We start from the raw sequence: 227,051 nt of genomic DNA on the forward strand, positions 1-227,051 counted from the left end.
AAAATGTGTCCTGAAAGTAAGGAGAGCTTAGCCATAACTGACAGGTCTGTAACAACTCCGAGAACTGGCTTGTCAGAAGTCATCTCTCTAGCCCCTCTTTGGCTTTCATAGCAGAGTACGTAATTTTTTTCCAGAATATTACAGAGCTACATTTTTGCTGGATAGGTTTGTGTATGTTCTTACTGCTTCGTTGACTGTAGCTGCCTCGTGCTTCCTTTCTTCCCTCTAGCAGAGTGCTGTATTCACAATAGCATGTACTAGGAGTACTAGATGAGGTACTTCAAGGTATAACTACGCTGCAGCTTGTCTCAGTGGAGGTTTTGAGAAACTACTGATTGACTTAACACTATTGTAATCCTTGAGTAAGGTTAGTTTGAAATATCATGTGTATGTCCTGTATTTCACCAGCATTGGGCACTGATCCTCTCTGTCAGTAAGTGTCAAGTACAATGGGCACTCTTGAATGGCTGGAGTCAGGCTGCAGAGATGCGCACGCAGGTCTGGGTGTGGGCTTGTGGTTTGCGTGGGCTGGCCCGTTAGAGGCAGAGGAGCTACTTCTGAGGGCATTTCATGTTTATGTGAAGAGATACTAGAGTAGGTTTGGTGGCATCAAGCTGTGTAGAGCTCTGACCCCAGGACTTTCTCTGCAGACCAAAGATGCCAGCTTCTGTGTTGAGTAGACTTCATTTTCAGTTATTCTACTAAATTGCATATATGTAACACTTGACAGGCTCAAAAACATCTGAGGCATGTAGAAGACTCAGAAACTTCATCACATCAATACATGCCGTGTCTGTTGATGATTATCTTGCTCTGACATGTCTTTTCACCACACATTAAGCTCTTCAGCTAGCTTCAGAAGAGTTCTAGAGCTTGAGCTCCAGTTCCGAAGGTGTCTTTGGTGAGTCTGCAGAACAGCACCCTGGTGCTCTGCCAGGTGCTACAGGTCTCGCATCCCCCATCAGAAACGTGGCCCCACTTGTGCGGTGCTCATGTGAAGGCTAATCCTGAAAGTTGGATACGAGAATTGTGCTGTAACCTCTCTGTCTTTCCCCTTTATAAACTATTCACTGGTGACTTTCCCTCAGGTGTTTTCCAGAACTCTGCCTGGTGTTTCAGTATATCTTGCTATTGACAATTTATTTTTCTCTCTGTCTTCCTATTCAAAGTCAGCCTAAACAAGTCCTGGTTGTTGCAAAAATCTTTCTTCTGTAGGATTCGTGAGCTTTCTGATGATAAACAACAGGTTATTGATCCTGTTAGTTAAACTGGTGTAAGTCCAGTGAAGAGGTAAGCAAGAGAGCTGGAAGGTCTCCTGAGACTCTTCCTGTTGGAAGCACAGTGTGTCATCTGGTGACTGTTAGGAAGGCAATACGTGAACAGGCATAAGGGACAGAAAGGAGCAATGCATTTGGCTAACATGTGGCATGAAGCCCAGTTCCACTGAGCTTCTTTCTTGCTGTTGGGAACTTCTACCTGAAGTTCAACAGTCCCCAGCTCAAACGTTTCTCTTTTTGACTCTAAATACCGTGTGAATGCTGCTTCTGCTACTTCCCTAAGATTGCCTCTCATTCTCCTCTCAACATGCACCTACAGAGCCCATCTTCCTGAAGTTCCTTCCCTTTCCATCCAGTTAGTTAGCGTGGCAGAGGAAAGTGTGATCCTTCTGGCTTTTCATTTTACTTGGTACAGAGGTAGCTTATATTTGTACCTGGAGGCTGAAAAAAGGAGCCCTAAAGCATTCTAGTTCTGATTTGCCAGAAAAGAACAAGAAATACCTCAACAGCATGTTGGGTTGGCAGCGTTTTCTCATCTAAAAATAGTTACATACTTTTGTTTATCTTGTGAGTCTTTCTGTGAGTGTGTGACACTCAATTGTATGAACTTGCCTGCTGAAATGTCACTTCTCCGTGTCTCCTTCCATTGCTCCTTGGGCTGGGGCCGACCTTTGGTCTTGCCGAGTTCCTGTCTTCCAGCGACGGCTCTCTTCCTCAGGGTTTTATGCTTTCCATGTCAGTATTCTTCAAAGCCCTTTGGCTACTACGACTGACTCGATGACTTCACTTCTTTGTTCTTACTTTATCTTGCATGGTGGTAGATTACCTACAGTCTCACAGCTAAACTTTTGTTTGCTTTTTAAATTTCTTCCTCCTGTAAAGCCGAGCCAAGGTCACAGCTGTGCTACGCAGAGCCGGGCCCCAGTTGCAGACAGCTGACTCCCGGGCTGCGAGTCGCAGCCGCTGGCTTTGGGGAGAGCACTCGCATGGCACAGAGCCGCTCCTCTGCTGCCGTCGGTCGCTGCCGCGCCCGCGATGGCACCGACAGAGGCGTTGCACAGGATGGGGATCTGCAAGTTCCACCTCGTGACTTCAGCGCTGGCCTTGAATACACAACCCAGAAAGAACAATGGAAGATTTTAGTCTAGCCATGGTGCACGCTGGCTGAAAACGATTTCAAAATTCAGGCTTTTCTAGCAAAAAAATAATTAAACCCAAAGCTGTAAGAGAATGCTGTAGATATTTTTAAAATTTGCTATTACTAAAAGACTTGAGGTGCACCTTTTAGGGTTGGGGGTTTTTTTGGTAGATCCAAGACTAAATGGTTTATTCTGGAGGTGTTTTTCTGCCTTAAAACTGCAAATGCAAAAATGCTGAATATTCAGAATTTTGGTTTGAGTCTCACTGAACTGATGATGTTACAAGTGAGCTGAACAATTCAGGGGAAGGGTTTTTAGTCAAGCCTTTCTCCTAGTTCACCTTTAATTTCAATAGCTAGTACTGAAAAGGAGATTTTGAGTAAAATACCTTTCTGTTCCTGGAAGTGTTAAAACTCGCACATATTCTAACTTACAGATGAGACGTCATAGACTCAAGAGTTCAAACTTTAGACTTTTGAATGCATTCTGTGTTTTTACAGAGCTTTTTGTTAGTTTTTGTACGTGTGTGTACTCACACAGGCTTTGTGACTGGGCATGCCACAGATGTGGAGGGAACACAAACTTTTGCAGGCCATTTCACACGCTCAAAAACACTTCAGTGAATGTTGTTGGTGTCCCTACAGCTGCATGTTCCAGTTCTGTGTTTGCTCTCGCATGCAGCCCAAGTGCAGCACTCCAGACAAAAGTGTGGGGATTAAGGGGGGTGAAAAAAAGTGGTTATTTCTTAAGCGTTCTTTTGTAGCTAAACTTAATTTATAAACTTGTTTTTGAGAGTGTCTTTGATATTTTGGGAGAACTGTATTAAGCTGTTTTTGCAGCTGACGTGTTGACATTTCTCTAAGTGTAATGTGCTGTTGTTCCAGCGTGGCAAAGGTCTGCATAATTCATGTGTGCTCAACTTAATCACTGGTTTTCTTCTTGTGACAATAAATGGCATTGTACCAAAAGCAATATATCCTGTGTGTAGTTAGGAGTGGAAATAATTATTACTGTGCAGCTTTTATTTTCCTTTTTCTTTGCAGCCACTAGTGTGGATTGTGTGCAGTGACAGTTGCTCCAGGCTATTAAAGCTGTCTTGGGGGAGGGGAAGGGCCTGAATAATATTTGTGTGCTTTCTGGAAGCTGCTGCCATGCTTGGAAGCAGAAAAGAGTTGCGTCTGATGCTGCACTAAGCTTGTTCTCTTCTGAGTCTTATCATCAGAATACATCTAGATCTAGAGTGTTTCTCCAGAATTGCTCCTCCACATTTTCCCTCTTGAGAAAGGCCCAGGCTCAACACCAGCATCGTTAGAGCCAAGGAGTGTAAGAGAGCAGAAGGGCTTTGTTTCTCTGCTTGATGCTGGGATTCTGTTAAGCTATGCTCAGCCTCATTAGATCACGGCACTGTAAAAAGACTTGTGGAACGCTGCAACTGGCTTTGTTCGCCAACTGCTTAACTCGAGACCAGATCAGACTGCTCAGGCAATATGCAATGCACAGGAACTCTCTAGTTGTAAGCTCTGTCCCTCCTGCCCCCCCCGCAGCATCTCCGCACCACTGGCTCTGCAAGCGAACAGCCCTGGATAACTTTCCCTGCAAAGAGGGAAGCTTTGTTTTTCCTTGCTGGGTGCTCAAAAAGGCGAGATATTAAGACAGTTATTTCCCCATCACTTGCATTTGACTGCCAGTGTGTAGCATTCATCATACTAAACTGTCACCCTACAAAAACTGGAACGCTGTAGAAATAACAGGGCTGACAAACTTGCTCTTCTCAACATGCATATTCCTCCTTGCTTTCACAGTCTGTAGAAAAATGCCTACTTTCAGCTACAGCTGAATAGCTTTTCTGCATCTCTGTGCACGTTTTTCTCTGTTGCCTCCTACTCTTCTTAGATGTGACTTATTTTACTGCTAATGGTGTTATAAAGACTGTAGTACGACAGGTGTCATGTGGTAACTTGTAAATAAAATTACTGTAAACACATGGTCAAGTTATTTGTGATGCTGCTCTGTAAATGTGTGACATGACCTTAGCTGTGCACCTTAACTGCACCTTCCTGAAGGACCTACATGTTGCGCTTGGTGATTGCAAAGTCAGTGTCTGCCTTTTGCGAGAAAGCCTTGGGTGACCAACCTCCACAGCAGTCTGGTCCCAGTAACAAGTTCCAGGCAACTCTAGCGTTGACGGCAACTATTTCTAGAGAGTGAGTTTCCAACATAATTTGCTAGATGACAGCAGATCAACACTTATGTCAAACTGATTGTCAGTGGAGCAATAATACACTTTTATGTAAATATCTCTCATAATTTGTATCGCAAGTAGAGAACGCAAGATTATTTACAGTTGGAAGCTGATTAGGAAACCGTTGCTGCGGTAGCGTTTTGTCCTTGGAGCCTGTCAGCCCGAGCAAAGGACTGTCTGTTTCCTATCCAGTTGAGAGGGTGGTGGAAAAAAGTGGAAGAGGTCTGACCTGAGTGGAGAGCACAAAGTGCGATGTTTTAGTTACCGAAACATACGCTGCTCTGCTGCGTTCCCAGCGGGGTTGGCGTGCTGTCAGGAATGGAGCCGCACGCGCTGTGCGGGCGGCTCCAGGGGTGCGCGGGCAGGAGGAAAGGTAGGCAGGCGCTGCCAGGAGCCGGGGGGCTGTGCACAGTGCGCCCTTTCTCTGCTAGCAAACACACAGCCCTGTGGCAATCCAGCCAGCCGGCAGGCGTTCAGCTCTGCAGCACAATTGGCCTTCGTGTGTGCATGTGTTGCGGAGGGCCTGGCACTGGGCGGTGTAGCAGGAGACAAAATTCAACCTTTAAGGGTTTTCGTGCCTCTTCTTTGGGGGATGGCTGTTTTAGTCAGTCCTATGGAACATACTAAGAAAATATTTAAATGGCTGAATTTTCTGCAGTGCTGGAGGCATAAGCAACTTGTCGGTCCTGACTACTTGAGGCTCCAGCCAGCCGTGTTTGCGTGTGCAGGTACAGTCCACCCTCAGCTCCCTACCATGGCTGCAGGCTGTGTTTGAAGAGCAGGCCTGAGCGAGGCAGGAAGGATGGGGAAGCAGAGGGAAGGCTGTTCGACACGCACGGTCCTTAACGCTGGGCCCACTGCTGGGGTACCACCAGTCCTTAACACTGACCCCCATGTTGGGGTACCGCCGTGGCACTGTCCTCTGCCGTTCCCCCTTCCCTGTCCCGCTGGCTTCATCCCATGGTTTTTCCTGTCGGTGCAGACTAAATGGTATTGCTTGTTGATGCCTTCCTTATGACTGATTAGATTTTCCTCCCTCTTCCACTCTTTAAGTTCATCTGGAGGCAGAGTTCGCTCCAGCTTTAGTTCTGAAATCAGTTCTTTTTTTTTCTTGTGAGAAACGTTGGTAGTTATTACAGCGCTGAGTTTTTTTGCTAGGCGAATGACGCTCCCTTGGGAGACAGCGATAAAACCCTTGGCAGGCACCTTTGCCTGTGCTGGCTTTGTTGTGTACAATGGAGTTGACAGAGAGCTAAATCAGAGCAGATTTTTTGCTTTCCTTGTGTATTGTGGTGACAGTCATCAAGAGCACGTTAATTTGGAAGAAACTGTTTTTAGAAAACTGCTCAGGTTTAGCCAATGTTTTGTGCATTCGTTTTTAAGAACTGTCCTAGTACTCTGCAGTGCGAGTGCAGTTGCTCGAAGGGACGGGCTACAGGGGTGCAGTGACAGGCACGCAGCACTTGCTCAGCTCTGCTGTGGAGTTCTCCGGACACTGCCCAGGAGGGGAAAAGCAAATAAGAAGAGTCATAGCTCTTGTAAAAGAAACTGGTGAGCCAAGAAATGCTATGTGATGCTGTCTAATAATGTTAGCTATGCTCAGGGTTTAAATAGTGCCAAATAACTGAGCAAAGAACAAATAATTTGCCCTCCACTTTCAAGATGCTGACGGCCAACAGTTGGGCCAGACTCCTCTGTCTCTCTACTGCTGCCAGTTGCGGTTGCTCTGTTGGAAGTGGAGGTGTTAGCGCAGATGTTTTTCACTACAACTTCCCTTCATACTTTTGTTATGAAAATTGCTTTCCATTCAAATCAATCCTTTAAAATTGGGGAAGAAAGAAATGACCTTTCAAGTGTTGCTCGTGGCTTTCAATGAGTGGATACAATAAGATTTCTGCTTCTCAGCTTTCAATTACTCCTGTAATTCACCTTATTCTTCCCTTTAAATCTTTCCCTGCAACCTGCTGCATACAGTCTTTGGGAGCCTGATTCTTTTCAAGGTATTTAAGTGACTTGAGGCAAATACCACATGGAAATATTTATCTGGAAACTGTTCCACTTAGATCAAACTGTTCCTCAAAGCGGGAGCTGTGGCACAGTAGCTTGTGGCCTTTTACCGTAAGGCGTAATTGAGTTTATTTACAGCAAGCATATTAAACTAAACACTTAGCTCAAAGAATAAACATACTCAAGACGAATACAACCTTTTTTGGAATAAAATGTCATGTCCACGATACCTGCTGGGTGGAATCTCTGACAAAAAAAGCCCCAAACAAACAAGTACTAGAGACGAAAATGCCTGAGAAGCAGTGCTCTCGAATGAATGAAATCCGTGCGTGCAACTGAGATTGTCTGGGGGTGGTGATTAGAACGCAGGCACCTTTTGTGGGTAGAGAGGTGGGCAGCACCAATGAAGCCTGTGGCATTGGTTGTGTAAACGTCTCCATCCGCAAATTGCCACACACCTCCTCAAACAAAGATAGCAATTAATTAACCGGGAGAGTCCATTTCAGCTCTTAAGGTGTTTGTTCAGGATACTCAAGTGTTGCCTTGGCATTCACTTGCACTGAGAATAGATTCATGATGACATTTTTGTGTTAAATTCTTAAAATTGGGCATGTGTATATTTTGCTTTTACTTGAACGTGTGAATGACTTGAACACCCAGTGATTTTCACTGTGAAAAGAAGTGTGGCTGCATTTCGGTGATCCTGCCTTGCTGTTGCTTGCTGACTGTACTTGAATTTGGAGGAGGGGGAAACGTTATTTGCTTTTCTTTTGGAGTGCACCCTTCCATGCCCTGGAATGTCTTTAGAATAAAATGATCTTCAGGAAAACCAGTAAAAATTACAAACTCCCGGTATGGCCTGTTCAGGGATAATAAATACATCTGCGTGGCCTTTGCACCTACTTGTGCAGCGAAGAGCTAGCTGAGGAAAAGAGGTAATGTAAACCTAGCGCATGCTCTCCGATAAACACAATTCCTGTGTCCTGCTGGTGACTAAACCAGGGGCTGTCAGCTTCCAGGGCTTGCTATTTAGCAGAAGTTACAATGCTACTGGGCGGGTTTTCCGATGCTGCGTTAGTTTTATTGTGCCAGCCCAAAAGCTGCGTTAACCCAGTGTCCTGTCTCCTTCCAGAAGCAATGGGTGCAGTCAGAAGTCCTCTACCTGGTATCCTCTTGCAATGACTTTGTCTTTTTCCCTTTGTTGTCTCCTGTAATCTCTTATTTTCTTGTTGTTGTATTTTTTTTTTCTTTAGTCCATTCAGACTTAAAGGTTGTCCTGGGGCCAGAGTAGTGCCCAGACCTAGCTGGAGACCAGGCAAGTCTGGCGTGAGAACTTCCTGTAACTCTTTGCAATGATGCGCTTGCTTTCGTCAAATGCATGCCAAGCTAATGAAGGTGACCACAGAAAAACCTGAGGGTGGAAGGAACCTTTGAAGGTCACCTGGTCCAACCCCTACTGACAGCAACGAAGATGTGGCAACCTGAACTACCTCTAGACTGCATGGGGCTGAAGAAGACCTACTCAAGGAAGAGGAGGACAATCTTTAGTTGTTACTCGCTTGTGCCCTACACTGCTAATTTTTGCAGTAACTGATAAAGTCAGAGATTTAGCCGTGGAATATGCCCTTTTGCTTCTGTGTTCACCCACACTTCAGTCACATTTCCTGTTTGCTATGCAGGGCGCTGCACCTCACAACTGCCTTTCTTTTGTGCTGACTGGAAGATACTGGGAGCAAAGAGTGTCTTTCACGTTTGTACGGAGCCTTCAGCTGCCGCAGGGGTGCAAGCAGTGAACCCCTCCGTGCTGGCCAGGCTGCCCTTCCCGGCACCACCATAGTCTGTGCTGCTGGGCAAAGCTTTCATTCTTCTGCTGCTCATTTGCACATTTCAAGCACTGGATTTTACACATAAAGCCAATCTGTATTCTAGAACTCAAAAGCCATTTTTGTAACATTTTGCTGTTAATTATGGCCACAGGTCAAATTTTTCAGCAACGGGGCTCTGTGGTCTCCAGAGAGGAAAAATAACACTTTTTATTCAGCCCCCCCGCTAGCAACCTTGCCTCCGTGAAAATCCAGGTAGGAGCTGTTAAAGGAAAAGCAGAGCTGCAGCTGAGACCGGTGTGCTCCAGGGCTCCCCTGCCTGTCCCGGCAGCTGTGGCACTGCTGGGAGCATCCCGGCCTCTGGTCGTGCCATCTGCTGGTGGAACCTGGCCGGGAAGACCATTTATGGCAAGAAAAACCTCGCTGAATGACAGTTAAACGTGATGATTAAAGAGCAAAATTTACAATGATAATACCTGGAGTGGTCTGAAAAATATTGTATAAATCCTCTAGAATTAGAGCTCCAATGTTTCTCCAAGGCTAACCTAGCAACAGTTTAGAGCAGGAACGTACCTCTGGAGCTGCTAGTGAATGGTTTGTGTTTTTACATGATGGGTTTTAGGGGGTTTCTTGTATGGGTTTTATTTTGGCTTTTATGTGTTCTTTTTTTTTTTAAAGCAGGCTGAGTCTCACAGTGGCTGTGCAGTATGACTGGCCAAGGCAGTAGAAATGAGGATTAAAAGACAATTTTGTTGTGCAGGGACCAAGTTGATCATTCTTCCCTTTTTTTCCCAGTTCCTGGTGTGGGTCTAAGCAATTCCAACATCTACGCATAAGGCACACAACCATGTTAGGGAATGAAGCACAGAAGCAAGGTGAAGCGCCGGGTACTTTCTTTATATAAATATTAGTGATGCTTATTATGCTAGTTATGATTGTCAAACTTTGTACAATCTGTTCTTCACGTCTCCGTACCCGTCCACCCCTCTTCATACAGACTGACAGAAGTATCACAAGAGCAATTCAAGAAAGGACTGAGAGAAAACAGTGTTGTAGCTTGAGAACATGAAAAATGAACTTCACTAAACTGTTGCTGTGTTTTAAAACCCTTGCTTATATGCGTCGGGGTTTCTCTCTTGTGACAAGACCCAAGGCATTGCAAAACCTTGTGTGTAGCAGCAGCCAAGCCTCTTGCAGGAAGTTTCTGGATGCTGGCGCTCAGGGGCCCGTGCTGGTTCCGACAGTTCTTCTGAAGCTTTGCAATGGTTTCCGTGCGCTGCTTTGCGCCCTGCTCAGAGAGGTGCTCCATCTGCCCTGTAATGCTTTAAGCTGACGAAAGAGCAGATATCACGCTTCTGGTTAAATGTGAGATATGTTGACTAGTGCCTGTGTGCTCCGGCCAGAGCAGCTGGCTCGGTCCCGTCCTGTGCCTCACGGAGCCGTGCAGAGGTCGTGGGTGACTTTTTTTAGAGCCTAAAGGTTTGAGACACCCCAGAAATGAGGCACTGGAATGTGGACGTTTTTGAAGCTCCTGCAAAAAAGGATAGTTGAACAGGATCTTGACAAGGAGACCAGGGAGAACAACAGCCAAACCCAGGATGCAAAACGGGTTTCAGAAAAGCAAAGCACAAGCGCACCTTTGTCAGTCATTTTGCATGGTCTGCCAGCATGGACACAACTGTTCTTGAATGCACTGATACAGGAAAAGGTGCTGCAGACTGTGGCACGTGGCAGTGTGGGTGCGATACACCTGGGCGCCAGCCCCTCCAAAACCTAGATACCAACTGAGATGGCTTTGCAGTATTTGCGTTTCACCCCTGTATTACCAGTCAGCCTTCTGTCCTGGCGCACTGCAGAACGTGAAGCAGCAGCGTTACCTCTGTCTTTATTTTAAGTAATTGTTCTTGTATGCTATGACATAGGCCTGGTAACCTTTGCACTCCGTGCTGGGTGCTGCTGTCTTGAGCAGATGTAAGGCAGCCTTTTACAGTTTCCTCCCACCCTTGCTCCAGTCATTTACAATGCTGACCGTGCCATGGTGGAAAAGAAGGTCCCAGTCCCCTTTGCAACAGCCTGGTCAGCCCATTCCTGTCCTGTCCTCTTCCCTGTCCTGCCTCGCTGGGCTACAAGCCACGCTGGTGACGGTGCCAGGCTCAGAGGACGTTTTGACAAAGACGTAACTGCCGGAGCAGAACACAGTAAATATTCAGCAGCCGTATGGCACAGTACACAGCACGGTGTGCGTGTACATCTGCGTACTGCCTTCTGACTGAGCAACACAACTATTTCATGCAAATATTTTTTCTTGGTACAAAATCTAGCAAGGAATGCTTCATATATAACTGTAGTGCAGCTACGGGCAAATTTGATTTATGAAATGCGTATGATATCCAGGAGAAAGAATGAGAATTTGATACTGTTGGCTCACTGTGTGTCGGCCTTGCAAACTCGCACTTATTTTCAGGTTTCTGAGCACGTCTGCAGAGGATATAAAATGAAATTCCAGGTATGGCATGTGCTCCAGCTTGGCACTTACATTACAAGGTAAGGCTGCTTTGTCACTCACCTTTGGATGTCATGGATGCTCTGTACAACACAGCAAGGCAGACTGTTCTTGCCAGGCAGATTTTCTGGGGCCTGCGACTCCTTAGAAACAGGCACTTTCTTTGTTCCCACGTCATATGGCTCAGGGGATGTGTCTTTCCTATTAAGACTGCCAAAATACATGTGCAGCTAGCCTCATCCTGCCACGTACCCAGTAACCAACTCTGGACCAGTTTCTGGAGACATAATTTGTTTTTTCTCGATCTCTGCAATCTTGCATCTCTGACGATATTTTTAGAGAGGAAATGCAATTTCTAATGTGACCGTTAGAAGCTCTGTCCAGTAAGGTACAAGCTGGTGTACAACAGAACAGAAAATCCAGCACACCCTGTCAGCTCACCGCCTTCCTGCTGCCAACAGTGAAGGTGCTAAAAGTGAACTACTTACCTTTTTTGCAGTCTGAAGAAAATATATACTTGTGCTATACACCAGAATATGAGCTTACTTAAGGAGGATACGACAAGGGCCTTGCTGAGCTGTGTGGTCAGCGAACCCAGGTGCTGTAATTTCCGCTGTGCATTTTGTCCTTCACTGCGCAGAGTTCATGGTTTGGGTGGTCAAGCAGCCAAACCGGGGCAGTTACTGAACGCAATTCCTCCAGTTCAGGGATGGCAGGAAGAGGTTAATTGAAAGGTACCTGCTTTTTTCTCCCATTCAAATGCTAGCATTTTATTTAATGACAACCACCTGGAAAATATTTGCTTTAGAGAAGAAAAAAAGTGCTGCCAAAATAAACAATACTTAATCTGTGCTGATGTTTTAGTAGAAATTCTAGGCAGTTCTTGAAGGCAAGTGGCAAGTTACTTCACTGGCCACACCAAGTTAGCAGTGAACAGCAACATTACTGCAGGTTGGAGTTAAAAAGTGCTGATCGACGCTTGCTCTCACTGTGACTGGCTGAGGCTTCTCTAACAGTAACGAGGAGGATGGAATCAAACGCTATGATTGATAGCGTGACACAGCGAAACAGGCAATGTTTCAGCTAATCTCGTCTTTAACCAGTCTCCCTATTTCTCTATTGCCAGCAACATTTGACCCATTTGTTCTAAAAGTTATAAAGGAAGTTCACGCATTTATTTATCAATTTTTGTATAAAGATGAGGTAAGAAGATTCAACCCGTTTCAAAACAATCAGTACAGTTTCAGCCACGAGATGGAGCCAGTACAGTACCAGGCACATCTTCCCTGTTGAAGAAAATGTTACCTGCTATTTTGTCTTTATAGCCTTCAGCAGCTTTAAGAGGATTGTTTGCTTCTCGCTTAGTTACTGAGATAGCACTGGGGAAAAGAAAACCCAGAAATATCTAGTAGTTAGGGTACAGAATTCCTACACAAATCATTCCAACCCACAAATGAAACTCTTACAGCTAATCTGATAAAGAAAAATAAAAATTAGTGATGTTTCTTTCCCGACTCCAAATAAAACTAGTCTTTAGACTCAGTTGCACTCTCCAGGGGTTTACAGAATTAAATGACTTGAGGAAAAGGAAGAAGTAAAGATTAAGAGGAGGGAAAAATTAAAGGATGGCAAATAAGGCCCTTGGGTCAATCTTACAGAATCAGGCATATCAATATAAGTAATAAAACAGCAGAGGCAGCTCTAACAGCTACCACAGTGAATTTAATACAGTAAAAATCCCAGTGAGCTGGACAGGAAGACAGGGGTTGCTCTGTACATTCTCCTTCCAGCAATTTTTTTAGACACTTTTTAGATAAGTAATTGAAAAGAAAATCATCATTTAGGCCTGCCTGCAGTGTCAACTTACAGTGTACAATCCTGTGTTCTGACAGTTACAGAGCATCTGTGTTTTCTTCTTGTTACAACTGTTCTCCTCTTCAGTCTCCTTCTCACTCAAAGTGACACTAGACTCACTCTAATTACAATAAACGCTTTTATTTTTGTTCTTCTCCTATAGAAAATTTCCATGGCCAACATTACTTTTTACTTTGTATAGCCATCTTGATACTGTAAAAAAAGAGTACGCTCTTTAATAATAGCTGTCTTCATATAATTCTAGAGAATATGTGAGGCCTTGAAGCTTTACCCTGCCCCGTTGCATTTTGCCCTGTAAACAATGGGCTGGCTACCGCAGGAAGTCAATCCTCCTAATCAAAACAAGCATCTATTTTTTTTCCTAGAGTATAGCTTCACTACGGAAACCTCTGTTCTGAGTCACATCTGAAAACATCCGTGCCCCCCGAATGTAGCCAAGCTTTTCACTTGTAAGGTATGTCTGGACCAATTCAGGAGAAAACACTAACAAGCTGAAGATGTTTTTACAATCATCTAGCTAACATTTTTTTTTGCTTTCCCCTTATAATAAGATTCTCAGTAGCAGATGTCTTCATTAAACTGCCAGTGCATTTATGAACAGGCCTGTCACATCCCCACTTCTTTCCACTTCAGAGTGGCTATACTAGTACAACATATGATCTGCACAATGGTACTGCTTGTAGAAAAGACGGAAATTAAACAAGTGTTGCACTCATTTAATCTTTCATATATTGTTTATTCAAACAGCTAGCTATATTAAAATAGAGGCTGATGAATTAATAATGGATTACTGGCAACAGAAATACATTTTCTTACTATTGTATAAGCTATCATTGTCTAAAAACATCCATAAGATGGGGTCTGTGGGCTGGTGTAACATTTTTATTAGACCAATTACCATGTTACCTCTTCCCAGAAGTCCATTTTGCTTATATTCTCTTAGACATCAGTGATTTTCAAATCTAATTTGCACCTAAGCTATCAGAGAAACTTTACTACATGTTCCTGGTAATTTATTGAAAGTGGTGTTACAACTTAACAAAAAAAAATTGAACTCAGTGTCTCTGATGTATCCGAAATGCTATTTGTAACTCGGGGAAGGTAACAGACTCCTCAGGATTTTTGTTTCCCTCTTAATAAGGCTTCTCTGGGCTTTAAACTTTGCCAATCTCCTTGCATACAAAGAAAGGTGGGTGTCGCGGTTCACTAGCCGAAACCAGGACAGGGGGAACAGGCAGGAGACTCGTTGTATTTATACAATGTATTCATGTTCTTGAAGTGGGAACAGCAATTCTGAAATGCCGTGGGGATCCTAGGCAAGAATCAGTTGAACACCCGGCAATTAACCAAACAGATAGATACGATCATCAGACGGTCTAAATAGGAAAAGAACAGTCCTGTGCTTGACAGGGACAAAAATCACTGCTGGAATCCACAGTTCAATAAATCATTTGATAACTTGGAGAAGGAGCTGAGAAGAGCTATAGAAACAACATAGAAATTGGAAAATGTGGCTTGTAAAATGCTATTACTCATAAGGATGCCTTGCTCTTATATCTACGGTGAGTCCTATTGTCTCCTCAGTCTTACAGATGAAGGAAAAAACAGCTGAAAGATAAAAGTAAATACATATTCAAGGGAGAAATAAGATGTATATAATTGCCAATGAGAGTAATTAATGACTGGAACAAGGAATTAACAATTTGTAGAGACAGGATGTTCTAGGAGGTTTTCCTAAGGGATGTTCTGGGTTTAAATGACAATATCACCAGTCACATGGCTTCTATCTTACAGCCAGTTGTACCACAGGATTGCAGTAATCCCCTTGGCCCTGCTTATCTGTGAAACGATAGAATATGTTTGTGCTGGATGCCCTAATTTGGACAGGATAGAAAATGAGGGTGGATATACAGGTCTAGGTTTTAAGATGAGAAACACACCTCTTGGAGGAAAGGGGGGCGGCGGGGGGAAGATACCAAACTTAAAACAGAAAAAGCTTGAATCCTTGCCTTTAACCAACTGTTTTGCATACACAGGCAAGCATATGCAGAATATGTTTATACAAAATATGTATCAACAGAAAATTAATCTCTGCTTTTCTATGGCTCACAAAGCATGGGTTTAACTCCTCAGATAAGTAATAGCTGGCCAACATTAGCCAAGGAGTCTGTAGCTGCATGAAGCAGATGACGGTCCTATAAAAATGTGGATTTTATAACATGTATATGTATATTGAAAAGCTTTTTATTCTATTATCTTTTCCTTCTGCTGCAGAGAAAGGTGTCTTCTGGTGTCTTTACTGCTTAATACAGACAATACGTGCTAGCATCTGCTTTTGTGCTTTAAAATGCTATGGGCCTCAGAAAGTACAATTAGTTTGTATGTGTTGTTGTGCTGGTTTATTGTGTTGCCACTCCTGTTTGCATGCTAAATTGAGACTCAGATGTTCCACTGTACTGTGTAATTTACTTACCAGGAGCAAATAGCTGGAAAACTGACGATACCATTTCCAGTCTCGTGGTTAAGTGCAGCCTGACTCTTGTCTGCAGGCTCTGTGTATCTCGCTGGAGGCACAACCTAGCCCTCTGCGCTCAGAATTGCCCAGCCACTGTCAGGGGTTCAGAAGCGTTCTGTCTTTTCAGTCTTTGGATAGGATCTAGACATCCTTCCCTCCCAAAGGAGCTTGGGATGCTGTCAATAACTACAACACTTTCATAGACAAGGGGCAAGTCATAGAACTACTGGGTTAGGTTCTAGCTCATGAGCAGATTCTGTCCAGTCCAGTCATTTATATCAATGCACTGTCATAATCAGAAATTAAATCTAAATACTGAATTCTGAAACAGGTCACAGACAAATGTTAAGACTGCCTATCATTTTCATCCTGTTTTCCATCTCTAGTATACTTTTACAACATTAACTATCAAAACAAGTCTGTATATGAGTGATAAAATGCTTATGCTTATTTCCTATAAAGAGAAACCTGAGGTAGATTGACCATAGAAAGTAAGATCTGGAATTCGAGAGGTACAACTGAGAGCTGTAATCTACAGCTGCCTAAATCTACAGTTTTAATTAAAATAGAAAGACCTGCTAATGTATACCTCTGGTACTGTTTTTCGGTCATGAATCTTCTTTTGCAGCAGTCTAAAGCATATTAGAATCAGTCAAAACACTTGTGTCCCCAATTTCAGGACTTCATGTCTACTGTATCTCACCTCTGGGTCCTGATCTGTGCATCCTACAGTTCCAGAGTTTGTAATTGATTGACTGTGCCAGATACATACATAAATGGAACAGTTATAAATTCTCCTGTTAGAAAATCACTGTTGTTAATTTTATAGAGAGAGATATACAGTGTATTCACAATTGTCCCTTCTGCTTCAGTCTCTGGAAAGACTTTCTGCAAACCCAACAACAGCTAGCAGGAACAGATAAGACAATTGGCTGCAGGGCTTCCTCACTCACAGAACTAGGCAAGCGGCTGCTGGCAGTCCCCGCAGCTGCTTTTGAGGAGTCAGAACTTCATGGATCTAGTATCTTTTTCTCTCCACAGCTTGGCTAGTACAAGAAATAATTTTCAGGAATAAATATGGCTGTCACGTTCTTATGATCACCATTTTCATTACTGTGCTTATATCAAGATGACTCTTTTTGCTGGCCTTATATTTTTGTTTAAAGACCAAAAGGAGTACATAACAAAACCTGAACTCTTCGAAGCTCTTGCTACTGTTATCCTGCAGTGAAAGGTCTAGATTTTCTAGTGAAAGTAGATACTTAAGTATTATAAAAACTAATTCTGGGGAAAATTAATAAATAAATCAAATTTAATCTAACTACTAAGGCATGGTGAAGGTTGAAGGATTTGTTTTCTGGCTAATACCCTGGTGATCTCCTCTGCTTTAGGTAGGACACTTGCATATCTGTCAGTCTGGATATTAGAAAAGTTTAGTTAACATCTGGTTTTGCTATTTCATTAGTCATACAAGAGATAAAAGTAGCACTTCCACAGTGATGGTGGGGATTAGAAGAGCAATTCAGCTTTTGCAGATGAGAAATGACCCTCTGGTGGTGTATATTTCAGTCCTCTGATTAGAGAGAATACATACATTCCTGAATTAGGTATCTAGAGTCGGGTGATAGAGACGTTTTTCCACCTCACATCCATTTACTTGTATATGAGCAGGTGTCTACATCATATAAAAATCATGATACAAATTTGTTTGATTCATAGCCCCCCAACAAATTCCTCTGCCTATTCTCCACTTGAGGACAGCTTGAGAGGTCAAAGTATTTCAGGACAGCTGACCCTGTCACTTGGTATTTCCTGGTCCACTGAAGCAATAGCTTCATGGCGTCTTTCTGGGTTTGCAGGTTTTACGTTGGCATATGTATTACAACACAATACATACTCCTACTTGTTTCAAAATCATCCCAAATGAAGTGATGCTAATTTATCTGTTCACCTGAAATACCTCCCTACACACGCAGTTCCAGACAAATAACTAAAATATGCTGGGACAAATACCAGTAAAATTTATGACCTAGCAACAAGCTCGTTTGCAATTAATGCATAATGTTCTATTTTCATATTATATAATCTGCAAGTCAATATTAATTTTGTCAGTTATTTCTATAACACACTTTTTAGGCCAGCTTCTGCCATGTCCCAAGAAATAGATGTGTATTTCTTTTCATTGGAGAACAGTGTTATAAACCTGAGTAACTGTGAAGAGAAGAGCAAACCTCTTTTTTTTTATTACTAAGCTCACACTTGTGGCAAACATATAGGAAAGAAGTTATTTTTGTTTAAAAAATATTATTTTTCCTTCTTTCAGCAGTCTTCTTTCAACTAAAAGAAAGAACCCAGATCTTGGCAATTCTAAGACCAACCAACTGTTTTTTAAATTTGGTTAAAGTCTCCAAACTTTTAAGACTCAATATATCCTGAAGAAGAAAAGGAAGGAATGATGCTGACACTCCTTCTCAGTTTAGATGCCTTTAATGATCTTTTCTGCCTCTACCTGTCACGTTGTGAGTTTGTCCTGTTTTCAGAATGGCTTTTTGTGGTTTTGGATATGATTCGCCTACCAGTTCTATTTCTAATGTGCTAAAGTACACAGACAATGACTGCATGCCATCTCTCCAATTCCCATAACACAGTGAACACCAGAGGTACAGACCACCACCTTGATTAGGATCCTAACGAGGAACAGCAACACCCCCTTCCCATTACAGAGTGATATTTAAAGAGAAGTTGCATGATGCAGAGCTCACAACAAAAACATAGGCAAAAGTTGCCAGGGTCAAAATCAGTCCCATTAGAATGGTGCACATCACATTACTGATGATAATAGGGTTTAGATATAATTAGGATACTACACAGGATTTAGTAGTAGTAGTAGTAGTATGACATCTGCTTTGCTAATCAAGATCAGAGCCCCACTGTGAAAGGCATACTTCACCCTAAGCGTTCACAGTCTAAATGGTATAGAAGTTGAGATGCAAGCATTTAATTTCTTCCACACTTTTAAAGTTATTTCACTGTCTCGGTGGACTACAGGCAGTACTTTCCAGTACATCATGCTGTATCAGAGGTTCATTCGTACAATCAACCTTAACCTGCTACTGAAAGCGCTGAATACATCCTTGACACGTCTCTATCTTAGAAAAAAAAAAAAAAAGAGAAAAGGATGGTATTCTAACAGTGCAGCTTGTGTATTTGTTACTAGGGAAACAAACAGCAAAGAGAAAGAAACCCTCAGTGTCCTTGTCATTCGGACCTTTCAGTGGAGAAGCAGAGCTTGTGTTAAAACAATGGAGACATTGTCCTGCTTTCGGGATCCTTTGCTGTCCTGGCTGACTGACAGACACTTGTTTCTCCCCCTTGTCCATCTTGTCATCTCGGAAAAGAAGAGGCACTTCTATATTCTCAACTGGACTGCTGGTTGTTTGTTTATTCCTCATGTAGAGTTTAATTCCTGTTTCTGTGTAACCTGGTCAGTTCCTAACACCTAAACCAAGATGACAACATGTCTCTCAAGGTAAAGGGAAGAGAGAAACCCAAAGCTGCATTCGCATCTCTAAAAAAGCATGTACAGCAGCAGTGGGAAATCCCAGTTTGCACTTCTTTGAGTCAGTACTGAACCAGAACATCAGCAAGACTTTAGAGAGCGCAAGAGGTACTGTGGCATTTGCTGCACCTCAGCATCGGGGGACCCTGTGCAGCTGTGATCCCTGAAGAGGACTGTGCACGTGCGGCATCATTGCCTTTGAGGTTCAGGGGCTGTGTGTTGTGATGGGAGCTTTGCCACCGGTTTCAGTGAACCAGTGAGGTGTCAGCCATGGCTTACACGGACCGACAGCTCACTGCGTGGGTTGGGAGGAGCGCCTGCAGAGATCCGTGTCGTGTTTATCGTGACTTTCTGCTCATTCCTTAATATTCCTCGTTCCTAATCCTCGAAAGGAGGATAAAAGTTGGAACTATGGTAAACATACTGTGGTATAGTACTTACAACTGGTAAAATACAATATAATTATTAACCATTATTGAAAGTCTGAAGCAATTACTTCTAAAGCATACATATGGGAGTATTTTTTAGGCAACTATATGGCAGCTGGCTGTGTGAACAGGGTATAAGATCAGCCGTACCAGATGACAACAGCCATCCATCTAGTCACGTGTCCTTTGACTACATAAAGAAGAATGGACCAAGAAATTTATCTTGTTAAAGGTGAGTTGTTAACAGGGCCCTCAAAATAAAAGAAGCAACTTATTAAAAATTTATAAAAGCCCTCTGTGGGATAATTTTAACTGTCAGCAAGCTGAATCTGTTTTTCAAGAAGCATATGAAGATTTATGTACTCTCTTCACTGTAAGATTTAATGTAATTTTTCTGTGAAATTATGCTACATCCCTGCCTCTTTCACCATTCCAATCATTATCTGGTTGTACATCTTTATCGTACACCTCATCTATCTCATCTGTGGGAACTGGCGTAGCATGCTCAATTTGCTGCACTCTGAGGTGTGGCTAAATCAGTCACAAGGATTACCACATTTCTCCTTTTTACAAGACTACAGCTACCAGCACTGGAGCTAAAGAGATGATGGGAAAATCGCAATAAAAGCCCTACTGGCAATACTCTCACAGATGTTTGTTTCCTGCTGTTTTGCCAAAAAGTATTTCTTCTTAATTGTGCAAGCCTGACTTTTTTGTACTATTCTTTTTTTGTACTATTCTTCAAGAATGGCCATTAATTTGCCATTAAGAAGGAAGAAGCATATGACAAAAAATGTATAAACATGTGAATTATATTAAAAAAATTGATAGGTAGAATAAAATCAACTAGCACATGGTTTATTGATTATAGCCACTAACTGAGTTGTTATGGATTCTGTTTCTTTAATATTCTGCAAAATACTAAGGCCCCTTGGGTAAAAAAGCCACTTGATAAAGATCTGAGAAAAAAAGATGTCAGTACTGACAAGCAGAAAAGGAGGCGAAGAAAATTTTATTGATGCTGCATTTATGTAGCATGACGAAAGAGCCATGCCTCGGGGGACAAGATATAAACGACAGCTTCGTCACAGGCTTCACCAGCTTGTGTCTCTATACCCTGCCCACGGAAAGAGAAGAGTACAGCCAAAATAAACCAGGGGCTGGCTTTTATTTACTCTGTAAAGGAAAACGACATCACTGCCGACAGACCTCAGATGCTTCGGAAACTACTTGTGGGCGAGTTGTATTTTGGTTTCCTTAATCTTCAAAATTGTTCTTTTATACCTTAAAACCTGTGCATTTTTTTCTTTACAAGCAACGAGCTCTTGCAAAACTCCCTTTCCGGAACCAAGCGCTCTGACCCTTCGTACTTATCTTCCAGTCTCCAGCGCGGCTTTTTTGCTTACTGGGTTTTCTGCAGCACGGAACTCTCAGCAGACCCGTGCCATCTTCGAGGGTCTCACCCGCCTTCAGCAGGAACGTGGCAGACCAACGCGCTCTGGCGAGGGAGAAACAAAAGTCTGAGCCACCCCACACTGCGCCTTCGCGCGACAATCCCCCCGAAATCCCCCGGGAGGAAACCACAACCGGCCCGGCGGCTCCGGCTGCGCACCCACGCCGCGCCCCCCGGCCCCGGCCCGCCTCTGCCCGCCGCAGGGCCGAGCCCCTCCGTACCTCAGCGGTCGCCCGCCGGGCGGCAGTCCTCAGCGCCCGCCCCCGCCGCCGCTTCCCGCCTCGCACCGGCGCGCGCCCGCCCCCCCCTTCGCGGAGCGAAAGGGGGTGGAGCCAGGACAGAGCGCTGGCCCCGCCCCCGAGCCGCCCCTCCTCCACAAAGCCGGGGGCGTGGGGGGGGCGGAGCGCCGCGCGCCCCCAGCTCGCGCGCGCCCCCCGCAGCGGTCGCCGCCGCTCCTTCTCCCGCCCCCAGGGGCGGGGCGGGCGCGAGGGCGCGCGCGCGCGCGCGGTGATTGGCTGCCGGCGGCGGTGGGAGCGGGTTTAACGGCCGCAGCGCCCCCGGGCCGGGGGAAAACAAAACAAAGGCAGCGGCGGGCGGGAGCGGAGCTCGGCGGGCGGCAGGATGCCTCGGCCGCCCCTCGGCCCTCGGGGCGGGAGACGCGCCCTCCGCCCCCGCCTATGACCCCTGGCCGCCGCCGAGAAGGCACCTCCGAGGCGAGGGAAGCCGCTCCCCGCCGCATGCACCCCCCCTCCGCCTTTGTTGTCGGTGAGGGCCCGGCGCTGAGCCCTCGCCGCGTGCGGACCGGGTTCCCGCCTCCCCTCCTGCCCTTGTCCCCTGAGGGAAAGGGGCCCCGGGGCGCGCTGCTGCTCGGGATCCGGGCTGGGGAGCGGAGCCGGCACGGCGCGGCGGTGAGTACCGGAGCGTGCGGGCAGCCGGCCCCTCTCCCTCTTGTTGCGGGGTTTCTTGGCGGGGCGGGGGAACGGGGAGGTGGCTGCGAAGGGAGCTCCGTGTGGCCCCGCCAGCCGGGGGGGCCGCGGGTTCCTGTGTGCGCGGCGCGGGGGGGCCGCCGAGGCAACTTTGCTGGCGGGAGGAGGGCTCGGGCGCTATTTATAGCGCCTGGAAATGACGGCAGCGCTGCCTGCCTGCAGCTCGCTCGTTACAGGGCGGCGATGACGGTTTACATAATTGGGGGGGGGGGGGGGGGGGGGGCGAGGCTGAGCTCGGGGCCGGTGCGTTCCCGCCCTGCGAGGGCCCCGGGAGCGGCGCGGCGGGTCTCTGCCCGGGGTCCGCCGGGGACGGAGCAGGTCCGCGGCTGGGTGGCTGCGTACGGCTGTGCCGCCCGTGGCGGGGGAGCGAGCCCTTGTCCCGCGGCGATCGCTGCGAGCGGGAGGGGAGAGGCAGCAGCGTCACCCGCGTTGTGTTCGGCGTCAGGATGGGAACGGCGTAAACGGGCGCGGAGCAGCGGCTCCCCCCGGCAGGGAAACCGGGCTCGCGCTCTGCCGGTAGCTTTCTCCTCGCATCTTTTTTTTTTTTTTTTTTTCTTTTTCCCCCGCTGTTATTTCCCGGTGTCTGAAGCGAAGGGGGAGCTCCTCTGCCTCGGTCTCCGGCTCTGCGAGGTTTCCCCACGGCTGTACTCGCGCCGCGGCGTGCACAGCCTTTGTCCGGCGGCGGGCAGCGAGCCCGGCGCTCCTCGGCTGGTCTCGGGGCGCTCCTCGGTTTCTGAGCCCCGGGGCGGTGACGGAGGGGCCGGTTTCTCCCCAGCCGCGGGCCGTGACCGTCCGTTCCCCCGCGGCCGCCGGTGGCTGCCTGCCGGCCGGGCCGGCGCCAGCGGGCGCGGCGGGGCGCGGGCCCCCCGCCCCCCCGCCACGCTTCTCGGGGTGTTTGTTTACACATCCGGGAGCCGCGCGGGGCGGGGCCGCCCCCCGAGCCATTGGCCGCCCGGCGCCCCTCCCTGGTAACGTCCGGGCTGGGCGGTGCTCGGCGCCCTCAGCTCGGCCTTGGGCCTGCGGGGCGGCCCCCGAGGCGGCCCGTTTGCCCGGGTTCGTGCTGGGGGGCGGTCAGCGCTGCGGAGGTCCCTGCCGGCTCCGGGCCGGGGGCGCGCAGACAGCTGGCCGGAGCGGGAGCGGCTGGCAGCCTGTCCGCTCGCTTTGGCAGTTCGCTTTGCAGTTTCCGTGGAATTGAGTCGGTCGTCAGGAGACCGGGGTGCCGTGTGCCTGACCGGAGCACGCTGCTGTTGGCGGAGAAAGAAATAGTTGCCTCAGGTTTTCACTCTGTGCTCCACGGAGCAGTGAGCAGCGGCCACCGATCCTGCCTGTGACTGTCGGTGCAGTGAGACTGGGTTTATTATTGCTTTGTTGCTAGAGCAAACTAAGAAATGATTCATGTTTTGAATCTTTAACATCACACAGCAACAAATCCTGTGGTGCGTACACGGTGTGTATCAAACACTTGGAACTGCCGCCTTTTTGAAGGAAGCAGTATCAAACACAGCTTGTCAAAGAGCTTTGGAATGCTTTAATTCCTGTAGTCAAAGGACTCTGTATATTGAGTCTGAAAGAATCCAGATTGCCTTTAGAAATGTGAATTTAAAGAGCTTCTAGGAATGCCTTGAAGAAAAAGATTTCCTCTTATGTTCAACTTGCTGAACTTCTGTGAGCGTTCGACTCATGTTCCAATTACTGATCTAAAGGGTCTAATCCAAAGTCAAAACATCTTTGCCTGTGGTGTCTTTCATTCTGAAACCTTGGATGTTTTTTCCCATTTCTGTGTACCTAAACAGGATCTATAGCTTTCTAACATCTAAGAGTTCAAGCAGGGAATTTAAAGGAACCTCATGTTTAACTTCTAAGATTGCGTTTCTTGTGTCTGTTTTCTCCTGTGATCTGTTACCTCTAATAAATGTGGCTTAATAGCTAGCTGTTCTACAAAAGCAAGCTGCTTTCTCCAAACACTGGAATCATTCTTCCCTTTGAGTTATAATTATCTTGGGACAATAGATATATGATATTTGTTTAAATGACTGTATTCATAATTAAGTTCTGCTCTTGATGCTAACTGGGTTAATATTTCAAACATGTTAATGTATCCCTTATCAAATCTGTTTTCAGTGACTAACAAAAGTCCAGTCATTCTGGTGTGTAGATATGTGCTTTGGAAGGCAACTTGTTCCCACTATTGCTTTATTTTTTGGATTGCATATGTTCCGCTGCATGTCTTGTTTGTGGCTTATCTCTGCCTTTGCAATTCTTTGTGTAGTACACTTTCTTGTAGCAAGTCCTTCAGTGGTTCTTGAGTCTTTTCTCCTGCTGCTATCACAAGCTTAAGATTTAAAAGAAAAACAAAAACCCCAAAACCCTTTAAATCTTGCTGTGGTTGTCTCTTGTGCTAGGCTTTCTGTACGGATTACTTTCTCAAGAATTCTTTTGAAGCACAGTGACTGCTGCTTATAAACAGTCTTTAATTTATGTGGCATTCACTGTCTCCTCTATTTGTATTACTAGTATCCTACTGCTAGAAGAGTGGTTAACTGCTGCCCTGCACGCAGTTTACAACTGTGATAAGTTTTTTGTATGCTTGTTTTAATAGCTGGATCAAGATACTGTAAATTCTTTATATTGGCTCTTGTTTCTGTTTGTGCTATTGACCTACTCTGTCAGTCACCTGGTAGCTGATGACATAAGTGACTGTGCAGTGTTCACATTCGGGTTGCTTATTAGCTTGACGCATGTGGTGTGGTATCTGATGGCCTTTGACAGGTCAGTACATGTTTTGAATATTTAGAATCTGCAATTTTCAGGCAAGCTCTAAAAAAGGCTTGCTTTCCAGCATAGCAGGAAGGTCTGGCCTTCTCTCTTTATGCATATAATGTCTCTAAAGGCACTTCGAGGATTAAGAATGCAATTGGGTATTCTCTGTGTAGAATTTAACTTTTATTATCTGATGGCGATTTTGGTAGCATCCATTAAGACTATTCTTGTAGTGAAGAAGCTATCTCATTAGCTTTGATCAGGACACTAGTCAAAAAGGTCTTTGCCTAAAGGCATAATTCTGCTGATCTTGGAGGAGGAGAATAATCCTGGAATAGGGTGGCAGCAATCTTACTTGGTATTTGGCTTAAAGCCAGGTGCAATACAGCGAGATTTTTACTGAAAGCTGAAGTGCAGGTATCTACTGTGTGTTTATTGTTGGACATGGCAAGTATTTTCCAAGATACCTTCTCACTTGCTGCATTGGAACTGGCTACTGGAACTTCAAAGACAATTAACTTTCTCTAATCCCCTGCCTTTTTGCTGTAATTTTGTGCGTGATTGTCTTGAAGATTATGCCTGGTATATTGCAGAAAGTGCTTGTGTTTCATGGAGAACTGCTTGAATCTCCTCCTTCATTAGAAATGTGATGGAGTACATGCCACTAGTGGAACAGAACTGTTTGTTGCTGTGTTGAATGGAACTTGAATCGAGCAGTTTAACAGAAAAAAAGGGACCTGTAGTGTAGCCAGGCATTTGCTCTAAATAACATTTCGCCTGGTCTCTAGGATCATTGAATAACAAGTTTATTCTGGCCTTGTTGTAAGCTGCTAATTGTTCTGCTCTTTTCACCTACAGGTTGTGACTGTTTCTCTTCTGTCATTTGTGTGGAAAGTGCCACACACACTCCAGAACAACAACGGCTTTTGCTTGCATATTCCAGTGTTTCTTTTGTCAGCGAGTTCAGCAAAGTTGTAATTCTTCAAGTGCCAGCCCTGAGCTGAGTGAGGAGCCACCAGCAGAGATGGTAAAAATGACAAAGTCAAAAACGTTCCAGGCTTACCTGCCAAACTGTCATCGAACGTACAGCTGTATCCACTGCAGAGCCCATCTAGCCAATCACGATGAATTGATCTCCAAGGCAAGTGGTTTGTTTAGAGACCTCATGAATTATTTCTTAACCAAAATGGTTGTCACTGCTCCCAGTAGATAAGGGATGCAAATTGATGCATATGTCAGAGTATCTTCCCTGGGTTCACTCTTGGGTTATACATGGTGTGTACTGAGGCCTGGGTATATTCTGGAAACTTTTGAATGTGAAGTCTAATCTAATATATCCCCCATATTAACAACCTTTGTCTGCTGTCAGGTGGGTGCTATTTTTGAGCTGTCACATCTGAGGAGTCTGCTATAGAAAACTGTCAGAAGAAAGCATGGATCTCTGGGTAGGGAAATAATTCTGGATATGGTTATTCCAGATAAAAGTTACTTTGACTTTATTTGACTGAAGGTCACAAAACTGGCTGTTTCCAGAATGTTGCAATGCTATTATAGATTATGTAAACACATTTACTTCTGCTGTATACTGGTTCCTAAAGAATGTATTGGCCAGAGATGTTGAAAATAATTGGACTGTCTGAAGTTAAGCTTAGAGGATGTGTGGATCCTTGAAACAGGCTAAGCCTGTCCTTCTTACCTGTTGCTGGAAGAAACCAAGATTTGTGATGTATGAAATACATAGGAAAACTTCAAGTTTGGGATAAATACTTGACAGACTGGTTCATTCTTTGCTTCCATTAAACTCCTGATGGATTTGCTCTTAATGGTGTCCTGGAGAAAATACTTCAGTTGCTTTTCAGACTTCTTAATACAAATTGCTTTATATAACTATTCTGTCAAATAAAACTTAGTGGCAAGCCCTTTATAATTTTCCCTGCTGCTCCTGCCTGTTTGTGTTCAGCAGCACTAAGGTGATGCTGCTCTTGAGTGCTGAAGAGATGGGGGGAGGGGTGAGAGTGCTGCTGCTTCTGAATTGATGTTTTCTTTGGGTGAGGAGGAAGTATACCTGCTTGCTTTTATCCCTCAGAGGGTTATTAGGAAATAATGGTTTTCCCCATGCAGTTTTTCATGTGTTACTAATCTTTTTGATCTTTGTTTAGATCTCAAGGCAACTTTCTGCTTCAAATAGTAAAATTGGTGACAGTTCTTGGTAGTGTTGTTTATTGCTTGCTTGCTTCTGCTCTGCCTTTAGTCTCTTGCCCTAAACAGTTATTTCCCTAAACCTAGTACATGTATTGAGGCATGGAACTGCAAACGTGACACATCAAATATGAAACAGTGAGCTAACTACATGTATAAAATTATGTGAAGAAATTAAGAGGGTGGACTTGTAAGTGTATTAACCTGAAAAAAATTCCTCACTTTCTTTAGTCATTGATCTTGTTTTGTTTGAAGTCAGCAAAACTGAGAGATACTCAGATAGTAATGTGAATGCATTTGAATTTCATTTGTTTCCGTTTTGATTTCAGAATTTGAGTATAAGGGGTCTTTTTGGCAACACTGGATTCTAAATTACAAGCAATAATAGCTTCATCATTCACTGCATGTTCTGGGCCAAAAACTAATGGGAAGGGTCAATCTTTCCTGAACTTCAGGTAGATGCCTACAGGAAGAATGAAACTTTGCTAGCTATGTCTCTTGAGATGTATAAGTTCATTGAGGAAAGCACAATCCAAGCACACATACTTAATAGGAAGCTCTTCATTTGGTGGACTTGGACTTTTTGTATGTCAGCTAAACGGCCACAGTTAACACATGAGCGTGTTGTTCTCCAGGATCTTGGGAGTTTTGGTCAGCAAAACATATCCTTAAGCAAATCCCATGTTTGTATTTCAGCTGCATAAATAATTTCAAACATTAAAAAAAATCATTTTTTCAATTCAAAGAACATGCAGAACTCTTTAAAATATCTAGTATATACAAATACTTCTAAGTTGTTTCTAATGGTGTTGGGAAGGGTGGTGGATATCATTTCTGCTTGATTTCTGGCTTCCATAATTTTCAGTGAAAACATCCTACAAAAGTTTCTGCACTTACAGGTTGACCATGTGCTTATTTGACAGGTGATCAATATTCTGTCAACTTAAGATTTATTGACCATATTTTATTGTCTAAATCTGTATGATAATGTGAAATACATTTAAATGTGAGGTGTATCTTCTTGTATGTTTGTAAAATAAAGAACATTTCTCATCTATTGTACTTGTATTGGAACATAGCTTTAAAAAAGCCCCCCTCCTTTAAGCTTAACTTGTATATATGCCAACACTGGAGAAGTTCTTTTGATGGCAACAACTGCAAAGCAATAGTTAGGTACATTTGGACCATTAAAAATAAGTAGTGCTGTCCTGGAGTGGGTGGGAGGGAAGAAGACTTTATTTTGTTTAAATGAAAACACAAGTTAACTTGGAAAATAAAAACTGAAGAAATATTCTAGACCACATGTGTAGATATAACTTAGGGCTAACAGATAAGTGTACCTCAGAACAGTTTATATGAATCTTTTTTCTGAAGTGCTCTTAAAGTGTGTTCATTGATGCACATTATGTGCAATGAGCTTGGGTTAATCTGAGGTTTTTTATTTATAGTAACAATATCTAGAATCCTAGTTACCATTAACTACCCAGCTGCAGTAAAAACACTTAAAATAGCCTGAAGTGTAGCAAGTTGATTCTGCACAATCTAAAGTTAACTAAGAACAGTGCAGTTCCTGTGCTGTTACGGATTTGTTGATGGAGCAGAGAATTGGATTGCTCTGATTTTTTTTTTTTCTTCCCCCTGCCCCCACCTTACTTTGAGGCCTACTAGTTAAAAGCTAAAGCTCTCTTTAACACTGAACTAAATACAAACTTTGGTTACGGATTGTCTCACTTTTTCCAAATGCTTACTATAGAGTCTCACTCCAGAACCCTAGTGCCCCAAATACTCCTCATCAGATAAAGGCAAAGAGTATTTGATACCTAGCTGCAACTGCTTCTTTTGGGTGTTCCCCCCACTCCACATTTTCTGGGTGCATGGTGATTGTTGCTTTCTCCTTCTGTGTGGTCAGGGGAAAAGAGCCAAAATACGTGGTGCGCTCTTAGTTTAAAGCAGCTACAACTAGCTTTCTAATGAGCTTTGAGGTATGAGCATTGATTATACCTGACACCAATGTTTCTAACTTCAAGATGAAAAGATAAGCTATGCTATGAAATGAGTGGTGTTTCTTTTAAATGTTGGTCTGTCATGGAAAAGCAAAGAGCGCTGCGTATTTGTCAGTCATCCCTTTGATTCTGGTCCTCGGAATAGCAGACTTCAGTACAGATTTGCAGTTGTTCTGACTTTGAGAACTGTTGATGCCAGTTGTCCGACAAGGATGGCAGCGTACACAAATCACTTTTCCATTTCACTTCTGTTCTCTTTCAGTAGTAGGATCTCTTCCTTTCCTTAGAATTAATCATCAGGCCCTTTTTTTCTTGTGCCCTTGCTGGTGATAAAATGGCAACCAAGAGTCTTGGCAATGGTGTAGAAATAATGCAGACTAATAAGACATCATAAAAATGTGCTACCTGCACAAGTGAATTCATTGTTACCTGTAGTCTTGGTTTCCTCTGGACCTATGCAAGGACTCAACATGTTCCCTCGTGCTGAAATCCACTCAGATGTTAGTGATTAGAACATACATTTCTAGCTATTTTCACTCTGTTTTCTGGGCCCAGGGAGGATCTAGGGAAAGGGGAGGAATGAGAAGGCTGGTAGAGAACAGGAATCTCAAACTAGGAGATCAGCAGTCGAGGTGCTGACAAACATTAGTCTACAGCTGAACACATGTACACATGTATTCAGTTGCCATAATTTACAACCCCAGTCATATTGGGGAAAACACTACTTTGAAGGATACCTAATAAAAGAACTAGCAAACTGTAGATGACTTGTAATTGACATGTGTGTCATTTCGAAGTGGTGTTAGTTACCTCTTAGACACTACTGATTTTTGTTGTTAACAAGTCCACAAGTGCTGGATTTTCTGTTTCTTTGGCAAAGACTTCAAAGTGAACATTAAATGTTATAAAAAGAATACTGTTGGAAGGAGTATAACACTCTTCACTGCATTGGGGGGCATTCAGAGGATGGGAAGAACCCGCAGCTTTTTAATTTCTTTAAAGAAGCATATGAGTGTTTTTAGAATCATATCCTACTATGGCTACAGGCTCTACCTCTATCAGCAAGCAACCACAGGCCTCCATAAGGAGCAAGGTGAAAAATTGATGCCATAGGAGGTGCTTATTTGATTTAAAATGTTCAAATAGCACATAAAAAGCGACCAAACAGTGTATGTTAGTAATTCTTAAAATCCCAACAATTTAAAAAAATTGACATAATTAAGTTTTGAGGGAAAACTTCTACAAGACTCTTTGAAGTCCAGGGGAGGTTGCCACTTGTGTGGCACGTACAAAATGTTGTATGTGTGCAGCTCTTAAAGAGATTCTAAAGTAATTTTGTGACAGGCTTAACTGAAAGAGCTTGCTTCTGGTTTGTTTATGATTAGTAGAGAATGTGCAGTGATTACTAGCAGTAGTTGATTTTGTAGGAGGCAAATGTTGCTTGAAAAGTGTAAGTTCCAAAGCACTTGAGAATGGCTTGTACCCACTAAGTTCCAGTAATTGTTCAGAAATTCAGTCAAGGTCCAACAAATTACAAAGAAATACAAATACCTAATAGAAATCTTGGAACCTAGTGGGTATATTGCAAAGGATGATGCTTTGTTACTCGAGGTTGACCTGCTTGAAGGACTGTTGAATTGTCTTACAACATGCGTCAATGCTGGGGATGGAAGAAAGTCTGGGTTGCTTTGTATAGATGGCTGTATAAATACTGCTGCTTTCGTCTGTCTCATTCATTGCAAAGCATATCTGACCAGAGGGGGAAAAAGACATGCGAAGTCACAGACAAGACTAGATGTGTCAGTATTTTCAAGAACAAATTCTGCATAAAGGTATATATATATGTAACTGTCGTTGACTTCACTGGGAAATCCTTGCACCTTATGGGTGAAAGAACAGTCTTGGTGGTTCAGTTTAGTTCTCCAAGGCATTCAGTATGTCTGCTATTAAGGAAAAGTCTTCAACTTAAATAGATGGCAAAACATTTTTAGCCTTGCTTTAGCTGTGTTTTTGTCCTCCTCTGTTTAACTGATGAGTTCAAGAGGAAATTTTTTAGGGATTTATTGTCTTCAAGTGAATGTGCTGTTCTTAGCTTGATTCAGTTTGGTAATCCACATTTGCTTATGATGTAAGGAGTACTTAAAAAGATAGTGGTATTCTTGGAGGCCATATTTGTTCCCTGCTGAAAAAGTTAAAAATGGGCCTAATTTCATAAGTACTTCAGTGATAATTTTTTTCTTGTAAGAGACTTATAGTTTTTTGGGTTCTGTTTTTTTCCTCTTGGGGAAAGAATCTAGTTTTTGGAAGAGAAGCAGTTTTTGGAAAACATCCAAGAATAGATCTGAAGCCTTGAAGGAGCTGGAAAGCGTGCAAGGGTAGTGTTCTACTCTGAGGGTGTTTTGACATAATTATTTCTGAAATACATTCAAGATGCTGTATAACTCAAGTTAACTTGTCCTGCCTGACAAAGTCACTTCGGAAATATCATTTGCCAAATCTGCAGGCATGCAGGTTTTGTGGTGGAATTTTTTAAGGGTATTCTCTACATACTGAACTTTATAACTTGCTTTGTTTAAATCAGGAAATAATTGAATGAAAATGTACTTCCAAACTTTTTAATTATACTTACCATGGAATCATCTAGAACTTGGTTAGTAAGCAGCTGAGCAGCATTATCTCTAGTTGTCTGCAGTATCGAAGAGTTGGATCTGAGAGAAATATCAAATGGAACAAATGCTTTTTTCCCTGATATGCTTTTTTTGTTTGTAGCTTATGTTGAATTCAATTTTCTGAATTTATTTTGCAAATCTTCAAGCAACAGGATATGCTTACAGTCTCTGATGCATCTTACTGAGAAGAGAATTTCAGACATCATAGCACTTGTATGCGTTTCTGGTTTACCCTAAGAATACCGTCTTCTGAATTAATCAGTAATATTTATTTGAATTGCGTATTTGTTCAGAATACTAATTGAGATTGATCTATCTTAGCTTATAAAGTGAACCTGTAGCAAATGAAAGGAAACTCAAGAAAATGAAATAAAAAACCCCTATGGACTTCTTTCATTTCCATTCTTTATTTTTCTGTATTACAAGTAGCTTGTGAGCTGTACTTGAGGAAGATACTGTTAATGCCTTTCTGACTTGCTTATAGTAATGCCTGCCATAACCTTAATACAAGCTAAGATGGCAGTTTCTCTGGATGTTTTCTGTGGAGCGTGATCTCTAGCCACACAGTCTAATCCCATCTGTGGGGAATAATTAATTACCGAAGCATTTTAGTAGCTTCCCTTCCCCCAGCCGTGCCCGTAGGTATGCCTTATGGCAGTGAATACATGTTCTGCTTAACTGATACTTCCTTTTCTGCCTGGTAAAACAACTAGTCCTGGCCTTAGAAGTAGTGACTGGTTAACTCAGAAACATAGATAATATCTAATTCTGCAGGTAGTACTAGGGTAGAAGTGAAACATTTATAAAGTTTATTTACTAAAAAATGTGTTGATGACAGAGGTCTGTCAGAGGACTTGAAAAGATCATCATACCAAACTGCTGTTGCAGTCGACCTTAGTATAGTGCACAGTTAAACAATTTTGCTTACACTATCACATATTCTAGGTATTTTCAGCTGTGCTGAAACCAGAACTTATGGATCTTGCAGATCTTCCTATAGGAATGGATGGCTAGTCAAAGATGTGGGTTTTCTAGGGAAAAAGTTAACTCACAAATCAATGCAATATTATTAATTGAGAACTGTGAAAAAGCAGACTTAAGGCAAGTTTGTTTTAACTGTGAATGTTAGTTGAACTGATAAATTGCCCAGCTTCTAAGTAAAAATCCTGGTTGATATGCGTCATTATTGATGGCAGTTGGTCACACTTGCCACTATCTTTTAATTCCTCTCTACTAGGTAGGACGCATATTTAAGACTTGGTTTTAATAGAATGTTCTGTTTCAGTTATAATTTATGTATAGTGCTAGCAATCTTGGAAGTGCTGAACACATCTTGCAAAGTAAAAGTCTGCCTTTGCATAGATGATGTTTGTTCTTCAGAAGAGCAGTTTGTCTGGAGACTGGTTTGAACAGTTATGCCTGTTAGTCCTTGACACTGCCATTTAAAATATTCCCTTCTCTTTCATTTCCTTTGAGAAGCTGACACAGAAGGCATTTAACCTGTCAGTCTCTTAAAATTCATATCAGTGTAACTGAATCATGCAGTACCGAGTGTGAGAAAGTTAGTGTTGGTAAAAACAAATGTTTGTTCAGTATTAATTTTTTTCTGGTTATGCAAAATACTCTGTAGCCAAGTTACTGCTTAGCAAGCAGTTCAAGTGACAAAATGAGTTGTCCTCTTTTCATTTCTAGTAGTAGGATACATCAGGAAGTATAGCTCTGATAAATCTTTCTTATACCTAATCAGTATTCTGTGGTCAAGAGAATGCATACGTGACAGATGTATACCTTTTTATGTTGTTTGAATAGAGTTTTTTGGAAAAAAAAATCTCAGCTATTCGTGTGAAGAAGAAACTATGAATGCCAAGCACTGACAAGTTAAGAAATTAATCAGAAAAATTAAAAGGTGCACAGGAATTTAAAAAATTATATCTTTACAGTGCTTTTACTTTAGTCAGTGTATAAGAGTTCCGCGTGGATGGATTGCAGACCGTTAAATGCTCAGTGACACATTGAAGTTGGGGTTGGACACTGATTTTAAAGGCAAGTCTGAGTTGCCTAGACCCGAATTCTGTGTTCCAGAACATGGTAAGCCAAGTTGCCACAGGTTGCTGTCAAGTTACCCGTGAGCAATGTAAACGTGAAGGAACTTCCTCTTCCCAGCTGGGCAAAGAAACAGTTGTTCTATGGCATGTAAATGTAATATTTGGCCTCCAAACATGTACGTAGGTAAGAAAGATGGTATCAAATGAATGAGCCAAACTGCTAACAGGAAGCTAGAGAAAGTGGGAGCAGAGGAGCTTTTCATAGTGGGATGTTTGGGAACAGGTTTTCTTTATAAAACCACTGTCCCAGCAAAGGGTCTGTTTTGTGTTGCTTCTCCATCCACTCACCCTGATCTGATAATCCCAAAAATTAGAAGGTAATAGAGATGCCATTTCTGAGGGGAAGAAAAACCTGTGTGATTACAGCATAGTTAGGACAACAAAGCAAAGGGTGCAAGAAAAGTCATCTTTTAAAATATATCAGGAAAAAAGAACAACTAAAGTAGTACTTTCCAACCTGCAGTTTGTATGTCATTTGGCTAGAATTTTTTGCAGTTTACGAAACAATAGAGGGGAAAGGCTGCTTTTTCTGCTATTCCTGGCATCCTGCTACTGCCCTCTGCTTAATTTTGAGAAATGCAGGGCCAAAGGAGAGCTTTTATTAGGTGACGTTAAGTCAAGACTAAACATAAACTGGGCAGAAATAATTGTGTAAAGTAGTTCGGAAGGTCTCCTGGCTGTTGATTTGTTCTGGAGTCTTTTTTTCTTCCCAGCTAGCTGGGGAACTTCAAGTGTGGCGTATAAGTAGTTTAAAAAGTGATTGTGTAGGACTAGACAGAAAAAAAACACATTAATTTGTATGTGATTGGCACGTGTAACTACATGTAAATAGAGAAACTAGCACATGATTAATTTAATAGGAGAGAGTATTTCTTGGCGCAGTTTGAAACAAGATTTGTGAATTCTAGTTCAATCATAGAGTTTTTAAAGCAAGGAGAAATGCCTGCAACTTTTTTTAAAAATTTAAGAATTTTATAGTAGCTTAACAAAAAATAATGGTCATCATGGCTTTGAAAGTTCTTTTTCATAATGGAACATGGAACAAGGATGTTCTAGTTCAAGTTTACTTCTTAATGAATAAGAGGACCTTTAAAGTGTTTCCTGTGCTTTTTCTTAAATTTTGGGGTTGCACAACTGTAGCTGTCTAAATTCATGTGTAGTTGACTCAGGCTAGTTAGTCATTTGTTAATGGGCAGTTTTGGGGAGTGTATACATCAGTAGTTTTTGTCTTCACTGCAGTAAGCATTCTCTGCTTTGTTACTGGTTGTGAGACACTGGCTCTAAGTTAGAGAGCACTGCTTATTCTATAGAAACTACCGACAATAGGTTTTGTACCATTCTGCCAGTTTTTTGATGCATTTTTAAGTGTCTCAGGAAAACTGAACTAGTGATGGGTTTTTTGTTTGTTTTAACGGTAGGTGTAGGGATTACTTTCTGGCAGAGCTGTTCTGACTGTACTCAACCGAGTCTCTCCTTTCAGGGTCGGTCTCACCTGAAGTTTTAGCTTTCACTGTACTGCATAGCCTATCTTTGTTTTTCTTTGCCTTGTGAAAAATAATACTGGAAGTTCTGGATAATGGAGAGGGTACTTTTTCTCTTGTCTTTGCTATAGGTGAAGAAATATGTTCTGTGCCCCAAAATCTCCATTTAATAATTCTTTTAAGTGGTTGCTAAAATAATACTAAAATACTAATGCTGTAAACTGTTAAGTAGAACTTCTCATCTTAAGGTGAGATTTTATGAGTAGCTAAGGGCTGTTTGTAACTACACTGCCACCATTGCTACTTACAGTAGTCTGGAGTCATGGATTACTTTCAGCATTCTTTGTTGCAGTATATAATTTGGTTAATGTTGATCAAAAAGTGTTTATTTATATACATTTCCCTTTTACATCTTTTTTCTTGCAAACTGTTCTGAGTAAGTAGTTAAGATACAGCAGTTATTGGTGTTGTGTTGCTGATCATTAGGCTGGCAAAATATCTCTTTTGGTGTCAAGTGACTTCTAATTATATAACTAAATACAGCTCAGAACAAGATTCCATTGCTTATGGGTTCATGCCTAGTGCTACTAAAACCATTCAAAAATATTCAGGGTGAGGTTTTCCTTCCAAAAACCTTCCACGTTGATCTAATGTAGGTTTCAGAAAATTTGGTCTCTCATCTTCAGTACTAAACTGCGAGGATTCTTAAAAACAATTGTATTTCTCTTCAGCATGGCTAAAATTGTTAATTTTCTTTGCAAGTAGGTTAGGCAAGGGAAATTCTGGAAAAAAGAAATTAAGACAGTTGGGTGGGGTTTTTTAAATGGCATTCAGTATGGAAGAGTGAAAAAAAGAAAACCACCCTCCATTTCACTGTTTGAATGGGAAATAATGGCTATGTCTAAATTATCAAGTAATTCAACACAGAAGGAACAAATCAACAGATGAAAGCAGTGATGTATCTTATATACATTTTGAATGTTTTTACCTACTGCTGGATCTAGTCTGCTCACAAGTTTTTCCAGGATGTTTGTAAGGCTGTCTGGTCAGGCCTTTATATCTTCATTGACGTTTGTAGAGTGCACAGTAGAAGAGAGGAACAAAGATGTTGTTCACAGGCACTGAAACTGCTCTGCAAGCCAAACCAACCCCCGTAAGTGTGGTTGATTAGGGGTTTTACTTCGAACCTCTGCTACTGCTCTGAACTAAAACGTTAATTTGGATCCAGCCAAGAAAGTCTACTTTTGCCATAGTCTATCAGAAATGTGAGACATTTGAAAGCATATGGCTGTGCTTAGGCGTTTGATGGTAACAGTTGTTTTGTTGAAATAAAGCTGAGCTTATAAACTGATCAGATGCATTTCCTGAAGACAGTATGTTGGTTTTATCACTTGTCCAGAATTTTGCTGGTCTTACATCAAATGATGCAATGAAATTGAAATAAATCATCTTTTGGGGAGAGGACAGAGGAGATGGAAGTAATTGTCTTTGAGTTAAAAACAGATTTTAATTAGCATGAAGGATATCTAGGAAAATGAGAATTGTTACCTTACAGGGGGTAGGAAAAAAGTATGTTTTGTTTGCATTGCAGACATCTTATTTTGAACAATAATATTTAACAACCAGTGCTAAAAATACAATGTGGGTGAAAACTTTGCTGACCAGGCTTTCCTGCGAAGAATTGGTACGAACTTTTAACTTGGAATAATTAGTTTGAAATAGTTTGTATTATGTTTATATGCTTACTAATAGACCCTTCTGGGACTGTTTTTTTTTGTTTGGTGGGGCTTTTTGTGGGTTTAACAAGTGCAATTTTTTTTTTTTAATGCAGTCCTTCCAGGGAAGCCAGGGACGAGCCTACCTCTTTAATTCTGTGTAAGTATGTTATTATGGTTATGCACACTACCTGCAGAGTGTAATTTTTTTTGCGTGCTTCATAAGTGGAAAACAGTAGGAATTAGTGTAGCAGCACTTCGCCCTGTTCTTTTTAACGTTGGCTTTACTCACCAGCAGTCGTTATTACAGAGCTACTGAGCTGATTCGCAAGTATCCCTATGCACATACTAGTTTGTCTTAAAATTTAAGTAATTCTGCTAATTGGTGAAAGTTTAGGGGAGGGTGTTAGTGTGAAATTCCTTTTGTGTATGTAATGGTAACTGTCTTGAGTAAGAGTTGCCATTCTGAGATATTCCAGAAATGAAAATACATTGCGTGACTAAATTTGCTTTAGACAGCTCTGCTGTAGTCTAAAGAAGAATTTTGTAGTGTGTTAGATACATTTACAGGTTAACGTTCCAGTAAACTCGGTACATCTTAAATGACCTTGAATATTGCAAATGTGCTAGAGGCGAAAGGTCTTTATGATCTTTCCAAGCCTAAAAGTTACAATTTTAGGCATGTCCTACCCATGATATGAGACTCTTTGAATTTGCTAATGGATGTATTTTAAGTTTCTGATATGCAGGATTGCATTTTTGTCTTTATTCTTCAGCAGTTTATTGTGCTGCAGCATTTTGGAAAAAAGAAATGCAGTTAAGTGTCTTAGTCTATTTTAGACCAGAATAATGGAACTATAACTGCAAAGGATTTGATTATAGATGATTCTTGAAATTCATTTTTATATGTAGTTGTTCAGTGGTGACTTGGGACTTGTAGTATAATTGTGGTAAGAATCTGGTAATACAACAGCAAAAATTGTAAAATTTTGCTCTTGTATAACTGTCAAAAACCTTCACTTAGTCTTGCCTGTTTTCTGCATAAACCCTTACTCAGGAAGAAGCTAGCTTGATGCAGTACTTCATGGGATGTTATGGTTTTATATTGCTGTTTGTTTACTTTTATTTCCTTCTCAGCCCTCTTCATCTTCTCTTGTCATGGCTTAGTCTGCTGATCTGTAGCAAAGAAATATTTATGAGGCTTTTTCCTTGCTGCTATTTTGGAGTTGGTTCTAAATTCAGCTGTTGGTACTGATTTACGGGTACAGACTTCCATTATACAGGTCTCAAATTGTTTTTGAAGAAAAGCCTGAAACTGTAGAAGTGTCCAGTTACTGCTTATTGTTCTGTTCTCTGAAAGTTTTAACTATTTAGCCTGTCTTTGTTGATGGGAGTAAGTGGGCATCACCAACTGTTTGCTGTTTAGACTAGCCACTTGAAAAACAAAAAACAAACCTGTTTTGTCTTCCTGTCCTTCTGCTCAGTGTAACAGAGGAAGTTACTTTTACAGCGTTGAACAAGTTAGGCACTTTGGGTTTTTTTAAACTATTTTTTCATCCTCTGGAGAAAAGGAGGGTAAAAGGTAAGTGAAAAACCACTCACCTTCAGCTAATGTAGAGTAATTTCTCTTTTTTTTTTTTTTTTTTTAGGGTAAACGTGGGCTGTGGTCCAGCAGAAGAGCGAGTTCTTCTGACAGGTTTACATGCTGTAGCAGATATCTATTGTGAAAACTGTAAAACCACTCTTGGATGGAAATACGTAAGCAATATACTTAAGTCTTTGATAAATGTTCATATGTTGGAGCACAGATACTTGAATAGGCCATTGAGTAGCACCTATACTGATAGTTTAGGTGGGTTAGCTCTAATGCTTTTGTCTATATCAGACTGTAATGTAGTTTTGCTTCCTTATATCTGCTGGAATATTGTAGTAGATAATAACTTTATTCTGGACCACAAAACAAGCATGTTACATGCTGTTACAGCTATCCAATGTTTCTGTAACCAGGTGGAAGAAGTTATCAAAGTGCGTCTTTAATTTCTTGGGTTGCAAAAGTTGGTTCATATAGCAAAAATACGAATTGTGATAAGTGGTACTGAGCATGTTTACACTGCTTACAGCTATTATGAACTTGATTCTGTTGTTTGAAAGGTTACCTGCGTACTTGCGCAGTTACCTGTAACACTTATCAACTGCGTTTGAAAGTGTTAGATTCTGGGTGTTGCATGTAGGATTTTCATTGATGCGGTATAGCTTCAGACCTTACAGAAAGAAGTTGTCCTAATGAATTCCCTCTGATGATGAATACAGAGGAGAACTTTTGCAGAGGTTCCCGTTCCTTTTCATTGCTTCTGGAAATAAGGAAGCTGAACACACATAACCTGCTATTTTCTAACCTTCACTTAAAAAAAAGTTAACATTCCCTAAGCAGTGAAAGAACATGGAAGCTTCTAAATCAAGATCTGTTGTGCAGTGGATCTGCCAATTTTGCTTATGAGAAGTTTACTTTTATTTCCTTCTCAGCCCTCTTCATCTTCTCTTTCCTCCCTCCTGCCCTTGAGTCGGTGTAACCGATATGGGATGTTAAGTGGAACGTCTCCTGGTTTGTATTTTTAATGCAAGTTTGATGTTTAAAATACTTAATTTCCCCAGCTTAATTCAATGTCTTAATTTTTCTTCTTTCCAGGAACATGCTTTTGAGAGCAGTCAGAAATACAAAGAAGGAAAATTTATCATTGAACTTGCCCACATGATTAAAGACAATGGCTGGGAGTGAATCATAACTTTTTTCCTTCTGTTTGGACAATATTCTGTGGAACATGCTTTACAAAGACTAATGCAAAATAAAGGAAGAGCTTGGCTAGAGTGGCCCTGAGAGTATCACTGAACTCTGAAACCTCACAAATGAGTAGTGTAGTGTAAGTGGCTATTTCAGGCCATGTTTGCCTTTTCTCCTTGTGTAAGTTCCCTCTTTTTGTACGTGTATTATTGTGTGAACAGTTGTTTTGGAACATTTTGGATGACCTTTTTCTAAACTCTCTGAAACTAGTACACTAATAGAAAACGGATTTTACTGGTTAGCGTCTATCTCTGACCTATGCCTTTAATGCTACCTTCTGCTGTGCATGCTTCTTGCCTAAACACCTACACTCCAGTCCTGTAGAAGTTCTATATCTGAGCAGTCTGAAAGAATGTATGGGATGGGGTGCTTTTTTATATGTAGCAATTTCTGATGTGTTTGGCAGTGAAGAGGATGCAGTATTGTAGTTATTAATTTCTTTTTTAAATTTGAGTGTACCACAACCTGTGTACATCTTGTAGGTGAATTGGTTAAAGGTACAGTGCTCACCTTACAAAATATTTCAGTTGCACTGACTGAAGTTAGCAGATCTCAAGTTGTTAGGAAAGGTTATGCTAGAGGTTTGGTATCTTAGCGAAATACCTTAGAAGGATTTTAAATCAATAATGCTATAGAATATGTTCATTGAAGACCAACATATTCCCTAAGGAGTTTGCTGGATAAGAAATTTATAAAACCATAGCTTGTGAGATTAAAAAGACAGAAAAATATATGCATCTTCTACTTTGGAAAAAAAAAAAAATTAATCGGTGTATTAAAAGAAAAAAGTTTTGGTACTGTACCTTTGCCAGTAACAGGGACTTGTGCATCAGTGAAGTTTTATGGCTGGTTCCATGTAACTGTATAGTCCTAATGCACTGGACAAAGAGGTTGATGTCAAGGAAACTTGTTGAAGTGTTCTGCTTCTGCTGCATTTGAACAAAAATATTTATTTTTGTGAGGAATGGCCAGAGCCTATGACATGAAAATTAATATAGTACCTGTAGAAAAAAGAGGAGTAATAAGAGGGAAGGGAAGTTTGACTCAGTTTTTCATAAAATAAAATAACAAGATAGTTTTTAAAATTTGGGGGTGGGGAAAGGGTTTCTTGGTTTGCTGGCTAAATCATCCCCAAGTACCTTTTTATAATAAAAATTTGTATGAAACTCACCTTCTCTTTTGTTCTTACACTGTTTCTTAAATGGAATGAGTTAATGAGAGAAACTTTGGAAAATGCATGCACAATATTAGCTGTTGGTATCAGTGTGTGGAAATTCTGAGCAACTACGAAAGAATTTGCTAACTTTATTTTCAAATTAAGCAGTCTCTGAAGACCTTTTGTATTTTAATCCTTTTAATGCTTGAGGACAAAATGTTTGGAAAAAACCTTTAACACTACATAAGTACTATAACTGAACAATATGGAAGCCTTGCAATACAAAAATGGTGTTATCTCAATAACAATTCTAATATGGCACCTGCAAATTTAGTCATAGGTGCTGTTGCTGCTGTTATGTTTTTGGGAATCTCTGATAGGCTTTCTGAACTCTGCTGCACTTTAGAAATTTTGTCATACATGAAAAATTATGCCAATGGGTAGGGGCAATACAAATCTTTAAAACCAGCTTTCTGGTGTCTTTGTGGAGAGAGAGAAGAGAGTTCACCCATGCGTACGCATTCTCTATGATGCAGGCTGGCTAATCTGCATTCAGGATGTTGTAGTGAACTATACCTATGAATTAAAAATGTAAGAATTAGAGAAGCAGTTGAAGCTATTGGGTTTCAGTCCAGAGACCGGAGGTGGTACAGTCGTGTTCAATCTGGATTTTGTGGCTTACACGTTACCAGTTCATGTTCACATCAGCAGGCTTCAGAGTCTCCTTTTTAACTATGTCATTGATGCAAGATGGGCTTTGGTGTTGCCTGTCTCTTGATATTTTTGACGTGGAATTCTTGGGATTTTATTTTCCTGCATTGTACCATATGTTACCAACAGAGAAGGCACTAGAACTTCTATAAGCAAAAAGTTTGTGTTGGCTTCAAAGTCCAGTTTCTGTGTTGATACTTGTGAACGCGCTGATGTGGAGTTTGTGCTTTGGGCTTTTCCTGTTTCCTGGCTACAGACTTGTTGAAGCAGGGCACTGGACTGAAGACAAAAGTAACAGCTGCTTTTCAGTAGAGAGTTGAAATTAAAGAAAACAAAGTATTAAAGATTTTTCACTCTAAAATTGGGGGTTTGGCTATCTCTTGTTAGTAAGTTAATGATGTCTGTTACACAGTCTGATTCTTAGAAATTCAACCTCTTTCTGCAGTGCATTATGTATATTTCAAACTGGACATTTTCACCAAAACCTTAATTAACTTTGATGCCAAAGGTTGGGACTTCATCAAGTGCTTAGCACGTAGAGCTTCAGACTACTGGCATAAAGAGTTAATGATCTAAATGTGATGTTTATGGCTTTTAGGAGAACCAAACAAAGCAATATTCTTTTTGATCTTTTAAGAGTGGACACTTAGAAGGAGTGAAGAGTAGAACTGATACAGAATTGCTGTTTCATGCTGCCATGTAACAATTCTTGAGGCTCAATCTGTTGGGGAAATATGTGAATTTTCTTCCTGTGTTGCTTGGCAGCATCCATGATTATTTTCTCCCCTTGTAAAGATGTAGAGAGTTCTTGTTATTGGTTTTGGTGAAAGTAGAATCCAGATAGCAATGGCTGCTGGCTGATGTGAAGAGGTCAGTCTGGTCACTGAACCCTCCAGCAGTCATTTGAAAGAAAAATAAACTTACTTGAAAAAAAAATTTTACTAAAGCATTTTCCCTCTAACCAATTTTTGTAATATATTAAAGATTATATTTAAAGTTTGTATGTGTTTGCTCTGGGTAAGTTTACTTCCCCTCCAACTTGAGCACTTTTGTTACTTCTACTGGTTATTTTTATTGTTGGTCTTAACATTTATTTTGTATTTTGTTTTTTATAAACTGTAACAAAAAGCTTTTGTGAACCTTTGTTTCTTGCTGGCTCTTTCTTGGACCAAATGAACTGACTATGAGCTGGCTTAGAAGAAATGTTCGTTGGGATGCATAGGAATTTGCTAGCAAAAATGTACATGTATTGAAAGTATTTTTCTCTGAACCTCTAAAGCCACAGCTGTCCTAAAGTAATTAATCATCATTTGATGTGACTTCAGTAATCTGACCACACATTCTCCGTCTAAGTCCAAAATAATGGCTGTAACAGTGGTGTTCCAGGACTGAGTCTGCCTCCAGACACTGGAGTTATTCCTTGGCTGGTCACTCCAAGTACCTTTTTGATTACTAAAAGGCCCTGCTGCCATCTATAAAAATTCTGTTAAGTTGCAAACTTGCTGTGAAATAAGCTGCAGAATTTGGTGAGGGATTGCTGACACATCAACCTAACCACTCTTGCTATGCTTTTAGCAGTCTAGTAATCTCAGTTTTATCTGCCAGTAAAAAGGGCCAGAAAGTGAATTTCCCTCATTCGTTGTAAGCTGTACAATGACAAACTGTATTAATGAGGTTTGTTATAATTATTCCATCTTAATTTCCCACTAGCAAGGCCTAGTATAATGGCCAGTCTAAGTGGTGTGCCTTGCATGCTTGTAGTCTTGGCAATCCGTGGGAGAGGAGGGGGAATACAGTTTATGACATTTCTTTGATTTAGACTCTGGCCTCAGAGGTTCTGACAAATAGTCATCGCCGCGCCCATAACCAAGCGGTCGTCATATTTCTTGCTGGTGTATCATGTTAGCGCAGGAGTGCCTCAATGCTGTGTACCACTTCTGGTGGACTTACGCTTCCCTCTGAGTAGTGCTTGTGGAGCTTTTTCTGCACGCTCGTCTCAGCAGTCAGATTGCAACAGTAGTGACCTGCAGTCTCACAGACCAAATTTCAAACATCTCCATTCTTTGATAATGGCGATGAGTGGAAGAAGCTGTCAAATTATTGCTGAACTTTTTTGGACACTTTATTGTACTTCATTGAGACTCGTGTTAAGCCAACCAGCAGTATAAACACTGCAAAAGGAACAGACCCTTCAGAGGTTTCTTTTAAAAGGACTGTTACAAATGGTTTAAGGCCTACAGCATGAGTCGTAAATGGCAGTTGAGTTGTGCCTCATTGTTTCTTAAACTCTTTACAATGCTTTCTTTTACAGGTGACATGGCTGTGTTGCTGTTTTGTCCTAGCAATACTGTACATCATTTGTTGTTTCACTATATTGTATCTACTTGAGGTATCACAATAAAAGCTTTCAATTGTTTTGTTGAGTTACTTGTTGGTTTTGTGCTTTTTCTTGCTAATTAAATTCTCATGCTTTATCCTCTGAGAAGGCCAGAGAGTAAAGCCAGTGCTCTTAGTTGCTCTTAAAAGCTTCTAAATGTGGGTTGAATGTTATTTTAACGTGGTTTTAAGACTGCCACTAAACATTTGTTTTTTTGCTTTCACTACTCTTTACAGAAAGTTGTGCTGCTACTTTCAGAGCTTTTGCCCATTTTGAGCCGGTCATGGAGCCTCTGCAAAGTGCTTTCAAAAAAGAGAGTCGGTCTGTGCACACCCCGAAACTAGCTTTCAGAGAAATTGTAGGAAGTGTGGCTGTGCTTTCTGTTTGGTTAGCTTGGTCCTCCGTAGACCAGAGGAGCACTCTGAGCATAGGCACTCAACATGTTATTTCTGCTTTGGTTGGGAGAAACTTCTGTAGTTACTCTAATCAGATTAACGGTCTTCTCACGTGTTAGTGGAGTTAAAATCCCCACAGTGAGTCAGTAACAAGGGTGTGATGAAGATTGGCCTTCTCCATCCAAGAGCCCAGATCAGAAGTGGGTTTCATATTGACTCTGATTTATTCCACCTGTGTATTTGCAGGATGCACAGTGTGCTGCATGCGTAACTGGGAAGAGCTCCCACCAACATTCAATATCGACTTTTCCCTAAAGATCACATCAGTACATCACCAGCTGTCCGTAGCAGCCGGCGTGATAGTGGCTCTCGGATTCTCCCGTGGAAAATCTCTGTGCAAAACAGCAGGTTCGGGTGAGAAGGGATGATTGAGTAGGAGGGAGATGATTTCTGTGATAAGCTGGCTACTTTCCTACTGTAGCCCCAGTATGTGGTTTGCTCATTCACAGCGAGGGGACACTTGGCTCCTGTTCAACCCAGCATCCGCTGTAACCCCCAGGTCCTTTTCAGTTTGAAAATCCAGTCTATGGCGCTCATTGATGGTTTAGTAAATTGTTAGGGTAAGCAAAGCGTTGTTTTCTCCTGAAGATTAATCTGAAGATGGTCATATTGATCTGAATGGTTGTGAATACAAGAGCAAAGGTAAACTGAGACTTCATTATGAAAGACTTCAACCAGTACTGCAGTTGAAACAAATCCCACAAAAGCTCTGTTAAAATATCCTTTAAAATTTCTTAAAATTTCTTAAAATTCTTCATAAAATTTCTTAAAATTGTAGCAAGGAACTAAATAATTCTAATAATATATATAACTATATAATTCTAATAAATGAAGCTTCCATATAATAACAGGTGTAAGATTAGCCTTAATCACATTAAACCATGTGAAATAAATAATATTGAAGGAAGTGCTTCACATCAGGCTTGCTTGCTAGTAGAAGGTGTAGGTGTGTGCTAGGCAATATTAAAGTGTTACTGAAATTTGCCTGGAAGTTCTCCTAAATCCAAGGTAGGATAAATTAGGTCATTGTGATCATTCCATTGTTTTTAGCTTGATAAACCACTAAGGTACATAGATACAAAACATAAGCCGTTTGCATTTGAACACTTTGAAGTGGAAAACTGGTAGCAAGGACCCATGTAGGATTTGGGGGGAGAGTTTGGTTGTTACTTGGTTTAGTCGAATGTTCAATTACAGAACATTGGCAACAGCGCATCAAATATGACCCCTTTGGACTGCCCGAGGCTGAGAATGAAGTCATTCCGTGCAGGCTTATGCAGTGTCTCTTCAATAATCCATCATTTCATCTCACAAAGGGGTGGGGATGCTCTACATATGAGATCAAATATAGTATTTCCATCTTGAGAAAAATGAAAAATAGCCTGCTACATTTTCTTTTATTCATGTGCTTATAAGCTGTCATCTCAGATAGATTCCTTTTTTCTTAACCTTTTCTTGGCTTTACTGTCTTAGGGCATGAAGAAAGGATCTTTCCAGATCTGAAAAAAAAAAAAAGGACAAAAATGGCATTTTATGAGATGTATGGTATTCATTGAATCAAAACCTAATTTTTGACGTGGATATAATTAAAGTAACAAAGATTCAAATAACACAGAAGTATCTTCATAGTCAAGAAGTAGCATCCCATTAAATTTTGGTGTAGCAAAGGGACAGTGAAAACACCATCAGCAGTTGGATTACCAGAATAATTTTGGACATGTCAGCTCCAGTGTCGTGTCTTACCAGCTGGAAAATACCTGAAGGATCTCTGACTTCCAGGTAGACAGGTGGGCAGAGGCTTAATCTATAAGTTGGGAACCTTCCATTAGATGTCTTTTTGCCCCTGTTAGATTTAAATAACTGGACAGCAGTCCTGGTTGAGCATCCCTCCCGCACGCAGCAAACACCGTAGCTGTAAGGTGAAGCTGTAGTGGAACAGCAGTAGGTTTATGTTTACAAAATCCAGTTAGCCTAAAGAGGAAAACAGTCACGACTAAAGCTTAGTTTAACCTCTGAAAAGGGCTCCAGTTAGGCGGCTCTGCCCACGTGAGGTTTTCTTTCCAGTTTTGTCTCTCCCTCTGCGCCCTCCCCTTGGCTCTTCCCCATTCGGGTCCAACCTGCGGAGCGGAGCAGAGCACCTGCGCTGCCGCGGGCACTCGCACCTCGGACCAGCGAAGCAGCTGCCGATTAACTGAGGCTGGACAAAGTCATTCCTCAGCGGTGAAGCAGCTCTGCTGAGCCATGTAACTGATGAGCATTAACTGTTTCTCCTCTAGTGAAGGCTGAGCTAATCTGAGGGGTTGGTTTATTCATTTCTGTAGTATTGCTGAAGAAGATCCGAGCAGAGGTCACTGACGGCAGGGCTGAGGATCTGAGATGCTCTGTGATCCTGGTGGCAGTTTAATCTATGCTTGCATTATGTCTCAAACTGACTGCCCAAAGATTTTTCACTCTAGAAAGCAGACAATACAGGGTTTTCAGTATTTAACAAAATAACGGGCAGGTTTTGCATGGTCTGATTTCTGTATTTCAGTAGCAAATAGCACAGCTTAACTTCCCTTCTTGCCCAAATGTACTTTAGAGGTTTCTAGCTCAAGTAAAGGCAATAGCAGAACCAAATTAGCCCTTTAATCAAATTGGAGTTTGCATCCTGACATTAAAATATGTACATGTATGCAAATTCCATCACAGCATGGAACATCATGGCTCACCCATTACTTGCAAGAAGGGGGTTACAAATGTTATTTAATCTTCAGAACACCTTTATGACATGATTAGAAATGAACATCTGCTTTATTTTATACCTGTTAATTTTACAAAATCATTTATGAGCAAAAGCCTCCAGTTTAGGACCTGAAACTGACAACACTGCAGTAATGGTGTATGGGTGGCTGAAAAAAATTTTCTTGCTCTTCTTTTTCAAGTGTTGTGGAATTAGAACTTCAGAGAATTAAACAGCAGCCTGATTGCTATGGACTTTGCTAACGTCTCTGTTCTGCGAATGTCAGTCTAACATATATGCCAAAGCTGGTAGCTTTGTACCATATTGCATAAGGCCACATGAGATTACAACCAATTGCATCTCTGAGTTTGGCTACATCCACTTCTGACCACAGACTGGATTTCTTCAGGTTTCTTTGTCGCTAAAGCAAGAGCTCAGCTGCACAGGCACCTTCAGGCCCTGTCTGTTCAGGCTGAAAGCTCAGCGTGTCGGGATGAGAACAGGGAAGGTGTGTTACTGAACGTGGTACAAGCTTTCAGCTTTTTGGAAGTTTGAGTTGAGTGACATTAATAGTCAGCTGTGTTTGAATTGTGATTCAAGTTATTGTCCCTTTAAAAGCAAAATCAAATAAGCTTTATTCTGCAGGAAAGGTTATTTGAAATGTTTTAACATTGAATCATGTAAAACCAGTCTCTGAAAGTGGAAAAAACCTGAGACCCAATTGTAGGAGCTCTGTGCAAACAAACTTTTTTCCAAAACTTTCTTTACAAGGCCACTAGAAGTCAGGGATCTTGTGACAGGGAGTAGGGCTGCGAGGGGAGCTTGTTTTGCGGCTGGGCCCAGGGGGATTGCTACATCTGGGAGCTGGGTTGCAGATGTGAACCATGTGCTTTTGAGGGCTGGGGGGCTTTCCTGAGCAAATGTATTTCCTAAACAAATATAAATAGATTCTCTGCCATGCGCAGAGGAAACGTGCTGATATTATTGTGGTGAACCTTCGCTCTGTTGATCTGGAGCTGCTGTATTGTACGCTGTGAAACCGTTTCGAGAGGGATGTGCTAAGTGCCATAAAGCCAGGGTTTGAGAGGTATGTGGGGCAGAAGGGGTGGGTTCCGGTCGCCGCAGCGCTGGCAGGGTGGCTCTGCCTCCTGGGGAAGAGCGGAGTCAGAAGTCTCTTGCAGCCTGCCCTGCAGAAAGAGTGCAAGTGCAAATCAGTGGGAAAAGATGAAATTGTGTGACAATTCGGGTCCTCCAAAATGTATCCATCTCCGTGTCTCGTATTAAATGGCAAACGAAACTGCTTTTTCTGCTCTGACCCCCTGGTCACCTGCTAAACATCTCCTGTGCTGGGTGTGAGGCAATGCCTCCCATGCTCACCGTGGAGGGAGTCCCTGCCCGAAGCCAGGCTCGGCTTGGAAACCCTCCGCTCTCCCAACAGCTGCTCTGTGGGGCCAGAGGTTCCTTCTGGCCATAATCTCCTTACAGGCCTGAATTACTCATGTTTCCCACTGATGGTCATTAAGCACCATTGCACTGGATAGCATGCTCCACTTCATCACAACTGATACAGACTACAGATCTGCTTCTGCTTGTCTACTTAAATTAGCTTCCCTTCCTTTCTTCCCCTTTTTAGTTCCTCCTTCCTCAATTCCCCACTTTTTTATGATACTCATAACAGTCCAAAGTCTGCAGCATTTTGCTTTTTGTTTTTCCTCTTTTATTCCCCTCCAGCATGCAACACTCTGGGAGTAGCATTAACACTTCATGGTCCCACACTGATCCTTCACGGCGTGCGGTTCGCTGCCGGACAGCTGGTGAGCGGTGGACGGAGCCGCCGTGTTCCCCCCTGCCCGGCTGGACCCCGGCCCTGCGCCGGGGAGCTGGCACGGCCAGTCCTCAACCCTCCAGGGCAGAAGACGACATGCTGCTTTGCTTCTAACCTATCGCTGCTTTACTGATTAAACTCCAGCAGCAAGTCTGAGATCTAAACACTGTTTCTCTGTCATGACAATTGACAGAAAATGAGCGTGTGTGAACTGCAGCCCCCACAGCCCTCCAGCTGTGCCGTGCTTTATCACCCCTGCTCCTCCTGCTCCCAGGCAGACGAAGCCGATGGATTTTGCTTTAGCAAGATTTTTTTCCCCTTTCCCCCCTCTTCTATAATGAAAAGTTTCTCACGACATAGAGGTTGGAGACAAAAATTAATGCCCTGTAATTACCTACTCATAGTATACAAAATGTTTCACACGTCATTCTTTCGATGTTTACTAAAATCGAGACTTTGCTCTGGCAGACCTCTCCTTCACCGGCCAAAACTCACACTTGAAGGTTAACAGCTCCCAGAGTTAATGATTATCTTTCCTTGTTTGCTCAATGTTTCAGAGTTAAAACATGTAAGTACGACTCCCCCGTGTAATTGCTGTGGTCAGCCAGTGACGAGCACTGCAGAAAACATAAACACATCTATTAGCAGAGAGAAATTTTACTCCCTTGCCTGGCCTCCCCGCGCTCGCAGCGGTGTCCGCTCACCCAGCCAACAGCCAGAGCAGGGTAACGCTGTCCCGCTGGGGCTGGCCAGTGCGCGGAGCCTGCTATGAAACCCCCCCTCTCAAAATAGTAATTTCTAATCTCTCCTGAGCCCGTTAATCAGGTTTCTAATCCAGCAAAGCTGTCCGTACTGTAATCTGCTGCGATTCCCAGCCCTCTTGGTTACAGCATTTACTGGGTCAGGGGCGTGATGGCAATGCTTGCCTGGGCAGAGATAGCTGCAAGTATTTTTGTGACAGACCTGAGATCGTGGCTGATGCCGTGACCTGGCTGCACCTTACCTGCAAGAGCTGGACATTACCAAAGGCTCATCTGCCTAGAAATACAACGCAACGCCATCTCCTCATTTGAGATTTGCTGAGGACAGAAAGCAAGCTCTGCTTTTCTGGTGACAAACACAATAGCTGGTCCTGTCCAATCGCTTTCAAATTAGATAGAAATGGCCTGAACACAGGCGACGGTCAAAGCTTGCTGGGCAGCTTCACAGGAGCAGAGGTTTTGCCCCTGTAACTTGGCTAAATTCCAGCTGGGGTGATCGCATCAGCCTCGTGCCCACCTTTCCCCGGGTGGTTCTGACTGTCTCAGCGGGTCTGATGTGTTGCTGGGGGGGGGGGGGGGGGTGTGTGTGACATGGCTCATGCAGGTAGCTTGCACACAAGTATGTGATATTTGCAGTATTAATGGGGATCCCTCCAGCAAAAGGCGCTATGTAAATGTAAACTCATCACTCACAAAGCGATTCGGCATCCACGAGCACGGCTGTACACACGCATGCTGTATTAGTGAGGCAATGGGCTGTGAAATCTCCTCCTGCTACAGGAGCTTGAAGAGGCTCCCTGTGTCCCAGGATGATATTTAGATGTTGAGGCTCTGGTTGAAGAGATCCAGGCTCCCAAAGGGGCTCAGCTGGCGTATGCTGCTGGGACGGTGGAGCACCGTGACAGGGGCTGCAATGGCACTCAGCAGCGTCTTGGCAGCTGGTGGTGGGGGATGCTGCGGCCGAGCCCCACCGGGGCTTTGCTGTGGTTGTTCCCGGTGTCCCTGTCAGGCTGGGAGGGGATGCGATGCTGCAGCGGGGTGGAGAGGCAGTGGGGAGCTCAATCTGGTGGGCAGTGCCTGAGATGCTCCGGGGCTCGTGGTCCCACTTGCACGTGGCCGTGAGGGAAAGCCACCTCGCTCCTCACGTCTGCAAAGCCATTTGAAGTGGAACCACCGCCGGTCCTGGGTTCACAAGAACTGATCGGAAGGTTTAAAGGCGCCGAGCACTGAGACCGCGGTGGTGAACGGCAGCGTGCTGCACCGAGACACCTCCCTCACGCCAAACGCCGGAGGGGGAAAAATGCTGAATAACACCACCTGGGAAACGAATGGAGACACCCGAGCGCTGCTAACATTGTCGGGATGTGCACGAGTCTGTGTCTCCAGGAAAAGCCCCCGCTGCCTCCCAGCCCCCTCTTCCCTCGCCGTCCCCCACAGCCGTGCGTGCTGCCAGCAGCCCGTCTGCAACGCACGTTCGTGGGGAAGATGATAAATACAGCGTGTTTTGTTTCTTTATTTAGCCTGTTCCTCCCGAGAGGCTCCAAGGGCTTGAACTCGGGGTTTTACTGAGCTTGCTGTTTATCCGCCTGTGCCCATGTGCGCATGCCCGTGCGCGGGGGCCCGGCTGGGTGGCAGCGGCTTCCTCCCCGGCAGGGCGAGCGCCGGGGGCCGAGGGGTGCGGAGCAGCCCCGTCCTGCAGCAAACACGGCAGCAGCCTCTGCGCCCGCCAGCCCTCAGCCAGCACCCAGCTGCACCCACATCGTGACCAGATCAGCTGGCCTCTCCGGGTTTTCCTTTGGTGTTTCACTGTTGACATTTGTCCATATGTTTTAGCCTCATTTTGCTGTTCCTTTGGCACCCATCCCTCTCCCCTTATTAACACTCTTTAGCCAATGCTTGGGAAGTCTCCCACAGCTTGTGAAGCCCAACACCCCTGTTGCTTCCCCACACTCTCCCTGCATTTCCGGCCGGCTCTGTGCCCCATCTCCCAACACCAGCCTGCGCCCTGGCCTGTGCCAAAGCCTGTCCAGCTCCATACTGCACACGGGAGTGATGGAAGGGGAAAAGACCAACATTATCTGAAGGTTAACACAGGGCAGGTGTGAGTCTGCATCATGCTCCTGCCCCACACCGTGGGTCCCACTGCCTGGAGCCCTGTGTAGTGTAGCCAAAATGAGCCCCCCGTACCCCACCCCTGTGCTGGGAAGACCCCACGGGGGCATGGGGCCGGTGTGTCCCTGCTGCTGGATGCCACCAGCACCAGGCAATGACTCATTTTGCCGCTCGGGCTCTGGGTGCAGATGGCTCACTTCTTTCTTGCTTTGGCAGCTGCAGTTTCGCCTGGTCAAGGGCTTTTGCTCGCTGCCCAGCACAGCATGAGGTTGCCGGTGCTTGTGGTCCTCGTCTGCTGTGCAGCGTCTAATCACGTCAGGCCACAAACTTGGAGCAAAGCTCCCTACCTCATCCCTTGGTTTCCTAGAAATTCAGTGGCCGGCTTGGTAAGAAGAAACCCTGTCCACAAGGCTGTTAAATCAACACAGCAGGGACCATTACGCGGAGGTTTGCATGAGGAAATGTTTGCAGCTGTGCTGGGGGGTGTTTTTTAGTCTTTGCTGGTTCCATTTGAGCTACAGAGGCAAAGCAGCCCTTTGGGACAGTGCGGAGGGACGCAGCTTGTGTGCACGAGTGGGCAGACCGGGTGTTTGCGCTGTGCCCGGCTGCTGGAGCCCTGGGGCTCGCGAGGATGCCTGCCTGTGCCTGGCAGCACCCAGGGCCACGGGCACGGTTCCCCCATCCCCGGCGTGGGGCAGGCTGCCAGGCACCCCGGGGCCGCTGGCGAAGGCATTGGGAAGTCCTGCTGGAAACCAGCCCTGGCCCAGGGAAACAAGGCACCGGGCACCGCGCTGGGGCCATCAGATGCTCAGGGTAGCAGCCTTGGAAGAAAAATTATTTCAGTACAATTAACATAACCTGAAATGAGGCTGCAGCAATGGGACGTGGGCAGCGTGCCCAGCTGTCCTTCTGGGGGGGGCCGGAGCCCCCAGAGCCCTTCTCCACCCCTGACCACGCAGCAATGCCACCGCTTGCCATTGCTTTCCTTTGCATATCTTGGCTTTTCTTTTCCCTTTCCCTTTTCCCTTTTCTTCCCCCTCTTCTCTCTTTTTTCTTCTTTTCCTCTATTTTTCCCTTTTTTCCCTTTCCTCACCTCTCTGCTCCTGCCCCTTTCTCCCTTTCTGCTGTGCCACAATCAGACAGAGCCTGGCAGCCAGGAGCAGTTCCTGGCTTGGTGAGCTGTTGGTGTCCAGCAACACCACAGCCTGACTTTGCTGACTGGGACAAGACCCGTTCCAGGGGGAAGGAGCAGCTCTGGTGCCTGCGGCTGCCTGGGAGGAAGCCTGGCCGGTTCAAGGTGCAACATCCGAGCCCTCTGACCGTACGAGCCGTTGTTCTGGCGCCTGTTAGCGAGCATTAACACGCTGTGGTTTTGCCTCTCAAAAATCCCAAGACTTGTAACAAGAGCTGGGGCTTTACCCAACACTGTCGGTGTGAAGGGCTTCATGGAAACTTCTCTGGTTTCTGTCGGCTCTGAAAACCAAGCTTATCTCCTCTGAGCCAGGCAGTAGGTCCCTGGTTTGAATTATGTACGAGAGGCGAGGGCAGCAGACGGGCTGTCTGAGCACCTCCAGCTTTCACATCAAGAGTCGGTGCTATCTGCCCCTGGGCTGGCCCAGCCGGGCTTCCTGGGCACCGGCAGCCAGCAGCAGTGTTGCTAGAGCTGGTGGTTACATTTCTTCCTCAGTTTTTCTCATTTTCCTCTCTTTTTTCCATTTTCACATGTAGCCAAGCTGCGCAAATATTTGATCCCCTGAGGCGCTGAACCAAGAAGCAGAGGTAGGCTCTGTCCTGCTGGGGCAATGTCCCTGCAGTCAACACCGCCTGGCTCCAACGCTGCCTAAAGCCCAGCTGAAAATGCCTGTGCCCGAGCTGCCTGCCGCCCTGCCAGGGTGCTGGGCAGGGGCCCGTCTGGGCGGGGTGCTGGAGCCACCCGACGGGCAGGGATGTGGACCTGAGGACCGTCCCCTCTGCTCCCCATCGCTCAGCACCCCGCCACCGCCCCGGCCGGCAGCTCCTTGGTGCGAGCTCTGAGCGGTATCTGCCTTGGCTTTGTTGCTCCCTGTGGCCTCATTGCGCTGCAGACTGGATTCTGATGGAAGAGGAACGCGTGGCCGGGCACAGCGGTGGCGGAGCCGGCCCCGTGCTGAACCAGACTCTGGTGGGTGCCAGTTCGGCGACAGAGCGAGCAGCCCTGCCGCCGCGAGCGGGGTGCCGGGGTGCTTGCAAGCCCTCACCCTTGGAAAAAACACACACGCTGGAAAAAAAATAATCAGGCCAAGCTCTAGAAACGTGTAACTTGTTTTATGATGGATTAACTGCTGCAGTGCACCCCAGGCACTTTGCTGAACTGGCCATTTAACCTGCGCTGCCGATGCTTGTTTTTTTTCTAAGAAGGCTCACTACAAGTTGCCATCCGTGCTTTTACGGGGAGGGCACAGACTGCGAAGATGTTCGCCCTGCCTCTGCGTATCGCCAGGCAGGAGGCCAGGAGCAGGGGGGAGCCACCTCTGAGCACCCCAGCGCTGGGGCTGGGGGACACGGCCATGGCCGGGAGCCAAGAGCCTTCACTTCAGTGCTGAGCAGAAACGCCGTGTGGGGACTGATTAATTCTTCCCCAAGCATCTGCCGCCTCCTCGCAGGGGCTGCCGGAGCCGGTGTGGCCCCGCGGCCAGGAGGACCCTTTGCCGGGCGCAGCGGTGCTCGGCCGGGTGGTTTCCTTCCTGCAAAGGCTTCGGGTGCCGCCCGGAGCGTGAGCGGGTTTTGCTGACCGTGCAGCCTGTAATCTTACTCCTGGACTCGAGACACCTCCCGAAGCCGCTCTTGGCCCCGTTCCCTGCTGCTCTGTCCCCAGGACAGGCTGTAATCGTCTCTTGGCAGGACAGCGCTGACCTGAGTGCTCCGGCTCCCAGCAGATTTCCCCAGCCTCGCTGAGTGTTTGCAAAAAAACCCAGTGATTTATTCTCGACAGCTCAGCTGGGCAGAGAAAAAAACGTGTTGCTCTTTACGTCTATTCTTAATTTTGGTGTTTTTTTTTCCTTGTAACAGAAGTTGCCAATAATAATACAGTAGCAACAGCTCCTGGCCCCATAACTGTCAGTTTTCTAGCCTTTTCTGTAGCAAGTGCCAGCCTGCTTTCTTCCCAGCCCCGTGTCTGCTGACAAAGTGTCCGGCAGTGCCACAGCTGGGGATTGGCGATGGTATGAGCGAGCCGTGCTCCCTCGGCCTGGAGGGTGATGGGGACATTGGTGACACCCAGACGGATAGACCTTATAGGCCAGTGCTTCAGGATGGGAATTTTCCAGGAATACATTTATTCTGGAAATAAGATGATGGTTCTCAGCCTTTTTAGTCCTGCAGGACAAGGGTGTTGGGGAGGTGGCACCTACTGTGCCCCTGCAAGGCGGGACCTGGGAAAAGCCCCTCCACGATGGGCAGAGGAGGAGCTGGGAAAGTCTGACTCAGCCCTGGTGAGGTGGGGTTGGTTTGTGTTTGTGTTCACTGGTTTCCTTGTTTGCACTGGGTGCGGGGCTGGCGAGGGAGCTGAGCTCTGCCTCGACGGTCCCCACCCTGCAGCCGATGCCGCCCAGCTTCCCCACAGTCTCGGTGTGGATAAGCATGCTGTTTGCCTTATTGGGGGGGGGGGAATACATCAGTGCTTAAAATGTGACCCTGCAGGTTGTTCACTATGTAAATATATGCTCTGAAATAGTTAAAGCCTTAAAAGTTAGTTGACATCTTCCTTGTGTCTCTGCCTGTCTCCTTGCAGAGCTCCACAAGGTCTGTGGCCATAAAGCACAGCTGAAAATGAGCTTATTCAGCTGAGGACCTGGGAACGATGGGGACCAAGGGACAGCCCAGGACTGGTGCAGATGGACCAGAATGGAGAAAGCAGGATTATTGTGAGGCCAGCATTGCCCAAATGGGCCAGGGAAGGGCCAGCACCCAGCTGCGCTCCCACAAGCTGGGATGCCTGCAGGACCTGGACAGGATGCCTCTGTCTCTGGGCAAAGGAAAGCTGCTTCCCTTTGACCACTGAGTCCTGCGAGTCCAGTTCACCGCCAGCCCCTTTCCCCAGCAGCCCTGGCTCCCCTTGCCCTCCCCAGGGTGGCCGCACGGCTTGACCCCCATTTCCACGCCGCCCGGGGTGCCCGGCGCTGGGAACGGCCGTGGGAGAGGCGAGCGGGCTGACCCCAGCACCCTGGCGCTGGGAAAGCCAAGCCTTCATCCCCCCGCAAGCCTTGGGCTCCCCTGCTCCCCACCACCTCCCCACGGTGACCCACAAACCCAGCTGCAAACCTGGGCTGCGTGACAGCTAAATACTGGGAAACTGGGCGGGCGCCAAGGACTTCGATCCCCAGCCATAAAAACCTCCTCCGCAAGCTGACTGCTCTCGTGAAGTGACCTCCTGGGGGGGCCTGAGCAGCCCCCGCAGCCTCTGCGGCCCCAGAGGAGGGGGTTTGGCTGGGAAGCGGCGTCGCCCGCAGCCTGGTCCCGCGGAGGTGCCATGCTGGTGCTGGGCAGACGCGTGTTGCACCCAACGTGTGCATTTACCGCGGATGGCTCCCGGGTGCCGCTGCGCTCCTCCCCGGTACTTCTGCACACGCCGGCCGCGGGAAGGCCAGCTGAGAACCTTCCTAGTTGGGAATTGCCAAGCAGAGGGCACATACCCGGCACGGCACGGAGCCCCTTCTCCCAGAGAGGCCTGGCGGGACGGGACAGGCAGCGCAGCAGGTGGCCGGAGCTGCCGCACCAACAGCTGTATTACCAGAAGCAGATGTTAGCATCTGCCTTCAAAACCTTAAAAAGGGGTGGGTTTTTTAAGGGCTTTGGATTTTTTTTTGTTTTTGTTTTGTTGATTTTTTTTTTCCTTTTTTTTTTTCTTTCTAGGGCTTGCTGAGCAGCCGCAGCCCACTCCAGCTTGGGGTGGGTGATGCTGAGCTGTGGGGTGCGAGCCCTGCACTGTGCTGGATGTGCAATAGCAGCCTGGCAGGGTGTGAAAAGGCCACAGGTGCCCTCTGCTGAAGGGCTCAATGAGCCACTGATAAACAATTTCTTTTTCCCATTTTTGTTATCTTTATTTTGACTCCAGCACCATCCAGCATGCTGGCAGAGTGGGGCCTTTTATGTTACTTAGAGGCAAAGATGGGAAACAAAGCGATTTTTCTGCAAACGCCAGATTGCAGCTTGATCAAATCAAGGCAAAATGGGGTCTGCACAAACGTGGATGTGTAAAAAGATGGCAGAAGAGCAGCTGGGCCTTCTCATACCAAGAAGCCTCCCACTGAGACAAACACAAACCCTATCCCGTGGTCCAAAATACCCCAGATCCTCAGAGAAGGTGATGGTCCACGTGAGCCACTGCTGCAGACATCCCAGGTGGACACAGAAGGTGCAGGAGCAAGGCTCCTGCGGTCACGGCCAGCTATACTTTTAATTTCGCTGTTGTGTGGTTAAACCTAGATTTTCCCCATTCTAGCTTGTTGCTTTTATTAGCATTTCTTCTCCTTTATTTATAACTGCAGCCTTGTCCCTCACACCCACGGACACACATGTCAGCAAGATGCCTCTGCACCGGGGGCTGATCGTCCTGGGGATGCACCTCAGTCTGCCACCAGTCCCCACGCGTCCCCCGGGGCTGAGGCATTTCGGGCATCAGGGCCATAGAGCCTTGAACGTCCCTCCAGTGTCACCCAGCCGTGGCTCCCCGAGCGCGGCAATAACTTGGAGTGTTTTTCCACTCTGCCAAGTAACGCGAGTGATTTCCAGCGTGCCCCTCCCCATCTCTCCATGGCTGGGCTCCAGCGTACGTACTCCGGGTTGCGCCTGGATTTTGTGACTGTGCAGCCCGGACCTGCTCCCCTTCCAGGGCGAGTGCTTTGCCCGCAGCACCCAGCTGGGTCCCCCTGCGTTTGGGGACCATCCGGCCACTGCAGCTCCTGGTGCTGGCTGGGACCAAGCGAAACTCGGTGCATTGGTGCCAAGCGGTGGAGCTTGCTGCGGGGCTGGGGCTGCTGCTGCCGGTCCCTGTGGTGCAGCATCGGCTCAATAGCGTGGGAGAGTTTCCTTTTTTTAATTAGCGAGCACACTGAACTTTCCTGTACCCCCCGCGAAGTTCTCATGGATCGGGGCGAAATCAGGGTTTGGCTCCACACCCGCCCCTGCGCAGTGTCTGGGAGAGAGACGGGCCCAATTCTGGTCCCAGCGGAGGGGACGGAGGCAGCACACGCAGCACGCCTTCGCCCTTCCACCGCACCGACCGGGGCCACGGCACCCACCAGCTCCACAGAGCTGGGAACCGACACGGCAACTGGCCCTTGCTCCAAGGAAGGGATTTTTTTTTAAACAACAACAAAAAAATTCCAACCCTAAACATGTTTTTTAAAGAGAAACAAAGATTAGAAATACTGTAAGCGGTGGAGACAAAGCACCAAAAATAGCATCCTAAGTTTCCTCGGTGCGCTGTCCCTGCAGGCAGCCTGCACTATATTTGTCTTCACTTGCCATTTCTGCTGCAATCAATTTGCAATTGCCGCTGGCGAGGAACCCATCTATTAAAAGCTCAACTGAGATCTGTGGCGAAGATGTCTGTAATAAAAAAATCTAGCCGTTCATTAAAAAAAAAAATAAATAGTGTCCTTCTCTGCAGATCTTCCTGTCCCTAACGAAATCCAGTAAAGTCATCGCTGGCCGTGTTGTCTGGGCTCGGGAGCAGCCGTGGAAGTCCAGCGCGGGTTTCCTTCCACGTGGGGAGGGATTTGCTCTGCAGACGCTCCAAGGCTTGGAAGCACTCAGCGTTTGCTGCATGTCAGTGCCTTATCTCCACAATTTGCTGCAGGCCGCCTTGGGGAGGCAGATTCCTCCCAGGTCAATTGCTTTTATCATAAAAACAAATGTTTTCTATCATCCCTTTCATCCCAGGATGAAAGCACAGATAGAAATCATGCGCTTCCCCATGCTGCCTTGGTGGGCCACGCTGCTGGGTGCCCACTCTCCCCCCAGAGAAATGGGGTAGGAAGGACAGGGAAGGCAAACAGGAGCCCGGAGCGTTCCCTGCCTTTGCCTAAAAAATGGGATGCCCACGGGATGCCTAAAAACCAACCCCATGGGGCTCTCCCGAGGCACCCAGCTCCGCGCCCCGCTTTCTGCCCTAAAGCATCACAGCCAGGGCTGCCACTTGCCTGGTTTCTGGCAGAGCCGGGCACTGGCTGGGTGCCCACCTGAGCCCCCTTCGCCCAAGGAAGGGACGTGAGAGAGGCAGGAGGGCGACAGGGCCATTTCGAGGAGGCCGAAGGCTTGCAGCCTGTGTAGCCAAGCAAAACAGCGGCTGCGGGGGGATACAATTGCTGCCTATAAATAGCACCGGGAAGCAAACTTTAGGGAGGGAAAAAAGCTATTCAAGCTAAAGGACAATGTTGGCACAAAAGCAAATAGATATAATTAGCCATTAATAAATGAAGGCCAAAGATTAGAGAAAGTATCTAACATCAGAAAAGTGAGAGCTGGGAAGGCTTTCCAGGGGGAAGGGTAGAGGGCACCTCAACCAGCGTTTAAAACGGGCTGTGGCTATTTTTTCAAAGCCATTAAGTTATGAGCTGTCAAATGCAGCCTGCTGTGATTGCAGATGAGCCTTTTTTTTCTGTGTGAAAGGGAAGATTTGGCCTCTCCGTGACGTCAGGAACCGCAGAGCTGCCTGGGAAGCTGCCCTGTGCACAGCCCCGTGGGTACAACCCCGATCCCCACCGCTCGCTCCTCCCTTGGGCAGAGCGATTGATCCCAGCCCTTCCCAGAGCCCTCTGTGCCCGCTCTGCCCTTCACAACCCCGTCAGGGACCAAACCTGCCTGGAGGGACACTTTAACCCCCAAAGCTTCCCAGCTATGCTGGCGGGGGGGCCAGGCGCTGGCTCCTCGCCACAGGCATGTCCCAACCTCGGGGACATGGCGCTCGGGAGGCTTTTTCTCACCACGGTGAAGGCATCGTGCTGGCAGCGGCAGCTCCTGCCAGCCGGTCCCGCAGCGGCCAGCCCAGGGCTGCGGTGGGTCGCATCCTGCACTGCCAGCCCAGGACCCCACGTCGTCAGCAAGGCACGGTGCCTCTGCACCCTCCCCACCTCTGGGTGAGACCAAGGCACCCAGCCCGGAGCCGTGCATAGAAGAAAACCCCACAGAGATGCACCTCCCTGGGCCAGCGACACGGGAAGAGCCCCAGTGGAGGGAGCAGAGGGGTCCGGGAGAGGCAGTCGCTTTTCTTTCTTTTTTCCGAAAGCAAACGTGGACAGGCAAGTCCATGTGGGATGAGCAACAGCGAGCGATGAGCTCGCTCGCCCCAGCCCTGCTGACCTTTAAACAGCAACTGGTGGGAGCAAAGTTGGTGCTGGCACTACAGCAGCCCTGAGACTTTGCCAAACTCCTGCTCCCACCCCGAGCAACCAACGACCGGGTGCCCACCATGCCCATACGCACGCTCCTGTGTGCGCACGGCAGAGCCGTTGAGGCAGGCGGCACAGCCCTGTCCGGGACGCAGGGACCAGTGCCTGTAGGACACCCGCCTCGCGCCCACATCAACCCTCTGCCCCGGCCCTGGCTCCAGGACCACATCCCTGCACCATCCCCTTGGGGAAGACCAGGATGGAGACCCACAGGGTGCCCCCGTGGGAACTCAGCCACCCCCGGCCTTCGTGGCAGAGCCACGATGAGCTGTTGGGGACCGCTGTGAGCAGCCCTGGCAGTGCTTTGCCTGGGCAGACCCCAGGACAGCTCTGCTCACGCGTGATAAGAGCAAGAGCCCTGCGCAGGCAGGGAGCAGGCGGAGGGGCCCTGTTATCTGCCACAGTCACGGCAGGCTGCTGGGATGGCTTGGCTTTGCTGCCAGGGCAACTGCGGGATTAATTTTCCCTTGCAGCCTTTGCAGAGAGCCCAGTGCCGTTCTGGAAGACGCATTTTAGCCAAGAAGACATTACTGGCTTGAGTGCAGTAGCTGAAATTGCACTGTACACAAGCAGGTGGGGTAGATAAAGCCGTAATCTCTCTGGCCTTGAAACCCCTTCAGTTCACCAGCTCCTGCAGCAGCACCCTGCATCGTCCCTTTCAGGGCCAGCAGCACCTCGGCTGCCACATGCCCCGGGGTCCCATCCTGTCCCAGCTCCAGTGTGTGCCCAGGCCGGGGGCGAGACCGGAGGGCTGCTCCTGCCTTGGGGCTCCGCCAGCACCCACGGCTGGGGCTGGGGCGCAGGCAGCGGCGCAGGCAGCGGCGCAGGCAGCAGCGAGTGCGTGTGTCGATAGGGGTATGGCGGTGACGGAGACGCGGTTCCTCCTCGGTTGCTATTTCCAGCGGATGAAGTCACCGAGCTGCAGCGCCTGAGCTCAGCGGAGGGTGAGTCAGTGCTGGCCTCTCCGCGGCACCGTGCGCAGCCCCCGCTGCGCAGACCCCGCCGTGCCCCGCGAACGCGGCAGTGCTGCGGTGCCCGCGGCCGTGCTGCCCCGCAATGCACGAGGGCTGAGGTTGGTGGGGTTCAGTCTTTGCAGCAAGACGGTGCCGGGGCCCCCAGTCCCACCGCGGCTTCGCTGCAGGGTGCCTCCGGGCTCGGCTCTCCCCCACGGTCCCACCACCGCTCCAGCTCAGAGCCACCTCGGCATTTGTCCCGAACAGCCGCACGTCCCTTCAGTGGGACCGTGCCTTCCAGGGCCATGGGGTGTCCCAGCCCACGATCACAACACGGCTTCTGTTTATAAACCCTTGGGCACCTTTCACGCACGCTCCCGGCTGCAAACGGCCGCGCTGTGGCTGTTGGCCCCAGTGCAGCACCTCAGCTCACCAGCGACCGCTGTCTCCGAGGAAGGCATCCCGTGTCCCAGGCGGGTCACACACACACACACACACTGCTGTCAGCCACGGCGCTGCGTGGTCACAGCCGCGGCTTGCTGGGTGCCAGCAGCCACGGCTGGAGCCTCCCAAAACCCACCTGGGCTGCCCACAGGACAGGCGGGAGGTGGGGGCTGTGCGGGCGGGGAAGGGACTGAGCTGCCATGGCGGCTTTCACACCAGCAGGGCTGATGCTGCTGAGAGCCTCTCTTGTCTCTGACCCACCCATCGAGCTCTTTTTGCTCTTTTAGAGGTGTTTTCTGCTGCAGGGTTTAAGGCCTGAGGAGCAAACCTGCCGCTGGCTGTTTGTGCCGGCTCAGTGAGCTAAAGCAGCGCATCAGATGGGCAGGGGGACGCTGGCATCTGCGTGGCAGGGCAGGAGGGTGTTATCCCCCCCAGCACCGCAGCCTTGCGCTGCAGCGGGGGGCCCAGTCCCTGTGGGTGGCAGGGATGGGGACACCCAGGTCGGAGCCGATGGGGTTGGATGTCGCTGCCGTGGAGCTGGGTGTCCCGGAGCGGAGGGGCTGTGCTCCTAAAGCTCCGCGCAGTCTCGGCTCTGGCCCCTTCCCCACAGTCACGGCACAGTGTGGTTAAATCCTCTGCCACGGCCACAATAACAAATTCATTTTCCAAAGAAAGAGAGGAAGCGAGAAGTCCCTGGCCACACTGCAGAGCGCAGCCGGTTGCCGGCCGGGGCAGGCAGCTGCCCGCCTCCTTCCTGTGTAGTCTGGTTTAGTTTCTTTGCCTTCTCCAGAGCAAACAGTGTCGAAACTTGGGGGGCAGTTTGGCAAATCCCCTCCCTTGCTTATAAAAGTTGCTTCCTGGCGCAAGGTTTCCGGCACCCTGTTCCTTCCGAATGCCGCTGGCGGGGGCAGCAGGGGCTTCCCAGAAGGGTTTGACGCTTCTGTCCCAGTGTCTGCGCGCGGGGTTTAGCTGCTGGCTGCTCCCACCAGCTGCGGGGTGGCCTCGGCCATGGCTGCCGCTCTGCCGCCGGCTGAGGGCACCAGCGCAGCCCATGCCAGGGTCACCTGTGCCCGGCGCGGGCTGCGGGAGCTCTCTGCACCCACCAGCACTGCGCCTGTCTGGCTGCGTGGGCAGCAGCGTGGAGCCAGCAGCACCAGCCCTCCAGCGCCCGTTGGCCCCAGTGCAGCAGCCTCCCCCTTCCTCCAAAGGGCTTGGCCGTGACTTGGCTGCATTTAGCACTTGAGCCCTTCGCTGCTTTTGCATAAGGCCTAGTCGTGGTACGGGCGGCTGCCACCCGCACGCAGGACTGGGGCAGCGGAGACCAGCCCTCGAACGCTGGCACAGGCAGCGTTCAACCAACACACTGCTCCTGTCGAACCAAAACCCCTGTTTCCCTGCAAGCCCATCCGCACACACCACAAAGCCTGCAGCTGCCCTAAACTATTGCTGTGTCTCCAGAGACAGCCTTCACCTTGCTGTCCTCAAAGCCTCAGCGCCAGCGGCACAAACTGCGTCAGCTCAGAGCAAATCTCCCAGGCAGCCGCTCCGCACGGCCACGCCAGATGCGGCGTTGTGGCTGGTCTCCTGCAGGACCAAGGGCTCTTCCAGAGGGAATCAGACAGATCAACAGCAGATTTTGCTGCTATTATTTCTGCTATGAATTCTGCTTTTCCTGCTCGGCAAGAGATACAAAGACTTAGCACGGTCCCTTGGTTCCAACAAGACGGCCTTTGGTGCAGCCCCTGCAGCGCCGGGGCAGCGGGGACATAGCAGAGCCACCGGCCAGCAGCTCACTCCGGGGGGGTGCCCAGCACCTGCAGGAGCCTCGCCACGACCGGAGAAGTGGATTTTTGTTTTCTGCCGGCAGCATCGCAGCCAGCCGAGGGGTGGGTGACCACTGCTCTTGAACAGAAGCTGCATCAAAGCTCAGACCATGGATATCGGGTGAAAGCCCAGGGGACCAAACGCGTGTAAAAGGCCCCTCACCTGCGCAGGGAAGCGGGTGCTTGTCCTGGCTTCTCACCCTGAGGCCTCTGGGGCCAAGTCAGTTGGAGAATGCAGAAATGCAGCTCAGCAGCCCCAGCAGAGGCTGGGACCAGTAGGTCTGCATTGGAGCCAGCATGCAGGCACATGCTACCCCATGGCCCACAGGGACAGGCACAGCCCCACACAGGGGCACCAAGGGTTAAACGTCTGCAAAAAAACACTGGGAAAGTGGCCAGGAAGGATCCAGAGAGCAAAATGGCCCCCCTCTGCAAGGTGGAGGCACGGGCACGGGCAGCTGCCTTGGGGAAGGACGTGCCACCTCCGTGATGTGCCCTCCAGGGTCCCCAGACCTGCAAGGCGGGGAGCACCCCAGGAACGTCTCACCTCCTCTGCCCCACGGGCATGGCAGCTGCCTCAAGGGTCGGGTAGCTGCAACCCCCACGCCAGGCTCCAGGGAGGAGCCCTGGGACGCCCAGCAGCCCTTCCTCTCCCCATCCCCGTCCTACCGACCATCGCAGGCTCCTCCAGGTTGTCTCTGTCCATTCGTCTCTGCCCATGCTCTGCTTCTGGCACCAACAGCATCCCAACAGCAGCCAGTCCAGGGCCCAAACATCTTCCCTGGGCCCAGCGTTCAGGCTCAAGAGGCTTGGACAGACAAATCCTGGAGCAGCACCTGGCAGAGGTATGTTTGTGTGGTTTTTAATTCACAGTAAGCAGGAAATTGGAGTAAACTTTGCACAGAGCGGAAGTGAGCCAGGCCATGCTGGACTGAATTCTGCTTGCGTTGCTCTGCTCCATCCCACTGAGCCCCTCACCCTTACGGCTGAGGGTGGCTGCGGCTCTGGGGGACGCTCACTGCCTGGTCCCTGTCTGGAAAGCAGCTGGAGGGAGAAGCAGGATTTTCTTGGAGACCTTGAAACACAGTTTGACTGCTCACAGTTCATGGCCCACAAGATGGGTACCACTATGGGCTACCACATCACGCTGAAGCAGAGCAATTGCTTGTATGAGCTCCTGCTCCCAAGAGTGGGCTGTAGCACTTCCAACCAGTGGGGAACAGGCAGAATTAAACTGAACAACAGTATTTTGGGCTTTTTCTCTCAGTGAATATGGAAACAAGAGTTGCAGCTATTTAGCTTGCAAACCATTCAGTCAGTGCTGTTCCCCACACAGACAATGCCATGGTCCTTGAGGGGCCAGGCAGGATTCACACCAGAAGCAGCAGAGGTGAAGAGTCTCCTGCGAGCCCCGCGTCTTTCTGCGGCTGTATGGAAACGTGTGGTCATGACTGCCAGCCCCACCACATGCCACCGCCTTCTCGACAGTGTGTGGTGCTTGTGGTGTTCGCTGCCACAGTGCCAGGTTTCAGGAAACAATGAATTTACTGATCATCCAGTGCCTCTGCCTTCAGCAAAATGACTTGGGTACGGAGCAATGCAAAGTAAGAGCACGCTGGTGTTATTCTACTGAAGGCCAGACAAAAGCTACTTCAGCCCCTGGTTAAAATCCTACTTTTTCGCTCTAAGTGTATTTACTGGAAAAGTGTCAAACACAAAGGATGTAAAAATGTGCTTACAGATAGCACAGCAGTTCCCAGGAGTGAGTTTCTGTAGTGAGGCTGCACAATTCCTGCCTATCCCTCTGGCCACGGCAGGAGCTGCTTTGGGTATTGCTTTAAAACACTGTCCTGGCTGCAGAACCAAGCGATGAAAGGGGCAGAAAAGGCTTCAGCAAAGCCTCCTTCCTCCCCTTGCCCCACTTGGGTAGTGGAAACTGCAAAGAGCCAGGTTTTGTAAAAACGAGGGCTACACCACGCTGCCCTGCTCTCTGGGCACCCACCTTGTGCCCCATCAGCACGGTTCATCATTTTCATTCATCTTTTAGAAAAGAGCTTGTGTCACGTTGTCCCTGTGGTTTTGTCAATCAGAAGAAAAGCTGAAGTTAAAAAAACCCTGACCACGTATGCAAAAATACAGGTGTGGGAGGGAGCAGAGAGGTGGGAGTGCAGAACAGGCGCTGGCTGCAGGCTCTGGCTGCCTGAGCACCGATGGTTCCGCTGCCTGGCAGAGGCTCTCGGTACAAACCCCAGCCCGGCTGCTGACTCGGCACATGGCCTCGGCCAAACGGCTCGACCTCCGTGCCTGCTGCAGCACCCTGGGGATGGGCCAGAGCTGGCGTCTCCCAGCCCTGGAGCCACTGACAGCAGCAGGCAGCAGCAGCAGGCCAGGCTGGATTCAGGTCGAGCGGTGAACGGAGGCTGAAGAGCTTCACCCCTGCTCGGAGCCAAACTAAAGGGTTGCGCTCAGCCCTCGCCGAAGCCAGGAAACTGCTCTTTCTTTGGTGTCTGATGTTATGGTGGGAAATCGTGATGAAGGGGGCAGTGCAAAGGCAGTGCTCGGAAGGGCAGCCGTCCCGTCTGCACTTTGCACGGCAGTGGCCCTTCGGGGACCGCAGGGAGCTCTGCCAAAAACCTGGAGCAGAAAGGGAAAGCGGGCAGTTATCTCTGCAGCCTGCTGCTGCGAAAGGAAACTGTCCCTCGTATCAATCTGTAACAAGGACTCTTGCTGAAACAGGGGTCCTTGCCACACCTCTGTTGCCTTCCTTGTAATCAAATGCTCCTTTCTTTCATAATCACCTCCATTTTCATCTACTGCAAAAAAGCATTGTACTTTCCTGGATTTCATTAAACTGCCTGTTCCAGCTCTAGCAATACCGTGAACCTGACGACTCAAACACGTGCTGAAGCAGAAGTTAGGCAGAAGGGATCAATAGCAATTTATCAGGAAAAGGCCGGCCCAGGAGAAGCAAGAGGTTTCAATACGACACAAGAAACTCAGCATGAGGAAAGTACCATCATATCCCCTGTTCCAGGAACCAAACACGTGCTATTTCAAACTTACACTCCGCAAAATGCTGCAAAACAAACCCCCCTATTATTCTCTCAGACTAGTTTGAATTCCTGTGAATTAACAAAGACGTAATCACATCCGCAAAGATCCCAGCGTTCCTTAGGAACATCTTAGAAAGTAGGAATGAGTCATTTCCTTGTACGACAATCAGCTTCGCAATGCCATGATCTTGGAAATGACAGTTGAGCAGTCAAAGGCAAACACTCAAAGGAAAATAAAAGCGTTTAATGCAAAACATCTTACCGAAAGTTTTTACAGCAATTTCATATAAATGGAATCTTCTCTTAAAACATGAAACCACCAATATAAATGTACTGTTACAAAGCTGGCTACAAAATTATCTCCTCAGCCACGTAGAGAGGTAGGGAGGGTATTTCTGTCACCTGAAAACACCTAAGACGAACTGAGAAGTCATGTTCAGGATCTGGCCTGCTATGTCTTAGTGACGGTTTTTGGATAGCACATAGGTTTTTGGATTAAAACATTAAAACTTCACAGGCTGATAGATCTTTACCCCATAAGGCCTTTACTAAGCTTCCCAATAATTTGTGGATATGCAACGGAAATATCCGAGCTGCCCGTCAGCTACATTATATGTTTTTTTCCCCAACGATGGGAAGACTGATGTCAGGGCAGACTGTGGTGCGTGTTCCCCTGCAAGGGGATGGTTACAAAGAAAAGTTGTTTCTATTCCTGCTCCGTTGCTCCAGGCTGTAGTTTCTGGGACCTAAGGGCAGGTTTGAATGGGTGCATCCTGGCCCCTCCGGCTGCCCAGTGGCTCCGGGAAGGCCAGCCACTGGGAGGAACAAGCGGTGCAGCTACCCCAGGCTCCCCATCTAGACCGCTGCTTCCCAGGCTGCCAGAGAGCAGAATCGGCAAAGAGAGAGCTCACTGTGGAGTGAGTGGGGCCCTGCGGAGACTGACAGCAGTCAGTCCAGCCAGGAGGCAGGCTTGCAAAGAGCAAGAGACAGAATTGGTCCCTGACGAGAAGTGGCAAGAGGCAGCTGGAAGGGAGGGGCAGGGCAGCAGAGGCTGGAGCCCTCTCCTCCCCTCTGCAAAGCACTAAAGCAGCACAGCAGCTTCCCCAGCACATTAATTCACTCCTTCATTTGGTGGACTTGGCCCGTCTGGAAGTGATTACCTGTAAAAGGAGCTCTTTCACCAACGTAGCTGTTCACTGAAGCTGCATCCTGCAAGGCTGGGCTCTGCCTGGTCTGCTGCCAGCCGAGCAGAGAAAGGCTCCAGCTAATCCCCAGCGGGGCTGAGTGCCTGCTCCCCGCTTCACAAAACAACAACAAAAAGGCCTTCGAGGAAGATGCAGTGGGGGAAACGCAGCTCTCTAGAAGACAAAGCCACATTAACCAGCCTTAACAAAGCAACAGTTTTCTTCCCTCGTGGAAGGGCAGGCTGGTGCCTTCCCTCCGCAGGACAGACTGTCTTTCGCGCTCTTCATGGGAAGCCGCCTTTTCTATTTTGCTGTGCTGCTCCAGTGCTAGGCTCCCCGCGCTGCTACCAGGAGCTGAAGTCCCCGAGGCCTGTGCTCTTTTTCTCTTTCTTCACAGCTGTGCTGGTTGAGGGCCTGTCATCTTCCAAACTGCGCTTCCTGGAGCCAACAGGAAAACAACTCTCAGGGACTATTTACCTTTCAGTGGGACCAGGGCAGCTGGATGCCCTTCCTCCCCCAGCAACAGCTACACTGGAGCCAGCCCATCCCTTACCAATTAGAGCGGAGTGCATGCTCCGTGCCAGCACAGGCACCACAGCGGGGTGGGGATGGGGGCCTTTGGTGTACCCAAAAAGAGGGAGAGTGTGTCAGTCTGTGGGGATGGTTTGGGTCAGGCTTGGAACACTTCCACGAACCCATTCAAAACCCAACAAGTTCTCCAGGCCAGACATGAAGATTTAACAACTGTACTTTTTTAGCACAGTCACAGTGAAAATGTGAGCCACATGTTCTCTCGTTGCCTTCTCACCTGCATTTGTGGCAGCAAAAGGATTTATGGGGAATTAGGTGTAAAGCAGCTAGGCAAGTGTTTCAGATCCTTTCCTGTTTCTCGAGCATGGCCTGTTGCAGTGGCTGCTGCTATTGTCAGCCTCTCTTGAGCAGAGTCTGCAACCCCATGGAAACACTACGCAGCCAGCTCACGTACTGTGGTTTTATTGTCAGATATCAGTAACCGATAGGAAGAATCAAGAACCTTGAACCTATGGACCAAATTCCCAGTTTCAAGGCAGGAGTCAAGGAAAGAAGGACTAGGAAAGAAAAGTCCTTTCTCTACTACTCAACCCTTTCCACAGAGCTGCAAACTCTGCTTGGGTTTCCTCTGTAAATACAGCGCAGAATGGCAGCAATTTTAAGCTGAACATAATACTTTAAGGGACAAGCAATATTCATAACCAAAATGTCTAACTGATACACCAAACTGACCTACACGGGCTAACATATTTTTATTCTCACAGTTATGCAAATGCCTGTTAAGTCACGCAAGCACATATAGGCTGACTATATAGCTGTCCAGATCTGTCTATGCGTAAATACATGCCTTTATGCAGCAGACAGACAACAGCATTTTTGCAAATGCTTTTAGAGAAGTCTGTGAAAAATCAAGTGGCAGGCATTTATTTTAATTTATCCAAAACTCATGCAAAGCTGCCACTCAGTTGGGATTCTGTACTGTCCTTAGGAAAGCAAGCAATGCTGCCAATCCCAGCGGGCGTACAAAGGGTGTCTGGGAGAGGATGCTTTAGGACAAGCCTGTACAACCAGCCAGGCACCCTGGAGCTACTTGCCAGACGCCCTGTGCTCCCACGGCAAGCCTGGGAACCTGCTCCCCTTTCCGGCCGTTTCAGTTGTGCTGGTACAACTGTTCGTGCGGCTGAACAGGGAACCAGATCAGTAGACTGATAGGGGTTTAAGGCAACTGCTTTGCGCAGGGGAGAAGCTGCTAAAAGAGAAACATCTGTGGGACTGTGGCCTTCAGAAACAGCTGCAGAAGAGGAAGAGAATAAAAGATGGTGTAGGAAGTGACACAGTACAGTTCCTCAAGGACTTCTGAGTTGTGGAAACATATCTACAGTTCTGAAGGCAGCACACGCTGTTAAAGACCAACTTGGTCAAGTGCTAAAAGAAAAGCTCAGTTAACTTGTAATCCTGAAAAACAACAGAAGCAGAGGGAACTCCTGACTGTTAGGACAGCTGCAAAGCCTGCTGGCACAAACCAAACATCTGAGCAATGGCACTGGACAGGGTCAGCATCCAGCAGGAAAGGCAACTAAAACACTCAACAGAGATCGGATGGGCAGGGAACTCACGCTGCAGCCATGTTAATGTATTTTCCAATCCCCTGCCGGTAAGTTTTAGGAGTCTGGACCTCTTTTTTTGGTGGGACCACCTCAGCTTTTGTTTTGGCTGCTTCTTCTTCTAGCTGGGCCTTCTCTCTTTCTGCAGCAACCTGCGGGAAGCAAAGGAGTGCAATCTGTTGCAAGAGCTAGTCATGATTAAGGAGAAAATGTCTACAATTCTTTGAAGCTTTAAAGCACTCTAAAACAGCAATCAGCACTGCTATGATTACAGGGCAGGCTTTAGGAGACAGACCTCAAGGGCCACTACAAACAGGCTGTCTGCAGCCATTATAACAAAACTCCTCTCTTCTCACCTGCAGCTACCCATAGCTACTGTGGACATTTGGAAAGGAAGCCATCGTAAGCGTGATGGACTGGGAGCCGTGCCAGACTCAGTTACAAGACCTCTCTGCTGAAACAGCAGCAATGACCCTGGCACACAAGGCAATGCTAATGGCAGCTGTTTAATCTTAGCTTGCAACCAAAGAAAAGGCATTCATTTACAAAGTTCTCCAAAGAAGAGCTTTGGCCTTTCCAAAAAACCAACAGCCAACCAACCAACCACCTAACTATCCTCACCTGGGCATCTGCTTCTTCATACGGATCAACGAAAACTGTTGTTGTCTGAATTCGTATTTCCTCCTGGGAGCAGAAGAGAAGAAGAGCAAATCAATCTGCTGATGAAGTTGCGCCATCTCCTCCACGTTCAGCTTTGAGAGGAGCAGCAGCGGGGTGAACCGCAGTGCCACACGAGGCCATATACGTTCACTCCCTCCTGCACAGCCCCTGGTGCTTCACACGTACCTTGGGGCGGTCTGTTTTTGGGTCACTTTCCACATTCTCCATAGCAGTCAGAGTCTCAAAGCCACCAACCACCCTAAAAGACAAAGAATATAATTTTCAGCTGTCACAACACGCTCAAAATATTCCTGCGCTGTTAGATCTACTATATCTAATTTATGTCCACTACTCAAGCAGATTTTTAAACCATCATGTTTGGGGGAAGGGCCATCAGCAACTGTGTCTGGAAGACCTAAGATACTATCACTCAGTGCGGAAGGTAAGAATTTTTTCTCAAGTCTGGGATTTGAATTTAAAATTAAACAGAACATGGAAACGTCTAACACTCAGAGGCAAAGCAAAGCCATTTGTCCAAAAGCTGGGCAGCCACACAAACCAGCAAGATGGAGAACGAATGGCTGTGGACAGCCATCTGTGCAAGAAGACACAAACCCATTTCAACATGGGTTCACTTGCTAATGTTACATCCATAAATTTGGACCTCATTTGTTACTCTCATAGGCTTTGAAAAACGAACCAACAGACTTGGTCAAGAAAACAAATGTTTTCATTAACTTCTGATTTTTTACTTTTTTTTTAAAATTGTATATCAGACCGAAGAGTGTTATTAGGAAGAAAGGGAATCATAACTATGGCAGTACTGCAGAGCAGTACCAGAGCTGTTCATAATAACCCCAGCAGTGCAGAAAGCGCAGGACTGCTCCTGAAGCACATCATGACCATGAGCTCATGAGGGCTCTGGGAAAGCAGCAGAGCTTCAAGTCACAGCCACAAGATAACACCAGGATGCTTTTCACCTCAGTTTCTATTTAGGAGGATGTTAGATCCCTGGCCCCTCATTTTTCAAGTCAACATATCCAAATACTTGGTTCAAAATGTGTAAGAAAGACTGAAGACTTTCTGGACTGTTGTATGTTCATTTTCAAAAAAAGTGTGGAACAACGGGAAAGTTCCAGAAAAGGATATTTAGAAAGGAAAAATGGGGTGACCCAGATAATTATAAGCCTGTCATCCTGGCATCTATCCCAGCAAAATAATGCACTAGCGGAGACAGGACATGATTAAGAAAGAAAGGAAATAAGTAACAGTAATCAACAAGGTTTTGTGGAAAACAGAGTCTGTCAAACAACCTTCTATCTTTGAGACGACAGATGTGGTTAACATGGATAACAGTGTCCGTGGAACAGACTTCTGGAAGGCGGCTGATATTTTGATTGAGAAACCAGAACGATATGAAGTGAACACAGCACACATTAAATAAAAAATTGGCTGACAGGTGTCAAAATCTAATTTTAAATAGAAACCACCGAGTCAGTATGTTTCCAGAGGGGTCCTGCTGGGATCAGATCTTGGTCCCAGGGTATTTAACACTTTTATCCACATCATCATCCGCAATTAAATTTGAAAACAGCTATACTTAGAAGAGCAGTAAATAAAGATGAAGACAGGCCGTTGATGCCGAGCGATCCAGATCCCTTAGAAAAGCAGGCTGTAGCTGGACAACATCTGTTTTAGTAGAGCCAAGCCACATGGCCAGGAACCAAAAATACAGCCCATATTAATGGCTGTGGGACAATGAGAAGCAGCCATAATTCTCAAAACCACTGCTCCTGGGGCCAGAGGAGTTTGGGGCCAGGAGCTCGGCAGGGAGGGCAGGACCCGGCCATCGAGGAGCCCAGGGCAAGCCAGCAATCCTCCAGCCTTTGTGAGGTGGCAACCATTTGAAACTTGATTGCTGGGATTACTGGAACTCCGGTACTAGCACAGGGCTGGGCAGATGAAATGGAGGAAATTAAATTAAACTGGTGGAAGAAAAAAAAAATCAAACTGGTGGAATCAAACTAACTCTGCTTTCATATCAGAGAAATGAGCAATACCTCAACCAAAAGATACGTCATATTCACAGGTACATGGCACATTTACATGTGGTATGATACCTCGCTCTTGCAGGTGTTTCGCAGCCAGGCAGCCCTCTCCAGTCCTGGCACGACAGGCTGCCCGGCCAGCACCAGGAGAGGCCACTGGCTGTCACCTGCGATGGCCTCAGCTGATCCAACAGAGAAATGCACCTTCTACCACCACCCCACCCCACCCACTTTACACACCTGATGCACTCCTCCAAGAGCCACATTAACCAGACGAAATAGGCTGACCACCGTGGTCTGAGAGGTAAGAGGGTCCTCCTCATTCAACGCCCCTCGGGCTCAGAACACGGCACCCTGCCCCTCCGTGCTGCCCCTCGGGCTGGGACAGGCACCGAACACAGACGAAAACACAGACCCCGTCACAGAAAATAAAACGATGCAAGTCAGAGAGGGTGCTGCTCGGCACCTGCCCCAAGCAGAGCCACCCTTGCTAACATTTCGTTGCTGCTGCACTGCTCCAAACTTCTCCCCTTTGCTCCCCAAGGGACTGCCAATATTCTGTAATCATGTTGTGATTTTTAAGAGCAATTAAAAAACATGTATGCAGGCAAGAAAAGCCTCATTCATTTGCAACTGGAGGTAGCACACCAGGGGAAGCTGCACAGGGCTTGTAGACCCTGCATGAACTTTAGAAAGTTCATAACAAAAACTCAATTTTAAAATCCTCCTCCAGGCCAATATCAGATTCTCTTATAATACTGATGATTAACACACAGCCTAAGATATATTCACTGTATTTTAATTGCCCCTAAAGGAAATTTCTGATTTAATATTAGAAGATTTTCTAGCCAACAGCTCCACTCATTATCTGCTCGTATGTTTTCATTTAACTAAGTTCTGATAATTTGAAATAGCCAGATCAGCTATGCACTGGCAATCTCAACAGAGTAATCCCTTAGCCCGTAGCTAGACCTCCCACAATAGTAGCCCTAACGCATTTTGGCAATGTTCATGAATCTTCAGTTGCTATGCTAATTAAACTTTATTGGGAATACGTCGTCGCTTGTACACTGTAAAAGGCTGTGATAGACATGGCATTCACAGGTCATCAGTAAATGACCTAAATAGTCTATTTTGACATGATTATAAAGGGCTAAAGGCAAAGATGACAAAGTTGTTATGCCTGCAGAGCATGCCATTCTCTTTTCCTCTTAGCTTCTTGTCTCTAAAATGGAAAATTGCTTTCTTTTACACCCCTCCATTCTCTAACATTTTGCACAGAGTGTATCTCTATGCCTATTACAGTGTCAGCACAGTGAGCTCTCAGTACAGGTTTATGTCTTTAGACACTGCCATAATACCACTAAAAAACAACAATTAATTTGAATACAAACCACCAGCTCAGAGAAGAGAGCTCTAACCAGAGGAACTGGAAATAATTTACTAGTCACTTTTGTTCAGGCAGCCTTGTCAAGGATCAGGCCCAGCTGAGGGTGGTGTTTCATCAGTAGAAATTAAAATCCAAAAAGGACAAAATCTGATTGCAAACATCGCCTGTCCAGTAAAAACTGAACTACACACTAATCAGGGCAGTCATGGATGGATGCAAGAAAATGGGATATTCCAACTTAAGGTCTCAAACCATAAAGGATTTTGCAAACTCCTCTGATTTTTCTAAACCGAGAGATGATGTACACACAGGCTCTCGAAACATTACATGTTGTTAATGTCAAATCTCATGATGTTCCATTGCTGCACTAAAATCAGTTTGTTGAGATGTAACAGGTCTAAGCCCATGCACTGGCATCCGTTACAGCAATTGGTCCTCACAGAATGAGGAAACCAACACACTGGAATAGTTCTGGGGATTCTTTGCCTGCCTCACAACACATACTCTGGGTGTAAGAAGAAAAGCTCACAGACATCTTGCCAAGATACATGTAGAAAAGACCATCAGACCAGTACATTAAATCATTAAAAAAAGCCTCTAAAGAGAGAGCCACTACTTAATATTATTCTAATATCCACTAACTTTGAACAAAAAGAGATAAAACCTGTTCTGTGAATAAATCTGAGTCTCAGCATAAGGAACGCTGTACATCATTTTCATTAAAACAAAACGCAAGCTCCAGAAGTTCAGACTAATATCCCTTTCTAGCCTCTCCATGTGGTAAGTGCGTTACAAAGGCAGTGACAGGTCACACCGCGTTAGCCTGTCTCCTCCAGTGTCACTTGTGCTGCATTGGGAGCATAGCAGAGAAGGGAAGGGAGAAGGGCAGAAACAAGTTTAACCTTTTCCACTGTTTCTGGCTCTATTCCTTGTATGAGGTGCTACACATACTTTGCCCTAAATTGACAAAGTGAGGTTTAACCAGATGTTCAGATGACACCCTACGGTGAAAAGGGTGATACCTTCAAGACACCGTTCACATTAGAACAACCAGTGAAACCAAGGGTTTGCTGTGTGCTTCCAGTAGATGTTGAACAGAGAAATGATGATCTCAGCTATATATTTAGATCAGCATCCCTGAGACAGCTTGTTGTATTTTTAGAGGAGCTTGATAAATGTTGCATTACATTTAAGCATGGACGACAAGGTAGGTACACTTTGGGTTTTTTTGTTAGCACAGTAACAAAACCAAAAAGATGCCCTTACTTGAGCAATTCTGTTTTCTTGAAAACTGCACTAAGTTAGTACTGGAAATCTTTGCATTTCAAATTTAGAGATGTTACTTGAAATCTTACTTCTTGTTAAGGCTCCTTTATGCAAACCTTGCGTCATAACCACTGCCAATGTCTTCGCATGCAGTATAAGTGAAATACCCGGCGCATGCTCTATCCATTTGCAATATGCCAAGGAAAGTCTTGCTGCTACATTAGTTAGTGCTGCTCCCAAATTAAACTGCAGCTCCCTAGCAGTCTCACAGACATTCACACATGGACTTCCTATTTCTCATATTTTTGTTTAGAGGAATTATAGGAATTAAGCCTTATGCAATGCTGGGGATGGCAGCGGTCCAAGACCATAATTTCCTGGTCAGAAGACGATACAAGAACAATGTCTGGACTTTTTCAAAAAATGCTTTAAACTAGAAAAAGAAACCAGAAAGAAACACTGTTGTTTTTTAAACACATTCTGCCCTCAAGGTTATTTTTATAAAAAGGAGTACACACGTTTATACACACACACACACAGAGCAATATACACATGCACAAACACGTACACTCAGGACAAAATGTTTTCTATGTATACACCCAAGCTGAAATGGAAGGAGCAACTCGAACTTGCAGAAGGATGCAGTCAAAACATCTCAATCCCTCATGAGGGCTTTATCTAGCAGGCGAGACACAGTAATGATGGGCACTGAAAAAATAAAACAACTTGCAAAAAAGCATTCTGAAACTAGACTCAACAGATGAACCTGGCACGTAAGGACTTCTCTGCTTTGGCACAGGGTCCTCTTCAGAGATCATACAACTGTTCTGGAAACAATAGCAGCCCTTGTGCAGCTCCGACAGCCCAGCGCTTGTGTGCTACATGAAATCATGGCCATGGCTTCTGCGTGGAGGCCTGGTTTATTTTCCCACCTTGTTCTTCACTCCTGTCCTGGTGTCTGGGGAGCAGACTGCAGTGCAAAATCAGGTCAGGCTCCCTACACAGATACAACAGCAGACTCAGCTCTTCTGCTGTCACACAGTTTCTCCGTCCTTCACATGTACTAAAGCCGAAGAGCAACAAGAACATCAGTTTCCCAGCTTAGAAGCCATTGGGATTCACTGATTCAAATCATACAGGGAATGTTACAAGTGGAAACAGACACTGTGCATTATTTAACCGTACCTGGGTAACTGAATAATGCCTGGTAGTTGGTTTATGTAGCTAATTACTTCAGAGGATAAGAGTTACTTTCATTGCCCCATTTTACAGAACTGCAGTAGAAAGCATTAAACAGGTTAAGGAATACTTAATACAGAGTGGTACTTATCCAAGGAAAGAAAACTCTGTTCCACAACAGCATCTGGCAAGGGGAGGAGGGAAGACAAGAGAAGACTAAGCTGAGTGCATGTCAGCTACTGACCAATGCCTCCAATGTGGCCAAGTCTGAGGTTTCCCAAACCACCTTGTTCATTATTTCCAGGAACAACAGAATTGAAGAACGAGCAACAGAAACCTCGAGAGACAGTTAAAAGTCACATGTGTAAGCAGACACATGCAGCCACGTACAAACGGGAAAACTGTTCTCTGTACACCTATCTCCTGTCTCAGTTGCCACATTCTTTTCTCAGTTCTTGATAAACACAAGTGATGCTCTAATTGATCACTTCCAACTTTGCCACTCTGACCACAACACTTTTCTCTCTGCTCCCTCTGTTGCCTTTCTTTTTACCACATCACATCATGTACCTGCAGCCTGTCCTCACTTTCAGCCCACCATGCCCTTCTTGTCCTAAATCTGACCCAAAATTCAGAGATAGCATTTCTCTCCTCTTGTTGATCAGCATAGCTCAATCACCTTCCATTATTATTTTAAACATGCACTTTTTCATGTGTCCCTTTAGCTTTGGAACAGGCTTCCCCAAAACCATCACAAAGCTGTTTCATCTTTTCCTGGGGCTTTTTTTTTCCCCCCCAGTTTTGAAGAAAGTGCAAACTGGCTGCGGAACGCAGGCTGAAACGGGTCACTTCCCTGTATCTATATGCACTCTCTTTTCTACATACACAACTCTCTGGGACAGTGGTTATGTTTCTATTTCTGCTTATAAAGGGCAAATGTACCAGGTCTCCGATCCACAGGAGCTGTGAACCACTGGAGTAATAGAAAATGCAATAACAACACGGACAGCATGTGCTTGCATCTAAATGTCATAAAGCATGCCAGACAGGAATGTGAGCCTACACTGGCATTTTGGCTATAACATCCCTGTAGCTCCTGCAGCTCACACAACAGCTGAACTCCCAGTTGTAGCACGGGTAAGAGGGAGCCCATGACAGCAGCAGACAGGACCTACCGATGCAGTAATCACCTGCAAATGCTTCTCATCCACTCTGGGCAGAGCAAATGCACGTCACCTGGTTTACATTATTTGAGTTTCTAAATTAAACCAGCCAGCTAGAAGCCAACAAAAGCTATCAGTTACTTTTCACATTAATTACAGCATTCTCCAAGTCAGGAGAAATGGTAATTACTGGGAACCGTAATTACTAATTTAATCTAGGCAGCTCTGCTGGAGCAGGAAATCCGTGCAGCCTGCACCACACCTCCAAGGGAAGGCATTCTTCTCTCACTCTCTGCCTTTGTTTTTGCTCCTCATCCATGCCAAATTATCTCCTTTATTTTCAGTAACATCCGTCTTCATTATTGCCATGGTGGGCAGTACAACCACGACAAGATGTCCTCCCTGTCCTCCAGCCGCAGCCTTCTCCTCAGACTTGAAAACCCCAGCGCACCAAGTCAGACATGTGCCACATCTTCACAGTCCCACTGCCTGCAGCTGCTGTGTTTTCCAAACATACTTAACAGCCAAACATCCAACATTAAGAGCTGCTACTATGCAAAAAATGTGTTTCTAACCAGTGGGGACATGAATAAGATGCAGCTCCAGAGAAGGAACTTTTCATTGCTCCATCCCACACAGGACCATAACAAAAGAAAGGGGTGAGGAATGATTGCTCTTTCACTCTTTTTTGTTTTCCAAAGTATGGAAAGCCTGCTGAAAAGTTCTACACAAATTACAAACAGGTCAAATTCTCCTCTCAAAGATACATATGTGACACTCACTAACATGAACCAGAGCCACATAGAAATAGCTAAGGGTACAGCTGAGATCAGAGTATTTCGGTTTTTATATTAACTGAAATAAGTAATCCTGAAATCTATATGAGAGTCACATCAGTCCAGTAAGCATTCAATTAAGACAATTCAATTTAACATTCATGGAAACAAAGAATTCTGATTTCATGGGTTCATTCTATTCTTAAACCTAGATATTATTCCTAGATATGCTTTCCAGATATTATTGTGGTATACAGTGTAAGATCAGATACAGTCACCAAATCCTGGAAACACCCAAGAGATAAAATAGCAAACTGAAGCTGGAGTTTCACTAGAGATACAATCTCTGGAATTGTTTTGCTTTTATGACTTCTAAAAACAAATGCAGGTAAAAACAGCTGAAAGATTTTAATGACAGAATATAGATGTTGAGCTGCACGCATCAGCATTTTACATTAAATTTGTAGGTAAATGCAATTATTCAAGTATTCCATTTGTAGAGTGACTGGAATGCATCTATCCCAGCATCTTCATTTTTACATTCTTTGACTTCATCTCCACTTACGTGCAAGAGAGTCCAGAGTAAAATTCACTTGCTCTGTGTTCATAAGAAGACATCACTCAGTTTTCATGCAGGTAGCCAAATATTAATCTAAACCAATACTTTTTTTATAAAGCTTTTCCTTTGTATTTCAGCTAAGGATATTTGCAGTGCTGAGAAGCAGCACCACTATTTTAGTCTGGCAACTAAGTTCAGATTTCTGTAGTAGCAAGGACAATTCAAAAATTAAGACAGTCTTTGCCAAAACTGCATAAATCTCTGGTATACACACTTAACCAAACTTACTTGGACTGACATAATTCCTCTCCAAAGGCAACATACAGCGTGAACCATAATTTGAGCTATTTTGCTCATAAGGTACTTGTGACGTTATGCATGGTGCGAAGGCTTTTGGGAGCACACTCCCTGCACTGCAGTACGCTCAGCTAGTCTCCAAATTCTTTCCTGCTGAATTATGGTAAAACCGGAGCACACTGGGGAAACCCAGCAAAGACGCTGGAGGACTATACAGGATGCGCACTGAAGCCAGGCTGCATCCAGAGCTGAAGAACAGCCACATTTTCAGCTGAGCTGCCCTAATCCAAGTACTGTTTCATGAGGTGGCAAGCTCAGGTTAGCAGCATTACCGCATGGGATTTAATGGGATTTTTGCAAGGAGGACTCAAATTGTAGCTTAAGTAAATAGTCTCCAGACAAGGTAACGTAACTCCTCCAAGAATATACTCGCTCTCAGCTTTCAGTATTAGAATTTGCTTTATTTATTTGTTTTCACCAAATGACAAGGGAACTTTACTTTTTTCTAGGGTAGACCTGAGAAAGCAAAAAGAAATATATTTCATAGGGTGCAATTATTGCAGAATCAGTATTGGAACTAATGGCACTAAAATAATTGTTGAAAATGAAGCCAGCTTCTGCCTCAAGAACTCACAGGCAGAGAAGATGGATTAAATATATCACTTTCATTGTACAGCACTATTTTATGACATCCAATCAAAGTAAACAGCACATGCATTTATTTTCAATTGCTGCCTTTCAAACACATAAAACCACGAAAAGAATAAAAAACAAATCTTCATTTAAAAAAGACTGTAAAATCCTCAGGAACTACCAGTGAAGCAGGCTAGTAAAATTCCCCTTTCTGCTATTTGCACAAAAGCATTTGTTAGAACAGCTATGCATGACTTGGTTAATACCATGTACCTGCAGCAGAGGAAGCAAAGAACAGACTGTAACATAAAGGGTTTCTAAGATCTTCTGTAATAAATACCTTGATCTTTATCATGTGAGGACTTGACTGGAAAAGACTTTTGGAAGAGACTTCTTTATAAAGAATTGAAGTTCCCTTGCTGTCTTGGCATTGGTAATATGTTTTTTATATATACATAAACATGTATGTATGTACACACACACATGCACACAAACCTACAGATTTCATACAGATGATAACTGTCAGGAATAAAAGAAGAGTAAACCAAAAAAGAATAAAAGGGGCCAAAAGACCTAACCTATGCAAAAGCTTTATGTTCTATGCCATGATGAAGAGCAGCCCTGTCATGACTAATTTCCCTGCTGACAGCTCATAAGAGGATGAAAGCCATGTTGAAGAGGTAATCTCTTGTGTCCCAGCAACTAGCATGCACAAATATTAACGTGGTTGGTTACAGGACAATGATTACTTTGTTCATCACTCCCTGGAGGGCCACCCACAGAAGGGAAGTAAGACAACTTACAGTGATGGAAGGAGAAAAGAAGGCAGAGTCGGAAGACTGGCACTGATGCGATGTCGGCCACCTATTCATGACCAGGAGAACTAGATTGTGAGCTAGGATTTTGTGCCAGTTCAATTGCAAGGGTCACTAGATTGTTCTCCGCAGGCTTCAGACACACAGGAGAGCATGTCTGCTATACTGCTGTTCATAATATCCTTCACTTACCTTCCAAAAACTGTATGCTTCTTGTCCAGATATGCACAAGAGCGGAACGTGATGAAGCTGGAAGGAACAAAGACACAACAGTTAGCGTATTATCTCACTGACACGCAACAACAGCCAGTAAATCTTAAAAACAGAGAGTGCATGCAACAGCTTTCTGAGAGAAGACAAACTCCTCTCCCTCTCTGTCTCCTTTCTAGGAGCCAAACGTCCTTTAACTCCTCTGTTTTGTGGGTTTCGTCTTGGATTTCTGGAGTTTTGACTTCTCGTTTTTACACCTCACTAACATCCCTGAACAGTACTCCAAGAATGGTGACCTGCACAAAGTCCAAAATTAACCTAAGTATCTGCCTCCTCGGCCAGGCAGCCTTCAGAAGCTCACGCAGGACAGGGAGACATGCATCCTGCTTGAAAAGTACATTTCTTGTGCACGATTGGGAGCTTGAATCCAGTAAATACAGTTATAGAACACAACGGTCTCTGCCAGTGTAAACTTCTACCTTTTAGCATATTTATTGTTTGCATTTCTCTTCCATTAAATTGGCCTGTTGGTAATTCATTTCTCCTCTGGACAGAGAAAGTTTGTGCTTCGGATACAAACATGGCAGTAATGAAAACCCGTGAAACTTGGACTTTTTATTTTTAATTAATTGGACTTTTAATTTTGGGGATTGTGTTTTTAAACTTAAACATGGGAACTAAAATACCAAATCCAAAGCAACCTTTACTAGCACAACTTTTCTCTAAAGCTTCACGCTTCTTTGGAAGACTTGGACTACAAGCATATGAGACAGAGGTTTTCACACTGTGGTCTGCAGACCACGATGGCCCATCTTGGCTGGACGTACAGTGCTGGCTCTCCTCCCTGTCTCCATCTGTTACATTACATTAGAGACAGCTAAAAATATATAAGCATTCCAAAAGCACTTTTCCATATAAGCGACTGCCTCAGGAAGTTATATGATTGCAAACAGAAGGGGCTGCAATCTGCCAGACAATCTATTAAGACATGGCTTGCCCTAGGAAAGCTTTGAGATGCTGTGCAGAATGCAAACTCCTACACAGGGCAAACATTACACCTTAGCCTTGTGCATGGGTTCTTTGCACCACTTTATTCCCAGATATCCAATACCTAAGATTATCTAGTTGTGGCATTGTAATTAAAAAAAAAATAAAATCTGAGCAGTAGCAAATATACAGAGAAAGCTTCTCATCCATCACTGCAGTCAAAATAAAATTAAGGACAATGGAATTGACATAACTCAAGATGATCCCAGAGGAGAAGCCCTGAGCATTATTCAAGCATCACCTTACACAGGGGACTCAGCTCACTGTACTACAGTGTCTGTCACCTACGGGGAGAGCTACTCACCCAGTTTTTAAGGTCACAATAGTTGCCAGAAGTGTCTAAACACTGCCTAGGAAGCTTTATAAATATGGGCAGCTGGAGTCTCTCAAGGACTTTACACTCAAAGGAATTTCATATTTCATTTGCAAATTTTAGGTAAACATATGATCACATTTATGGCAGCAGATGATGTGACTCAATATGGCACATCACTCATGAACTGTCTATAACTTCTGCTTCTAGAATCCCCCTTTTTCTGGTTTGGGGTTTTTTTGCTCTGTGTTTTTTTTTTTTTAAAGCCTCTGCTCTCCCCTAATTTAGCACCTGAGTGCTGGCAATAACATTCAAATCCAAAATAAGCTCTACAGCAACTCGATCCTGCAAACTGCCCAACATGCGCTTAGCCCTAAGTACATGACTAAGCCTATTAAAGGCTCTGAGACAAGCACTTGCGTTTAATTAAAGCTAACCACACTACTGCATAGTTTACAAGCCATAATAAGAACCCCCTTCCCTCACTCCCTAGTCCCAACACACAGTACTGAACACACACACGCACTCCCTCCCTCCCTCTCTTTACTGGGGCTCCCAGTAAAGGTACCACTTTTTTCTATTGCAGAACATCGTGAGTAACCAACAAATAGCTGGCTCAAAGCAATACAGAACATTTTCAAAAGACTGCAGGAAAAAACCCGTATTAACGTTGCACACAAAGAATGTTATTACAACTTCAATATCTTTAAATTTCATTTGTTGTTCTTCCTGTTTCTTCACTCATTTTTTCCTCATTTTAGTCTTCATTCTGCTTTTGTACATTGAAAACCAATTCTCAATTCCCACTCTGCACTCTGCCACAACTGGGTTCTACGCATTTCAACAGTGCAGAACTGTTCTCATTTATTTAAAATCAGGCAGGCAAAAAGAAGAACATTTCCACAGAGTATATATTTCATTTCATTAAGCCCTTTCAAAAAGTTCAATATGGGGCTAAATTTAAGCAGAGGGGAGAGGTGTAATGATCTTACAGGGATAACAGTGGGGGGACACTGGCAAGAATGAACAAAAACTTCAAATCATAAAACCAGAAAAGACAAGTTAATGACGACATAATAAACCTACAGGTCTTCTTGCCGTGCTTCACTTTGCTCTTAGATTGGGTATCAGCAGCTGTAGCTACCCTGATTTCAATATGCAGCACTTGACAGAATAATCCACTTGACTGAACTTTAAAGAGGAGCTTGTAAAATGTCATTTGTTTTCTTAACAGAGTAAGACATAATGTCTAGAGGGAAACAATAAAACACAAAAAGCAAGTGACTACTTACAACTGCGATTTGTTTGTGTTGGGTCCCGAATTGGCCATACTAAGAACACCACGTCCCGTGTGGGACAAGTTTGGCTTAAATTCATCTTTGAAAGGTTTTCCCCAGTAAGATTCTCCTCCTTAAAAGAGAAAAGATGACAGAAGAAATGTTTGTTTTCATTAGTTTCCCACTACATTTAGTGACAGGCGCTGACATTAAATTCAAGGTTTCTGGGACTTCTGATTACGATGTGTATAATGTATTATTACCCCATCCCTATCGCTAGGCCAGTATTTGAGCATGCCCTTGAAATCAGATGTCTGTAAGTGGCAACACAATTCTGTGCCCCCACACTATCAACTGCAATAGATCAGACTGTTTATCAACAGCGTTATATATTGCATGCCAAACAACTGTCAAGGGTTTAATTTTTTACTGCTGGTCCACCATGATTTTTCTTTTTTGAGACATTAAATCTTTAAAAGTGGCTTCATGACCACGCATAGAGCAAAGAATTACTAGTTTAATTGCCGTCTGGATATAGCATTGCTTCTGGAAATAAAATACCAGGGAGATGAAATACGTTCATAGAATCAACTAAGAACACGAGCTATACGCTCAAATGCTTAATTCCTGGTTAAACAATGAAGAATGATGATATATATTCCTCCAAAATAAAAGGCAAAAATTAGATATTTGGCCTAGATAGCTGGATGATGTAAACACTTAAATGCAATGAAGTCAAAAGGATGATAAAAATTTGCACAAACCGCAGACCCAGCCCTCCAAAACTGATTTCTTTTCTGTCTGTGAATAGCAAGAGGGTCTGGGAGACCTCTCCTCCTGGCTGTAATTTTTACATTATTTATGACAGATCTGACATTTTCATTTGCACTTTCCTCCAGGACCACTCTTAATAAGAAAAATGAAGGCTGAGATGAGTCATAGTTTTACAGTCAAATCTATGATCTTGTTTGACAAACCATGAAAAAATATTTCACCTTAGGATAGTATTAAAAATAAACCAAACAAAACTATCCAGACAGGCAGCAAGACTGGTCCATCTGCAGAACTGGCTCAAGAATCCTCTAGAGTAACTGTATCACTTACGAAGCAGGAGGTCAGTAAAGGATCTGTAGGGCTCAAAACCTAGTTGCACATGTGATACAGAAAGCCAGCTTGATGCTACGGCTGCATAGGCAAGCAGCACATGAAACTGAGGAATAAAGCAGGCTCCTACTAAAAACCTTATCACAAGAGTGCATCAAATGAGGGAAGAGTTTCAGATGATACCATGAAAACAAAGCATCACAGGTGGACAGCTGCAAGTCCAAGTGGAACCAAGCAAGAAAGAAATTTTGGAAGAAACTGACCCACTTAAAAACCCAATTAATCATGTTCAAAAGACCTGTTAATAGACTTGAGTGTTGCCAACTCTGCAATTTGACAAAAGGCAGCAAAAGGGGACAAACCCTGTAGGGATTTTCTGTAATCAGGAGTAGAGGAGGAGTGATTACCTCAGCAATCTTTCGCTATTGAGTATTTTAAGATCAGCTAAATTACATCAGCTTGATCCTGTATGTCAATCTTTTCCAGTAGTGGGTGAAAGGGATATGGTACAGCTGCAGCCAGCTATACTGTCTTGAAGACAGATCCAAGATCCAGCTATTCTAGCCAAATCCAAAGTGTTCAATTTATTAGAAAGTGTCTTATCAGATGCCAGTAATTTTCATTGCTAATGAATCTCCTTGTATGTTCCTATTTGCTAAGAGATGTTACTTGTGCAGTGCCTTAGTTACCTGCCTTGTTCAGAAAAACAAAGTTCTTGTGGGTTAGTAAATAAACAAGTCATGCTGAGAATATAGCAAGGCTCCATGCCAACAGGTGCTGCCCGAAACCAGAAACACACCTGCAAAGCCTGCAGACTCACTGCCCATCAGCAGCACTATGCTCTGCGCACTATTTGTCTTTGCCTTTCCCAGTTATTCCTGTTCCACTTCGATCTGGCCTGGTGGGGCAGCGCCCAGGATGGGCTCCCCGCCTGCACCACCGTGCCGCTGCCATGCCATTGCTTCAGGCCCTGCATTCCTGTTCTCAGCCACAGCCAGAGCTCCTTGCACCCGAGTAACGGAGTTCACTTGGATTTCCCTTAGAGAAATACATATTTTTGCTTCAAAGGATCTCTTGAAGGAACTCCTAATTATTTGTAAAGCAGATGCACTTGCTATGAGTCTTAGCCTAGAGGAGTGTTTGCCCTCTAGAAATTTTCAGCTGACACGCAAACATGAACACATCGCACTGAGATGGTACATAGCAGCAAGTGGCCAAACCTTGGAGTCCGTTACACCCTTCATATGCTTCCAGCTGATGCTGGAATTACAGCATTGTCAAGCTGCTGAAAGAGGGTGGAATCAACCCTGAAGCCTTTGCTGGTCAGAAAAATAATTCAAAAGGAAAGAGAAAAATTGTGAATGACAGAGAGACTCTCTCTTTCTGGCACAACAAGCAACCAGACCCAAGAGCTTGCAGACAGGAGCAATGAGCCATGATCTTCAGGGTTTGGAATATTTATTTTTGTATGATTTCATTTCAGATCATACACTGCAGGCCAGAATTAATCTCATATGTACGAAGGCTAACTTTGTTTTGTTCCAGTTCTCTGGAAGTAAGTGCTATTATTTTCGGAGATAGTTACAGCACGAGATGCAGTCCCTGCCTCCTGCTCTGTCTGCCATACATCTGTTTCCAAGGCTAATTCTGTCTGCCTGGGAGCTGCAGGCAAGAACAGAGAATGGCCTGTGCAGCATTCGCCTAAAAGGCCAGACGTCCCATAAAGGACATAGCTGAAGTGTCTGCGGAGGCCTGGCAGCACGGACTGGCAAGCGGCGGTGGAGACGCTGCAAAGGCAGCAAGACAGCAGTACAGGAATGATTTGGGGTTTGCTGTTTTTTTAAAGAAAAAACCCTAAAGTCTTAATTTAAGAACGCTTTAAAAAAAAAAAACACAAACAAAACCAAATGTATTCTTAAATTAAAAATAGCCTGAACATGCTGTTTGTCAAACTCCTGCTAACCTCTGGAATCATTCCAGGCTTCAAGTATCTGCTTGAAGCAGGACCAGACAGAGCAAGCCAGAAGATGGCGAGTTAAATGTATACATTATTTTAATTACTGAAACCCAGAATCACTTTCCCTCTGAAGATTAAGTACAGATCCCTTGTTAGTCTACTGCCACGGCAGCACAGCGCCTAATGCTCAGCCGGGGGCTCTGGAACAGGGGTTTTAGATGCTTACATTTCACTCTCTACAGTAGACCTCTATGTAAACTTGGGAAAATAAGTCACAGGCTCCAAACCTACTGCTAATAATTATGGAATATTCAGAAATATCTAGCAGATATTGCTGTGTTTATTCTCAAAATGGTTAGGACGTGTGTCTGTGCCATCTTCCTCATTTTCTGAAAGCAGAATGGATGCAGACAGACAGGAGGTGGGACCGTCGCACTGCCTGGCTCTAGCCCTCTCATGTTACAGTCCTGATATCTGCCATAAAGAGAGGAGGCTCCTCCTTATATTCCCCAAATCTTCCTCTGAGAGCACACAGATCACCACTGACTATATATGGAGTCACAATGATGCAAAAACCTCACCCCAAGGCTGATGTGCCAGCCTACAAGTAAAGCCCATGGAAAACAAGAATTGACTCTGGGTGTCAGATTCACAGCAGGCAGCACTGCCTGTCACTTCACCTTCCTCTCAGCTTACTCCGTGATAACATTATCTTCTGTCACAGTGGAGCCCTGTGCCTAGTGGACTTGCAAATGTTTCTGAGATCCTATTACAAAAAGTGCTGGAAAAAAATTCTGTGCTAAAAATCAGAAGGCTTCACCTGGCAGCAGACATGGCCGCACGCGGGTGCTGCCACTGGCTGGACTGGTGCTGGGAGTGCGAAAGGGAGCCGTACTTATGACCCTGCACACGTGGGTCTCCTGTTTGCACAAAGATGGAAATGTACTTGGGCTCAGCCACAGAAATACACTGGCCTTTGGACAACATTTAACCTGTACAATGTCAAAGCCTCCAGGAGCCACAAAGAGTTTTTGCACTGTTCTGTAAAATAAAAATCACATGTCAACCCAGATACCCAAGATTCAAAGCTAGGGAGCTTGGAGCCAACTCCCCACATTTTTAATACAAGAGAAAAATTCTCTTAAATTAAAGAGGTGTTTACCTAATTCTCACACAGAGATGAAAACAAACAGAACACACAGCTCATAGAAAAAATCAGACTGTATTCATCATTTCCATGGCTATCCAGAGTCGCAGGATATATTTAGCTTGTAACTGAAGCACGGTTAGTTATTCAGTCTCTTATCTGCATCTTGTGCTCATAGGGAAAAGGTGAATAGATCTAAACTGACATCTGAAGCAATCACACATTAGCAACTACAGAGAAAAAAGCCACGTTTTCACATTGTCTTTTGAACTAAACCAGCTTACTCTCTGGTAGTCTTCGTTCATTATAAAGACCTTTTTTTCAGAAAGTAATTTTTTGGGTAAAATTACAGAATTTGTACAACTGTCTTGCAAAAAGCTGAGAGATGCAACTAAAGCTTCAGAAATGTAGCATTCCAAAAGCCAGGTGTGGGCTGGGAATCATCATTCATGACAGCTGCGATTTAAAATAAATCCTTCCTTTTTCTGGCATAAAAATCGCTAAGCAGTGGTAAGGAAGTGGGAGGGCTCTGATTCACAAAAATGATGGCTTACTTTCTGTAATTTTCTTCTTGTCATTTGGAACAAGGAGGTACATAATAACATCTGACACTTCCATAGAGCTTTCCAAGTGAGATTCTTGAATCGTTTCACAAATATGAAAGCCTTAGCTCAACCAGTAAATGCTTCTCTCCTATCAGATAAGAGGACACGGCACTTTTAACCCCACATATCAGAGGGGCTGCAATCTAAAAGGAGTGCTTTGCTAGATAAAAAGGTCTTGCTTGTCCTTTTACTGAGCTTTAATCACGCACGAAAAGAGGCTCTAAAACTGGTTATATTTTAGGAACTTGCCTTGTTAGGAAATCACATTGCAGAAATGACCAAGTTTGTCCACAGTCCTTTGCTACTGACAGTTCAGAGGAGCTCTGCGTGTTGTCAACTAAAATGCAATTCCCATCTACCAGTGGTATTTCATCTTGGACTTCTACAGCTGTTACCTGCCCCCGTTGTGCCCTCCTGGATTCATAAATGGACAGGGGCACAAACAAGCCCATTCAGGAGACCTTCCAACAGGTTGTAAGTAAGAGTAGCTGAAAAATGCCTGGCTGCTTTGAAAATGTAATGCTTTGCATTTAGTTTTCCCTTTTTCATACAAAAGAGCTAGGATATTAAATCTATTTTTCCTAGTGCAAGTTTTATTCTATTATTTGGAACACTGAAAATACAGAGCAGCTGCTCCACTTGCACTAGCATGAGTTAGACAGAATTACTCACAATGTTCAACCACTTAGTTGTTATGAACAGCAGGAAAAGAGATACATCACAAATATAAAATTCATTTTCAAAGAATTAATCATTACAAAGAATGACCATGACTCAGCTTATTGCTCTGAATTCTGTCTCTACGGGTGGTTATTTTGTTAGAAAAGAAATAAGCTGTTGCAGCACAATAAAATTTCTCCCAGTAGTCTAATGAAATATGAAGTTGAAGGCTGTAGAATATTAGGTTGGTCCTCTAAATCAGTGTCAACCCTACAGGACTGTATATTTAACTGCTTTGGCAATGCAGGTCTGCCAGCTAAGCTAAGGTAAAATTCTATTCCCCACTCTTTTCCCAGTGTAGTATCTCAACTTCTAGATGCCATAATGCTAATTTCCACCCTCCTCCATCGCAAGGTTAATAGCCGAGTACCAGGAATCAGTTGTCCATCCTGTGTGTGCTGGGTCACAGTTACTTTTATGACAGTCTAACAAGAGACTCAAAAAGGACACATTGGGGTGCTGAATAACAAACAAAAAAAGAGAGAAAGATCAGTGCTGCTTACAGATAGGACTGTTCAGCCGGAGTAGCTGTGGAAGTGGACCGTCAGTGACAACCAGCTTGGCATTTTACATCTGTGCAATGTTTCCAAAACACAACCACACTTAATCTAGGTGAGCTGAAAGCACAGTTGCAGTCTGTGTACGTATGACATGTAACCTTACATCCTGCTGTACTGAATGTGGCCAAATCCACCCAGAAGCCGAACAGTCCTGGGCTTAGTTAGCAATGGAGTGGGTTATCATCTAAGCATTGGGGTGTTGCAACCATAAACCTGACACCTGTTGCTGAACACGGGATGAATGTCAGATGACAGAAACCAAATGGTGGGAAGATTCTTGAACAAGTCTGTTCTGGTTCCTGAGCTGATGAACGGGAATAATTAAATAAATATATGAAAACAAAAATATATACAGGCTTAATGCACCTTCCACATATCAGTTTCGAAAAGGCATGGGTTTTTTAAAACAAACAAACAAAAAACCATCCCAACCCTCTTGGCCAGAAAATGTCAGTCAAAGCAGACAGTTGTATGTGGAAAAGGAAAAAAAGGGTGTTCTTTTTTTCTGAAGTCTTCCTATGAAACAATTCTGGCAGTTTAACATATTGACGTTCAAAAGGTAACCTCCAAATAGTCTTCCCTATTGCCAACTGAAGTATCTGGGAAGAAAGCCCTGTTCTACTCTCATATGCTTCTCTGGTATTGCATAAGTCAAGTTATTTACTCCTCTCCTTTACTCTTAAAGCTCTAAAGACCATTAAATCTTATGGACTTTTTAGCTTTCAAAGATGGACCTTTTAATTTTTTTCCTAAGAAGCAGTGAGTCATACTGAATACCGAAATTCCTTCCAGCTGCCAGAAGAAATAAAAAAGGGAATCTATACTGCAAATAACATACAAGACCCAAGTAAAAAAAGGTACAAAGTACTGAATCCCAGTGCTTTACTCCAAAGCTTTCCTAACATGAATGCTTCATGATCACAATAATAATGCACAAACCAACAGACCAACATTTTTACACCACTGGAGCCTAGGAGAGCATCATTTACATTGGCCATGTTCTTACACCACTACCAAGCTGTACCTTCCTCTGGCCACACTGCTGCGGAGAGAACACAAAGTCAGACAGGCACCTCAGGTCTGCCTACCTTCCTACAGCATGTGGCTTGAGACACGCAAATGAAATTTCTGCCTCACACTGAAGTGCCCAGGATCTGTCAGGAACAAATCCTGACAAACTACTTGCACTCTGTGAACTGTCTAAGTAGCTTCATTTAAGTAAGTGTTCAACACACAGGCGTGACAGTTCAAGAGAAATCTAGTAGCCTACCAGACTGTCCATTTACAACATTTTCTTGTGATATTATCATATTCAATAAGTGATTAAGTAAGGATATCTAAAATTCAGCTGTCTTCAAAAAATAAAAAACACTCAGTTGCAAAGAAGATAGTTGCATCATTTGGACTCTACAGTAATTGTAAATAGTCTCTAAAAATCTGCAAGACTTATATCTGTTTGAGCGTACTGTCCATTTTATTAGAAGTTTAATAGTATTGACAGATGTTTGCAAGATCTCTCGTCTGCAATAAACGAACATTAATAAGGACTGACAAGGAGGAAAGCAAGATGGAAAAGACTCATTAGACTCCTTTTTTTAAATAAAAGAATATACATAGGAGGCTTTTTCTCCTATGGGGTTATTTGCATTTTACTTCCTACTTGCTTTGCCAGTAGAGCTGAGTCTTGACCTTCAATGCAGCTGCACTCCCAGTTCTCTGCCACTGTTAATTGTACTGTCTTAAAATACTTTTACCATTTGCACAAACAGAGACAAGAACGACACCAGCAAGTTAATTTTCATTCCACAGCAGGATCTGAACTCCACCCTACAAGGGTGAAAGGTGTCTGAGTCAACCCATTAAATTTCTCCCATCTCCTGACACCTCTTTAATTTCTCATTTTAAAAGATGTTCCTAATTATGTCTGTTGGGATTTGAAATGAAACTTTCCTTATAACAAAATCAAATCACATTTCTTGTGACAGTCCAAGTATATACAGTAACAAATCTCATTAATGGGCTTTTGCCATCAAAACACAGAACCTTTAACTAGTCTCAAATCTTAGAGTATGCAACTGTTAATTATCACATGCAGTAGAAGAAAAGCTGTTGGGTAACTCACACTAACATTGTTTACAAAGTAAACAGAACTAAAGTATTTAACAACTACAAAGACATCTTTTTTGGATGACCTGTTAGCACACACAGAAGAATATAGTGCTTGCATATACAAGTGACATGTACGAACTAGAATAAAAATGCTCAGAACCCCACAGGGCCAGGCGAGGAGCAGCTGTGGCGGCTGGTGACATCTACAAGTGGGTAGATAAAAGGTGCAAGTGAAAAATGAACAAATTTACAGCAGCAACTAGAGATGCTACATCACATATCTACTGCAGTGTGTAATGCTCTGAGGACCCTTTGGCTGCTATTTTTCCTGACTATTTCTGATATGACTGTTATTCAGATCTCCAACTAAGGGAGAAAGATAGGCAGAAGAATTTAGTAACAGCGATCCCTAAAATTTAGAAAAAGAGCAGCCTGGGCTTCACAAGGCAACTAGCTGGGAGAACAGATGGTATCTGGCCATTCACCAGTTCCGAGGCAGGTCTCAAGTATTTCATTAATGCTGAATTTGAAGGCAACTTTGCATGAATGTGTTTCTTCCTTTGTTCTTTGCCCTGGAAGGCCAGCTGTAAAATCATTATAATTTTCATTTATTTCTTTTCTGGAACAAGAAGGAAGCAAAGACCCAGCAAGAATTCTGCATGGAAGACTGCCCAAGTTTTAGACTGAGAATACATTGGATGAAATTTTGAGCACAGTTAAAATGGTCATAAAAATATAGTGATAAAACCTCCGCTTTAAAGTAGAGATACTCACAATGTACCACATATCATCATTTAGAGAATTTTAATCTACAAGGTGTCTGGCAATAAACGTAACAACACAGCGCACAAACTGAAAACAGGTCACTTGATTCAAACTCAACCATACCTGTTCCTGTTCCAGTCGGATCACCTCCTTGGATCTGCAGAATTAAAATCAAATCAATAGGTTATATATATACCTGTCTGAAAGACATTAAATACAAGCCATAAAAGCCAATTCCGCTCACTTTTCTTCCTTCTATATTGTGTCATGTTGACAAGCTAGCAACAAGGAAACCATTACTACTTATCTGAACCTTCTTTTATCAGCTGGCTGTCATCTCCTACATTACTTATCCAAGAACAGAATGACAGTTTCATAAAAATAATAGGTCTCTTGTGGGTAAATAGGAAAAATAAACAGTCTCAAATGGGTTAACCAGATCATATTTTCTATTATGTGCTGAGTCCTGCTTTTTAACTGATGATGCATTGCTTTTGGAACTGAAAAGGCTTTACATTTTGCTACCAATCCTCCACATGACGGGAAGGCAAGAAATGAGGGAATATGGAATATTTTCTGTATCTGAATTTGTATTTCCCAGTATGCCCCTCACTGTCTGCAGTAGGGAAAATCCTCATGTGAAACCAATCTTTCAGCAGCAAAATTAATCATTGTATATACATGCACGATCTATAGAAAAAATATTCTATATTCTAATGCCAGTAGAGGGAGCGTGACATGACTAGTTTTGCAGCAATAGCACACAAGCACAATTTCAATTGTGAGTTTAACTTTGAACTGAGATATACAGTGCTGTCAAAAGAAAAAAAGCTTTTTTTAGGATGATGGGATGGAATGTAACATTCAGCGTTGTCCCCTGAAGGATGTGCTCTGCCTTCAGGATCAGTTTGTTAATTCCTCTGAAAGGAAAGTAGAGGACAGCTACAATATCCTAAGATGCCTGGACTGTGCCTACGTAAATAAAGATCTTTGACTACCAAAGTCAGCCTTCTGGTTCACCAGGTGCTCTTTAACTCCTTCACAAAGAAAGCCTGGGCACCTAGTCCTGGAGCGCACTCAGGAAAGGATGATCGGACAGTATCCCAGTACCACAACCTGAAACAGAAATTCAGCTGCTTTCTAAAGTTTCAGCTGAATGGTATTCCAGCAGGCCACAGCATTACTTATCCAAATTAGCATTCCCCCCCCACCCCTCTCTCTCTCTCCTTCTGTTCATTAACCACCCACCCACAGCTTGGGGAAGATAACAAGAGCCTTGCCAAGGCAATGACTCTCAAAGGCTTTGTCTGGAACACCAGCAAAAGCACTACTAAATGCAGTGATGCTCAAAGTGACAATACTAGTCAGAGACAGCTGTTACTAAGACTAGTAAGTACAAATTCAGTAAGTTAGGACAATCCTAGTTCTGATGGTATATTTAATATACACCTATTGCAAGTTGTCATGTGCAGAAGAAACTAAAACTTTATTAATTGAAATAAATATTTTGAGGACTTCACATGTCATGCATCACACAGCATTTCTTCAATACTCACCACAAAATTCCGAATTGATCTGTGAAAAATTGTTCCATCATAATAGTTCTTCTTGCACAATTTGATAAAGTTTTCACATGTTCGGGGTGTCTGAAAGACAAATGGAACTTTTATTTAAGCAATACCTTTAGACAATCAAATTGGTCACTACACTGTTTACGAGAATCACTTTTCATTTGTGCCTTGCAAAGCAACAATTATGCATGTCCCTTGAAGAGGAATGAGTATCTGTCTACAGAAAAAAGGTATAATATATGGTTTTTTGCGGTATACTGGAGAGACATACTATGCTCAATAAATTAAACCTAGACCCCCCAATTAGCACAAACAAGTGTTGAACACTAGCTCAGATAATGTGAACTCCAAGTACACATAGTGATGGTGAAAGCAGGTAAGCTCAGAGACTTTCAAGCAACTTTGTTCCAGCAGTGTACCATAATCCTGTTCTAATGAGGGACTTCTAGCACTGAAAAAAGTTAGTTTCCCAGGGTAAGGAACATGAATTCTCTGCTCCACTATTTCACATTGAAGGTAACTGGGAGAGAGGTTTTTGGTCCTCTTCGCCACTTGGAACTGAAAATGGGACTGACCCCACAGGTCACCGGACCATAGGAAAAATAAAAAAAGACAACTTGTTTTCAAAAATCTGAAAAAAAACCAACCAACCACACTACATATATTGCCAACTTCTAATTTGCTTTTACAGTGCAAATTAAAGCTATTCATTTGAATTTATGAGCCATAGCATTCAAACAGCACCTTCTGAAAAACTTTACCTAATTATCCTTCCACTGCAATTGTACGGATTCTCTTCTCTGCAATATTACAGTACCTTCACATGTACAAACACAAGTACAGAAACAGCCTGTTTTCTATACTTGGACATATTTTCCAGCCCCACTGTGGATTATGTGCATAAATATATTCTGGTTTTACAAAAGAATATGTCTAACTAGTCTGAGTTGTTACAGGCCTTGAAAATATCCTTATAGTTGTATGTGCTTGCAAGTAAAGCCCCAGCGTGAGTCACAACGTCTGTAAGTGAACACAGACAAGACTCAAAGCCTGTTTCTGAAAGACACTGATTCACTTTGCATTGGTATGACATCATTCTTGGTCTGAGAGCTGCAGAAAGACAGAGTGAAACTGAGTGATGCAACCTGAAGTGACTTAGAAGAAAAAAAGTAAGGCAAATCCAATTACAGTCATTTAAGGATGAAATAATCTCCATCGTTTTAAAGGCGGATCCATAAAAGTATTCATCCAGAATCATACAGAACTTCAGTTATCTATATTTTCTCATTTGAAACACAATCATTCTCATCCCTCTTCATTGACACTGAAATGTCTGTTAATTATCCAAACAAAGTCTACCTGCTATTATAAATTCTTTATAATGATTCCTTCTTAATTACTCTACACAGATAGATGACAGTTAACTGTCAGCTGGGCCATAACTGGAAAAATAAATAAATTCTAATACAATCTTACACCAGCTATCTCAGATTTCCTACATAATTCATTACTGGGTTAAAATTGTAATGGTACCATAATGGGTTTACAGTAGAATGCCACTAGGACATATTTTTGTAGCATCGTGAGGGCAACTCATAAGTAAATACATTCCATAAAAATTGTTTCAAGAAATAGGAGATTTTCCTACAGTTTCAAGATTTATAGCAAATTTGAAAATTTTTATTTGAATTGGACATAGATGCTTGAAAATAATCTTTGTACATAGCCTTTCAACTAAAATTCAATCCCTGAAGAATCATTTGTGCAGCATATGCTTCCTTTATAAGAAAACATCACAACAACCTTGATCCTAACATAGTGCTATTAGTTATCACTCATGAAAAATGTCCGTAAGGATAAAAGTAAGCTTAAAAAATTTCTTTATGAATCAGAAATGGAATCATCAGCTTTTAGCCTAAGGCACTTCATCTCATGAGAACCAAGCACTCTTTGGAGAGAGAGACATAGTTAATAAGTTCTCTGGGGGGAATACAGCAACCTGTAATTAATTTTTTAAGAAAAATGAAATCAGGCAAAAGACTGAGTCCCCTAGGAATACACACCAAACTGTTTTAAATTTGCACAACACTGAGAACTCAATACAGATTTCCTATTTATTTTCAAAACATGATTTGTAAAATATACATAAAAAAACCTGTCTCTACCGATTTATTTTTTTATGTCGGACCTATGCCGACCCTTATCTCTAAATGGATTTCTAGTTATTGTGTCTTTTCCCAGAAACAAGCTTTTCAAATGCAACTACAGAAATATTTAGTATGCATGCAATAAACATTTCACTGCAAGGTTTTCTTTAAATAATTGCCACCAAATTGGTTCCCATGATCACCTCATGCATCATACAGATACATCTGGCAGGTAAACAGCTCCTTAGCAACATTACCATTACCTTTTATGGTGCTTTTTAGACGACACAAATAAAAAGGTTTGCATTCAATCAGTAATAAACCCCAGTTTCAGTCATGCAGTTGATCTAGAATATCTGGCTCATATTATCTGATTTATTCAAAGCAGTTAATGTTCTTGCCAAATCTCACACTGCCAAGCACATTTCAGGGACTTTGTAAAACAGTGTCCTGTCCAAAGCAGACGAAAAACGCTTGAGGTTTATGGGGAAGGTGTAGATCCTAACTAATGAAGTTACATTCTGCACTGACCATACAAACATAGCTAGTCTTTGAAGTCTTTGTTCCAACTACAAAGACTGATGAGAAATAAATATAAACAAACCTGACTTTGTTATTTGAGTGTAAGATCTTGTGGAAGATGTCAGACTGGCAGTCTTGGAATGCAGAACTGCGTACTTCTTCAGAAACTTCCTCCACACCACTTGCCTCACACCATTTCTGAAGGCGGAAAGGATGATCAAGGCACCTGGAAATGCAATGCTGGTTTCTTGTTGCCTCATTATTGACAATGGACTCCAGGCTCTCTTTGTACTTCTGGCTGTTCTTGTCTCAAACTGACCTCAACAGCAGCAGCTAACTTCTCCCTCTTTATTCCTGTTACATTGAGCAGGAAATTATTTAAAATGTTTTAATCTGCTGACTATGACTTAGACATACATGTAAGAAAGTCAAGGGAAAAATGCCACCTTAATTTGTTAATCTGTTGATCTGAAAGCCACTGACAGAAAAAAAAGTTATGTTTTAAATCTACTCTAGTATCTTCTGAGAAGGATGCAGTGATAGCTCCCAGAAGTCAAATTTAAAAATTGTGGAAGGCTTTTCTCTCCAAAGAGTGTGATAGGATAGCCCTGAAAAATTCTCCTTTTCTTTGGTCAAGTTGGGACCACATAAGCAAACAGCATCTCTGTATGATGTCCTTCAACTTGAAGACAATTCCTTCTCCAAAAGACAAACAGTAAGAAAAGAAAATAGCTTATTTACATTAAACACCACAAAATGAGTCTCCTGCTCCAAGTATGCTCCCCATTTATTTTGTAGATGCCAGATAACTGTCTTTCAACTGTTGAAAATTCACACCCAAGACAAGTGGTAAAATTTTAATAAATGGTTTGAGACAGGAATCCAGAAGAATACTTATCCCAGAAGATGAAACAAATGTCTTGCTTGGCTCACAGATATGTATATTCAATGGGAAACTGCCCAATGGTTTTCTAAGTATGTTTAAGTCTCCATTTAGCTAACACACTTAGTAGGTAATTCTACGTGGATATACGAGCACTTTACTAGTTACTAGGCCTGGACAAATTTCAGAATTGAAAAGAGATTGCTACTATGACCATGCAAACAAAACAGTGACAAGAGGCTGACCATGAAATCATGGATACTGGGAAAACACTAAAGAAAGGAATATAAAATTAAAAAAAAAACCAAAGCAAAACAGGAAAAAAACCTGAGTCCTTACTATAAAGTTCTAGAAGAAATGTAGATTTTATCTTACTCCCCTTTTAAGTATTAATCGAGCCAATTTTCACTTCCTTTTTGCCAGCAAGGGTGGCTCCAAACCAGCCAAAATTCATCTCTCTTGCCGCATCCCGAGACCTGAGGGGTAAGACTAACCAAGCCAGGTCACTGTCTGCTTTCTAAGCTTGCAGCTCTCCTTTCTCATCAGTTAAAAAGGGTCATTACGTCTGTATAAGTTACCTTAACTCTGAAGTTTCATTGGGCAGCTGAAGCGCCAACCAGAAGTAGATTAAAAACCTGCGGCACTCCTGTTGCCAAGGTGCAGAAGATGGGAAAAGAGAGGAGCTGCTGAGGCGTTGCCATGACTGCAAGAAAGAAGGCTTTACTGTGTGAAGAGCTAATCATTTCAAAATGCTCCATCCCTTGAGGATCTGCACGAACCTTGAAGAGAAATTTCACACTAAGCATTTAGAAGCTGTCATTCGCACATCTGTATCATTTCCTTGTGCTAATTCCACTTCCCTTTTATTTCTTTTTGTCTCTCTAAATTGGATGAACTGTAGTAGTTGCACTAAACTACAGAGCCTTAATATATACTCATTAACCCTATGTTTCAAAGCAGAAATAATCTGAAATAATGAAAAGCTTGTTCCTCACAAATTAATATTGCATTTTACAGCCTTCATCTTATCACACAAATGCCAGAACACCGCTACTAAGAGCCATGAACTAGTAATGGAAATTTCTAAAGCTTCAAATGAAGCCTGCAATTTTTTTAACATAGATCTCCTTTAAAATGCAAAGTGGATTTTGTTTTGCTTTAGTCCATTTATGTACTTTTTTTTTTTAACATACAGCATTTTCGCTCTTGTAATTGTTCATTCTAGCAACTCTTCTAATGTGTGAGCCCATAGAGAGGTGATTTGATAAGGTTTAAACTCAGTTCTTCCCATCCCTTTCAATCTGCAATCTTTGTAGACTACCCATCCCACAGGAAAAAACTCACCCTAATAAAAGCTTGGCTTTATTTAGGGCTTAGTCAGAGGCAACTGTAATGGAGCAGTTTTGGGAATCACCATTTATCAGGTGCAAGTGTCTGTTCCCTCCATTAAGTCATGGAAAGGAACTGGACATATAAATGTTTCTAGTGCATTTCGATGTATAATACTGTACTGGAAGGCAATTTAAGCTACCCTACTTCACCTTGCCCCAATGGACTAGGACCAAGAGGGACAAGAAAATCCAAAACTCCCCAAAGTCTACTGCAAATGCACAGGGGGTATTTCACTGTGGGAAGCCCATGACATTTCCTGCAGGAGAAACGTTTGCTGCAGACCCGACCATCACCCCCTGCCAGCTCCACTTTCCTGCTAACAGTTCCCCCAGGTGCGAGAGGGGTTTAGCTGGTGACAGGTTATGGTGGCAAACAACAGCTGCCTGCGGTGGTTCAGTTCAACACCGACACAGTTCATCTAAGGGACACCATTCTCAATCCGGTCATACAGTGAGCAAACGTGGTTGGGTCAATTGGTGAGCTATGATCAGAAGAGCACAGTTCCAGTGAGAGAGCACTGGGAGGGATGAAAGCATCAGGGCATCATGGGGTAAAACGCCTGGCCAGACTCTTACTGACATTAAAAAAGAATCAGAACAAGCAAACTATGCCTCGAGTAATAGATTGCTGACTTGATAGCAAAGATTTGCCTATTTTGCTACCTCAAAGCCTCAAAGTTTGCTTAGAACAAAGAGCAGAATTATTGCATTCTCATTACACAGAAACCCACTTTAATTTAATTAGCTATTTGGCAAAGATTCCAGCAGATAGCTAAACTCCACTTTTCAAAAGCATTTCTTCCACAGTACTGACATTAATGGTGCTACCAAAAACTTTTTCAAAGTCTAAGCAAGATGCTCAGCTTAGACAAGATGCCAATAAAAAAATGACATACTCCAGTTTTATTTTTCACTTTTTTTGCAAATACAAGGACACTCAATCAGTTTACCTGAACGCAATGCAAGTTAAACAGCATATCTAATTCACTCATCTAATTTGTCAATGTTAACTACTAGCTCTCCAGAGGCAGAGCCATCATTCCTAGCAAAAGTCATTACCTTTTGCTCTAACTTTTATTTATTGCAGTGGTAGAAAAAAAACAGTCCTGTCCCTGCCTCAAATCCGTCAGTCACACGAGGGTTGAAGAGCTTGTCAGACAGTGCGGTGCAGGGCTGGGTGCTGATGAGGATGGGGCCGGCAAGCACAACACAGCACTGGTAGGTACAGCCCAAATGAGAGCACATCTTTAATTGCTTGAGTAACCTCCAGCAGCTGTAAATCTTGGAGTATCGCAGGTCCCGCAGCGGCTCCCTGGCATTTCGTCCGTCTGCAACTTACTGCACATAAATTCCCTCTTTTCAGAAGAAGCAACCTGTAAGCACTTCCACGTTAGACAGCAAAGCTCTTGTAGCTGTCAGCCTCCCAAGGTCACCCTGCTCTCATCAGAGGAGTGAAGGTACAAACATGAAACATGTCAGAGGAAGATGAAGAGCAGCAGCTGTGTAACTCCAAACCGCCCACCCCATCCTTGGGTTCGGGATCACTAACTGGCAGACGCAGCTGGTATGGGATGCCTGCAAATGTCAAAAACCAAGCAGCACAATCCAATAACAATCGATTCCCTCCCCAGACCCAGCTTGTCGGGGTGGGGCTGGGGAGGTAGCAAGGTCCAAATGTGCAAAACGCCTTCCCACTGATCACCCAAGGCCAAAGGCTGCCAGGAAACCCTGTGGAGACAGCCAAGGGCAGCAAGCCCAGCGGTGCAGGGACAGGCTCACAGGGGGGTGGCTGAGCACCTTCCTCAGCCCCGCGGTGGACGTTCTACTCAGGCATGGGCAGCGGGGACACTGCGGATGCCCACTGCCCCTTCACTGCTGCAAAACAGCACTGAGGACAAGCGCATGATGCCAGCACCCAGATAAGGCATTTCCTACCAACAGCTCGCATGAAAATGTCTCTGCTTTCTCAAGCATGGGTGTTATGCCCCCGATGCTAAGGATAATTTAAATATTAGCTTTTAGTCACTTAAGAGCAACAACCTGTTAATCAATATGGCTGTACAGAGCCATTTCACTCCCAGCCACAAAGAAGAGCAATAGATCTGTCTGCTACTGTCAAACTTTGAGATAAAAACACACCAGGAACAACAAACATTTTTATCCAGCTGTTCTCCTACTGGAAAAGGACAGTCTTGTTTGTTTGTTTTTAGTTTCTATTGACAAGAACTTTCAAAGTTGAAAGTTGCAGCTCTTCTTACAATGACCTACTTTCATGAACAAAATACAAAATAAGCCATTTACAACTGTGCTAAGACCACTGTACTTCATCCCTACAACCGTATTACCAAGTGATCAAGATGCTGAGAAAACATCAGCCAGTTATTTGCCAGACAGTGCCACTATGACACTGACAGAAAGTGAGGAGAATGGACGTTTAAATCAGGAAGAAAATGAGAGATTCAGGAAGGCTGGGCAACCTCATCACGCCAGGAGGTCAAAGGATTCTTTCAGCAACTCATTTCTTTCCCACTGGAAATGGGTAAGAAGTTTACATGCTTCCGATCTTCAGAACAGTACCTCACACAAAAGGAGAGATGATTTCAAAGACCAGGGACTGGATTGCACATTTATAGATCACAGGCATATTTAAGAGGTCAGAGGGCCTCAAAAGATTAGAACATCAGTGTTTGTAGAATAATGGCTTCTTCAGATAGGTATGCCAAGATGTCATCATTAAGCAGAGTTTGCCAGGTCCTAAAACCTCAAAAAGCATTTGTGGAGTGCTGGATGGAACTTTGAAATCCATCTCACAGTCTTCATTATGCCAACTTGCCTTTAAAGTATTAAACTTGAGAGAGACAGGCAAATTTACAAAAACTGCCAAGACAGTTATAGATTAGTATTCAATTACTGCTACCAGCATGTGTTTAACCACCTGATCATTACCCCACAGTGACCACTTGTATGACGAGAACTCACAAAGGAGAGCAGGGAGATAGTACACCAAACCTCCTACTCATCATTTTGACAGGGTCTTCTGGAATGTTAAATTTATATATATATATATTTCCATAGCACAATGAAGATAAAAAAGTCCAAGCACTAAACAAGAAAGCCTCAAAGGAACCTAGAGGCAAAAGCAAGAATTTTTATTCCCTTTCACAGGTGCAGAGGCTAGGAGTCTGCTGCTCTGCCTATTCTTATGCAGGGCTGTTGATTCCAACGGGCAGACTAAGTTATTTGCATAGCTGCACTCCAGCAATCAGGCATCTATGGTACAAGTTACTGCCTGGGAATTCAAAATTATGCCCATATTTACTGCTTATTGAGAAATAAAAAATTGGATGCCACCTATTTAAAAAAATACGTAACAAAATGACATGGCCATATCATGCAGCAAGCCTGTGGCAAAGGCATAGAATTCAGGGTTTACCATCTCCTAGTTCTCCAGTCTATCCATTACACCACACTGCTTTTCTACATTCACATCCAAGTCAATTTGACTTTTTGCACAGGGTAAAGCCTCCACCCTGCCTTAAGAGGCTGTTCCACCACCTGCAAGGTACAACTGCATCCCTATAGTCACTAATACAGCAGAATACACATGGATGATATAGACAGTTGTTCCCAGCAGTGTCCTGATTTAAGCAGCCGAAAGAACTTGAGGAGACTAGAAAAATCACAGTAAATAAAATACAAGAAATCCAGTGACATTCATTGACTTTCATCAGTTATTTTTTCATCATTTATTTGTTTGGCAATGCATAAGACTAGAGCAGAAAGAATAACACTTGTTGGATATTGTTAAATCTTCTGTACTCGCCAGAATTTCTTCTGGCAAGTAGAATTTTCGTAAATTTATTTCCAATTAGTATATACAACAAATGTTGCTTATGCCCAGTTGAACTCAGCTTCCTGGAAAATGGCCATCATTTCCTAACAAATGGCCATCTGATTAGTCCCCATCAGGAGGAACATACTGTATCTAAATAAGAAGACTGGGAGAAAAACAAACGGCAACAAAGAGCAATAGGCAACGATGCAGAGAGAGAACAGTAGTGTACCTTTGCTCATTTGAGGCACAAATTCAAAAGGGTGGAAAAAATCCAGCTTATCTTCCAAAGGCTTTATCGCCTTTTCTCAGGTCAATGACTTACACCACACATCATCTTTCTGTAACCTAAGTGAAGTTTTCTGATACTCTGAACAAGTGATTTCAAACACAGAAAATATCTGTATTCTAGCCCTATTTCATGCTCTCTTTCTGAATCCTGTCACAAAGTAACTGATGACTTCAATCACACTGCAGTACTGATTTCCTCCTCTGGATCAATACAAAACGTTTCTTGATTAGGTTTTTGGTGCTAGGAAGAATCTCATCACTATCAATCTTACTGATTGGCACCTTAAAGCACTAGTGTATGAAGATTCCTAGATCTATTTTTAAACGAAAGTTTCCACGTGTACATATATACTGAACTCCAAACGATCCATACTGCCAGATAGCTCACAAAAAACTGGGGAAAGAAAGAACAGGAGACAGAGGAGCTGTGAAGGGAGAAGGAGTAAGAATTCAAGGGGTGTACTGAAAGCAAAGATGATATTGGGTAGACTTCAGAAGCAATGCAGACTGCTGAGAGCACAACTGCAAGAATACTTTGCTTAAACAGACATCCCATAGGCAAGAAAATACAAGACTCAGCAGACATACACTCTAAGACGGCAAGTATGTTACTTGCTGTGCTCTATTTCAGCAAGACTTCACCTCAAACTGTATATTGAAATCAAACCCGTAAGACTATTTTAAAATGTAATTTGAATGTTGCAAGTCCTACCTCCGGACACAGGTATTCATTTGTCATATTTATATAGCAGCTTCATCCTCAAGCTTCCTAAAGCATTTCACAATCACGTATTTGCAGTACTGTGCAAATACAACCCCTGCTAGGGTGGCTTCCACAATAACCAGAGCACAGGATATCACTCAGCAATTAAAAAAAGGAGCCTGTGGTCAGGTCAAGACAACAGACAGGCAAGGCAGTGTTCCGTCTTTAAAAAGAGCAGCTAAGCACCACTGTAACATGGCTTATACATCAGATGCTTGCTCCTGCAGTTGCACTGTTTGAGCAGATTCCCCAAATCACACATATTCTGGCTGATCTCAAACAGCAATGACCACCTAATACTGCTATCAGCTCGCTATCGCTCAAGTAGCACAGATCTGTATGTTGAACCCAGAGGTCCCAAAGCTGCTGGTGGTCTCAGTGGGTATCAATACAGTGCTTTGGGCTGAAATTTGTTTCTCCATTTCTTTCTGAAAAGCCAAGGTACTACCCATGTCAACTACATTAAAAAATCATGAAGGCTGAAAAGTCAGGCACCAAAACGTTTGTGCAACATTGATTTGGGTGAGCATTATGATATTTCAGCTCCCCCTGACTGCATTCAAGGACCTTACCCACATTCTACACTTTTGCAGGAAAACCAAATCCTGCATATAAACCATTTCACTACACAGTCAGAACTGGTTCATCTTGTGCACTGAATAAGCCAGGAGAGCTGATAAAAAACTCAGCATTTGATTAATTAAAACTATTACCACGCATATTCACAAACAGGGTGAACTGGATGTTTAGAAAGGCTTGATTTTGGCATCTTCCCATTTTCTATGTCTGTATTTGCAATCTCAATAGGTCCATTGTAGCTGATCTGTGTATATGTTTGTGACCTCTATATCTGTTATGTTTGTAAGATGTTTGCTCTATCGGCACTGAGCTACATTACGTGCCCAACCTCAGTATGATTCAGGAAAACCAAAGTTAGAAGCACAAATTCCTTATATAGTAAAGGGAGAAAAACAAGCAGCTGCTGGAAGAACTGATTTAATAGACCTAGGATGGTGACCTAAAGTGGATGTTGTGAAAACCTCCTTAAAGCAGCAAGTTTTTCCTACTTATTCTAAATATGTATCTTCTTCCCCTCCACAGTGTCAAAGGTCTGCTTAATTCACACAGATTTAATCGACACAAAGAAGTGAAAGAAACAGATGGCTGGAGGCTAGCAGGCCAGCAGGCCTGGTTGTGTTAAACAGTGCACACTTCCAGCGTGTACTTGAGGAAGCAGTGCGAAAGGGAGATGAATAGGAATTCATCTGCAAAAAAAGGAAACACAATGGATATCATACAGGAAGTTTATGAAGGGCAATTTAGACTGCGTCCTCAGGACTGAGTTACACTGGTCACACATGTGGCCAAAAAAAACCATACAGATAAGAATAGCTGCAGTCAGCCTGCATCAGCCAGGAGCCAGTTTGAGAACATATGGCAAAGCAAATGATTCAATGCAATCTGCTCGTTCTGCTGCTTCCCCCAAATATTGCTGTACTAACATCCTCTGCTTTTTGCCTTCTTACATAGTGTTACTATATAAGAGCACGGAAAACACCTGTAGGGATGACAGGGACCTACAGAATTACTAGCACGATAGGCTGCTGTGGAGATTCTCATACTGTTCCCATAGATCAGCTTGAGATGTTTACACTTATCTTGCTGCTTACTCGTGCAAGCAAAAGAAGAGAAGGGAAAGCTAGCAGGCTACTCCTGTTTGCTCCTTTCTCTTTCTCTCAGGCTAAAAAAGTATGCACTCTCCCAGTGCAAATCTGGATTTCACACCAGGCACCCCAGCTGCCAGCCAGCACCACTGTGTTTAAATTCTGTGAGGGTCACAACAAGCACAAGTTTTACCACTTAAACCCCTGTTCATGTCCTTCAACTTCCTAAAACATCCAGGTTCAGGCCTATAATCTCCCAAGGTAAAAATCTCACTAAACAAAGGCAGGTTTGGGCTTTTTACATCAAAAACGTTTTTCCTTTTATAGATGTGGTTGTACAAATAAACTAGCAAGCACACTAGCAAGCAGTGAAGTCCGAGACATCAGTGTTGCCACAACTCACCCGCCTATCGTAAGTCTTGACATGTTTATTATTTTAAGAGTCACAAATTTCTCCCAGAATCAGACTGTACTGACTATAAAAAACTCTGGTCAGCTGTTTTTTTAAAATGAACATCTACTTCTTAATGGCAAAGGGAAGATGTTTGAAAACTCAAACCTTAAAAACGGAGACAGCAGGAAGTAAAAAACATATTCCAAGGTTTTCATTCAGGTTTGTTCTGTAAAGCTCAGGATTTAGAACCAAATCTGATAATTTTTGGGCATCTTAACTGCATGTACTCAGACTAACAGACTGCTCTCAGTTCACGAAGGTTCTTTTCCTGGTTCTGCCAGTAACCTGCTGTGTAACCTTGGGTTGTTCTCTCTTCTCTGGGCTCTTCCTTCTTTTTCCTCTCTGCCTTCCTTGTCATTGTTTGGGTCACTACAATTCTGACCCTCTGAAGCTCTAAACATGCACCTTGACATGTTGTAAGTAGTCCACTAAAATGTATGGGACTACCCACAGAGAACATTTGTACACATAGGAGTATAATATATAAAAATATATATATACATTTTACAATAGCGTTTTATGTATGTATGAAAACACACCAAAACAACTGAAAGCTAGTTATTTATCTGTATCAGTTACAACTACACACTATTCCTTTCTTTGGACATCTCCATTGTCAGCTCCTATTCTGTTTGTTATCTAGAGAGATTCATCTTATGGGGCACACAGTACCATATCACAGTGCAGCTCCAAGTTTAGGTCTCCTTTATTAGTATGAAGTCGCACATAGCCCTTCTTCTTCACGTATTTGTATCTCACAACATCTTCTTCAATCGCAGCTGTATCAAAGCAGAAGACAATAATTAGCTCTCTTGAAGCCTACTCACTGATCCTTAGAAATCACCAGAAAACAAATTGCTAGTTTCTACTGTCTGACCTCTTCCCCTGGGGTACCAGGTCTTCAGGGATTGTACTCTTCAATTAATCTATGATAACCTCACGTTAATCTCTGTTCAAAATACTTTCTCTTATAGAAAACCACCAACTCCTTGAGAGCCAACAATATCATCTATATTTTTAAGTTACAAAAGCATTCAATACTACAAACTATAATTTTCAAGTAATGTCTACCAATCATGAACATTAGTTTGAAACCAAACTGTTCGTCAAACTTGGAAGCCAAGCAGGTAGTCATCAGTCCACCACAAATTGCTGACATATGAGGACCTACCCAGTTCTGACAACAAATGAAGCTAAGTTACTGGAAACATTACTGGAAAGTCAAACCAAAGGATCAATCTAGACTGTTTACATTTCCATTTTGTCAAAATATCCAGTTCGTCAAATATTTTCAACACTCACAGTTTCACCTGCAAATCACTGTAATCCACCAAGCAAAGGAACTGAACGTGGTAAACGCAGTTTTAGCAATGTATTCAATCTTTGCCTAAGTGTGTGACATAAATTTTAGTGCCTAAAGCCAGACCTTTCTCTTCAGCTGGGAATACTAATCGCTCAGCTATTTTATCGATATTCAAATTAAACAAATTCTATACATTTATGTTTAAGCAGGAGAATGAAAGGAAAACTTTATTGTACTAAAATGCATTTTTATGTAACCTTGAAAAGCAGTAAATCAAAAGTTTTCACCACAAAATTTGCTGTCATTCTAACCAATACCAGCTCAGGCCAAAAAGGTGGTAAAGATTTTGTATGCTATTTGAGGAGAGATTACTTTATTTCTAACTTACATAAGTGGATATCCCATTTTGTGGTCCCTGGGCACAGAAAATACCTCATTAATTTCAGTTCAACATAAGTAATAGCCATTCAAAGCTGAAGCTAATTCATAATTGCTCCACTATTTTCAGAATGAGCTCACTGGAAAGTAAGGATATATCTGCTCAGGGAATATATTTCCATGGCATCATTACTGACCAATTTTCAATGCATTCTTTCAGTCCTCAAAAATGTATGTGTGCTAGGGAGCACACTTAAAAACTGGAAAGTCAACAATCAGCTTGTAGCTAGGTAGTTCTGGTACCTGCTTCATGTGTAGTTTGAGGCACCATTGCAGTGGAAGTGAAGGAAGCGCTTACTGCTCCAGTGGAATAGTGAGCCTGTTAGCAGAGGAAAAAGCAAGAGAAAAAGACGTTACATCTTAGAATTTATCTACTAAAGATACTATATAAGCACTAGAAACAGACAAAATATCCTTCTGAAGGAAGACTTTCTGCTCTAGCTCCTATAGAAAGAAACAAATACACGATGCAGTGATAATTCTCCATCTGTTACCCACAATATCTGGTCTAATGAAACTCTAGTTAAGGCTGCCCACATGCTGAGCTGAAGGAGCTTATTGCTTCACTATAGTTTAATACATCATTATGCAAAGATTCTATTATCAGAATTTATCCATATGTCCACAGGTGGATATATGAAAGGACTGCTGCAGGCAAGACATCTGTAAAATTCTCCAAGATTGTTGAGTAAGTGGAAGGAAAATCCAGTGAACCACAGAGACACTGTGGAGGGAAGCAAACCACCCCCCCTCCCACACGGTCCTTCTGCGTGCAGAGGCACAGTCCCATGGCTCCCAATGTCTATTCTGAGCCTTGCGATTCTCCTGCAGAAAGGAAATGTGAATGTCACACATGGATTTTGTAGTAAATTACAAAGATCTAATAAATCTGGGGATACATTTAGCGGCTCCGGGGCAACACCTGTAAAGAACACAGGTCAGGCCAATGCTCTATCCATAAGGTTACACTGCATCCTGTGCAAGTTTACAGTCATGCCCTTCCACGTCATTAGTTGACAACCTGACACTCCAACATGTGTAGAGTTCATCGTTGTCTCTCACCCCTTTTTTTTCTCCCTACATCTTTTGTTTTCTTGTAACACTGTGATGTCCTGAAAAAGGGGCAAATGTGATCCTACTCCTTGGTCACATACAATCGCTAAACTGTCACTAAGCCTCCTCATTAAAAGCCATATGCTGCATTGCTATTCGTTTTCGTGTAAGTGTAATCAAAGCATGAAGACACATACATCCCAGAATTATTAAAGGAAAGAAGAATACTCTGTCCTGCCCATTTCAAGCAGCCTTTGATGTAGGAAATCTAGATGCAGATGAACTGCTTCTCTTGACAACCATGAACACACAGTAACATGAACCTAGAAGAACATGCTTTAAAATATTTCACTAAAAATCCTGCATTCCAGTGGAAAAAAATGGACAAGCAGCTGTGGATCATCTATACACTTGCCCACACCAGAAAAGATTCACTTGCACTGCCCTTAAGGTGTGTTCTCTCTGCCAATAACTGCAGGAAGCAGTGATAAGCAAATTCAAAGCAAGAGATTATAACCTGGGAAAAAGGTTCTGCCAACATACACATCATAACCACATCACAAAGATACCTCCTTCTTATTGTGCTTCACTTCTGAAATGTTTAGGTTCATTTATGATGACTTAATAAAGAGAAACTCATTGACACATACAATGTATTTCTAAGGAATCCCAATGCGATTCTTATATTTTCATCTATGACTAATTCCCATGTAACAGAAAACATAAGGAATAGTGTCTGTTTATACTGCAACACGACCTCTAAGCTGAAAAACATCTATTACCATTCTTGAAGGAGTCAATTGGTGCCAAACTAGAAATTAAGTCAACTTACGGCATTCAGCTTATCCACTTTCTTCTTTTCAGGAGCCTTCATAGTAGCTGCTAGAATATCATCACCTTTGAATTCCTTATAAAGCTCCAGTAAAGTCTCTCGGGTCTCCGTATTTGTATTTTTCAAATAGTAAGATGGATCTAATTTTGCTTTTTCTTCATCTAGATAAGACAAAGTTAAATCATTCAGGGTTAAAAGAAAAATTCTCTTTTATTCTCCTTCAGTTTATTACATATCTAGTCACACAAAAATATTTCAGATATTATTTCTTTTTTTTTAAAAGGTGTAGTAACTATATTTATTCCTGCAGAAACAGTAACAAATAGCAATGCATACCACTAATGACAGTATAACTTGAAATATGGCACAATAAATGCCAATATGATGAAGTATAACAAAAGAAAAAAACTTTGAATCAACTACTGCAAAAATTTACTTGAAACCACTATAAACTATCTAAGTTCATGCAAATCTTGTAAAATTATTACAGAACAATAAAGACAAGATACAGTTGGGAACAGCATAAATTTCTGTCCTTTGTCTCCTCACCGAATGGTCAAGCCTGTGATGCAAAAATCCCAAGACCAGATCTTTAATGTGATACTGAGGGAGGAGGTTAGTGGACTAGACTGCAGAATTTGATTTTTTTTTGTAATTTAATTTTTTTATTTTTACAAGTTTCACTTGCTTTCTGTCTTGGTATGCCTAATATTTGCTGGATATTAAACATTCCATCTCTGAGACAATACCCACTTATTTTTAGTGGGTAAATAGAAATAAAGATGCTTGCTTGCAAAACTAGTAGCTATTCAAATAAAATAAAATTAAAAAAAAAAAACAGATGAGCATAAGACCCAGAAAAACATATGGTTAGAATCAGTAATTAGACCTCATTAGAAACAGTTCTAAAGGAAACCACAGGGGCAAAGGAGAGAATTTTTTTCCTTCAGCAACTTAATATCACCAGATATTACTAAGCATTTAGCTATCAAAGAATCACAAAAGAATTGAGGAGCAAATTTCTTAGTTGTGCTATTTTTTATTATTAAAATAATTTTGGAACTGTTTTAGAAAAATCTATATCAATCTTTAACTTGGAAGATGTCCACTGTTATCCAGACAGAAGGATGGGCAATACATGGTTGATACACATGAAAGAGAGCCTAGCAGACAGGTATGAGAAGATGCAGGTTTCCTTGTCTTGGTTCTGGTACAAGGCTAATGAACTTTCTGGCAAATTATTTTTTCTTTCTCTTCCCACTTCTCTCTCATCTACCTACTCTTAAAGGAAGCGGAAAGCTTTCCATGTTTGCACAGCACTCAATAAAGACAGTTTCTCAAAGAATCATGTCTTTACTTGAAAATTTGTTAACACCTTTTGATGTGAAAGGGAAAGTTTCAACAAGTTATTCATGTTTCCAAGAATCTTTCAAAGTTACCATTAGCCACCAAGGGACGCCCATCCAGAAAACAGTGTCAATTCCATAACATCATCTTTAGAATTTGTGTATTTGGGTTGTTGTTTTCTTAGCCTACCTCCAATTCATCCTTACCTGGATCAATTACTTTTATATTGTTCTTAACATGAAAGAAGTTCGAGACATTGAACTTATCCAGGTTTGTTGGATCCTGAAAATCATAATTAAAAACCCAAATATTAGAGAGCTTGGTAGGCACCCATTTCATGCAACAGACTAGTTTGAAGGGCAGACACCACTACAGTAAAACAATAGGGAACAACAGAATAAATTCCATACCCGCCAAACCACAGAAAGATGAAAAAAATATAAAGCAATCAACTCGAACCGACATCAGCAACGAGCCTATTCACAGTAGGCTCCTTAGGGAGTTTGGAATTGGGTCCCAAACACAATTTTACACATATTTTACCTACAGAAGTTACTAACACAACTAAAATGAGTCTACCCTATCCTAGTGAGAATAAAGAACGAGGAGCTGCAATCCCTGGATTCTTTCCTTCTTTCTGTGGTTTGGTCTAAGAACTATGCAAATTCATGTTAGGAAGCTCCTATTTATAACAGTGTGCCTGATTTGCACATGCTCTGCAATCTTCTGTAATGCATTTCAAAATACTAATAAACCTAAGAGCAAGTCTTTGCAGTCAGAACTGTTTTGATTGGGGTTTTTTTTTAATAGTGAAATCTGAGCTCACAGCATTATGTCAAAAAAAAAAAAGCAACAAAAAGGAGTATTATGAAAAATATATTGAGTGACCACTCAAGGAAAACAGCAAAAATACACAGTCCGTTAACTGTGAGTCTTTACACTATTTCTAGGCACCTTTCTGCATAACTTTGACCTTTTGTTAGAGAGAGTGAGTCAATGAATGCCTATTAGTAATCTAGATTACATTACACTATTATTAAACAGTCCTTAATCCTCTTCTTACAATGACTTCCAGGTTTTCTCCTGAAGCTTCTCTGAAGCACAGAAAGGTCAAAACATCAGCCCAGGCCACTCAGTCATTTCTGGAAATTCTATCTTACAGAAAACAACTCAAAATCTAAAATACCAAAATATCTTAATAATAGGCAATAGTTTCAAGTTCAGGATAAAAATAAGGCAACATATTATCCAAAGAACTACGACACTGACATGAGTAGTATTAGCCTAACTAAATTTAACAAAGCTTCTCAGACCACCACCATTGGTAGGAAGTTCTGACATTTCCATCTCTGCTAAAAGTAATGATTAATGCAAGCAGAGCTGGTAGCTCCATCACTTGTTAAATGATCTAACTATGCCTTTCATTTATCCCTGAAATGGTATGCTTCAACCAGAGAGTGCATTTTTAGTTTTACTGCTGGTAGTAAAACCAAAATATGCTTATGACAGCAAGCTGTGCGATTCTGCACCCTGATGATGACCTCCTGGCTTTCTGCTGTCCCCTTTCCCAACCACCATGTAATCAGTCTCTGTTGTTTCCTGCCCCACTATAGCCCTCCTATAGGTCTTCATCAGGACAGACAGGGACTGCCGAAAAAAAAAAAAATTTACCTTCAAATTCTTGCATTAGAAACAGATCATCTTTAAATAAAACTACTAAAGAATAGGAAATTTAGACCTGATTTTTAATAATTTTTGTATCTTCTGACACCAGCACACAGGTGTATTTATTATTTATTACCTCACATGCATATTTATATATGTATGAATGGACATAATTTCAGCCTTGCTCTCTGACAGTCAACAAGATGCATGGAGACAGGGCTCAGTGTGTTTCCAGAAGACGCAGGTTGCCTCCTCCCAAACACTCTTCAGTTATCATGAGCTGCAGCTTTCCCAGCCAGAAATCATTGCCTTGCACATAAATGTACCACCTCAAAAGGCGAAGTAAGAAAGTCTGCCTACCCTTTCCAGGAAACGGAAAAAAAATAATCTGTGTATTAATATTAATAGAGACAAATGGATTTACAGCAATCCACATGTCTGCTGTTCACAGTAAAGCTGAAGGGCAAGACTGACTCCTGAAACCGACTTTTCACAGATGGGAGGGAGGCCGGAAGACAGCCGTAAAGATGAACCAGAAAACACCTTCAGTATATTCCTCTAAATAAAGCTGCTTGATTTACTGATTTATTGATTGTTTAAAAAGAAATAAAAGGACATCACAACCGCCAGTGCCTTATGAAACCAACTGGCTTGTGCTCAGGGGTACCAGATTAGTCCAAACTGTTTCACAGTCGTAGTTCATTCAAACATTTAACCACCTTAACCAGCGTAATTGCAGGTGCTGAGCAACTCTGGCAAAAATGTTTAGAGTCTCCTTCCCTGCAAGGGATTTTTCAGGGCTCTCCAAATCACCGCTAACCTTCCCATAGGCATCACACCCATTATGGTAGGAAGGACAGCAGAGGCCACAGGGCAGCTCCCTCTCCTTGCAGACCACAGCCGCGGTTTCTGCTTTCTCAGAGACCCGCCAAAGCCCAGAACTGAGACCAAGGTCCTTCGCACAAGGTCCTTCGTCACATTCAGGTGGACCATTTATTCAAATGGAAACCTCGACAAAGGTTTGATGTGCAGTGTTTTCCTTTGTGTTCCTGATTCTGCGAAGCAGGAGTCTCAAGTCTCACCAGGCGTGGAGGAGGCAGACAAGCCACGCACCTACTCCAAAACCAGTTTCCCTCTGTCAGTAAAAAAAACCCTCAGAAATGGTTTCTGAAGTTGAAATTTGAGTGTCGTCTTACACAGGACACCTAGGACAAACAGTCGACTGATTGATTCCTCCCTCCCAAATACAGCATCATGATACACTAGAAGCTTGATTAGAATTAGTTTGATTAGAATTAGACAAACGCGCATACTAAGTGTGACAGTACTGTGGTGAATATTAACTTAAACACCAGACTCCATTTGCTTCTACTATCCCCAAGAGCAGAAACACATCTGACCAGTCCAAGCTGTGTTGCAGAGGACACAAACCATTTCCTTACTGATGGTAATGAGGCCGACAACACAAGACACCCCTTTTTTTAAGGTATGTCTCTGTAAATTAAAAAAGCGCGCATATTTTTCAGACATATCACTTCAGGAAGAAAATTATCTAAACATTAATAACTAGCCTGCCAAGTTCCTCTCGTTGCATCCCTGACAGTTACTGGGCACAGAATCACAGCAGTTCAACCGAGACACTGCAGGGACAGCCAGACAGACACACTGACGTCGTCAAAGCCTTGAGCTCTAATGAATTAACAGCCACTCATGGTCAGAGAAAGGCAGGACCCCCAGCCCTGTTAAGATTAAGGCCTGAAGCCCAAAGGCCTAAAGAAATAAGTTCTCTGAAAGCACACAGAAACCAGAATGGAAGATGAACCATTAAGAGTAAATTGGCCTACTTTTGTTTGTCTTAGCATGTTTAAAAATATGTATTCAAATTACCACGGGTAGCAGTCTCGGGGTCTTTCTTCTTAAGGTTACAAACCATAAACTGAAGTTTAGCAAATTACTAACACAGATACAGAATTCAAAGGGTTGCGAACTATCATAACTATTAGAAGTCTCGTATTTGACGTTTTCTTGAAAGCTGAGCTCTGAAAACAATCTCAAGTTTTATTCCACTTTTTTTTTCCCCCCCTATCATTTTCCTGTTCCACCAACTTAGGGAAACAGCTTAAACTCCGTTAACCTTAAGCACCAAACCCACAACCCTGCAAAAGAGCAGGTTAAAACCAGTGCAGTTTTAGACTGGGTGATTTCTTTGAGGCCTGATTATTCTCTTACCATTTGGTCGGCCATGCTGCATCCCTCATTATCTCCAGGACCGTTACCTTCATATGCTGACCACATCCCAGTGCGTCACTACTTTACCAGCCACTCTGCACACACTTTGGTGAAGGATTCACCCTCCAAGAGCCCTCACGCACAACCGAGAGGAAATCTGCTCTGACCTTCTGTCACACAAAGAGCAAACGAGAAATAGCTGAGGAGTGAAATATCAATTAACAGTGTGCACCTCAGCTACCTCCAACTTAGCTCATTAGTTATGCTTCCTGCCACAAATGCCAATGGTGTTTAACAGCTTGTCAGGAACCATGTCTTGTCCACGGCTGATTAGGCTGTACAGAAACAATAAAATTGACATAGGGAAGCACATAACAGTAAAAGCCTTTTTTTTTTTCCTTTAACGACAGCAAATCTCTTTGCATTCTACCCTGACTTTTTTTTTGTCTACTTATTTCTCCCAGGAACCCCCCTCCATTTCTGTGGTGCAAAGCAGATGTATTTGTTAGTGTGCATCTGTCAGGGAAGGCTCTTGGCAGGCTGCCATCAGAGAACTGTGCCCATCACCACTGGCACAACAGGCTTGGGGGGGGTTATTGCAATTGATCCCGCGAAGAGGAACAAACCACCTCTGCCTCTGCTTTATCTGCAAGCACTGCTGTTGAGCGGAGCCACACTTCTCACTAACTCCCCTCCCCTGCCAGCACACAGCCCAGCAATAGCTTCTGAGAGTTTCCAAGAGCAGGAATAATTTCTTCTGTATCTTCACAAACTTGAGAGCCGTGGTTTCTAGTTTGTGAACAGAGACACAGTGGAGGATAAAGAATTGATAGGGGTATAAAGGGGAAATTGTTCTTAGTTCCTCTGGACACTTCCTACCAAATGGGATGTGAAACCAGGGTAGTGCAGCATTCTTCCTTTGGTCTCCTGAGTACCCTCTCACACTTGTTGTGATGGGAAGAAGTCCGCAGGGCTGTCAGAGCCACCACTGTGTCCAAGAAGGCACTACCTGACCCTGTTCCTCTCTGCGCATCTTGAGCTGGGGCAGGCGCTTGCTTCAGTCTGCCCATGTTACAGGAGGGAATCTAGATTATACTTCTATGTGCTTGTTATTAAGTTTCACCTCATTACACAATGAATAATTTGCAAAATATATGATTGAAACACACATGAAATTTACAGTGACGCTAATTAATAATAATTTCTACCAGACTGTTGACCAGATTTTGTCACAAAGATTAAATGATGGACAGCAGACCTTGAGATCTAACACTGAATTACGCTCCCCAAAAAATTTACTTGGAAGATAACTTCAAATTAGGTTAAACATTTAGATTGAAAACTAGCTGAAAACCTGCAAAACATAGGACTGAAAGAATCATCTAATTCTGAACTGTAGTCTAATGCAATCTTACAATGTCAAAACTCTTTCAAAGCTATACTGAAACCTACCTTTAAAACAATTGCAAAGTGAAATAGTGAGCAGCAACATACCAGAATGGGAAGCAAAAAAGGAAGGCAAGAACACTGCAAACAAGCTTCAACAGTACCAGCCTTCCTACTACAGATACCCTGTCCCCACAGGTCTCTCAGAGCTTTACATCATAGCTTATCCATTAAGTATAACTAATAAATCTTGAAGTACTTCAGCTGTCTGTCAGCTGGTAGTACATTCATGATGTATCCAAGGGACACTAAGTTAGGCTGAGCTGATCATCATTCAAGGTAAAAGAATACAAGTGGGTTTAGAGTCAGGAGAAAACCAGACAAAACACAACAGCAAGATTCCATTTACAAGAGATAGGAGCTAGTACAGTTGAGAGAAAAACTATCTGAAATAATGATAAACTGTAAGGAAAGACAAACTTGGAAGAAAGTAACACCTGCACTGTAGAAGATGGAAAGCTTGACTTGAGTTTGTGGCAAAATCACACAGCTAAGAAAACGAAATTCCAGCTTCAGGGTAAAAAGCTACAGCCCATAAAGTCCAGTCATACTAAGATTGCTGGTGTCTAGGAAGGGTTTCATGTGGAATAATGTCACATGTATTTGTCGTTATCAGCAAGATATTTAACCAGCATCCATGACATCTTTGGCCTGAATAACTACACTCCAGTTTTAGTACTGTATCTTGCACACCAGGATATGATATTATTCTTTACCTCGTGCCCTGAGGGGCTGGATAATATTGTCATATGCTGATGAAAAGCTGCCATGCTCTACCCTAGGATATTTGCATTTCAACGGGGGAAAAAAGCAATTTCTGTATATGTAAGTGCAGGAACTACTGTGGATTCCTTTACAAAGAGAACCACATCATAGGTCTAAGATAGTGTTATTAACAACTAATTTGTGATTTTGTTTTTTTTTAGTTCCAGACTCAAAATAATTTGTCCTTTTTAACAAGTAAACTTCATAGCAGTAGGACACAAATAACTATCACTAAAATCAAAGCAACCAGCTGAGATAGTGCTCACCAGAAAAGATAACAGGGATGGATTACGATTACTGTTTGAATAGCACTGTTTAGCACTGAGAACAGAATGAAGAATTTTATGCAATTCCATCTCTTCTGAAAAGAGCAAAATTTTTGGTTTAGTTTTTAATTATATACATTAGAAGAGAGAGGTTAAGTTTGAGGTCAATTGCTATGCTGGTAAAAGAACATCCCTAGCAGCTGTAGGCCCTTTATGTATCAATACGGAAAAAATGTGATCATACAAGTAATCTGTAAACATACATTATTCAAATTTTCCATTTATCATGTTGTATTTCACTACCAAACACAGGTACCCATCTGCGTCCTAGGACGTTCAGAGTCAGTCTTTGGAAATGCTATTTTCTATTGATAAACACAGCTACTGCAGACAGTCCTATTCAGCTGTTATTTGCAAAGCAAAGGATGTTTTTTATAGCAACTTCCTTTATATCTACCTTTTTGCCAAACAGCAGGGTCAGCGTTACCAACTCACTCTCAATTCCAGCCCTCTCAGATACCACAGTACCCAGTTTACATGAGGGAATGGGAAAACGACAGTGATAAATTTCAACACAGAACTGAAAGGATTTTTAGAGAAGCAGGATTTGGGATAGAGCTCTAGAGCCACAAATTGAAACACAACAGATTGCAGTCACAAACTCTGGCTAAGAAACAAAGCCACAGGTGGTAGAGCTTGGCAGTGTGAAGCCACCACGCCGCCTGCAGTGCTGTCAGTCAGACAGCTTACAGAGGAGACACTGGTCTGTCTTTTAACAAATTACACAAAGAAAATACTGTGAGAATATAACAACAGATTCCTATACCACATATACATAAACAATTTTAATGCCCAGGCTAGTCATACCACTTCAGGTTGCCTCAGCGAAGCAAGTCAGGGTAGGGCAGCATTTGAATAGGAGAAATCAAAGAATACTTGCAAGTTTGCAGTGGGTGTTGTGCAGTGCATTAAATGGCTCTTACTTCTCATGCAACACCCCGAAGCCATTTTAGCCTGTTTGTAGAAAATCCTTCTTTGAAAAAAATATTTAAGAACTAATTGGGTGAAGGGTGAAACTTTAGCTGGTTAACAACACATTCAGATGGTCAAAATCAGTTCCAGTTCAATCCCAAGATGGGGGAAGCTTCGCTATAGCTAAACTTATTTGAGAAGAATATACGACAAGATTGTACACTACAGAAGTTCAGTTAACACGAATCCATAATGAGTTGTTTACTTAAGAGGAACAAATCTACTCACGCATTACGAATGTCACCCTAAATGGACGTGAGAGGTACAGGTGATGTATGGCTGTGACCTCTGTGTATCTGGCAGGATGACTGTACCAGTGACTGGGCAACTATCATCATCTACTCAGTTTCTGTTAACAGACATATTCCTCCAAGCAAGACAGAAACCCAGCATGTCAAGAACAGAACGAAGGTGAAAATATTGATAAAAATTCACACAGGGAGCATCTAAACTGCTAGCTATTGAATTTTGAAATTTAGGGGACTACAGCATCTGTATGCTTTTATGAAAAATCAAAGCTAGGTGTGCAACAGGAACACACTCTTTATACATATACATTCAACTCCAAACCCACAAAACATAACAAAATATTTTTAAATTACTGCACACTTCAATTATTTGTTCAGAATAATTTGGTTTTTCACACTGATGCATGAAACATTTTCAGTCACTCCTGTTGTGTTTTTTTACCATTCCAAATCCTTTAGCAACCATGCAGTTACGTTCAAATAACATTGTGTTAGAAGCTTTCAATCTGAAAAAGCTACGTTTTTTGCTTCCATTGGATTAAAAACATTTTACTTTTTTGCATTAGCTTGAACAGCCAAAAGCCCAAAAGAACAGATGAAAAATATTTATAAACATGCTGTTCAGCACTGGGGAGTAGGGAAGAAGAGACATAATTCATTTAAATTTAGACATAAATGAAAAATATTTTTCTATTCAAATTAGACTATATTAGTCTTGGTTAGTGGCAATCAGCTGTTCATGAGATGCATACTAACTCATGACTCCAATAATAATGATCCTTGAATCTACCTTGATGCCTACTTATAAACAAAAGTTTTAGATCTTTTGATACTAAACTTCATCTGTAAATAACCAGCTTTTACAATCTGAAATTTACAATGTTGTTTTAATTTAGGTTTTAATTCTGTTAAAATCAGTAAAAAAAAAGATTGGTATCTGCTGAGAAGAAAAGCATATTAAACAAGCACTTAAGGAAAATCCTCGTTTGCTGCTTATTTCACTCTACATTTAGAGAAACATTCTACAAAAAAAAGTTCTTCTGAAGCTTTGACTCTTTTAGGCATCTTCAAAAGAGTAAGATGGACAATCAACTTCAGTTTTAGTGTAACATGTCAACTTCCTAAAAGTTTATATAATTTACATTCTAAACCTCATTTCTCTTGATAACATAGACCACGTACTGTCGGCTGTCTAGAGCTGAAGGTGATTCTGAACATCTCTTTACCATTCCTCTATCCAGTCTTCTCCCAATGCACTTCTGTTAAGTCTCTCAATAAATCAGAGGTGTCACAGGAATTTTTCAGGTAAGATTAACAGAAAAAAACCCAAAAATCTCATGTGTAGTTTCATATCTAAAACTTACAATTATGCACAAGATGTTATATTCAGTCGGATACAGTGAAACAGTGAGCAAAAGCAAATACACTTGTCAAATTTCACAGTTTTACATGACGTTCTTGACTTTTTCTGGGCACCTTTTTTTTTTTCCCCTTCAATTTACAAAGTTGAACAACCTGCTTATCTACAAGGCACAAAATAATCACTCTAGAGATTTGTCAAGCTTTAAGTTTTATGGCATCTTTGCGGCTCATCTGAATAACAAAGAAACCACAACAGTTCCCCTTCTCCCCATCTCCAAGACACACAGAACAATGTTTCTCTGTTCAATTATTCTAGATTCCTGCTGTAACAGTGTACATAGCAACATTTCATCCTCTGCAAAAAAGCTGTATAGTAAGACATGTAACAGAGAGAAAAGTTTACCTGCAGTGTCACAATATCTTGTCGAGTGAAGGGCTCATCTGTCAAGAGATCCTTGTAGCTCTTCGGTTTTATGTTCAGCTGCTCAACTGCCTAACAGCCAGGCAAAAGAAACAGATATTAAAAATTGGATTCTAATATGTAAATATCACAAGTAAATATGTGATACCAATAAAACCTTAAAGTATAAATGAGAAAGAAAACTATGTCACCCTTCATTGTCAACTGGCAGCTGCAATATTTTCATTGTGTGCTTTAATAGACAGCAAGCTTTTGTCTTTTATCCCTACAAAACTTCACAGTTTTGTGTGATTTGTTTTTTATTTTTAAAAAAGAACCTTACAGACTCCATTTCATAGTTATGCATATCATTTTAACCAAATTCATCATAAAAGTACTGCCAAAAAAAAGAATAATCTTCCTTGCATTTTTCTAAGTGAAGTATTTTACAGATGGTGTAAGACAGGCAGCTTTAACAAGGGGTCCATATCTCTACCCATCGGGGAGACACACGTGTGTCCCAGGCCAGTTCATACAACTGTGGAATTGCATTAGACCCTCACACTCTGCCCATCCCAACTGCTGCACCAAGCCTGCAGCAACACTTCTGTTCACCTGAGAAAATTAAATTATGCTCAACAAAGCAGCAGCGTGTTATTTCGTAGTGAGAATCAATGTGGAATAAATGCTTTGTCGTTACAAACAAATACATCACGCAGAGAGACGACTATGGAGATCTACTTGAAAAAAGACTGAATCTTTCTTGTTCACCCAAATGTCCTCTGTTCTCCTCAGATGAAAGTGATAATATTTTTCTAGTACCTCCAGAAGTCCATAAATTAATTCTGTGCTTATAGCAAACCGATAAATGCTATTGCTTCAAGTGGTACGCCACATGAGAAACTGACTCTCTCAACACAACTTGTTTAGGAAGCCTGGTGTTATAAATCGCAGCAAACTGAGCAATAGCTTTACAGTATTGGCAAGCATTTAACAAAGACTACTCTTAAACTCATTCTTGCCTTTTAACCACAGCAATCAAAGCATCATGCTTCCAGAAGGAACAGAAAATACTTTCTATTTTAACCTAATCTTGACTGCTCTCACAGCTGGAATGAAGACAGTTCAACTACAACAGAGCAAGTTTTCAAAAATGTGATGAAACTTTTTCCTTGATTGCAAATTGTTTCAGCTTGTTTCTTTTTCAGTATCCAAAAGTCCTAATGGAATTTCCCATCAACAGATTTCAAAAAGCAGATACTTCAGTGTTCGGACTTTTTACAACACTGGATATGGATCCATTAATTGAAAGATTTATTAGCTACTGAAAAATAAATAAACCTTGCTTTTATGGTAAGGATTATGCAAACAAATCACAACTAAAATTCCACCTGGGTTCACACAAATGTTCACAAAACAGAAATAAAATGCACTTGAAGTGTCAGTTAAGGCATTCTCTCTGATATTTTCCCAGCTCCAGCTAAAGTACTCTTTTTTTATTCATGGGTATGCATAGAAATGAGACAATTTGTGTTTTGGTGATGACTCTGTATCAGAAGAAGAAAACAGAAGATTTGTCTGTTAAGTCAACTGAGGAGCATATAAAAGCTACTCATTTTGGTCTACAAGATTCAGTGCGTGCAGATAAACTTAGGAAAAGGTTTTAAAAATGCCTTTTAAATCATACCCTAGGGTTGTTCATATCTTGAATGCAAAAGTCAGACAACAATTTGTAAAGTCAGTTCATCAGTACTTTAATTTCCCTGGCTGTAGAACAAGAATAAAATATACCTACCTTTCTAAAGCACTTTGTGATCTTAAATGAAATGCATCAAGTATAAAATACTACTCATAAAATGCAACAGAGAACCTACCTCATAGGCAAACACATTTCCAGTTGTCTTGATGGCCACAATGTGAGAGTTATTGGTGAATACAGTAAACAGCACTGGACAGTGGTATTTACCTGATGGGAGCGGAAAAAAGTTTACATTTGGCATGAAGTGCCTGCAACTGTTTGGAAATAGCTAATTTCTGTTATCTCTGTGAAGGACATTTACATTAATTTTTAATATAAAGTGTAACTTCAGTGTGTATTTAACAGTGTTTTAACTACGCTTTGATTCTTCAGTGCCAAATAGAAAAAGTAACTCTTAAGAGAATTACAATGCAAGCAATGAATATACAGTTTTGAAATCTACTGCCTTCAATCCCCCAACACAGAACTTTGTCCAACTTGCTTGAGATCTATGAAGTAGCACCATGTAATTGTTATTGCTGTAATCAAACTTTATTGATAGCATGAGCCTGCACCTTGTAACATGCCCAGTGCTCTATTTTCAGTATTGTTCCCAGGAATAAAGGTTTAGCTTACACCCTACAACAAAGTTCATAGCAGCTGTTGTGCTTTTAGAAGACGAGAGCATTTTGTATTCAAATGTGGCAAGCAGAATCCCATTAAATCCGAACACGTTATTCAATAAGGAACCCAGCTTCTGCTCTAATCAAGCTGTGAATTTTCCCAAGAGGGTCAGCATAAATATTAAGCCTGTCAACAACAAGCAAACCGATGGAAGGCAATGTACAAGAAAAAAGAAAAATGTATGGATGATCTCAGCAGAAAGCAATTAGAAGAAGGTTATTAATAATTTGTCAGTTTGCTAGACTGGGACTTTAGGTGAGATTTTTTAAATAGGTGGGCCTATTTGGCTCTTTTATTCCTAATTACTATCTGAAAATCAAAACCAGTAGGGAGACCAGAACAGAGACTGCTCACAGCACCTGCAAAGATGGGAGAGGGAAGCACCTACAGAGTATTTACCGGTAACTGATGAGCCAGAGGAGGCAATTTGACCTCCAGCATGCAGATGCAAGTAAAAGCTGAGGACTGTTTCTGTCATGCCACCAGAGCTGAAGGAAAGCCATATCACAAGGGTCTGAAATTCAAGAGGAAGTTTAGAAAGGGATTTTCGGAAGAGGCATCAGGGTATGGCCCAACTGATAGATACAGAAACATGCTGGTAAAATCTGAGGCCTCACTACAGCTGCATAAAAAAGAGCAAATCACCATGTTTTCATTTCTAGCAAAAGCAGAGCTGCTGAGGGCGCACACTTGATGTGGATAGCAGGTACTCAGCTAAGGAGGGATCATTAAATGGAAGAAACCGCAATATCTGAAGACCTTTCTTACTGTATAGGTGTGAACAGAGAAGATCCTACGCACATAGCAACCACTCTACATGTTAAGATTTAAAGAAAGGTTTGCTGATAGACAGAAATGCAACATCTTACTCTTCCTCTTTTGTTGCATCTTCTTTTCATCTATTAACGACACAGCATGCACATTTTTAAGAAAAAGGCTTATGAGACTGCATGGCTGCCATCATTCTACCCCAGCATTATGAACTGAACTTCTTTAAGGAAAGCACAATAACACAGTATCTTTCAAAAACCTTATCCACAGTGACTACTGATCACTTTTTAACACCCTGCTCTTGAGACAGATGGAACACAAAACACAGAAGAAATCCATCAGCTAGAGAAACGACCTTGTAAGTCTATGGACTTCGATAAGATAAGGAGACAGACACTCCAGAATTTTATTCCCACATAATCCTTGCCACTCTCATTTCAAATAAATCATCATCTGCCTTGTAAAAGATTAATTCATCTCCACTCTTTTATTCCTAGCATCCTCTCCTAGATGGCAGATTTTACATCTTTAACCCTATAGAAATAAAACTCAAAGCTGCTTTCTTGTGTGCTGCTTTTCGTCAAATCCCATGTGTTCATCTAAGTCTAATTAATTTTATAAACAAAATGTTCATCAAAACTGAGTAGCAAATAATGCCACAGGCAATTTAGAAAAAAAGATAATATCTTATAGAAATTTAGCCTTTTGCGAATTTTTTCCTTAAACAGTACCTTACTGCAGCAGCAGCTATAGTAAAGTGAAATTGATTAGACCTCGCCAGCGTAAAGAAAAACAGAAACAGAACTTTAAAGGTAAACATGTCACTCACAAGTAGCAGTTATCCTACTCAAAAAATAAAAACCATGATAGAGAACACAAACTACACAACTTTACAATGAGTAAGACAAACCAGGATTTATTAAGGCACTCTAAGAAAGTAAAAAAAAAACCCACAGAAAATCACTGCACTTACCTTCACTGTTTTTAGCAAAATTCAGCTTTATAAGTGATTTGGCATCTAGTTTCTAAAGAAAACGAAATATTAAAAAAATTAATCACAACAGAATCTAACCCTGGAAATAAAAGGAAACTGTAACATCAGTGTTAGGATTTTAGTAGCATATAATTTATTAATAATACATTGCAAGTTGTCTGAATCATCAGAACCCTGGGAACTTAAGTCACAGACAGCCCACAAAAACAAGGCTCACCGAGCCTGAGAACTGGGATACCTTTATTTACAGTGGTGTAGTTTGACACAGTGCAGCGCTAAGCAGAATGAATAGGTTTGAGAAGCTGCACAACCCTGTCTCAGCACAAACCAAAAGGGGAGTCTGCATGAAAAGCTAAGAGGCAAAGATCATCGCTGCTGATCAGAGGTGACAATTCAGAAGGGACCTCTGATGAAAATCATAAAGCCAGCAAACCATTCTGGCGATCTAGCTCTCTACCTTTTCTGAAATAACTGCAATTTTTCTTTGACTTCAGGCAATGTGTAGTGGAGCCCACAGGACAACTAGCAATAATGAAGAGAAACAGAGGCACAAACTCTCTGGAGAGGCACTTGGGGACTTGATGGGAGTCCCAGTAGAGCTTGGGCCAATTAATCCCCAGGTAACAACTGCACAGCAGAGAGAACAGAGACGGCAGCCGAGGTCGGGAGGTCCTGCATGCTGCCAAAATGAGGGCAATGTTCTCTGCCTCCAGAGAGGACACCGCAATTGAAGCTAGCTCCTGCTCTCCCACACTTCATCAGAAGAATGTCTATGGCATTTCTCTGCTGCCCTCTCTCCGGAGGGGCCTTCTGACATGGGGAGAGCACAGGTATCGGTGCCAAACATTTCTGGACCATCAGGCTGCTGCCTCCCCACAGCTCTCCCTAAGACATGAAAGCTGCCAGCACACTCGAAATAACAGGGCACCTTCAGTAACACGACCAGGCAGGCACACGTATGCCCGTCATTTCGTAGGGTCAGGACGTGATCTGGGCACATCGCTGGCATGACGGGGCATACCATGACCGGGGTCACCCCACCACAGCACAGCCTGCCGGGACGGATGGTTAGACAGTGCTCGACGGGGGCAGCCAGCTGGAGACAAAGTCCAGCCCAGCAAGCCGCAAGGATCTCAGATATATAAAAAAACCCAAACAACCCTTTGATTGTGTCAGCTGTCAGAGACAGCTTCACTGCCAAACTGATCGTTAAAAGCACACACAGCACAGACCTTTTAAAAGAAACAATCGGTTCTCTTCTCAAAACACGCACCTGAACAGATTAGGGAGGTTTTTATAACCCAGACAGATCTTTAGAAACAGCTATGAGTGGAGATCTGCCAGCCGCGGTGCCGACGCTGCTAGTTCAATCATTATGGCAAAGAGCGATAACAAAATCATGTGAAACGAAGTCAGTGGGCTTTTTCTGCCTAATCAAAATTTATATTCTTGGTTCAGAGAGTACATGTTATGACAGCTGGACTCATTCATTTATAGGAGGGCACTTCTCAAATTGTTTTCAGCTAACCGGCAGGCTCCTTTGCTGCCAGAAAGGTCTCTAGTCTCGCTAACTTACAAGCAAGCAGAGCAACGAGGGCTAGTAGGAATAAGATGGGAAGAAAGAGGCCACGTTAGGTTATATTTAGTTAGGCAATGGAAGACCAGTGCCACTGTTTTTCCTGAAGTGAATTCTCAAAAAAAACCCCAAAACAAAACCCCAACATCTGCACACTGCTGGGGTACAAAGAAAGGCAGCAAAGGCAATGGCAGCTTCTGAAATGACTAAGCGAATGCAGAGCTTTATTCATTTATCTTCTTACTAGAACAAAATTGTCAAAGTAGTAGTAGTGGAACAACAGAGCTGCCAAAATGAACATAAGATCCTGGACATATCTGTTCAACCTAAACAACTTATTAACACAAAGCAGCATCCATCTGTGCACATGTTGTGCAACAGCCCAAAAATTATGTTCCCAAAAAGGCTTCTTTAGAAATACAACCGCTGGAAACATCGATAATTTGAAGGAAGACCTTTAAATTATCTTCCTGGCAGACTTGAGCTATCCCCAAAATACATGAGCGGATCATCTTTAAACAAAAATGGAAACAGTTCCCTAAGAAACAGTTTAGCATGACTGAAGATTGAGATTTATACCTTGACAGAAATTTAGTGGAAAGACAGACTAAACTGCCGTACAGATTTCAAAGGTAGCAAAGCTGCAGTACAGTTTCATCTGTCAATGTATGATGCATCGTTAGAAGTTCTGCCAAGTCCATGGACTGTTACTCCTTACCCAGGGAAATAGTATGGTACGTCTGGTCACATAGAAAAAGGTTAGTCTTCAGCATTGGCTGCTCCTCATGCATCAGCTGCTTGTGCTTGCATCCGCACCCCACTGAGACCAGCACTTATACACTCTTACACATCAATAGCGAATAAAAAAATAGCGATTTTCATATAGGAGTTGAAATACATGCACTGCTGTATGAACATTACAAACTTTTATTGCTATGGCCTGGCCTCCTATCAAGCCTGTGTTGAAGACATGACCTTGGTCTGTCAACTCATGCCCTTTGGAGCAGCTCTGTGCTTCAGCTCAGCTGGCAACAGCTTCATGCCCGAGCACTCCCATGCCGTATCACGAGGGGAACTTCCCACTACTGATAAAGGATGTGGTTTGTGCAATGTATTTATGAAAAGGGATAGAAACAGACTGAGAGTTGTATATGAGAAAACATCTAGGGGAAATGTAATTAGGGTAACACCTCAAAAATATTTTAGGAAGTTGATTGACATGTCTTAATGCATGGCAAGACAAGAGGGGGATTTAGCGTTTTGTCAAAGGAAATCTTTGGAGAACCAAAACAGCAAAACCAGGTGATGATCTACCACAAAGGATTGCAACGGCCTACAAAGGCAGCTCAGTGCCCGTGACCAGGCTCCAGCATCGGGAAACTGCACACAGAGCAGCTGCAGAGGAGGGAGTCCAGCCCGCACGCCAGGACTTCCAGTCGGTCCAATTTTGAAAGACCTACATGTTACACAGGAAACAAACTATGAAAGAATATGATATACAAAACCTGTACCATATTTTTTTTGCCTTCCAAGTTCCTCATTTCACATGAAAAAACAAGGTTGTCTTGCATGTGGGTGAATCTGCTTTAATTTATTCTCCATCAAAAGTCAAAGCTTTCCAAGCACCATCACACAGTTTGTTGCCATGGAAATGACCATTATGCCACAAACGGGTACCAGACTTCATGGGAAGAGACAGCAGGAGTGAATGAGTCCTAAAATGAGTTAAAGTACTTGTTTTCATGTATTTCTTATTACTAATAAAACATAAAAGAGCACACACAGCTCAGGTTCAAAACTGTTTCCAACCCAAGTTTCCCAAAACACACCTACCATCCAGTTTCAGCCAATCTCCAGTGAAGAAAGCAAGGAAAAAATAATGTTTACTAAAAACACTTTAGCTAATTAAAATTCTAAATTTTTAATGAAAAGGAAAGGCTACAAGCATGCACTACTTCCCCTAAGCAGAAAGAAGAGCTGCATATTCACTTCTAAAAACATTTTATGCAAGAATACTGGAAAGTAGATGCATTTCACGGCACGTAGTGCCAGCTGCTCCACAGCAGGGAAGGGATAAAAAAACAAACCTAAAAACTGTGCAAGCTTTTTTCTCAGCTGACTCCTCTCTCGCAGGCACACTTCCACAAAGGCAGCCAAGGCTACTTTTGGCCATGACCTACTTTCTTGCAGCAGTGAGAAGCCCCACCGCCCTGCGTGCTCTCATCTGTCAGCTGACAGCACTCGTTCCTGCGGGATCCCAAAGGGCAGCATCCTTTATTGATACCCAGAGCAGAGGTTATTACGACGCGTGGGTTAGTGGGACACTGTGGCAGCTCGCGGATGCAGCACGCCGATTGTTTCAAATTAAATCATTCTGTCATCGCTGTGTGTCTCATGAAGATATGACCCACAATTCCTGCACATCAATTAGTTACACTCTCTGAATCCCTTTGGTCTGTGGCTGCATGTTCTTCTTGGTAATGAGGCTCTGACCCTGTTGGATACGCACCAGCCTGAAAAGCAACAGGAATGGGCTCATTTGATTCTCTACCCACACATGGGTAGAGTTGGTGATGTGCGGCAAGAGCTGTATGTAGTAAATACAGACTTTCCAGCTCTATCAACAGTAACTGAGTTAGCATTAAAATGTTCAACACTTGGGGATCAGACACCCTTCTGAACGGCCTCCGGCAGGAACACACAAGAATCCAGTGAAGCTATTGCAGGGAAAAATTAATGTGTCACGTCAGAACTGGCTGACAACACAAGGCCAAAATCATCCAGGGCTGACGTGGCCATTTGGTAGGTTCTCTTCCCACCAAAACAAGCAACCCAGAGTTACCTCAGATAGTAGAGAAAGCCAAACCTAATACAAATATTAAAACACGATGTTGCCTACCAAGTACCAAATTTAGCTTAACAACAGCAAATAAATTTTATATTAAATTCTTTGATTCCTTCAAAGATGAGACCTGTTACTTTTTGCATACAACTTCACATTTTAAGAAGCCCTCTTACAATTTTCCCTGCTATAAAACCTTCAAGAAATATGGGGATATGAATTGAATCAATAGTATTAGAATAACTCCATGTATAATGTTACTTATTTCAGATCTTGTAAATGGATTTAATGATGATAAAAGACGTTGGAAATCCTCAGCAAGTCTACACATTATGGGAATGTGACTGGAAACAGCAGCACTGTTTTAACAACATAAGCCATCTTCACGTAGTTTAATACTTGCTGAAAAACTTGGGGTCAGCAGCCAAGGGGCCAGAATAGTCTCCTGATTCAAGGTATTGTTTCTATGTTCAGCTCAACAGCAAAAATGCTAAATATTTATCATGTGGACAACCGTCTACCAAATGCTAAAAAGATACCCCCAACTCACATTCTTGGATGAAGCTGCTGTTTAACCACAGCTTTCATCTACTACTCAACTGGTATGGAAATAGCACAAAAGATCCTTCATTACCCACTTCCAGATGACTGTATTTCCATATTTAAATTTTAATTAAACTGACACCATATGGCCATCAAAGCCTTGTCCAGAGAATCATAAAGATATGCTTGATAACACACATGGCTTACAGATACTAGCAATAATGGTGCTCTATCAAAGAGCACATTAACAGAAATGACCATGAGAAAACGACGCGTAGTTTCATGTGCAAGGCTGAACCTGCAGTCTTAATGCAGTCAGAAGCCTATCAATCCAGAGACCCACAGCCAAATACAGCATGGTTCATGGAAGATAAAACTTTGCAGAAGCATTAAAAAGCTAGTCTCCAATTTTAGTGAAAAACAGGCAAGTAAGGATGTGCAGGAAACCTCATGCTAGAGCGTTTCACAGCTGCTAGTTTTTCAAGTGTCACAACCACAAAACCCCATGCAATGTGCGCACTTCCACCAAAACATGGAAAATGAAAAAAAGAGACCATCTGTTCAGTCTGTAAAGCTTAGATGTAAATACTTTTCTGCTGCAATGGAAATAATGCATTAGGAATAATGCTAGACACATTTAGCTGCCTGTGACCACAGCTGGCTTACTGGATAAAACACTGCCCACCCCCAGCACAATCCCCATCAGCAAGGTGTGAAGGAGGCGCAGCAGCTTGGCCAGTGACTCATGACACTGGAGGGTTTTAAACATCTCCTTTTGATAAAGCACTTGAACAGTAAGCCTAGGCAAATCTCATCTTCACCCTTGCTGTTCTCTGAAGATACAGGGAATTGAAAAATAAATCCCTCTTTTTAGGACAGATAAAGGCTAACTCTTAGTGGTGCTAGGAGCACGACTGTAAAACACATAGATACAACTTTGGAAGAGAAACAACCAAATATCCATATGTTCGTCAGTAACAAAGAAGAGTGAGAGTTTCATAAAACCCAGCAAAAAAGAAGTTATCTTCCAAGTCATCAGCCTCACCGGGACCTTCATCACTTTGAACCCCCACCCCCCCATGTTTTATGACCATTTCTAGTTATGACACACGACCTTCTGGTTGTTCCTCCTGGCAGGAATAATGTCCTCACATGCTTCTTTCCAGGGGCCTTGAAAATTTATGGTCACTAGTCAAATGTTAACTCATTTAGACAGTTGACTAAAAGCTAATAATTTCTGAAGCAAATGAGGTAAGACAACATGGTTCAGTTGCTGCATACTGAAGAGCAGCAGCGTGTGTCTGCTGCCCCCAGACAAAAATGCACCTGGAGAGAGATGCTTAATGATGCTGGCTGTAGCCATCCGTGCCTGAAAGACTGCTACAGGCCACAGACATACAGGCAGCAACACTCAACTGGAAACAAACAAAAACAAAACAAAACAAAAAAAAAAAAAAAAAAAAAAAAAGAGAAAAGGAAGAACCAGGAGGAACCACTGCTCATCCTGGCTAATTCTTATTTATAAATAAGTACTTGCTTCTGAAATGGCCCAAGCTATCAAGACAAAATGCACCAAATTGTCATTTTCTGAGAGCACCCTTCGTGTCTCAACACATACACTGAAACTGTTTTCTGTCTTACATTATCATGTGTAATAATATATCAAAGTATTATCAAAGTATTTCAGGAAAAGATTAGAAAATATTCCCACCACTGTACCAGGCATTCACCCAGTATTTACTGTGTACGACTAAGATTAACACTGTTCAAAGAAGAGGAATTAAAATTAAACAGATGAGGAGAAGGACAACTGTGACCATTTATGGCATAGAGACCTTAAAGGCAAGAAGAACACCTGACAGGAAAATACAAGTCTCAACAAGAAAATGTTGAGAAAGCCTTAAATTCCTCTGCACCAAATACACAGCTGTAAACACTAACAGAGAGCAGCACAGTTTTGGCACACATACAAACGAGACTAAGCTGGTCAAACCCAAAATTTACAGAAGATATCTATCAGATGAAAAACCATCAGAAGAACCTCTCGGCAGTCATGGCAGGAAGAAAGCAAACACCAGTTCAAGACAGAGCACGCAGTTTGCAAAGCAGATTGTGAGCGAGCCGAAGACCTCAGAGAGTCTTCCAGTTTTCTGTTCCTGATCATTTCACCCTTCTCTGCAACACATGAAAACTGACTAAGCTGTATTTGTCTGAACCATTTTTCAACAACAAAGTTTCCCTTGGTTTTATTTCTGTAAGCTTTGTTCTCTGCTCTAATAAGCTATTACTTATCCAGAACAAAACTGTATTTGCACCCCCCACTGAAACTTCTTATAAATAAACAAGGAAAACACCTCCCTCCTTCACTTCAAATGTACAGGAAAAAATATGGCAAGTTTAACAAAAGGGAAAAAAGGGGCAACTGACATTTAAACCTATGCAATATCTGAAGACTTGACTGAGTTGCATCAGACAAATTAAGAAATATACTTTGAATTTCAAAGCTGACTTCTTCTGACATGTTCGTGAAAAGCATTCTCTAGAGAAGAGAAAAAAATTCTCATTTATGTGTCAGTTATGCTACAGCCAAATGAGACCTGAAGTTACTGATCCACCTAAATGATCACTCATTTCCAAAGCCCCAAGGAGAAAATGTAGCAGACTACTTGGATTTCAGGTGCTGTGCTCTGATGTTGAGGAAAAAAAAACAAAAGGGGGATATGTCTCACTCCTGAGTTTTTCTACATAATGACAAGTATCTGAATTGGTCAAACTATTTTGCTCTTAATTAAGACAGTCCCAGCACTCTGGATGCGGAAAACTGATGTGGAGATAGCCTGCACATGGAAGCAGCATTTTTTATCTAGACAGTATTTTTATTATTATTATTCAGTATTTTTTATCTAGACTAAGAATGAAAATGAGTGCTCAGAGTAAGCATAGTCTCTTTGGAAACAGTAAGAGTGAAGAAAACTTCTCAAGAGAAAAAAATCAAAAGGCACAAGGAAGATGTGACTCCTGTTGTAGTGTGCCAACTTTAGAAGACCATAAAAATCCTAAGGTAGTATTACCACCATGTTGCAGAAAAGTCTAGACAAGCACTCTGAAAATGCATGATATTGAATATTATCTACAGCTCTCACATTTTGCTGACAATATATTCCAACAGCAGCTACTGCTACGCTGGCGGGAAAGAGGTCACCCTCAAACCACAGATCCTTGTCTGATGACATCCATTATTTGCTGCTCACTATCTAGAAATACACCTGGAATAACACAATTAAAGCAGCAATCTGCAGTAAATTACCACACAGACCATATGAACAGAGTTAAAAGCCACAGTCACTGTTCATTTAGCCAATAAGGGTCACATAAAACTTGAACTTGTCCACTCCCCTGGTCAGGTCCGAGACCCACTCCACTCAACTCAGCGTTGGACGAGTTTTGTTTGCAATCATGATCTCGACACCTCTGACTAAGCAACGTGTGAAGCTCATGCAACCCACTTACAGGAATCCATTCCTGAAACACACGGCTCTGCGGTGATTATTTGATAGAGGTGGAGAGCAATTTGGAGTGAAGTATAAAGCCTTGGCAGGAACTTAACCTGTACTTTAATACCTGTTCCTACAGTACTTGGTACTTCTCACACTCCTGACATGCTGCAGTTTCTTTATTCAGAATATTGCAAAAGAAGAAAAAAATACCCAAGCCCTCTTTCTCATTATGTTCACTTCTGAGGTGAAGAAACAGTTATCAGTGTTTCTGTTTCTGTATCTGTGCTTTCAAAATACGTACACGGTAAAAACAATTTTATGTTTAAGGAAGTTTCACCTTTGCTCTAATTTCTGCATCCTTTTCAGGCAGGATTTCCCTTATTTAGACAGCCAAAGACTTTTTTAGCGCATTAAAAAAAAAAAAAGTGCTGTAAGGTTGTTTGTTCATTTTTAAAGCAGGATTAACAAATTCAGTGGTAAAAAAGTAATCTTCTCCATACCCTCTCCATAAACCTGGTCAGCAACCTCCTTTTACCTCAAGACCAGCAACGGATTTCTATGAGACTGACTGAAAGCTAGTTGATCAAACTGAAAAGAAACCATGCTTTCACAACAAAATGAAGTAACAACAGCCACCAGCATTTGGGAGAAGAATTAGCTAATAAACATATTTAAGGAATGTTGTTTGAGCAGGACTTTTTCCAGAGTTTTGAAATAACAGGGTTGGTTGCAATTTTTTCTTCTGAGGGTAAGAAGTCATTGGTTTTAAAAGCGCCTGTAACTATTCAGGCAAGTATCATGCTACCAACCTTATTTCAAACAAATGATAAAAAAAACCCCCAGGGCACTGCCTGTGTTCCTACGTGCGCAGTGCTGGAGCGAGGAGGTGTCGGCTACGGGCTCTGCCATTGCTGCAGGGCACTGCAGGTACAAGCTGTGCGTCCCGGGGCGCTTTACAGCGTGGGGCAGACCCGCTTACTGCACGAGGCAGGCACCTGCACTGCCACAACCGTTTGATCGTATTAGTCATAATCTCACCCCAAGTCATTTTTATTTGGTAAACACAGGATTAAGAGTGTGGGAGAACAATAGCAGATATTTATCTTGTACACAGAGTAAAACTTTGGGTACAGCTCTCTTTTTCAAGGGGGCAGATGTCCGACTGGGAAAAGTCAGAGATTTTCAGCCTTCTGACTCCAAAGCTAGTCCTCATTTTCCATGTCAGTGGCTCTGCTGCCTTCCACTTTTTTCTATGCCCCAGACTCCTTTTTATGGCTATCTTCAGAGGCAGCCCAAGCAAAAGGCTTTCCCAACCCTAAAAAAAAATCCTCAGAATTTAAAATTTTTCTTATTTAACCCAGTAAAAAGCTAAAACCTTGTGACACTTTAAAAAAGCTCTCCCTGGCCTGTAGGTCTGGATCCTAACCTTGCATGAGACATGGCACAACACAAATTGTGCTCTGCCTCATTCAGACCAGAAAGGTGACCCCCAGTCTCACACACCCACCACACAGCATCTTCGGGTCTCTTAACCTGACTCTCAGGCACATGTTAAGCCCAAGCTAAATTAACTTGACTGAATCCTATTTGTCCTTCAAGACATACATACGGAACAGCCGCACGTGGCCCTTAACACGAGGACTGCTCCTCTGGGTTATGCAGGATCAGCAGACACACAGATTTCAGTTTGCTCTGAGCAGTGCAGAAAGAATTCACATAGGTGAGTGCTCTACATGAGCTTAAAAGTAGACGCACTTCAAACAGTCACAAAGTTGGCTTTGGACCAAAGCCTTAGAAGCAAACAGCAGAGATGAACTGACCTCAACCATCCAAAAGAACTAAATTCCCACAGAAAACGGGGAACAAGGGACTAAGACCATAGCTACTTCTGAGACAGGGGAAGGGAGATGTCTGCCCAGGGTTACAGAGCCTTGAACAGAGCTGAAGTACAACCACCACAATATCTGGCCTGTGCACATGCGGTTAGAATGTCACTGAACCAGAGTAGAAAAATAGGTATTTACATCAGACACATTACAACACCAAGGAAAAAAATAGCTCAGCCCACATATAACATATCCATGCAACAAAGAACAATTTCCTTGAAATTCCTGTCAAAAGGCACGCTGATCTATCATCTGTTCATATTTGAGATTCCAACAAGCCAGACACGCTCTGACCAATCCCACTTCTTGGAAACAGGTACTCCTGAGCCCAGCTGGCTGACTTGTGTGGGCATGCTGGTCGGGGCTGTCATATTGCCGCTACATGAAACATTCTGGCAAGCTTGCAACTATCTGCAAGCTCAAGAAGCCAAAGTGCTGTTCTCAGTAAAAAGGAATGAGCTAACTATGACTTTCCTCTCTATTTTGTGCAATTTTGGTGTAAACATAAGCTAGGGCAGTGTCCTGACAAAAAAAACTAAGGGAGTCAATGCCATCTGACAGGCTGTAGTTCAGCTGCAAGAGACACACGGTTTCTTCTAAAATTACTGGTGTAGCGAGAGAAGTATTTTTTACCCCAAAAAGGGGGAAAAACTAAATCTAAAGTTACTTTCTGGAATAGCTCATGGCAAACTCTAGACAAAAGTCAACGGTGATTTGTTTCTCCTAAACGGATATTGGTGTCCCCACTGCACCTCAGGAGAATGTTCACAAAAGCAAGAAAAAATAAACCATAAACCATGAGGAAGTATAGGGAAGGAAAGCAAAAGAAATTTAAAATATTTTAAATATTTCAAAGAATAATGGCAATCTTGGCATTGCAAGATTTCTTTAAAAAGGAAGGCTGGTCCAATAGTTTCGGATTCAGAAGAATCAGAGAAGTCACTTGTAGATCAGTTCACAAACATCCAATTAATAAAAGACTAGCACAGTCTTACCCCCTGGGAGCACTGTGAAGATAAATACATTAATGATTGCAAGGCTCTCCAATTCTCCACTGAGGGGTCCACTTCAGAAATAAGACAGCTAGGCAGAATTTGTGAGTACCGAGAGTGCATCATTAACTATGCCATTTCCAAGTAGCCTGTTGACTTCTCTACAACATTTGGCCTGTAGCAAACCATAACAACAGAAGTACAAGCCACAGAGGATTTCATTATCATTTTTAACTTCGGCACAAAAGAATAGAAAAACTCTTCAGAGCCTCATCACCAATGACGAATCATCAATTTGTGCAAAGTAACTTCATAAGTCATGGTACTAAACGGCACCGCAGCTAATTTGGCTCAATTCCTTTTTAAACAAACCCGGAGCCCTGAGTTTCTGTAAGTTACCAACTCATCACAGAAAAATATTTTCTGGTTTCCACAACGAGCAAGCTGCACAAGTAACAGACGGTGCATACACAATGACAGATTAAATAGAGGGCAACAGTCTAGACATGCACAAGCCCAACTCACTGACTTCCCCCTCCACCTACCCAGCCTTATCCCAGCACCCCCATCCCCTTCCCGCCCAACACCATCCTCCCCTTCCGAAAACCGGAGCTGGCCCTCTGGGAGACAAAGGCCAAATTACGACACTTCCTTCAACCCCACTCTTCAACTTATAGCTCCACAGAGCTAGATTCAGAAGGGCTGTGTGCTGTTCTGAGAGCAAGCATCTCCTTTTTCTTCCAAGTGGTCTGGAACACCTTCGTCTTGTGGAAGACAGAGCTGCACAGCAGAAGTTCACCTCTGAATAAAAGGGAAGAAAGGGCTCCCCTAGACAGAGTGATACAGAGGAAAAGCCGATGCTTGTTGAAGAGAGCTGGAGGTGCACTGCATACCAACTACAGAAGTACAACTCTGGGTAAACTAACATATCTCAAAGTCTGACTTCATTCGAGCATTTATGATTCACCAGGTATATTCTGCACAACCTCCCTTTCCCTATATTACACCAGACCACTTGACACACTACACTTCTTGCTTAGCATTTACGTGAAGTAATTTTAAACCACATCACAGTTCACAATCTGAAATGAGAACAGGTGACATGGAGCTGCTCTGAGTGAAAAACATTGATCTAGCAACAACCAATGGCACAGAGCAGCAAGGTGGTGAGAGGCTGGCAAAGACAAATGAAATAGCTGTAATTCCACTCCTTCTGAACAATACATTGGCCTGTTCATGTGTGAAGAAAGGCCTTCAATCACCTCTCCACTGCATAAACACACCCGCAGTTTGCTGTAACTGAAGCTATTGAGTCTCAGACAGCCTGGACACATTTAGAGTTTGGAATGCTGCATCTGTATCTAGCTTCTTCTCGTAACCGTCTGCTGGGAAAATCTTTAATCAAACACAAGATGTGACAAAGGTAAGCTCATGCTACAAAACCATCGGCAAACCAAGCACAATCCTGTGCAATGGCTGACACCTAATGCTCAGGAAAGCAACTGCACTTACTGACGGAAACGGCAAGTTTCAGTAGGCTCAAGCAACGATTTGTTTAACATTTTCCCCTGCACCTTCACAAACAATGCATTCTCTTTTAACACTTCAGAAAAAAAAAAAATCCAACAAGGAAATATTTACAGTACTTCATATTTACCCGGTGCTTTACAACTTCACACCTCTACAGAAAGTAATCCCTTCTTAATTATCATTTACGCTGAAAAAGGAGGGAGAAAAACCACTAAGGCGCTGACCACAGTGTGAAATCCCAGTCTGACAGTCAACTATCACAACAGAGGCAGGTCAGAAGCTTTCTGAAATCTACTGTCAAGATAACTCAAAAGATTTTGCAGCTTAAGTAAATATTAATATCATCTATTAATCTCTTTAACCGGCATAAAGCCAAATATCCTTTTGGTCAGGCAACATCACTGCAAGTTTAATCTCAGATGGAGAGGTGAACTGGCCAGCCCCTTGCCCTGCACGGACTGGAATTCTGCTTACACAAGGCAGTAGTACAGAGTCTGTTCCGTCCAGGACCAGCCCAGATTCTGGGCATCACTAGCAGTACCAAAAGAGTTTGTATTTCCATCTACACCAATTTTAATTACACAGCACCTGTAAGAAAGGCAAGATACCCTGGCAGTTTATATAAATGAACTGCACATTTCCTCTGCCGTACTATTTACAATCGAATGAAAAAACAAAAACAAACCTTTCTGCTTTCTTCCACTCACAGGGTCTGAGGCTGATTATTTTCTACTACAAAGATAATTAGCAGGATGGCACTGAGAGGATATTAGGTCTCAAATCTAGAAGCTTTTTTTTTTTTAGCTAAAAAGAGATCCCTAGTAAATCTGTACGTCAATTTCAGCAAACCCAGTCTCACAAATATCATACTTCAAAATAGCACTCCCATTCAACTCCTTTTGCTTTCACTAAGGCATTTTTGTTTCTCCCACACATCAAATAGGAAACTGAGCGTAAGGAAAGCAAAGACATCACGTAACTACACCCATCATTACTTACTTCTCCTGTGATTGGATTCGTTCCATATTTCTTTATCCAAGGAACAATGCTCCTGAAAAGAGAAGGGATAAAGTAATAAGTGACAAGCGCCATCAGAAACCTCTGTTGATGGGCATGGTTATTTTGGCCAACTTGCTAAGACCAAATGATGATTACAGAGCTGTAACCAGTTCACCAACACAAAAATGAAGCTAAGTACAGACAGTAACTTACAGTATGTCGAAGACTGTCCCATCTGGTGTGCAAACCGGGTATTCAAAAGGCTGTAGAGATAAACTAGAAAAAAAGTACACATTCTTTTTAGCAAAATCAGCTGGAAATCATGATGACAGAAGCAAATAACATTTTGCTAATTCACTTGCACACTTAAGCAAGGCCTACACCAATGAAAATACTGAGTAGCTGCCAACACCTGCTACCTGGTTCTACATAAAATACTTTAACAAAAAAATCCATGCAAGGAACTGGCGCAGTTCAGTAAGGTGTAGCTGCCAGCACTCACAGCCACAGAGCCACGGGGTGCTATGACACTCCCCAGCCCGCTTCTACTGCCATGCTGGACCACCCCAGCACAAAAGATGGTTCAAGCAGAAACACTCGCTGCCTTTGCACTGAAACAAGCTAGGGAGTAACTGGCAATCACATGCAGCATCCTCTGTCAGGGATGCTTCCATAATCCATCTAGCCAAGCAGCAGTCGTTTGTAGATGTGGATGGCAACTTCCTGAACCATTCGATTTACAAGTGGATTTCTAACCCACCTCTACCAACTCCCCTCTTTCACTCCAGCACTTCAAGCAGTAAACTCTAAACACAAAAAAATGACATAAATATTCCTTCAATCTACCTAAGCACTGGCTCAGAAAGAAGAGTGATTGACCAAGCATATTCTGAGCAAGGAAAGTAGATTCAAGCCCCAGTTACACAGATTTGAAAGACTAGTCTAGAATGCACACGATAATTGTTCTGAATTATTTTATCTCTTGTCTACTCTTTTAGCCATCAGCTACAGTCTCTGAAGACACTAATCATGGAAAGTACAGATATTGTTTCCATTTTTACTGAATTTTTTTCTTGCTGTATTACTGTCATAGCAGACAAATGTCAATGAAAGTAACTACCTTGGAAAAAAATGGCTTCAGTAACAGTTCAGTGTCAACCGCCTGATAAACAGATGCCTCATTGAATACTGACAATGTAAATTTATTGTCTTACCTGCAATGATCAAATGATAAGCGTCTAAAATTAGTTCGTGGAAGGTCTGTCCATGGAAAAAAAAACCACAACAGAATGTTAATAAATACATAGTAGTCTATGTAAATAAGAAGCATTTGAAAGTTACATCGTGCTATATACATAGTGACAATTTACTGAGGACAAGGATAAATACACTAAACCTTACAAAATTGTAACTAAACTCAGCCTTTGGCAGAGCACAAGCAGGCTCCTGAACTGAAATGACACAATCAGCAAAAAATCTAAACAGAGCTCTGACGGACTGACAGCACTGACCTTGAAGGTGATGCCTAACCCTGTGCCCACCTTTAAGCCCTACGTTGAGGGCTTTAAGCCTTGCTGAGGGCAGGGACACCTCCTCTGGGCACTAAACCCCGAATTTCTGCCGGTTTCAGGCTGACCAGCACCGCTGGCCGCGGGACCCCCGGCTGCACAGCCCAGGGGCAGCTTGGCCGCCCCTGCCACAGCCCGGGGCCCTCAGCAGCCACCCCAAGCCCAGCGACCCTGCTGCAGTCAGACGGGGGGGACATGGACCCCTCACCCCTTCGCCCCCTTCCTTACCTGCTTTCTTGCCCCCGTAGAACTGCGTGTACTCCGCGCACGTGATGTACCTGCCGAGACAGCGGGGTCTCACACCCACTGCACACCCACCCACCCACCAAACACCCACCGCACACCCACCCACCCAGAGCACCTCCACAGAACCCCCACAGCATGCACCCCCACCCACCCACCCACCCACAGCACCCCCACAGCACCCCCACAGCACCCCCACCACCGCCACAGAACACCCCCAGCACCCACACCCACCCATCGAACACCCCCACCCACAGCACCCCCACCCACCCACAGAACCCCCACAGCCAGCCACCCACCCACCCAGAGAACCCCCACAGAACACCCCACCACCCCCCCAAGCAGGCCCAGGCCCCGCCCCCGCGTGCCCGCGCTCCCTGGCAGGCCCCGAGGCACCCCCCGCCCCGCCGGCCCCGCCCTGCGCACGCCGCCGCTCACATCTTGTCCTTCTGGTGCTGCCTCTTCCCCATGGCGGCGGCTCGGCCCGGCGGATCTCAGGGACGCGGTTCGCAGGCCCCCGCCGAGCCTCCTGCGCCCGGACTCCCGCGGCCGCGGCGCGCTTCCGGTGCGGGTGCGGCGGCGAAAGGCCGCGCCGCGGAAACACGGGCGGCGGAGCGGCGTTCCGGGGCCGGGCCGGACCGAGGGCGGGGGCCCCGCCGGCGGGGGAAGGGCGCCCGCAGGCTGTGCGAGCTGCCCGTGGGCTGCCTGGGGGCGAGCCGGCTCCCCAGCGCCTGGCGACCGGCTAAATCTGGCTTTATGTCAGTTTTTGCTGTAGCTGCGATTGGGTGCTGCCTCACCGGCGCCGGGGAAGCCCCGAGGGGGTTTGGCGGCCGCGTTCTGCCCGGGTCTCCTGGTCAGCACGCCTGATCCCCCCGGCCGGCCGCACGGCCCCGCCCGGGCCGGTGATTAATAACAGCGCCTTGGCTGCGCCGAACAACCCGCACGGAACGCACTCTTCGCCGGTTTTGCTGCAGGCTGCCTTCGACAATGTCAGACAGTCTTAAAGGGAGTTTCCACAGCCCTCGTCTGGACGAGGGAGGTGCTGGACGTAAACGGAAAATGCTAAAATACCCAATTTAAGAAAAATGTTCATCTTTGTTTAAAAATAGTTTGTTGCATGGAATTTAAAATCATAGTGTTCCTGGTCTGTCAGGCAGTGACAAAACTTCCGAAGAGAAAACCTACACAGCACGTTAGATGGAGGCAGCTCTTCATAAACAGTGTTTCAGCATCTCTTCCAAGGCTTGATGACAACGAAGAATGTACTTTCCCTTAGCCAATTTCCTTTAAGTCCTACTAAGAGCATTCAAGACTGGTACGAACAGCACAACGCTGAAGAGAGGATGGCCAGAAGCCAAACACCTTGCCTTTGGCAGGAGGAATCTGCCACGTGTCCCAGAGCTTTGACTTATCAAACAGCTCCAAAACTATCCACGCTCGTTTGCTCTTTCCTCATGAACCACCACCCTGGCACCTGCTTGCACAGAACAGCAAAAGCCACAGAAGCCGCCAGCCAGGCTCCCACTGCCTGCGCCCAGCCTTGGGCTGGACTCACCGCTTCCCCAGCAGACGGTGTCGATCTCCTGTTTTAGCCATGTCAGCGGGTTGCTCGCCTACACACACACGAGTGCAAGCTGAGCGCAACCTGATGTAGCTGGAGATGTCCCTGCTTGTTGCAGGGGGTGTGGGCTAGATGACCTTTGAAGGTCCCCTGCAACCCAAAGACTCTAGAGTTCCGTGATTCTACTCTATGAGGAACACAATGCCTGTTCCCACGGCTGCAGACTGACTGGCGACAGCACACGAATCGTTCACAGCAATACCATGACTGGTTGTCACACATCCCTCCCTCCCAGGATCCCAAAAAACATGTAAGTGCAGAACCACCTGCCTGAAGAGGGTCAGTCCCCTTCAGCCAAAGTCCGCAGTACCACAGCCAGTCCTTGTCCTAGCTGAGGGTGAAGGACATTGTTTGTTTCTGCGAGAAGTTTAGGGGAGAAACTGCCCTTTTACAAGGGTTTAGATACACTTACTCATTCCAATACTGATTTTCTTAGTCAAAAATGTCTCAAAGTAAGGCAATAAACTGAGGCACACCTGAATAGTTAGGTCCTGGAAAGAACCATCACACAGACTTGCTTCCTTCCCAGCACCAAGCATACTTTGGGGAAGAAAAAAAGTTAATTGATTTGGTTTCAGTGGAATTCCAAAACCACTCCACAAGTGAACTGCTGGCAGGCCACCAGCACCATTTTGTTACTGCGAAACACCACACAAGGAACACAGCTGTAATTGCACGAAGCTCATTTCTCGCTCCAGTGCTGACCACGTTCAGCAGTGGTCAGGGGAGCCCATTTTGCTTTGTGTTGCCTGAGATAACAAGTGCTCCCACCCAGCTCCTGCTTCCTCACCCAAGATGTGGCTCCAAGAGAAACCGTTGCAGCTGCTCTAGGGAGATCACAAGTACTTGTCTGATCACACTTTCAGAGAAAGATCACCCAGACAGTATTATTTATTTCTAGACATATTAACATGATTCAGCCTGGGTTGACACTGCTGGAGATGCCTGCGCCCTTCTGAATAATTCAAGACCATGTTTTTGCTTTTTGTTTTTTAAACCAATGCAATGTTCATTTATTTTTGTACTTACAAAAAGAGCCACCCCATTGTATCCCTCCCCCCAAAATGCCTTTTACAAACATTTAAAAATTAAAAACCAGATGATGACATGTTAATTTGGTAGAATTATTTTGAAACATAACTTCTGTAATTAGAGTTAAATTTCCTACAAGATGACTTTGTAGATAGCCTGATTATCGGCCAAATAAAATTCCATATTACAAGTTAGCAAATTCTAGTACAAAAATAGTCCATGTGTTAGAACAGCCTCTTTTTATTATTATTATATTCACAGGAAAGAGTCTATTGGCTGCATAATACCTTAATATTTATGAAATTTCTTTTTATGTGGCTCATTCATCTAATTTAATATAGTGTTGAGCCTCAATAAATCCTCAGGCAAAAAAACCCTAAACAGGGTTAAATATGCTGTTCAGTGTACTCTGAAGTACTGTGCTTTTCACAGGACATCCAAGAAACCCCACAAACAGTTCTCAGCTAGTTTTAATATTAAAATGAGATCCAGATCCAAAAGGACCCCCCTGAAGTACATATCCATGACTTTCCATAGAAACGGAGGCCACAGCTTCGATGGTGAAGTTTCACTTGGGAAACAGTCTAGCTCATCCACTCATCATTTTCACGAATCCACTTGTGAGCTTCTTCAAAAACTAAAGCAGGTCGCTCCTGAAGCATCCGGGACCTTTATGGCACTGCCCTCTCCAGGAGTGTCCCTACTGACCGGGCTCTCGCTCCTCTTCTGTCTCTGGTTAATGCTGTTCAGCAGTTTCTCTCGGACCAGGCCCCGCAGGGAAAATCGGGGGAAATGCTACTTGTCTCTCAAGATGTCTAGCTGCTCTTGATACTCTGTGAAAAGCCTCTGGAAGCGGAGGTTCTGTCCAATAACAGGAAGAAGCTCTTTCAATAGTTCTCTCTTTCGTAAACCCTGCACAAAAACCACAAAAGCATCCTCAGAATGTATTACTCGGTCTCACAAGTGTATTCCACAGAGCTGTTTAAGATCCATGCCCTTTTTCCTGCCTCGAGAGGGCTGTGTTTTTATGTTCTTACTCTGCTTACGTGACTCTCAGAACAAAAACTGTCTTCACATTTATATACATTCATGAAGCTGGTGCAGCCTCTGCAGTTACAGACTCCAGACGTGCTCTGAGAAGGGAAGACATTTGATTGGCATGTCACTATTTCAAAGTTGCTGTCTGAAGAATGTGGAGACCTGAACATGCAACCCTGCTCCATCTGCATGATACTCAAGACAGCACCAGAGCTGAGACTGCGGCACTAAGCTTTTGTCTACAGTTTCACGGGAAACAAATCCAAGTGCCCTGGGAGGAAGCTTGCTTATGAGATTAGAGCAGAGTATGGAAAGGGTTTCAGGGTCAGCCAAAATAATTTGTGATTGCTTTTTCACCACAAAGTTTAATCACATTTTAAGTTCTATTGTCTATCCATGATCTGTAATTTTCATGGGAAACTCTTCCTTGTTCTTTGTTGAACTGTTACCAGGACTTACCATAACTGTTGATTCCCACTGACTTCCAGCTGAGTAATGGACTGGACCCAGTAAATCCTTGCACAATTCTCGCAAACGATATTCAAACCCTGAATATGATCAGAAATAAAATCACATTCATAAGAATTTCACCATATATAACCACTCCACAATTTAACTGACAATATTCAGGAAAGAGTTACAAGTATCTAGAATAAAATAAAGCCAAAACCATTGATTTCCAAAAAAAATATATTTATCTTTTAACAGCAAATTTTTGGAAAGATGAGATGATTTGTAAAGGATTTATTTTAGATTTCCAAAGGGTTTTAGGTTCCCAAAAGCAAAAACACTACTAAAGGTTATGTACAATGGGGAGCAAAACTGAAGTAGTTATTCCAGTTTGTTTTAAGAATTGCCCTAATCTCAATCTCATTCTCCCCTCCCCATAAAGATACCAAACAAAAAACTTTAGAAAACTGACAGACTGCAACAGCCTGAGAATACAAAAGAGATCTCACAAGAATTGGAAAGCCACAAGATGAAAACCAGTGAAGGGGAAAAGTTGTTAGGTTGTATTTAATGGCAATATATGAATTTGGAAAAATTGAGTCAGTAGTGAAAAAAAAATCAGACATCCTTCTGAAACATTAAAATATTACTAAACTAGAAGAGGTCTCTCAAATCCCCAGCAAAATAAAAAATTAAAATAGATCAAATTAATATGCACAAGTGTTAAAAAAAAAGTAAAAGAAAACCTTTAATAAAACTGCTCACAGTTTCCAGGCCAGCTTTATTCACTCAAAAATCGGAGGGGGGAATTCCCTGCAAGTAACAAAGTAATCCCTTCAAGAGTAATTTACCAATCAAGGTATAACAGATTGAATAATTTAATGGATTAGAATTTGTTAAACATTCAAATCACCATAGGAGTAGAGAGTCAATAACAGGACATGCAATTTTCAAAATTTAGCAGACCTGGAAAACTAGTGAAACAGTAATACACGCATGGCAAAGCAGAATTTGCAGTGACATCCAGTGTATAGACCCACACAAGGCAGCGACATTTGTGCAGTGCAAGATGAACCCTGCACATAAAATAGAGAGGTACTGAATTAGTGAAGATTTTAACAGTCTCTCTACCATACAACCCAAGATGAATATTTTCATTTCAACTGGGGAAGGACAGAAAGAATCATATGCAGGTCATTAAGCTCTCTTGTTAAATAAAGTAGGGGTCAAAAGGCAAGAATTAAATGAGCTCAGTTTTAATTCCACCAACACCTATTAGGTGGCCTAACATGAACTGTCTCTCTTCCCTCTGTTCAAAATGATTATGCATGCTGAGGAGTAAGGCTGAATACCATGGGAACTACTAAATCTGGAATGCAGACAAGCAGAGACACAACAGAGATCTTTAGAATCCAAGAAGCATAAAGTCAGTTGGTTAACCTTATTTAGTGTAACAGCATAGAGATATAGTGTTTTCAAATACAAAATAGACCTAAGCAATCTTTCTTGTGGGTTTCTTTCCTCACATAATTTAACCTGTGGAGCTCACCAGTACGGGCTGTTGAAATTTTAGAATGTAAAAAAAATACAAAGCGCAAGTAACACAAGCAAATCCTCTGCAGTTTTACGTGCTCTGGTACAAAGTGGAAGAGTGGCTAGGTTGCTGACATTTCACAACCGACAGTGATCATCAGTTGGCTGAGGAACATTACATATTTTACAAGGCGTTGCTCGTTCCTCCGAAACACAGACGGCACTGTTTCCTGAGACCATGATCTGTTCACAGTCAGCGTGTCGAAATAGGATTCTGGAGTACCGAGCACTATAGGAAGCAAAAGTGCTTTCACCGTTTGTTTTTAAGTAAAACACTGAGTCCAGAAACCAAGTGCTGAAAGGGGAATGTTAAGTGTAATCATACATATAGATGACATGAATAGAGTGTTTCTTAAATATCTGTCAGAGCTGCAAAGAAGTAACACAGGATGGCAGGTCTCACCTTCATTAACTAGGTACCGTGCATAGATAAGGAGCCAGTGGCGATATTCGTGACTGGATTGTAACAGAAGTGCTGCCGCTATCTGGTTCTCCAGGTATGCAAGTGTTGTTTCTTGTTGCACTAAATGAGGCATGGAGAACAATCTTGCAGCTTGCCTTCCTGAACTGCAAAATCAAGGAAAAATTAACATGCCAGCCATAAAACCAGATCCTAGATTAAGAAATATGTATTTCTGTAGTACCAGCTATTCTACATATATCTTTCACAGGCACCTAGTGCTTCCAAAGCTCAAGCTTTTAATGGCAAAGGTAGCACTTCACAGCAACCTGCCTTTCCCCTCACTGGACCAGTTACAGGTATCAAGGTCCATGGAGGGTTTTCTGCCTCCTGTTGTTTTTCTCTTCTTTTCACCTGTCTTCTCTTTAAAAACACATGCTTTTCAGTAACCAAGTGCTCCTAAATGTTTATAGGAAATAAAGATGACTGCCTTTACCTTTCTTTTCCCCTCACAGGAGAAAGTCACAAAACAAACACAAGATATAAAGTTAGCTGGAAGCATTTAAAGGATTTCTTGCAAATAAATGTATTGTCATAAGAAGGCAGATTTGAAAAGTCACCAATTATTTCCTCTGTGAAAAAACTGCTGATTTTTCAGTCTGATATTTGGATTTCAAATATTTTTCCCAATTAATTCCCCTCCCAATTAATTCCCCTCCCCCAAGACAACAGCAATGAAATCATACAACTCTCTATTTTCATGATAAAAACTGAACTCAGATGTGAAGGACAGAAACAGCACAGAAATCTGCCTGGGAAATCTAATTCAAATCCAGGTGAGGATGGGCTATTAAATTACCTACAGGAGTCTGCTCTGGCTCACACAATTCCCTGGTGACATTTTCAGATGTTAAAAATATGCATTAGGTGACTCAGCTTTCTCAAAGACTTCATTAAACAGATCCCCTGAGGACAACTGAACTACTCAAAATTTGTAGGGCTACTCCAGAAAGCTGGTAAACTAAAAATTACCATGTAAAATGTAAGAAATTCGGTTTAGCTAATCAAAATATTACATGCACAAAATCATCAAATACTTTACCCATCCAAAAGAGAGGAGTCTTAAAATGATTACATTTACAGCTTGCTTTCCTGCCCCCCGAACAATCTCAAAATAACATTAAGCTACAGACTATAAATGTGCAAAGGTTTTCAAAAAACAGTCTATGAGCTACTGACAATTTTCAGTGCCATTAGAATCTTAATAATTAACTCACTGATTCAAGCACATGAATGAGTAAAACAAAAAAAACAAACATGCTGATCAAATGAAGCAATTGAGTGCGTACTTTGATGTTCGTCCCTGTATTACAGCTAAGGGCCCAGAACACAGCATGGCTTCTTGGGAGGGTAAACTATTCCTGAAGTCTGCACATTGTGCTAGAGAGTCCTGTTTGTCAGAAACAAGATTCCTGGAAAAAAGCAAACAAACAAAAATCCCAGTTTGAGGAGAGCAGGCAGCGATATCAGGGGATCCAGCTCTGTTCTGCCTCGAAACCCGACGTGCGTTTTCACAGATAACCAAAAAACCATCAACCAAGGCGCTCACAAATTCCCACAGACCCCAACTGTTCCCAGTCCATGTCTAAATTCTGCTTGAGCTTTCACAGAGATGCCCCTCCCACCCCCACAGTTCACAGCGTTGATTGTACAATATGATTTAGCACTAGTTTTGAAGGAAATGAACTGTCTACTTATTTAACATTTAACATAAGAAATGAACTGTCTACTTATTTAACATTTAACATCAGAATGAAGACTGGAGAGAACAGAGGTAATGACTTTCTCATCATGAACTGGATTTTACCTCAGGTCAGGTGCCCCCACCCAGCAGCCAAGCCATCACAGATCACACACATCGACAGTCTTTCCCATACGTTACAGCTATTCCTCCGTATGGGGGGAGCTGACAGTTGCAGCTGGCACTTCCACATCTATTCAAGGATATCACTTTCACCGGTTTGAGATGCCAAAAGAAGCAGTGGCTCAAACCAATGCTAAGTTTAGACCTCCAGACAGTTCAGAAGTAAAATGGCACAAATATTTAAAATATCCTTTACTGCTTTATCATGTTTAAATTTGTATGACGACTAAAAGGATTGCTCTTTTACATATTTCCAAGGCTGTGGTACAAACTAAAAAATTAGAGCAAATTCACAATTGTGCTCCTTATTGACCGGGAAAATTTCTGCATGATTTCTCAGTTTAACTAAAGAACAAATAAGGTATTTTTTCCTTTCCAAAGGATTCACATCAAACAGTTGACTAATAACAATTATTCTAAGGAGGAATTAAAACAATAAACCCTTTCATCAAGCATGCTCATTACACTAAATACAACAATTATATGAAGACTGCAACATGCTTTCTCCTCTTAGAAAGACAACAAAGAATCTGTTTTGAAAAGACACTGTAAATAATTTAACCATTGAAATTTTTAATAGGAATTTATGCCTTGACAGAAATAAGAAAATCCATGGGGAAAGCCTTCAGTTGAAGCCTGATACTCAGTAAGGCACAGCTTCTTATGTAGCCTTTCCTTGTGTTCAGAACATCAGTAACAACTCTTCCACAGGAATTGTCTGAGGTATAATGATTTCTTCCCTCCTCCCCTGCTTGACGTACTATCTCCATTAAACTTTTCAATCCTGGAGACAAAGCTCTCTTCAAACTCGGCTGGCCACCAGATCCAAAAATATATTAAGAAGTGACTGGGACTGACAAAGTCAGGCACATAGCATTCAGGATTGGAGTGCATAGGTCTTATTTTCTCTGGAAATTGGGCAAAGTAGTTTTAACATACCTAAACTTCCAACAAAACCCTGAGGATAGTTTTGAAACAATTTCCAGAACTGCATTTTTTTACATGAACATTGTAAGGCTTGATTATCTTTAATCATTGCCAACTGCTTGACAGATTCAAGCGATGTACATCAGCAAATGTATACATAGCCATACGTTAATAAATAAGAGCATACACCATGGCGGAAAGAGTGATAAAGTAAGCTGTAGTTTAACTTTTTCATTTTTTAAATTTATTTTAAGCATAACAAATCATAAGAATGTAATAAAGCCTAGACATACACTAGTGAACTAAAGCAAAACTAAGCCTGGAGTGTGATGCTGCTCAGATGACTTTCAAAATATGGAGTGAAACAGTAAATTGGAATACACGTCGGTTCAGCTAAGCTGTAAGAGCAGGAAAATAATATGTAACTTACCATGTAGAAAGAGAAGCATTAAAACAGTATGCCTTTCCATCAGACATGCTCATTACAGGTATACCATGCTGCGTCAGCAAGATCTGAGAGACAGTTGCATCACTTCCTACAAGTCAAATCAGACCAAGGTATTTCTTTTGCACTCTTGCATAACATCCATAATGGTAAAAAATGCTATCCACTGTTAATTACCAGTCATAGCAACCAACAGAGAAACGTTCAGTAAATGTTATTCTCAAGCACTGACAGGAAGGTCAGGACACAAGCTAATGATGGTAAGCACCAGGCTCAGTGCAGCAGCATTAAAATCATTCTTCTGCAAAATACATTACCGATCTTGATGTTGCAATTACTACAGAGCGTGGACTTCATTGGAAACGTTCTCCATATCTAGGGGCAATCGTCAGCAATTCTGCCATGTCTTCTGTAACCCTGGAAGCCTTTATCTTTCTTTTTCCCCATTAAGTTAAAATTCTAAAAACCAGCACACTTTTCTAAGTGTGCTCTCTAAGAACATAGCATAAGTGGGATAGCTGGAGTCTCTTATTTCCCAGCATATCCCATGCCCAGGGTTTATGCACCTAACTTCTAATGAAGACATTTGCTAACTGCTAGTAGAACTATTTCTCTAGGTAGTTTTGATTAGTATTGTACAGATTAAAGCTAAAATATAAGTCAATATGCTCTGAGACAGTGCTTTTTTTTATAATTTGTTTTGTGCCAGCCATTAACAATGATAGAAACTGAAGATTTTGAAATAATAGATCTCAGCTCATCACTTGTTCATCATTAAGGTAATATACATGCAAAATACACACAGAGAAATCACTGTAACAGTACATTTCCATAAAATTTTTGGTTTGTGATCTTCACAAACGCTGAATTGTCACAGTCAGAAGCAAGTCAGAATACAATAAGCTACAGAATCTTGTAGAAGTCTGTTATCCACTGATATTCTCATCTCAGACATTTCTGCTGTATTTCAACATTGCCAACGACTTCCCTTTATTACACAATAATGAAGGAAAATTATTTGCATAGGCTTTTCAGGTATCGTCAAATTTCAGCATATTCACAAATTTCACTAAATAGTATGAGTGGGCTCAAAGGTTGGTAACTAAATGACTCTTTTTCTTACCTGAAAATATTGTTTGCAAAGACTCATCTCTAACAATGACTGTTTGCTTGTGAACATCCCTGAAAAAGACAAAAGGAAACGTCAGCACTTTACAAACAGCTGAATGCTCCAAAATCATTTAACAAACGCACTTCTTCAATATTCACAACAAAGTGGGGGTTTTTTGGTTTTGACATTTTCTTCATTGCTTCAACAAAATTATTTTGGCAAACTAAAACCCCAAACAGCAAGACATAAGTCAATAGCAGAGAACAACTTCTATGGGTCTTTATCAGGAAACCTCATTACAGCCAAGCAAACACTAAGGATCCAAACAACTCCTTTAGGAGCTCTGACTTACATGAGACATTAGCTTAAATTCAACAACTCTAAACAAGTATTGCAGTTTTTACCTTGGTATCTTAAAGACGACTAGAGTATTTCTAACTCTGAAACTCATGTACTTTATTGGCTAAGTAGGATGGAAGTTGGAAACTTCCATATTCCTCCTTCCTTCCCCCCCAGTCCATTCCATTTGTACAGCAAGTCATCCTCAGGGGGCTGTTTAAACTAGTAACTTCCAGCTGATCCTTTTATCTTTCTTCTAGAATCAAATTCAACATCATGGACCATCCCAGAACAGAGAAGAAATGGGATTCAAGTCCTGGCCAGCTAACTCTTCATATTATATCAAAAAATGGACTTGTGTTCAGACCTGGTTTGGTTTAAGCTTGAGTTTCAACAGCAATGCATCGACACAGTTGAACAGAGTAACCTACAAAAACCAGCCCAGCCAGCTGCTGCAGCCGAACACAGTACTCACCAAACAGACAGCGTAGCAGCAGTGGTGAGAGCCATGATGTAAGAGCCTGTGCAATGTAGGGTGGAAATGGGCATCTTCAATATTATAGGGGGAAGAAGGCGACGACCACAAGCTGAAAATACTGACAACGTTCGTTTCTCACAGGCTACACTTACAATCTCACTAAAAAAAAAAAATCAAAACCAAGCTTTTACATTTTGTGAAATGCAAGTAGCATGAAAGCAGACTGATTTCTTAAGTTATCATACAACTTGGGCTAATTCCCCAAAAGGTAACTATTACAGCTTTTAAAAAAATCCTGGGTAGCAAAAGAAAAGTTCAAAAAGTACACAGATTATCTATCGGTGCATTCTATGCCTCCCTAATTTGGTTATAACTATGATAACCTAAGGAGATGAGCAGGTTTGCAGGCCGAGGTAGCATCTTTTATTAGACCAAGTGGCATTGTTGCAAATATCAGTAAAGCTTCTGGGTGCACACAAGCTCTTCTTCAGGCCTGAATTTGTATTTAGCTTTACAATCCACTGCTTGTTTTTCAGACCTGGACAAAGCATTCTTTGTCTGCAAGCTTGTCTAACTTTTTCAATTATGCATGCCTGTGTAATAAAAGCTATTACTACCAACCACAAACATTAACAACTTCAGGATGTTACTGGAGAATCATCATAAAACTCAAGTTAAAAAAACGTTTCAAAAAAATTCTTACAAATACTGAATCTTTTGGCTCAGGCTTCAGAAACATGCTTTCAACTCCAAGATTGGAACCAAGCAAAGTTGAGAAAAATAAAAAGGAAAAAATAACAAATGTCTCAGGAAAAGACTTCTACATCACAAAATATCTCGTTTCACATTTTTGGTTCTTTAGTATTTAGCATATAAACAACTGTCATTTATCATGATTCAGTCAACTTTAATGAAGAAATTTAAAGGAGAAATGTAAATATACAGGAAAATAGTTGTAACCGGCTAATGAGAATTTGTGATGCTTTAAGAGCGCATAGAGCTAATAATCTTAAGACCAGTTTCACTCCAAGTAAGGGCAGTACATATTTTTATCCACAAAATATCTAAGAAAGATTGTGTAAAAATTACAATGGGGGGGTGATAAAGCCATCAAATAGCAGCACTCAACAGAAACAAGTCAGAATCCCTACAAAAATATCCACATTGTAAGAGTTTAAGAGCATGAATGTATTAGACCAGGTTAGATGGAAGAGAAATATGACACCTTGAGCCAAGCCCAAAGAATCACAAAAATACTGAATAAAAGTGATCCAGTTAATCAATTTTCCTAAGTAAGTAGATAAAAATAGCTTTAGGGCCTCTACTTATTTGTAAATATGTGTGTTTAGGCATAATTAACTTTCTGTAAAGTGAACTTTTGTATCCCCAAAAACGTCTTCTGGCCTTCAGGACTACTTATCTTCTGCTGGTTCTCACTTCCTCCAAAATACAGCCTCTTACCAGCTTCCCGCTGCAGCGAGAATTCGACTGGTGAGGACTGTCTCCCATTCCTTTCCTTCTCGATTACACTTTAACCTGCTCAACTTTGAGCCTCCCACTGTGGTCATTTCATTCTCCACTTCAAGGTACATTGATGGATCTGAACTTATCTGAAAAACAAAAAATAAAATGCTTTTTGGAAGAGGAAAAGAACTACTCAAAAAAAGCAGCAACTACTATTAGATCCAAAACAATGCCACCTTTAAGCACGGATTTAAGTATGGCATTAAATCTGTTTAAAGTGGATTCAAAAATACACTGTGGTACTTCAAAAGATGCAGACCTCTGAAAATCAGTCTTGGCTAAAGCCCCAATAATTTCTTTGTATTTGGAGCATAAAAATAAAGAAAGGTTGTGCTAGTCTGTGTTTCCTAATTAAGGGCAGCAGATCAAGTCTAGATGCGCCCAGTCTCCCTACAAGCTTGCAATTAGAACCAGACTACCACAGCCTAAACACGCAGAAAAATTATTTCATAAATACCTAAAGTAATCCCATTTGCCAGTCTCTTCAGATGTACAGCACCTCCAGAGAGCTCTCAGACAATACTTGTATTTTCTCTTCAGCAGTGTACCACCAACACAACTGTAATAATAATGCAGCAATTGCTCCCGTCGGAGACTCTTATCTTTACCACACACTTCGGTTAGCCAGGAGGAGGGACTGATGAACCAGAGGTATTCCTCTTTGAAGTTTAGCTAGTTCCAAAGTGTCCTATTTTTAGCTGATTTGCCATTAACTTTTCTCATATAGACATATTCTTAGAAACCGAAGTACACCATCTTGCTTGCTTGAACAAACACACGTATTCAAACGTTAATTTATCAAAGGATCTGAATAATCTAAAAATATTAAAAAAAAGAAAATTTTTCTTTTAAATATTAAGCTTTTTCCCCCCTTATAGTCCACTTACTTGCAAAGTAAATGATTTCTGTGGGATTGGGGTTGGCAGTTTAAGTGCTAATGCTGGTGCAGAGATGCAAGCAGCATCCTTCTCGGAGGCCAGTGTAGCTGGGGACTGGAATAAAAAAATAATTGCAAAAGTAGTTAAATTTTTCCATTAAAAAAAAAAAAGTTAAAACTAATGATATTCTGTAATACAGATAGATACGAAAGAGAATTTTTAAAAAATTCCAAATAATGCCAAATGCAAATATTAATCTTTTTCTAATTAGTTGTGTAAACACAAAATTTTTAATATAGCTTCTAAGAATTAAAAGCTCAAAACAAACTAGATGTGGTCTTCCCCCCACCCCATTTCAGCTGCAACTAACTAATGGAAATTCTGGTATATTGCATGGAAAAGCTAAACTCTGAACACTTAAAAGAGGGATCTATATGCCCTAAAATGATAGGAACTCTAAAGTAAGTTACTACTTTGCAGTTCCTAGGAAATTCATAACCACATAAGTCATCGTATCCAAGTCACTCTCTCGTGCGTGGGCCACTCTCCATCAAAGAACACCAAAAACTGATGGCCTTTCATTTTATTCTATACAGTCATTTAGCAGTCTATCACTACTTAGCAGGCTGGTACCGTTTAGTAAGTAGCTGCATTTATATAAAGGATGGACACGTTTGCCACACCATGTGCATCTGCTTTTTATAATCTTAAATTAAAAAAAAAAAAGTTTAAAGACAAGGAAGAGGGATGGGTAAAAATTCCAAGTGACTGACACTACTCATGTTTCCCTGACTTGACGGAACAAGTCAACATGGGACTGACTTTATTAAATGAACATTGAAAGCCACGATGAATCTTCTGTATTTCACCTGAACAGTTAAGGTTACTGGTACAAGTCTGGAGTCTTTTCGAGGCCTTCCTTTTTTCTTCTTTTCTACTGTTTCTCCCTCAAGTTCCAGTTTCCGTTTGGGTGCACTGAGTGGTTTAGCAGCTGGAATCTTCTCTTCACTGTCACTGCTGCTCTCCAGAATATCCTTGGGCTTATTGTCTTTAATTAAATTCTGATCCTTCAGTCTGAGCAAGTAAAAAAATATATTTCACGTTTTATATAAGCTGAATCCAAAAGCTGCCACACATCCTACGCACTGCATTCTTGTAGGTAAGAAGACAGATTCTTAGCCTTGTTTGAGTGTATTTCAAAATGCACAAAGACAAGTGGAGGAAGCCAAAGAGGTATGGCAAATCCTCTGCAAAAGTACAACGTGCAATATATAGGTAAGCTGATCAGACATAGTCTTTCCTTTAAAAAAATTAATCAAACTAGCAGTTAGCAACTGGATAAAGCTGTAAATAATAACATTATTTTAGCATTTAGTTTCAATTACAATCAGATCTCTTTCCCAGGGTTGATACAAATAATTCCGTGCTCTAAGATGCAAGAGTAGTTCATCTTTTCCCCTCCAATGGACATTACACTTTCTGCTTACTCATGCAGAGCTTCATTTGTCATTTTGTTGTCTACCCCTAGAAGTTGTCCTATTCAGTTCTAACTACTGTAAGTAAAATGCATACCTGCAAACCATGCAAATGCCCTCACCACTCCATTTTCTATTTCAGAAATACAATATAACCAAAGACGACAAAGTACAAATCCCTGTGAACTCTTTTGTTAACCACCATACCTTAAAATAGGTCATTTAATCATGCTCTTCCCACTCCCTCCAATGGTTGGTTATTGACTCACAACAATGTTTTACCACTTGTTCCATAACCACTCGGCTTCCTAGAAATACCTTGCATAATCCAAACCTTTTTTCTTTGCCATCTGAGTTACGTCAAACAATACACTGTTATCCATACTCTACTGACACATTAGAAGCAATTATGAGAGTAATTTAATACACCTTTCTTATGCATAATATGGTTAAACCTTCTGACAAAAATATTGAGATATTTAGTAGAAACAAATTTTATTGATAATAAGTTGCGGAACTACATGCTTTTTTTCCCAAGACTGGTATTTTTTCTGTTCTTTGTTTTGGTGAAGCAAGAATGCTTCTGCCACAACACACTATGTCACTAACCCAAAGGCTTTGTTCTTTTTTTTAAATCATGTGGATACAGAGCCAAAACCTCTTAAAATCAAAGCATCTTCTCTGCATGCCTTCAAGGCATAAAACTGAAATACAACTGCAGCTATGATGATGACAGGCTGTCTGCAGACATGTATGGTAATTTATCCTGAAGTAAATCTCACTCTTCTACAGAGATGCAGGCTGGATATTTTTATTTTCTAAGGAGGAGAGATGCAGGCAGCCACACACGGAGGCACGCGCAAACATAGCCTCCTGTAATAATAGTTTTCAACTCAGGATATTTTGTAGAGTCTGCTTGATCCCAGATGCCAGAGACAAAGGGACAATGCCAGCAAAGATTTACCTATTCAGAGCTGTCTCCTTCCTTCCTACTGTGGAAGAGACCCAAGACAATTTCTAGACCATGACATCCTCACCACAGAGAATCAGCATTTTAACTCTACATTACTATCCTCCTTTTTTTTTTAGCCTCCAGGCTATGTCTTACCTGTCCACAACAGTCTGATTTGTATTTGTTACAACAGCAGTCCCTGAGGTGGCTTTGGATCGTTCTGTAAATCTAGAATCAAATGCTTTCATAGGTTCAATCTTGGATGGAGTTGTCAACACAGAGGAAGACGACACAGGAGGAGCAGCTGAAGCAGAGGTAGCATTTACACTGTCAACAAAAGGGACAGAAGAACAAGGATTGAAAGAAATTTAGTACTGGTAATCTGCATTGCTCCTAACAAGTAGCTAGCATTCATTATACTGTCTAGAAACCATATCGAAAACCTTTCACTCAAGTGCATACGTGAATTATGATATGCTTTTTCCCCTTTCATGTGCCAGTGTCTTGCAAGCTTTGCCTACTCTCAAAAGCTGTTTATGAAACATCTCAGAGCTAAAAGCTTCATGTATCCACACAGATATATCTAGATTAAAAGACCCCAATTCATTCATTACGTATTTTTAATTCAGGAATGAAATGATACTTTCACCTGAGACTTAGGTACCCAAATGGAAAAGATTGCTATTTTAAATGATTGGGGTTCCTGGTTTTACCCCTTGTTCAGGTTACCAAATACTTTCCATTACAATATCATATTCCACTGTATTATCAATCCAACAATTTGGGCTGAAACAATTCAAGCCAGGTTTTGACTTTGTTTGTGAAGAATCCAAACTAATTATTGGGCCTTTCCAAGCACAACTCTAAGGGAAAGGAATGCATTTCCCCAATACTAAAGCATTCCAGGGATCTGTTATTTGAATAGCTGTTTACTTTAGAGATTTTTCAATGCAAAGAATGAATTGAAAGAAAGAATGGCTATAAGATAACTGATGTTTGTACTAAAAAGGAGTCAGAAGTCCAATTTCCAAAGACAATGAGACTTACTAGTTTCATCTGCAATCATTTCTCGTAATCTACCCACTCATTTTTTAAATCTGTGGCCAATTTCAACTAAATTTGATGGAGTGGTAGATGTTCCAGTGATACTGCGCTCTTACAAATGCTATGAAAACACACTGAGGAGAAGAAACTAAGTCAGTGTTACCACTGAGGGAAAAGCAAGTAAAATTTAGTTGCTCCATAATTAATTTGAAAGACACACTGGCCAAACAGCATATATGCACTGACAAACCAGCGTCACTGTGCTTGCTCTTATCTGACGGGGTTGTTACACAGGGAAGAAATATTACCATGTTTGAAGAGAGGAGATCTACAGGACACAGGACAGAAATTGATGGGAAACAGGCTTCACTTCTTCCACTGCTGGAAAACCTTCTATTATTTACTAACAGCAACCCAGTAATCTCTCAGCAAGTCAATGTGTTAAAGCATTAACAATCAACTGTGTATCTCATTGCACTGAAGTTCATTTCCAGAACTATGCACATGGATTTATTCATTACTGATTTATCACTATCTAAAGTAACAAAATACTAATAAAAACTTGATGTTTTCAGGAATGTTAGATTCTTGAAGTTTTGCGGTAAGGAAACCACTTTAATAACTGCTTGATAACAGAACTGTAAACAAGAATTAAAAACTAAACAGAATCATATAACTGAAAAACAAAACTGCAAATACTGACCCATCTTTATTGGCTGCATCATCTGTTGGTTTTACACTGGCTGCTGTGGGCTCTACAGAAGGCTTTGAAGTATTAAGGGAATTTGCAGCGTTAGAATCTAATGACATGAGTTGCTGGTTACTTTGAGAAGACATCATTGAGCCAGACAGAGATCCAGATATTGGTATGCTATTGAAAAATGCTGTAGAAAAATCCCTAAGTAAAAAGACAAACAACAAATACATTTCTTGAAAACACTTTAAAAATAATATTTAAAAATAATTGAAAAAGAATACTTGTAGCTAAACTATTTATTCCATTCTTCCCTTCCCCAGATATGGATACTCATAGACAACCTACATAAAGCACCACCACCTAACTTTCCAGAGTCATTGCTCATATACAAAGGACACTAAAGGCAGTATTAAGGTATCTATGAACCTGCAATACATTATTGTCTACTCATCTGTAACGGTAGATACTGAGAATTAGCCTTATCTATTAGTGAGATCTTACAGCTAAGAGAACATAGGTTGAAACTATATTCTGTAAGTATACACAAGGTATTTCCAGCAAGTGCTTTAAGACACCATAAGATTAAAATATCAGAATTCTGAGTTTGCACCGGGGGGGGGGGGGGGAGGGGGGAACAACAAAAGCTAAAGAAGGATCTTAAAGATGACTACCAAACGTACCCAGTGTCCAGCTGAGCTATGCAGAGAGGCGTGATTCTTCTCCGACCATCTGCTGTTCGTGTTTCAACTTGTTTTTTTAAGAGATTCTGTTGGAAAATGTATTTCATCATCATTTCTGATAAATAGGAAATGCTTTTTTCATTTTCTTTTTTTTTTCCCAGTTGAGAAGAATAGGTGTAACACATGAAAGACATTCCTCAATTAAAAAACTGTTAACAAAGATTTTTTCCGTAGTCTTTGAACCATGCTATTATTGCATAAATAGAACCAACCTACATTTTTATTAATACAAATGTACTTGAATACCATGACTTTTTTTTGACCAACAGTAGGTGTTTTTTAAGTAGAATTTCATATAGTACAAACTACAATAGAAATCTGATTGTTTCGGACTTGGGTCTAACGTGGAGATATTCTCACTTATATGCATTGAATCCTTCATTAAAAGTTGTGTTCTGTGTTTAGGAGAGAATTATATAATGCTTTCAACCTCCTCCTTTGAGAAACTGAAGCGCAGTTCTACAGCTGGACTGTTATTAGCTACCTTTGTTTTTCTTTCTGCACACTGAGAACTTAGCACACATTATAGAAATATCCACAAGCCTTTTTCCGCATAGTCTTACTTCTGCTTAAAAGCATTTTAACTTTTCAACAAGTCCCAGTAATGTCAACTGGACCATTCACGGGTTGAAACGTGCCATTCAACATGAATAAGAAGAAATTGGTTGTATCATAAGCAGTTTGATATTTATTGGCTTAGTACTTGACACTGTAAAGTGACTGTCCAAGAACACCTACCTTTCTAATGTCCTCCAAACTCTCCCCATTAACCATGCTCGTCACTTTGGGAGTCGCTGTCGCAGTCCCAGATGCTTCCCTAATTGATGCGTTCTTCTGCTCCACCTGCTGCTGCTGCTGTCTCTGTTGATACTTGAGCATCTCTGGATTCTCAATAATGGTGGTAGACAACTGAGCTTCAGTCATTATAGCTAGGCTTTTCCCATAGGTGGACTGATGAATGTTGCTCTGTGGGCATTAAAAATTTATCACACAAAAAGAGTGACTACAACTGCTAGTTTGTAATGGAATCACTAATCATAATGGAATCACACAAATCTAATGGAATCCATAAAATGCAAATGCCCTCTGTATCATTTATACGCTACAGATTTGTTTTTCCTTTATATTTTCAGCTAACACGAAATCAATACCTAAAATAATTGGAATTCAAAGCTTTAGTTGCTAATAGTAATGAGAAGAAAAAACAGCCAACAGCAATCAGTTTAAAAAGACTTGCATGTATGCAAGTCAAAGAGTAATTTTAAAAGTGTTTTGAAGTACCCACTCCTTGTTTCCTTAGCCAAATAATTACTTTAAATGTATAATGATGAGTAAGCAAGTGGATGTTTTCCAAACAGACTTTCCCTCCAGAATAGAAACTAGTATCATAAATTAATTTCTTGACTACTCTTTTTTAAATTTTTGTAAAGTAGACAAGAACACATTTTTCTGTAATACAGAAATAAGTTGCTATATACTTCTATAAATAGTCCAATATTTAAATTGAATCACTACATCCCTTAAATACAATCGCAGATTCTCTGAGTGCTTACTGTACCTTTTCCTCCTCACTAAGTGGATCTCCAAGTTCATCCTGGGAAAAGTCCAAAAACGCCACAGATCCATCCATGGAACACACCAAGATACCAAGTCCATTAAGGGTCCTGAAGGAAATAAACGTCCATCTTTGTTTTCAATCTCTTTCATTGATGCCAAGGGGCAATACAATAAACTGCTCAATAAAAGTCTCAGCATAAGATTTATTATCACAGCAATTACTGACGGAACCAAAAAAGTGGAACAGCAAGGAGACAAGGTGATGGACAGCAGGAGTCTGTGTGCTGATATTCCTTTGGAGACTGCACACAGGAAGGTGGCATTAGAACAATACACCTCCCCACAGCATGATTAGCACTGTGAAAACCTTTCTGTAGTGGTAAGAGAGAATAGTGTTCACAGTGAACACTGACAGACAATTATAAACATATTTGCTTCAAAAGATGTACAAAATTTGTGTGCTAATGGAACTGGTGAAGAAAGGGACCTTCAGCAGGTAAGCAATCGACAAACTTCTTTTAAGGCCCTATAAACTGCTGCTTGGGACCCACGGATGATGAACCTTCATCACACATTGGCAACTAGTAACAGATAGTCCATTCCTATGAAGAGCTTACAGTCCATATAAACAAGATAGGAAGGAGAAGGGATGAGACTCTTAAGAGAGAAGCTCTATACATCGGGTAAACGCCTCTTCTCTATCATCATTATCTGAAGCGACAGCAATAAAAAGAAAGCAAGACGTGCATCTGAGCAGTCCAAAAATCTCTGTACTAGGCAAGAACATAGGTTTTATTTTGTTATTGTTCATTGTTTGGGTTATTAAGCAAGCTGCACATGTTCTGGTATGTGGGGATATATTGTAACCCTCTTCTGGAGGTCTCAAAAGGTTTTCCTGGTAGAAGAGGGAGAGGAGAAACTGTACATTCTAGTCTAAATGGAATTACAACCTTCCACATATAACCTATTATGGCACTTTTGAAAAAAATAATATTTGATGAGCTTTGACTGCTAACCCAGTAACTTTCAATTACAGAGCTCACAGAGACAGTGACAGTGGTTTACAGGTGACTTATTACACAGAAGTGAAGAAGAAAGGGGAGCAGGCAGAACTCTGAAGTCTTATCCAAATTAGTCCAGCAAGGCTTAAAAATATGTTACATGTATCATGGCTCTAGGTGTTTGAAAATGTCTTTTTTCGTGGTGGCTGGTGCCCTGATAGCATCACATCCAGAGAAGTCAGCCTCAGCACCATGTAACTAGGTTAACCAACACTACTCCAGGTCAGAAAATGATAAAATCTTGTTGAGCTTTCTGCTTGCTTAGCAGACCAAATTGCTGGGCTCCTGTTGACCTCTGGGTCCAAGCACTTATTCCATGAAAACATCATCATGTTCAGACATTATAGATATTATGATGATGGTTCCAAGTCTAAAGCTCTAAAATAGAAATGAGACAGCTATAATAATATAATAGTATCAGATATCACTGAATTTGCTCAGTCTGTTTTCAGAATGGAGCACGTTTCTGGGAACATTCTGTATTACTGACATTTTAGCCATCCATTTCAATTTGTAAATAGGATATAAAATAACAAGCTGTCTGATGACCCACTGTCTCTCAAATATCCCACAAGACCATTTCCTCAGAAATTGCAAAATGTTAACCAGCTATTACTCCCAACGACTTTATGCCATGAAAAATGTGCAAATTGAAGATAGAGAAATAAAAAACATTACAGGAAAACAAAATTTTTCAAAGCTATTGTACTACAACAATGGCAGCTCTTCTCATAAACATTCTACTTGCTGGCTTTCTGGCCTTAAGTTATTAATGAAAGCAAAATGTTTTCATTTTGAAAACTTTTTCTCATGCTTCGCTGAGCTTCATGGCAAAGTCCACATGGCACACAGAAAACAGGAAGTTTTACAACTGTAAGCTTTAATATTTACAGCATAAAACCACCAAGATTGTTATAAAGGTAGACTTTCAAAAGCTAGGAAGTACTAGAATTAAGACAACCTATGAAATCAGATGTGTGTCTACCATGAAAAAATATTCTTTTCTTGTACAGAACCCTTAACTCTGTAAATCACCTGATGCATAGGTGCAGAGTATTTTTTTAATATCATTTACCAAGCGGTCTCATGGTTGTTTCTCCCTTATTATTCAAGTCTTGCAGTGAATAAAGAACTATTAACTTCTGCGTTTTTATGACCCGGCCTTAGGAAGAAAGCAGGAGAGGAGAGAGTACCACTAACTGCAGAAACAGGGAAACAAGATCTGGGACAGCAGACCACTTGGAAAGTGGGTTGTCTGACCCGACCCAAATCACTACAGATGTCCTGCGGTCTCCTGGGAAAGCTCAGCACTTGCCCTTCTGCTATGTCCTGTGGCTGGTGGATGGGGTGTGGCTGGGTGTAGTAGGTTCATTATCCCTTCTCCGAGACTTGCTAAATAATCAGCCTCTGCAACTCCAACACAGAGCAATTTACACCCTTCACATGGTGCTGCAACAACACAGCGTAACTACATTTTTACTAACAACAAAAGCTATTGCATTTACTGTTTTTTTTTTTTAAACACATGAAAATCCTTCAGGCAATTCAAATGATGAGTGAGTAGTGCATGTGTGTGTGTATAAATGAGTGTATGTATAAAACATTAAAAAATAAAAGGACTTTCTCTTTTGGTATATTGTCTCCTTAGGCATGAAGGAAAGATTGGCCTAGAAGGTTCACCTGAATTTGTCGTAACTGTACGGTGCAATAACTTCTCATAGATGTAATGCACACAAAACTCACTGACTCCACCATGTCATGTTGTAAAATACATATTCTATGAAAAAAAATTCAGAGAATCATATAAAGTAGGAACTCATTCCACGGGTATTTTACTGCCTCCTGTTCTAAACATACTAGTTTTTACTCAGTTTTAATGTTACACAATCTCAAGTGACCACATGCTATATGCTAATTACTACCTAAGATGTCACAGCTAAACCAAAACCTGCAGGAACTGATGTGTTCCAATAGCTACAATCTGTACTGTTTTAATGAATTTCCAGTTAATGTGTACAGCTAAAATTGATACCAACACTCTGGCTTTTGTAACAAACAGCAGAAATCAACTTACCAGGAGATGTCCATGATAGACTTGTCGAACAGCTCATGTATGACAACTAAAGGTCGTTTCAGACACGTGAGCTTAAAACAGAATAAACAACACTCAGAAATCTAGAAGTTCTATGCTACCACAGGTATTACGACATTAACACTCTCCCAGCGCCTAGCAATATTCACCAAGCAAGATCTGGTGAGCAGACAGCTGCATGCCTGATGGCATAGCTGAAACACATAGTTACCCATTCCACTAGTGGCACAGCAAAGGTTTGGAGAATAGCTGACAGGCAACCCTCCTCTCCTTTCTGAAACGCAGACTGAACTCCTTGACCAACCTCGCCTTTACATCGCAGCCACAGAACACTCTCTACCACTCAAAAAGTAACTCTGCAGATGCTAAAGACAGCTTCTATTCTAAGCCTTAGTGAGATAAGGATGTCGCAAACTGCCAGCACAAGAGGAAGATAGAAAACAGATTAGGTTTCCGTGTCCTCACTTGGACTACTTGTCTAAGTAAGTGAAGCCTACCAAAAGCCAAGGGAATGTGATTCACAATTATTCTCAAAGAGGATTCCTCTACACTTAGAAGTCAGCTTAGTAATAAAGAACTGAATACCCTCTTGCCACCGAGTGTAAAGAGGGGACCTAAGAGATGGGGGGGAATGGATACGGGTCCCTGCTCGGGGTGGCAAGTGAATCCCCTCCCGGCCTCCCTCCCCTGCCCAGTTGCCCTTAACCAACAGATACGGGGCTCTGGAATGTGAGGGACCGGCCAATGAGGGTGCGGGTGAAGGTCCATCCAGGGGGCTGCCTAGGACAAGTCGGTCTGCCCCACGCATTACGACCGCCTCGGCTAAGAAATAAAGGAGGGTAATTGTCACAGGCGATTCCCCTCTGAGGGGAACAGAGGGCCCAATCTGCCGACCGGACCCATCCCACAGGGCAGTCTGCTGCCTCCCTGGGGGCCGGGTTAGGGATGTTGCTCGGAAACTCCTTGGTCTGGTGCAGCCTTCTGATTATTACCCCCTCTTGGTAATGCAGGTTGGCGGGGACGAGATCGCAGAGAGAAGTCCCAAGGCCATCAAAAGGGACTTCAGGGCACTGGGGCGACTGGTTGAGGGATCGGGGGCGCAGGTGGTGTTCTCCTCCATCCCATCAGTGGCAGGGAACAGCACTGAAAGGGGCAGGAACACTCACCTGATTAACAGGTGGCTCAGGGACTGGTGCCATCAGTCAAATTTTGGATTCTTTGGTCATGGGGAGGTGTACACAGCACCGGGCCTGCTGGAGACAGACGGAGTCCAGCTGTCTCAAAGAAGAAAAAGGATTCTTGGCCACGAGCTGGCAGGGCTCATTGAGAGGGCTTTAAACTAGGTTCGAAGGGGGAAGGGGACATCGCCCAGCTCACTGGGGATGAGCCCAGGCGTGGCGTGCCAGTGTCAGGGGTGAGATCGACAGCCCAGCTCAAGTGTGTCTATACCAACGCACGTAGCATGGGCAATAAACAGGAGGAGCTGGAAGTCACTGTACAGCAGGATGGCTACAACTTGGTTGCTGTCACAGAAACATGGTGGGACAACTCGCATGACTGGCATGCTGTCATGGATGGCTACAGACTCTTTAAGAAAGACAGGCCAACAAGGAGAAGTGGTGGAGTTGCTCTGTATATGAGGGAGCAACTGGAATGCATTGAGCTTTGCCTGGGGGCAGATGAAGGAGGAGTTGAGAGCTTATGGGTTAGAATTAAGGGACAGCCTCATATGGGTGATGTTATTGTGAGTGTGTACTACAGGCCACCTGACCAGGAGGAGGAAGTTGATGAGGCCTTCTACAGGCAGCTGCAAGCAGCCTCACAGTCACAGGCCCTGGTTCTCATGGGGGACTTCAACCACCCTGACATCAGCTGGGAAGACCACACAGCTAGGCATGCACAATCCAGGAGGTTGCTACAGAGCATCAATGATAACTTTCTGATACAAGTGGTGGAGGAACCAACAAGGAAAGGTGCTCTGCTGGACCTTGTATTAACAAACAAGGAGGGACTGGTTGAGGATGTGAAGGTTGGAGGTACTCGGCTGCAGTGACCATGAAATGGTGGAGTTCAGGATCCTGTGTGGAGGAAGCAGGGCAATAAGTAGGATCAAAACCTCGGACTTCAGGAGAGCTAACTTCGGCCTCTTCAAGGAGCTACTTGAAGGAATTCTGTGGGCCAGGGCTCTCAAAGGCAGGGGGGTCCAAGAGTGCTGGTCGCTGCTTAAATATCACTTCCTCCTTGCTCAGGAGCGGTGCATCCCCTGAGCAAGAAATCTAGCAAAGGAGGCAGGAGACCAGCATGGTTGAACAAGGAGCTTCTAGTGGAGCTCAGGTGGAAGAGAAAGTTCCATGGAATGTGGAAAGAGGGACAGGCCACTTGGGAAGAATACAGGAATGTGGTCAGAGCATGCAGGGATGCGACGAGGAAGGCCAAGGCCCACCTGGAATTGAATCTGGCAAGGGATGTCAAAAACAACAAGAAGGGCTTCTTCAACTACACGAGTAGCAAAAGGAAGGCTAGGGACAATGTGGGGCCGCTGCTGAATGAGGTGGGTGTCCTGGTGATGGAGGATGCAGAGAAGGCAGAGTTGCTGAATGCCATCTTTGCTTCAGTCTTCAGTGCCAAGGCAGGCCCTCAGGAATCCCAGGCCCTGGAGGCAAGAGAGGAAGCCTACAGAGAGGATGACTTTCCCCTGGTTGAGGAGGACTGTGTGAGGGATCACTTAAGCAATCTGGACGCCCACAAATCCATGGGCCCCGATGGAATGCACCCACGAGTGCTGAGGGAGCTGGCGGATGCCATTGCTGAGCCACTCTCCATCATCTTTGAAAGGTCCTGGAGGACAGAAGAGGTGCCTGAGGACTGGAGAAAAGCCAGTGTCACTCCAATCTTCAAAAAGGGCAAGGAGGAGGACCCAGGGAACTACAGGCCAGTCAGCCTCACCTCCATCCCGGGAAAGGTGATGGAGCAACTCATTCTAGAGGTCTTCATCAAGCAAATGGAGGAAAAGAAGGTTATCACGAGCAGTCAACATGGATTCACCAAGGGGAAATCATGCTTGACCAATCGGATAGCTTTCTACGACGGTATGACTGGCTGGGTAGATGAAGGGAGAGCAGTGGATGTTGTCTACCTCAACTTCAGCAAGGCTTTCAACACTGTCTCCCATAACATCCTCCTAGGGAAGCTCAGGAAGTGTGGGCTGGATGAGTGGTCGGTGAGGTGGACAGAGAACTGGCTGAACGGCAGAACTCAGAGGGCTGTCATCAGCGGCACTGAGTCTAGTTGGAGACCGGTAACTAGTGGTGTCCCTCAGGGGTCAGTACTGGGCCCAGTCTTGTTTAACTTCTTCATCAATGACCTGGATGAAGAGTTAGAGCGTACCCTCAGCAAGTTTGCCGATGATACTAAACTGGGAGGAGTGGTGGATACACTAGCAGGCTGTGCTGCCATTCAGCGAGACCTGGACAGGCTGGAGAGCTGGGCAGAGAGGAACCTGATGAAGTTCAGCAAGGGCAAGTGCAGGGTCCTGCACCTGGAGAGGAACAACCCCATGCACCAGTACAGGCTTGGGGCGGACCTGCTGGAGAGCAGCTCTGTGGAGAGGGACCTGGGTGTGCTGGGGGATGACAAGTTGACCATGAGCCAGCAGTGTGCCCTGGTTGCCAAGAAGGCAAATGGGATCCTGGGGTGCATTAGGAATAGTGTGGCCAGCAGGCCGAGAGAGGTTGTCCTCCCCCTCTACACTGCCCTGGTGAGGCCTCATCTGGAGTACTGTGTCCAGTTCTGGGCTCCCCAGTTCAAGAAAGCTGAGGAGCTACTGGAGAGAGACCAGCGGAGGGATACGAGGATGATGAGGGGACTGGAGCATCTCTCCTATAAGGAAAGGCTGAGGGAGCTGGGCTTGTTCAGCCTGGAGAAGAGAAGGCCGAGAGGGGACCTAATAAATTCTCATAAACATCTTAAGGGTGGGTGTCAGGAGGATGGGGTCAAGCTCTTTTCAGTGGTGCCCAGCGACAGGACAAGGGGTAATGGGCACAAACTGAAGCACAGGAAGTTCCGTCTGAACATGAGGAAGAACTTCTTCCCTCTGAGGGTGACGGAGCACTGGAACAGGCTGCCCAGGGAGGTTGTGGAGTCTCCTTCTCTGGAGATATTCAAGACCCGCCTGGACAAGGTCCTGTGCAGCCTGCTGTAGGCGACCCTGCTTTGGCAGGTGGTTTGGACTAGATGACCCACAGAGGTCCCTTCCAACCCCTAACATTCTGTGATTCTGTGATTCCTGTTCTAAATCAGACATTCTAATCTCTTAAATGTTAAACCAATGGACTTAATATCCATAGTATATAGTACTACTGAAATGAAGCAGTAGAAGTAACTGTGGTAAAGAATGTTTCATGGTCATAGGTTCGCAGATGTAGGTTCAACTAATGTAGTGTAGTAGTCATCTTCAGTAGTTATTTCTTTTATATTTCCATAGGTCTGTGTTGTATATGTATCTATTAAGCTCTCTGGGGCAAAGACTGCCTCTAACTTTGCATCTCTGTAATACCTAGTATAACCTCAACAGGCACCCTAAATGAAATCATAGTATAAATAGAAAGTAAAATACACTGAGAGCGATACTTTGATACGGGTATGCACTGGTGGCATTGCCAGAAACAGATTTAGTGTTATGCATTCAGTGATAAGATAAATATCACACTGAAATCTATAAATAGTAGATTGCATTTAGCAATTGATGTGTTCTGGCACACTTTCTCATCACAAAGCTTTACAAATCAGTTAAATTTATTCCCTGTCCTTTGTAGTTGCCAAACAACCTGTCTTGCATTTACAAATGTCAGAAAAGCTACTCTTCTCTTAGCCAGAATAACTATTTTAGTGTAGATTTTAAAGGAAAACCCAAACTAGATACTGAAAACCTGAAAGTATACTTAAAAAGCTCATTCTGTTTCACATTCCTTTCCATAGCAAAGACAGAAGCCAGGAAAAGCATAAAAATGAACCGTATAAATGCTCAGGAACAGCTATCCTATACCTGCTATATTCTCCTCGTACCCATAAAAGCAAGACTAACAAAGCCAGACTCTAAGAGTGATTAATGGATAGATTGGCTGAACATGGAGAAACAGCAAAGTATTTTTTTTAAGAGATTCACATGGAGAACAACTAAAAGACATAGGAAAAAAACAGGGCTGAATTACATTTATTAACTGTGGGAATACATTATTTCCCTTAACAGTTCCTCCCCCTTACCAGGGCAACAAGCTGCTCTCGGCTTTTGAGAAATGAACTAATAGCAATCCACTTCCTTCCCCCCAGCTACTCCTGTAACAACAGGGGAAAAAAACCCTAAACATGAACCCAAATATAAGACCTAACGCTGTACACATGACCCCCAAGTTATCCAAATGACCACAAAGGTGGCAAAAAAAAAACACTTACCCAGACAGAAAGAGATCGATCCTTACTACCAACAGCACAACAGCAGTATGGACAACTTGACTTGGTGGAGCTGCCATTCTTTTGTTTCTTCTTGAAGATTTTTGGATTGAATTTCTGAACAAATGAGATGCCCCAAATTTTATTACAGTAATTACATTTCAGTAGGAGATCTGCTTTGAAAGCAAGTTTTCCACTTAAGAGTGAAAAAGAAACATTTCATAGAAACAAAGTCCCTAGCCAGACTCTGTAAGTGCACTGACAAAATCTGCACATACTTTCTTAAGGGGCTTTCTGAATGCCTTAATATGAATGGCAAATAATTTTACTAGGGATCAGGAACACACTAGAAACCCAAGTCACTTTAATCAAGTCACTGAACAGCCAACAAAGCTAGAGTCTGGCATTCCTAACATGCTCCTGTACTCCCCCTTCTTATCTGGTTCATCTACGTCCAGTTCTTTTATCAGAAGAGCGAGCTGATTGCTTCCAACATGTAAAGTTGACATTTTTTAACCATTGCCATGCGTTTGCTTTACTAATCTTGACACCTATCTTCACCTCTCGTCCCATTTACGCAAAAAATTATCAAAAAGCACTATCAGAAATTTTATTTCAGGGATAAATTGCTATCACTCACTCACCACTACTGTAACTGCCTTCCGATGCCCTACAAAATCCATGTTGGTTTTCCATCCGTCTCTCTCAATGATCTGAGCAGTAGGTCCAGAATTATTCATGGCATGAGCAGAAACAAGATAGTGACCGTCAGGTGACCAGCTAAGACGCAACACATGAGTTGTCCCTCCACACTGACAAAAAATAAAACCCAAAACATACTAGAGCTTTAAAAGTGCTCGGCAAAAAAATTATTTTCAACACAAACTTTTAAAACTTTAGATTTAGGGAATATGATTACAAAGTAAGTTTTTTGTGAATATAAAAGAATGACATTACATACAATTCTCAGCACTTCAGCCATGTTTTTACAGGTGATCTAGTGTAACTTACGAAGCCCTACCAAAACAGGGAAAAATGAACCCAGAGAACTTTTTTAAGGAAATAAAATGTAAGTCTTTTTGGATACTCTACACTCAGTATTAATCACAGTCCTAGTCAGTGACAGGGCTGCAACCACACCAGCTTCTCATAATAAGATTTCAGCTTGCAACACCAGCTCTCACATGAATTCAGGTGTTTACAGTCTACTACAAAGAGTAATTTCACTAATCACAATACCATAAGATTGCTGCAAAACACTCCACTCACTAAGCACCAGTTTCTGTCCCCAGAAATTTGATCTCTTAATGAATCACGTAACAGTCCTATGATGCCAGACCTAAGTATTTCTCTCGTTTCTGATAGCGGCCAATAGAAGATGCACACGGAAAAATGTAAGAACAATGTAATTAGTGTGCCAATACTTCCCTGGTATAACCGCTACATTTCCAGGAATTTACTTAATTGTTTACAGAATCCAAATAAACCTTTGGCATCCACAACATCCAACGGCAATGAGAGTCCCAATTTAATCACACGCTGTGTGAGAAAGTAGCTCTTTTTTCCCCACTTTTGAACCTGCCATCTGATAGTTTCATTTGATTTGGGACTGTTAAATTCACTACTGTTTGTGCAGAATCAGAGTTACTCTTATAATTTTTGTTCATTCTATACGAATTCATTTTGAATAGTCACACATTCTGAAGTACCTCATCAAAGGGTTTTGTGATGCTGGTTTCCAACTGCCAGTCCATGGTCCGCCACACCTTCAAACTTCGATCATCAGCCTGAGAGGCAATGTATTTTCCAACAGGATCCCAGGTCAGCCCTTTCACCAAGCCAGAATGCCCCTTCAAAGTGGCAAGAATTTCTGCGCATGCAAAAATTGAGTATAGAGAGTAGTCACTGATACCTCCTTTTGGACACACTGTTGAGGAGATTTACGAGATCTTTCTAAAACAGCATATTAAATATAACTTCCTTTAATGTAAAAACAACAACATACCAATCGAACTGGAACCTGTACTTAAGCTAAGAATGATATAAAAAAGTGGTATAGAACTCTAGCCAGAATAAGGGGTGCAAAACTCTTTACAAGAAATAGATCAGAGCAGGGAGATCAGCAGAGCCCAGGCACTTCAGAATAGCACTTTCAAGGTACGGAAAGCAGCAGTGTAACTGGAACTTCAGATAAACATTCACCCTTTGCTCTGCGCCCAAAGAGTATCACAACAAATTCAGCTTTGCGCACCAACCGTGAACTAAGACAAACTTGTGACTGAACAGACACACAAGCCTGGCAGACCTGGTAACCTACTTTCGGTCAATCTCTTGCTTATCGGACTGTGAGAGAAGAGGCTGAGGGTCCCACACAGGCTACACAGCTAGCTTCAAAGTCTAAAAATTCTTGATACCAGGATTGGAAGCAACCCTAAAATAAATGGCAGTGACTAGGCACCACACCATGGGTGTTTTAGCCTGCATCAAGTTACGTGGTGAGAAGCAGCCAAATAAAGGCACGTGCTCCCTAACCGCCGCAGACCCTCGTAGTTGGCTAAAGCTGTCCAGTGCACCGGTTGCACCTGGCAGCACGGTCCCTGAGAAACAGGCCTCGGACTGTGTCAACCGCTAGCACTGCCACAATACAAAAACACCCATCAAATTTAGACTGGGAGCTTTTGCTATTGTGAGAGAAGAGGGTGTTAAGGCTCCCCTAGTCCTTCCTTCCTCCTATTCATCGTGTGAAGTCACAATTTTATTAAGCAGCAGCATTTAAAATGGGGTATCATGTCCCCCCACAAAGGCAAATGAATGGAAAATCCTGTAGGTACAAAGGCAACAGGGATGCCTCTTACATATAGATGTAATATCAGGATGAAGTTCTATTTATCTGGGATTTTGCAGAGAAGGTGAGAAAGAAAACACATGTAATAACGACCTTCATGTAAAATCAGCAGCACAACCTGAATGTAGCTCTTGTCTACAGCAGAGTGGAATCCACTGCTCATTGCCATTCCAACTTGGAAGAAGGACTGACTCACCAGATTGCAAGCGAGTCATCTCAAAAGACAGACAATCCACTCCCACGTAGAGATTTTTGCAGTCAGTGAAATATACCCATGGAGGGGAGAGTTTGTCACAAAGCATTGCATACTTGCACATCTGAAACGTGAGAACTCTCACCTGGAAATTTGACAGCATTCCAGATGACAACAGTGTTATCCACACTACAGGACGCCAGCCAGGCATCATGTGGAGACCATGCTACATCCATGACATCTGTTTAAAAAAAAGTTTCCATTTAAGTTGTTGATGACAGTCAAAGAATCCAAAAATCTTTTTGAAAAGAACTTTAGTGGCAACTTTTTTTCCATCACTGTGAAATGGCTGTTATCTCACTAGAGTGGAAGGTAAGAAAGAACATAGCAACATGCACAGGCAGTGAGGCGCTCTAATTTTTAATGTTCAGTGAGGGACAAAAAAAAAATATCCAAGGCAGAGAATGCAATGTTTAGTGATTCTAGGAAGTACTAATGCCTGTATGAAGTACTTTGTCTTGTGTTTTGAATGAAAAAGCAACAGCAGCTATTACAGTGCACTCGCTTTATTCCAAAATGTGGACTGATTAAAGTAATTTAAATCTTGATTTTAATCATAGTTCATGTCAGCAGGTGGAAAATGCATTTGAAATCATTTGGTTTATTCATCCCCTGCAATGCTCCTTAGTTTTTTTTTTTTTCTAAATAAACATTATTATTCTTTGTTTTACAAAATTTTATCTTTTTCCAGCCAGAAGATTATTCAGTGCAAGTTTTTTTAAAATAAAAATACAGTTTAGCTTACTTTATTCAGATTCATTTTTAAGCTAGCAAATAGCAAAATATAAATTTCTTAGTTACCAATTTTTGTACTACATGGTTGCCAGAAGTTTTCTACTACACTGCCAGATGCTAGTTGTATGAAAATCAGCATTTGATTAAAAATTACATTTTCTTCCAACTTCCATTGTTGCTTTTAAATTGATTTGCTACCAAATGTGTAAGTCTTAAGCAAGAAAATGTGACAGTGCTGAACAATTTTTTTTTCCAAATACATGTAAATTATATTCATTCAACACTTCTTAACTTACCTCCTGAATGGCTTCTGAGAATCGATACACACCTCCACTGCTCAACGTTAGTAAGTTTGCTACTAGAACCAAACACAGTGCTAGGTCCAATGTATCTAATTAAAATAGAAATAGAGTTATCAACAGAACCACCTCAACTGTTTCTTTCTAAAGAAAATCTGCTGCCCAGTACACTTCTATTCTATATTCAGTTATTCCTGCAATGAAAACTGGAAAAAAAAAATAAATAATTTTTTACAGAAAGTAATTCCAGTTGTTAACAAACGAGCTTCGATAAAAGGTACAATTTCTACGGATAGCAAAAAATGCCAGCATTTAAGGTAACTCTTCAAATGTCATCAGGAAGCTTTTCTTCAAGGACAGAAGAAAATGCCTCAACTCCGAGAGGAGCATGACTGCCCAGGCAGACACACACTGCAGCCCAGGAGACAAAACAGACCAAATCTCCAGTACCAGTGATGTGGGGTCACAGGTTCCAGCTCCTTATGCACCAGGCAAAGCAGTGAGCTTACAAAAGGCTGGCACAGGGAAGAAACACTAAGAGACATGACAGAGTAACCTACTTGAAATAAAATATAAAATCGAGAAGGAAGAAACATGCTTACGCAGCTCGTTTCCACACCATGATCAACTTGTCGTCTCCCCCTGAAGCCAAGTAAACTCCATTGTTTGACCATCGCACGCAGTTCACACAAGCTGAAACGTAGAAAAGAATGTAAGATAAAATATAAGAATAAGCTGTTCTGGACTGGGGACAGAGTTTATAATAAGCAAAACTTGACAGGTGATGTTTAGGATTTAAGCATGCTTTTTCCACTCTAAGCAGTTACTCTGTTTGCTTTTGATAAATGAATTGACACTTATCTTGCAGCAGCAGCTAAGGAACTTCTCACTTTAAAAAAACTATTCCTTATTTTAAAAAGCTTCACCAAAAGTAGTTCAAAGGAAGAAAGATTAACATTCGTCTAATAAAGAAAACTGCTTGTGGTTAAATGAGGTGGGATTAAAAGGAAAAGGAAGGAAAGATACATTTGGAAGAAAAGCAAGAGGACAGCTTGTTCAGGTAACTATACATTCAAATGCAATGTGCAACAAATCCAGAACAATTTAGCACTATAACCAATATACTTCATATGATGTTTCCTTTATACTTATTTCTTCTCTTGCCCTTTCCTCCAGAGCTCCCCAGTTTCTCAGAATGTGCATTATCAATTACTTTGTAGCCACAGCTGGAAAAAGTTCACAGGGAGATTTCCAAAGGTATCTCTATTTCTCTGTAGATTTTCCCATATTTTAACATTTTCTGTTGAATATCTAAAAAAGTACATAGCCAAAGTATGAGACCACTCCGCTGTACTTTATTGATTGATTCATCACCGGACAGGGTTAAGCTTTGGCAAATTACCAGTAGTCAGTAAAAAAAAAAAAAAAAAAACAACAACCAAAAAACCCCAAACTACCCAAAACCCCACTTTGTTACCTAAGTGATTGTCCATCTGACAAAGCATCTTGGGAATATTTTCATTCTTTTCATCTTCCTCTTTCAGGACAGGAGCCATATTCCAGATCACAACTTTCCCAGAATCCTGACCTGTAAGAGAACAAAAAGCCTCCCCTTTTAAACATATACAAAAAAGCCTTTCAACTTAATCTCAGTTCCAGAACAGACGCTAAAATTTAGGCATTACTGCAGTGGGAACTTCGGAAACATTTGAATACAGACACCATTCTGATATAATTACACCGAGTCAGAAGTGTTTCATTTTTCTTGAAGCTATTAAAAACAAAGTTATAAGGCCTTGTTCAAAAATCATACTGTACACAACGATACCAACTATAAGGATGAAATATTTATAATAAAATTGTATTTTTAAAGAGAAAAGATACATTCAAATCCTAAATTGCAATTATCGTAGCCAACATAAAATCATTCCTTATTGTAATCCAAATAATATTACTGCTCATATTGCTTGAGCTATTCCACTTATATAATTGGATTTTTTTGGTACCAATAGCTCTAGTATTTAGCAGGTCAAAAAGCCCAACTTCACATTCAATTTCTCTTCAAAGGAAATTGGCCAGTATGGCCACAACTCAATTATTGCAGCTACTCTCTCAATGATGTTTGGGAGTATGAGTAAATCAGAAAATGTAACCCTGCCTTCTGCAGTTAACAACTGTACTTTTCAATACATTTTAATGACTTCTATCTCTAAGAAATAGATAATTATGTAAGTGATGTGGTTTTAAAACGGTCAAACCAATTACAGTGTTGTGAAGGCGCAAGATTATTATTATTATAGCCCCACATTCTGCCTTCTGTCAGTATGCAGACATACCTTGTCCTCCTGTTGCAAACTTGGTCCCATCTGGGTGAATGTCCACTGAAAAAATTGGCTTTCCTGGAATTAGAAAACAAGCAACAACAGACTGAATTCTTTTACAGTCAAGAGAATGTAGTAACACCAAAATAACAGTAACTCTTCCGGTTGGCGAATGACAACTATGGCTTTTAGAATAAAGTAAGAATTACAGGTGACTACCAGAGTTGAAAGCAACTTGATGACAATAAAGACAGCCTATTAAAGATATATATGGAAGTTATCATGCTACAACAAACCTGTTATAACCAAGGACATCTAACCCAGCAGGATATGCCAAATGCCTCAAAGCAAAATAATACCACGCAGCAAGCGCCAACAAGGCAAAACTGTATTTGAGTAAGGAATTTCTTCCAGGTTTCTACAGTTCATTAGCTGATGACCTGAAGCAAGTTTTGCTTTAGTTTCTGTTTTTGTTTTTTTAAAATCCTGCCCAGTCTCAGACAGCATCTGTTGGTCACACAATTACCTGTCTCAAATTCTGTTCTTATGAAGTGCTTCTACCATAAGCCTAGCTTTTATTTTTATGGCTTCCACATAGACAAAGCAAGACTAACCAACTCTAATATTACTCTTCAACCTTTCAGTTCTCCATATGCTGCATACTTCAGAAGAAAACTAAGTTTTATGAAAACATAAACCCTTAACAACTAACATAGGTGGGGAGCAGCTTTGGAAACCAGACAGCCCTCACTCTCAGCCTGTTCTGCTCTGACCACAGGATCACATACACTCTCCTATGTGTTCACTGTTCTTTTAACCTTAGCAGAAGGATAAGGTAGAGGGGAGAAGTAAAGCTACTGCCTTTCAACGACGCTCAAAGAGCAAGCCCTATGGATTACGTGAAGGAATACGCATGTGATTTCCACATTGAAGTAATTTTTGGCAGCAATCAGAACCCTTTCAAACTGGAATGCTTCTGCAAGCATGATCACACACATGCCAGTATAAAATAAGGCAATTTACTGTAACAGCCAAAAGAACTAGTACCCACCATAGCAGGACTGCTTGATAAATTTCACATATATATTAATTCTTGCACTGTATTTTCATGATACATTAAGACATAAATGATAAAACCTGGAGAATTTATCCAGTGACCAGGTTTACATTCCAACTGTAGCATCTGAATTCCTTGACACTAAACTGCTAACAAAACCCCCATCCAGATATCCAGTATTTCCCACTTTTTGAAGGATATGCATTTTCCTTCATGTCAACTTCTCTTTATGTTGATTTGTTTTAAGGTTTATTTCACTTGGATTTGTATTGCAACCCTGACATGTGATTCCCCTTAAAGTTTTTACAGGCAGCCAAACAAAGACCTTAAGTACAGCAAGATGGCACTCAGCTTGCATTCCTTCCAAGTCCTTTTAGACTGCATAAAACGATAAGCTGAGACTTAGCTGTAATTTTTCTTCAGATTGTTGTGCCTGATTCTATTTTTTGTTCTAATAACTTGAATGCAACATATAAGACTAAGCTGAGTATTTTAAGAAGCATAGGCAAGCAGCAAACATTTATATTGTTATTCCTAAGACGTGGAAGTTCCCTTAAATTAAACCAGTGCATCATTTGAGATAGTTTAACCCACTGACACTTACAGAAACAGGTGATTCTGCAGACCTTATAGGTGGAAGAGGCTACCTTTTCAATCTGCGTCAACTCTCTTGGGCAAGACAACTTTCCATACTCTCAAATTTGCCATTAGACTTGAAGAGGAGAGTGCCCCTTACAGGAAGCCAGTTATCAAAGACCTTTTAATCCTACTAACCTGGCTCATTTTGCCTATATATCAATCGCACCAACAGAAAACAGTTCCCCAGCAAATCAGAAGGAACACTAACCTCTAAGCACACAGTCATCCAATAATCAGGAGGAATTACAGCTTCCAGAGCCAGCACAGCACCCATGCACAAGGCTGCAGAGTTTAGGTAGTTTGTAGTTTAACAATACTGTATTTAGAAATGGTTAAATAGGTGTAGCCATCTCATACAGGAAGACTCACTCCTCCTCTACTCCGATTCCACCACTCTTCCTTCCCAAAAGTCTGCACTAAAGAGTAGCCATGACCAAAGCACACACTGGGAAGTTGGTCTGACAGACACATTGGCTTCTCATTATTCAGGCAAAACAGATATGCTATACATTTAAAAAAACATGTGAAATACGTCATTGCACCCATTGTGTTGGAAAAACTACAGATGTGATGTAATTTTGTTTTCCTTTACTCGGTGTTTAAAACTATCATAGCATCTCCAACTTCTGCCTTATCTTAAGAGCACAATTCGGCAGGAGCAGTAACATCAGCTCCCTTCCTCCTTCTGAGCAAAGTTTTTGCACAGACTACAAATTCGTTGATGAAATTTGGCATATTATTTTACTTATTGAGACAGAGGTAACTTAGCTACAAATTCACCATAAAAGCTTAACATTAGCCACATCACACCAGGTAAAATGTCCACCTAGCCCAGCGCTCTGTTCAGAAACCAGTACTAGATACCTCCCCAGGGATCTGTAGAACGGCAAGCACACAGTGCTGCTTCCTAGGATAATCTTCCAGCTCCAAAAAAATTGCAACTCTGACTTCTTGTATCGGATGCCCTCCACAGACTTCTCTTCTATAAATTCAATCAGCCATCTCAGATCCATAAATAACATCGCTAGACCCCAACACAGAGATCCACTGCTCAGTCATGGACTCTGTGAAGAAACATCTACTTCATGTATCCTGTACCTGCAACCTGTTACTTCAACACCCCTTAATTCTTGTACAGAAGAATGGTGAATAAAAACCACTCGCCATTCACCCCTTTTTTGCCACTCACAATTCTACTTGCGTTCATCACGTCTCCAACTCATTCCTCCCATTCTTAGCCCCAGAAGTCCTGCTCTATTTGGTCATTCTCGTACTTTTGATCATTCTGGTCACTCCTCTATCAGCCTCTTTCAGTTGTCCTGTATTTTATGATGTGGAGGGGAACTGGCATTGAAGACAGTGTTCAAACAAAAATGATCCATGTATTTATATAACAAGACAGTGTTCTCTTCGTTAGTTCTTTTGCTAGTATAAATTTGGCTTTTGACCTAATGACCACTCAGCAGATATTTTCATAAATTATTATAATTCTAAAAACTCAGAACTCGGTGGAAGTCGGGAGGTCACAGGGCATTATTTTATCTGGGAAGTTTAAAAAAGGTATGGACTTTGCACTCAGGAAAGGCAGCGGTAATAAACGAAGCCCTCAATAACAAATCAGGTTTCCTATGTGGCTCAACTGTGATCCAGGAAGGGATCTTATTCCACAGGTAACTAATCATCCACAATGATCTACCCAGTAAACCTGGGTTTTTCAGTAGAATTTGTCAATAAACTTAAAGCACAATGACTTGTGAACATGAGGCCCATCAAATTAATCTCCTATAAGAGACAAGTAAATATTGTTTCCATCTGATGGGTAACTCCTAATAAACGTGACTAGTTTCACACGTCTCAATCTCACCAGCAATGTCCAGATGCATCCAATGGTTAACCTTTAAAGACATGCTTTTTCTCCCTAGAAACATGAGTTTACTAAATCAAGTTCCAGAATTCTCGGAGTTTGTACAGATAAGAGTCTTCTATTTTCCATACACAGGAAATGTGTGAACTACACCCAGCCTCGACCTGTCACACCCGCTTCTTAACAGACATTCTACGTAGAACCACAACTGCAAAATGACATGTCATCCACTGCCACAGCACAACACTTACAAGTCAATCTGCATGAAATACTACTTACAGGTCAGTCTGGATTTTATTTCAAATGGCTTTGGATATTATTCCAAGATCCAGGGGTAATATCATTAAATACGGACTATTCAGTTGTTTAGAGCCCACAGTTTTCAGCTGACAGCACTTTCACTGTGCTCTTCAAGTTGAAGTAATTTTATTAGTGGAGGGAAGTATACTCTTCACCTGACTAGGGCAACCCAAAGAGGGAAGCAACTACTTATTAGCTAGCTCAGGACTTCATTCCTGGCTCCAGCTGCAATGACCTGTTGGTGAAGCCAAGTGTAGCAGCAGCCCTGTTTGGATGCCTGCAGTAAGCAGAAACTACTGGATGTAGGAACCTAAGCTTCTACCACTGCAGCTAAAAGGATCATTCACTTCCATTTTTCAGGCAGTAGAAGAGCTACTGCATGTTTCAGCACCAGAAAGCATAAGGACTCACAGTGCTGTAATCCATCCTAGAGAGCACCTGACTTGGACCCTTTGGCCAATCATCAGAATGGAGCCACAGACCTCACTATTTATTAGAAAGCAACTTATCAATGTCACAAACAAATTCAGTTCCTATTTAGCACAAACACTGCATGAAGTTTCAAGTCCATTTGATTACATACACATATTCACAAGTACTGAAATAGGAGCAACACGCATGGAGTTCACAGTGGCACGTTCAAAGTTTCAACATTAGTGGTAAGAGGCATTAGAGCACCAATGCACTGGCTTGGAAAGGAAAAGGAAAGCTGCACGTGCTTTTCTTGGCTCTTGAGAAACACAGGGCTTATCAGGATGAAATTAGATTACTTGGATTTGAAAAAAGGAATCGTTAGTAAAACTACCTGCTTATCATAGAATCATAGGTTGGAAGCAACCCCTAAGATCATCAAGTCCAACCGTCAATCCAACACCACCATGCCTGCTAAACCACGTCCCGAAGTGCCACATCTACATGTTCTTTGAACACCTCCAGGGATAGGGACTCCACCACTGCCCTGGGCAGCCTGCTCCAATGCCTGACCACTCTTCCAGTAAAGAAATTTTTCTTTATATCCAATCTAAACCTCCCCTGATGCAACTTGAGGCCATTTCCTCTCATTCTACCACTAGTTACATGGGAGAAGAAAGCAACACCCACCTCACTACAACCTCCTTTCAGGTAGTTGTAGAGAGCAATAAGGTCCCCCCTCAGCCTCCTCTTCTCCAGACTGAACAGCCTCAGTGCCCTCAGCCACTCCTTGTAACACTTGTTCTCCAGACCCTTCACCAGCCTCGCTGCCCTTCTCTGGACACGCTCCAGCAACTCAATGTCCTGCTTGTTGCCCAAAACTGAACACAGCACTTGAGGTGTGACCTCACCAGTGCTAAGTACAGGGGCACAATCACCTCCCTACTCCTGCTGGCCACACTATTCCTGATACAAGCCAGGATGTTGTTGGCCTTCTTGGCCACCTGGGCACACTGCTGGCTCATGTTCAGCTGGCTGTCAAACAACACCCTCAGCTCTCCACTTGTGACTGGCCACCAGCTCGATTTAACTCCATTCACCACCACTCTCTGGGCTTGGCCATTCAGCCAGTTCTTTATCCAGCGAAGAGTACATCCATCCAAACCATGGGCAGCTAGTGTCTCCAGGAGGATGCTGAACATATATTAACTCCTAGGATCTACAAGGAATTTCTTTATGTTTTTAATGCTTGCTTTCTACACTTTTACACCTATCCCTTAAAATACAAAACAAGTTTAATAATCATTAGATTGTTTGCCTAAGTAAACCAAGATTTATATTTCTTTCCAGTTTTATCAATCTAGAGATGTCAAATGATTAAAAAAAGAGAGCGAACACATTAAGTGATCACAGGACAGAAATTTAGCACGACAAAGTCATTACCAGGGTGCTCCTCTCTTTCCTCCAGGGTACCATGATCAAGGGAATACCATGTACAATGGTGGATAACTGTCACAGGTTAAAGCTGTAAGACTTGTTCCACACTACTTCCGGTTTATCAGCTGATCACAGACACTGGTTTTTTCCTCACTTCTTTCATTTTCTCAAAATAATGGAGATGGTGTCATTATCTGATAGCAACCACTTTCTTCCCAGGGTCCATGTCTTTATCGGATTACATGGTTAGGTCCTGTTGAAATAAGCCAAAAGGCACAAGGTCCCTGTTTCAAAGTGACTCAATGTTTTCCCATGCTCCTAACTGGAGAAACATTGAATTTTCTAACAGTAATCATGCATCAAAACAAAATCTAAGTGATACTTGAGCAGTAACATTAAAATCAGTATGTTTTAAGACATTTTGCCATCTTGTAACAATTTCTAAAAAAAACCCAAACCAGTTTAAATTATTGAAGCTCCCAGCATCACATCACATACGGAAGCAAACCAGACTCATTAAAAACAGAATACCTTATGATAGACCAGATGTCTTGTTGGATTATTTAAGAACCCAAATGTACATTAGGTACTTAAAGAAATACTGATAACGAAATCAGCTTGGAAGAAAAAGTTCCAAATAAGATAAATCAAACCCAAGGAGAAAGTCCCATCTTTAAAAAAACCACAGCAGCTGAAGAAAAAAAAGCAACTTCAAATATTATGTCATTTTTGTTTGTTATTTAACTTTAGGCAATAATCAACGAAATTTAAAGACAATTTTACATGAATTTCTAGCACAACATAAATGAGTTTCTATTCATTTTGCTTCCAGTCCATCTGATACATAACATCTAACATGACTCACAAATCAATTCAAATATTTACATTCCACCATTACAGCTTGGCAAGATAATAAACTCTGTGCCTATATTTAAACAAAAGCAGGCTCCAATTTCTACAAGTAGTTATACACGAACAGCACCATGGGGTTTGCACGGGTTTCTCGGGGTAGCAAGGGACCTCCTTTCCTGCAGGGCTCAGCGTTCACCTGCATTAGCCATATTTAAGCACCACCTATTTGTGTGCCAAATCGGTACATGCAGCTGTTGGATGTGTGATGCATCTTTATAGAGGTACTGAACGGAAAACTGGGAAGGAGGAGCAAACCACACCATCTGTATCTTACTGTTGCCCTTTCCCACCCCCACCATTAGATCGCACGTTTCAATAGTCTTTCCTGCTCTAAGTCAAAGAAACATGGAAGAGTAGAACACAGCAATAATGAGAATTTAATGCAAAATCTAATAAGTCCACATTAAGAGTGAGAAAAGCTTACGGAAAAAGCATACGAAGAAGAAATATTTCCAGTAAGTACTCAGATAAAGTGACATTAAGAACCTCGAAACAAAAACCTGTAGAGCCAAAATGTGTTAAAGTGCTTTTACTGTAAATTCACAGCATCTTGGCTGAGCCACACACAATTCCCAGGCGTACTGAATTTCCCTGCTACTACACCAACTTCTAATGTCTATTATCTCATGGAGAACGTATGCCTCTAAGCATCATTTAACTTATTCTAGTTCGTTCAGTAAATACAAATCCCAAAATTGAGTGGGGAGAGGGAAAGGCAGGAATGGCAGCACCTTGAACTGGTGTGTGGAAGAGCCAGTCTTGCTATCAGGACTCTCACTCAGAAACCAACAAAAGCGCAGCAGCCTCTTGTGCCCATGGGGAAAATAAAAGGAGCAAAAATTATCACGAGCCTCCAGTACACACAGTATAAATTATCCTTCCCCTGTTTCTGGAGAGGTTTCAGAGCAAATAGGTAGGCCCATTAAGAGTGATGGGGACTGCCTGCATGCAGCAATGCCTGCAGGACCCGGAACCTGGGTACATTAAAAGAGGCTGACTAAACTCACCAGTTTTTATCCTGCACTCCTTGCCCCAAGGATAAGAACACATCAATGTTATGTAGTCCTGTATACATTAGCAGACCTTAAAGCATTTTACAAATTAAGCCAGTGATGAATGGCTATTATGCAGATGATGAAGCTATGACAATGTCTTGCCCAAACTCATCCCAGCAAGACAGCAGCAGAAATGGGAATAAATTTTGGGACTATCGAGGTGCTGCGTAGTGCATTATCCACTAGGCAAAGTATTGCAGGGCTTTATATATCGAGCCTCACTGCAAACTGCTTGGCTGAAGAACGTTTTCTGCAATGGTCAGACGTATTTTAAATTGCTACATATTTGAAACACATACCCATACCAAAAGGTGCACCATTAAAGAAATAAGGAAAGAAGTTACAGATCTAATATCTGCAATCTACAAAGATTTAGGCTGAAAGCTTTTATTCAGCTGCTCATGTGCTCCCACTGAAGATCCAGCGAGGCACAGGACAGTCTGCCTGCAGGCAGCCAGAGATTAAGATGCAAATGCTATATTTGTTTAGATTGACCAAGCAGAAACGTAAAAAACATCTCAGACAAAGTACTTCCACGTTTTTGCAGTTCACTACAACCTTTCGATTACAGGCGAGGTCCATTTGCTGACTATATGGCCCCTGGAGAGCAGTTCAAGCACAGACGCATGCGAATTTCGGCTCAAGGCTTAAGTTACGCTCCAAAAAACCTGCAGCACGACAACAAAGACAACAACGCCCGCAGAAAGGCGGCTGTAAAGTCGCATCTGTGGTTTTGAACTCAAAGCACACTTCTCCAACTTGGATACGCTGGTCTCCGGCTTGGTCTGATTCTAGATACCAATCAGCTAGACAAGGTCAACCATTGACATGTATTCCAGGGGATAAAGTTTGCATTAATTTGAGGACAAAACTGCATAAACAGAAGTGAGCTCTTCACATTAGACGACTTCTCACTGCTCTGCCAGGAACAGCACAGGTGCTGCTCCGGAAACTCATGGCAGGGGATGTAGACACGTAACAGGGATGCTACCCGGGACTCGCCGCGCCGGGAAGCGCAGAGCTTTCCGTCAGTACCGGCACCGCGTCCCGCAGGCGCTCGGGCTCACCAACCTCCGCACGCTCGGCAGAGCAGGCACCGCCGAGCCCCGGGGAGCTGCTCTGAGGCGCCATGGAGGGACCCCCTGCCCCCGCCGCACCTCACACCCCCAACCCCCGGCACCTCAGACTCTCCCCCCTCCGGGCACCTCAGCCCCCCTCGGCCACCTCAGACCCCCCCAGCAGACGGCCGCCGCGCCACCGAGGCCGCCCGGCACCCCGCAGCCATCTTCCGAGCGGCCGAGCCCGCTCACCGCCGAGCCCCGCGCGGTGCCGACCGCGCTTCTCCAGGAACCCCGGGTTCGGATCCCCGCCCCGGCCCCCCGCGGGCCCCCCCCGAGCCCCCAGCACACCCCAGGGGGGAACTCGCCGCTCCCCGCGCCCCCCGCCCGGCGGCACCTGCCCGCCGTTCCCCAGGGCGCCGGTGGAGCCCCGCAGACGCTCCGGCGGCCGCCGCCCCAGTGCCCCGCCGCACCTGCCCGCCCGGCCCCGCGGCACCTGCTGCCCGGCGGCGCGGCCGGCCGGCCCTCACCATTGTGGTTGACCCAGGTCGGCTTCAGGAGCTTCATTGTTCCCCGCCCGGGGCCCCCGCCGGCCTCCGCCCTCGGGACCCCAGGGCGGCTCCGCCCGGGCTGCCTCCGCGGGCCGAGCGAGCGGCGGAGCTCAGCGGCCGCCGGCCACCGTGGACCCCCGCCGCGCGCCGCTCTGCCCGCCCCCTCCGCCGGCCGGAGCCGCCTCAGCGCCGCTCCATGCCCCGGCGCCGCCCGTGCCGCAGCCCCCGCCGCCCGGCCGCATCCCCCGCTCAGCTCCCGGCGGCGACCGGCAACGCCGGAACTCGGCGCCTGGCAACCGCCTAACCGGCCCGGCGGGAAACAGCCGCCCTCGAACGCCGGCGTTCCCCCGCCTCGGCCGGCGGGGGGCGAGATCCCGCGAGGCGCCGCCGCCCCGCCTCCGGGGCGGGCAAGCGGGAGCAGCCGGAGGGGCGGGCGCCCCCTGCCGGACGGAGCGAGGCGATGGCGGCGGGGCGGGGCCGGGAGGGGCGGGGCCTTTACCCAGGCCCCGCGCCGCGGTCGAGACACAGCAGCGTGGCGAGCCCGGGCGGAACGTTTGTGAGGTGGAACGCGGGACATGGGAGTTGGGGCGGGGTCGGTGAGGAGAGCGGCGCACCGCCGGCAGCGTGAGGGAGCCATGTTGGCGGCGGCGGCCCGGGGGTTCTGCGGAGTTTGGGCAGCGCCCGGCGGCGCCCGGCTCAGGTAGGGTGGGGAGCCAGGCGGGAGCCGCCGTCCTGCCCCGGTCCCGCGGGGAGGGAGCCCAGCGAACGGCCCCGTGTCCGGGGTCCCTTCTCGTGCAGGCCCCGCTCGCCCGGGGCTCCCGCGGCGGGGCCTGCCCTCCGGGGTTGGCAGCGGGACGTGGTGGGTGCGGGGCCTGGTTCTGCACGTCGGGAAGCCGGTGCGCCGGCATCTGGGCCGGTTCTCCGAGAAACGGCATCGCTCTCCTCCCGGTCTGAGCGGAGGTGGCTTTGCTTCTCCAAACCAGCGCTTTAGAGAGGCCGTTATCAGAGCTGAAGCTGAGAATTACTCGCACCTATTCACAGACTTTAAAAACGTTATCTGCTTCACTCCTCAACACCCTGTGGATTCACAGCACCGAACAGCCCAAATTCTGGATTTAGTTACCTCGCTGAAGAGTCTGAGGTGATCATCGCTGGGCAAACACTCTGTACTGTCAGGAATTAAGCAGCCAAAGATTATTTGAAACCCATTACTGTGATTTATGACTAATACATAGCTCTGGTGTTTTGCAGAATCAATGTCATCAGAGTCAGTTTCCCCTCACGCTTTATGTTTCTTTTTCTTCTTCAGTTCTCGGCTGCCCCAGACAGTTCTGTTCCGAGGAAGTCACTGGCAGACTTCGCTGCTGGCGTTCAGGGCGTCTCTCCCCGTGAGGTGAGTGCAGCTTCCATGGACTTATGTAAAAGTATTTTCATCCTTAGGGGAGCACAAATTTTCCCAAGTCCAAACTACCTTTTAACTATAGATGTTTGCTTTTAAGTTGCTATATGTAAAAGCAGTTAAGAACTGTTGGCCCCCTGAGTTTAATGCTAACCTATACAATTATCGCTTTATGCTTGTGCGTAGCTGTATTTGCTTCTTCCAGCAGACTGTGGTTGGAGACGTTCGGATTTATGCTGTGCTCCAGAATTCTCTTTTGATCAGCAATGGAAACAAAAGCGTAGCTGAACTGAAAATACTTTACTATAAAGTGGTATACTAGACAGCCCACATTTATGCATATGTTACATTTTGGTATCCATGTTTTGTTTTGATGCAACAAGATTTCAAATACCATGGTAGCTATTAGGTACCATCAGAGAGACCATTTCACACCATGAAGGTTGGTTGTTTGATCTGCAAGGCAGGAATGACATCCCCTAGGTCCATGGTGAGGATATTTGTGTGTGTCAGGTATGCCATGCGTTATCTTGGGTGTACTGGGTCTGTGTGGAAAAGTACAGCAGGAGAGTAACATCTGCAGCCTGAATTTGGTTCCAAATGTGGAAAATTTAGAAGCACATGCAAAACCATAAAAGCACTCACTCTCTTCCCTAACATGAGATGACAGGACTATTTGCAGATAAACCTGTTACCTGCTCTGCTGCACTCTGAGCTAGTGCTAAACAATTCCAATTCAATTTTTGTGGAACTTCCTCAGGTCATTTTGATGTTCAGCACAAAATCAGAGGTTGCTTTTCTCGGGCAGGTACAGTTCCCTGCAGAAAATCTCACAAGACACATTACTGTCTCTTGGAAATTACATTACTTGAATAAAGCTAATGGCTTGAACTTCTATTAGGGACCAAATTAAGTAATGGGAAGGAACAGTCCTTAGAGAAGTAAAGTGGAAGTGAAAGCTGCTGATGTTGAATTAAATGACAAAATATCTTCTTTCATTTGTGTAATTATCTCCCTTGTAGAGCACAACCAAAGAAGAAGAAGAAAGTGGATCCAAGGAGAGAGCAAGCACAGAAGGATCGTATGAAAAAGAAGATTAAAAAGTTGGAAAAGGCTGCCCCAGAAATGATTCCGATTGAGGATTTTGTAGCACCGCTTAAGTACTCGGATAGCAACAGGTCAGTAAGGCTGTCTTTCACCGTGCACTTGCATTCGTGGTAGAAACACTTCTAATGCCTTTCTTTTCAAAACTGCAATACAGCACCAGCCTTGGTACAAACCTTATCTACTTCTACCAGGACAAAAATGTGGAAAGAAAACTTTTTTTGTTCCTGCTAAAAGCAGTGAAAAAATAGTAACACGAATTTCCTGTTAGAACGACCGTGGAAAACCTCACAGATAGCCACTGCATGAATGAAATGTATTCTCTGCTTTGGTGGGGTTTTTTTGGTTGGTGGTGGGGTTTTGTGTTTTGCCTTTTTAAAAAAAAAAATTTTTGCTCTTTGGGGTGCAGGCTATTTATTTATTACGTTATCTTATTCTTTATCAGGGTGCGAAGTCTTCCCCCTCTGTCATTTGAGGAGACCGAAAGAAGAGTTTTACTTATGAAGAAGTGGTGTTTGTTTAAGCAGAAACAAGATAAGGCAGAAAAGAAAGCAATTCAGACCCTTGTAGAAGCTCAGCAAGAGGCCCTAAAGGAACTGCGCCTTGAATCGGAGGAGTTGTATCAGGCAGCAATCAGACGAGATGAGGGGCTTCTCCCCTTTGAGAGAGATGGACCTAATTATACCCCACCAATTCCTGGGTATGATCCTCCTGAAGGGAAATGCGTTGATATCACTAAAGTGTATACGCAGTGATGGAGATTGTTTTTCATCTGGCATGAGCTACTTAGCCGACTGAAGGAGGAAAGAAAGGAACAAGAATAAACAATTCCTTCTGCGGGTTAAATACTGTAGGTGTGCATATTAATGAAGTATCTGTTTGCTTGGGTTTTTTAAATGGCCAGCTAACTAATTAAAGACACTCAACAAAACTACACTACCTTACGCTTGTGCCATGCTAAAAGAAGACAAAGAAGGAGAATTTCACGGAGTATTTTACCTTTCTGGGCTTTTCTTTCTCATCCCTCCATACACTCTCGAGCGGCATTTTTTTGTTCTGCATAAACTGTAACTCAGAGGATTTCTGTGCTATAATGTCACAATTACCACATCAGTCTGTACTGTAAGGGAGGTAGCAGCTGACTGTTTACTGCCTTTCTTTTCAGAGTTCAGTGAAGTACTTTTGCATGTAAGAGATGGAAAACATACTGTGACAAAGCCAAAATTAAGTAGGTTTTTTTTTTAATTGCAATATAAGTAAGTTTCTAAGGGCTTGCCCTAAAACAAAACAGATGTCTTTTCATTCATTTAAACCTTTATTTTTGTAGTCATTTTGAATACCACTATTGACACACACCACAGTTCCACAAAGGGGCAGTTTCAGGGTCTGCAACATCATCCCACCGCGTGAGAAGCTCTTAGCCTACAACAGTCCGGAACCTGGGAAATGCCTTTTAAAGACCAGTGGTTGTGATTGTCCTGAACTGGCATGGAAGAGTCCCAGTTTGCTTTTGTTTTCCTATCTGGCAGGCCTGGCGTGGGTCCCTTGTTCCAAAAGTGTGCAACGCCAGCTGGTAGGGGAAGAGGTCCTCATCTAGCACGAGGAGCTAGATCATGTGTGCACTACCTTGGGAGTTGCCTGCTGAGATGAAATCCTAAAGTGTAAGACAGCAGTAAGAGACTAGAATCAAACTAAGCACCTCAAATCTCCTTTAAAAAAAACACTGGGTGTTTAAATAAACTCTGGGTATCTTTGAATGAGTACTAAAGTATTGCAAGGCAGAGCTACAGTTGTGTACTTTCAAGACAGCATGGAAGAAACAACCCCAGCACAGTTCTGTATTGTGTATTACGCTACTGACCAAACACAGCAATACGGTCTTGCTAATTTGGTTTGTCTTGGTCAAGCGGAAGATACCAGTCAGGTGGTGGGCTCTTCCTGAGCTTCCACACTGGAGCGTGTTTCTGTTTTTCCTTAACTCGAGCTCTTTCACTCTCGCACAAAGCTTCCTGAAATACAGGGAAAAAATATTACGACGACAGCACGGGATGTTATAGTCTTACAGAGCCTATTCCTGCTGTGACTATTTGAGATAAAAGGAGGACCATAAATTTATCATGCTCAAACAGAAGTGCTGAACGCTATCTAAGTACGCCAGGACACAGACTTTTAACCGTGTCACGCGTATATTTTGCCTCTGACTCCTCCATGACGAAGAAAAGCCCCGGTTATGTGCTGCTCCCCCCCCCCCCCCCGACGCCGTCCTCGCTGGCCGCACGGCTCGGCGCCCAGTGGCTGCAGCCAGCAGCGCCTCCGGACACCCCACCCAGCTCTGCCCGGGTCGCGGCGCCGTTCCGCACGGTTTTTCGGCCCATCACGGCAGCCGACACCGGCAGTTCCCACAGCGGAAGGCTGCGGCAGCCCCCGCGGGCTGTTCGCTCCACCTCGCCCACCCGCAACCGAGCCCTTCCCGCTCTGCGACCGCCGACACCGCTCGCCCGCGGGGTTTCCCTCCCCCCAGCCCCGCGCGGGGCAGCGACGGCGGCGGGCTGCCGGGGCGGGGCGCGGGCGGTACCTGCGCGGCGGCGGCGCGGCCCCTCTCCCAGGCGCGGCAGGCCTCGTAGTCGTCCCGCCAGCGGCCGCAGGCCGGCAGCTCCCCGTGCGCGTAGTAGTGGTGGAAGGCGTGCCGCAGCCCGCGGCAGTGCTTCCACTCCCACCAGTAGTCCTCGCACGGCCGCGGCGGCTGCGGGAGGACACAGAGGCCGCGCTGAGGCACCGCGCCGCCGCCCCGGCCCAGCGCCCGCAGCCCCCGCCGCCCCGCTCACCCGCCACGTCTCACCGCCCGCCATGCTGCCCCCGCCTGAGGGCCGCCGCCGCGCCGCCAATCCCCGCCGCTCTCTGCCGCGAAGCCCGCGGGTCCGGCCAATGGCGAGAGGCGGCACAAACCCGCGGCCTCGTCGCCCCGCCCCCGGACCCGCGAGCCCAGGGCTGCCGGCGGGGCGGGGCTCCCCGGGCAGCACGTGACCTCCCCTCCCCCGACCGCAGCTACCCGCAGCCTAGACCCGCCCGCTTCCCGCAAGCCCCACGCCGGTCAGCCAGGGGCCTTTACTCGGCCGTCGCTGCGGGAGGGCAGAGGGCTCGCCCGGTTGCCCGCCCCCCCGAGCCCAGCTACGGCGGCCGCGCAGTCTGGCACCGACGGCGCCGGGGCTCCGCGCTCCCGCACCAGGCAGGGAAGCCGGGTCTCGCCTCTCCCCCGCCCTGGCGTTAGAGTGCTGCAGTGCGTCACTGTGTCGGAACTACTACAAGGCAGGTTATTAATTACAAATACAGAAAGCGATTACAGGGGCAGTGCTTAGGATAACCCCTGAAGCCAGGATCAGAGACTCCCTGCACAAAGTCCTGCGCTCCCCCCTGCCAGCCTTCGTTTGCACCACACCAAACCGCTGACTGGGAACTGGGGCAAAAGGTACAGAGAGGGAGGAAAACGCCAAGCATGGAGCAACGTGAGGCCACCACCACTCAGGGTATGAGAGCGGAGGACGGAGTCTGAGAACCGGACCTTTGGGTATGGTAGAACTTGTTGGGTTTATCCAAGATCTACTTTACCTTCTTCACAACACATACGAAAAACTCCTTCAGAATTCTTAGAACTTAATTTTCAACTGAAAATGAAGGCAGTCTGACAGCTCCCGTCTTAAACGTGAAACCAAAACCAGTAAAAATGTTCTTGTGTTGCAAAACGATCTCTCCTCTCAACTGCAATAACTAAGATCCAACACACTGCAGTTATTTTATTGTCCTCCTAATTGACTAAAGGTACCACGACTTAGGGTTTTCTTCCCTTTTTGCGCAGGGACTGGCCTTCTCCTGAAAAGGCAATAAACCGGCTTCCAGACTCATCCTGGAAAAAAGGAAAGGGGAAAAAAGGTAGTTACCTCTTTGCTCACTGCTTGTGTGTGATGAAAGCTGAACGACCGTTAGAAAGAACATTCCATCAGAGCAGCAACTGACTGTAGGCATTTCACATCCTTAATCTACATAATAACCACTTTCTTCCTGAAAATAAAACACGAGCATTTCAGTGACCTTTCAGCCACCTGAAACACGTATGCACTGGCTTTTCAACAGCAGTGGTGCTGTGAAAAATCACGTATGGAGAGAGGAACCACGAACTCAGAGAGGAGTTCTAATGTTCTTATTCAATGCAAAATTATTTACCTCTTCGACTTTCTTAACTAGTGGACGTGAGTTTCTAATGAATGTGATTCTACCGATCTTGAAGTCATAGTTGGGTATTCCTCTGGAAAAGAAGCATAAAAATACTATGAACACAGTGAGACCTATTCTATGCCTGCCAGTATCGTACCAACACTGGCTGCAAATTTCGAGTTAAACCACTGAATTATTTTTTTTAAGGTAGGCATACATTGCATGAAGTAAACAATCAGAACTGGAGCTGCTGTAGAAGCTGGGCTGTGGGCATGTTTCCACGTAGCCTGTGGTTTCCACAGGGCCATGGACACGCTTTTCCACAAGGGTTCAAGTTTTATTGTGACAGGTGTAAATGACTGAATGCCACAGGAATGACATCCCCACACACTTCCACTAAGCCTGAATTTTCTAAATTTCCTTCTAAGAAAAAAAAAAAATAAACCACACAAAAAACTGAAACAACCAACCCACAGATGGCTTGGCTTTGGTTAACCACCGGACTAAAAAAAGGTATCACTCTCCACCAAATTTTACTTTAGAGAACTGGCAGGGCTCTGTGCATCACTTGATCCAGCCCACCAGCCCAGTCTAAACCTGCTGTGTCTCCCCACTTCTAAAGAACTGGAGTTGATTGAGTCAGTTTTGGCAACGTTAACTTAGGATCTGCATCTTAAGTAGTCAGAGATATCCCAGTCAGTCTAGAATATTAACTATTTCTTTTCTAAATGCAAACTTCTGGTGAAATTAGCTTGCTTATATTGCGGGAGCTGGGGGGGAATCACACAAACTCTGCTGAAATACTGATCCTTCACTTGCTGACAACTGAATAAAATGGGCATACCTTCGAATGTCTCCTGGTTTAATTGGCGACGGACTAGGCTCAACACCTTTCTTCTTGCCATCCAGTCTGTTTCCAGAACCAGAGAACGCCTATGTACACGTAACGAGTTTTAATTTAAGTGTATCTTGTTTTTGAAAGCATACTGTCTAGGGATACTATATTCTGTAAAATCTTACTATCATTTTTAATTCTTTGATTTAGCATGTTTCTTTTTAGTACATATAATAAGCTGATGAACACCAGGTGTATGTTCCAGCCTCCTGTTTATAGGCTGCCTCTTTAAGGACAGCAAGTCATACTGTGACTGGCTGCAAGCACCACAAAAGATTCACAGACACTTGCCAGTTACCTGAGCACCGCTAAGAACAGGTACCAGTAGTTTGCAGTTGTTCAGAACAACTTTCCCTCATCATTTTACAACATTTAGAAAACAGCAGAAACAGGGGACTTACACGAAATCCGGTGTCACTCACATATCCACTATGGTCTGCTTCAACATCCTGTGAGGGACAGAACCGTTACTTCATTGTGTTCGCGTTGTGACAGACAGAACAAAAGAAAACAGCTCCACATATTTCTGACCAAACAAAACTTCAGAATAATCCATTTCTGAAATCAATAGCTAGTAAACAACCATCTCCTAAGTAACACAAGCAAAAGCATCTGGTAAGTAAGGTTTAGTCTTAAGAAATTGCTTCAAGAAAAAAAAAAATCATGTTGGAGCTCACTGTTCTATCACAAGCAAGGCTAATTTCTAGAGAATGCATTTTTGAAGAACAGAAGCTTAACTTACTGTGGTCTCTTCATGTTGTGCACTTCTTTCTGGTTCTTTGTAACCCAAAGGAGCATCAAAATCCACCTATTTAAATAAGAAGTATGAAAATAAGCATGACTGATATTTTTATTTCAATCATAAGCTTTATACTATTCCTCAAAACTCCACAATCACTCTATTTTGATCTAGACAGAATTAGAAAGAACTGAGGTTTGCTTGTTATGAAACATTTTAACTCAGAACTAAAAAGACTAAGCCTTCCAGGAATGAGTCTTAGCACATAATTGTAACGGAGCAGTAAAACAGCACCCCACAATACCACCGGAGTTTGAATCAAGACAAGGCTGTCAAATAAAACTCAGATTACAAAACATGTTGAATCTAAACATTAAATTCTAGGCACCACAGTTACCTGATGGTACATGAAGTCCAGCTCAGTACCACAGACGTGGTTACAAAGGTACATGGGGTACTCTCAAATGAGTCATCTTCCCTATCCCATCTGATTTTACCTTTTCCGCTGCATCAGAGGTGCTTGGCATACAGTACGGTCACTGAACGAGATGCCCTCTCCTTTTGGGAGGACACAGCAAAAGCAGACTCTCCATATTGGCTTTAACTTACATTCATATCGCATTCTATGATGGACACAGCTTTATCCGGTTTGGTCTCCATCACCCGAAGTTCGTAGATCTGAAACAGTCATGAATATTTTAAGATTGCATATGAAAGAGTTCAACTTTTACATTAAGAAAAGCATATCTAAACCTTTCCCTTCAGATAGCTTCAAGGAAAGTGAAATAAGTGCTCTTTAGGTTGAGGACTGGATACTGCAAGGTCTCTACAGAACTTGAGAGCAAAGATTTTCAACGTAGAAGATTGCTATATGCTGGAGCTAGAGAATCTACCTTTTACTGTACCTTGCTGCACTCCTACTGTACCTTAATCTGCATTTTTGAAAACAAATTAAGAACTTCAGATAAATTCTGTCCCTTGACTTGTAAAAACACCAACAGCACAAAAATTTATTTTCTCGTGAGTCAAAAAACAGTCTAAACAGCAGCTCAGGAGACAACTTAACTGATCTCTTTTTCTTCCAATAGAAAACCGACTACAAAATCTACTGAGATTACTTGTCAACAACACTGCACAGCTCTGTGTTGATTGTTTTAGCACCAACACCCAACAACTGAGCTTAGTCTACAACCCCAAGTGATCAAATGTGCACATGTACTGCCAAAAATAGTCATCTGTAAAATCTATTCAAAAGACATAGTCAAAGTACTCATGTAGTAACAGCCTACTGAAATACAACCTACTTTTTTACATGGGGCAGAATTTACTTCGTCAAATTGATGGTATCCAAACAGAACTTGCATGGACTTGTGTTGTATACTGTACCTTTTCATTGTAGTTGATGGCAATAACGTCCCCAGTAGTCAGACAAGCAAAGTTTCTCAATGCATTTTCTAATCTTTGGAGTATGTTAAGATGAAACATTTTCAGTGCAACAGCAAAGCTTTAAAGCTACTACATTATAAAACTCTGATCCTTGGTCTCTCAAAGGTGGTTTAAAAGTCATCAGTACTGTAGACAGCCTTTTAGTAAACATCAGGATGTACAAGTTCTTCTAAAGGACAGGCAAATTCATTGGCCTTTAAGCCAAGATTCATGCTTCTTCATGCCAGACTACATCTTGTGCCAGCAGTTTGCAACATCTCCGTACATAAGCTCTCCATCCCTTTTGTTTTCAGAAGGAGCAGTAGCAGTCATCTACTACCGGAAGAGCATGAGCCAAACCTGAAAAGCTAGCTATGCTTCCTCATTCCAATATGGGAAAAACACTTTTGTCCCTAGCTCCATAAGCAATAGGAAGGATACACAGCTTTGGGATTGGTGATGTCAAGAAAATCTGGACTCTGTGGCTGAAATTTTGAGTAAGTAGCAACTTGAAGATTAACACTCTCCACTTGTACCAGGCCTCCCTCTTCCAGCAGCAAGTTCTGCATCATCTGCAAGAATGAAAACAAAGACACAAACCACTGATGTTCCTAATTCTCTTTCCTTGCATATACTTATTTTCACCAGAGCCGCCATCTTCCCTGAAATGCACCAGTTTACCATGTTTTAACTTCAGGAAGAACAGTCAGGTGCATCTTAAAAAGCAGCCTGCTTTGCTTACTTAAGCTCTTATGGAGGAAAACCTGAGCTGTGACTGAAAGCTGTCGTAGACACATGACTAGCAAAGACACACACTTGCAGGAAACTTTCCGCCTCTTTAATATTAAACAGGAAACTCACTAATCCCACTCTTCAGGTTTTGACAGTTCAGCATGAGACAACTCACCCAGTGTGGAAGGTAACATATGCCCTCATCGGCCACAAACTCAAGCACTCCACAGTGCGTCATTCGGTCTGAATTTTTATTGGTCAACTTAAAGAGCATTGGGTATGTAATGTTAAGTCGGCCTGGTGAGAAAGGAGAAAAAAATTTTACTTGTTAAAAGCCACTAGAACATTTCTGAGGCTTTCAGAGATTGAACATTAGCAAGAGAATGGGCCAGACTATAGGAGAAGGATTCTCCTCACACCAGTAGTCCAACTCCTCAAAACTACAAATCCAGGACAGAATACAGATACAGGATACATTGCACGTAGGGCTTTAAACGCCTCTCCAACATTTCCCTAAGCTCAGAGATGAGCAGGCAGCAGGCATTAGCAGAGAAATCTATTATTGTTACGTCCTTGTGCTATTATCATTTAGCTCCCACCTCATGAATTTCAGCATGCTCTGCTTATTTTAAAAATAAAACCTGACTTAACTAATTTCTCAAAGAAACTCTCTTAAAACTAAAACTCAGAAGGGGGTGGGAAACGCCCTTAGTTCAAAAGGCCAATAAACACCATTTATACTATTGATTCAGTTATCTTTTTCCCCATTTCAAAGTTCATTTTCACTTATTTTGTCTTTAAAATAAAGTTTGCTTCAGAGGACAGCATCCAGAACAAGCAGGTTGAGATTAAGAATTTATAGATGAACTGTAACCACTATACTGAGTAGGCTATTAATAGTTGATAAACACTGATTCATGCCTCATTAGCCCAACGCTTCAGATGTCTGTACTTAAAGACAGACAAGCGTCATTATGACAGATAAAACACTTCCAAAATACATTTTCTGAACTAATTAGTCTCCTATTTTCCATTTAAGTCAGATTTTAACAGATAAGTAAAATACTGTGCTATTTGCTTATGCATTTGCTCATATTTCTAATGTTGCTATTCCAGAATATAATATTCACTTACTGAGTTGATCCAAAGCTGATGGTGGCATAATTACTGCAGAAATGAATAATAATTTAAGATTAGGAAAAGCATGACTGTACAAAGAGTACAGAACATACAATTCTATCATTCCTTTCTCTAAAATCCCCCCAAAAAAAAAAAAAAAAGATTCTAAAATCTCCTGTAAATTCATTTTTGAGCCAGAGATTTCAGCAGAACCAGTCACGACAAGTATACCTGCTAGCATGGGGGTTTCAGAACTTCATCAGAACAAAAGAGAAGACAAAGTTTTATAACACTTAGTACTAAAGAAGAAGTTTCTTAAAGGTAATTTCATTTGTTCAGGCTTATAGGTGCTCTTAAATCGATGCCAACTCAAAACAACGTAGCATTAGTCTGACAGGCTGAAAATTAAGTTGGCCAATCTATTCTCTTTGTTCAGGCTAAGTGAGGTATAACAAGCAAGGGGCGAAAAGTCCTTAATCATAAACTTCCATGGCTTACAGTGGGCCTAAGATTTTAACTAAAGACTTTAAAAAAGAAGAATGTCTTATTCTAATGCTAATAAACCAGGACTCACTCGGTAAGTTTCTTAATTACACGCTCATGCGATAAACCCCTCCCCTCCTTCCTTCTCAAAGCCCCACCCAGGGTGCTCTTCCAGCTCCAGCCACACAGCCAACAGTACAACCGCCTTTCTGCGGTCTTGGCCAAAAGCTGTATTACTTGATATCATTCACAAACACTCTTCCCACAGGTTATTAGTCAAAATAAAACAGGCACATACTCTTCCCGCCTTTCTCCACATCTGACCTGTCATTAGGTCCGGCAAGCATGGATACCGAGAAGCAGCGGTACTGAGTTGAGAAGCGGTTCTGGAAAACCCGAGGGATGGGGTGGTCAAACATATTAAAAGAGAACTAGAAGGGGGAAAAAACACACAGAAAAAAGAGCGCGTTAGCGGGTATCTCCGGCTCGCTGAAGCGTCGCAGCGCTCGCTGCAGCCTCCCGAAGTTCAGCCGAAACCAGGCTGGGAGCCGCCCGGCCGACCCCTGCCCGCTGAGGCGGCCCGGCTTCCCACACAGCTCCCGCGCTGACCGCGGAGAGCGGCGGGGAGGCGCCCAGGGGAACCAGCCGCGCCCTGCGCTGGCCTGGCAAACGGGCCCGGCCAGCGGGCACCGGCGGGGGAGCCGCCGCAGCCCCGAAGGAACGCGGGGCCCAGCCGCCCGCCCGCCCGCCGTGACCTGGCGCCTCCCCCGGCCGCCCCTCGGGCCTCACCATGACGGCGGCGCCGAGGCGCAGAGCGGCAGCACTCGGGCTCCCCACGGGAACCGGCGGGGTGCGGGGGGCCGGGCCGGTCTAGGCCGCTCTCTCGCCTGACGCGGCCCTTCCCGCCGTGGGCCCCACCTCACCGCCCCTCCCAGAGTGCCGCGCGGCGCCCACCTCCCGGGCGGCCATTTCATGTGAGGGCGGAAGGCGAGATCTCGCACCCACCTGCGTGGCCATTGCGGAGGGCTTTTCTGGCCCCTGGCCCTTGTTCAGTCACTGAGTGTTGATGCGCCCTCCCGCCATCTTCGTCAGGCTGACTGAAATGGCAAGGCCAAAAATTCGCCCTCGGCAAAGATGGCAGACATGGCAACAAAAGCCAGCACGGTGCTTCCGGCTGAGATACGCCTGGGATTGGCCAGCCGCACTCGTCGCGACTCCCTTTACCCAATGCCATTGGCGAAGACCCGGAATGGATCGGGCAGCTCGTCCAATCCGCTTTGTGAAGGAGGGACGTCCGATTTTCCATTGGCCAATGCGCCGTGGCGAGGAGACCAATGAGAAGCGGTGCTGTTTTGGCGCCTAGTTTGAGTGGGGGCGGCCCGTGGCTGCAGCTGTTTCTCCGCCGCTCTCCCGCCGCCGCCATGTTCGTCTCCGATTGCCGCCGGGAGTTTTACGAAGTGGTTGTCAGCCAGGTGCGGGCGGCGGGCCGCGACCGGGGAGCGGGTGGTGTCACCGCGGGCGTCCCGGCGGCGGGCGGAGCTGTCTCCCCTCAGACGGTTCCCGCCGCCTCACGGAGCGGAGGTGGTACCGGGGCGTCCCCGGCTCTGGCGGCGGCGGCTGAGGCGCTCCGCTCCTCTTGGGCCGCGGGGGGGCGGGGGTGCCGCGTCCCCGGGGCTGCCGGGGCCGGCGGCGGGTGTACCGAAGGCCCCCGGCCGCGCTGAGGTCAGCCCGGGTTGTAACGACACCCTCCCCGGGCCGGAGCTGCTACCGCTGCCAGGAGGCCTCGCCAGAGGTTTCAGTTACAGTTCACCTCCTTTCTCGCGAGTGCTCTGGGTTTCCTTGTGCATCTTTTGTTTAACCAAGACATCTCTAGATTTTTTTTTCTTTATATTATTTTAACCGTTTTGATGTTGTTTGCCCAGGCACTAAATCTTGGATTCTGGCTTTCTTTGAGGTTTCTCTCGCAGTCTTTCCTGTAGTAGGTCTGGTTGGTTGCTTCCATTTGTAATCCACAGTTCGCTTAACTTTGTTCAGAGTGGATGTGTACACTGAAGTGGTAAAGCTTCTGTTGGACAGCCTTTTAGTATTTCTACCTGTGAAACTGTATTGTGGATTGTGCAAATGAAAGCATTTCCTTCAACTTCTCTGCCTGTGAGCAAAATTTAAAAAACAAAAACAAAAAAACAAGCACAAAAAAAACCACCAGATAAATTGTTCGGCCTATCTGCGTACATCAAGGTTACTTCAAGAGTTGCCTTGCTCCTATATATGTTGCACGTTTTCTTTAGTCAAAGCTCTTCCAGATCCCATCATGAAAACTTAAGCCTTTCTAGACATAATGAAAATCGTTGTAGGACTGACTAGCTTTGAACCTTTAAAACTGTGCTGCTCATAGAAGTCTGAATAATTGTTTTTCCTCAAAGCAGCTAATGTATTTTGGGTATGTGGAGTTGTTTATTGTTCATATTTACAGTGATCCAAATTGGTTAATTTTGGTTGCAGTGTCCATTCAGAAGCAATCCTGTTTTGTGCTTATGATGATCTATACCTAAATGTCGTATTTTTCTGGTCTCGCAGTGATCTATGCATTTCATGTACCAGCACATTAGATTTGACACCTATGTTAATATATTAATACTGTTATTCCATGATTTTTGCAGCGTGTTCTGCTTCTTGTTGCTTCAGATGTTGATGCATTATGTGCTTGTAAAATACTCCAAGTAAGTCTTTGTTCATTATCACTGTAAGGCTAAGAGTAAAAATGTCCTGGGATCCTTTTAATAGGTTTGAACTGGGTAAAGGGTGGAAGTTTAATCTGCTGTTGCAGCTTATTTTTTCCACGAGTTATGACACTGATAACTGTTAAGTCATACTCCCAAAGTTCATGTAGATTTGTCATTTGGGATGTCTTCAAGATAAAGATTTGTATGAAATAGAATTATAGCATTGTAGAAGAGGTTGCTTCCCCTCACCTTTGCTAACAGCTGTTTGCTTAATTTCAGGCTTTGTTTCAATGTGATCATGTGCAATATACACTTGTGCCGGTATCTGGATGGCAAGAACTTGAAACTGCCTTTCTCGAGCATAAAGATCAGGTGAAATAATACTGGAAACTTTTTAAATTGCAGCTTATCATATAGACAAGCACAACTTCCCTTTCCCCAACTTAAAATGTCATCTCTTGAACTAATTATTATTTGCCTCAAAACAGTGCTTAAAATTTAACATACCGGTAACAAACTTGTCAAATTTTTTGCATCAGCTCAAACTAATGTGCTATAATTTTGATAGAGTCAAATTCAGTTTGCACACATTTTGAGATCTGAAAGGTTGTGGCATCGGGTGTTCAACATCCCTGAATTTGGTGTTTTGTCTTTTTTTTTTTTTCCCCTCCTCAGAGACATCAGATATCAAGTAAACACAAGTTTTGGCAATGATTAGTGCTTTGGAGCTTTTGTAAAGGTGTTTTCAGTCTTCTGTGTTTCCTGCTAATTGAAGTAAAAAGGATTCTTTCTTTTTTTTGTGCTTTTGTTTGCAGTTCAAGTGTTTTGTTCTTATTAATTGTGGTGCCAATGTTGACCTTCTGGAGATCTTGCAGCCTGAAGAAGACATTTTTTTTTTTGTATGTGACAGCCACAGACCTATCAATGTAGTGAATGTTTACAATGACACACAGGTAAACACTTTTATAGTAAAAATCTTCGCACAGTGTGGTGGTGTGTGGTGTAATGCCTTTCTGTGTTTTTCTGAACTGCTTACAGTGTTAGCTAGTAGGTCAGGAAGCAGTAGTAATGTACATGGTCAGAAAAAAATCTGGTTTCAGTAATAAAATATATACCGTTAGCAGTGTGATAGTTGTCAGCAGTAAGCACCTGTTAATCCTGTTGCTATAAATCAAACTGCTATAAATCAGACGATAAACATCTTCCAAAATGTAACGTGTTTTGACAGCATGATTTTAACAAGCGTAATAAAACAATAATCCTTTCAGTAATACTGTAACAAAGAAATAAGTTTTTTACTCTGATTTTGTATAAATAAGCATGGTCTTTGTATTAAGCAGCGATGTTTTTCTTATGCCAGGAATCTATCACAACCAAAATGAATTTTTAGTTTCTCTTACTAAGAATCTGAAGTATTCTCATTTGTTATTTGAAATGCGTTTTAATCACAAAATAAGATACTTTATATAAAATGCGCTTTTTTTCTTGCTAGATTAAGCTGTTGGTTAAACAAGATGATGATCTTGATGTTCCTGCTTATGATGATATCTTCAGAGATGAAGAGGATGAAGAGGAGGACTCAGAGAATGAAAGTGATGGATCAGAACCTTCAGAAAAACGTAGACGTTTTGAAGAGGTATGTTTCTGCTACTTTGTTGTGAAAAGAAGGAAAATAAAACAGTTATTATACATACCATCATAATGACATTTGAGTTTAAAAATTTTGTTCCACTAGATCACAAATTCAAGTGTAAGATTTAAAAATAATCTACTATGACCAGTAGAGTTTTACATACACAAAATGTTTATTTATCTTAACTGCACAGAAATATGTTCTCCTTATAAAAATACATATTTTGAATTTGTGCGTAATGCTGTCTTTGCGTAATCAGTGTACTGAAGAGATCTATCTCTGATTATGTGATCTGGGCTTTTCAGTCTAGCAAAACAACTTATTTAGATATAAACTTTTTTTTAATAATTATTTGAGAAGACAGACGCTCACAAATAGTTTAGAAATACTTTCTGTCTGTCCTTGCGGTAAACTAACAGAAGTATATTCTGGTAGACACAAAAAATTAAATTTGCCATAGGTTATTTGTAGCATATTTTCTATTCATGCCGCACAAGGAAGCAAAGGCATGAGGCTAGCAATATTAAGAGATAATTAAATGTAAAGACATTCTGAGATCTAATATATATTCCACATTACTTTTCTGTTAACCTTGTACATTTTTTCTGACTAATCTAGGAAGGACGCTAACTCAGCAAAGGCAGATATCAGAAATGCAGAGGAAAATCTATAAATAGTATGCATAAAAGCTAGTCTTGAATCTGTTAAGTAATTCACAAAGATCTTTTTTATTTCTTTGAGTTTTCAAGTTGATTATGCTATTTCTGGACTTTAAATATACATTGAGTGCCTCTTTTTCTGAGATTCATTAGTCAACTTTTTGTTTTTCATTGGTGTCATTTTTATGCTATAAAATGGTAGCTGGGTGTTGCTAATGTTGAGAATACTGTGTACTGGACCTTTTATTTGTGAAGACAAGCCAAATAAATGCTAATACAGAAAGATGTCATGACTTTATAAAGTGTGTTCCTTGGAAAAATACTTTGTAATAATACTTTTCTCCTTCGATGTTGTTAATAGGAATAATTCTTCCTTTTAATGAAGACTTAGTCATTAAAGTATCTGGATAGCTGCTAATCTACTAGAGTATTTTTTTTCTAGCTTTTTAACAACCAAATTAATTTACAGGATGTAATAGAGAGAACAATGAAAAGGCGACAAAGACGAGAATGGGAGGCACGCAGGTGTGTTTGACTTCTTTTTATATTGCTTGTATCTCTTTTTCTTTCTCTTATTCTTTGATTAAAATCTTGTTGAGAATGAGAAAACAATACTATGCTGCTTGATTTGCAGGCTGCTTTAGTTCTAACTTTATTCAGAAAGTGCAGAGAGGTATTTACTGCATAAAAATAAAACATTTAAATGGACAATAGATGTAATTAGTAATTTATGAATTTGAATAGCAATAGGTGCATTACTTCATTTTTAAGTAGCTGCAGTATTTTTATGTTGTCTAAATTAGGGTGAAACTTGTGCTTCTGTTTTCTTCCTTTACAATCTCACTATCGTCAATAGGAATGAACAGGAAAAAATCACATAAGAAAATGGGATTTGGGGAATAATGATTTTAAAATTTTGTCCTTTTTACTTTATGAGTACATTTCAGTGTCGTTTCCACATTGCTACTAAAATCTAATTGCCTTGCAGAAAAACAATTTCTAGCCCATTTTTCTTTGAATTACTAAAATGAAATTTAAATGTTATTTCGCAGTTCCTGGCTTATACTTTTAATTCGCTCCAACGACCAGTTCACTTAGTCAAATGTGGGGTTTTTTTCCTTTTTTTAGACAAGAAATTCTTTTTGATTATGAGCAATATGAATACCATGGGACCTCAGTAAGTATAAACTCTTGTCTGCCATAAAATACAAGGTGCCAATGTAAAGGTAGTTAGACAATAACCAGTGTTATAATTATCTAATACAAGGTTATAATCATCTAATAATACTATACGTTATAAGAATAGTGTTATATGTTTTTATTTTTGTAGCTTATTGTTGTATATAAGTCATCTATGCACAAGTAGTTTGACTTTGCAGTTTAGTGTTTTCTGGTTGTGTACATCCAATTTTACCAGTGATGAATTAGATACATCATAGAAACAATACTGGTAGACTGGCAGACAGCAGCCAAATGAGTCACAGGGGCTAATGTAATGTTAACAGTGGGGGGAAATGATAAACCAGAACTACATTTTTGTTGTTTGATATCTTTAATACTGGTATAAAAAAATTATAACTGGAATATTTTTAGGTCATGACAAAAGTATACGTCTACGCACAAAATACTGTCACAAAAATACTTTATCATGTAGGAGCTTGTTTGGCTTTCAAAGTTTTCAGGATATTTCAAACTTAACACTTAGGACATCAAACTGTTCCTTCTGTCATTTGGCCTCTTGTCTGAATATTTTTACATTTTGTTACATGCTGCTTTATATATAATGCAGGTTTGTGAAGCTGTGTAAAGTATTTTTCTTTCTACTTAGTGTCTTAGAAGGTAAGACATTGGCAGACTGTCAGACTCGAGTGAGATTTCTAGAGCTTTAGTAACATGTTAGTACTTGTCAAGTTTTACTGTGTTCTATTTGTTTAATGAAGTGAGAGTTGTGTGTTCACTTATCCTCTCTTTTTGCTTTTCCCTCATGTAGTCTGCGATGGTGATGTTTGATCTGGCATGGATAATGTCTAAAGACTTAAATGACATGTTGTGGTATGTTTCCATTATCATTTCTCATAAAGGCTACAAGCTTAATCCTGTAGTAAAGAGAAGCAAGATTTTGCAAAACTATTTGATTTCAGCATGAGGTTCCAGTTTATGTACTGTGTGGATGTATGTCTTGAATTAGAGAACACATCTCTGTGAATTAATTACAAGCTAACAATAGATTTTGCACAGAAAAAGGGGGGATGGTATATATGTGTATGACTGTTGAAAAGGGGATAATAGTATATAGCTTTGTAACATAACTTCTGGTGAACTGAATGTCTCTGACTTGTTCTGTTACATACTTAGAGGGTTAAAAATAATGTACTGTACTGGAATATTTTTTTAGTTTAACTTTTTTTTCCCCTTTTTCCCCTCCCAATTTTAGGTGGGCTATTGTTGGCCTAACAGATCAATGGGTCCAAGATAAAATCACTCAGTAAGAAAGATTTTTTAAAAATTTATCTTTCTTTTTATTTATTTATCTATCTTTTAATATTTTTTTTCAGGAGTAACTAATAGCAATTAATAGAGATCAGGAAACATGGGAATTAATAGAATACAAGATAATTAAGAAGCAGTAACATTAAATATCTTAATGACTGAATGTGATCTGATTCCTTCAAAAAATGGGAATATACATCAGAAAAAAATGTATTTTCCTTTTCTACTGTTTAGAGTTTTTAAACTAGCTTTATTTTCCACAAAATTGTAAAACAATCACTTCTGATCCAGGAAGAAATGGTATTTAATAGTAATTTATGTAAATATGAACTTGATACAGTTTCATTAAAGGAAAATGTTCTGTATCCTCCAGCTTCTTTCTGGTTTTAGTTAGAGTTTCAGATTTTCTCCTTCCCCCCCCCCCCTTATTTCCTACTGAATATCCTCAGAACTCCAGTAGTACATATGTAGACTTTAATTCATGCACTGAGGGTTTTAAGAAGATAAATGTATTAAGTAACTAATTTCATTGGTCAGTCTCTCTCTCTGCATTGGCTTTATTTTAGCTTTAATTGCTTAGGTGTATGGCTGAATATTGAAAGAACATATTGAAAGAACATTATTTAAGAAGTTGGTTTTGTTTTTTTTTTTTAAGATGTATCTGCATTTTTCATGCTGCTGACTGGCCAATGTGTAGTCTTTAGGAAGCATTTTTATGTTCTCATAATAGTACAAAAATACACAGGAAGAAAGTGAAGTAACAAATTTTATTTTGTTAAAGAATGAAGTATGTGACTGATATTGGAATCCTACAGCGTCATGTGTCTCGCCATAACCACCGGAACCAGGATGAGGAAAATTCTCTGTCAATTGATTGCATGCGAATAGCATTTGAATATGAGTATCCTTGCATAAGATGTGGGGAAAATGAACTCTACCCACTTGGTGAACCCGAGTTGAGTTTTTATCGAGGGGGGAAAAAAAAAATCACCATCTCTGCTGCTGAAAATGGAATTAAAAGAAATGGAAATTTGAATGTTTTGTTGAACATGAATCCCTCTCAGTAGCTCACGTAGCTTCAGTTCAGCTTAACCTTTCAAAATTAGTTACAACTCAGTCTTGCTCATCTTGTGTTATGTGCACTTACAGCTTCTGACTGCATCTTAGGTAGTACAGAGATGCAGTATATAAGGGCAACTGAAGACTTAGCTACCAGTTGTGGAGTTTTGTTGCTATTTGTAATGTCAAACAATATGAGTGTTTGTAATTATTTTCCATAATTCCTGTTCAGTCTGCGCCTGGCACTTTACCAGCACTGGTCTCTATATGAAAGTCTCTGTAATACTTCATATACCTCTGCTAGCCTTAAGCTTTGGTCTGTGCAAGGGCAGAAGAGGCTCCAGGAGTTTTTGGCTGACATGGGGTGAGTTCTAAAAATCTGAGTGTTGATTAAAGTATAATTTTTTCAATGAATTATGGAAAAATATCGATAATATAGCTTGTGAGTGCTCAACTAGTTATTTTTTTAAATATGATTGTGGGGCTCTGAGTAGGTTGCAGTGTCTCTGAGTTGAGTTACACAACTTGTGTCTTGGTGTATGAGGAACACTTCAGTTGCGTGCCTTTATGGAATAGTAGGTTAGTAAGTAATCTCTCACATCTGTTCTTCAATGACTAAAGAAAAAAAGAATGCAAATAAGCTTAGTCAGACTTAACTTGCTAAATTATCTAATATTAAGAAAGCCTTATGAAAGGGAGGCAAGACATTTGTTTCATCTGGCATACCTATTTTTTCCTTTTGTTTTCAGTTTGCCTTTGAAGCAAGTAAAACAGAAGTTTCATTCCATGGATGTGTCTTTGAAAGAAAATCTTCGGGAAATGATTGAAGAATCTGCAAACAAGTTTGGGTAAATTGTTTTAAATACAAATGCTTTATCTGAAAATTCTTTTCAATTAAGTTCATATATTTTTGTCTGAAGAGGATATAGCACCTTGTTTGAAAAAAGATGGGGTTTAGTTTGGCAAAGTAATATTAGGCTCATTGGAAATGTTAGGGTATGATTTCTCTTCATGTTCTTAATGTTAACATACTGAAGAGATGGCTGGTCAATATTGATAATAATGCTGATAAGGTTAATAATCTTCACTGCTTTTATCTCATTTTGCAGAATGAAGGATTTAAGAGTTCAGACCTTCAGCATTCACTTCGGCTTTAAGAACAGGTTCTCAGCAAGTGATATAGTTTATGCAACAGCTTCTCTTATGGAGAATATAGAGAAAGAGGGGCCTGAAACCACTAATTTCATTAAAGCTTTGGACAGTCTCTCCAGGTACTGAAAATATGTCTCTTCATTCTTTTACAATTCTATTTAGGGAACATGGATTACATATCTAAAAGATGCATTGATGCTTCATAAGCCATTGAAGAAGAATCAAAATATCCCTGTAAATAGTGTTTAGAGAGTCCTCACTTCTGTGTGAAAAGCTTTATTTTTACATGAAAGTTTATTTTTATTCTTTCTGTTGCAGGAGTAACCTAGACAAACTGCACCAAGGACTGGACCTGGCCAAAAAGCAGTTGCGTGCCATTCAGCAGACAGTAGCCAGCTGTATTTGCACCAACCTTGTAATTTCTCAGGGGCCTTTTCTCTACTGCTCACTCATGGAGGTCAGAATTCTAGTTTTTGGCTGTCTTGTAGCTGAATAACTGTTCCCCTAACTGTTTGACTCAATAATCCAGTGCTGGTGAAACACTGGAACAGATTGCTCAGACAAGTAGTGGAGGCCCTGCCTCTGGAAACATTCAAGGCCAGTTTGGATGGCACTCTGAGCAGCCTGGACTAGTTGAAATATCCCTGCCCTCTGCGGGGGGGTTGGACTAGATGACCTCTAAAGGTCCCTTCCACCCCAAAGCATTCTGTGATTCTATGGTTCGACAAGAATAACTCTGTTGGAAAGAACCTGTTCATCTATACTGTACTGTCCTCTGATGGGTCAATATTGACATCTACTCTGAACTTCCCAAAGGAAGAATCAGTCCTCTCAAAGTGGGGAGGGCTTCATATTGAAGTCAAGTGGGTGAAATCAAACTCCTGTATCATAATGGTTCTTGTTAGTGTTCTTTGATCCACACAAAGCTTTTAGACTTGTCAGTAGATATCAGAATTACGTAAGTGGAAGAATCATCTTGGATTGTAATTTAAACAGTTCTTATTTTCCTAGGGTACACCAGACGTGAAGCTGTTTTCCAAACCAGTATCTCTGTGCCTGCTTAGTAAATATTTACTCAAATCATTTATTTGCTCTGTAAGTAAATCAAAAGCTTTTGACTAACTAACTTCTGGCCTGTGTAGTTGTTATTGTTCTGTTGGATACTTGCAGTGGATTATTAAAAACATATTAAAATCTTAATAATGTCTTTCTGCTAATTGGTTGGCTAATTTAAGCATATCTATGAATGCTGCTCTAGGAAAGGTATCTGCCTGGGAGGCTTCTTAGCATTACAAAGAGTTTTCACTACTAAGGTACAATCTAAAATCTTTGTGTAATTTTGTAAGTTTTGAGGGAGCATATCACTAAATATGTACTTTGAAAAGTTAACCTGACACCAAAACAAAGCAATATTGCAGGACTGATACTTGTTATCTAAAGATTTCTGTGTCTGTTTAATAAAATTCTCTGATTTTTACAACCAATGTAACTGAAATTAAATTGCATTTATCTTTTGAGCTATTAGTTACACAATTCAGATTAAAATCAGGTTTTAAGTTTGAGAACTGTCTTCATAGTGAGCACTTGCTAATTTGTAAATGAAATTTATGATGGTCCATCCTTGTCAGATTGCATCGGTCTGTTCTCATATTGAAAGTTAGACATGGTGAATAACTAGTCTGCCACTAGAAGCAGGACAGTGTTTTAAAAACCTGCTGCAAAACGTTTATCTTAAGAACAAAACACTTTAAACTTCTGTTTCTTTTACTTAAGTGTCAAAAAAATGTTAAAATCTTCATAATTATTTTGGGGTTTAATTAAATTACAAAATTTCTTAAAGTTACAGCTTACTGCTGTAAAACAATATGACAGGGGAAAATAATTTCTAGTGAAAACTGTTTGTCAATGTTTTATCTGTTGTTTCTCAGTGTAAAATTATTAATACAAAAAATTAAGCCCAGTCCAAGTTTTTAGATACCCATATCTGCAATTTTTTTGTTGTCTTTTTTAGAGTTTTTTTCCTTTGCTGTAAATCATGTCTTGTGTGTCTATATGATTTCTGTTTTAAAATGAAATCCAGGATTGGAGAACTAAAATTTCTATTCATCCTTAAAGTGACATTTACTGTAAGAAAGAAGGGGATTAAGATATTGTGTAAAGAAACCACTTTCTGTTGAACTGCATTATGGCTGTATCCTGAGATGCATTATTTGTAATACTAGCTCACATAGAGAGCTGAAACTGAATTGTTTCCTGAGTTTTGTCTAACAAAGAGGCCTTCTGCCTTCCAGACAAAAAATAAGCGTTGTAAATTGCTGCCACTTATAATGGCTGCACCAATGGACGTTGAACAGGGAACTGTGATCATGGTGGGAATTCCTCCGGAGACAGAAAGCTCGGACAAAAAAAAGTAAGTATATTGTTTAGAAGTTCTTACTAAAGGTTATCTACAGACTTTTCCTGTCTCTGAAGCAAATACATCTTTTCTGTACCTATGTAACATTGAATATGTTGAATTGTATCCTTCTTAAAAAGACACTTTTTGCCTATGGTATGCATGAGATACTTTAAGAGGATACAGATGTTCCCCAGCTTCCTTGCAAGTTTTATTTTTTTCCCCTCCCTCTTAACTATATCTTAAGAGGGAGATAGTTCACTGTATGACCCATGACTTCATTTATTAAAGCCTGCAGTGTTACAATCTTTGCACTTGAATAAGTGAGGTGTATGTTGAATGCACGGCACCTGAAAAATATCTGGAAGACATTTTCAACTCTGCAAGGAAAAAATTCCATACCTCTACCGTAGTAAGTATATACTTTTCTGTAATGCTCATTTGTATTTTTGTTCATGTTCTAGCTTTTTTGGAAGAGCATTTGAGAAAGCTGCGGACAGTACCAATTCAAGGACTTTACACAACCATTTTGACATGTCAAGTGAGTAACGCTGCCGGTCACTGCTCTCATTCACCAAACGGTCCTGTAGGGGTCAGTGTTTACGCAGACTCCATAAAGCACCGTGACAGCAGACCGCATACTCATTTGTGTATGTCTTGGGTGCAAACAGTAAGGGTGTGTATGTGATACACCATTCCTGAGCCAAGTATAAACACAAACTGCGTTATTTGTCAGTCTTTTTCTAAATGCTGTCTTGTGCAGAAATTATTAACTACTAAGCAGAGGCTTGCGTATCTTTTTGAGACAATCTATGTTTTGCATGGAGTAATGATTTTCATATGTACACTTCAGTTTAAAATCTATGAGGTTATCTGTGAGGATTTTCATATTTAGCAGCTAAACCAAGTATGGTACTGATGTTATGAGATGCATTCCTTATTGTCTATTTGAAAAATGAGGTACTTATGCAATGAGATTTGCCTGTCTTTGTATATGCTTACAAAAGAGACAGTTTATAATAATACGTACTTATGTTGAACATACAAAGAAACATTCCTAGATTTAAAAAAGTGGCAGCTGTATCCTGTAGTGAGCACCTAGAAATCGGACTTTGCTGAAATCTAAGAGCAAAATAAACAATGTGCTTTGCATTTTGTCCAAATAAAAGAGTTTCTCTTTTTACTTCTTAAAGTTGATTAAGAATATAAATAAGTATACTTGGAATTAATATTCTTCAAGTGTGACATCTAGTATATCTTTGTTATTTGCATCTTGTAATAAAATATTTCATATTTTAGTAATTGAATTGAAAACAGAAGACCGGAGCAAATTTCTGGATGCACTCATTTCTCTCTTGTCCTAATGGTAAGACAGCGTAAGGAGAATTAATTACAAATCAAGTTAGACTTTCGTATATTATCTGTAGAATGTGCTAAGAAAATGTGGCAACTTCTAGTGAAAATATAAATTAAAGATAACAGTTTCTTAAAAAGACAATTCTTTTTCTTTTTGGGAGGAGGCAAGCAATGTACAAGCAGGGTTTTTTCAATTCCCCTTCTTTCCTCCAGTTAAGAGATTAATTTAAGTTTTGTCATCCAGAAGCCTCTCTTCCTTTGTTCTTAACTTTTTTGGCTTTCTAACTTCTGCTGGAAAAGGAGCAGTCGTTCGTGTTGTGAAAGAAATTGAGATATTAGCTAATTGTAGTTGATACTCTGTTAGTGACATTAATTATGATGGCTTGTTTGAGCTCAGGATGGAATCTTGGCCATAGCAATGCCATTCTTGGCTTTGATGTTAATGTAGAACTTGCGTTTTTCTTTCACAGTGTTAAGGTTGTAGCCTATGTTAGGGTGTAGTTTTTTATCTAGAGTAAAGATGGGGCTATAAGACTTCATTCGTAGTTGTGACTATTAGCTGCACCTTAGTTCAAAGTCTTCTTTAAAGCTACTTTACGGCAAGACACTTAGATCTGATGAAACTGTCAAATTGTTGCAATTTTCTTCAAATATTCACTTCTTTTCAATGATGAACTATTTATATCAGTTTGTCTGTACATTTATTCTGCAGTGATGGGTGGGGATAGCTTGCTTTCTTCCAGAGAAGCAGCCAGATTCTTTTTGTAAAGTCTGCTCAGACAACTTGTAAGACTTGCATATAAAGTACCTCATAGATTTTTCATGCCTAGATAAAGATTTGGTCTTCAGTATTAACATGTCAAGTGATCTCACAAGATTTTCTTTATGGTATATATATGGAAGCAAAGGAGTAAGATGACTTTAACAACAGTTTGTGAATGTTGGTAGTCCTAGCCAAATGACAATATGACTTACCTTTTTTCAATGGGTATCAAAACTACCATTTTTGTTTTCTTCTGTTTACTCAGAAGTTTGAAACAGTGGGTCAATAGCTCCACTTGTTGTTCGTTGGACAGCATAGTCATGCATGACTTCCAAGATTTCTATGTCTGTTTTGTTCTTTCTTTACACTCCAACTTGTGTTGACCAATTGTTTCAGTTTGTATTCTGCCCTTTGTACACAGTGGTGCTTTTTGACTCCTTGTGCTGGAAGCTGAGGATCAGATGTGCTGAAATTATTTTGGATGATCCAAGGTTCATGGTGCTGCGATTTTGACATATCATCTTGCTTTATCTTAAATGTACTGGTACAGGCCTGGACTGTTGTTTTTATGCCTCTTGGGAGATCAGAAGGATTTTAACCCTGGCACACAGATATTGAACACTGCTTCTTTGTAAGGATCTCATCCTCGTAATGGCAAAAGGTGTCAGCTAGGAGCATTTGAAAACTGGACTTCTATTTGTCAAACCTACTTTTGTTAAGACGTGCTCCTGTGATGTTTAGTTGTTGGCTAATAACAAAAAAATATGTTTTGAAGAAGTTCCATATTTATATTGCCATTCAAATGTTCTTTTAATGTTGTCTTGAATGCTTTTTTTATTATTTTTGGGGGGGGGGGGGGGGTTAGAAGAAACTTTTTGAAACTCCCCTTGAATTTATGCAATGTTGAAGCTGGTTTTAGTACTATCAAGTTGAGGTCTTGTACTTTAATTGAAATAACTGTTTTGTGACACAAGTTTTAAGATTTTTAAGGGCTTTTAAAATCCAAGTACTGAGTAACTGCCAAACACCGAATGAAAAATCTGGGGAATTCTAGTGTCAGTAAAGCATTTGTAGTCATGCATCGTGATACTGTATTGTCACTTGTAGCTTGGCTTTGGGAATGACTTTCCTGGAAAGTCTAGAAGAATATGACACTTGTGTGTAGGTTGCAGCATTATAAATACTAGCTCAATCCTGTTCTGTAACAGAAGTTTCATTTCATTTCGGTCATATGAATTGGTATTGCTTGTCAGACTTATCCTGCTGTGCATTGGGTGGGTATGTATACGTGTATGTTTGGAATACTTTTTCTTCTTTGCAATGTTTTCTGGAATTCCATGCTACTTCAATATTTTCATGTAGTATAATGAATATGTAAAGGTTATGTGTCATTACATCACACTTTGTACATACTTCTAATGCCGTTTAATTTAATATTAAATGTGATTTAAATGTAGCTATCAGAAAGCTAATTAAACTATATATTTTTATTCAAAGGTGATTCTTTTTTCCAATGTTGTCATCTTATCTGAACACTAAAATCCCCATCCCAAGCTGCAATGGCCAAAAAGCTGTGCTTCCTAAGATAAAATATAATGCCACCTTTCGGTTTTACATGTTTACTAGGTAGTATTTGCAACAAATAATATCCCTCCTTGCCAGCACACTTTGGCCTTTTCCTGTACACAGAATACAGTATTTTTATCACATTTCTGAAGTAGATTACTGTCTCTGGAAATGGCAATACACAAGTTTATGTTGTTTTTTGAACATCGATACCAGTGCCAAGCCATAATTACAATGTAAAAGCTAGGAGTCTATGTGACATTATGCACACTTCTATTTTCACTTTATCTTTCTGTTGCAAACTACTGAGTCAAGTGAATTTCTTAAATTTATCTTAAACTTATATATCACAAAAGAGTCGCTGCCATTTCCACAGCACTAAATGACTATAACTTTAGTTCAGCCCTATCATGTGTTTCAGTGTGTGAGACCACATTCATGTATATGAAATGAATAATATGTGTTGGGTAAAACTGAATTTTTACTTGCATAGTCTGCTTGCTCAGTAAATGCATAAAACGTCTTGCATGTCCTGGATCTCTGACTCATGGTTCAGTGGCCACCTATCAGGAAATCCTCAACAAACAACTAAATTTCCCATTTTCTCCCTGTACAAAACCTTTAGACAGGGGAAAAAAAGTGTTGTGAGGAAGGCATCAAAAAGCATGGGCATGTAACTTCTCAGTTTAATTACTGTCTCTGTCTATAGTTACATTTATTGCAATGTTTTCAATACGTGGAATAGTTCTGATGGGTACCATAGCAAGCTATTACCTCTATCTTCCTGTTTAGGGTTTTGGTTTTCCTGTTTTTTCCTCCACCCTCCCATTAGAAGCTCTGTGTGAACCCCTTCGTATCACCTCACCATTTCTTTTATTGCAGTTGTATCCCCTGTCCCTCTCCCGGAACTTCATGTAATTACTCTATTCCCCTTTCAGGACATGTTTGTGTTCTACTGCTACCACCTTTCCCTGCTGTTGCGATAACTACAGATCTTGCCTTGCAATGTAGAAGGAAGTTGGAGGGGGGGAGTGTTTGTGTGTTTGTTTTAGTAGGTGACTGTCATGTCTTGGAAAATGGACGAATTTTCCGGTGGGTGCGCCCTTTAACTTCAGCGTATGGAGTCATGCTGGGAAGATGAGAAATGGGAGCTAATTCTTATGCTGGGATGTGTTGGTAATTACCTACTAGCAGGTTCTTCAGCCTCCAGACAGACGTTTAAGCTTGAAGCTGTGGCTATATCACATGGAGAATAAGCTTCTCTTGGCCCTTGTTTATTGCTTTTTGGGGGATTTGGGGTTTTTTAAGGTTCTAGTTTTCCCAAGATCTACTGGAGGTGCCAAGAATGCATTTGCAAATTTTAGAAATGATCAGCTGCTGAACTGATGCCAAGGCCATCCAAATGTGGCCCAAAATCAGTCAGGAATGCTGAATGCTGCTTAAAAAGTTATTACATCTATGTGAATATCTGCCAATAGATATAACTTTTCCATGTCAACGTTTTACAATATGTAAAACAGTATCAGACACTGCATACATAGTGTATTCTGTGCTATAGAGTTTGTAGATAAATATGTTAATATTGCTTGGAGAATCATTGTACAGGAAGATCGAAAATTGTGGAGTCCTGTGTATGGATACAGAAGTAGCTCAGTTCAACAGCAGTAAATTGGTGGTTTGAATGGCTCGTTGAAACTCTGTTGTGCAGGTCAGTTAAAATGGTTGCTTCTTACAGTTAAGCGTTGGGCAGAGACTCCATGCCAAGAACTCTTGACATCTCTTCATGAAGAGATTATTGTGCTTTTGATTCATTTGTACAAACAGAAAATGTGGGTCTAATGAGTCATTTTATAACAACTAGTTAGAGCACTAAGAAATCAGCTTACCCTCTTAGATGTATGGTGACATTCCACCTAGCCATGCCTGAATACAAATAGAAACATTCCCTAAGGATTATATTCGAGCTGCAGTAACTCTTTTTTCTCCATTGTGTTTGCTTGCTGTAATACTACCCTCATAAATCAGCTCTTTAATTTATTTCTTCTGCTACTAATCTTTTTTAGAGAACAATAAGTGTGAAACAAGTCTTTAAAAATGTTTTAGATTTTTAAGAAAATAAAATAATGAAAATCTTTGAATACCAAAGTACTGAAGTATCTGAACAAGCTGACTAAAATACACCATTCCTGCACAGTGATTCATGGCCGTTTTCTTTCTGGGGTCATGAATTTAGACATAATTGAAATTGCACAGTAAGGACCTCATTTGATTGGAATTAAAGTGAATCCCTTTCCCCAGAAGAATCATAGTGACTTCATACACTTGTATTTAGCAACATCAAGGTTGCATAGTGGGTGAGAATTAATTCTTGCTTCCTTTACTGTTTCTCTTAAGAAAAAAATGAAGAAGTATTATAGCTTTCTTGTATGAATGAGCCTCTGGGTCTACACCACTTTAAACATAGTGTTAATCACTATGATGGCAGACCAGCAGGCCATTTAATCAGCATCTTGACCTGTAGAATGTCAAAGTGCTAGGAAGGAGTGTAGAAAGAATGCAATTGCCTGCGATGCTTCCTTCCACATACAAACACAAGTACTCTCCCAGTCCTCCTAGTCAAAGACATCCTGAACCAGGTGGGGTTTCTGTGTATTTGGAAACTGTCAGTAGTTACCTGTGAACCTGGAGAACTTCCTCCTGAATCCTTGTAAAACTCCAGCCTGTGCAATATTCTGTAGTGAGCAGATCTGCAACCTAGCTAGATATTGTATGAAAAACTACAACTTTCTAGTATTTTTTTTCTATTTGCCAATTGCTAGCTTATTTGATGCTCTCTAGTCCCAACCCTTTTGTGTACTCATCATTTTGTAAACCTTTTTTATATTGCCCACAGTCATCTCTTGCCAGTTTGAAGAATAGTGGCCTGATTTCTACAGGAGCTGTTCTGTAGCTTGATTACCATTGTTGCTCTTCTTCAGATCATTTTCAGACAGGGGAGAGCAAAAACTTTACACAATATTCAAGGTGTGGGTGCACAAGTCTATGCAACAGTATAATAGCATTGACTGTTCTCTGTCCCGCTGTTTAATAATTCCAAACACTTTGCCCTTTTGAAAGCTCCTGTGCACCAATCTGATGATTTATTCAAACTAGCTGGTATAACACTAGTGTCTCGCTCGTGATGGTTAATGGCCCAAATTGTCGGTCTTTTTTTGCCATATACATTGCTCTACGCTCGTCAATGCAGAAAGCAACCTGTTTACTAGTCGTTATTTTTCCAAGTCAAAGCAAGAGCACGGTTAGTGTGCAGCACTAAAAAACTGGTTGCAAGAAAAAATATAGGAATAAATAATTCCAGACTCCCCATCACTGAATGATGCGTAACTGGATGGAAAGAGTAAATTCTAATCATTTGGTGATAAAAGATGGCAAAAACCAGTGAAAGTGTTTAATGGTAAAATAAAAATGAATAAACTCTGTTTGCAAGTTTAGAACTAAAATATTTGGAAACACTGTTGTGTATATTTTCCATGTTCTTGTTAATAGAAATAAAAGGCTCTACAATGATTTCTAAGCAAATTCTTTTGCAAATATTCACAATTTTTATTTTCCATTGTAAAACTTGTTATATAAAGGACAGAAAATATTCCTGGGTTGAATATTTGGAGATATTCGGGTTTTTTGCCTTGATCTAGAGGAGTACGTACGCTTGTCCTAAGGCTGTCTTTTATGCTTTGATACCACAACATTGTGGGGTTTCATTCATGAGCCATATCAAATTTAGCTACAGTATCTGCTGTTTCTTCCCACTACCCACTCTGACTAGTCTCTTAGAGCCTACTGCTTTCATGGCAGAAGCAGTAAATCAGAGATATTTCAAAGTCTAATGTTTTTATATGCTCTATCATCAATTTGAGTCGATGTTAGTAGATAACAATCATCACTTTCAAACCTGACAGGGCCTGGGAGAGACGCTGCAGTCTTACAGTTCTGAATGGCTTGTGGAAGAGCTGTCGCTTGTTTAGTAAGATCCAATGTACTCCAGAGACAGCGTAGACAACTGCCTTCCTGGCAAGTGGAATTCAACAGGACCAGAACTCTAAGTAGAGAAGTCCCAGTAAGCATAACATAAATGCTGGAAAGCTTGAGTTTGTACATTGTATTCTGTCATTTGTTTTGCAAATGAAATGAAGGAATATACAGCAAGGTTTAATCTTTCTTGTTTTGTGAAATTTTCCAGTGAAAAATGTTATTACAAAGGTATATATTTCTTCCTTCTACAGTCATGAGGTTTCCTATGGAAAGAAGTAATTGAATAGGAGCGGGGGGGAAAGTACCTTAGAATTGTCATGTTTAGAGTCTGTGATATCAGTGCCTTAGACTACAACGGGAGAACTGACTGAGATGTTTCAGAACGTCTTTCATGCTTCAGTTTCACTTTTTCCACTCCCAGTTTTAGGACAGCATTTCCAGTCCAGAAACACGAGAAAAACAAGATCACTCTAATCACTTGTCTGGAGTACCCCATTTTTAAGGTCTGGAAAAGGGAAGTTTTAAAATTGGTCTCTTTTGTATCTAAGTTCTTCCAAGATTGCTTTATTGAGTTGAATTGGCCACTCAGGGTATGCTAACTTGCAAAGATGGGAGTAATACAAAAGAGTATTTATATTTATTACAAGGGAAGTGGGGTAATCAACAGAGTATCACAACTGAGGAAGAAACAAAACGTAAAATACTCAGGACTGTTCCCAGGACAGTAACCAAGATCATTTGATCACTGATTTTATGTGTGCATCTGTCAGTCACAATGGTGTTTATTCCCTCAGAGAAGGAATATTCTTGAAAACATTCTGCTGAAAGTTACTTTGTGAGTAAGTCTGGCTTGTCAGAAGTAAAGCAAGCAGTGAAATGTTTGTTTCTTTAAATGGAAAAATTGAAGTCCCTCTTGGCTCTCTTGTACCATTGTGGCTTCAAGGTGGTACTGAAATTTCCCTTTGGATCAGATTCAAGGAAAAAATGCTGCCCAGGGTGGAGCTCTAAGTACAGTGCCACCTTTGTGCTCAACCATTTAGGTTATAAACACTTTCTTAGCAGGAAATATTACAAAACATTCACTAGGGAAAGAAAATTATGTGAGCTTTTTTTTCAGACTGGACTCCCATTCTTTTCAAGCATTTGAGGTTTTATTTTTGTTGTTCAAAAGGTGGCAGAATTAGAGAAGCAAGACAAAGGCCAAACACATTCAAAGTAGGCAAGAGACCTTTACTCAATTGCACGCACCTTTGCGACAGTCATGAGTCTGACCGAGAGCAGAGAATGTAGGCTTCCCTGTCACCGCTGTTGTGCGGTGGAGTAATTTTTATTTCCTCTCTTACCACTCACGGCAGTTGTGTCTGCTGGATAGCTACCCTGCACTTGCTACTTTGACTTGCTACCTGTTACTTTATCCTCTATCTAGGCAATATATTAAGATCTCAATAACAACCAATGAAGATAAAGAGTTGTCTAGTAATCCGATATCATAAGCATTTAGCAGAGTCCCTGCTGCATACTGTTCTCAATGAGCTGAAGGCTCAGAAGACATCCTTAAATCAGAATTAAAATCGAGCTCTCTGTAGACAGCTTCCATATCGGCATTTGTGGGCAAGCCTCATGTACTAAGTAAGGTAAAATATATACCCAAGCCATATCACAGGATAGTTTCTTCGATTGCTGGATCTGGGTTTATTTTATCAAGAGATCTGGGGTTTTTGTATTCCCCAGTTTGACAACATTCCTCTTTGAAATCTTTGTCACTTGTTTAAGAACTGTAGATGATTTCTATAGATATTTCTTGATGTTAACTAGGTTACCTGTGTTAGATAAGTACTGTGACATGTCCTTTGTTTTCTTTTCAAAATCAGTTTTAATCGACATGATACCTTCCTGGCCCTCACATAAAGGTGATAGTCCCTTACGAAAAGAGGTGCTGTCTTTTTAATGGGATAAAGCACTGAGACTCACCTCTTCTCGTTGATACAGCTTGTCTGTTTTTTCAGTCCCTGTGGTGTTGGTGTCTTTTTCCGCTGTTTAGCTCAGTGGAATTTACTTTCATTTAATCATTCATTTGCAGCATGTCAGTGGAAAATCGGAGGTACCTGCCATTGAATTGGAAAGAATTCACAGGGACATTCAGCTCTTGGTATGTTTTTATTTGCTGAAAGAAGCCACCAAGGGGCTCCCGAAATAAGTATGCCATTAATAATTATCTCCTGTCTGATCTGAAAGTCTAGCTGGATCAACAGCCTATAAAGAATGGGAATGTAAAGCAGCGTTTTCTTTAAACGCTGTTGTGCTCACTGGAGTAATTCAGGACTCGGATAACAGGACTGTAGAATACACGTCAGGTTCTTGTGCTGTCTTACGGCAGCTGTTTGCTGTTAGCAATCTGCTGGAATATTTGAAGTTGTAGCTCATTTTAAGGGATTGTTGCGTTCCTAAATATTTGCTGCATTCGTAAATATTTGCATATTATGTTACACATGGCATTGCAGAACTGGAAGGAAAAACTGCTTTTGGCTCCAAATCAGTTCATTTTCGAATTGATACAGACTAGAATAAATGGAGGTGGAGACAGGGGCAGGATTACCTTCTGTGGATTGGGGAAATCTCCTTTTAGGTAACGGAAGTTGCTAGTACAAAGCGTTTCAGGAGAGTGGGGAATAAACAGGACTTTACATTAAAAGAAGCAAAAATCTTGCTCTAGTCAGTTCTCCAAGAGACCTGGTCCATATTTTTAAAACACTATCTAAATAGGTCTAATCAGCATTGAGTATTTTTAGTATTAGGAGGTTGCAATTTATCTTATAACGTTTTCCTACTTCATGGTCATTTTCAGTTATTCTGCTTCAAAGGATGATGGCGAGAGACCACTGGTGCTTTTAAGGTACTGTTGTTTTGTGTCTGCTGTTACCAGAAATAGGTCACCTGTGAAGAGGTCACAGGATTAGAACTAGGGGAGCTTGCAGGACAAAGCTGTAAAGTGATAGTGAAGAATCTTCCTTTAAAAAGTGCGTCATTCTTGATCTTTGCAAGGGCGCATAGTTTATACCCACAAAACAGATTTTGTGAACAGCAGTATGCACTGGGGCTGAGTGTGCTCCGAGTGACCTTCTTGGACCCCTGCTACGTTCCTCTCCTCAGACACATGCACTGACCACAATTTCCTCTCTCTATTGTACAGGGTGACAATCATCTTTAAAAAAATGAGCATTGCAAATTTTTACCTGAGGCTGCTGTATTTCCTTCAGGAAACTCTGTTTTAACTGGAAGTGACCTTGTCACATTACGTGGAAGCTGGTTAAAAAAAAAAAAGAAAGAAAAAGAAAAAAAGAGAGAGATGGTCTCTAAACAGTTTTCTTCCGGGTTTTTCCAGTGTTAACTGTCCAGTTCGAAGAAACTCACAAGAGCGTTTAGCTACTTCTGGCTAATCACTGTTTTTGGGGCAGACTACATCTTGGGAGCTTTTGTTTACATGATCTCAAATGTGCAAAACTCTTGTCCTACAGTCTCACGATGCAAGCCGGCTCCCCAGGCTATTCAGGGTATCCTGGCAAATCTTAGAGCACTTAGAAAAAACCGTAAATGAATGGAAACAAGATCTCATCCTTCACAGCTGCAGAATTTGTGCTGTAATATAATTCTGCAACTTGATACTTTAGGCAAGAACTGTGGTGGTTTATGGTGTGCAATTTGGTATGTGCCATACTCCACTGTCTCAAACTAATTGCCTCCTAGACAGATCTGGAGGTTGTTTAGTGCATTTACACTGTCTATGTTTGTCTGCCTCTATTAGATGTTCATTGTTTGCTCGGTGAAATCAATATCCATGTTTAATTTTGTCCGTAACTGAGGATTTAGGTAACTATTTAGTACTAGACCAGTTCAGCACTTAATACTAGTAGTTGTATCTTGCTCAGGACAGTATCCGTTATTTCTAGCTTTACTTTCTCACTTGTCAAAATCTTAATGACTGAAAAGATTTTCTACTTTTAAAAATACAATCCAGTAGGTTCTTCTTTATTTATACTTGTCAGTAAAATGCATTACTCTTTAGGGTTAATGGCACTCTGTGAGTGTATGCTATCAGAACAGCACAATTTCTGGACTGTGTAAAAGTTACATTTTGAAAAATGAAGCATAATTGTTTAAAGACCTGTATGTACATCTTGTAGAGCACTGGTGGAATTTCCCTGGTATGTCCATTCTCAGGAGCAAAATAACTGTCCACCTAAAACAGCCTAAGCAAGAGAAAAGCCAAACCATTCTGCAGTTTCTCTCTCTGTCTGCCTCTTCTCTCTCCTTGTGAGATTTTTCTACCTGCGTGTTGTCTGTCTCTAATGTGAAGCTAAACTGCCTCCCGTTCTTCCTACCAGAGGTCTGAATCTCCCTCAAGAGTTTAGGTTTCTTTATCCTGTTATTCGGCTGTAGTTTGCTCACACCCACAGAACCAGCATTTGCTCCTGCAAGGGTGTTGGTGTAGGGTTACCTGCTTTGCAAATCCAATGTCTGCTGCTTCGTGAGTATGAAGAAAGGGAAGAGTATTGTTGATTCAGCTGGTTCCGCTTGCAGTGTAGCCTTGTAAGTAAATTAGCTGATATCAGTGTTAAGGTTGGAGTAGTTAGAACAATAACTTCATGAACATATCCTCTATATGAGACTTTTTCCTTGCTAAAGCTGCTGAATTCTGACTCAGTCTCGCTGACTCCTATTGTAGAATATCCCTGCAGCAAACTCTGAGCGTAGCACGCTCTGTCGAAGGGAAGCTTTCCAACTGTTGCATACAAAACTGAGAAGCGAACATGAAAAGGACTGAAAATGACAGGGTGAAGGACAAAAATAGAAAATAAAGAACTAACAGGAAAAGAGAGACTGGGTAACAATAGAGCCTGAGCAGTAAATCCGGTATGCCTTTCTAGCTCAGGAAGGTGTCTTGGAATCTGTATTTCAGGGCACCCACTGGGTGGTCACCAGAGCTCTTTTGAGTGTGTGCAATGAAATGGAAAACAATAGGTCAGCAGCAGTTGCTTTTTTTCCTCTGATGAGGTGTTCCTTGAATTGCCAGCACGACTCCTGCTTGATTTAGCAGTGAATACAGCCAGGCATTTCCTGAAACGACAGCGCTACATGGTGCTATTAGAAATGCTAAGTGAAAGGCTCTGCTGTGAATAAAGAAGGAAGGGGAATAGGATACGGGAGTGTGTCCCACTAAACTGTCTCTGTGACAAAAGGGGGAGTGAAATATAGCACAGCTGCACAGGGGCCATCTACCCAGCCTGAAAATCCTCATCTCTGCACAAATGGGTGATAGGAGCCAACAAAATCTTTTGGGAAGAGATGTTTCTTTTTGGAATGGCTAGAAATGGGTGCCAGCATTGTTTGTTTTCATAACTTTTTTTTTTCTCATATTATCTAATAAACTCTCAACTCTACGATTCTTCATGGAGACTTTTTGCTATTAAATGTAGATATTGTGTTCTTGGCCAGTGTCCCATTCCGACTAGTCTCCACGTATGTATGTATCTGCTTGTTCATCTGTTCCACTATCTCCAAACAACCAATAAATGTTTCCTTTATAGAAAGGGTATCTTGTCTCAACCTTTCAAAGATAGCAATATTGTACATGGCTCTAAGAGTGCTGCATTGACTTGGCAGAAACTACTTAAGAATCGCTACTCCTCCTCCTCCCTGATTACAGCCCTTAGGAAAAAAATGTGATGACCCCTCATTTTTTTGTTATTCAGCACATTTTTGTGGTCTTTTATTTCATTAAACCTCAAACTGTTTTCAGTTCCTCCTCGCCTCACCTTCTCCCTTCAGCAGGGTGGATGTTTCAGAGAGAGCCTCTGATTCAGATGGACAGGGAGACCCAGAAGGACATCACTGTGGTAGAGCAGTTAGTTATTGGGTGAGCAGTACCAAGTCTCATCGGATGCAATCTATATCTAGTAACTTGTGCTGGTTTTTATCCAGTGTCCAATCACTAATACTAATTCTTAGAACAAAAAAACTTGTACGTTGCTGAGATCAGGCTTAGAGCCCTGTAGCTGTCCAGGACACTCACCACCTTGCGTAATCAGGTGTTATGTATACTATTTTCTAATCTATTTGTTAAGGAACTCCACCTTCCTATTTTACCTTCAACTTGAGGAATTCTAGGCTTTCTGAAACAGATTCATTTTAGTCCTACCTTTTAAGTTAATTGAGCTCTTTAGTTTTTGCTTCTGCCCTGGATATGTTCATTACCCTTTCCAGACTCTCATTTCTGTTAACCGTTTGTCAGTGTACAATGTCTGTGTCTTCACTGACACCTCAGGGAAGGTTTCACTCAGTCTGGTGCCTGCAGCGAGGTGGTATCTTATTCCACCTTTGCTAATTATAAAGTACTTTCATTATATCTTTCCTTTTTTTTTTTCTGCATCTGAGTTAAGACCCTTCTGTTTGATCCAGACTCACTTGCAAGCTCAGGCAGTGAAGTTTCACAGCAGTTTCAATGCTCCTGCGTTCTGCCTGCCCCTGTCAGTGTGTGGAGCAGGGAGATGGTGGCTAGACAGACAAAACCATTGCTTACTTTTCTGCTGGGTTTGTTCTCAGTCTCTATCTCCTTAACCAGTCCACTCCTCGCACCATGTGTGTCAGCGCAAGGGAGGGGACGGAACCATGTGACTCATCCGTGACTGATCTCCAAAATACCCTTCCTTTGGGTTTCTTCCTTTGTGTGCTTTCCTTGCTGTTAGGTCTTTTCTGAGATGATTTGTTACTGTCTGGAACCTTCTCTGTAGCTTTATTCCTTCTCGTGGTTCTAGATTTTTCCAGAGTTGTTGACGTGCCTGGTCTGCACATGTTTGATGTGCCCATCTCCATCCTTTCCGTATAGGAGGGACAAAACAGGTCAGGACACGTCTGAGACATTTTGGTTCAGCAGCAGGATTGCAGTTTGCCTTCTTCCCCGTAATACAAACTTCTGTGTAGCAACAGGTACTAAAACTGAAATTGTCAATATCATATTGTGACATGGCTCAGACTTCAGTAAATCTATTAAGGGGAAAAAACTTTGTCTTACAGATTACCTCCCCTCCCACCATGCCTTTGCTGTGGACTTGTTTTCAACACACCAGTGGAGCTCAGTACTAGCATCACAATCTACCAAAGGCCCATTTCTGCAAGGCTATGAATATGTTTTGCAGACAGCAAGCACGTAAAATCTACAATCTTGTGAGAGAAGCAGGAGACAAAGGGATTGTTTTTCCCAGCAGTGATGATCAGGCTTTAGGACAGGTGGCAGTCACCGCTTCACAGTGTGAAATGAGCCCATCCAGCCTTCCAGGTATGAAGTCAGGATTGCTGGACTGAACTGAAAGTGCAGGTTATAAAGAATGTAATCAGCCCTGGAAGAATCTGGGCAGGATGCCATAGATAATAGCTTTCCTGTTAGGAGGGACACTGTAATGATGATATGGATGTCTTGAATAGTTGTGGTCATTAATAACCCCAGAAGACAAGAGGTCTCCTTTCCATATTACTCAACCATCAGCATTCTGCCCCTACACTCTTGGTATGATATTGGCTTCTGAGAAAATCCAGTACCTGTTGTTGCAGAGTAACTGTTTTTAAAATGCCTTTGTTTAGTTTCTTGGTATACCACCCAATGGAACCAATGCTTTTTCTAAAATGGTGCTCAATCCTCATTGTTACAGTAGGCTAAGATTATGTTTATGGGGAAACTGTTTTCCTATATCTGAAAAGGTAGTCTCTTTAATGCATCTTATACCTTTTTGAACAATAGAAACTCTTCCTCCATGGCACATGCTGCATATAAAAGCTGTGAGAGTTAAGACTTTTCTAAAATTGCACAGTAATGGGGCACATAGACATTCTCAACTGGATAAGACGATAAAATCGGAAGAAAATTGGAGGGTTGAAAAATAATTTGGGGGTCCAAGAACATAATAGAATTCAGGGTAGATGTTTAATTTTTCAAACTTCAGTCTTGCATGTCAACATTTTAAAATGTCAACAGTATAACAAAAATAACGTAGAAGTAAACAGTGAAATGTATTATGTTGCTTGGATCTTGGCAGTCATCTCCAATGAAATAATAGGAGGAAATTATAGAGGAAAAAAATGGTGAAATCATTCTGCAGTCATTGGATATTCACTTGAGTCTTCTGTGTTGAGATAACACTTGCGTTTATTTGTATTACAGAAAGAAAGATTGCTGTTATAATTGGAAACTGTTAAAGGTTTTGTAGCTCAGGCTAAAGGTTATCCAGGCTGCTGCAGCAGATATCCTAATTCTAACAAAAGATATACAGTAAGGATAGAACTTTTGAACTGGAAGAGTAATCTAAAAATATACCTAGAGCAAGAATTCTGCTGTGCTAGGCACTGTTAGAGCTGATAAGAATTGTGATTGTTGTTTTTTTCCCCAGTCCTTCAAATATGTGAAGCTATATTGAAACTGAATTGTACCATTTTGAGATTTCACGTATGCTCTTGTCAAGGAGTGCCTATTTTTCTCTCCTGAGTGATCTCTTCTGTGCCTGAGCCTAAATTCACTGAATGTTTAGTGAGTTATGTATGGGTGTAACAACAGGGAATCGATTTGGATCAGAGCGTGTTTGAGAGCGGGAACAGAGCCCACGGGTACCTACATATAGCTTGTTTAATTGCCATGGTGTCTGGTATGCGATCGAGATGAATGCCACTCAGACCTCTGCTAGCTAACCTGGTTGACTGAAACTTTAGGAACATACACAGCTAAAACCCAAAACACGTTGAACATCGCAAACTATTTTTGCTATCAGATTAAAAATGTCATTGTAGGATCTGTTTTGTGCATCACCTAGCTTTTGGTAAATTTGCACACACGTAACTTAGCTCCTTGCAGGACTTGGCCACCAATGAGTGATGTGTAGCAATGTAACAACTGGCGCAGAGTTCACAGCTGGCTCACTGGATCAGACTCACTTTTGAGAGGGTTATCTGTTGTTTGCCTGTAAAAAACCAGCTATTTTAAACATTTACTTTTGTTCTCCTCTGTAAATAAACATCTCATCTGTTATGTTTGCGTATGCCAGAGCACCTCCCTGTGTCGTGCAAGCTCTCAGCCTGGCTGGTGCAGCCTGGAGGATCCACCAGAAGGGAACGTTCCTGGAGTCGGAGCTGAAGTGTGGGAAGGAATGGATCCACCACTATTGCTGTACCTAATAGCACCAAGGCACCTCAACCTGTCTAAACTAAGCATGTTTTTGTCAAAAAGAAATAGTAACTCGTGTGAGTGACACTTCAGCTGGGCTTCAGGAACATCTTGTACCTGCTGTGAATACTCTGCCGGCAGCTGCCAAGGCTTTAGGCAATGTGAATGGCCTTTGCCATTCAAGATGCTCTGAGGAGGGTCAGAGCACAAAATGCAGTCAAAGTCCTTTTCTACTGTTCTGTACTGGCTGTTGGAGGAGGTCTTCTCTTAATTTACTCTCCTATATTAATGTCATGAGGCTGGTGTGCCTTGTTGGCAACTCTGTTGGTCGTGGAGTGAGGTGTGTTTTTCTTCCTCTTGTAGATTGAAACCAAAACATTGTAGTTTTAAGGTTCACGCTTCTTTTGCTTTAAGAATATCAGTGCTGTGTGTACAGTTCCCCATGCTGTATGAACCCACTGCTCTCAAAACAGAGCTAAACCAGTAGCTCAGTAAATGCATCAGTGAATTACATTCAGGCTGCTTAACATCCAAGCTCATTGATATTTTCATTTTCCTAGAGAACTTTTAAAACAGACTCCTGCTGATGAGTATTTTCACATTATAAGTGGTAATGTTTGTGTGATATGCTCCCCCATTATCCTGAGCTTATTTCTGTGGTGCTAGTGAGAGTGAATATAGGATCTACCCAGTTCAAGTGTCTGTCAAAATATGGATGTACAATACTGCATTTATTTTACAAACTTGTGAAGGACTACATGAATCTCCCCGTGTGTGCATGTATGAAGAAGGGGCAGAGAGGATGTTTGTGGCTGTGCATTGAAGTAATCAAGACCATAACACGTGTAATCAGTTTTGACAATTCCTTTGTGGTTTCTGTGGGATATGCTTGGCACACCTTCTGGGGCCCGAGTAGCTTGGGGTGATCAGCAACCGAACAGTAGGTGCCAATTTCAGTGAGACAAAGCTGACCCTCGGGGTGGTGTAAGAGTGGCTGGGGTGCACCTGGAATCAAGCGTGATGAGGAGACTGGCACGAGCCTTGGGCAGGTGCCTTCGACATAACAGACATTCTTCCACGTTCAAGTCACAGAATCACAGAATCACAGAATAGTAGGGGTTGGAAGGGACCTCTGTGGGTCATCTAGTCCAACCCTCCCGCTGAAGCAGGGTCACCTACAGCAGGCTGCACAGGACCTTGTCCAGGCAGGTCTTGAATATCTCCAGAGAAGGAGACTCCACAACCTCCCTGGGCAGCCTGTGCCA

The 227,051-nt window shown here is 42.6% G+C and overlaps 7 protein-coding genes and 1 long non-coding RNA gene across 20 annotated transcripts; 3 read left to right on the plus strand and 5 right to left on the minus strand.

Moving 5' to 3' along the window:
• Window positions 1-20,360: 20,360 nt before the first annotated feature.
• LOC142363048 (uncharacterized) lies at window positions 20,361-21,195 on the minus strand. The gene is made up of 2 exons (XR_012765451.1): window positions 21,043-21,195; window positions 20,361-20,866 (listed from the first exon to the last, which is right to left on the minus strand). It is a non-coding gene; the product is annotated as an uncharacterized LOC142363048 (long non-coding RNA).
• Window positions 21,196-21,316: 121 nt separating this feature from the next.
• Window positions 21,317-43,872, plus strand: YPEL1 (yippee like 1). Of its 7 annotated transcripts, none has more exons than XM_075434981.1 (5): window positions 21,317-21,729; window positions 25,426-25,708; window positions 36,856-36,899; window positions 38,389-38,497; window positions 39,426-43,872. In XM_075434981.1, the coding sequence occupies exons 2-5, from the start codon at window positions 25,592-25,594 to the stop codon at window positions 39,513-39,515; spliced, it is 360 nt and encodes a 119-aa protein (XP_075291096.1). In that variant the 5' UTR covers window positions 21,317-21,729; window positions 25,426-25,591; the 3' UTR covers window positions 39,516-43,872. The 7 variants fall into 7 exon arrangements, with proteins under 7 accessions (XP_075291096.1, XP_075291101.1, XP_075291097.1 ...); XM_075434986.1 differs by lacking the exon at window positions 21,317-21,729 and adding an exon at window positions 22,064-22,125; XM_075434982.1 differs by lacking the exon at window positions 21,317-21,729 and adding an exon at window positions 22,142-22,323.
• A 22,750-nt stretch (window positions 43,873-66,622) lies between these two features.
• On the minus strand, window positions 66,623-140,651 carry PPIL2 (peptidylprolyl isomerase like 2). The gene is made up of 20 exons (XM_075434401.1): window positions 140,524-140,651; window positions 140,071-140,120; window positions 139,489-139,534; window positions 138,488-138,550; window positions 138,275-138,326; window positions 124,389-124,440; window positions 122,097-122,188; window positions 120,226-120,315; window positions 111,016-111,091; window positions 109,463-109,623; window positions 107,821-107,896; window positions 106,509-106,615; window positions 93,875-93,964; window positions 92,442-92,475; window positions 83,367-83,484; window positions 80,697-80,753; window positions 70,565-70,637; window positions 70,340-70,402; window positions 69,731-69,870; window positions 66,623-68,021 (listed from the first exon to the last, which is right to left on the minus strand). Exons 1-20 carry the CDS (start codon window positions 140,553-140,555, stop codon window positions 67,928-67,930), a joined length of 1,566 nt encoding a protein of 521 aa, XP_075290516.1. The 5' UTR covers window positions 140,556-140,651; the 3' UTR covers window positions 66,623-67,927.
• Window positions 140,652-142,697: 2,046 nt separating this feature from the next.
• On the minus strand, window positions 142,698-184,769 carry HIRA (histone cell cycle regulator). 3 transcript variants are annotated; one of them, XM_075434862.1, is made up of 25 exons: window positions 184,628-184,769; window positions 175,380-175,442; window positions 174,521-174,631; window positions 173,646-173,736; window positions 173,041-173,135; window positions 172,095-172,190; window positions 170,621-170,781; window positions 169,556-169,723; window positions 168,915-169,028; window positions 163,446-163,516; window positions 160,312-160,417; window positions 159,492-159,719; window positions 158,694-158,779; window positions 158,020-158,214; window positions 156,429-156,599; window positions 154,715-154,919; window positions 153,855-153,959; window positions 152,905-153,053; window positions 151,441-151,602; window positions 150,639-150,697; window positions 149,501-149,606; window positions 147,569-147,691; window positions 146,223-146,386; window positions 144,236-144,324; window positions 142,698-143,650 (listed from the first exon to the last, which is right to left on the minus strand). In XM_075434862.1, the coding sequence occupies exons 1-25, from the start codon at window positions 184,662-184,664 to the stop codon at window positions 143,534-143,536; spliced, it is 3,072 nt and encodes a 1,023-aa protein (XP_075290977.1). In that variant the 5' UTR covers window positions 184,665-184,769; the 3' UTR covers window positions 142,698-143,533. The 3 variants fall into 3 exon arrangements, with proteins under 3 accessions (XP_075290977.1, XP_075290979.1, XP_075290978.1); XM_075434864.1 differs by lacking the exon at window positions 184,628-184,769 and adding an exon at window positions 183,598-183,626; XM_075434863.1 differs by lacking the exon at window positions 184,628-184,769 and adding an exon at window positions 181,079-181,279.
• A 429-nt stretch (window positions 184,770-185,198) lies between these two features.
• On the plus strand, window positions 185,199-188,908 carry MRPL40 (mitochondrial ribosomal protein L40). Its single transcript, XM_075434907.1, has 4 exons — window positions 185,199-185,348; window positions 185,958-186,041; window positions 187,070-187,225; window positions 187,597-188,908. Exons 1-4 carry the CDS (start codon window positions 185,224-185,226, stop codon window positions 187,904-187,906), a joined length of 675 nt encoding a protein of 224 aa, XP_075291022.1. The 5' UTR covers window positions 185,199-185,223; the 3' UTR covers window positions 187,907-188,908.
• On the minus strand, window positions 188,448-190,089 carry C13H22orf39 (chromosome 13 C22orf39 homolog). Of its 2 annotated transcripts, XM_075434909.1 has the most exons (4): window positions 189,977-190,089; window positions 189,727-189,894; window positions 189,013-189,160; window positions 188,448-188,805 (listed from the first exon to the last, which is right to left on the minus strand). In XM_075434909.1, the coding sequence occupies exons 1-3, from the start codon at window positions 189,998-190,000 to the stop codon at window positions 189,035-189,037; spliced, it is 318 nt and encodes a 105-aa protein (XP_075291024.1). In that variant the 5' UTR covers window positions 190,001-190,089; the 3' UTR covers window positions 188,448-188,805; window positions 189,013-189,034. The 2 variants fall into 2 exon arrangements, with proteins under 2 accessions (XP_075291024.1, XP_075291023.1); XM_075434908.1 differs by having other exon boundaries at window positions 188,448-189,160; window positions 189,977-190,087.
• Window positions 190,090-190,917: 828 nt separating this feature from the next.
• On the minus strand, window positions 190,918-197,867 carry UFD1 (ubiquitin recognition factor in ER associated degradation 1). 3 transcript variants are annotated; one of them, XM_075434875.1, is made up of 12 exons: window positions 197,759-197,867; window positions 197,052-197,184; window positions 196,286-196,318; window positions 195,327-195,448; window positions 194,861-194,991; window positions 194,381-194,453; window positions 193,604-193,672; window positions 192,998-193,063; window positions 192,657-192,704; window positions 192,205-192,293; window positions 191,370-191,451; window positions 190,918-191,052 (listed from the first exon to the last, which is right to left on the minus strand). In XM_075434875.1, the coding sequence occupies exons 1-12, from the start codon at window positions 197,768-197,770 to the stop codon at window positions 190,978-190,980; spliced, it is 933 nt and encodes a 310-aa protein (XP_075290990.1). In that variant the 5' UTR covers window positions 197,771-197,867; the 3' UTR covers window positions 190,918-190,977. The 3 variants fall into 3 exon arrangements, with proteins under 3 accessions (XP_075290990.1, XP_075290991.1, XP_075290992.1); XM_075434876.1 differs by lacking the exon at window positions 197,759-197,867 and adding an exon at window positions 197,543-197,632; XM_075434877.1 differs by lacking the exon at window positions 197,759-197,867 and having other exon boundaries at window positions 197,078-197,161.
• A 284-nt stretch (window positions 197,868-198,151) lies between these two features.
• CDC45 (cell division cycle 45) lies at window positions 198,152-210,228 on the plus strand. Of its 2 annotated transcripts, XM_075434675.1 has the most exons (18): window positions 198,152-198,225; window positions 199,414-199,473; window positions 199,756-199,848; window positions 200,292-200,429; window positions 200,969-201,112; window positions 202,238-202,293; window positions 202,897-202,945; window positions 203,759-203,820; window positions 204,203-204,253; window positions 205,040-205,159; window positions 205,550-205,681; window positions 206,067-206,165; window positions 206,427-206,588; window positions 206,788-206,926; window positions 207,481-207,564; window positions 208,761-208,879; window positions 209,329-209,405; window positions 210,164-210,228. In XM_075434675.1, the coding sequence occupies exons 1-18, from the start codon at window positions 198,175-198,177 to the stop codon at window positions 210,226-210,228; spliced, it is 1,701 nt and encodes a 566-aa protein (XP_075290790.1). In that variant the 5' UTR covers window positions 198,152-198,174. The 2 variants fall into 2 exon arrangements, with proteins under 2 accessions (XP_075290790.1, XP_075290791.1); XM_075434676.1 differs by lacking the exon at window positions 200,292-200,429 and having other exon boundaries at window positions 198,175-198,225.
• The last annotated feature ends 16,823 nt before the right edge of the window (window positions 210,229-227,051 follow it).

Source organism: Opisthocomus hoazin, chromosome 13 (assembly GCF_030867145.1).
Source record: "Opisthocomus hoazin isolate bOpiHoa1 chromosome 13, bOpiHoa1.hap1, whole genome shotgun sequence".
Classification (NCBI taxonomy): Eukaryota; Metazoa; Chordata; class Aves; order Opisthocomiformes; family Opisthocomidae; genus Opisthocomus; species Opisthocomus hoazin.

Coding starts and splice junctions, on each gene's coding strand:
- HIRA (XM_075434862.1), bottom strand. CDS start 184,664: ATGAAGCTCCTGAAGCCGACCTGGGTCAACCACAATG. Junction 173,136..173,645: donor ATGGTGTGGAAACGAGCTGC/GTAAGCATGTTT, acceptor TATTTTAATTAG/ATACATTGGACCTAGCACTG. Junction 159,720..160,311: donor CACTTAGTGAGGAGGAAAAG/GTACAGTAAGCA, acceptor TAATGCCCACAG/AGCAACATTCATCAGTCCAC.
- YPEL1 (XM_075434981.1), top strand. CDS start 25,592: ATGGTAAAAATGACAAAGTCAAAAACGTTCCAGGCTTACCTGCCAAAC. Junction 25,709..36,855: donor ACGATGAATTGATCTCCAAG/GCAAGTGGTTTG, acceptor TTTTTAATGCAG/TCCTTCCAGGGAAGCCAGGG. Junction 38,498..39,425: donor CCACTCTTGGATGGAAATAC/GTAAGCAATATA, acceptor TCTTCTTTCCAG/GAACATGCTTTTGAGAGCAG.
- C13H22orf39 (XM_075434909.1), bottom strand. CDS start 190,000: ATGGCGGGCGGTGAGACGTGGCGG. Junction 189,895..189,976: donor CGGGCGGTGAGACGTGGCGG/GTGAGCGGGGCG, acceptor GTCCTCCCGCAG/CCGCCGCGGCCGTGCGAGGA. Junction 189,161..189,726: donor GCCGCGCCGCCGCCGCGCAG/GTACCGCCCGCG, acceptor CCTGTATTTCAG/GAAGCTTTGTGCGAGAGTGA.
- PPIL2 (XM_075434401.1), bottom strand. CDS start 140,555: ATGGGGAAGAGGCAGCACCAGAAGGACAAGAT. Junction 138,327..138,487: donor GGGACAGTCTTCGACATACT/GTAAGTTACTGT, acceptor TTCTCTTTTCAG/GAGCATTGTTCCTTGGATAA. Junction 109,624..111,015: donor TATAAAAGTAATTGATCCAG/GTAAGGATGAAT, acceptor TGTCTTATCTAG/ATGAAGAAAAAGCAAAATTA.
- UFD1 (XM_075434875.1), bottom strand. Junction 194,992..195,326: donor TATGTTACCTTCCACACTGG/GTGAGTTGTCTC, acceptor TCATTCTTGCAG/ATGATGCAGAACTTGCTGCT. Junction 193,064..193,603: donor TCATAGAATGCGATATGAAT/GTAAGTTAAAGC, acceptor TTATTTAAATAG/GTGGATTTTGATGCTCCTTT.
- MRPL40 (XM_075434907.1), top strand. CDS start 185,224: ATGGGAGTTGGGGCGGGGTCGGTGAGGAGAGCGGCGCACCGCCGGCAG. Junction 185,349..185,957: donor CCCGGCGGCGCCCGGCTCAG/GTAGGGTGGGGA, acceptor TTTCTTCTTCAG/TTCTCGGCTGCCCCAGACAG. Junction 186,042..187,069: donor AGGGCGTCTCTCCCCGTGAG/GTGAGTGCAGCT, acceptor TCTCCCTTGTAG/AGCACAACCAAAGAAGAAGA.
- CDC45 (XM_075434675.1), top strand. CDS start 198,175: ATGTTCGTCTCCGATTGCCGCCGGGAGTTTTACGAAGTGGTTGTCAGC. Junction 202,946..203,758: donor ATGAATACCATGGGACCTCA/GTAAGTATAAAC, acceptor TCCCTCATGTAG/TCTGCGATGGTGATGTTTGA. Junction 206,166..206,426: donor GAATCTGCAAACAAGTTTGG/GTAAATTGTTTT, acceptor CTCATTTTGCAG/AATGAAGGATTTAAGAGTTC.